Here is a 288,358-nt window from a genome sequence, read left to right as displayed (position 1 = left end):
TGCTGACACATGCCCTCCCTGCTTTCTTACATAATCTAGAATCACACTTTCAAGGGTGATACTGCCCGCAGTGGGCTGGACCCTCCAGCATCAATCATTAATCAAGACACTACCCCACAGATACGTCCACAGACAAATCTGATGGAGGCAAATTCCTCAGCTGAGATTGCCTCTTCCCAGATGTCTCTAGTCTCTATCGAGTTGACAAAAAGCAACCAGTACATGTGGTCATCCTCTAGCAATTTGTCTGTCTACAACTTTCTCCATCACTATTTATGGCCACACTATTGTTCTAATTTGTTAGGCTGAAAACTTTGGAGCTTTTATGAATTACAATGGAAGATCGCAAGATCCAATCCTGCAATTCCAACCTAGAACCAAACAGCGCCTGATAGTGTACTTACTGAGTACATTTTAATGAAAACGTAAATGATAACACTGCTATAGTCTAATTGTAAAATCAACACATTCTCTTTACATCACTGTATGATAAAGACTGTATGTTCCCAGACTAGCTTAGGTGGTAGTGTAAAAATTCTTTTAATTACCTGGGCTTTTAGTTGTTTGTTAAAATGTTTCGATTTATCTAATGAGAACTAAAATTACAACCTGGAGTCACCTTAAAATATACATCCTCATAGGCATGATACTGACCAAAGTGGAGTCAAACAACAACTGGTTTCTGTATGATGGAAGACTCTTACCCAGCACATGGCTTGTTGCCTCCCAAAGGGTCTCGGCACATGGACAGATATATGGTGTATTTGTGGTTCTGAAATTTCAGACATGTACAAGAAAATTCCTTCATGGAGATCTGAGCTGAAGAAAGAAATTTAGAAATGTTGGAGGGAGAGGGCCGACTTGTTCATCCGGGCTTAGCCCTGAAATAACCACACAGAAACTGTATTAATTAAGTCACTGCTTGGCCCATTAGTCCTAGCTTCTGATTAGCTAACTCTCACATTTTGATTTAACCCATTTCTATTAATCTGTATATCACCACATGGCAGTGGCTTACTGTGTAAAATTCCCAGCGTCTGTCTCCTGTGGATCCATGGCATCTCTCTCTGACTCTGTTTTCCTCCTCCCAGAATTTAGTTCCATCTTCCCCGCCTACCTAAGTTCTGCCCTATCAGGCCAAGGCAGTTTCTTTATTCATTAACTAATACAAGCAACACATAGAAAGAAGGACCTCCTACACCATAGAAACATTAGCAATAGTGCTTTAAAACAGGAAGAAGCAATATCAAATTCAACTCCCTGAGAGTTGATAGATATTTCATGAACTCCAGTGTTGCACAGCTGTGGACCACCAAGCATCATGGAGTCCCAGAATGGTTCCAGCAGAAAGAGTACAAGTGGCCTGTTCTTGGTCTTTCTTTATGAACTATATTAAAGGCAAAAAAAACCCAAGGACTCTGGAATCCTCTATTACAGTTACATTGCCATGCAGACAAGAACAGCATCTGGCTGAGGGGTGATACGGATGTGGCACACAGATCTGCTTTTGATTTACAAAAATGTCAACAACGAATATGAGTCTGATTTATTAGCAGTTTTGATTTTTCGGGTTCCAGTATGCACAAACATCATGCACAGACATCAGTCAGACTATTTAGTTAACCAAAGCCAGTGCCCCAACATGGCTCAGATTCAGCTTTTGTGACATTAGTGGGAACTTTCAAGACACATCAACTTAGCCACTAAATTCAGTTCACTGACACTGTGTACGTCACAAAGCAGCCTGTGCTTGATGAGTAGTCAAAGCATTTCTTACAAAACATGCCTGCAATCAGTCAGAGTATTGCACATTGGCTGTTTAGTTCACACACATATACACAAACACACACACACACTGCAGCGAATGGTTTTGTGGTGCCTCCTATGTGCACACTGTAAGACTATATGGTATTTTAGAAGAGGATATCATTAAGTATAAAAAATTGCCATTCAGGAAGGAAATGCAGACAACACATAGAAAGTGACAAATAAGGCATGAGAACTCCATCAAACGTTATTGCAGTTGCAGAAGAAAGAGCTGAGCCTTGGAATGCAAGCCCAGTCACCATGAACAGACTCGGGTGTAGCCAGAGTGGCTTAGAGAAGGCAGGATTACAAATGTCAATGAGAAAATCGCTGTGACAGAAAAGATGAAGATGACCCATAGGAGGTGAGTCCTGTAAAATGCTACATATAAAGCAACTTCAGAGGTATCTCATGGCCCCAAAAGAGTGGGCAATGTCCTGTTAGGTGATGGTTTACATTCAAAAGTATCTTTATGGCTCCAAAAGAGTGGGCGATGTCCTGTTAGCTGATGGTTCACATTCAGAAGTGTCTCTATGGCCCCGAAAGAGTGGAGGACATTCTGTTAAGTGGTGGCTCATGTTCAGAAATGTCTCTATCAGCCACACCATAGAGAAGGCACTGGGTTATAAGGAATGCAAGAAGAGGGCAAACACCATTCTCACTACCATGTTTTCTACGAAAACTAACATATTTTCATTCTGAATGTTCATGTTTAAAACTACAGTGTACAAAACAGGTTCTAGTTTTACTATTCACTCCTTAGTCATTTATGTTGGGAAAAGGATATTTTAATATTTGTGCAAAAATGAGAAGGTCGGCGGGCGGTGGTGGCGCACGCCTTTAATCCCAGCACTCAGGAGGCAGAGACAGGTGGATCTCTGTGAGTTCGAGGCCAGCCTGGTCTACAAGAGCTAGTTCTAGGACAGGAACCAAAAAAGCTACAGAGAAACCCTGTCTCGAAAAATCCAAAAAAAAAAAAGGAGAAGGTCATGGAAAAAAGTACCACCATGCCCCAGAATTATTAAATTCTGTTTGCATAAATGCAGCTTGCATAGTCTTTTTGTAGTCCCACACTTTTGTGCCAAATAAAGACAAAACAGCCTACCCCAGAAAAATTACCATAAGAAACAATGAACGCTGCTAAGTGGCTATATGTCAGAAATTAAAAATGAGAGTAACTAACTTAAAATTGTGGAAGAAGTTCCAAATCTAAAATGCAAATAAATTTCCAGGTAGTTTTGAAACAGCAACTTGCTCAATTTCACAGAAAACTAATCAAATGTAGTTATTATCCCCACGAGCTATGACATGACAGGATGAAAAGAACTGCCATGCAGAACTAACAAAGAAATATTCATTTCAACTGAACAAGTTTCTGAGGTCAGGTTCTAGGATCAAGCCTAGAGTTTAGCTTGCCTCTTTCTAGGAATAACAAAAGCCTTGATCTCATGAAACCTATAGTGGGGAGACATATAATAATAAACAAATATGTCATGCAGCACCATATTATATTATGATACATGCTTATATTTAGTTTGGAAAAATGGGGATGATAACGGCAAATAGGCACTCAACAAAAGTATCAGAATAGTCCAGAGAGACTTGTTTATAAAGCTGGGAGACCGAATAAAACCAGGGAGCCAGCCAAGGGTTTGCTTGGCCTGTGCACACTCCAGGCAGCAGGAGGAACAAAGGCTGGAAGTGATGCAAATGCAGCAGATACGTGGAGATTTAGGACCATTGAGGCAAACGCTCCACCACACAGTGTCCAAGTTACTTTCTGCATGGCATGTTCTCAGAAACTGCAGTTCTAGGCTCAGTGTGTTTTGAAGGCAACAGTACTTTGGACAAGCTCAGTATTTAGCATAATAGAATAAATCATTTTGAAGTAAAACAAGGCAAAAAATTGAATATGTAAAATTTTGAAGCGGAACATTCTAGGCTTAAATAAGCATGCAGTTCTTAACTTTAGAAAACTACAAGTTCAGGCAGATTCTCTGTCCTTAAAGATTTTTGGCTTTGAAAAAGGGGGACATCATGACATCACTATGAGCAAACATCAGTTTACAGTGCGATCATAATATACACACATATCCTTAAAAACTCCCAGTTCCTAAGGGATGCCTTATTCTTTTTCAATATGTTTGTAATTGAAATATAATTATATCATTCCCCGCTCTCTCTTCTCCCTTCCCTCCCTCCCAGCTGCCCTCCCTTAAATCCTTCTCATGTCTATTTATTCTCAAGTTGATAGGCTCTTTTTCTTCATTATTGTTACCTACCTACACACACACACACACACACATGGTTATATGTATGTACAAATACTACATATATAAATACTACATGCTGAGTCCAATTTTGTTGTTGGTATGTACATGGTTTCAAGGCTGACGCCTCTGCCTTGGTCTAGAAATCGTTGCAAGAACAACAGCAGACCAATGGAAGTAATGAATGACATGTTAATACGAAAGGAGGACATTTTTGAGGAGTTTCATCCGTAGACAAAGAACTACAGGCAACTAATGACTGCGGGGAGAAGGAAAATTAGTATTTCCCAGGGACAAACCCTGTCATTTGGTGTCTTATTCTCAGTGGCAACAAAAACAATATTGAATTTGAAAATAGATGTTTTGCAATTTGAAAATCAGCCGCGTACTGTTTTTCTCCAAGTTAATTTGTGTTTCAGGTACTGCAAGTATAAAAGTGTGAAGAAACTCCAAGATTGAGGTTTAGCTTTAGCTGGGCTATAAAATATGAAATGTGGTTGAAGGCTACTCTTGCAGGACTTTTGGTTATTCTGTTTTTGCAGCTTCTATGTACTTTTAATCAGTAGTGAACTTACTGAAGCCAATCTTCTATTAGACTATCCATATTATATGGATGACCAAGGTTAAAATCAAGCTTTATGGAATGAGTTCATGTCTTTCGAGATAGAACAGTTTTTTGTATTCTGTATTTTTAAATTCTGAGTTCCTGGTTTTCTTAAAAATCTTTAATTAATGCTTTACCTTGTTCTCTGCTGGCTTTTGGCTATTTGACTTCTAAAAGATCTTCACAAGTGCAGTCTCTACCTCTTAAAATTGTTTTATGTGTAAGTGCAAATAAAAACAGCCTAGAGATACTAATTATAAAGATCCAGAGATTTCAATCCCATTTCTAATTGAAAAACATAATCCCCAAGTTTGCAAACCTCTGTTCTTGCTTCTGTTAAGCCTTCCATGATTGGCATGCCTATGTAATTCCAACCTTTTTCATCTTTCTGACCATCTTTGGCTCTCCTGTGCGTTTACTAACTCACTTCTTCTATCACGTGGAACTCTCAGTAACAAGTAGCATATCTTATTCTTTGAAGTATCTAGTTTATACGGGGCACAAAATAGGCACTTAAGATCTATTGAGTTTAAACTACTCCCAAAAGGCATTGCTTGAATAAAAATAACTATTAAGCAAAAATATCCCATTAGTTATTTCCCACATTTCTCAATTTCAACAAGGCATAGTCTTGGGTAATAAAAAAAGTTCCCAAGCTTTTCCCCAACACAACCCCTTGTAGTGTTTACAGAAGGAAATGTGAGTGGCCCCAGATTGTTTTTCTCACATGGTCCAGCTGGTGAAACAGTTACTCTGCACTCCAACTTGTGATAATAAACATATTTCATCAGCCCACTTCACAGAATTCATTTAAACCACCACAGTTCATGGGAAAAGAAAGCATCTGGCCCCCAAGAAGCATAATCCTGCACAGATGTGGCCAAGTGAGACAAATCCCAAATTACATGCCAATATATGAAATGATGATGAGGAAACAGAAAAATAATTTCCCTAGAACAGAAAACATCATCTTAATCACATAGATATTGTAGGTAAACCTTATTATTGATAACATAATTGTAGGCTGAGACTGCTTGTTCATTTCCCGGTTGCTCAGACCCAAAATAATTACACAGAAACTATTTTAATTGTAATACTGCTTGGCCAATAGCTTAAGCATATTTCTAGCTAACTCTTACATCTTAAATTAACACATTCATATTATTTTATATTTTACCATGAGGCTCATGGTTTACTGGTAAGGTTTCGGCATCTGTCTCCTGTGGCAGCTATGTGGCATCGCTCCTTGACTCTGCTTATTCTCTCTATACTGACTATATTCTGTTAAGCCATTGACTGAAAGCAGTTTCTTTATTAACCAATGGCAATAAACATATTCACAGAATACAGAGGGGAATTCCACATGACTCCCCTTTTCTGTCTAAATAAAAAGGAAGATTTTAACTTTAAGATAGTAAAATTACATACAATAAAACAGCTATCAAACAAGAATTATAGTTACAATATTTAGTCCATTTACATTTAGCAAATTAAGGAAAATATTCTATCATCTACCCTATCTTTGTAAGTCTAAAGTTTTAAATTTAATCTATCTTTTTTTTTTTTGGTTTTTTTCGAGACAGGGTTTCGTTGTGGTTATTCTATCTTTTATCATAACTAAGGGAATGTATAACTATAACTATCTGTTCTTCAACTCCATCAAAGGCTCCAGAAGGATATAATATTACATAAATAAACAGGAAGTGCACTGTAAGCAACTTCCAAAACTCTCGAATTATCAGAGATATTTGGTGCCTGGACAGTCACCCAAAGTTCTTCTGTAATGTTGGTACATCTATCTTCAGCCTAGGCCCATAGAATCTGGCAGACTTTTCCATGAAGCAGGAAATTTGAAGATCTCTTATGCCTTGTACTAGGAATGTTCATCAGTTGCTTTCTTCTGTGTCCTGCAGAATATCTGGCAGACTCTTTCATAAAGCAGGAACCCTGAAGAAATGTCTCACCTTTAGGCAAGTTCATCAGTCATTTTCTATGGGTTCTCCATGTCCATTTCATACAGCATACCAATCAAACAGTCTAGGAAAGAACACTTTATTGCCCAAAATGGCTAACAAACTCCATAAGGAGCCTCTTCAATGTCCATCATCCTCTTGAAATAGATTGGTACTGCCAGGAGCAGATGTTTTCTCACTGTCATGAAAAGTCCTAAGTTCTTAAAACATTTTAAATAATATATTCTGTAGGTCTTTGAAGGGATTGAAGAATATATATCTAACTGAAATATATTTCTATATATCTAGAAAGCCTAACATTATAAGATGAATTATTATAAATGACTGTTAATCTGTAATCTTTAAAATTATACATTAGATTTTTAAATGAGCTACATAAATGCAATACCTTAATCAAGAGCAGAAATACATATAGCAAAATTTGCCTTAAATTTGTATCAATAGACCAAGATCCATAACAATGCAAATATTCATCTCTATATCATATTCCCCTTTAAATATAAACAATCATTTATAAGCAATATTTGGGAATTTGGGCATAGTTCTTTCCAAACTGCTTCCTGCTGTTTGTTGGGTTAAGCCATTGACTGAAAGCAGCATACAGAGGGAAATCCCACATCACATAATAACAAAGTTTTGAATCATACGACTCAGGTGAAAAAAATCTAGACTATTATTATTCAGTTATTTACCATATCTAACATGTCATGGGCTAAAATAAAACACTATTATTTTATGCACCATAATGTACAGGATAAAGAAAAATCAGCCAATATCCCATGTTTACCTCCCAGTGGTAAGCCTATCACAATAGACAGATGTGAAAATGGAATAAATTATCTTTTTAGAATCTCTGTGATAAGCTTTATGTCTTAACATCATTGAAACTCTCTTTCTAGATCAAGTAAATACTTATTAAAAATAATTTCTTTATAAATGTTAGTTTCTAATCATTCTTCCTTTATCAATCTCAATATTTATCCAGATGAGCTAAAAATGTGTTATAAAGGAATGAGTAGAAGTCAAGGGCATGGTACCAAAAGGATCCATTAATAACAGACTGCAGAGTAGTTGCTTAGGTTAAACTGTAGACTGGAGGGCTCAGAAAAAGCAGAGGGGCATACCTACAACTTGTTTCTTTCCTTTCATGACATATCCACCCACAGAGAAGGATGGGTATTATAAAGCTAGTTCATCTTTTCTGAAAAGGTTGAAATATTTAAATTTATAAGTTTATAATAGCCAACTGAATTTGTGTAACTTAACATCTGCCTCTTATCTTTCTCATAGAACCACCTGTCCATTATGCAAGTACTCTACTCTGCTCTCTGCCAAGAATGGAAGGAGCTAAGCCACAGATGATAAGGTAGGTTAAGACTTACTAGGAAAATCTGCCTAACTCTAAGGTAAATTCACCTGTTCAGTAGATAAAAATAATAGTCTCTAATATCAGCTTTATTATTATTAATGGTGCTGTTTCCATCTCTTATCTAAGCTACTTTCTTCTTATCTAAATATGATCAAAATTCAAGGAATAAAGGATTTTGCTTCTTAAATACCTCAGACAATGCTCTGCATGAGAACACACAAAAAAGACACACAAAAATCTCTTCTAAACAGCATTGGATGTTGAGTTCATCATGTATTCATTCCACTCTTAGTGTATTTGAGACCGTCATAATTACAAACCCAGTTATCTGCAAGGGACATCTCTTTTCTTTTCTGTTTCCATACTCTTCTGACTCTTTATGGCTGTGTCCATTCAGAAATCCTCTCCAAAGCTTTATCCACAGGTTATAGACGTAATTTCTTTACTTTCCTTTAGCCATAGGAACAAGCAATCTAGGCACTGATGCAAACCTGGCAGAGCATAGAGCTGTGGTCTATTATCATGATAGTGGTGTTACCTACAGAGCCCAAAGAGCCATCTAATTGGAAGCATAAGGAATTTCAGCAATGAAGCCACCACCCACTTTGCTTGACCACATTGTCAGAAGCCAACAAACTCAAACAAAGTTAGTCATGTAGAGATGTCAAGAAGTACCTTGAGGACAGCCAGAGGAGAAACTGGGTTGGAAGAATTCTGCCTAACTCTATGCTTCTCCTTTTCCTGCAGAACAATTTTCCCAGAATACTTATTCTCACTTTCTTCATCAATTCTCACTTCATTTTCATCCCTAAACACTCCATAGACATGCATTACTTACTATCATTTGTAATCATTAGTTTTTTATGGGACCTGCCCCTTTTTGTACCAGCTAGTAAGTCAATGAGAGAGTTGACCAGCTGTGTACTACCGTGGATATTGAGGATTCCCAGAGAAATCCTCCCCCTTACAACCCTTAAGGCATACGATCCTGAGGCATAGCTACATTGAATATTATCTCTGTCTTTATATTTGGAAGATATTAGGAGTTCCATCCACAAAACCAAAAAAAAAACGTGAATCATAAACTTCCTTAAGAAGATACAATAGTATACATTTAGGACTACTGAAATTTGAAAGCAGAGGGAAGTCTAACTTTATGGGCATAGCTTCTGACATTCCTAGGAGACAGATGCACAGTAAACTTATCTTTTGGTTCTTAGAATCTTTCTGCTCCCTTTTGTTCAGTGATCTCTGAGTCTTAGGTATGCGTGTTTTTTGCTTGTTTGTTTGTTTTGCAGGCATATCCATTGGGGCAAGGCTCCAAACGCTGTACTTTTTAAATAGAAAATATAATTTTTCAAATATTATACTATATTCTGATTATAGTTCCCCCTACCCCATCCCAGACACTCCCCACCCCACCTCCCCTTTAACCCAAATCCACAGATTTTCTCTCTCTCTCTCTCTTATTAGAAAACAGGAATCTAGAAAATGATAATAAAATAAGATAAAAGAGAAAGAAACAAAGCAGAATAGAACAAAACAAACACACAGAAATCCCATAAAACACAAACTTGGAACAATAATATATATGCAAAAGACCTGCATGTTAAAAAATAAAATAAAAATTGTAGTAGCTGATATTTTCAAAGTATACATAAATGATCATACGAAGAAGTTTGTTGTAAGAATGTAATCAAAATGGGAAGGTCTATTTTATCCAATGATTGCTTCTCGCTCTGAAAACTCAATGTGCATTGCTTTCATGCTTTTAGGGACATGCTCAACAAGGCTGGAAGTACAGAATGTTAGGTCAGCCACTGTGGAATAACTTCGTGCGTCTTAGTCAGGCTTGGAAACCTCGACAGTTTTGGTACTCACCACCTATTCTACATATTGATCTTTTTAGAGTTCATTTCTAGCTTGCTGACTCTGTGGTAACACAGACACTAGTGGGAGGTTACTATGTGTAAATATCAGATTGTTGCCTGAGGCTTGGATATATTTTCCGTACTAGTTTTGGAAACGTACTGAGGCCTAACAACAATCGTTAATCTGCAATGTGTTCCTCAGAAAGCAGTGGACCTTATTTCCAGCATAAGTACTTGCTGAGGGGGCCCTTCCTTTTCATTTCCTCTCAGAAAGTCTGGCTTGGATAAATAACAAGGTTGTTTCATTTTACTTAGCCAAAGTCTAAAACTCTCGCAGAATTTTTGGCAAAACAAACACCACATGTATTTAGAAGTAAACAGGAGCCAGAGAACTGCTCGTGACAGAGTATAGTCTAGATAAGCGCTCTAAGAATGAGGACTGGAATCCTAGGAGACAGACACCTTCAGAGCATCTCTAAGACCAAAATATTCTTATAACTTTATGTGATGTTTCTCTGGCTCACGACAAGCATATCCCAGCAGGACAATATATAAAAATGCCAGTGTCTTGAGAGCTAAAAGAAATGTTGAAATTATAAATTTTATCAGTTTTAATTTGCAATACAGTAAATACAAGTACAGACAGCCTATGTTTTGTAAAGGTGTCTGCTTAGTTAGGATTTCTATTGCTGTGAAGGGACACCATGACCACAACAACTTTTATAAAAGAAAACATTTAATTGGGGTGACTTACAGGTTCAGAGGTTTAGTCTATTATCTTTTGTAAACAGAGACTGTTCATTCATTTCCCAGCCACCCAGACCTGAATAATCATGTAGAAACTATATCAATTATATCACTGTTTGGCCTATCATCTCAGAATTCTTATTAACTAACATCTTAAATTAAACATTTCTATTAATCTGTGTATTGCCACGAGACTGTGACTCACCAGAAAGATTCCAGCAGCATATTTCTCCTTCAGCAGCTACATGGCATCTTCCTGACTCTGCCTACTTTGTTTGGATTTCTCACCTGGCTGTATTCTGCCCTGTCATAGGCCAAATTAGCTTCTTTATTAACCAATAGTAATAAAACAAATTCACAGCATACAGAAGGAAATCTCACATCATCTCCCCTTTTCTGTCTAAATAAAAAGGAAGGTTTTAACTTTAACATAGTAAAATTACATACATAAAACAGATATCAAACAAGAATTACAGTAACAATATTTCTTTATGAGTCTAAAATTTTATATCTAATTTATCTTTTATCATAACTAAGGAAAACTATAACTATCTGTCTTCAACTCCATCAAAGACTCCAGAAGGATATAATATTACCTAAGTAAACAGAAAGAACATTTTAAGCAACTTCCAAAACTTTAGAATTGACAGAGACATGTTGCTGACTGGACAGTCACTCAAGTTCTACTGTAATGTTGGGGCATTCATCTTCAGTCTACAGGCCCACAGTATCTGGCAGATTTTTCCATGAAGCAAGAAATTTGAAAGGCTATTTGCCTATATTGGCAGTTTGTCAGTCACTTTCTTTTGTGTCTTGCCGAATGTTTGGCAGATTCTTTCATGAAGCAGGAACACTGAAAGTTCCCACCTTTAGGAAAGTTCAGCAGTCATTTCTGTGGGTCCTGCATGTCAAGTTTATATAGTATACCATCAAACAGTTTAGGCAAGAGCAGTTTATTAACCAAATGGCTAGGAAACTTCATAAGGAGCCTCTTTGATGCCCATCTTTCTCTTGAAGTAATTGGTGCTTCCAGAAGTAGACCTGTCTCATTGTAGAGAAAAGTCTGAGTTCTTAAAACATTTTAAATGCCATATTCTGTAGGTCTTTGAAGTGATGAAGATTATATAACTGAAATATATCTCTGTATATCTAGAAAACTTAGCATGACTATTAGTTTGACTATTATAAGTAACTATCTATTAATCTGTAATTTTTAATTATACATTAGATTTTAAATGAGCTGCACAAACACAATATCTTAAAAAAGAGCAGAAATGCATATACACGGTATACTAAAATCAACCTTAAATTGTATCAATGAACCAAGATCCATACCAATGCAAAGTATTCATTTCTATATCATATTCCCCTTTAAATGAAAACAAACATTTATAAACAATCATTTTGGGAATTTGGGTGAAGTTTTCTCCAAACTGCTTCCTGCTGTTTTTTGAGCAAAGTATTTTGGGGGTTCACAGAGCTTTTTCAAAGGATCTTGTTTCATCAAAGCCTTGAAGGAATCTACAGGTTCTCATCTTCTGTGGAAACAAAAGCAGAACCTCTTTTTTTCCAAAGTGAGATATCCTTAAACTCAAATTTTAAATTCTAAATACCTTTAAAACATACATGTTGGTCTAGCTTACCAGCACCCATAATCAAATGTCAAAATTTCAAAGAAATAACAATAATATATATATTCTAAACTCTTTGTGTATTTTCCATCTTTATGTGGCTTTTTATTATAATACTTTTTAATATTTATTTTATTATCTTTACTCCTTTAATCTATGACTATGTTTTTTATAACTGTCTATATTCTTTCCCAAGTCTATGTACATTTTTTAAAAACACTGTGACCAGTTTAGAGGTTTGTTTTTGTCTGAATATGTCTTTATTGCATATCTGTAATCATTTTCTGATCAGGTGTGCCTTTGTTTTTTAAATGCTAGAACCATGCAGCCCTGCCTTTTGGCTTCACCCCCATCCAACATGGTGGAGGTATATTCACCACCTCTACTAGCCAAGTTCACTGTCCCAGCTCCAGGAATGCAGCAAGTGTATTTTGCCATTAATCAATTTGTAACACGCTACTCAGAGACGCCATATAACAGGACGTCCCAAAAGAGTCAGAGCCATTTGTGTTACTAGCATGAACCAGGAAGCCATCTCTTAAAGAAGCCAGGCAGTTTTTGCTGCTAATGCTGAGTCAAGAAGGCTTCTCTTAAAGTAGCCATGCCTCTGCTTGCCGTCAACAAACAGAGCTTATGTGAAAATATGTGGCTACCAAAAAACCCAATTAACTTCTGTGGGTCTAGAAGTCCCTTCCCACCTTTAAAGCTATTTTAAGTCTTATGTGGATCCATGCACCAGATGGTGGGTGCCATTTTGTAAATGGAGACTGATTGTTTGGTGGCTGCCCAGACCCAAATAATCACATAGACGCTATATTAATTATAACACTCTTTGGCCTATTAGCTCAGGCTTCTTATTAGCTACTCTTGAATCTTAAATTAACCTATTTCTATTCATCTGTGTATTGTTACAAGGCTGTGTCTTACCAGAGAGGTTTTGGCAGTGTCTTTCTTCTTCAGCAGCTACATTGGGTCTCCTTGACTCTACCTACTCTCTATCTATATCTGTTTGATTTCCTGCCATAGGCCAAATCAGCTTCTTTATTAACTAATGGTAATAAAACATTCATAGCATACAGAGGGGAATCTAACATCAATCTTCATGATGGGAAAATGGTGGTGTGCTGGCAGACATGGTGCCAGAGAAGGAGATGAGGGTTCTACATCTTGATCTGGAGACAACAGGAAGTGAACTGTGTACCACACTGAAAGAGGCTTGAGCATAGGAGACCTCAAAGCAATCCCCCACAGTGACATGGACGTCCTAATAGTACCACAGCTTTTGGAGACCATTTTCTTTCAAACCACCACAGGGCCTTTAAGGGTCCATGATTATTTTGAAAAGTTTAAAGTTACTTTGAGTTTCTTTTTTTTAAAAAAAAAAAAAAAAGCTTGAAAGTGGCTGTTATAGAGTAAAATTGTCCAATCAAATTAATTGCAGTGACTGATGAGCTCAGCAAATCTTTACCCTCATAGAGTATCCATAGAACATTTCTCTGCTGAGTCTCTAAGGTATGATTAATGCAGTTTAAGAAGTGAGGCTTATATTTTTGTTTGATTTAAATATAAGCACAAATAGCCATTATGGGCTGTCGGTGTCATATCGTCCAACATAGACCAGGAGTGTGAGTGTCTCACGACTGACTGTGTATTCCCCTTCTATTTACACAAGCTTGTTTACTGTTACATGGAGACTTTTCTTTGAACTGTTACACTCTTGACTGAGTTTCTGTGGAAATGAGGGACATATTTCACCACAAATATGCAGCGAGAAAATTATGCATATTTCTGAACCACAACTGTATTCTAGATCAAACTTTTGGCTCAAAACAGAAGCAAAGAAAGAAAGAAAAAGTTTGTGGTTACTGCTCTGGGAATTAAAAAATTCAAAAGGCTTGGTTTTCGTGTTTTATAGACATGGACATTTAGAAAATGTGTTAAAGTTATAAGCAACAGCATAGGCTTTGTTTCTGCAACACTAACTCAAAGGCAATAATGTAGGAGCTGCAGTTACATTCGATGTACTCTTCTTAAGTTGGCCTGCCTGGCTGTTGACCCCTGGGTCTCGAGAAATTTTGCATTTCTCACTTAGTAGAACTATATGAATGTAATGACCTGCTTCTTGCTAACCATATATTAATTTGCTTTTCTCTGTTGTGTTAAAATAATAACTCAAAGCACCGTGGGTGAGCTAAGGGCTTATTTAGCTTACACTTACACATCACTGCCCATCATCCAGGGAAAGCAGGGTGGGAATTCAAAGGAAGGAGTTGGAGGCAGGAACTGAAACACAACCATAGACGAATAGTTCTTACAGTTTTGTTCTTTGTGGCTTATTCATCTAGCTTTCCTATACATCTTAAGTTCACTTGGCCAGAGGTAGTACTACCCACAGTAGGCTGGGCCCTTCTACATCAATTATTAATGAAGAAATGCCCCCACAAACATGCTTACTGGCCAATTTAATGGAGGCAATTTCTTAATTGAGGTTCTCTTTTCCTGACTAATTGAGGTTCTCTTTTCTTTTCTTGACTTTAGTTTGTGTCAAATTGACAAAAAATTAGCCAGAACACTGTACAGTGGGAAGATATAGTGACATCTTAACCTCGAAACATTAAGATTTCATTTTTTGGGCCCTGATGAGTTACTGCACTTCTCTGAACTTTTGTTTCCCTAATAAAATGATCCAATGACAGCGACTCTGCTACATATGAATGCTATGATATGAATTCTCTCTTGGTCTAGCTTGCTTCACAGATTAACCTCAATCTCAGCATGTTAGCATCATCCTGGGGTCCCTGCTGCACGTCAGACTTCAAACACTGCTGTCTTAGAGCTCCATTTTAGAGCATCGGGCCCACTGCATATTGTCTGGCCTCATCATTTTTTTTCCTTGAATCTTGTAAGTGTGATTTTATGACCCTCTGCATGCTTACACGAACAGCACTGAGGTCTACCTCTGTCCTGGTGAGTTGCAGCCCACCTCCTTGGGTCACAGCTTACAGTAGCAGTGTCTTTTGAATATGTTTATGGCTAAACCAAGGTTAATATTACCCTAGGTGGTTAGAATCTCTAGAGTCTTCTGCCAATCTCCTTTCAAACACATGCTTATCCAATTGTTTTTTCAGCTTTGCATCTTGTAGCGTTCAGTGAGTGGGAACGGTAGGTGGCTTGCCTATCGTCCTGGTGCGAAGTGGCAAGTGGGAGGGGTTCTGTACAACAGTGCAGATCTCTAATAGTTAGGCTCAGCCTGGTTCTGATTTTAAGCTCACTCATGTTCCTTTTGTAACAACGGGAGAGTTCTTTCAAACCATTCTGTTTTGCCTCCTACTCTGTTTTGCTGGATAGCTAGCTAAAGACAGTGAGCAACACCCATGCGTGGTTTTAATGCTATACTGCCCTGTAATTTCCCCCACAAAATGTGTCCATTAGTTTTGATTTCAGCTCCATCCAAATATTCAGGAAATGGGCAGAAAATAGCCAGATTATTTTCCAGGACATGAAATTACTGATCCAATGCCCAGTTCTAGAGAGAGTCCTTATTCCCCGCTTAAACCTCATGAGCCCAACTTTTACTGCTTGTATTTTTCTTAGTCTTTTTGTCTTCTGAACTCCTACCACACTTGAAGGCTTCATGTAGCCTTCAACTCCAAACTTTTAGACTTCCTTCTCACAAATAAACTTGAAATTCCAATGAACCACACGGCCAGTTCTATTGTAAGAACAACCCTACTCCTAGTGTTAATAGGCTGTGTTTCTTCTTTTGTTGCTGTAACTAAATATCTGATAAAGAATGATTTATTTGGATTCACAGTTTAAAGGTATGGAATCCATCATGGGGTAAGGTGCGGTAGCTAGGACCAGCTTGCATCAGGTGGCAGGCCCTCGTGGTGGAAGCTTATTGTACATTTTTCTCACATTTCTGGATATCATACTGTAGACAGCTTGATCCAGGGCTATTCTGAAATCCTCGAGGCCTCCCTTCCACCAGTCCACTTCTTCCAGGTGGAATTCAACTCCTAAATTTTCACAACTTCTCAAACTAGCATGATTAGCTGGAGACCAAGTTTTCAAACGCATGAGTCTGTGGGAGACATTTTCAACAACAATGAGAAAAACCCTAACAGCTGTTAAAAATAAAAGAAGAATTTTCTGTGAGAAAGGTCATGAAGAGTTGGCATGATTGGCTCATTTAGGGCTGCCTGAACAATGAAGTCAATAGGAAAAGTGAAAACAGATGTCAAAAGAGAAATGTATTAAAAAGAATCTATAATACACAGAATAAGTTATCTTTGCTTTATAACTAATAGGAAATTATTGAAGGTCCTGGAGAGAGGTATGCACACAATTCATTCAGCATTTTACTGCAACCTCTGGTACTTGCATGGGTGGCAAGAGGCAGCTGGATTAGGAAGTGAACATGCTCAGCCTTGGGAGGGATTCCTTCAACTTTGACAATAATGTAATGATGAGCAAATGGTTTGCCACCCTTATTTTTTCTGATGTGGGATGCCCTTCTGTATATATGTTCATTTTATTGGTTGATGAAAAAATGTTTCAGCCAATGGCTTAGCCAAGTAAAGCCAGGCAGGAAATCCAAACAGAAATCTAGAGAGAGAGAGAGAGAGAGAGAGAGAGAGAGAGAGAGAAGGCAGAGTCAAGGAGACACCATGTAGTTGCTGAAGGAGACAGACTCCAGAACCACTGCCTCATGGTGATACACAGATTAATAGAAATGGGTTAATTTAAGATGTAAGAGCTAGCTAGAAATATGCCTAAACTATCTACTAAACATTGTTGTAATTAACGTAGTTTCTGTATGATTATTTGGGTCTGGGTGGCGGGGAAATGAAGAGCAATCTCCAACTATACTTTTCTATCCATAACATAGCAATGATAGTGAAACGTACCTCAGAAGTTTGCTTTGATGGTTAAATGACAACTAAGCTCAGGACTTAAAACAGGAGATAATATTATCAAAGAACACTTAAATGATTGCACAAACACACATATTCAAGGAAAGAAATGTAAACAAAGTGGGGAATGGGTGCTTATTTTGAGTTGGGTATAATGTCACATGTCTGTCATAGCAGCACACAGGAGACTGAGGCAGGAGGATCATGAATTTGACACTAGCATGATTATGTAGTAAGGTTCTCCATTTTGAAAGAAAGAAGAGAGAGAGAATAAAAGAGCTAGTTTTTGATAGGCTGCAGAAGGCTCGGAGAAGGGTCCAAGACTCTCTCTCTCTCTAGTTCCAGCTCTAGGGACTTGCTAATTCATCATTTTTAGTCTTCTTTTCCCTTCTCTGTAAATTAGAAGCAGCAACAATCCTTATTTCATGGAGAATCACATGTGACGTGCTCATCCAAGAGCCCAGCATCTAGTGATGCCTTACAAAGGGTAGTATTGATTATTAAAGATGATTCCTTCAAGGAGTTTGTGATCTCATAGCTCTTAACCTTGATAATTCCTGGGCTTTACTCACAAGATGCAAAGAGCAAAAACAAAAAATAAAACAAAAATCCTCTATTCAAGTAAGACTGAAGTGAATCTCTAAACAAATGTAGATTATGTGGTTGCTTTTCATATGATCCCTGCCTCATTCTGAGTCAATGCTTTCATTTCAAAGGGTCGATTTGATGATCCCACTACATAATTCATGGGAAGTGACGCACAGTAAGAATGTGGAAGCTGTACTCTGTAATTCCTTTTCTTCAACTTCTCTCACATCTGCTCTGAGGTGTGGAAAGCCATACAAGGTAGCCTGGGTGTGCTGAGCCTAACCAAGACTAACAAGATCCTCGTTTTCTAGCAAATAGAAGAATAAGCAGTGCTATAAATGGGGAGTTGTGAGGTAAGAAGGAAAGAAAATCACAAAAGCAGATAGATGCTGCCAGTTTCTGGATATCTTGATGTCTGAAGCACATTGATGGCCACAGACTCCTAGAGAATGTGCAAGCCATCATGAAACATTTTAAACTGGTTAAAACATAGAAAGGTAAAATGAGAAAAAGGACCAAGGACTGGAGGGTAGATGGAAGCTGGAAACACAGGCTTCATTTTCTTGGAGAATCTCAACAGTATGTACACCAATTAACTTCCACATCAAAATACAGAAATAAACTACCCAAGTGAGTAAGCTTTTGTCAAATTTTGGATTAAGTATGGTAGGGAGAGAGTGCCTAGGAAATCTGATTTAAGCAAGGTGATTGTTGATTTAAAGCCAGGTCCCTTATTTGTGAGCTCCATAGCCTTGGGTAAGTTATTCGAAATGTATGAATCACTATTTCCTCAATAGTTCCTAAGCTAGTACATTAATGAAATGATTAAATGCTTTTATAATTCATACAAGGCAAATAAAAGAGATTCCAGGCACACCGTAACCATAAAATTTTCTAGTTATTGTAACTGTGATTTATGCTTTTAGCTGAATCCATACAACTCAAAATAAGGAAGGCAAAGGTGGCTGTCTGTCAAGGTGAGGCAGATCGTCTTCCTCTTAGCATGCATGGTTTTCTCCTCATCTCCTCATATTTGCTAGGTTAAAAGTTAATAGTCACCTGGTGTTACCTTTTTCAAGGGCAACTTTCCAATGAGATCTATTTTCTTTTCAGTTTTTTTTTAATTTTTAACTTTCCTCAATTCCAAACACACACACACACACACACACACACACACACACACACACTTTCTTTTCCTTGGGACACTGCTCTTATTTACTCTTACCCTCAAACACCTGCAGGCATCGTCGCATTGCTCATAGAGCTTTTGTCATTTTCACTTTTTTTTTTTTATTTTTATTTTTCGAGACAGGGTTTCTCTGTGGTTTTGGAGCCTGTCCTGGAACTAGCTCTTGTAGACCAGGCTGGTCTCGAACTCACAGAGATGTGCCTGCCTCTGCCTCCCGAGTGCTGGGATTAAAGGCGTGCGCCATCACCGCCCGGCTCCTTTTCACTCTTTTGTGCGCTTTCCTCCTCCACCAATCTAGGTAACAACCACGGGAAGGACAAACCCATCTTCTTCCAGCTCTGTGCACTCCTGTTCTCCTGCACTTAGCCCTTGCCAGAAATGTGTTCTGTTACTGTTGCTGTGCTGAGTACTCTGAGTCTGTGGTTGTAAAATATGTGAAATAGTAAAAAACAAACAGTTTAAAATTTATCAAAACAACAAATCCTGCAAAATCCTATATTAACACAAATAGTGTGCTTGACAGACTTCGGTATGGTTTCTCAACCAATCATTGCATGTTCTTGGAAAAGAAGAATCTAATGTCAACAAAATTAAAAATGAATTGATAGAACAGCCCATAAAGTCAGCTCAGCACAAAGCTCGTTTGGGACATGTGACGTCAGCTTTTTCAGGCCTTTAGATTCTCATGAGATGTTTGATTGCTCTGCTTCATCAAGAATTCAGTTAGGTCAGCTGGACCAGAATTTCTCCTTCTCTCAGACGTTCCTGTGCTGATGTTCCAGGCACTAACCAGTCATCTGCCCTCGCTCTCCCACGTGTAAAATGCCACTGTCACAGTCCTTCTTATCATTTATTCTTTAAGAAGCTCTTACATGTATACAATGCATTTGGGCCATATCCATCCCTCATTCTCCACTTCCAACTCCTCCTAGACATCCCTAACATCCCCCTACAACTTCATCTCTCCCTCCTCCTCTTCTAAATAGCGCACTGAATCCAGAAATGTGTAAACGGAAAAGATCTTTGAGGTGAGGGTAGCACAGTAGGATCCACAATCTTGAAGAAGACTGACTCTTCCTCCTGCCAGTAGCTCCCCAAATAGGAGTGAGGCTGTATGAACCCCTTCCCTTCTGTAACTGGATTGATGTTTTGCTGACAGCCACAGTTTCTATAAGTTCATGTCTGCAGCAGCCCTGTCAAACCGGTCTGACAGCAATTTTCCCAACCCCTGGCTTTGTTACCTGAACCTTGAGGGGTTAGATGCCAAACAGTGCTGATCCTGAATATTATTAACTCTAAAGTATTTAATACACATCACTGAATATTTTTTCTTTAACAGTATGCGTGAAACAGATGGCAAACATCCCAGGAAATTATAAGAAGAAAAACCTAGGGTTAAAAACAGCATATAGCTCCATTAAAAGAATCAGGATAGACATGTTTTGTCTTCTGGGAAACACCAGTCACTGCATCTGGGAAAGCGGGGGAGGTGGTTAAATGTTTCTGCTGGCCAGATGAGTGGGCTGACAGTACTGGAGTTGGGGCATTACTTCTTGATCTATTGAAATCCTTTCTTGCTACACAATGCATTTTTCATTATAAAGACATGATAAATAGTACTTAGTTTATGCAGCTGTTTGCAAAGGATGATTTAATTGAGTTGAAATCAACCCAAGTCCAGAGTGCTAGAATATAGTAATAAATACAGTTTATGGCATATTTCAATGTAGAAAGAATGTTTGCCTACATTGTTCAATGCTGACATTCTTTCTAAGATGGTTATTATCTTTATTTTAAGATGTGTACAGTAAAATTAATGGAGAGTAAGAAACTTTCCTAACCAGGCAGTGGTGGCACACACCTGTATTCGCAGCACTTGGGGCGCAGAGGCAGATGAATCTCTGCGAGTTCGAGACCAGCCTGGTCTACAAAGTGAGTTCCAGAACAGCCAGGGATGTTACAAAGAGAAACCCCTTCTCCAAAAACAAAACAAAGAAAAAAGAAAAAAAAAAAAAGAAAATTTCCTAGGTCCATTAATTTAGCTGGCAGCTAGTAATATTTCTACCATGTTTTATCACCTAATCCAGTGTTGCCCTAATCTAATAGCTCTTCGCAGCTTGTCAAGGTAGATCATGTTCCCTCTTTGATAAAAGAATCAAATTATTATTGTAGGAGTTTAGGAATTGTTTCTGTCAATGATAACATGCAGGTGGGCCCCGAAGTGGAGCTAGGTAGGGTGGAGAAAGTGGCATCGAAGCTACCATCCCAAAGCACACCTGGCTGCTTACCAGCTGCATGTAAGCTCCCTCTAGGCAATGAATTGAAAATGAATTTGATTTATAAATGAGAAGAAGAGGTGGGGCAGTGGTTGAGAAATCCTACATGGTTGTCATCAGAAGAGGAGATTGTGTGGTATGGCTACCTCGTCTGTGGTGAAGGTCGTCATGACGGGAACAGCGTGGCAAAAGGAAGTTCTCCACAAAGAGCAGATATTTATCGTTCTGGAATTTTCTAGGTCTTAATAAAAATTATCAAAACACAAACCAGCAATATGTTGCTCTGGGTAAGCTCTGCACTGCATTCAATTCGGAAGAACTTTCTGCTGCAGTGAGCTCACACATTGCTCCATTTTGCATCCCTGTCTTTCTTACCTAGGTCTTTCTCCCCGAGTTTTTGGTTCTAGACCATCAGGTCACACTTGTCTCAGTCCAGGAGTGCATGTTCTGAACTCTTGGCTGACATTCCCTTAAATACTTCTGTGGCTTCTCCATTGCATTTCCCTGCCATTTTGTGCTCTAGCCTGGATTCCTTTGTGCTAATCAATTTCACTAATTTGTAAAGATAAATTTTAAAAAGTATTTTGTAGAAGATTGTATTCTGTTTCTTGTGTTTCCAAAAGTCTGTCAACATGTGCTTAACAATAAATTTGCATTTTTTTTTCATGAGAAGCAAACAATCAAAGAGATAGTATGTCATCTCTTGGCATTTTCGCAGGGCTTTGGCCTCCAGTAGAGAGCCAACATCTTAAAATTATTTTGGATATTGTGTGCTAGTATGTAACAATTTGTTTGTGTTTAAAGAGTCTTTGAACACTAATAATGAGGCACACATCCAAAAAATAGGATGAGATGGAAGCTGAATAGGGGCTTTCATTCCTCTTCTGCAGATAGTGAATGTGAGCTGGATGAGTTCATTTATAACTGATATACTTTCCTTGTAGCACTGGCTATGCAGAATTAGAAGATATGTACATGTATATCTAATTCCTATATGTTAGATTCTTGTTCACTTGTCTTGACCTTATTTTAATACCCTGCATTCCTATTTCCATAGGGCCAATGCCCATGCTCCCCAAGACTCTCATGGGCAGGGCAGCTGGCATTTGCTGGACTTCTGAAAATTCCTCAGGGCATCTTTGCAAATTCCAAGCTTTTTCTAGTCTTTGCTTAAAAGTAACAGTTATTTGCCAAGTAATTAATTTTGAAAATTTATCTTTAGCTTGCAAAATGGATGTAGCAACCAAATCTGCAACTGCATAGTGGATTTTTTTTCTTCGTTATGACCTTAGTAAGTGGTGAGAGCTAGTTAGTGGTTAGATAAAAAACAATCTCAATCCCCTCTATCTCCAGGATCTTATCCCTAGGAATTCTTCTCAGGTCATGTCTTTTGGGCAATTTTGCTACCCAGATTTCCCCTCTTCCCCCTGCCTAGGTATATGTTACATAACAATTCAAAGGGAAAGCCTAAAAAATAGCCCATGTCCTTGGAGAAGCAGGGGTCCAGGAACTGGAGGTCTAGGAGAATATAACACTGAAATCAAATATGGTATCTGTTGTTCTATTGTGCTCCAAAAAAACTCCATATATATTGATCAGAGAACATGAAGAAAACCAATGGGTACTGAGCAGGAAGCTTACTCCCTGCTGGCTAGCACTTATAATCTTAGAATTTGGTGTGGGAGCTTCTGGGAACGAAAAAGTAGCCAATAGTTTTACATAACTGGGAACTCTGTGAACTACAATAATGACTGGTATGGCAAGATATGTTTATGAGGGCAACCCTGGCACAAATGTTATATGGGGCTAACTAACTGCTTTCTTATTGAACATCCAAGTCTGAAAGAAACTATACTGGTGCTGGAAATCTGGCCCCAAACCCGTGGTTTGGGAGCTCATAGGTCTGAGGGCGTAAGTCCACTATTATTAAAATTTCCTTCAGAATTCATATTCCTAAACCCATAGATAAATGTACTCATGCTTCATCAAAGAAGTTTCTTTATGCAGTTGGTGGTGGTTAGGACAGAAACTCACAACTGGCCAGGATACAAAGAGAACGTATCAGTGAGGCACGCAGTCACAAGCTGACACCTACCTCATTCACACCTCCAGACTCAGGGACCACCGTGGAAGAAGGAGCAGAGAGCGTATAAATGCCAGAGGTCTGCAGGGACTTCTGCAAAACAGTGCCTTCTGGACCTGACGGAACCTCTGCAGCCATGAACCCAGAGCCGCTGCAGCTGTGGCTGCCTGTTCAAGACCTGCACAGGATCCAGCCAGTCAACACTCTAGCATGGGGAGAGAAGGAGCTGACGTGGAGACATAGCTGTTAGGCTATGGTTTGTTGATGACTTCTGGGGAGGGAGAGTCAGTTTTCTATAAGACTATGTATAGGGATAAGTTCCGCCCCTTGGGGGGCGTGTTCGCCTCGGGCTAATGTTTGCCTATAAATTTGGCGAGCATGCTCCCAGCCGTCCCTTCTGCTTTCCTGGTCTCCGTGGGAACGGTGGTTCTGTAAGTCTATTTCGCCATTAAAGTGCCTACTTATAACAATTCTCAACCTTCGAGGAGATACCACTGGACCGTCCTCCCCCAGGGTATGTTAAATATCCCCTCCCTGTGCCATTATTTTGTGAACCAACCATTGCAAATAATACGCAAGAAATTTCCCAATCTTTACCATTACGTGGATGACATTTTGTTATCCGATTCAAACATGGATACCTTGAACAGACTGTTTGAAGAAATAAAGATACTTTTACCTAAATGGGGATTGCAAATCGCTCCTGAAAAGATTCAGAAGGGAGATTCTGTTAATTATTTAGGTTATAAAATAGGTTTGCAAAAAATTAAGACACAAAAAGCACAAATTAGAAGAGATCGCCTACGGACTCTTAATGACTTTCAAAGACTGTTAGGAGACATTTCCAGTCTACGACCAGCTATTGGAATAACACCTGATCTAATAATTCATTTGAATAAAACCTTGGATGGTGATAAAGATTTAAACAGTCCCAGAGAATTAACAGCTGAAGCAGAAAAGGAACTGACAATGATTGAGGAAAAATTACAACAGGCACATGTGGACAGGGTGAATCCAGAGCTCGATTATATTCTCGTCATACTACCATCAAAAATTTCTCCTACAGGAATTTTAATGCAGAGAGATGACATTATTCTGGAATGGATCTTTTTACCACATAAACCAAGTAAGAAACTGAAAACTTATGTGGAAAAAGTCTCTGAGTTAATTATAAAAGGCAAGCTGAGACTTCGTCAACTAGCAGGCATAGACCCAGCAGAAATTATAGTGCCTTTCACTGCTGATGAACTAAAGAAATTATGGGAAGATAATGAACCATGGCAAAGAGCTTGTGCTAATTTTTTTGGGAGACATTAATAACAACTATCCAAAAAGCAAGCGGCTTAACTTCATAAAGAGAACTTCTTGGATTATTCCTCAAATCGTCCGTGATGCTCCAATAACTGGAGCCTGTACATTCTATACTGATGCCAATAAATCAGGGAAGGCAGGTTACAAATCAGAAGACTTGGATAAGGTGGAACAAAGTCCTTATAATTCTGTCCAGAAGGCGGAATTATATGCCATTCTTATGGTGCTAAGGGATTTTAAAGAACCTCTTAATATAGTCACTGATTCACAATACGCAGAAAGAGTTATTTTACATATTGAAACTGCTGAATTTATACCTGATGATACAGAACTAACCTCATTGTTTCTCCAGGTTCAAGATTTGATCAGGAACAGGCTTTGCCCTATGTACATAATACACATCCGATCCCATACGTGTCTGCCAGGTCCTCTAGCACAAGGTAATGCAGAAATTGATCAATTATTGATTGGTAGTGTGCTACAAGACTCTGAATTTCATAAAAAACATCATGTTAATAGCAAAGGTTTGAAGAAAGAGTTTTCAATTACATGGCAACAAGCTAAGGAGATTGTAAAGAAATGCCCTACTTGCTCTTTCTTTTTTTTTTTTTTTTTTTTTAAATTTATTTATTTATTAAGGATTTCTGCCTCGTCCCCACAACCGCTTCCCATTTCCCTCCCCCTCCCCCGATCAAGTCCCCCTCCCTCATCTGCTCGAAGAGCAATCAGGGTTCCCTGACCTGTGGGAAGCCCAAGGACTGCCCACCTCTATCCAGGTCTCCTAAGGTGAGCATCTAAACTGCCTAGGCTCCCACAAAGCCAGTACGTGCAGTAGGATCAAAAACCCACTGCAATTGTTCTTGAATTCTCATTATTCCTCATTGTCCGCTATGTTCAGCTAGTCCGGATTTATCCCATGCTTTTTCAGACCTAGGCCAGCTGGCCTTGGTGAGATCCCAATAGAACATCCCCATTGTCTTAGTGTGTGGGTGCACCCCTCGTGGTCCTGAGTTCCTTGCTCGTGCTCCGTCTCCTTCTGCTCCTGATTTGGACCTTGAGATTTCTGTCCGGTGCTCCCGTGTGGGTCTCTGTCTCTGTCTCCTTTCATCGCCTGATGAAGGTTAATATTCCTGAGGATGCCTATGTGACCCTGACATTAACCCACAAACCTATGAACACCTGATCTTCGATAAAGGAGCTAAAAGTATACAATGGAAAAAAGAGAGCATCTTCAACAAATGGTGCTGGCAAAACTGGATGTCAATCTGTAGAAGAATGAAAATAGATCCATATCTATCACCATGCACAAAACTCAAATCCAAATGGATTAAAGACCTCAATATCAGTCCAAACACACTGAACCTGATAGAAGAGAAAGTGGGAAGTACTCTACAGCACATGGGCACAGGAGACCACTTCCTATGTATAACCCCAGCAGCACAGACACTACGGGCATCATTGAATAAATGGGACTTCCTGAGGCTGAGAAGCTTCTGTAAAGCAAAGGACACTGTCACTAAGACAAAAAGACAACCCACTGACTGGGAGAAGATCTTCACCAACCCTGCAACTGACAAAGGTTTGATCTCCAAAATATATAAAGAACTCAAGAAACTAGACCGTAAAAGGCTAATCAACCCAATTATAAAGTGGGGCACTGATCTGAACAGAGAATTCTCAACAGAAGAACTTCAAATGGCCAAAAGACACTTAAGGTCATGCTCAACTTCCTTAGCGATCAGGGAAATGCAAATCAAGACAACTTTAAGATACCACCTTACACCTGTCAGAATGGCGAAAATAAAAAACACCAATGATAGCCTTTGCTGGAGAGGTTGTGGAGAAAGGGGTACACTCACCCATTGCTGGTGGGAATGCAAACTTGTGCAACCACTCTGGAAAGCAGTGTGGCGGTTTCTCAGGAAATTCGGGATCAACCTACCCCTGGATCCAGCAATACCACTCTTGGGAATATACCCAAGAGAGGCCCTATCATACAACAAAAGTATATGCTCAACTATGTTCATGGCAGCATTGTTTGTAATAGCCAGAACCTGGAAACAACCTAGATGCCCTTCAACGGAAGAATGGATGAAGAAAGTATGGAATATATACATATTAGAGTATTACTCAGCAGTAAAAAACAAGGACTTCTTGAATTTTGCATACAAATGGATGGAAATAGAAAACACTATCCTGAGTGAGGTAAGCCAGACCCAAAAAGAGGAACATGGGATGTACTCACTCATATTTGGTTTCTAGCCATAAATAAAGGACATTGAGCTTATAATTCATGTTCCTAGAGAAGCTAAATAAGAAGGTGAATCCAAAGACAAACACATAGGCATCCTACTTGCTCTTTCTATAACCAAACGCCACTGCCTGCAGGGGCTAATCCAAAGGGCACCCAAAGGAATGAAATCTGGCAGATGGATGTGTTCCACTTTGCAGAATTTGGCAAATTAAAATATGTTCATCACACCATTGACACTTATTCAGGCTTTCAGTGGGCAACTGCTTTAAGTTCAGAAAAAGCTGATTCAGTAATCACTCATTTATTAGAAGTCATGGCTATCATGGGTATACCTACACAAATAAAGACGGATAATGGTCCTGCTTATGTTTCTAGGAAAATGAAACGTTTTTTTGATTATTACAATATCAAGGTATACCATACAACCCTACAGGTCAAGCAGTCATAGAAAGATCAAATCGAACTATAAAGGATATGTTGAACAAACAGAAAGGGGTGGAAAACACCCCCAGAAATAGGTTACATAATGCTTTGTTAACCTTGAATTTTCTCAACGCTAATGAGAAGGGAACAACGGTTGCAGAAAGACATTAGATAATGGAAAAGTCTACTGAACTAAATCAACCAGTTTATTTCAAGGATGTGCTGACCTCACAATGGAAGCCAGGATATGTGCTACGTTGGGGAAGGGGTTTTGCTCTTATCTCCACAGGTGAGGAAAAATTGTGGATACCGTCAAAATTAATAAAGGTTCGGTTTGAAGAAGAGAAGCCACTTGGAAAAGATAAATAACAATTCTTTCATAAGGATGGCGAGCATACTGATGGTAAGAAATACAGATAGGTTGGAGGCAGGGTTCTTTTCTTATCTCCACAGGAAAATACTCATCTTCAAAGAAATTAAGGGTCCCTGAATATTTAATTACTGATAGATGGATACATTTTGTAAGTATTAATTTATATATATATATGTCTTATTAAACATTTCTTTATAAATATGTAGAGCTGGTTTTGAAGTTGGACTCTGGCTCAGTCCCTCTCCAATTCCAAGCCTGTTAGTAAGAGAAAAACCCAGAGTTTCTGGAGTTTCTGTCTCATGTCAAGAGCCATGATATGAGACAGAAAGAAATATGAGTTTAGAAAACATCTTTGCTTTTCTTCATATCTATCATACTTTTCATTGAATATATCTATCATGCCTTTCATTGAATATATATATGTATGTCTATATGATTAATGTTTAAGTTTTTCACAATGAACAATGAGTTTTTCCTAAAGTGACATTTGAAGTTTCCAGGAAGAAGATGGGGCCCCACAACAACAACTCCACCTGGTTGATATGATGTCATGATACTGATAGCGCTACTACAAGACCTGTTTTAGATACCAGCTGCACAAGACGATCCCAACTTGGTTAGCTGAAATGGTGCACATCTTGTACAACATTCTGGCCAGACCTGCACAAAATACCCAGAGACTATTTGCAATTTTAAAAGACATTGATCTTGAAATTTAACCATCATTTTACTTTCACAGGATCCCCCAGAAAGAACGTCGCCCCCATGACAGCTGGAAGTAATTCTAGAGGACGACGTCCCCTCTCCCAGTAAAATTTACCCCTGGGTTTAGGGACATCATGTAGGGGTTGGGAGGTTGGGGGAGGAATTTTATAAGCTCAGGGATCATTTTGAAAAAAAAAAGGGAATGATGAGATAATAGATTTATAATTGTGAGTTACTGCTTTTAGACAAATATATTGGTATCCATTCTTGTATATTGATACAAAGTTAAATTATATTGACTATTGTATGCATGCATGTTTCTATCTCTTTTTAAAACATTTTTATGTATTGACATATATTGTATTGATAAATATATATTGTATATATTTACCATATTGCAGTGTACATTTCTACCTCTGATTAAGATACTTATAAAATGTTTGTGTATTGATATATATATTTACCATATTGCAATGTATATTTGTACAGTGTTTATATTTGGAGGTCATTATCCTCATTTGTTACAGTTGTTTATTGTCTTAGTCTTTAAGTTAGCTATTGAGAATTATATAGATAAATAGTCATCTAAGTTTGTCATTTATAATTAGACTAATCAGGTTCTCTAGATATATAGAGATTATACTCAGTATAGATAGATAATCTTCGACCTCTTCAAAGAGCTGTAGAAAATGGCCTTTAATCTAACTCAGAGTTTCGTGATAGTGAGACACAATTGCTCCTGGCAACACCACTCTAGCCCGAGAGAATGTTGAGCACCAAAGACACTCCACCTGGAGCCTTTCTATTTGGCAGAACTGGCCTTTGGGCAAAGAAATGCCCATACCTCAACCATTGACAGAGATACAGAGCGTGCATCAATGGGTAAAACAGGGCTGTCATATCCTGCCAAGACAGGGTAAGACAGTTTTGAAAAGTTGCTTGCCTTTGAAAATGGTATGTCAGTTATGTTAGGCCTTAGCCAAAATTGGTTGACTCAACATTGCAAATGAGACTTTGGGTAATTGCCCAGGTAGTCAGTTGTCTCTGTCAATTGTTGCACATTTTGGATATATCTCATTTGTTGAGAAGTGTTTATTCCCTTCTCAGATCTTTGACGGAGTCGAAGATTATATAACTGTAGTTACTCTCTACATTATTTGGACTCCTTGAGATAGAATGTTTAGCAAAGCTTTTGTTCTCAATATTGTTTGTTATATTTATTATTTGTTGTTATTGTATATAGTTGTATTTGGTTTGGTTCTGTCTTATTTAGACAAAAAGGGGAGATGTAGGGATAAGTTCGGGGGTCGTGTTCGCCTCGGGCTAATGTTTGCCTATAAATTTGGCGAGCATGCTCCCAGCCGTCCCTTCTGCTTTCCTGGTCTCCGCTGGAACAGTGGTTCTGTAAGTCTATTTCACCATTAAAGCTGTATATATATTTTTACAATCTGTCTGCATTCGTTTACGCCGTTACAACTATGGTCCTTTGTAAGTCAGCCATGTTCCAGCAGATGATCCCAGGCACATGAGTACGCAGGCAGCACAAATCTGACTTTCCTTTTTTCTTCTGACATGAAGTTCAGGTTAGGGAGGTAGGGATGGATCTGGAAGAAGTTAGGTAAGGAAGAGAGTGGTGAAAAGGGTCAAAATAAGAACACAGTGTCTGAACTGAAAAGCACAGCCGTTGTCTGGGGGAAGACATTGCAAAACCCACAAGTGATGCGTCAGCACATTAAAATAATGCCCTTGGCCTCTGTCTGGAAAGTTGCTTATTCCGCCGGGCCTATCAAGGCTGTCGACTGCCAGGACAGCTGTGGATGCAGCCCAGGACACTTGTACATGACAGCCAGCTCAGCACAGCATCAAAAGTTGGGCACTCTTGCAAGTGGTTGCAAACGGAATTTTCCTGGGAGTATAAATTATTTGAGAAGAATAGGTAAGCTGTCATTAGAGAAAGCAGAAAGCCCCACAGATGTTCTACATAAATTTCTATGTGCTGAAGTTTGAAAATAAATCCTGTCTTTGGCCTAGAAATTATACTTCTAGGAATATATCTTAAAGGATTGGCTTAAACAACTCTACACACGGAGACATCTGGTGTCTTAGTCACTACTCTCTGGGCATGAAGAGACACCATGGCCAAGGCAGTTCTTAGAAAAGACACCATTTAATTGAGGGCTTGCTTACAGAGGTTTTTTTAGTCCATTACCATCATGGCAGTGAGCATGGTGATACGTAGGCAGGCCCTGGAGCAGTAACTGAGAACTACATTGTGATCCATTGAGAAACCTTGTACGGGCTTTTGAAACTTCAAAGTCCACCCCCAGTGATCCACTTCTTCAAACAGTGCCACAGCGCCAAAGCCTTTCAAATGCCGCTCCCTGGTGACTAAGCATTCAAGTATATGAACCCGTGGGGGCATTCTTATCAAACTACCATATCTGCTGCAGTGTTTTTCTCATTTAAAAAAATGAAGTAACTTAAAACTCTTAACAATAATCAAATAATTAAAAATGACATAATATACCAAAGTCATCATTATTGACAATTTTAATTTTATTGTATTTTAAATTGTGCATGAAATAGCAAGTGACAACCATGAACACCTGGAACTGATACAATATCCTTCATGTGAATACACCCCAAAAGTATAGACAGCAGTTACCTCGCAGCAATGCAGTTCATGGTAGCATTTACTTTCTCACTTGTTTCCTGAAGAGCACAGAAGCAGAACAGGACAGTACTCCAAAAGTCAAAATTTGTATTTGGGTGGTCTCTCGTTTGTACTAACTTTGTTATTGTGGATATTTTACTTACATTTTTGGGGCCTCGATTTCCTGATCTGAGACTATGAGACACTAACAATGCCTCTACCACAGAGTCTGTCCTGACAATCAGATGAAATGCTGGGCAGTGTTTACAAGAGTCCAGGCAATAGATTAACCATTTGATACACTTAGCTTTTAATTACTTGCATTTAAAACAAATGCATCACTGTAACGAGTCTTTCTCTGTACCACCAACTCCCAAATAATCGCACAGAGACTTATTATTAATTATGAAAATTCAGACTTAGCTTAAGCTTGTTTCTACTATTTACTATAATTTAAATCAACCTAATAACCTACATTCTGCTACAAGGCTCGTTGCTTCATCTCTGTACTGCCCATTCTGCTTGCTTGGTGTCTGGCTAATGACTCTACCTTTCTTCCTCTCAATGTTCATTCTCTGCCTGGAGTCCTACCTATACTCTTCTGCTTAAGTCTTGGCCAATCAGCTTCTTATTACACCACTCACAGCAAACACCTTCACACAGTGTACAAATATCCCACAACACACGATATACATAAATATTTAATTCCTATAACAATGAAAATAAATGCAATTTTTGATTGATTAAAACAGACAAGTATTATTTACGATCCAAATTAATCAATGTGGTTTACTTTGAGAGAGACGTCTCTAAAAACTGAGAAAGGAACATTAATCAAAGTGGCAATAATGGGCAAAGCATGACTTCACTTACTCATTTCCTTTGCTTTGGGCCATGCTTGTCTAGTTCTCTCTTGCCTGCTTATCACTCTGGAATGAGTTATGATTACAATGTGATACGCTGCATCTAGACAGACAGATTCTCCTGACAACCACTGAGTTTGAGAAATACAATGCCCAAGTAGCTTTTCTTCCACTGAGGACTTTGGATTGTAGATCCTGATGACAAAAGAGACAAGATGTAAGAAAGATACACTGAATTGACATTTCGTTTTCAGTTCCAACTAGCTCTAGATCTCTTTAGTCCAATTCTCTCAAAGAGAGGATATTTCATTAAAATAGCCAACTCTCCAGAGAATAAAGCTGGGAAAACAAGCAGTTTTCTATAGAAGTCTCGATCCATGAAGCTGAATGGTTTAGGAGAAAAGGGCAGCTTAAATGTGCAGAGTTAAAATTGGGCAAATAATTTTGTTTCTGAAAGTTAAGTTTCCTGCTTATGAATCAAGATGAGCAACAATTTACTTCAGAAAGTTGGTGGGTGGGTTCAATGAAATATCACTTGAGTATATCGCTTAAGTATATGACATAAAGCAGGTATACCTACTAAGTGGTAACTACTGATGTTGGAAAACAAAAAAAAAACAAAGAAAGAATGAAATCTACATGAAGATACTAAGAGCTAATAAATATCAGCAGATAATATATGCCCCTTACTTTACAAATAGCAATCCTCAAAGGACCCTGAAGCGTTGAGCTTTGGGTGGCCTGTGCTGCCATCAGGGGCACCAGGCCTGCGTTGATGCTAATAGTCATGCTTGGGTCCGTGGCCCTACAGCAGCCTGGGTCTGAGCTGATGCCTGTGACTCCTGTTGCAACAGAGGGCTTTGTGGCTCCCTGGGGTCTAATCAGCCACCTAGACCACATTGGTGCTCAAGGGCCATGCTACCTCCTGTTGCAGAATATTCCTTTATATTGTGGGAAGATGTGTCATTGTGATTGGCTTAATAAAGAGTTGAATGGCCATTAGCTAGGCAGGAAGAGGTTAGGCAGGACTTTTGGGGGCAGAGAGGACTCAGAAAGGCAGAAATGTGGAGTCACCAGTCAGACGCAAAGGAAGCACAGAGTAAAGCTAACTGAGACATGAAAAAGAATGCAGATTAAAAGACACAGGTTAGTTTAAGTTATAAGAACCAGTTCGGAACAACCTAAGCTAAAGCTGAGCTTTCACAATTAATAATAAATCTCTGTGTCATTTTTTTGTGAGCTGGCAACCCAAGAAAAATACATCAACAGCTTTCAGGGCCATACGTACTTACCTGGCACATACTGCTATCCGGTGCCACGGTGTTGTCACGGCCCAGGCTACTGCCAAGGGTCATGTCTGGGTTGATGTCTGGGGCTTCTGTTGCCACAAAGGCTTTGCGTATTCCTAGGCTCTGGGCTTCTGCCTGAAGTTGAGTTGGTGTCTGAGTGCTGCATTGCTACCAGGGCCATGCACGTCTGGAGGGCTTGTACCACCACCTCGGGTCACAGTGACATCCAGACCCAGGCTGCTGCCAAGGACCACATCCAGGTCTGCGGTCCTAACACTGCAGGTGTCTGTATTGAAGTTCATGGCCCATGCTGCCACCTAAGACCGTGTGGGTGTCCAGGATCAGTCCAGTCACTTGTGTCCACATTGGTGGCAGAAAGCCGTACTACATCTGATGACCTTATCTGGGTTCATGGTCTTGCTGCAGCTGGGGTCTGTGTCACCTCAGGGGGCTGTAGCAACCACACCTGATGAAATCAGAGGGCTATGCTGAGCCAGCCCTGCCCTTTGATGGCCCTGAAATAGCTGGTCCTTCTGAACTGGCAAATGAGAGAAACCATATCTCTGTATTTTCATTTCCTGGATTTACATTGTTGTTTTAAATGTGCAACCAATGCATTTAAAAGAGAAACTATCCCCCTAAGTAGATGTGGGGATTAATACTGCACTGAACATAAACATTTGTCCCATCCAAGATGCCTTTAGCCACAAGGAAATGAATTAATTTCACATTTGCAGTGTATGTTTTTCACAGTTAAAGATCAGACTTCAATAGCAAGTGTCAAAATCTCCATCAGTTTCCTACTGAGTTAGATCTCAACACAGAATATCTGCTGGTGGATGAAGGATTGCTTTGTCACGTTTGGGTCTCTTTTCCTGGTGAGTGTTTTCATCACTTCCTACCACAACCCTGCGCCCACCTTAGCAACCCCACCACAGTCCATCTGTCCCATCCCCATGTCCACACAATAAATTAAGTCAGCATCTTATAAACTCTGAGACAGCTATCAGACAATGGAAATAACCAGAAACTAGCCACCATCCGAGGAATGTGGCTAAGAGGTCAAACCCATGGGAGCCAGATGTGTTGAGACTTAGAGCCAGTGATCTGTAGGAGATAAAGCACAATGCCTCCTAGTAAAAGATCCTCATGTTACATTTTTGCTTTACTATTAAGAAATGAAAGAGAAAAATACCAAAAAAATAATGCAAAAGTCGTGGTAGTAAATCTGCTTAAGTCACTCTAAAATACCCTTTAAAGCAAAATTTCTTAAATTTGCTCAGGGATTATGTGACCTTTGCAAAGATATTTATTTTTATATGAGTATTTTAAAAGCAAACCATGGGCCTGGAGAGTTGGCTCAGCAGTTAAGAGGGTGCCTGGGTTCTCTGCAACAAATGACAAATTCTAACTGTAACTCTAGTTCCAGAAAATATGATTCCCTCTTCTGGCCACTGCGGCATCAGGCATGCACATGACAAACAGACACACAAGTGGACAAAACATCCATATGTATAAAATAAAATCATAAAATAATTTTTAAAAACAAGAATTTTGACATAAACGATTTAGTGGTGAGGCTTGAATAAGTACCCATAGACTTGTGTTTGAGTGCTTGGCCCATAGGGAGTGGCACTATTAGGAGGTGTGACCTTGTTGGAGGAAGTGTGTCATTGTGGGGTGGGTTCTGAGGTTTCAAATGCTCAAGCTAGGTACAGTGCGGGACACAATATTCTTCTGATACCTGAGGACCAAGACATAGAACTCTCAGCTCCATCTCCAGCACCATGTCTGCCTGCATGCCACCATGTCCCGCCATGATGATGATGAACTAAACCTCTGAAACTATAAGCCACCCTAATTAATTGTTTTCCCTTGAAAGAGTTGCCATGGTCATGGTGTCTCTTCACAGCAATAGAAATCCTAACCAAGACACATTACACATTATTGGTCTGTGGCTTGGAACATTTACCCTCTCTTGTCATCATTTTGTTGGCTTCTGTAATTGCTATGCTGTTCAGGAATGTTTTCATGTTGTAACAGAAACATGAAATAGTGAAGTGCTTCATTTTCTCCAAACTCTCACCCTGTAGTAATCCAAAGCCATTTCATTTTGCTATAGTATAGGGTCTATGCTGATAGCTGCTAGTACACATCTCATTTAGCAAGAGTATGCAACTTTTTCAAAGGAACAATTGCAATCACTATTTTCAAGAATGGTCAGTGTTTGCATCTCTCTCTTCTATAGGATTATTTTGTCACAACCATCAGATAAATGTTGGTCAAACACCACAGAAGAGCTGAGGTCAGGAAGAGGGATATTGCCTAAAGCATGTGACACATTTTATGTTAGAATGTTCCACTATTAAGACATCACCCTCCTGGTAGGCAGACTCTTCAAGCATACTCTTTATTGTAGAACATCATTTCCACATAAGCTGAAACATCCCTCTATAAACCAGACAGTAATAGATCATGTCAAAGTGGAAGAAACTAAAATATTGTATATACTGTGATCATGTGAGCATGCATATACTGATTATGACATATACAAGGTGAGCAAAGGTGACCCAGATTGACCAGCCAGGACAGAAACGCATAAACAAAATATTATCCTCTAGAACAGTTGTTCTTAACCTGTGGGTCACAACCCCTTTGACAAACCTCTATCTCCAAAACTATTTACATTACGATTCATAACAGTAGCAAACTTACAGTTATAAACTATCATGGAAATTCTACCAGGACGGTAGGCACATTGGATGTCTTGGCATTCGGCTCTTCCCTTTGTAAAGAGTCTTAGAGAACTGGAAGTGTGGGAAAGCTCCTTCGGAAGTCAGTCATTGTTCTACCAGCTCCCTACAGACATGTTTCTTACAGACACCTTTCTTACAGGCCCGAGCCACTCTCAAGAAGCAGGGTAAAGACAAGGTCTCTTTTCACATTTCTTCTCTGTGCTATTGTTGAGGCACAGAAATGCCGAGAGACCATCTTGGGTCTCTTCTGCCAAGACCTCTCCAGTAAACTGCATTATCAAGCACTGTAGGCCTAACTCAGTTTCACCACTTTCTAGGGACACTATTCTGGAAGGGGCATCATAGAGTTCTTTCTGCGGAAACCACAAATATCTATATCAACACGAATCTCGCTTTCCATGCACATTGTTCTGCCTCCCCTCATGGCCAACAGACGCTTTTCCTGTCTCCCTGGAGGGCTTCTCAGCTTCAGCAACTGGACCAGATATATGGTTGTATGGGGCTCCGCTGTATGCTACAGTATATTTAGGTTTCTCTGGCCCTTCCCCTCTACCTGGTAGGTATCTCCATCCCAAAATAATAACCATTAAAAATGTTCCTGCCAAGTTTTTTGTGAGGTGCAAAATTCACTCCTCTTTAGAACTATCATTCCAGAAAAATCCTCTTTTCAAAGCTCATGCTTATTCAAGTATTTATACCTGAGCTCCAAATCCTTACAGTGCCCTGTCAGTCAGCCTCCTTTGTCAGGACCCTTATTCATATTTTAATATATGCCATGATTAAAAAGTACAATTTATTCAAAATATCCTTTCCATAATAGTGACACTATTTTATGACCTGTGAAAAACTGCCGAGTAAATGGCTAAGAGAGCTTTCATGAAGACTACACAGAGCCATCATACTATCGCTGTGAGTGCTGCTTTAAGTGGATGCTCAGCTAACAAGACATCTTCGGTATTGACAGTGAAACATGACTCATTCCTTCATTTAAAGGTTTAAGCTTACCCATTCACACAACCTTCCACCCACAATTTGTCCTACCTGCAAGATGTGTTGAGGGTAAAGGTAGCTCAGAGCTTGTGGGAGTAGCCAAACCAGTGTCTGACCCAACTTGAGACCCACACCTGGATAGGAGAGGAAACCCATGCCTGATACTGTGTGGTTGGCGAGGAACCTGGATATCCCTGAGACTTATGATGGAACCAACCATGGCTGAGGAAAACAAAAGTCAATGAAATGATTTCTAATGATGGCCTGTTATACTTGTAGACCGGAGCCTAGCATAATTGTCATCAGAGGCTTCACCCAACAACGGATGGGAGCAGATATAAAGACCCACAGCAAAACGTTAGGCAGAGCTCAGGGAGTCCTGCATAATAGGAGCGGGGTGTAGGATCCAGAGGGACTGAGGACACCAGGAGAACACCAGGAGAACCAGGCCTCAGAGGGGTTCACCGAGACTGAATTGATGATCAGGGGGGGCTGTTTAGGTCTGAGCTAGGTCCTCTGCATTTATGCTATGGTGTGTAGCTTGCTGTTTTTGTGGGACTCCTAACAGTGGGATCAGAGGCTGTCACTGACTCTTTTGCCTGCTCTTGAGACCCTTTTTATAGGTTGTATGGGCCAGCCTTGATGTGAGGGTTTGTGCCTGGTGTTCCTGTAACTTGTGATGCCTGTCCAGTTGATATCTCTGGGAGGTCTGCTCTTTTGTGAAGGAAAGCAGAGGAAGGAGCACTGGACCTGGAGGAATGCAAAAGTGCAGGTGGGGGGAAGACTGGGAGGAGATGAGGGAGGGGAAGCTGCAATTGAGATATATTAGAGAGGAATGAAAAGGGGGAGGTTAAACTTAAGTTTTTATAAAATATTTTACAAATTCAAAATGGTTTAAGCGATGTATTCCATAGCTGTATGCCCACCACCCTCTTGGGACGTAAGTTGTTAATACTGCTATTAAACCCCAGAAAGAACTCTTTCCCAATCCCAGTCTAGCCACAACTGCTGTGCTGGTTTGGTAATGAGACCACATAGTTAGCCTGAAAGTCCCTCTGCCAAGCCATAGTGGCCTGTGCAACTATTTCAATAATTCAAGAGTTTGGCTGGTAGCAAAAATTAAAATGCAAAAGGATTCAGAGATATTTAGGAAAACAAATTTAGGTTCAAAGTGAAAATTCTGCTGATACTTTGAGAAAACAGATACCACAACTCCGAAGAGCTGTCCAAAATGACTGAAGGCACAGACGTCATTCCAGCCCTCAGACCATGTGACGGACCCTTGTCTGTGATTTCTGCTGCCCCGAAGTCAAAAGCATCTCAGGTGGAGCTGCATGGGTCACAGAGTCTCTATCCTCTGCACTTTTCTCCTCTTCTTCACAATGTCTTTGACAATAAAGAGGCTTGAGCAGAGTGCTGCAGGCCTGTGGAGCACACATGCCAAACCGGACCTCTTTACTGGCACAGCTATCTGCTGCAATCGATGGAGAAGGATAAAGCTCACACGCAAATCACACTCCTGTTGGTGAGGAGAAATGGGACGTCACAGAACGATCATTCCAATAATCAGTCAACCCCGTGTAAAATTTTAAAGGTAAGAAATGCTGTCAAAGGATAACTATGTTTTAAATCTGTTCTTGATAAAAAATAATATGATTGCTACAGAATAACATGCATACAATTGCAATATTATCCACCACTGAGTACAGAGCCTGAAAAGATCAAACAGTAACGACTCTAATGTCTGCCCTAAAGAAGTGTTTAATAACGACATAGAGTATGAATGAGGCTCATTCCAGCTTTTCATCTAAGTAAAGGGTGACTTCTTGATAGAATTCTTTATTTTGTCACACAATGTTGAGAAATTGTCACTGTAGAGACTCACTCACCCAAAGGGAACATGGAAGGACAGGCTAGAGAAATAGAAACTGAAAAAAAAAATCACAGGCAGTTTTCTATAACCAAAAAGATTATGTAATATTTTACAAATCACACAGAAAGAAAATAAAGCCTCCAAAGGACAGGTAAGGATAAAGACATCTCCATAATCGAGGCTTAATTATTTAGTCAGTGTATGCCCATTGAACAAATGAAATACTACCAGTTAATACTGTTAACCCTGCAGCATAAGGAAACTTTCCCAAGGGAGTAGTGTGGAAAGGAAATAATGTGGACCATTAAGGGAAAGTCATATAAGCCTGGGTGCGATTTCTCCCTGTTGCTCTGGTGCATGGGCAGCACCATTGCATCTATGGAGGATAAACACTAGAGGTATACATGAGAGATAGCCTGCTCAGAGATGAAGGTGGCAAGAGAAACCATACTTTTGAGTAGGTTTTCCCATATTTTCTTCCTCCATCCTCCATCCGCAGCGGGAACTGAAACATTTCTAGGTCTTCCCTATACTCACTGGAGAGCAGAGAACAGCAAGGCCTGCAGGAGGCAGACACTTAGACTGACTTTCACTAAAAGATACAAAGAGTGGGAATCATGACTGAGAAAAGTCCATTGATATAAAAAGCCAGGGGAAGTGACAGATAGGAGGACTGAGATGAAGCCAAGTGAGCTTAGGCTAAAGTGCCTTGCCTTGTTTTTTTTTTGTTGTGAGTACCTGGGGGTCTGTAGGACAGATTTCAAGGAGGCAAGTGTTGCTGTGCTTCGAGAGACAGATGAATGGAGTAAAGCTATAGCAGTTTTATTTTGACATAAACTGTATAATTATCCTCCATAACATTGTCCAACTATTTTAAGTATCAATACTTCAGTTGGAATGAAACAGCTCAAATAGGACACCCCCAAACTTGGGCGTCATCCAGGATGTGACATACACATTCAGCCAACGCCCATTTCCATGGTGACAGGAGAGGTGCAAGTATCCGGGAAGTGAGACAAGGATGCAGCGCTGACTGAACCCTGTGCCCAGGGATTCACTTGCAGAACTTGCAGTGCTCAGCGATGGTTACACAAGGTTCCGGTTCCTGTGAGGAAAGCATCAGAACCAGCAGTAGGGTACAGAGCAAGAATTCTACTGCCATAAAACAGCAACTGCTGGTGACCTTGACGGCTCGTTCTTGGGGGTCAGCAGGCAAATAAAGAAGTTGCTCTGTTAGCTAATATCTTACACCCTGACTGTCTTGGGAAATAAAGACCACGAGTACTCATGGGGACTTGTGAGGTCTCTATGTCATTTTTTAGAAAGAGTAGAGAATGGTTTCAGCAAATTTATCTAGACAAAAGCGAGGTGCCCAAGTCCTGAAAAGTTGAAAGTCTATGCTGTTCTATTAGCTAAGCAAATTAAATCAGCTGCTAACCTAAGATCATGAAATTTTAGCCCAGACACGGAGGACAGAGATACATAGTATTGGCAGAGGTCTATGGGCCAGGAGACATCATTGGTAGGAATAGCTTGTTTCACTAGATGCAGTGGTCAAATAAAAGATTGGATCCCCAGTAAAAAGGAGTGGGATAAGAACTTGAATATGATATTCATTTACTGCTTTTTCCATCAGATAACCCAGCTTACCCTTAATTTCAAACACAGCTGTAATGAGCTCTATCGAACCTCAGGATCATGTTGCATGGGTACCTGCCCACCTAACTGCAACAATCTTTCTACACTCCATGTCAGAGCTTCCCCAAGCCACTAGGGTCCTGTTGACTAGAGTGAACAAAGAAAGGGTGAAACATAACAACCCTGGGGACTTAATACACTCGGCAAAGAGACTTATGGTCACATACACCAGATCCTACACACTTTTAAGAGGCATTGTGTGATCCTTAGAAATCCCAAGGGAATGGAAACCAAGTTACCCATGGTTGCAACTCTGCGGGACACACTAGTAATTGCTTTCTACTCCTTACTAGTTGATCTCCTTATAATACTGTTTGGATCCATGTAACCATCAGCCACAAGGACTCAGGTTGTTGAGACAGGCTCTGATCAGGGAGAGTGAAAACTGTAATGGTATGTTTGTTTCAAAAAGTATCTTCTATCTTTAGAGACATGTTTTCTCATTTTATTTTAATTTGTTTTCCATTTCTTTAGCTATTACCTTCTCTCTTTGGAAATAGCCAGTTATCTCAAAACTCACTTTTAGTTTAACTTCAAGACGATGACAGTGCAATCTTCTGTGGTCTCCACTTTCTGTGTGTACATGTTATAGCAAACAATGTTAAGATGCCACCACGAGTCTGGGACATGCTTAGCACTTGCTCAAGAGGATGCAGTTCATATACATGTTTCCTCAAATGGCCTCATGCCCTCCCAGTCCTGTGGTTAGTAGTGTTTGGCGGCATCTGACTGTAAGTTAGACACCAGAGTGCGGTCTACCTCTAGAAAACACCAGACAGTGATTCACAGGCCTTGGATTCCTTTTTACGTTTCTGCTCATATGTGTTGAGCAACATCTTGTCCTCCCTTGCTCAACTTTTCAACTGTAATGGAGCCAGCCAGCACTTTTTCTGTATCCCAGATTAAAGGGATCAACTTTAACACCACCAAGAGCCTTGAAGATCATCAGGAATTGGCCTAATTACATTATACTTTCTTGTATTTAAAAATCTAAAGTACATCTACTAGTTGTATTTTGATGTGGTTGGGATATGCTTAACTAGGGAAAATGAGAGAACACTTTTTGTGCTCTTATTTAATAATTGGAATGCATCCTGAGTAACCTGTTTTTTATTAAAAAAATAAGCGTGAATTTCTTCCAATAAAACTTCATGAATTCAAAGCAAATGTGGAATGGAACTTAGCAGCACATAGCATACATCTCTCACATTAAAGACACATATGAAACCTCAGATTTGGAAACAGGAGATGCAAGCAAAGAATGCTTTCAGCTTCAAAGCTTATTTCTTGTATTTTATGTCAAAGGAAGGTATGCATATGAGTGTACATGTTTATGTGTGTGTGCACATATGAGTCTGTGTACATGTGTGTGTCCTAGATTTGTGGTTTTATGATCTTTAGGAGTAGTCTATACATGGCACACTTTGGTCATATAAAATGAAATCAAGTTGGTACTGGCCTAGAAGTTTCTGTCTTTTAGTTAGCTTCTACAGTACTGGAAGATGCTCTGCAAGTTGCTTGGGGGAGAAAAGTCTTCAAGATTCTTATCTAAACACGATCCCTATGAGCTAAAGTAGCCACTGGCCTGGAAAGATATGCTCATTGGTGCAATAACTGCATGACCTTTATGAGGAAAACCAACAGTTTTCTGATCACCTTTACCTGAAAGGAGAGATTTTATATCTGGTACCATAAGCCTGGCCAAGAACATATTCTATATTGCTAATGGCTACAACATCAAACTCCCTCCTAAATATTTGTCTCCATGTCTATAAACTAGTGAATCATTTTTCCCCATCAGAAGCTTCCTATAGTAGGTGGGTGGCAGTTAGCATAGAGACCCACAACTCATCAGTGTTCCGAGAACAAGTGACCATGGAGAGCGGTGAACATCCATGTCACTCCTTCCTTCACCAGACTCGAGAAGCATTAGAAGAGGAGTTGAAAGGTTTTAAGAGCCAGAAGGCTGGGAGACTTCTGTAAAATAATTACTTAGAGACTTGACAAAGCCCTTGCACTCAGAACTGCTGTGGTTGCCTGCAGAAGACCTGCAGAACATCAAGCCAATCAATACTCCAGCCTGGGTGGATAGGGGGCTCAGGAGGGGCCCTCCTAGCTAGGGAACTATTGGCAGTTTATAGTTGCTGGGAGAAGAAAAGCCAGTTTTCTTCAGGGACGTGGCCTCTTCTGGGTTATTCAAGCTGTGGTAGTGGTGCTATCATTCCTATGGACACAGGCAAGCTAATTGGACTTAGTGAGTTATTTTACACATAGGATATAAAGTTGAGTGGGGGATGGGGAATGTGGTAAGGAGTCTGGGAGAAGTTGGAGGGGGACAGCTGGAGGAGGGTATGATCAAAATATATTGTGCATATGCATGAAACATAAATAAAACTAAGATATTAACAAAACAAGTAATTTTACTAAGGCTTTAATCATACCTATTTTCCAATTAGAGAGGACATTTACTTCTTCAAATTATGCTTAAAATACTTTGGCCAAATTTAGCTTATTCTTTTGTACTTTATAACCGAGAAACACAACCAGATCAATGGTGGATTTTGTGTGCATCGCTGGGATGTAGCAGAATGGGATGTGAGCTAGATAATGAGTAATTTTTACTGGAGACATGAGGTAAACCCTAAGGTTGTAGGTAGTGGCCTTCCAGAGAACAGCGACCAAGTTCTCAGTGGAAGGAGGAAGTAAAAAGCTTGGGAGTGAAGGTGGGAGGGGGGAAAAGGAAAAAGGTTTCTCATTTGTCGGTTTTAGCCAAGTTGGCCTAAAAATGACAAAAGTTCCTTCTTTCAATTCTTCTTAGCCGTCTCAGGCAAGCCTGCTTCTCAAACCTAAGAACAAGTTTAATTAAAAGCAAGAAAGAAAAACTGTATTTTACACCACACACACACACACACACACACACACATGCTCACACACCTGTGTACACACAGAAAGAAGTCTGAGTTCATCCACTCTCCATACTTAGTTTTTTCTTTCCAACATAGTATCTTTATTATTTGGAAATTTCACACAATGCACCCTGATAACACTTACTTGTGATTTTTTTCAGGTCCACCCTCCTACTCTTGAGTCCTCCTCAAAAAAGAAAAAAAAACCCTCAATATCGGTCTGAACACACTGAACCTGATAGAAGAGAAAGTGGGAAGTACTCTACAACACATGGGCACAGGAGATCGCTTCCTACATATAACCCCAGCAGCACAGACATTAAGGGCCTCATTGAATAAATGGGACCTCCTGAGACTGAGAAGCTTCTGTAAAGTAAAGGACACTGTTACTAAGACAAAAAGGCAACCCACTGACTGGGAGAAGATCTTCATCAACCCCGCAACTGACAAAGGTCTGATCTCCAAAATATATAAAGAACTCAAGAAACTAGACCGTAAAAGGCTAATCAACCCAATTATAAAATGGGGCACTGAGCTGAACAGAGAATTCTCAACAGAAGTTAAATGGCCAAGACACTTAAGGTCATGCTCAACTTCCTTAGTGATCAGGGAAATGCAAATCAAGACAACTTTAAGATACCATCTTACACCTGTCAGAATGGCTAAAATCAAAAACACCAATGATAGCCTTTGCTGGAGAGGTTGTGGAAAAGGGAGTACACTCATCCATTGCTGGTAGGAATGCAAACTTGTGCAACCACTCTGGAAAGCAGTGTGGCGGTTTCTCAGGAAATTCGGGATCAACCTACCCCTGGACCCAGCAATACCACTCTTGGGAATATACCCAAGAGAGGCCCTATCATACAACAAAAGTATATGCTCCACTATGTTCATAGCAGCATTGTTTGTAATAGCCAGAACCTGGAAACAACCTAGATGCCCTTCAATGGAAGAATGGATGAAGAAAGTATGGAATATATACATATTAGAGTAATACTCAGCAGTAAAAAACAAAGACTCCTTGAATTTTGCATACAAATGGATGGAAATAGAAAACACTATCCTGAGTGAGGTAAGCCAGACCCAAAAAGAGGAACATGGGATGTACTCACTCATATTTGGTTTCTAGCCATAAATAAAGGACATTGAGCTTATAACTAGAGAACTAAATAAGAAGATGAACCCAAAGAAAAACATATAGGCACCCTCCTGAATATTAACCTTCATCAGGCAATGAAAGGAGACAGAGACAGAGACATTGGAACACCAGACTGAAATCTCAAGGTCCAAATCAGGAGCAGAAGGAGAGAGAGCATGAGCAAGGAATTCAGGACCGCGAGTCTCACACACTGAGACAATGGGGATGTTCTATCGGGAACCCACCAAGGCCAGCTGGCCTGGGTCTGAAAAAGCATGGGATAAAACCCAGACTTGCTGAACATAGTGGACAATGAGGACTACTGAGAACTCAAGAACAATGGCAATGGGTTTTTGATCCTACTGCACGTACTGGCTTTGTGGGAGCCTAGGCAGTTTGGATGCTCACCTTAATAGACCTGGATGGAGGTGGGTGGTCCTTGGACTTCCCACAGGACAGGGAACCCTGATTGCTCTTCGGGCTGATGAGGGAGGGGGACTTGATTGGGGGAGGGAGAGGGAAATGGGAGGCGGTGGCGGGGAGGAGGCAGAAATCTTTAATAAATAAATAAATAAAAGAAAAAATACACCAAGTCCAATTTTTGTTGCTCATAAACTCATTGGTGTGTGATGACACTCCCAAGAGCCAGTCCCTTAAAGATAACTGAGTTCTTCCCCACAGTCCCCAGACAGAAGCCCTCAGCTACAGGAAGAACTACAGTTCAGCATCCCCATCACAACGTGAAAGACTCTTTTCAGTGTTTTCCTGTCAGACTGTTTTGGGGGTGGGAGAGGTTGTCACAATAGCCTTCAATGTCTCTCATTCCTAGCAACTCTGCACCTGCAGTTATCAACACCATTGCCAAAGAAGCTTCCCTGCTCACAACAGCCATGGGCATCATGGATCATGGACTTACACATGGTTTCTGGGAGCAACACAGACCTCTAACATCCACATGGCCTCTGGTGGTATCCACACGGCCTCTGGTGGTAACATAGACCATATCAACAAGACCTCCGGCAGCCGCATGGTCCACAGGCATCAGCGTGGCTTGAGGGGGCAGTACAGGCCAGACATACCAGCATGGCCTTCCGGAGCAGAGCCTGCAGGGGCTCCAGGCTGCTGCACACCAATGTGCTGCAGCTGTTCTGCCATCTTAACCACCTCTCCATCACACATTTATTCACTGAAGTGGCATTGGAGTGTTCCCACAGTGTATATCCCAAACAGCTTTACATGCAAATATTTACCCAAGGAGTCATTGATCTAGTTCGAAGTTTCTGGTTTCTGAAGAACCCCAAATTCTGGACTATCCCTGAGACTCGACTCGACACACATTCTGTTATTACCAGGTGATCTGGGCGCTGGGAAGTTGTCTAGGCTGCTGCTGCACACCGCTCTGCTCTCAGCGCCTGCTTTTTCACTGGCTCACCACCTATGACCATCATTCTCATAGCCCAAGGGCAGCACCACTGCCTGTACTCTCCTGACCCAATCAGGGTGATCAGCGGAGCATGCTACAGCGGTGCTGGCTCCCTGTTGCAGGATGGGCCACTGGCCTGAACGTTTCGGCAGGCTGAGGACTGGCCCCATTCAGCAACAGCATACATGTTCTTTGTCTGCTGCTAGCAGAGCTCCTGTGCCTGTCGCTAGATTCGCCATTCTCCATGCGCGCAGCTGATCCACCATTGTTCCTTCCGATTTCTTGAGACCATTGTTAAAAAGTATCTTCCCATAAGATCTCTTTTTTTTTTCTGTTTTAGTTGTTCCAGCGATACTGTGGGTTCTGCAGACTCCTCATCCTCTGCCACTGGTCTCCCCTTGGAGCCCCTGTGGGTTTTTCAGGCTCCTTGGACATGCTCCGTGGTCCTTCGGGTGCTGGCAGCCTCCCCCATCTTGAATCAGATCTCCGGGGAACATCTTCATATTTAGTTATCTCTAGCTTGAAAAAAATAAGGTTGGTGTTCCTATACTCATCTTTTATAATTGCATGAGGTATCAAGAAATTCAGAAAAAGAAAAATGCTTGTCATTGCCTTCAGGAAGGCAATTTGATACATGAATATAGGATGTGTATGTATGCATGGTGTGTGGGAATATATGGTGTGCATGGTTGTGTATGTATGTATTCCTTTGTATGAGTGCAGGTGCATACTTGCCAGAGCACATGTGGACTTTAGAGGACATCTCTAGTGTCAGTTGGCACTTTCTACCTTGCTTGAGATGAGGTCTCTCTTCTTTGCAGCAGAGTATAGCAGAACAATTGCCCATGAGTTTCTGGGGATTCGCTTGTCTCTGGCTCTCATTTTCCCATAGGAACAATGTGTCCCACTTTTATGTGGATTCTAGAGAATCAAATCACACTCAAACTTGCAGAGCAAATACTTTAGCCACAGAGCCATTTCCTAGCTCCCAGTAATGCATTCATTTTGAGGTCCCCTTTGGAATAAGAATAGAATGCTTCTTAAGGAATTCCTCAAACTGATAAGTGTCTATACTGTAAGCTAATTTTAGTTATCTCACACAGAAGGATGTCTCCTTCTCCATGAGGACAACTCCACAGTGGCCCTATCCTTTCCAATGTCCCTCATGGTGTGAGAGCACTTTCCCACCTTCTGCATCAGGGACGTCCCAGGCTCAGCTCGTACCGTCCTTCCAGATGCTCTCTTGCCTTCATCCGAGAGGTGTACACCTGTACAACACAGTATGTGGACATGTGCCTGTTGGTTTTAAAGGAAGATATGGGGAAGAGGAACCATAAAGTTCTGGATTTTTCTTCCACTCACATCTGCTCAATGTAGCAGCTTCCTAGGAAGACAGGAACCAAGAGAGCCAGGAGCCGTACAGAAACGCCACTGCAACTTCATTTGTCGTACAAATGCTTTATTGAGTGAATTAGACAATAAATGCATTCGTGACAGTCCCCTTAGTATTGTGCTGTCTCCTTACATTCTTAATCCTACCTTTTTATACTTGATGGCTTAAATTTGAAGATGGCTTCCAGCATCTAGTGGGTGCTCAATACATGTCTGATCAATCCTATCAATAATTCTGATGGCGAGTTCTAGATAATCTATATGGTTTGTCGATGCCTGGCAAAGGGCAGGTGTAAGACAAACCAAAGTAAAATCAGGAGGGACATCTGCAATCTGCTGTCTGAGAAAAGAGCTTAGTTTTCACTCATCAGCATTCCCCTCCTCAATCTATAAATAGGCTTTTAAAGAAGAGATATAGAGAAGACATATTTATTGTGTGTGAATCTTGTTCAGTCTCGGGTTTTGATTAGTTTTAAGAAAATTGTTTCTGCAACGAAGTCCTAGATTGAGATTCCCAGATTGAGTCAGCTAAGGCCTGTGGTTGCTATGAAAACATGATTAACTGTTAAATTAAAGCCATACCACCAGCTGCTGGATTCTGGGCAAAAAGTGTAACATACGGGAGTTACAGTAAAAATATTTAGATGAATCTGTGACTGTCAAAGCAATTACGCAGTTTTATAAAAACTAAAAATGTAACATACTCAAATCAATTTCTAGGCTAGTTTCGAAAAGTGTGTCTACTTTTCATGCAAAGAATGAGTCAAGCTTACCATTATAATGAACTTGCTCAAAAGCGGAGGGACAGAATGGTGCAGGAACTTTCAAGTTCAGCAATACCAAGGCATTTCTAGTTCTGCTCTTTGTGTTGTGCCTTCATATGTATATCATAAGATTTGTTTTTATTATTTTTAAGTGTGTGTGTGTGTGTGTGTGTGTGTGTGTGTGTGAGAGAGAGAGAGAGAGAGAGAGAGAGAGAGAGAGAGAGAGAATATGTTTGGGTACTTACACATAGATGAAGTTATCCATGAAGCCCAGAATAATCAAAGCTCCTGGATCTGGAGGTATAGGAATTTGTGAATCACCCAAAATGAGGTCCTCTCGAAAAGCAGTATACACTCTTGTTCTTTGTGGGGGTGGGGAGGAGTTCAACCTGAAGATCAGAAAGGCAAAATAACCAGCCACTGACTCTTATCTCTATCTCAGTCTGAAATGGCAACCCTGCCTCCAGGAATCTCAGAATGAGACTGTGTGTGAGAGATGTCTCCTCCCGTCTTAGATTCCTCTCTAGTGCTGGAGTTGAAGATGTGAACTGCCCGATTCTACGATAAACTAGCACGGCTCCTGGGATTAAAGGTGTGTGTCACCATTGTTGGTCTGCAAGGCTGATCAGTGAAACTGTTTTACTCTCTGAACTTCAGGCAAGCTTTATTTATTAAAATGCAGATGAAATATATACTCTCAACCACTCAACCATCTCCTTAGCCACATCATGTATGTTTTTAGTTAGACTTTTAAAAACCCTAGGTTTTTATGTATTTGACAAAGACATCTTTTGTGTCCTCTGTATCTTTCAAGGAAGGCAGACTGAAACAGTACCTACTCAAACACTGAGAACTACAGACAGCAAATACTGCAATCTCATAGTAAGTAGGGATGATAATAGGTGTATCATATATAGTAGGGCTGGAGATGTGACTTGGTAATAGTGTCCTCATCTGTGACATGCAAGTCTCAAAATCTGACCACCAACACTGCCAAAAAGTGGGGTAAATAAAGGAAAACAAGAAAAAAAAGTGGAAAGCATCAGAATGCCAAGTCTATAAATCTATCAAGAACTATTTATGACTGTAGGTAGGTAGATGTATTACTAACCACTGACTTTGGCTCCTGTTCTAGTTTTTGTGTCTGTGCAATTTATTTTTCTGCAAGTAGAATCTTGATACATTTCAGGCACACAACTAAATGCTCGATGAAAGGCTTGGTGCCTTCTTTTTTGTTTGAGATGGGGTTTCTCTGTAGCTTTGGACCATGCCCTGGAACTCTCTCTGTCCACCAGGCTGGCCTAACATTCACAGAGATCCACCTGCTTCTGCCTCCTGAGTGCTGGGATTAAAGGCATGAGCCCTCACTGCCCAACAAGAATCTAAGGAATTCAAGTGAAAGGGAGAAACAATAAATCGGTAATGATCTTTTAAGGACTTTAATCTGGAACTTTCTGGACACAACTTTATAAGATTTATATCCTACGGTCTTACCTTATATTACAGGTAGAAGAGAATAAGGAGGACAAGATTTTGAGACTTTTTATATAAGTTTTCAGTCAAAGTGAAAAACTAAACAATCATTGTTATAAACAAGGGTAAAAAGCAAAGATTGCATGTTTTCCACAGCCAATCAGCACGTTACTAAGTCCTGCTAAAACTGAAACACTGAATGTCAACTGGATAACTTATTTATACTTCTACTGAGAAGAGCCTTAAAGAGGTACCCCCAGATGCATGCAACTGATTTCTTGCCCATTTTAAGCACGTCAAGGTTGCTTTTCTGTGCTCTACCAACTATACGATTAGGTGAGACCCTACATGCTCAGTTATAACCAGGGAGTTTTGTTGCAATCCCTTCTTCTTTCAGAGTTGTGAATTATATGGATCTGGGGCCACCTTGTGACAGACTGGAAAATTCCTTGCATGGATTCTCGGATCTGAACTATGGTTTTCTTTCATGGAACGTGTTACCTTGGTGAGAGGGTTCCAATGGGCAAAGCTGACTTCTACCAATACAGAGTGACTTTATTTACCACACAGTCACAATATAACCAGTTTCACACTGACTTGTTTCTGTTCCCAACTTTGGCAAAATTACATCCGTACCTTGTATCATGTTCCACTCCCAGTGAGTCTGTGGCATGAAGTTCATGGAATGTCACTGTACAGAGAAGGCAACCAAAGTGAAGATGATGAGGGCATTTTACTAAGTCACACAGATAGCCAGTGGGCTCTGATGAAGGCTCAGACTATTCCACAAGGAGATGGGAATGAATTGTTTTGTATTTGTGCAAAAGTGCAAGCATTCCATGACAATATTAATAAGTTAATAAATATATATGCTGCTTAATAAAGTTTAACACCTTTAATTTCATTTTGTTAGCAGAGTATTGCTTTATGGCTGCTTTTATGAAATTACTATATAACAGAAAACCATGAGGAACTTGAAAGAAAAATTTGAGCACTACACCATTGTCAATAAACTCAATAGTACAGAGATAATGTCATATTTGTGACACTTCTCTCATACACCGCTACACCTGCTGTCTTAGTCTTGAGCTATTATACCACTTGTAATATTTATAAATTTGTAAGGAACAGGAAGTTCATATGAAACAGGAATGTGCTTCTCCCAAGACACGGAGGCCGCCTCTCAGGGTTGAAAGGTTTTTACTGTTGACTTCAGGCATAGGGTCTATTAATTCAAGCTGCAAACTTATGAGGTGTCTAACATGTAAATAAAATGCCTCCGATGAAATTTGTCTTCCTATCTCTTCACATATTTATGTTCAAAGAAGGGAATTTTGCCTGTAGTGACTGCAATTATTGAACCACACACATTATGAGAAGAGCTTCTTGTGTTTTCACTTTTCCTGGTGCAGATGATAACACCAGACTCCCATAGTAGGCAGCCCCTGGGCAGTTTCCCTTTACCCTTACCCCATCTGGGGCAAAAACTGATGCCAAATATTTGTCCTATTTGCTGATTACTTACTTTCAGCAATTACATTTTTCTAATTTAGTTTTCATTTGTTCAGAACTAAAACCTGTATGCTTTTAAAAATTTACTGACAGAGTCAGAAATAGTTTCAAATAACATCAAACACAGCTTTTAACCTATTTTCAGAGGCCAAACTATTCCATTTGATGGAGAAATCTATGGGTTTCTTATTGGAAACTTAAATTGCAGGTCATATTTCATTAGAGAAGAACTACTCCTCCAGTCTACACCCATAAAAGCAAGGATTGTGAATTTAGCTAAGTGGTTGAGTGCTTGCTTACAAAGCATGAGGTCCTAGATTCAAATCTCAACTCTGGAAGGGAAAAAAATGGTGATGAAGTTGAGGACATATATCAATGGTCCAGCTCCATGACCTAGCATGTGTGAAACCCTGGGTTAATGTAGGACGCCCTTTTGTATTTGTGTTGCTTTCATTGGTTATTAAAGAAACTGCCTTGGCCTAGTTGATAGGGCAGAACTCAGGTAGGTGGGGAAGACAGAACAGAATTCTGGAAGGAAGAAAGCAGAGACAGGCAGAAGCCATGGTTCTCCTGCCCAAGATGGACACTGGTTATACTCATGCCAGTAAGCCACAGTCAAGTGGCGATACACATTAATGGAGATGGGTTAAACAAATATGTGAGAGTTAGCCAATAAGAGGCTAGAAATAATGGGCCAGGCAGTAATTCAATTAATACAATTTCTTTTTTTTTAAATATTTATTTATTTATTATGTATACAATATTCTGTCAGTGTGTATGCCTGCAGGCCAGAAGACCCCATTACAGATGGTTGTGAGCCACCATGTGGTTGCTGGGAATTGAACTCAGGACCCTTGGAAGAGCAGGCAATGCTCTTAACCTCTGAGCCATCTCTCCAGCCCCCAATTAATACAATTTCTGTGTGGTTATTTTGGGTGTAAGCTAGCAGGCCGGCTGGGACAAACAAGGGGCCCTGTTTCTCCTATTACACTGGATGTAGCCTCAACTATTGTAAGTGTGTGGTGGGTAGCGGGGACAAGGACAAAAAGCTTTCATGAAGGAGAAAGTTACTTTGGTTATTGGAAATGGTTATGAATTCAGTCCTCGTTATCTCTGCCATCCAATTCTCTCAGGCTATACACTATCTGGAAGAAACAGATAATAGTATGACCATATCGCTAGGCCAAGAATCTACCCCACATGGCTGTATGACTGCCTTAGTTGGAGTGTACAATAAACATTAAAAGTAGACAAATGTAGGTAAGTAAGTTCTTTGTAAAGTTCATTTGTCAGTAGAAATCACCACACGGTCAAAATTTTAAACCCTGGTTAACCATAATGGTAATCCCATAAAGCTGCCTTAAATAGCAGTAGGAGGTAGCTGTGGGGACAGCAACCTTTCCAAGGCCTGTGGGCCCAAGGTCATCAAAATTTCTAACACAATTGACATCCTGACCAGTTTCGACCTCGTAGTACCTACGTTATCCTGCACATGATTTAGCATTTAGTTTAGTTTAGGGGCCAGGAAGGTGGTATTATAATAAATGCATGGTATCTAGAACTAAACACTTTGATTTGAATCAGTCTCTACCTTTCTTTAGAGCATTTGCATGGCTTTAGTAGTTAGTGCTTGTGCAAATTTAGTAAGTTACTAACATGCTTTGAGCTTTGAATCATTAGGTAATAGGAAAGTGACCTGCTGCACAGCCTTCTTGTAAAGAGATAATAAAAAGTCAACTGCAGGGGTGAGGCCTTGTGAGATTTAACCATCCATGTTAGTGTGTCTACTGGTGTTACCATCTTGAGGATCTTGTTTAGGTGATCAATTTCTCTTTTTAATTTCATGGGTGTAACATCCTTCTCACATATAGAAGACATGATCTCACAACAGACTTCCTGGTCCTTGGGCTCTTAAAATCTTCCAGCCTCCTCTTCCACAATGTTCCCTGAGGCTTGGGTATATAGAAGCTGTGTTACAGATATATCAATTAGGGTTGGGTACCCCAAAGTCAGCTGTTCTCTATGTTTTGGCTTGTGGATTTTTGTGGTGCTCTCTTGTCTGCTGCAAAAAGAAGCTTCCTTAATAAGGGTTAGAGCTACACTTATCTGTGGATTTAAGGGTAGGTTTTTAGAATTCAATTAGGAAATATACTGGTTTAGGAAAATGGCAATACTGGGTTCTCATCTAGGGTCTATAATTTCATCAGCCACAGGAGTTTTGTTAGGCTGACAGTGACACACATTAATTACCGCCTATTGAGTAGGCTTTTAGTTTAATTATATAGTGGTTGGGGATCCTCAAGTTGTAAGTGCCATTATTGTGCCCTTGGATATATCTTGCTATGTTTGTCATTATTGTGGTTCATGGGCTTTACAGCTATAAATATACTTTATACAACAAAGAGGAAGAGAAACAAACCACTTTTCTGGTTTCAAATAGTACTTTGCCATAGAAATCATGGACTCCTAAGGTACCTGTCATCTGATCTCAAGAGGATTTCCTCACAGTTTTGGAGCCCTGGACACTTACATTGCCAAAGGCATGTGGATCCAGATATAGGGCAAAGAGCTCTGAGAATGAATACCTGCATCGGGTTGTGTGGGCAGGCCAGAGAGCAAGCAGAGTAGCTTCGCTTTTCAGAAGAGCCTGTTCTTCTACTGGCATTAACTTCATGGAATGTCAGACAGCCCAGCTCCCCAGGGTATGTGTTCTTCAGAAGCTGCCCTTGTTGAATAAGTGCAAACACAACTCTGGAATTTAGAAACAGTCGGAGTGGGGGCACAGCGGCCAAGAGTAAACAGATGTCCTTACCATGTAAAATTCCCTAGCTCAGCACTTTCTCTTCCTGTTTTTATCATAGCAGCATAAGGTAGCACACAGGCAGTCCACATTTGTAGAAGCAGTCATTAAGTACTTTGAAAGTATTTATTTGATCTTTAAAAACAAAATTTACAGTGAGATCCTCTCTAGACCATTTTTACCTCCTAATCAGCTTGAGGTGGAAAAGTAAAGGAATGTGTTATTTTGAGCTGGCACTGAACAATATTTGACACAATAGAAGTACTGAAAACAGTTGATTTGGGGCTAATTTCATCAAAGGAAAACATCATGCTAGATGCTCCTTAAATTAGAGCTAATGATTTTGAAAACCCAGGGAAAATGTCTTAATTTTAGGAAATTTTGTTTGGCTGCAAATGGAAGGGGGCTCCTTTTAAGTGAAACCTTGACACCAATCGCCTTTCTCATTGACAATTTTGAGTTCTTCTCTATATAAAAATAACACATAGTTGGGCATGATGGCCCATCCCCCAAGTCCTAGTTGCTCTGGAGACTGAGGTAAAGAGCTCTGTAACAGCCTGGGCATTGCAACCAAAGCTTATCTGAGCAAAAAGTACCACTTGCTTTTTTGAGTAACAATTGAGAGCAAATTAATATTTAATCTCCACACGGTACTTTCCTTTTTAATAGATTTTACAATGTCCTCTGTGATAAGACAATGTTATTTCAGGAAGTAAACTCTGCATTTACTAACAGAGAAGTTACCCTTAGATAAGAAGATAAATTTGTGGGGCTTTGATTCCTTTTAGTATAAGCCATTGAACCCAGGGCCATATGCATGCTAGGGAAGTACCCCTCCACACACACAGAGCTTTATCCCAAGCCTAAACATTACATTCAGAAAGCATCAGCAGAAACACTGACCAGTCCACAGAGAATTCTTTTATATTTTAAAGTGTCTGATGCTGATAAAGGAAAAAAGAAGGTTAAAAAATAAAACAACTTCATGCTAAGCACATATTGTGGAGATCTCAGGATGATTAATGACTCCAGGAATCTTCAGAATGCACAGGACATAGTTATGGTCTAGGTATTGATCAATAGAGCACTGCGTAAAAACAGCCTGTCTGATTCAATGTTAATAGATAAAAATGGCCCCCAGTGGCTCTTTAACCACAAGTCCACATAAGTTATAACATATAGGCTTAGAAATACAACTAAAATATGTGCTTTACAGCACATCTATTTATGGTCTTTAGTGACTAAATGTCTGCACCAATTCAATTCATTCATTTTCTTTAGATAGGACTTACATAATTTAAAAATTCAATGCCAATCTAACTACCTAAGAATTTAGTTGAGTAGGTATAGACCTAGGATTGGTGTTAGAGGTTCATGAGAACGTATCACCTTCTTTTAAATTAGGGAGGATAAAATGAGCCTTTAGAGTCAAATAAAGTGTTAATTTCCCCTAGCCAAAAAGATAAAATTTTTAGGGTCTACAAAATATATTCATGAAACAGAAAAAATGTTGAAATATTAATGCCATAAAAAGCATAAATATTGAATATAGTGCATGGCCCCCACAAGGGTCTAAGTGTCTAAAGCCAACAGTAGTCCCTTGGCATTTCTGCCAGCATTAGTTGAACACAAATAGAGAACGTGTTCTAATAATTGGGTCTCAAAGCAGATTAGATGCCCTTCCTGTCTGTGAATGACAGGCCAAAGACAGCCCCATTGATCAGAAAGATGTGCCTACCTTTGCACAGAGCTAGACCCAGTGAAACCACCCAGACAGCAATAGAGCAACACTGCAGGGAAACTGAGTTTCACAGGCTAGCATGCTTGGCTGTGGATAGAGGTCGGAGCTGGACTGCTGCCAAGGCCTTTTGTATTATTATTGTCATGCTGCTGGGAATGTGCCTTTACCCGTGCATGGAGTTACTGGAAGTTTTAGAGAATCTAATACACACCCTGCACCTTGTACCCGCACCTGAGTGAACCTGGACAGAAAACACTCCCTGGTCTCTTAACTAATCTCCACTGTGCTTAAATTTTAACTTGCTATTTTGCAACACATACGACCTTCAATTTGATTATTTTTTATCCATAGTTTTAATTTTAATGATATTTATATTTTAAATAATTCTAAATGCATAGAAAATGTTTTAAAATGGTATTAGGAATTCCAGATCAGACCCCCCCTAGGTTTCCTAGTATTTCCTAAAACCAAGAAAATTCTACAATTAAAAATAGAACATTGATGATGGCATAAAAGTACTATTGCACTACACAGTTTATTAAAACCATGAGAGTTATCCCCAAAATACCCTTTTTATAGGGCTATCACACATGTGATGCTCTTGCCACTGAATAGTATCTGAATATCTATCTATTTTCAGGATACATACTTATATATTTACTTTTTGAGATTATACTATAATGTATCATTTCTTCCTTCCCTTTCCCCTTCAAACTTCCCACATATCTTTCCTGTTATCCCCATTTTTTAACAACAACAAAAATTATTTAAAGAACTTCCCCCTCAAAAAATAGAAAATAAAAGTAACACTTTATGACATGTAGAAAAAGAACTGTGGAATCTGTTAGTTTTCTTGGCATGCTATACAAGTTACCATAGGCTTGCTGGCTTAACTATCAGAACTTATTTTCTCACAATTCCAGAGACCATGAATTAGAAATGGGCAGAGGAGGGGGGGATAGTTCCTTCCAATCTACAGGTCCCAGATGTCCTCGACTCATGTCGACAGGGAGCCTCTCTCTAGGCATCCATCCCTCAAGCCTTTTCCTCTTATAGGATCACAGGTCTGATTAATTATGATTAACAGAAATAAACTCTCTTTTTGGTTAAAAGATGACCCCAAATATTTAACTTGTTGAGTCATTGGAGAGGTCCATATAGTATCTAATTCTCTTGGCTGATATTCAGTTTTCTAATTTGCTTCTCAGTTGCTGTGACAAAACACTGACCAAGAAAAGCTTGGAGAGGTAATTTGCTTATGGTTATAGCCTGTGGTGGTTTGAATAGGAATGGCCACAAAAACTTACATGTTTGAATGCTTTGTTCATAGGGAATGGCATTATTAGGGAATGTGGCCTTGTTCCAGAAGGTGTGGCCTTATTAGGGGAAGTGTGTCACTGCAGAGGTGGGCTTGGAAATCTTACAGGTGCTTAAGCTATGCCTGGTGTAGCACACAGTCTCCTGCTGCTGGTGGATCAAAATGTAGAACTCTCAGCTCCTTCTCCAGCACCACGTCTGCATGCATGCTGGCATGCTTCTGGCACCATGAAAATAATGGACTAAATCTCTGAAACTGTAAGCCAGTCCCAATTAAATATTTCCCTTTGTAAGGGTTGCTGTGGCCATGGTGTCTCTTCACAGCAATAGAAACTCTAAGACACCATCCTCCATCCTTCAAACTCTTGTTGATGAGTCTTTGTCCATACAGTGTGGACAGGCCAGTGGTTCTCAACTTTCCCAATGCTGGAGCCCTTTAATACAGTTCCTCATATTGTAATGACCTCAACCATAAGATTTTCATTGCTACTTCATAACTGCAATTTTGTTACTGCTATGAATTGTAATTTAAATACCTGTGCTTTCTGATGGTCTTAGGCAAGCCCTGTGAAAGGGTTGTTCCACTCTCCAACGGGTTATGACCCACAGGTTGAGAACCACTGTCATAGACCCTTTACTTCTGGGCATGCTATAACTTGTACAGTCTTCAGTATCCAATCTAGCTCACTTCTCTACCTAGATAATTTCCAAAAATTCCTTTTTTCCCTATTCTCCATGTTTCCCACCATAGAGGCAAAGACAACAAAGTCTGTTTTTCACAGCCTAAGAGGCCCACCTCAGACTACTATCCTGTTCTCATCTGACTACCTGGTGTTTTTCTCTTTGAAACATGAGTTGAATATGCATCCCACTCCTCTAAAATTGTAGAGAACATTCAAGAAAACTTTGCTGAATAATCTTTCATAGTCATTCTGACTCAGCAGCAGTCAAGAGTTCTTTCTCTTGTCTCAGTTCTAACCTCAGCGTGCCGGGCCCATGACTCACAAATTCCTGCACAAAGCAGTGAATTGACAGAGGTAGGAAGCTCTGTCCACACATGGGATTTCCCGACGAGTTCAGAATCTCCCTTTAAAACCCCTTTCCCCATGCGTTTCCACCACGGATGCCTCCGAAGACAAAGAATAACAGAGATAACAATGCACAGCTACTCAAAGATAAGCCAGAATATTTCCCAAAGGTTCTGCTAAAGAAAGCATGAATTATATTCAGCTCACAAGTTTAGTGAATTCAAACTCAGCATGCAAATTTTCAGAGCAGACATTAGCCTGGTTGGGCATAGATTAAAAACACAGATGAAACTGTCTATGACTGGATCAAAATTTCAGAATAGTGCCAAGAAAATTAAACTATCTTGTAGCACAGGCCATTGGAAGGAAGCATTACTTAAAGTCACTGTGGTGACATCATTCTGATTCATCACCCTGACATTCAGCATTGTTACAAGTTACTTGGGTCAGTGCCTAACGTAAACATGAGGATGAACATTTTTATATTATTTAAGCAACAATGGTCAATCAAGCGATCATAACTTCAAGACAGTAATAGGTGCATATACCACAAAGAGACTCAACCCATTCGTAATGAAAGCCTTTGCCAACACCATGGGAGGGGACCTGAAAATGGTGCCATACATAGATTTTTATAAAATATGTTGAAGTCCTACATTTTAGTCAAGCTAGTTAAAACTACTTGGCTTCTCTCCCACTCCCACTTCCTTTCTTGTCTCTCTTGGTGTTGTATGATGCTGGTGTAGCTGTAAACACTTTTCACTCTGGAGAAGGGGGAAGTTGAGTGTAGTCACCTTTAGCATAAGTTTAGAAATATTTATTGGTTGGCAGTCACCTTCTGGGTAGTTCTTTTGAATTAGCCATCCTAGTGGGAATACCTTTTATAAATACCAGTGTCTTCACTATACATATTTTCTCAGTTTCTTGATGCAGGAAGTCAGAAGTGTCTGAGACATCTATGCCAGCCTGGCACAGCCATGGAGAAACAGGGTTGAAGCGCATAAAGTTAGAAGACAGTCTAGGTAAGGTTCTTCCCATTAGCAGGGTACAGAATTACAGGAGAGAGTTAAGCCTACTTCAGTCCTAAGCAAAACAAATCATCACAAAATTATGTTTCATATAATCAACGTATTCAAGTCTTAGTTTCCATGCATGCTTTTCTATATTTGATTTGAGGATGTTACATGGAATCCATCAGAATGTCAGTGTTTGCAGAACATATAACAGGCATTTTAAATTTGAATGTCAGTTCTCTAATACATAAAATAATTCCCGATATAAACAGGCATTGGAGGTCATATCATGGATGTTATCTCCTAGTCATCGTTGGTTCTAAGGTAGACCACTCATACACAGGGATAAGCGCTGTCCTCGCTCACAGTTGAGCCTTGTTTTCCACTTCTAGATCATGGTTAGCCAAAATGTAGACTCAATTAATAACAGTTATAATTTAAGTGTGGCAAAATTGTTATATTTTCACATTAAAGTATTATGCTTTTTTTATAACCTTAGATCTATTTGAAGTGCTATTGAACCATGAATGGGATTTCTATTGTGGTCTAGCTTACATTAAAAAGCATTGAGGTAACTTAAAAGTAGTTTTATAAGAGATGAGAGCTGAAGAAGGATCTGGAACAGCCTCCCATGACCCCCTCTCCCTACTCCCGTGACCTTCTATTGTTCCAGGGTTGGGGCACTTAGTGAGAACATCTAGTGGGCAGTGGGCAGCCGAATACACTAGTGCCTCTCTCTGTCACCTGTGATACAGAACAACTTCTCAGAACCACAGTTGCCCCATCCACGCAATACTAAAGCCCTCCCTTGTGAGGTTGGTGTGAGAGTCAAATGAATTCATGTCTAGAAAAGGCCCTGGTGGTAGCTGTGCAGAGCAGATACTCCATGTGTGTTTTGCTTCCCACCCTCTTCGTAGCTTTGCCAGATAAGTCATCTTTATCAGTCCTCTTTTGCAACCTGAAGACCCACATGATGAGAGAGTATTAATAATTTCCCACATTGTAAATAGATAGAGTTTTCATAATCATTATAATAAAAATAGTTAGATATTTTCACAGTTTCTGGTAAAGCAGATGCCACAGCCCACCTGAGGTCACACTTTTCAGTCATCTGCAGGCTCTAGGTACCCGTTATCCATTCCCAGCCCTAGGGTCACCTGCCCAGTGGTACAGGGAGGCAGGAAGCAATTCGTTTTAGAAAAACACAGTGTGCCAAGCCCCTGCAGTATTACTTGAGCCTAGAACATTTCAACAGATGAGCTTAAGGCAACATTTAAAATGACAGGAGGAAGTGGCCCTGCTTTTGTGCCAAGTTCCCTCCTTCTCACAACAGGTCTATATCCAGTTCTGGTGACTCACCTGCCTACCTCCAGGCACTTTTTGTATCTAGAGTTCTGGAAAACGTTAGACATAAACTGAAGAAACCACTATAGAATGAACTACTCTGAAATCAAAATGTCCCTGAAAGCGGATCATGTGTCTACCAAGTATATTACCCTGTTTTCTGTTTCTTAAGGAAATGGCCAAGGCTAGACACTTAGTAAAGAAAAGTAAAGAAGAGCCCACATCTCATTGTACTGCCTAAGGGTGCTCCCAGGCTCATTGCCTAATGGAGGATGACACCATGGCAGACAGGTACTTAAGAGAGGGTTTACAGGGTGAGACAAGACACCAAGAGACAGGCCCCATGGGAATTACATTAACCTCCCTCTGTGGACAAATCCACAATGACCTAAAACATTTCCCCCAGTTCCCACCTCCGAAAAGATCTTACCTCTTTTCAACAATAGCACATGGGTGGGTGGAAAATAAAACTTTCCAGCATGAGTTTCTGGGAGACTCCTTCCACCTAGATCCAAACCACAGCTTCATGTTTGTAGAAAAACCAGTAGTCTGATACTCTCAGGACAAAGGTATGGAAAGTCAAGGTTGTAATTATATCAAAAAAAAAGTAGTTATGAAGTATTGTCTCCCTTGTTTTTACATTCTGCCGTCCACTGAAACATGTCATCTTCAAAATTAAAATAAAAACAACGAAGGACATGTCTAATGAAGGAAAGGAAAGCTGAACTTATTACATTTACTCAATGAGAAGACTTTGACAGAGCTTTGTGTCTGGATGGATGACAGGAGCTGAACTCAAAAGGCTTCAAACCTGTCTGCCAAGGCAGGAACTAACTGGAACTTGGCATGGCGCTGACATGATACCCTAGGTTCGGCTGACAACAGAAAAGAGGGCCTCGACAGGAAGACCGGCAGTCCGGTTTTTGCCTGACATATGAGGCGTTAAACCAGAAGGGCGAACTAGATGGCGAGATTAAACCCGTTTACAAGAATTTCCTGAGGCCAGCAGTAAAGGTCTTCCCTGAAGTACAATTGTTTCGTTGTAAGACTTTTCCTGAAACAAAATGTTGCCACGCTGACATAGATGGACAGTACCGCTCTCAGAAGTCTCCATGAAGTGGAGAATTTGTCCATAGGTTTTGTGCCCAGACCAGTGTGTGCACATGATCCACATGGCATAGTGTGTCAAAGTCTGGGACAGATTTGTGGGCATCTCGGGATCACCCTGTGGGTACAGCAGACACAGGTTGGTAATTGGAATGGTCATTCTCTTCTTCTATCCAGTTCTAAGTCACACATTTCCTGTTCTCTTTTAAACTATCTGCAAATACTCACTGTGTTGCTGGGGCACACAACCTTCATCTGTTGCTCAGGAGAAAGTGTATTCTGTGGTTGGGAGTGACTCAAAGAACTGGCCACCAAGAGTCCTCAGTTGGTGTCCATTAATTATTATTTGTAAGTGAATGTCACATTTCTCTAGCCCCAAGACATGTAGGAAGAGTTGTTTATATCATTAATGATACCCCAGAAGAAATCCCTTGTCTTCCAGCATTTCCTCCTACAGCAGTGATTCCCAACCTTGGTGACCCCAAACCATAAAATTATTTTCATTGCTACTTCATAACTGCATGTTTGCTACTGTTATGAATTGTAATGTTACTGTCTGTGGTTCCCCATGGTCTTAGGTGACCCCTATGAAAGGATCATTCTGTTGGAACTCCAAAGGGGATGTGACCCCCCAGGCAGACAACTACTGTCCTAGATTTAACCTTGGTTTAAATAGAAACGAAAAATTGGCTCTCTTCCCTGCTGTTCTTCTGAAGAGGCAAGCAGGCATTTCCCTCTCTCTACCTCTCTCTGTCTCTGTCTCCCCCTTAACTCCTCTCTGCCTTCCTCTCAATAAACTCCACACTCAAATAAAAAAAAAAGAGAGAAAAGAAAAGAAAAATTGTTTTCCAGGATGCGTTTTATGAGAACAAACTCCTAAGCATCTTTGGTGTGTGACAGTTGCCTCAATGGCAAAGTCAGAAAAAAAAAAATCAATGAATGAAAAAAAAGGAAAGAGCTAGAAGCCCTCAATAGAGAACCATGGGGTAGAGGCCAGAGCTTGCATTGTGAGGAGCTACGGATCTGAGTGCACCACCAGGCCAGCTCTCAAAAAATTATTAAAAAAAAAATTAAACAAAAGCGCAGATGTGAACCATTTGCATATTTTGTGGTTTAAATGCTTCTACTCTGACTAAACTTTTGCTACCAGCAGTTGATAAGGGCTGAGAAATTTTCCGCAATTTAGCAATCAGCTCTGGCACAAGTGAGCTGGCCTGAGCAGAGAAATGGCAGCAACAGATGCCAAGAAGTGCTTCCTGGCCAAGAACTAAGTTCACAGTACCCCTGGGATCATGACTCTCTCCTTGGTTACCAAGTTTTTCTTAGCATTGTGTTCTTAAAGGCCCCGTCACTACACTTTACTTTAGAGAGTTGATAACTATACCCTGTGATTCAAGAATGGTTTTCCCAGTAAGAGATCGAATCAAGTGAAGTAGATCACTCCTGTGACAGTCAGCTCTGTTCCCAAGGTACTTTTCCTTCAGTGAACCCCAGTCACTTTTGGGAATTTAGCATTTCTGTGCAGTGAGTATCTTCTAAAAGGGACACTAAAAGCTGCACTCTAAAATATGCTAACAGAATCCAAACATTAGACCCCCCCCCACACACACACGAGAAAATGCTTGTCATTAGCCACTAAAAAGTAGTCCTCCAGAATTATTTTTCATGTTTCATCTGCATAAAGTGACCATAGACCCGACGTTACGAACGAGGAAAATGGCATGACCCTTTGTTGCCATCCTGTTGACCTCTGCATGCTGGATCAGGCTGTTTCTCCTCTGTAGCTCCTCTTCACTGCCTAACAACAACAGAGCTTACCTGAAGGTAATTAATTACGTTCAGCAACATCTGTGCTGAGACTGAGCAAACTTGAATTTTGAAAGGAAATCTTCTTTGGCAATATTTCAGTGTGTTGAGTCATGAGCCTGACAAGTAGCTACAACCCATGAAGCAGCATTTCCTCGGGGAGAGCCTGCGAGAAGGAAGTGGGACTGAGTTAGTTTGGTGTGTGGTGCGCTCTGCACTTCCACACCCCAGCCCACAGCCTCATTATACAAGTTTCCTCTCTACTCAGTTCAAGCCCAGTTTCCAGGATTCCAGGATTCCGATGCAAAGATCAGACTTTCCGGATGACATGCCCAGACATACTCCAGAAAATCAGGAGTACCTGGATTTCAACTTTCTCTGGTGATGCGAAAGTGGCCTCTCAGGAAATGACAACAGCCCGTGGCAGTTAGTCCAGGAGCAGTGAGCAACTTCTTTCATGATTGATAACAGCAAGTTGGGAAACCAATTTCCAGTCACTGAAATTCCCATCTCTTCAGGCAGGAGAGCTGGCTCCGGGTGTCACGAGAGTTTGAGAGACAGCGACACATGGGAGAAATGACCCTGCACCTGCCTGGGCAGCACACTAGAGTTGACCCTGTTGGCAGGGGTGCAAGTGAGCCTGCCCCGAGAGCATGAGAACAGGAGAGATAACCCCGCCTCCTTCATCTGCCACGTGGTGGCATGGGTGAGGGATAGATACCCTCACAACCCTTGCCATCTGCCGCAGCAGGAGAGCTGACCTTGGCAACATGAGAGAGGGCAAGCTGGCCCTGAACCTTGCATGGGCAAAACAGTATAGCCGGCCCTGGTGGTGTGGATGCCAGTGAGTCAACCCCTAGAGCCTGAGAACAGAACTGGCCCTGCTCCTTGTCTGATGAATGAGGGGGCCAGGGCAGTGCAGGAGAGCTCACCCTGGTGGTGAACTGCTGAAGCATGTAAGGGAAGAAGCCCTGTAGATCTGAAACTACAGGATCTCTAGGACACAAGGCAACAACAGAATATCAAGAAGAGACCCAGTGAGAGCCCACTATCAAGGGTGAAGCAGAATCAGAGGCCATAACCCAGATGAATGACTCATTGCAATTCACACTTACAAATAAAGATGCATGGACCAAAGCAAACACTATGGAGCTCACTGGGTTGCACTGCGGCTTCCACACCAAGACTTGTTCTGCTTTTCTTTTCTTTTATACTTTATTTTATTTTGGGGCGGGGGTGGAAGTTGAAATGTCAGAGGGCAGATATGAAGGGACAGGAAAATGAATGGGATAAGGATGCATGATGTGAAATCCACAAAGAATCAATAATAAAAGTTTTACACAATTCCCATCTCTTAGGATATAAAACATGATAATTAGTTATGAAAGAGACTTGCTTGATACCAGACAAAACTAACTGTCTTAAAGCAAATGAGAAACAGGGTGTATTATGTTCTTAAACTACAAAAACACATACACATATACATGCAGGCAGACATACATACATTGAAAATAAAAAAAAAATACTGGCCTCTCCTTAATTCTGTGTATGGCTTTCTCATCTAGAGTCTTAAGCATTAAATATGCTATATCTCTAATTCATTTCAAGATAGATGAGAATTCGCTCAATTTATAATTGAGAAAGCTCATACAACAGAGGAAATCTGCTTGATTCCCAACCTCTTGATGTTTTATACTGCTCGTATAGGCAAATGGCATGTAAACAATTGCTTCTCTGACCTACCAGCAAGAGATCTTAGTCTCGGAGAACAGGGATTTGCCTAAGGGTCAAGGAATAGCTAGAACTTCGGGGAAAGGAGAGTATACTGAAGCCTAAATGGCTGTTGCACTATTAGAGAATAATCCATCATCCTGTGTATGGACTGCATGCAAGAACTGGGGCAGAGTCACATGACAAAGAATAGATAATACTTCAGACAGAGTTTTACTCCTGATAAGAGTCCCCTTTATTTTTTACTATAAGAAGTATTCTGATAAAGTACGGATTTGGTTCTATCGATCACTCGCCTATGTGAAGACATTCAAAGTGGTACACACTCTATTGCGCACAGTGTAGGACCTAAATCTCTTAATGGGGCATAAGCATTGCTCTCCTAACCTGTAAATTGGTATATATTGAGTCTCTGCAATAAATTGAAATGTTACTATAAGAAGCGGTTACAGTATTTCATTGACACACAACTTCAGCCCCGTCATGTATATAAAAACATGCCAAAAGGATGTGGCTTTACCAGGTGATGCTGATAGTACTGGAAGTTGTCATGTTTAATTATAAACAGTCTGGCTTGTTGAATATATTTAATGACTTTTTTAAAAAAAATCAAAATTAGCACAATACGTTGAGTTAACAAACAAGTATTTTCACTGATTTATTCACTTCATCTCAGTCTCTCTGTCTGTCTGTCTCTCTCTCTCTCTTTTGTGTGTGTGTGTGTGTGTGTGTGTGTGTGTGTGTGTGTGTGTATGAAGATGTATGTGCAGTTGCTGTGGAGGCCAGAAAAGGGTGTGAGATCCCTTGACCTGGAGTGACAGGTGGTTGTGAACCATCCCATGTGGGTGTTGGAAACCAAACTCTGTTCCTCTAAAAGAATAGCAGGTGCTTATTGCAGTGGTATTTTATTTGTATTTTAATAAATAAAGTTATGTGGTATTCCCCTCTGTATGCTGTGAATATCATTGGTTAATAAAGGAACTGCTTTGGGCCTATAACAGAGCTATAGGGGAATAGGGCTGGGGGGGACTAAACTGAATGCTGAGAGAAAGGAGGTGGAGTAAGGAGAAGTCATGTAGAGCCTCTGGAGAAAGACGCTGGAGCTTTAGCTGGTGAGCCACAGCCATGTGGCGATACACAGATTAATAGAAATGGGTTAAATTAAGATGTAAGATTTAGTCAATAAGAAGCTAGAGCTAATGGACCAAGCAGTGATGTAAATAATATAGCTTCTGTGTGATTATTTTGGGGCTGAACATCCGGAAACCAACAAGCGGCCCCTCCTTCAACAATAAAGCTTTCCTGAAGATCAGAAAAGTAAAACAACCACACTGCCAGTCTTAAAGACCAGGCAGCATGGCACACACCTTTAATCCCAGTAGCCATGCTAGCCTGTCATAGAAGCATGGTGGTACTGGTGTGATGGAGGAAGGTCATTGGCTAATAAAGGAACTGCCTTGGCCCATTTTATTGGTTAGAGGATAGGTGGGAGGAGTAAACAGAACAGAACGCTGGGAGGAAGAGGAAGTGAGCTCAGAGTCTCCACAGCTCTCTCTCAGGCATCTGCTCCCAAGAGGAGAGCTGTCGAGACTCTGACCTCACTTCCTCTTCCTCCCAGCGTTCTGTTCTGTTTACTCCACCTACCTATGTCCTAACCAATAAAATGGGCCAGGGCAGTTCCTTTATTAGCCAATGACCTTCCTCTATCACTGGTGCACGCCTTTAGTCCCAGTGATGCATGCCTTTAATTCCAGTGATGCATGCCTTTAATAATCTCAGCCCTAGAGAGGAATATAAGATGGGAGGAGACAACTCTCAGTCTCAGTCTCATTCTGAGGTTTTCTGGAGGCAGGATACGATTTTTTTGGCTGAGGTCAAGGTAAGAGCCAATGACTGGCTGCTTTGCTTTTCTAGTCTTCAGGTTGAACCCCAATATCTGTCCCTTAATTCTTGTTAATTATGCATCATCTCATAATCACTTAGTCATACCGCCAGGCTCACAATTGGTAAAATTTTAATTTTACATAGTAGGAAGTGGGATACAGTGATAAGGTATGGTAATTTTACTGTTTTCTTCATCTCTCTTTTGTGCCTGTCAGAAGAAACATCCTTAGTTAGATAATATAACAAATGGATGTGACCCAACTGACTGAAAGTTTCAAGCAAAATTTTCTAAGTCAGCCAGTGCTGGTGCTATGTTAGTCGTTGATTTCTGCTGCAAACATTGTTACACTGCCACCGTTATCAGCAATGGCATCAGGAGTAGGCATTCCTGCCCGGAAAAGGCCAGGCTGTGCAACAATTTACTGTAGCTCACTGCTGTGCAAACTTGTAGGGAGTGATGAAATCAGAATACCATGTGCTTCAATTTACTATGTGTTTTCTCCCTGACTGGAAATATTCAGCAGAGCAGGCCCACAGCTGGGAGCTTATGCGTGCCATGCCATGTTTAATGGGTCTTCTTCTTCTTCTTCTTCTTCTTCTTCTTCTTCTTCTTCTTCTTCTTCTCCTTCTCCTTCTCCTTCTCCTTCTTTTCCTCCTCCTCCTCCTCCTCCTCCTCCTCCTCCTTCTCCTCCTCCTCCTCCTCCTCCTCCTCCTCCTCCTCCTCCTCCTCCTTCTACCTGAGACATTAGTTTATACATTTGATCACATGTATAAAACACAAAAGTAGCACAAAGCAATACTTAAGTGAACAATTGACACAATGCATTGTGATATAATCATTAACAAGAAAGTCCAGTCTATCATGTGTTATTCCATTATATTTAAAAACTGGTATAACCCACAGGGATTAGTTCAGGAAACTATAATGTGGACCATAACCTATGGTTATAAAATATTGATCTGGGATCTTCTTGATGACAAAGTGTTGACCGAGGTTTTTGTCTCACCTGGTCCCTCTATGTTAGCCACGCCCTCCACAGCCATTTAGTCCCAAATAAACACACAGAGGTCTATATTAATCATAAACTGATTGGCCTAGTATCTCAGGATCTTCTTATTAACTAATTTTTATAACTTTATATTAGTCCATATTTCTTGTCTATGTTAGCCACATGGCTTAGTACCTTTTTTAGTGAGGCAGTAACATCTTGCTTCTGTGGCTGGGTCACAACGGCGTACTGAAACTTCCCTCTTTTAAGAATTCTCATTGCTCCACCTCTACTTCCTGCCTAGTTGCTCTGCCTATACTTTCTGCCTGGCTACTAGCCGACCAGCATTTTATTAAACAAGTACAAGAAACAAATCTTTACAGGGTAAAACCATTGTCCCACAGCAACAAAGCTAAGCTTCTTCTTCAGTCTGTATTGAAATTTCCTTTTTACTAGTGTCTTCTTCTACTCTGAAATCCAATAAAGAAAGATAGGCTGTCTAGACCAGCTAGACCCTTCAAACACCTTTATACTCAATCTGAATTTCAGCTCTTGACCTGGTGTTGGGCATTCCTGGTAATTTCAGAGTTGAAGCATTTGGTGTTGCAATCATAAAATAAATAAGAGAATTCTCTAGTCTTGTTTCTGTTGCTATAGCAGAATATGACAGACTGAGTAACTTATAGGTTGAAGGAATTTGCCTCTTACTATTCTGGAGGTTGGCCATACAACAAAAAGCAATAAAAAAGCAAGTGAACAGGTGAGGTAGAGAAGAAGAAGGAAACTGGTCCAGCTCATTTGTTTTTTTTTACCCAGCCACCCTCTGTGCCTGTTACAACCAACCTACTTCTGAAATGACAGCGTTAATCCATCTACTAAGGTGGCACCTTGGTGACCTAACCACCTCCATTAAGACTTCACTCCCTCAACACTGTTACCAAGAGAATTAAATTTCTAAAGGGGCTTGGAAGGAGACATCCAAAGCCCAGGAGAGGGTCTTCACTAGGCTGCTGGAACTCTGGAGGAATACTATTATCACGCTCATACATTTCTGTGTGGGTTCCCAGGACAAACTGGATAGATAAAAACAAAAACAATACCAAATCACACAGACTTGCTACAGATTTTTCATTTTGGCCCTTCCTTCCAGTCATTGTTTTTCCTGTCTAAGCATAGTCTGGCTTTAAGCCCAGGATCAGAGTCAATCTTGGATCTGAATGTAACTCCCCTTATGAGCCTGTAACTTCACTTCTGAAAAAGTGTGTTTCCTTCTCTATTCATGGGTCAGTACCCTGAAAACTATTCAAGATGACATTATGAGAAGCCCAGGCCCTGCCCTGATGAAGAATTGCTATCTAGTAAGCAATATTCTCTTTCCTTCTCTTGGTGTTTTACCACAGTTCCTAAACTTAGTCTCTAGTGGCCACAATCCCTGTGCCAACAAGACCCCACTAAGAGACCCAGGGAAGCAAAAGCCTTTTCTTCAGAAAGACCAAACTTAAGGTTGGTGCTACAGCCAGCAAAGGAAAAATGAGCACAATAAATAGAAATGCATTTCACACAAAATCAAATGGAAAAGCCCACAGACTGTAAAATATTTCTTACCTTTGTGATTTCCTGAAGATGGTGAGTACATCTGGTAACAGAAGCTGCCTTAACTCTTTCTTTTCTTTAGTGAAAAACCAAAGGATAACCAGACTACATAGCTGTATCTGTTTATCTCTTCACCGGGCCCGACAGACAAGAGATTGGTAGTAGCCCTGCAGAGTTTTGTGTGGGTAGCTGCAAAACTCAGAGGCAAAGGAGTTGTGGAGCAACAACAGAGTCGGTGCTACCTATAGTGATATTTTATTTAGGTTTTATAAATAAAGCTTGCCTGAAGACCAGAAGGCAAAACTAAGAGACTAGAGACCAGGCAGAAATGTCACACACCTTTAATTCCAGGATTTGGGAGACGGAAGCAGATGGATCTCTGTGAGTTCAAAGCCCCCCTGTGCTACACAAAATTAATGCAGAAACAGATCCAGGTGGTGGTGGCTCACACCTTTAATTCCAGTACTAGGGATTCACGTGCCTTTAATCCTAGCACTAGAGAGGAATGTAAAGCAGGATGAGGCAGGAACTTGTTCTTTCAGTTTGAGGATTTCTTAGAGGTAAGAACTCTCTAGTTCTTTGCTGCTTTGCTTTTCTGATCTCCAGACTGAACCCTAATATCTGTCTCTGGGTTTTTATTATTTGTGCTACAGCTACCAAGGTGCAGTTACCCACTACCCAATTGGATTCCTCTTCTATTACGTAATTGGAAATACCACATCCCAATCCCGGCAGGTTTGTCTTTACATCTGTTGCAATTGTTTGTTTAATTTTCCATCTGTTCCTCTAGAAGAGCAAACACTGAGTGTCCTGGTGTAGCTTTCATCTAAGAAAGAACTGTGCCACAGTAGATGTTAAAAAACAAAACAAACACAGAACCACATTTTTCAATGTTAGTTGTAGTCAGGAAAAGGGTGTGGTTAATATGAAGTATTTGAGGAAGGAGGTTGTTCTGCTAAGAATTAACTCCTGGGACTAATATCACTAATTATCTTTTGGAAGGAAGATCTGGGCACATGGGTAAGTACAGGGGAGGCTTTCTCCTCTAGTGTGCAGAACTCAGGACTCATTGGTTCTGGGTCCAGGACACAAAAATTCCAAGAACAAATTTCACAGAAAAAGATCAGGTTTTAGGATGTTTTATTACTATAGAAAGGAAGGTTAGGAAGAAAGAGTAAAGATTTACATCATAAAAAAGTTCTCCTGAGAGCAGGGACTACCCTTTATGGGGCTCCAGGAAAGCAGAGAAGCCTGTTGAGCTGGTCATCTAGGAACTTTTCATGGGACTTATGGCAGAAACGGACAAAGACTGGGGTAATTTCTGTTGAAATTGGTTAGCTCTCTGGGCTATCATGAGCATAGCCATGTCCAATGGAGGGTCCACACTTGTGAATTTTAGTGGGGCTTGTCAGAACGTATACTTTAATCTGGGATGTATACTAAAAGTTCCCATGTATAATGGAACTTAACTGACTGAGCATATTTTGTTCTTTAAGATTTATTTTTAATTATGCATATGTACACACGAATGCAGGTACCTGCTGAGCCTCGTAGCGGTATTAGACGCCTCTGGCACTGGAGTTACAGGTGGCTATGAGCTGCCTGATTTGAGTGTTGGTGACTAGACTTGGCTCCTTTGCAAGAACAGTACATGCTCTTAGATGCTGAGCCATTCCTCCTGCCCCTATGAGCCTCTATTATTTTAGAAATGACTTCACCGAGTTAGTTATTATGTGATTTGCAACTTGTTCATATAGAGTGGCATTCCACATATAACAAAACAAGGAAAAACTCTCTTAGCACAGTGTGTTTCACAACATTGTTACTCTTAGAAAATTTGGAAACAGGTTTAATGATTGGTGGAGGACTCTTTTGTGCAGACGGCTACCACTTCCTTGCAGAGTCCCCAGGGAAAGAGCAGGTGGGTACCAAGACCCAGCCTAGACAGATCTCTGAACTCCAATATGGGCTTTAATCCTATTGTGAGTACCCCACCTTCATGACCCCATCTATATTTGACTAGCTTCCAAAGTTCCACCCCCAACACCAACACATTGGCACTTCAAGGCTTTGACGTGGGGGAGGGGGAACAAACACCAGTCCATTGCCAACAGAGCCACAAAACACAACTTCTGCTTTATTTATTCAGCAACTATCTGCAGAATGCTCCCTAAGTACCAGTGTTCTACAGTCGTGGACACATTTCATCTCGGTACCAACTTTGTGAGGTAAATACTACTATTTGCTCTCTTTGACAGATGAAAAACACAAGCAAACAGAGGTTTGATAAATTCCCAGCAATCATTCAATGGGTATGTGTTGTAGCTGGACAGTTAGCCCTGAAAACGCTCTGCAGGTGTCTCTCTAACTCAGCACCCGGAGAGCATCCAGGCAAAGGGCTCATCCTCCCTCATTCTGTGCCCTGTGGTGCTCACCTGGGACCTCCAGTCAAATGCCAACAACAGCAACGGAAGGAACAGGAAACTGACATGGAGACTGCAGTTAAACAGGCCGTGGAACAGTTTAAATAAAGAGCTACAAACATGTCAATAATTCTCTCTCAAGTTTCGTGTGGCGCCTCCTGAATCTGAGAGGCCCTGGGATGGTGGGAGCATGAGGTTTGGGAGGTCGATAGATAGTTCAGCCTAGGCTACATCAGACAACAACAACAGCAATAATGATAGTCATAAAACTTTCAGAGACTCAATTTTGAATACAGATATATTTTGGAAAAACCATAGTCCTTTGCACTTAAACCAGTGCCTTATGGCATCCGTGTCCCTCACAGCTTTCCTGTGGACTTTCCTTAGTCAAAAAAAGTTATGACCCATCACACAACAGGACAGTGATGGTTCAGGAACTATTAGGGTTTGGGAAGTTCCAGAGTTCAAAAGACAAAGAGGAGATTGATATATTGTTCTAAAATAAACACAGAACTAACCTTGACAATGATCTTTCTCCTCCTCCTCCCATGTTTCTCTGAGGAAAAACTCAGGCCAAATGTGACTTATTTAATATCACAAAAGTAGCAAGAAAAAGCAAACGTCCTCACACGGAATAAGAGACCATAGGTATATTTTTAAAGGGTGTGTTCATCTCAGACATGAATGCAATCTGCAAAACTCAAAAGACAGGGAAAGTTGCCATCCACCCAAACCGCTCTAGTCATAACTGGAGTCCTAAGCAAAGCAGCCCTCACGTGCTCAAAACGGGTGTGACCCACCACTCCCTGCGAGCTGAGTCCCTGGAATCCCACCGCTCCCCGTGAGCCCGTCACTCTCCAGCGAAGCACGTCACTCCCTCCCCTTTGGGACTTTGGGACAAAAAAGCAAAAATCCCAGAGTCCAATCCTTGGGAGTGGAGCAAGGGGCGGAGCGACGTCCTTTCCGGCTGTGGGGAAACACCCCGGAGCTCCGGGAATTTCCCTGGCCCGGGACGCGGTCTTTTCCAGGCACCATGCATAAAAGGGGCTCGCGGAGCCCCAGAACCCCAGACTGAGCTTCAGAGCCTCCAGCCAGCTACTGCACTCCAGACTCCAGCCACACTCCTGCTCAGCGCCATGGCCCCAGCCACCCGTCCACTGCTCCGTGCCTCTCTGCTATTGCTGCTACTGCTACTGGCCACCAGGCACCAGGTCACAGGTAGGACCCGCCACTGCTGTCCCTCCCTGGAGGAGCCTCTGCTGGGCTCAGCTGCCGACAGTTCCGCTGACACAGTGTCTTCTCCCACAGGGGCACCCGTCGCCAACGAGCTGCGCTGTCAGTGCCTGCAGACTGTGGCGGGAGTTCACCTAAAGAACATCCAGAGCTTGAAGGTGACGCCCCCAGGACCCCACTGCACCCAGACCGAAGTCATGTGAGTGTCTATCAGCGCAGCTTCTGCCACTTCCAGAGTCACCCAAACCCTCCTGCTGCCCCCATATCCATAAACTTCCAGCCTCACGTGGGTCCATCCTTCTCTCTGCAGAGCCACTCTCAAGGATGGTCGCGAAGTTTGCCTTAACCCTGAAGCCCCCATGGTTCAGAAGATCGTCCAGAAGATGCTCAAGACGTGAGTTGTGACTTGTGTTTGTTCTTGTGAGGGAGGCATGGGTCGGAGTACTGGCATCTCGCTGCTGAGCATTAATTACATCAGGGAATGTCTGTGTTGACCAGAAGATCAGAAAGTTATGGTCATTACTTTCATAGTTAAGCTTAACTTGAGATCATTAATTGGCTTTGACACTAGAGAACCCTGTCCGCTCGACTGTCACCACACTCAAAAACCCCAAGCAAAGGGATGGTGGCTTGTGTGTGTTCCTAAAAGATGAAGGAGCCCGTGGCTCTATGAAGTCCCTTAAGGGCCTGGAAAACGGGATCCTTGGCAAAGTGTGCTCCCGAGCCTTCTTGAGGAAGAAGGGAGCTTTTGGCAGTGTTACTTCTCTGCGTTGCAAGGCTAAATTCTTAGTTCTTCGTGTGCAGGTTACATAATTTATGGAATTTTAGCCAAGTAGGAGAGCTAATAGCAGCTGCAGCACAGGGTTGCGGTAGGAGTAAAGTCACACGTGGAAATTAACCTGTGGCGATGTAGTTTGGCTTTTTTTCAAGTCACGTGGTTGACTCCATAAGAATCCAAGTTTTAGCTGTACAGAGCTCTGGGGGCAGGGGGAGACATGTAGAAATCTCACCTAGAGTCTCGGGACTGGGGTAAGAGAAGAGTGCTTTTGATGACTGCTTGTAACATTGACTCTTTTCCCACTGCAGGAGCATCCGCAATTGACAGGGAAAGGAGGAAGATTGCCGTGGTTGCGCCAGTGAACACCGGCTTCTCACAGCACTGGCTTAACACATTCTATGGTTTTTTAAGAGAGTCCTATTTATTTATGTATTTATTTATTTCACAAAGCTCATGTATTTTTATTTGACATTAATATTTAACGATGTGGATGTGTTTTATCAATGGTTGTTCACTTTGAAGATGGTAGACTTATAAACTATCTTATTAAGGCCGGGTGGTGGTGGTGCAAGCCTTTAATCCCAGCACCTGGGAGGCAGAGACAGGTGGATGTCTGTGAGTTTGAGGCCAGCCAGGTCTACAAGTGCTAGTTCCAGGAAAGGCACCAAAGCTACACAGAGAAACCTTGTCTCGAAAAACCAAAAAAAAAAAAGAATCATATTAAACTAATATTTAATATTTATTGGGAGACCATCAAGAGTCAACCACCGTGATAGAAGGATGGGGGTTAAGAAAAAAAGCAGAGAGAAGAGAGCATATGACCATGTTTTGTATTAGGGTGAGGGTATGTGTGTGGACCTATGTTTGAATGCCTTGAAAAGAATGTCAGTTATTTATTGAAAGTCATCTTTCATATTAATAGTCAACATGGATGTGTTGATGTTTCCCTTGGACATTTAGTGTCTAGTCTGTAGGGCATAATGCCCTGTTATATTCTGTAACCAGTGTTTCTCTTTGTCTTGGGACAGAGAGGTTCAAAGAACTGTTACAAATGAAATAAAAATAAAAGTTTTAACAAAAAAAGAAACATGGGTGCTTTTTGTTTTGTTCTTTTTAACATCCCTGGTTTATATTTGATCCTGCTCTTGTCTGTGTTGGCTGGCATTTCTCGGGACTCTTGCCCACTAGAGAAGAAGAATTGATACTCCTGGAAGGCAATTCCACCCTCCCCAACCTCCTTGATAATTCTAGTATAATTCTATATAAAACATTGCCATTTTCCATACTGACCAATTTTCTATTCAAAAGGAGTTCCTTTATTTATTTTAAACATTTTTTGCCCTTTATTTTGAGAGAGGGATCAGGCTATGCTGCCCAGGCTGGCTTTGAACTCCCAGTCTTCCCAAGGCAATTAGGATATCTAGGCAATTCTGAAAATATGCAAAATTTAGAATTTAAAATATATGAAAGGAAGATAAAATAGAATAATAAAAATTACCTCAATCATGCATGTAAAAACCTAAAGAAATAACATAAGAGGTGCCTGAGGAGACAGAAAGATTCCTAAAAATCAGGCTTAGTTCCTCATTGCATGGGACTCTGAGTTGGAGTTGGTGGTTTGCTTTCATAGTCATAAGAAAAGCAGTGTATTGGAGAAAGTGTACAAGCTCCAAACCCTGCCATGTGATCAACACTACTATCACTAGTCAAGACTTCAGAATGGTTCTGGTCCAGCCCCTAATAGAAGGTGACAGCAAAGGAAAGGGCATATTTGTTCTCTTCTATATAATCCAGAATCTCACATAATGCAGGGAGCAGCAATCAAATTAAAAACTGGAGGGACGTTCCTCAAAATACCCAACAAAAACTCTTCAAGATTGTTCAGGTGACGGCAAACAAGGCTCTATCATTAACACAGATCAGAGGAGACAGAAGAGAGACAGAGAGCCAAATACAATGTGTGTGATGGATCTGAGTATGGAATAGAAAGAAAAAAAAAGACATAAATGGAATACCAGTGAAATTTGGATAAAGACCTGAGTTTAGTGAACAATGCACCAGGATGAGTCTCTTGCATTTGATAAATAAATCCACTATGACAGTGAAGCACATCAATAATAGGAGACACAAACCAGAATTTCAGAAGGGAACTCTCCCGCCCACAACAATATTCTCTAATTCTAAAATGATTCTAAATTTAAATTTTAAAATCCCAGCTTGATTTTGGACATTGTACAATAAATAAAACAATTGTGCAATAGACTTTAATGCAACTTTAATAAAATTACAACAGGGCCGGGCGGTGGTGGCGCACACCTTTAATCCCAGCACTTGGGAGGCAGAGGCAGGCGGATCTCTGTGAGTTCGAGACCAGTCTGGTCTACAAGAGCTAGTTCCAGGACAGGCTCCAAAACCACAGAGAAACCCTGTCTCGAAAAACCAAAAAATAAAAAAAAAATAAAATAAATAAAATAAAATTACAACAGACTTAACAAGAATTGATATTGTAATTAAAAGTAAAAAATCATTTGGCTGTGTAAACAAGATGAATAGTACTCCTTAGAGATTTGTCTTACATATTTGACTCTAAATAGCTTGAAATTAAGATAATTAAAAAAAATGTGTCCCATCACATTAAAACTATTTGAAAGGAATCCAACATATATCATCAGTTACTAATAATGCAGTAACTAATGTATGGTTGATACATTTATGAAGAACTGACCTATTAATGAATAAAAATACAGAAATAAGTAGTCGTGAGAGATTCAAATCTGATTCAAAATAAAAAGGGGGCAGTTGTAGAAGAGACAAAGTAATTTCAAAATTTTACAAATAACACTAAAATACATAAAGCAATTTGGAGAGACTAACGAAGAGTAGCAGACAAATCAGAATTCATAGCTGAAGATTCTTTTGGCCTGGTATGATGTTGGCATACACCTGTGTTTGGAGGGTCTGCAGTTCAAGACTTACATCGTTACATGGTGACCTAGAAGCCACCACAGGCTACATGAAATCTTGTCTTAAAACAACAGCAACAACAAAAAGTCTTAGAGATAAGGTGTCACTATACAGATAATGCTGGTCTTGACTAGACAATCCATCTACCTCTGCCCCTTAAATTCTGGGATTACAGGAACTGCTGCCTTGTTGGCTGTTGGCTTTCCATAGATAAAGATCCTGACAGACTTTCTCAATGATTAACAGGAAAGGAAGTGAAATATTGCTAATAGTATGGAGTGTGGGAGTCCACAGAAGTGGATCCGTTCCACCTCGAATAAAGGTCAGAGAATTCAGGCCTATTTTGGGGCCCTTTCCACCTTGACTAAAGCTCCGATAGTTCAGGCCTGTGTTTGCTCCTTCAAGGTTATTGACCCGAGGTTTGACTTAGGGTGTGGCTACTAACAGGACGTTTTGACCCAGGGTGTTTTAGGTACTAAGGGTTTGGGGTATTCGGATAGCCTACAGAGGTGGATCTTTTTTACCTTGACCAGAGGTCAGAGCATTTAGACCTATTCCTGCTCCTTCAAGGATAGGACAAGGAGGCTCAACCCAGGGAGTGGCTGCCTACAGGATGCTTGGCCTAAGGTGTGGTTGCTGCGTATCCTGCCTAAACAACAGAATACTTAACTCAGGGTATAGTTGCTTGAGGCTTCAGGTATTGAAGAGGTAGTTGCTCTGTTTGTTCTCTGGTCTTCTGCCTTCTTCCCCTGCTTTTTGGGTTGGGGTATATAAGCATATGGAAAAGAAATGTGGGCAAATTAGCAAAATTACTGGATTACCTTCCTGACCCTATCCTGTGTCTCTGTATTTCTTTTGTATATCTGTTCTGTCTGCCTAATATTTCTAATCCATATGCTCCTACCCTGGAGCATGCGAGCCCCGTCAAGGTGAACCGTGACAATGGAAGAGTTCAAAATATAACTGAATTGGCTTGACTGACATCGCTAGGTAGGCTGTTCTGCAACTCTATTAATCATGGCCGTTTTTACTTTGTTTTATTTACAGTACACAGAAAACTTCCCCTACAAGAGTGTATCACACATGGAAAATGTTGAAACGCTATAGAGAACACACCCTGATCATCATTTTTATGATGATCTTGCTTTCCTACTTGAAATAGATATGACCATACGCTGTGCAAGTCTGTGGTTAGTAACTCACCCCTCAGCTTCCTAATTTTGCTTTCACAATGCCAGAGTCATTTTGCTTTCCATATGTAGCATAAACATGTCTTATGATAAAACTATTGCTGTGGAAATATTTCCTCATTCCTTGTTTATTTCAGACATAGTTTGTAAATTTTGGAGTTCCCTTATTTCTTAGGTTGGATTCCACGAATATAATGCAATTTCACTATGTGATATTATTACCACAAAGGGTTTTACAATTTTTTAAGCAAACGGAAACACAAAGTTTTGCATTAAGAGCCATTTGTGTTGGGCAATGGTGGTGCACACCTCTGATTCCAGCACCCCGGAAGCAGAGTCAGTCAGATCTCTGTAAGTTTGAGGCCAGCCCTGGTCTGTAGAATGCATTCCAGGACAGTCAGGGCTATACAGAGAAAATCTGTCTTAAAAGACATTTTTTTATTAAAGCCCCTTGTAAAAGAGTCTTAGAATACCGTCCTATTTAATAAATTAAGTTAGTTATTGTTTAGCACTAATTAAAATGAATTTAAATATTTACAAATTATTGAAAGAATAAAAATAGTTTTACTACAAGAATAAAAAAGACTAGCTGTATGGGAGTGGATGGAAGTGTCTTACAAATGAAAGAATTCTTCTTTTTCTGATTTACTTTATTTACCCTTTAAAAATATGTCACTACCTCTGATATAAGCATCCAATAAATATCTTTTGATTTTAAAATTTATCATCACTTTCTCATCATCATCATTTTAATTTGAACAAAAAAAATTCCCCCGACTTCCCACTCCCCTTAGGGTAGAACAGTGGATAAATCTCACAGCATGGCATACACACATGGGCCATGGAAACAGCTTTGGATGAAAGTGGTGGCTTCCCAGTGGAACTAACATCCAAGCAGATTGACTAGAAGTGTTCCAACAGACCGAAGAAAAGGATTGTGGGGGCCCACAGATGTGAATCCTGTTCTGTCTTGACTAAAGACCAGAGAGTTTGAGCTCATTTGAACTCTCAAAGTTATTGACAACAGATGTGGCTACAAACAAGCTGTCCAGACCTAGTGGGTAGCTACTTGGTGTTTTGGACATTAAGATGGCCCATAGAGGTGGATCTGCTCCACCCTGACCAAAGGGCAGAGAATTCAAACCTGCTCCTTCATTTTAAAATAAGTTTGACCGAGGCAGTGGCTGCCTACAGGATACTTTGTCTAGAGTATATTCATGGCATAACCTGCCCAAAACATCAAAATGCTTAACTCAGGAAATAATGGCTTGATGTCTCAAGTATTTATGCAAATAACTATTGCAGTTGTTCTTTGTGTCATGTTAAAGCAATCTTTTGTCTTCTCCCCACCACCACTTTTTTCTATTGGGCTGTAAAAGCGTATGGAAGATAAATGTGGGTGGATTCAGTATTCACTGAGTTGCCCTCCTGGTACTATCTTGTGTCTCTGTGAGTTCGAGGCCAGCCTGGTCTACAAGAGCTAGTTCCAGGACAGGCTCCAAAGCAACACAGAGAAACCCTGTCTCGAAGAACCAAAAGAAAAAAAAGTTACTAGACATCAGTCAATAAGGAAGTAGATTCCCCCACCCCCACTTTGTTTTGTTTGGGTGGGAAAGGAAGTATGATGGGATGCAACAAAACTCTTAATAAAGTCTGGAGGAGGAACTATACAATTTTATAGGAAACAATGGCATTTGAAGTTAATTTAGAGATTACTTTAATGAAAAAAATATGTGTGTGTACACCTGTGTGTGTATGCATGTGTGTGCTGTATGTATTTGTGTGTGTGTATGCATGTGTGTGCTGTATGTATTTGTGTGTGTGTATGCATGTGTGTGCTGTATGTATTTGTGTGTGTGTGTGGATGTGTGCCCATGTGTGTGTATGCATGTGTGTGCTGTATGTATTTGTGTGTGTGTGTGTCGATGTGTGCCCATGTGTGTGCTCTATGTATTTGTGTGTGTGGATGTGTGCCCATGTGTGTGCTGTATGTATTTGTGTGTGTATGCATGTGTGTGCTGTATGTATTTGTGTGTGTATGCATGTGTGTGCTGTATGTATTTGTGTGTGTATGCATGTGTGCTGTATGTATTTGTGTGTGTGTATGCATGTGTGTGCTGTATGTATTTGTGTGTGTGTATGCATGTGTGTGCTGTATGTATTTGTGTGTGTGTGTATGCATGTGTGTGCTGTATGTATTTGTGTGTGTGTGTGTGTCGATGTGTGCCCATGTGTGTGCTCTATGTATTTGTGTGTGTGGATGTGTGCCCATATGTGTGCTGTATGTATTTGTGTGTGTGTATGTGTGTGTGTGTGTGCCCATGTGTGTTTGAGCGCATGTGGAGGGCAGAAGTCAACATCATATTGAACTTTTATGTGGGGTAGGAAATCCAGGCTCAGGTTCTCACACTTGTGTGGCAGACGTTTTGCTGATTGAACCATCTCCCTATTCCTGGAGAAAGGTTTTTTTTTTTCTCTCTCTAAGAATAATCCATGTTGGTACAAAGCAAGTCTCAGCATGGTGCAATAGTCTTTCTTTGTATGTTCTTTTCTATAGCTGTATCAAGATCTAATGAAATCCACCCTCTATGTGTAATCTATTAGGACAATGAAATGCAGAATAAATTCACAGTTTGTATTTAGCCAGGAGATACAGCTAAGCAACTAAAACTCAATTGCTAAAAATGAGATATCGGTGTCAGTTCTACTCTTCGTCTTGTTCTCGGTTTAGCATAACTTTCCCCTGAATCAACAAATCAAAATCGTTAATTGAACAATTAATAGCATTGTATTGTTTAACAGTCTTGAAAATCAAATATCTCATTTACCTTACAAACACCATTGAGTTTTATTTAATAGATGGACTTAATATACATACAGAGAAAAGCTGGGAAACATTACAAAGAAGCACGCCTCAGGAAGCACAGCTTTGTGACAGGAAAAGGCACTTTAAGGGGACGTCTCCAGGCGCAACACAACTGAAAGCCATGGCATATAGATTTGCTGAGTCCTGGTCAAAACTCATGATGAATCTGGAACACTGTTCATGCAGGGTCTCTTTAGTCTCAGTTCCCAAAAGACCCAGGGGAGGGGAGCCTCTTGCGATCATCATTTTGTGCCTTCTGAACAAGGCTTTTGCTTGCTCTGTCCTCTCCCTCAAGAAGGGTCCCCTCCTTTCAGGGTTATCTTCTCTCTATTTAAAGTGTCAGAAGCGAGCAAGTCCTCCTTGAAAGCATGCCTGACAATGCTCACAAAGCCACAGTGAGAGCTGGGTTAGCTACTGCTTTTCTCCAAATATTAGGAGTGCATCTCGTGTAGCTTATCATGACGTTTGTTGGGTTTTTGTGTCTTCTGCCTTACTTATGTGTCTCCCTTGATACAATGAGAGATCAAGGGTTGTAGGGTGTCTGAACTCTCTTGGTGGTCAAGGAAACTAACTTCATTCCCACATTATAAATCTGAGGAAACGATGTGGAAAATGCTGAGACAAAGGGAGAAAGGAAGTTTAAAATCAAGCTTAGATGTCCCCCTGACAGAAAATGTGTCAATAAGTAGAACCAGCGATATACAGCTCCATGTGAAATGGACTGAATGAAGATGAGAATCATTTCATTTTCCCAGGGCACCAAAAGACAGGTGAATGGGTGAAAGGCGGAGTCTCCAAGTTCAAAGATTGCACCTGGTGATTGTTCTCACTCAGGCTGGATGGCTTTCCTCTCTACTGGCTCAGCTTTAGACAGCCTCGCCCGGGGACTGGCAAAGCTCCAGACTTCTGCTTTGCCAGCTGGAACCCAGCAGGAAGTAAAGACCTGTTTTGTTTTGGTTTTTCTCACTTCCTGACAAGAGGGACCGGAGGGAATTTTTCTGACATGGACAAGATTATGTCATTTGCCTACTAGAGAGCTTACCAAGGCATCCAGGATGGATAAGACGCAGGCACAAGGAACTGGCAATCCTCTGTGGTGCTGTCAGCTTACTCCCAGAGCTGTGGAGGAGGGTCAGTTGTCTTGAACCAATACTGGGAAGAAAGAGAAATAGCAAGGAGGGAAAGCCAGAGTCCTGGTTTCCAAAAGAAAGTTCAGACTCTGTCATCAAAGGTAAACAGGATGGAGCTTAGATCAGGCATAAAAGCCAAATGTTTTAGAGATGAACTCAAAGAATACTTTGGATTCGATAAATTGAGAGATCTAGTGCTGTTTTAGTTATCCATTTTTATTTACATGTATGGGTGTTTGCCTAGATGTATGTATGGGTACCACATGCATGCTTGGTACCCATGCAGATCACTTCTAGAGCACTGGATCCCCTAGAACCAGTATTACAGAGTCAACAGCTATGTGGGTGCTGGGTACCAAACCTCGGTCCTCTGTAAGAGCAGCCAGGGCTCTTAGTTTCTGAGCTATCTCTCCATCCCTGGGCCCAGAGATTTAGTGCAGCATAGAGATCTATCTCTTCATTCTCTCCTCAGTCCGATTCTTTCATTTTACTGGAAGCACTCACTGCAAAAGAAGAGGGCCGGCAGTTGAGACATCTTGATTCCTGGTGGTACGCAGGAAAAGCAGCTCTACCCACTGGACCATCCCTGCAGCTCCATTCATGCTCAGGATGAGCACAGCTCTGGATTTAGGAGATCTATCACGTGGTCCTCAGTAAAATGGAAAGACATAACAAATATGGTACATAGTGAAAGGATAATAAATTTCTGCTTAGTGACGATTCCATTCCCTTCAACGTGGTGCTGGCTGGTGTGACTTTAAAGTCTGGGCGTAGAATTCATCACTCTATTCATACGAAGTTTAATTGGCTGGAGATGATGCTTAACACTTCAAAAAGAAATGTGTTATTTTGGTAGAATGCCATTTTTTTTATTAAAGTTTAAAGACCAGCAAGCCAAAGGTTAAGGATTCACCACGAAGACGGACATCATGTAAAAAGAAAAAGCTCCAGGACCCTGTTTGTAAGCAACTGCTGTTTTCCTACACGGTTTCTGGCACATAGTTGACGACTGCTTTTTGAGACGTTTGTGCTTGCTTTGACATCTGCCGTGAAGCCTTGTGCTTGATTCTCTCCCAGTGTTTGCTAAGGTAGTGTTTCAGGTTGCAGCTGAATCCTTATAGCAGACATCTTCTATTTCCTGACATATCATAAAGAGACAGACGGACTGAACAACATCCTGCTAATACTAAAGGGAAATATTTCAGTTCTTAAAACCTGAAAAAGTGCTCAAATTAGGTTGGCAGAGTCTGTGAGCTTTATCTAGGAAAATAAAACTAAATAAAACACCTGGGACTAAAATGCCTTCTAGAAAACTCCAATTTCCACTGGTTTAATTTTGAAGGGGAGATATATTATGGGGGCGGGGCGCAGAGCATATCTATTTTGTTCAGTTAAATATACCACATTCATTCTACAAAAGAAAGGTCTTAAGTAAAGAAAACAAACAATGAATGGAACTAGAACAAAACATCCTGAGTGAGGTAACCCAGACCCAGAAAGACAAACACAGTATGTACTCACTCATAAGCGGATATTAGACATAAAGCAAAGGATATATATAGTCCACAATCTTAGAGAAGCTAGGTAACAAGGAGAACCCTAAGAGAAACATATATAGATCCTCCTGGGAACTGGAAATAGACAAGATCTCCTAAAAAAACTGGGAGGATGTGGGGGGGGGCAAAGAAGGTAGGGGCAGAAGGGGAGGAGGAGGAGGAAAGAAGGGGAGAAAGGGAGAAGAGAGAAGAACATGAGGGAAAGGGATGGTTGAGATGGAGGAAGGACAGAGATGAAGAGCAAGGAAAGAGATATCGTGACTGAGGGAGCCAGTATATGGCTGTGTGAAACCAGGCACTAGGGAATTCCCAGGAATCCACAAGGATGACCCCAGCTAAGACCCTAAGCAATAGTGGAGAGAGTGCCTGAATTGGCCTTCCCCTGTAATCAGATTGATGACTATTTTAATTGTCATTATAGAAACTCAATCTAGCTACTGATGGAAGCAGATGCAGAGATCCACAGCTAAGCACTGGGCCAAACTTTAGGATACCAGTCGAAAAGAGGGAGGACTGATAATATGAGCAAAGGGTTCAAGACCATGATGGAGAAACCCACAGAAACAGCTGCCCGGGGCCAGTTGGCATTCACTGACACCAGCCTGACAGTGAGGAACCAGCATAGCACCAAACTAGGCCCTCTGAATGACAGTAGTGTGGCTTGGGCAGTCTGTGGGGCCACTGGTGGTGGGACCAGGATTTATCCCTAGTTCTTGAACTGTCCTTTTGGAGTCCATTCTTTTTGGAGCAATACCTTGCTCAACCTAGATATAGGGGGAAGGGCCTTGCTCCTGCCTCAAAGTGATGTGCTAGACTTTGTTGATTCTCCATGGGAAACCTTACCCTCTGTGAGGAATGGATGGGGGGTGGAGGATGGGAGGAGGGTGAGGGGGAGTGGGAGGAGAGGTGGGAGTGGGAACTGGGATAGGTATGTAAAGTAAGAAAAGATTGTTTTAAAAATAAATAACAAATTTAAAAAGAAAACAAACAAACAAACAACAACAAACCCTCAGACACTACACCAATCCATCAGTTTTAAACATTAGGAGAGCTGAAGTTGAGCCCTGAGGTATAGACCAGTCAATAGCAGTTGGGATTGTATGTCCCTGTAACTGGTGGCACCAAACTTTCTACCTGGCAGCTCTGAGCATCAGCCTGCCTCTGGCTGCCCTGCACACACCTCTCTGCAAGATGCCCACCCAGCCCTCAGAGAGCTGGACTCAAAACCCACACATCAACCATCTAAAGCTTGTGTGTTATCTGACCCAGAATTAAACCCGAGTGTGAGGCAAACGAGCTGGTGAGTGGCAGAGGCCAGAGGTGAGCATTTACAATCGCTTTCATCACAGTCGGTGAAAGCAACACACGATTCTCTGGTGGGGAAATCAAATCACTTGGACAAGAAAGCCCTGTAAAATAGCAAAGAAACGGGGCCTGCAGAGATGGTTCCAGTCTTCTGGAGGGCCTTGGTTCAATTCTAGCACCCATAGGGCAGCTTACACCTGTCTGTAGCTCCAGTTCTTGGGCTTCTGACAGCACCACACACACATCTATACAGGCAAAACACCAATGAACATAAAATAAAAATAATCTTAAAATGAAACTATAGACAAAAGAGGGATTTGTGTCGATAATATAAAACGGGGAGGATTAAGATTGTAATCTGGTACTTACATAGTCCACAGGTGCGTGTTTTTGCTCCGTGGGCTTGTGAGGGATGCTACTCCCTCTATGTGTCAGTGCTGACTTTGGGGACTTCACCCTTTCGGCTCTGCCTTCCGAAGCTGCTGCTCCAAGAGACCACCGGGTCATTGTTTCCTGGGTCATTGTTTCCTGAATTCGCATGTGGTGCTCACGGCGCACTGAAGCCTCGGGAGTTCCAGAATTTCACAGGGGAAGTGTCAGAGATTACAACACTCTTTCCTAGGTTAAGCATGAATTAAGCGTTTGTCACATCTTTTTTCCTAACCCCCGTGGAAGGATATGACACAAAATGTGAGTTATTCGTGCTTGTTACACATGAGGAACAAGCCACTCTTGTGCTCAGCCTGAGATGACTGTATCTTAACAGTGCACTTAAGCAGATGTAAAAAAAAAAATTCATTTATTGTAATGAAGCATAGATAAGTATGCAGTGAACAGAGAAGCAACCCCTGCCCCCAAACACACACACACCCTAATTTCTCGAGTCCTAATGACGAAGTTCTTCAAAAGATTGTCTCCACGGATGACATCACTCCTCTGAGAAGTCACTGGGTAACCACTGTCCTCCTAGCCGGTGGTCACTCTGGAGCAGAGGTCACTTCCTTCCTCTTGAAGATTTGGGGAAGGGCATCCAGAGTCCCACAGTGAGTGAAAGGGCAGGGCAGTAGGATGAGGCAGGCAGCACGCGCTCGCGCGTGTCTCCAACCCACTCAGCTCGGGGGCGGGGCGCTCTCCTTCTTCCTAATGCGGAGACCCTGAGCTCTGGGAATTTCCGCAGCTCCGGGGCTCGGGCTTTTCCAGCCACCATGCATAAAAGGGACTCGCGGAGCCCCAGAGCTCAGATCGCGCTTCAGAGCCTCCAGCCACCTCCTGTGCTCCAGACTCCAGCCACACTCCTGCTCAGCGCCATGGCCCCAGCCACACGTCCTCTCCTGAGCGCAGCGCTGCTGTTGTTGCTGCTGTTGGCCACCAGCCACCAGGCTACAGGTGGGACCCGCTGCTGTCATCCCTGGAGGAGCCTCGGGTGGGCGCAGCTTCCCACAGTCCTACTGACCCAGTGTCTTTTCTCACAGGGGCGATTGTGGTCACTGAGCTGCGCTGTCAGTGCCTGAAGACCATACCAAGGATTGATTTCAAGAGCATCCAGAGCTTGAAGGTGACGCCCCCAGGACCCCAATGCACCCAGACTGAAGTCATGTGAGTGTCTACCTGGGCAGACTTTGCCGCTGCCAGAGTTGATCAGATCCTCCTGCTGCCCTAGGCTCACCCCAGTGGTACCTAGTGCCTTATAAGTGTCCCCTTTCTTTATGTAGAGCCACTCTCAAGGATGGTAAAGAAGTTTGTCTCGACCCTGAAGCCCCCTTGGTTCGGAAGATCATCCAAAAGATACTGAACAAGTGAGTCGTGATTTGTGCTTACACTCGACCGGAGTCTTGGTCAGAGTACTGGTGTCTGAGTCCTGAAAATTATATCAAGGAAAAAAATCAAGGTTAACCACAGACCCGAAACTGAATTATTAATTTCATAGTTAACATTCCCTTGGGATTACCAATTTACTCTGATATCAGAAAGATGTGACCTGCTCCTACCATCCACACACTCAAAAGCCCTTCTCTAAAGGATGGTCGCTGTGTGTGTCCCTAAGAATTTAGCCGAGTTGACTAGGGGCATTGTAAACCCTCTTGTCTGTTAAGATACAGTACTTAGCCCTGCCCTCTTCATGTCTTTGGGTTGTAAAGTGTAGCTCCTGGTTTGGGTCAAGGTGTGCCTCTGAGGCTTCTTGATGAAGAACAGATGTTCTGCCGGGAGACCACTGGAAATTCAAATGTAGGGCGCTCCCTCTATCCTGCCTGAGTTAAACGAAGCAATGAGGGTAGCTAGTCGTGTTTACTCTACGGCTGAAGGGAAACTACGTCTTTATGTTTTATCCTTCATATCATCTGGACTGGTTGAGGCTAGTCAAAAATGGAACCCCTGCCCTACTACTGTCATTTCCCAGCGTCCAGAGCGTTTATTGCTGGATGGCTTAGGTCACAGTTCCCAGGCAGGAGGGTAGAGATGACTGCATTTGCAGAATAAAGAAAAGGTCCAAATGAAGGGAAAAGAAGAGTCCCGCAGTCAGTCTTTCACCTGCTAACATCAAGCGTTTTCTCATCACAGAGGCAAGGCTAACTGACCTGGGAAGAACTGGAGTGTGGGCTGCTGTACCTCAAGGAGAAGAGAAACAACGGCACCCAGGAAGCCTGGATTGTTCCTGATGCGTCTTACTGTCTGAAAGTTTAACTATTTATTTATATATGTATTTATTTATTTATTTTTCAATTCTCAGATATCATTATGTTTATTGTGATATTTAAAGATAGAAATGTTTGGCAATTCACTGTGATATTTTAAAAGGCCATTTTAATATGTTAAATCAAAGTTATTTTACTTATGTAGTTGGAAGGTGATGAATTTTGAAATCTGTCCATTCATTACTTTCTGAGGGATGAGTTAAATATTTATCTTGCTATAATAGAGACTGGGGGAAGATAGGGGAGAGCCATAGACAGATGCAGTCAGATGGCTTTTGAGGTAGGATTGAGCATGTACACATCCATTTTCATAGGTACTGAGAAGAATAGAACAGCTGTTGTTTATTGTTCAGTGTTTTTGCACTATGTGGACAGCATTTCTGATGCTGACTTTTCAATCACTGTAATGTGAGTATCCCTTGGACATTTTACGTCTTCTTTGTAAGGCACAGTGCCTCGGTTAGCAATTATTTTGCCATATTTTCTCATGTCTTGAAGTGGAAACATTTATTTATTCATGTGCTTTTACGATAACAAGAAAATAAAATTTTGAATAAAAAAATCCTTGCTTAAGTATTTTTCTACATCTCAATCTTCCATTCCTCCTCCTACCCAAGGTAGAAGGACAGCTACTAGCTGAAGCTTTCCTTGTTTCTCTCAAGGAGGCACATTTGTTTTTATTACTTAAAAAACAATCCAAATTTCCAGTTCTTCCCCTCCTCACACTCCTTCCACAGACCCTCCCACCCCACCACCCTCTAATCCTAAGAGAGGGCAAGGCACCCTGCCCTGTGAAAAGTCCAAGGCCCTCCCTACTACATCTAGGCTGAGCAAGGGATACATCCAAAGAGAATAGGATCTCAAAAAGGCAATACATGCAGTAGAGACAAATCCCAGGGCCACTGTCAGTGGCCCCTCAGTCTGCCCCAACTGTCAACCACATTCAGAAAGACTAGTTTGATCCCATGGTCATTCACTCCCAGTCCAGTTGGAGTTGGTGAGCTCCCATCAGCTCAGGAAAACTGTCTCAGTGGACAAACTCCTCATGGTCTTGACCTCCTTGCTCATACTCTCACTCCTTCCACCCTTCAGCTGGACCTTGGGAGCTCAGTCCAGTGCTCCAATGTGGGTCTCTGCAAGGAGGTGCATTTGATGCCTTTCAAAGTCTACACAGGATATTTTTCCCCCAAAAGAACCAACTTGAGGTTCAACAATAGCACAATAGTTTTTGAAAATGTAACATTTTTTTTTCTTTTTTGGTTTTTCGAGGCAGAGTTTCTCTGTGTAACAGCCCTAGCTGTCCTAGAACTAGCTCTTGTAGACCAGGTTGGCCTCGAATTCACAGAGATCCACCTGCCTCTGCCTCTCGAGTGCTGGGATTAATGCCAAGCACCACCACCACCCGGCTTTTAACAAATATTTTTTAAAGCTCTGTTTCAATTGTTTTCTAAGACTTTATTTATTTATTCATTTTTTTAATAAACATACCTTACTTCCCCTCATAATGAGGTTGAGTCTGAACAGAGACTGAATTGTGGCAGGTCCTTTCTTGGAGCTCAATTTCTGCAAGGAAGATAAAACTTAGAAAAAGTGGGAGGTTGAGTACTTAACAAGTGTAAAAGACCACTCGGAGGGGGAGAGATGGTTCAGTCTCCTGAAATGAAATGCTGTTCTAATGTCGCCAGGTTTAAATGCTCTCTAAGCTAGTCGGTTTGAACTTAAACTTCCCAGATAGACAGGAGCACACTGAGCCATAATAGAAATAAAGACTGCCATAAAAGGTGGGAAAAGCTGAGCCCATGAAAATACCCTCCAGAGCTGAACAGGAAGAAATGGTGTGTGTGGGAACTGGAGAGAGAGACAGAGAGACAGAGACAGAGAGACAGATATAGAGAGACAGAGGCAGACACACACACACACAGACATAGAAAGAGAGAGACATAGAGAGGTGATTCACTGGGACCTGTCTCTAGACCATCAATCCTAGCTTTATACTATGAAGTACAGCATGGGGGAAAGACCTAAAGGACTTGCCTGGTGGTCCGACACTCATTAATACTATCCTTCCTTATGACATTTTCAGACATTCTTACTATTATTTTACCCTCCCCCTCATTCTTCTTCATTTATATCCCTCACCCCTTCCTAACTAGAAAAATCCACATTTTTCCCATTTCTTCTTGTCAGAGGACTTGTATCAGACTAAACTCATCCCCTTTGATAACTCAACGGTATTGGTCTCCTTGTAAGGTAAATTAGATATTTTGGGTTTCAAGACTATTAAGCAACATGCTAATCACAATTTTATTAAGTTTTCACCTAAAGAGTTTGATTTGCTGATGCAGCCTAAAGTATGCTAAATCCGACATAACTGGGGCATTAACGAAGACAGAGCAGAATTGGAACTCATGATTCAGTTTTAGTAATTCAGTGTTAAATACATGGAAAAGAGCATATAGCTTCTGACCAAACACATATTGTTGATTGCTTCTGAATTCCATTGTCCTGATAGCTTCTACAGAGAGGGTGGATTTCAGTAGATCTTGATTTGACTATGGAAGAGGACATAAAAAGTAAGACAATTGCAACACAAAGAGACCTGCTTTGTACCAGCATGAATCTCTGTTAAAGGAAAAAATATCTCCAGGAATAGGGAGATGATTCAGTCAGCAGAGAGTCTGCCACACAAGCCTGAGAACTGGGTTTGGATTTCCTGCCTCCACATAAAAGCTGGGTAGTTCTGCCCTCCACATGCACCCATAGACATGTGTGCACACACCCACACAAAACAAGCATACACAGTACACACACGCACACACACACTTACTTTCTCAGTACAGAATCTTTTAAATTAACTACAAATGCCATGGTTTCCTATAAAATTGCATAGCTCCTTCTCCAGACAAGGTTGCGACTTTATTAGGAGTTTTATTGCAGCCCATACTTCCTTTCCCTCCAAATAAAACAAATTGGAAAGAATCTACTTCCTTATTGGGTGATGTCTAGTATCTTTTTCCTTCCTTTTACTAGAAGGAGGGGCAAGACACTAAATTGCTCTTGAGAATGTGGTGCCTGAATCCATCAGAGCTGCCCACGGAGAGTTTGCAAACATTCTCTGTTGGCTGCCCTGATACACGTCATCCTTTTCTTTAGTCTGTTGCAACACTTATAAAAGACAAATTCTAGGTAGAGAGAGTTCTTGTTTCTTTTGTTTTGAGATATGGCCTCCTTGAAGACCCAGTCTGACCCCAACTCTTGACCCTCGTATCTCAGCCTCCAAAAGGCTGGCATTACAGATTTGAGGTACCATACCCAGAATTGGCTTTTGGCTTTAAGTGAATCAGAAACTGTGAGATGGTAATGGAGGGCATTCAGGCCAACTTGCCAAGCACCCAAATCCTTGTAAGGGTGAAAAACTTTAACTGCCTATTAATTCTGACTGCAAAGATTTGTGCTTTCCTTACTAGACAGACCAATCTAAACTGTTTAGTAAATGGAATTATTATATTCAGCTGAGATCTCTTGTCTAATTATCATAATTATAAAGTTTTGCTGAACTGAAGCACTTTTGTTTTTGTCATGTTTGAAACAGGGTCTCTCTCTCTCTGTAGGCTTGTCTGGAACTTGGTATATAGAGCATGTTGGCCTCGAACTCTCAGAGATTCACCTGCTTCTGCCTGAACCATAGGTTGTTACCTTGGTGATATAAAAAACCCCAGGTATTCCCTGCAACATTCCATAATTGTCCCTCACTAAATGCATACTAATTATTATATTAGGAATAATTAGACTTCTGTGAATTCTCCAGTGTTGGAGTTATTGGTTCAGTACTGGGGCCTGATACTTTGATTTTAAATGGTGTTAGGCAATGTGGGTGTCATTAGCTTCACTCTGAGTTTTGTTACACACGGCTCACACTTGTGAGACTGGGTTGTAGTGTTAGAATATTAGAGCATCTGCTGGGTGTTTTTTTTCTCCCAAGTGTATTGAAAATGTCCTGGTGACACTTGAAAGCTCTTGCTGTAGCTGAAAGGAAACAAAAGACCAGGCAACACCAGGCTAAGATGAGGATGGCTGATAGTGTCTTCTGAACAGGAAGGTTGAAACTCCACCTGAATAGGAATATGAGAGTCTAAGCAAAAGCAAGGAAAGTGTCTGGTAGGGGAACATCAGGAAGGTGTAAACTAGGAATCACAGATTGAATTTGAAGGTGAATGAACATCCAAAATGTATTAGTTAGTTTCTTACTTATATTTATAGAATCCCTGTCAAAAGCAACGAGGAGTTTATTCTGCCTTTCAGTTCAAGATGGTGGTGTCACGGCAGCAGGAGCTTGAGGCAGCTGCTCATGCTTTATCTGCAGTCAGACGTGAGAGAGAGGTTAGTGCCTCTAGTCCACTCACCTTCTCCTTACCCCAACCCCTTTCAATACATTGCTCCCCTGAAATATTGCTCTCCACACTGAGGTGTGTTTCCCTGCTCCCTCAAGCCTCTGCAAAACACTGTCATAGATACAGCAGGAGGTATGTTTCCATGGTGATTCCAATTTCCATCAAGTCGATGATGGAGGTTAACAATTACCTTTAATAAGCACATGCATACAGAAAGTAATCAGGTAATGTGGATAATGTTACAGATTCTTTCTAACTCTTTCATGCATGTGAATAGAGAATAGTTAAAAGACGCAGCATGTTTTTCCAGATTATTTTCTTATCTTATTTATTTATTTATTTATATTTTCCTATTCCTCTACTTCTGTGTATGTTCCTATGTCGGGGCGTGTGCATGCCATGGAGTGCACATGGAACACAGAGGACAGATCTCAGGAGTCCATTCTCTCCTCTCACATGGGTGCCTGGGGTCAAAGTCAGGTCGTCAGACTAGCAGGAAGCTCCTTTACTGCTGGGCCATCTTGTTGCCCCTACTCACACACTTTGTAGTTGTGTAGTATCATGGATGCAAAAGAATGTAGGAAACACAGATCATAGGACGATCTACCTTTACATTTATAAGACCCAAACCCCATCAAACATTTATGTACGCATATGAGTATTATATCCATGCATCGATAATATATGTACAGTTCTAGGAATAGTAACAAAACACACAGCCCCACCCGTTCCCAGCCCCGGGTTCCAGAACTTGACCAGGGCTCCCACTTCACTCTGTACCCTTCTGAGGCTCAGCCCTCCTTCTCCCTGCCTGTCCCTCTGCCGCCACCTCGGCTCTCTCTTGAGTTCACTGTCTCTCACATTTCACCCATCGTCAGATTTTTCAACGCTTCTCTGGTTTTATGCTGAATCTTACCTAAGTGTGATAATGATGCTTTGGACGGAAGCAGCCACCCAGTGTTCAGCAGCATGTACTTGCACTGCACACAAAGCCAGCTCACTTTGTAGAATTTTACATCAGCATTTATTTGATTCTCCCAGGGCTAGAAGTTTGACTTGCATTCAGTCTTCTTATTATAAATAGTGTGAAAGTCAAAATCTTAGTACCAGTTTCTGCCTAGGCATATTATAGATAACTAAGACTATAAATAGATATAAAAACACATACATTGAATTACTACTTATAAGGTACTGATAATTAACATATATCTAAGTTCAACAAGTAACTATTTTCAAAATGTAAATTTAAAAAACATTTTCAAAACTGTTATGATTTATTTGACTCCAAAGCAGCTCATGGACGTTCCTCGTCTGCCACCTGCTGGCCATTTTCTGACTCAACATGTCAAACTTTCTGCCCTAGAATTGCATAATAGTAGTTAGTGTTCTCGCCTTACTTTTTCCTTATTACAAACGCAGCCTGTGAATTAAGATCTCCAAGTTCCTTAAATAACATTTAAAAGATTTTCTTCTTGCTCATCCCTTATCAAACGTGTGCCTAGAAACTTTTGTGGTTTTTATTTGGGTATCGTAAGCAGTATCTTTCAGAGTGCGTTTTCTGATGTTCAAACTGCAATCTTTATATTCACCCATATTCTAATGATGTATATGTGTGCTACTCTGAATTTTTATAGACGGTTATGCTACTAGTGGCAGTTTCATTTCCTCATCCACTGTCGTTTATACCTTTTCCTAGCCTTACTATACTGGTGGGACATTCCAGTGTGTACTTGAACACAGGTAACAGGCACTGCTGATAGCAAGTACTGCTGTTTGGGTCTCAACAAACCTCTTAAACATTTTGCCTGTGAGAATATTGTTGTGTTTTATAACCTTCATGAAGTTAGAAGACTATTTGCCTGTAGCATATTGTTTTCTTTTTAAACTAATATCCAATTACATTATTATTATTATTGCTATTATTATTATTAACTATCTATAAAAAAGCAGATTGAGCAAGCCAGGGGAAACAAGCCAGTAAGCAGCACCCCAACCATGACTCTGCATCAGTTCCTGCCTCTGGGATCCTACCCTGTTTGTGTTCCTCTCCTGACTTCCTTTGGTAATGAACAACGATGTGGAAGTGTAAGCCAAATAAACCCTTTCCTCCCCAACTTGCTTTTTAGTTATGGTGTTTCATCACAGAAATAGAAACTCTAAGACACATACCATGCATCTCATAGTAAACCATCAGACCACAGAAAGCAGTTTACCAGAAATAAATTCAATCTATATGGGTCAGTGTTCTAGACAAGAGGAATGTACCTAGTTCTGGTAGTCTCTAGATCAGTGGTTCTCAATTTTCCTAGTGCTGTGACCCTTTAATACAGTTCCTCATGTTGTCCTGTTTCCCAACCATATAATTAGTTTGTTGCTACTCCATAACTGTAATTCTGCTACTGTTATGAATCACAGTGTAAGTATCTGTGTTTTCTGATGGTCTTAGGCCACCCTTGTGAAAGGGTTGTTTGAGCCACCAAAGGGGTTGAGAATCACTGCTCTAGGAAGGTACAAACACAATTTGCCCATTTTGTAGCTGAATTGATCTGGATATCTGGATTTTCTTTGTAAGGCAATTGCAACTAGCTTGGATTTTTCAAGTGTATTTTAAATCAATGAATAGTAAACAAGCTTACAATAGGGAAGTGATCATATAATTCTTTTTGTGTTAATCACAATCTGTGTTTTGAGATGGTTTCTCTAGCAATGGAGGGATCTACTAAAAACAATCGTCAACAGTTTACCCACTCATTTAACTGAATTCATCTGTTTTCCTCAGTTTTGTAGCCTCACTTTGCATGCCTAATAACTCCTGATCTAATTCTTTCTCTAGATTTTTCAGAGAAGTATTTGTTGTAAAAGTAAATCTGCCGGCCTGACCTGTCTGTCACCTGGGTACCCTATCCTTTTAAGAGACCAGCACCGCCCACTCCCATCCCCCCCCCAAAGGGGGGAAATCTCTTGCCTCCTCTTCTCTCTTTCTCTTCCTCCTCCTCCTCCTCCTCCTCCTCCTCCTCCTCCTCCTCCTTCTTCTTCTCTCTCTCTCTCTCTCTCTCTCTCTCTCTCTCTCTTCCTCCTTGTCCTCCTCCTTTTCTCTCTCTCTTCCTCTTCCTCCTTCCCCCCTCCTCTTCTCTCTCTTCCTGTCCTTCTGGAGAGGCATCATCTGCCTTCTGCCTCTCTCCTATCTCGTCATCCCCCTCCTTCTGTCTTCTCTTTCTCTCTCTCTTCTTCCCCTCCCCTCACTAAATAAACTCTATACCCAAGTTCTCTCCACATGGTATATCTGCCTGTCTTCCTCTGGCCAGGGTACCCTCCTGCTTCATGAATGATAGCACTATTTTCTAAATGATTCCCAAGACCAGTGAAAACCACTGTTATTGCTGTTACATTTGGTAATGGGCTCCTATTTGTAGGCTGCTGTAGACAGGCTGTAGTATAGTGGCATACAGTGTCACGGCTGCTACATTTGGTAACAGGCTCCTATTTGCAGGATGCTGTATGGAGGCTTAATAGGATTAAGAGTTGAATGATGGATCAAAAATGATTAACTCATAGACTGCTTGATGGCTAGATGATCTTAAGGAAGTCAATAACTGCTTACTCTTATGCCCAAATTCGCAAAGCCCCCCAAAAGCCAACAAGGAGACCAAGTCCCGCATGTAAAAGCAAAGAGCCTTTATTTTAGGCAAGTTTGCAAACTCAGTCTCTCTGCATGTCCAACATATTGGAATAAATGGAGAGCCCTGAGCTCAGTTAGAGTACAGTTTTTATAGTAGTAAAGGTGGGGCTAAGGGGTTTCTAAGGTTCAGGACTCCTGATTGGCTGACATTTGTCTAGGGGAGCCCTGGTGAGTGTGTCCTGGCAGGTGATCCTACCTACAGCGGTTGGAATGTTAGGAATTTCCTTTGGATGGTCTATTCTTGGGTGGTGCTTGGGTAATCTCAGTTTGTGGTTCTTCCTGCAACCAGGTATTGCTTGGGTCCTACTCTGGCAAGTGATAATGATTGGAAGTAAAGAACTTCCTTTGGGTGATCTGTTCCTATTTAACTTATCATGGCTGGTTCCTACACTTACATTATATGTTTTCTGGTTTCTTATCTACAGCACACTATGCTCTAGCTAAAGAAAGTCTATTTCTGTCCCCTGAAATGACTATTTGCTATTTTGGATCAGGGCTTTCTTCATGCTCTCCCCTCTATTGGAAAAAATCTCTCATCTCCTCCCAAACCTTCACCGCCTTTATCCGGTTTTTGCTTACTCTTCAACTCGAAGTTTACAAATTATTTTCCCCAAGAGACTTTTCTTGAGCTCTGCAAGTGCGATTTTGCTTTCAAGGTGTCATGGCAACCACGATGTCATTTTGACTAGGATCCGTTGGTGAAGGGAAATGGACAAAGTGAAATGAGTTGACGTGCCAAAGGTTATAAAGCCTGCTAGATGGCCGAGCCATGGAAAAGGGACAGAATTGCTGTCTACGTTTTCACCCATCATTCCCACCTCAGAAAAGCAGCACTGGACTCCAGCCTCACGATGCGTACACAGCCTCACGATGCTTACGCAGCCTCACGGTGCGTACGCACGCAGCCTCACGATGCGTACGCACGCAGCCTCACGATGCGTACGCACGCAGCCTCACGATGCGTACGCACGCAGCCTCACGATGCGTACGCCCAGGGAAGATACATGTCTTCTCCGTGTCACCATAAGTTGCAGGAGACGAAGAGGCCCTGCAGGTTCCTTGCCACCTCTCCCAGCTTCCTCAGAGGAACATCAAGTACCAAGACTTTAATCTGAGCCAATGTCTCTTTGTCACTCTTTGTCCTTGTTGCCATTGATAACGTAATCATCGTTATTTATTTAGATCCCTTTGTGGAAAACTCATTGTCCTTCTATTTTTTTTCCACTTTGCCTTAGAAATGATTCATCTAGCCGCCTAATCCTGGGACCTAGATTTCATCATGGACTGAGCCCAGTTGAAGCAGAGATCCCAGCATTTTGGAGATGTCAGTACCACAGAATGACCACAAAGAACAGCAGTAGCTGTAGAATGGAGCCAGTTTGAAGCTATGGAAAGCGATGTGTGCTGAGAACTGTGGCAGAGTCAAAAAAATTCCACTGCCTGAGCCCTTTGGAGCCCAGAAGACCGTGAGTGAATTCCAGCTGTCAGACACAGCTTTTCACACTATTCAAGTCTGGTTTTGCTTTGATCAAGTTGAAAATGTGACTTGACTTTTCCTTTTACAACTTACTATCTTTTTTAAATTTTGTTTTACAGGAGCCCAGAGTCGAAAGACTTTGAACTTCTGAAGAGACTTTGGAATATTAGAGAGGCTTTGGAATTTTAGAAAGGATTTAGATATTTTAGGGAGGGCTTGAACTTTTAAAATGTTTGAACTTGAAAAGAGGGGAGCAGAGAAAAATGTATAACTCAATAAAAACAATAAAAATGTCTGTAGGAATTTTAAAAGTTGGAATGTTTAGCATTGTCATATTAAGAAGACATCTTGGGGACAACAAGAAAGTCAGCATTGCACTGATACCAAAGACACCGTCAAAGAGAAAAACTAAAGATCACTATTTTGATGAACAAAACACAAATAATTTCAATGGAACACCTTTGAACAGAATTTAATAGCTCACTCTAAAAAACAAGCAAAAGCAAACAAACAAATAAAAAACATGCATCATGATCAAGTTGGTGACATCCCAGGGATACAAAGATGATTTGATATATTCACATCAGCGTAGTGATTCATGAAAGACAAAGTCGCAGGAACATCTTCTTAGAGGCAGATCGGCATGTACAAAATTCAACATCCCTTCCCAATGAAAGCCCTAAAGAAACCGGCTGTAGAAAGATAATACCTCAGTGCAATAAAGGCTAATACAGACTTGTGGCAAACAGTGTTTTGAATGAGAAAAAAACTGAACAAGACTGAAAAATGAGGGTGTTCACCTCTCATTCTTATTCGTTACAGTGTCTGAATGTTTAGTTAAAGCAGTAACGTAAGATAACATAATAACATAACACAGGAAAGGAAGAAGTCAGACTCTCCTGTGTGCAGATTATATGTCCTGATTTAGAAGAATGATGGTCTCCACTAAAAGGCTTAGAACTCACACAATGGGACACAGAATAAGGGCTCCTTTTTAAACAAGACAAAACAAAACGAACTTCTTACTTTTTTCCTTTTGAAATAACTTCACTTGAGTTCTATATTTACATCATTTCCACCTTCTTTAGTTGTAGTTACACACATACACACACACACATTCACACACATACACACACACACAGATACACATACACACACACATACACACACACATACACACACATACACACACACATACACACACACATACACACACATACACACACACATACACACACACACATACACACACATACACACACATACACACATACACACACATACACACATACACACACATACACACACACATACACACACATACACACATACACACACATACACACACATACATACACACACACATACACACACATACACACATACACACACATACACACACACATACACACACATACACACACACATACACACACATACACACACACATACACACACATACACACACACATACACACACACACACATAAACACATCCTGTGGAAAAAGAAGCACACAAATCCCATGCACAGTGCTCTAAAGATAATGAAATACTTAAGAATAAACCAATGAAAGTATAAAACTAGGAAAAAAGAAATTGAAGGTGACATGGGACAGCAGAAGAACATCTCCATGTTCATGTATCAACAACGTACCTTATTACATCTCCATGTTCATGTATCAACAACGTACCTTATTACATCTCCATGTTCATGTATCAACAACGTACCTTATTAAAATGGCCACTTTATGCAGTTCCTGTCAACACACCAAGGGTAACCATTATAGAACCAGAAAAACAAACAAACAAACAAAGAAAAACCAGTCCTGAACTTCATGTGAGAGTGTCAACTGCTCTGATGTGCTAAAACAGCCCTGAGCGAGAAGAGCAGTGCCAGAGGTAGCACAATGCCTGATTTCAGACTTTGCTGCCTAGTCATTGTAACAAAATCAGCCTTGTCCTGGCACAGAGACAGACATATATGCCAACAGAATAGAGCAGAGTGTCCAGAAATAAGCCCACCCCGTGTCAAACATCTAATTCTTGACAAAGAGCACTAACAATAGGTAGGAGAAAGAGACAACATCTATAGCAAACAGTGCTTGGGAAAGTGGATATCCACACGTTGAAGAATAAACCTACACACTAATCTTAGCTCTTCGCGAAAAATCAACTCAAAATGGATCAAAGACCTAATGTACGAAACGAGGCTGGGCAGAGAGTCAAGTGTTTGCTATACAAGTTCAGCTCCCCAGGACCCATTTAAACCTGGAACGGTGGTACATTTCAGTTCTTTGTACATTTTGGGAGGAAGGTCACAATAAATACTTGCAAACACCTCACCCCGACCCACCCCAGTTTTCTCCCTGACTTTTCATTCCCTTAACAGATTTTTTTTTCAACAGCAGCAGTTCAATTTCTTTTTGCATGTAATGATTGTTATATCTAAACTCTCAATGCCAAGATTTTCTTCCATGTGCTTCTTTGTCTATTGACTTCTATCAGCCAGATGATGCCCCGTTGTTTTTGAAAAGATTTTTGCACAAGCTCTCTGACATCTGGGACTTTAGATAACAAGTTCCCTGAGTAGGCAGACAACAGCTCTGAAAGAGAGATCATAGTCCTCACAGGGGCAGCCTGACCTTGGGTGGCATAGTTTAGTTTCTGTTAGCTTTGTGGTTTAACCTGGATTATTATTATTATTGTTGTTGTTGTTATTGTTATTATTACTATTATTTACTGGCTTTTTGCTTTCTCATTACAAATTCACTTTGCTTCCTAGGTACCACAAACTCCCGCAGTGCAATGGCTCTTCTAGAAATGTCAAGGGCACCGCAGTTGTAGAAACCCTAAGGTTATCTCTGTTTCTTCCCGTAGGGGAGTGAAAAGCGAACACTTGAACCAACTTTCCTGCTTGCAGTAACCTGCGTTCCGCGTAACCATGGAGACCACAGGCTGCAGCTGGGCCAAAGGGACAGGGGGTTTGGAGCCCGCAGTGAATGTCTAGGCCTTCCCTGTGCACCGTGGAGACAGGCGACAACGCAGGGGTCGGAGTGGAGTTGTCCGCCACCCCGTGGCCACAGGCTGCGCCTCCGCGTCCGGGCTCCGCCCCACCCAGCGCCCTGGAACCCTGCTGAGAGCCCCGGGCGTGCAAGCGGCTGGCGGCTGCAGGACCCTCGGAGGCGGGCGGCAAGGCATGGCTACGCGGGCCCGCGGCTTCCTGCTGCTCCGGGGCGGCCTTTGCCGAGGGCCTGCGAGGGCCCCGGGAGGAGCCGAGCGCGCGTGGCGGGGCTTCGGGAGCAGCGGCGTGAGGTAGGGGTTGCGGGAAGGGGCCGCGCGTGGGAGCGGCGCGGCCTGGCGGGGCCCTGTGGAGGCCCGAGCTGCTGGGCTCCCGCCCGGGGCCCGAACTCCGGGTCCTGCTGCGGCCGAGGGGCCGCAGTGTAAGGAGCGCTGGGCAAAGGGCTGGGAGCCTGGGGCAGCTCGCTCGGACCCTGGGTTTGTTCAGGTTGTTACTGTGCCAGCGAGAGTAGGCGCTGTGTAGACAGTTGGGGAGCGTTTCGCTTTCGGTATTCCTTTGTCAGCGGCTTGAAATCTTTCCCACATCTGAATGTCTGTCTTACCGGCTTCACAAAACTGCACGTGAATGCTGGCCTCTCAGCCTTTCGCTGGCACCTACCAGCCTTCCCCAAGTTGTCAGTCTTTTGCTTTCTTTGATCCCTTTGGGTTTGGTTGCTGGCTAGGACAATGAAAGGACACCGTGGTGCCCAGGAATAGGCCATCTTGCCTCAGCTTCCCTTGTTTGTGGGACAATCCAACCTATGGAACAATTCATCGTGTCTTGCCCAGGGCCAGTGAGTTCAGAAAAACTCATTTGTACACTTTCCGGGATTCCAGGTGGTGATATACTGTTACCACTTTGGCTGGAACTCGCTTGTCATTTTATATTCACTTTGTGTCCCCAAGGTCCAGGATAACACTTGGAGGAAAACAAGCAATGGCGCGGTGCACATAGCTGTTGTCTAACTCCCTTCGGATACATTTGGGTCTTAGTCTTGAGTCACCGAAATTTAAAGTATTTCCTGTAGTTTTTACTTCGAAGATGGTTTATAGTGGTCTATAGAAGGAAATGTGAAAATGATCATGGTTCAGAACTGTACTGTACACTGTAGTAGTGTCGGAATTTGCTGTTTCGCTTGACAGCGCCAGTCTGCTCTGCTCCCTAAGAACAGGTTCTGTAGGATTCCGTTTGCGTTATAGAATTAAAGGGCTTATCTACTAACGGCATTCTATTTAAGTTATTATCCGTGGAATTTCAAGTTTTTAGCACTCCCTCTAGGAAGGATAATCATTTTGTAAGTGTACAAGTTGAATAATTTCTCCTCATCGACACAGTGTCTCTGTTTCCCCGTTTGCTCCGTGCCCAGTGCCTACCGAAGGAGTCGCAAACAACAGTCAGGGTCCCAAAAGTTGATTATAGCCGCATGCTTCATACACAACACACACAGGTATCGCCCATCCGCTTATGGAGATTTCCCATCTTGTAATTTGTGTTTTTTTTGTGGGGAGGCCCTGGGTTTGAACTCTGTTATCGCCCACACGGAGAAGACATTTAATGGCCTCCTTACGATTAAGAGTAGCCAATGCAGTGAAGTGTGATGATGGAAGTTGAGCCTGCCTGTTTTCCATGCCGTTTGATGTAGATTACAATTACGTGGGGGGAAAAAAAGCTATTTGTAATGGTTTTATTTTTAATATAGCATGAGTCAAGTTAGGAAAAGATAGTGTTTTTATGTTTATTTCTTTTGACACTGAATGCCACACCTGTGGGTGTGGTTGGCTATAGTGACGAGAAACACCAGTAGAGCGGTGTATCTCGGGTGGGGAGGAGTTCGGACAGTGTGTTGATGCTTATTGGTGTCTCTTTTCTCTTCTAGGGCCAGCAGAGAGAAGAGATTCCATCTTCCAGAGGTCGCCTCTGTCTGCCTCCCCACTAGTGACGCTTTCTTTGTCTGGTCCCTCACAGTGATTGTCACATGTTAATAGCATTCCTATTGACATGAAATTGGAACCATAGTGTATTTTTCATTGGAAATTATCCTTGAGTTTGATAAACTCTTTCCCCAATGATATTAACTATTTTAAATGAACAAATTTATCACACTTTTGAGCCATTATACTCTCAGATAAAAAAGATTTTCAATTTTTTATATTTCTTGTCTAAGTAGACAACTATAGTAACAGAACATAGCTAAATATTTTTATATGGATGGTTATTTGTGAATTTCAAGAATAATATTTGATAGAATTTGGAAGCTATATGATCTCATAATATTATTTACCATTTATCTTGCAACAGTTTTCCCTTTAAAATTCATCATGAGTTCTTTCTGTTTATGCATGAGAAATTAGAGCTTAATAATGGAGGGAAGTTAATGTCAGCACATACGCTTTTCTATTCTTCAAGCTTCTCTTGTTGCGAAATGAACTACTTACATGGTCAAAAAGTTAGAACAACATTCTTTGTGCTTAAATTATTCTGTCTTCCTGTCATGTGTGTGACTCTGCACCTCAGAATGGCCTTGGATGGAAACAGCCCCTGAGACTCGGGCCAGTGCTTCTCAGGGTAAGGCTCTCAGCAGCTGCCTAGCCCTTGGGGCGGGGATGTCACACACTTTCACAGTACCCGACACCAGGTTCACAGCAGACCGGCCGCTAAGTTAGTTCTCCACAGCTTGTTAGTTCAGTTCTCCGTGACCCACCCCTTTCCAGTAGCTCGGTGGGGTCCCCTGGATTGCCCCCTGGTGCTTACGCTGCTGCTCAGTGGTTTCTCAAGCCAACGATTTTGTAAATTCTCTTTTTGGTCTTGAAGCATCTATAAAATTTTGAACGCCAGCCGACAGCTTTTCGTACAGCCTCACCTTGTTTTACGCTCCACTGCTGAAAGCTTTAGAATCTGTGCTGCAAATCTAGCGTTTAAAAAGCCCCCGTTTGGGGAGTCAGTAAGAGATACTGGTGTATGTTATTTAACTAAGTTTGAATAGGTAGTCTAATAGTTTTAGAAAGACCGGTTTTCATAGTAACCGTGTTCATGCCTTAAGACTCTCCATCCGAGTACTTTCCCAAGATTTGCATAGAGTTATTATTTGGTAAATCTCCCCTGACGCTTGAAGGACCTAGACTCCAATTAGGACTATTACGAACACTAATTTTATACAGATTGATTTCAGTCAAGAGAGAGCTAGTCATAAAGGTTACAATGCAGTTTCTCAAAATAAGGCTGTTTTCTTAGCAGAACTGATCTTTATTTCTCCTTCAACGTTAGTTACCTGACTACAGTTTTGTTTTCCAAGCCAGTATGCTGTTTTTTTCATTTAGAAACTAAAGCTAAATGTTGCACCATTTGCTGTCTCCTATTTAAACTTCATCTTTTTAACTAGGTCCCAGCTGTCCAGAGATAGCTTACTAATGCGGCATCTTCACAATCAAGTTTTCAGATTAGCAGTGTTAGGTCATGGGCCTGCCCCTTTAAAACTCTGGTCACTTTAAGAGGCCAGAGCCCACAGCCTGAAGAAAGCAGGCCACACTTCCTGCAACCCTGTGGGACAGTTAAGAAGTCCTGCTGTATTGTGTTTTCTTAGCTCCCAATCTGTGGTCCTGACCTTGCCTGACTTCTCCAAGCTCCTTATCAAGTAGCTGCCTGAGATAAAACCGTGTGGGGTGGGGCTTCCTGCCAGCTCTAAAAGGGTATGAGAAATAGTCTCTCTCTCTCTCTCTCTCTCTCTCTCTCTCTCTCTCTCTCTCTCTTTGAGAGTTTTCTCTGAAGCTCCTTGTAAGTCCCCCTCCCTATCATCCTGCAGAAGGGATGGCTCTCTAGTTTTTTTGTCCCTTCCAGATTGCAAAGAAAATCCTCTCTACCCTTTTTAAGGTCCCATTTCTGATGTCTCTGATGCACTTTACTGTCCTGTCACATACACATACATATGTGTGTGTGTGATATCATACAGGAATGTATATGTACTTGTTTTCTAAAATAATATTTGTTTGTGGCCTTGGAAATTCTATGCAAGTATAATAACCAGAGAACTACACCCTCAGATTACAAAATATACTTACTTTTCTGAGCCAGGTCTCACAATATTGCTGGCTGGCCTGAAACTCTGTATTGGCCAGTCTTGCAGAAATATGACTGCCTGTGCCTCCTGAGTATTGAAATTAAAGGTTTGTACCGCTATGCCTGGCCAAAATACGCATTCTTAAACTCTAAGAATAAACAGGTTTATACCAATTTTCTCCCATTCCCTTAATGGAGCATCCCATAGATAGAATTGCGGGAATCCATAAACCTGGAAGGGAGGTCACTAATACTGATCAATTCAGCATTTCTTTCCTTGTACACGTTGGCAACAGATGACACTAATATTATCATCAGTCAGTATGCGTGAGGTTACTAATACACAGAAATATTTTAACATCACAATGGATAAGATACCACAAAACATCACCTATACTCATTACTTTGATATTACCGTACTTACTGTAAGACTTGCCCCTTGTGCCATCTCAATAAAACTGGCTTCCCTTGTAACTGTGTATTCACATTTGAAACCATTCCTCTGAGAAAGTACAAAGACTTCTGCAGATGAGCCAGGCGTTCTCATGGTGACTAAGTCTTTTCTGGAAAAGTAGGTATATAAAAATATGTAGTATTTTTTGGTAATTATTAATTCTTTGGTTAGATTTTAGGGTTCTAAATTGGCAAGCAACAAAATTGACATTGGAATGAATCATACATGATGAGCCTTGCTTTGCTTTATTTATTTTTGATGATTTACAAATACATGATTTTTGATTAAATTGCTTCAAGGTTTGTGTGAAGTACTTAAGGTGGGAAATGAAATGCCTATATAAAGGTCGTGAACTTAATTTTTCATTACTATTTGTTTACTTTTAAAATATCCCACAAAAGGCTCAGTGTTGTTGTACTATGAGCATGATTAAATTTATTCCATATCTTACTTTGCCTTGGTTCTCTTGGATATTTTTTAAGGCAAATTTCAAATACCCATGTTCTGCCTCAGGACACTGAGGGATTAAGACAAACTCATGGAGACCTTAGAACTGCTTATGATGGCTTTTTCACCTTAGAGATCCTAAAGCAGTTCACAGATGCTCCAATTAAAGTTCTAATTAAACATGGGTTTGAAATGAGGATTAAGAACTTGTCAAGTGTCCAAATTAAATGTAGCGTTGATAATGACTAAGGTTTATTTTCTGGTACCTATGGGGGAATACGTTGATATACAAAGAGCTCATTTTCTTGTCTACTGCTCTGCTCTGGTTTATTATACATCATGTTTGGTTATAGTAACCCTTTAAAAAGGAAGACAAATAAACATAGAAACATGGCTGACTTCTTGTCCCATATTGCTCCAGCTGATGTGAATGTGTCTCCATTATTTAAGAGAAGTAGGAAGTAGAACCATTTATGTAAACTTGCCAGTCAACTCTTAGTCTGATTTTGTAAGGTCAAAGGAGAGCGTTCTCATTGTATATACAAGCCAGCTCTGTGTCTTTGGAAGCAATTACATAGCTTGCTTAACCTCGTTATGGCTCCCAGTGTGAACCAGGCCTATACTCCTGCTTTCTCGTTTCAGTTGAGAGGGTTCTATTCCACAGTGCTGCTCTAACACACACCCTGCCTTCTGAAGTGATTTATTGCTTATTAATAAAGTCCTATTTAGCGGCTAGCTCAGCAATAGGAAGGAGAGGCTATGGGGAGAGCGCCTTCCCTGGGAACTGATCAAGATATCTCCATCATTTCAGGAAGTAGCATTCAAACAAACAATCCCAGGAATGTTGTGAGAGCTGTGTCTAAGGGGTCAAGTTGAGGCTCTTTTGATGTAGATCAATGACCAAAGAAATTTTGACTGAATTGACATATTTCTGAGAATAAAAAGGATTTTTAAAATGATGAAAGTTGTACATTTAAGTTATAGTAGTTATCAACCAGCGGGTTGTGACCCCTTGGGAGTCATATATCAGATATCCTGCATATTATATATTTAAATTATGATTCATGACAGTGAAATTACAGCTATAAAGTAGCAATACTATAGTTTTATGGTTGGAGGGTCACCACAACACAAGGAACTGTATTAAAGAGTTGGAACATTAGGAAAGTTGAGAACCACTGATTTAGAACACTTGTTGTCTTAGAAACATATTAGAGAACCTATTAATTAGTATCTTCAGAATCTTTTCAGTGATATTTTGAAGGTTTATATCCTCATACACGAAAACAAAATTTTCACATAAATTTTTAGAATATTAAATTTTAGTAAGATTAAATAATTACCCTTAACATTTATGACAAATTTGAATAACTTTCTTAATCAAACCTTTAATAAATAAATACTGATAGATTTTTCTGGGAAAATTTAAGGCATATTCTTAATTTTAAGAGGATATTTCTTGGCAATATACTTATAAGTTTCAATTTAAACTGTTTGGACAAAAGGCAATTTTTTGTTTTAAAATTATTTCATCTAAGATGTTAAAGCACTGTTAAGCTTAGGACAACTGCTAAATTTCCATTTAGCACCTCAATCTTTATTTTGTATTGCAATATAAAGATTTTTTTTAACATAAATTAACCAGTGACTTCTGTCTTAGTTAAAGATTCTGTTGCCATGACAATGCTTATAAAGGAAAACATTTCATTTGGTGATTTGGTTTCGTTCAGAGGCTTATTTCATTATCATCATGGCATGAAGCAGGGTAGTGTGCAGACAGACACGGTGCTGGAGAAGGAACTTAAGAGTTCTTGCATCTTGACTCACAGCCAACAGGAAGTGGTCTGAAACACTGGGCAGTATCTTGAGCATATATGAGACCTCAAAACTTGCCTCCACAGTGACACACTTCCTCCAACAAAGCCACACCTCGTCCAACAAAGTCACACCACCTAATAGTGCCATATCTTTGGGGACCATTTTCACTCAAACCCCCACAATGTCGGTCTCCCTTTGAAGTCCTTGCTCCACCACATGACATGAAATCATCATCAAAGAGGAGGTGGGGAGGAACTGGGAGGAGCAGAGGGAGGGGAAACTGATTCAGATGATATTGATTGAGGAATGAATTCATGTTTTTAATAAGAGGGAAAAAGAATAAAGTCATCACATAAGTTATTTGATTTTAGAACAATTTTATCATATTTAGATGTAGTAAAATTGTTTTCTCAACTGCATTTTCATATATTGCAAAGTACAGACTAAATAAAAAAATTTAAACTCACTCATTCAAGATTTTCCTCATAAATTGGAGCATTTAAGTTGGATTACAGAAGTTTCCATTTATCCATAGCTTTACTTTGCATGACTTCAGTTACCTGAAAATATTCAATGAAAGATTCCAGAAATAAGCATGTTTTAAATAGCATGCCATTTTAGATAGTATGACGTAATTGCACTTTCTTTTACCCCATCCTGGATGGGAACCATCCATTAGTTCAGAGTGTTTGTACTTTTTATGCTACCTACACATTATTTGTTTAGAAATTGCTTCACTTATAAATTGTGCTACTGCAGTACTTTCTTTTTCACTCGAATAGAGAGCTTGGGGCTTTTTGGGTTTCAGAATGTGGTGGGAGGATGGGCTACTGCATAGGTATGCACATTTACTAAAGTTGCCATAAACAAAGTAAAACTGTAGAACACTTAACGCTCCTGTAAGCTAGAAGTCTGGCACGAAGTTCCAGTGGCACTGCACTGGGTCTTGCTAGCAGTCCTTGGCATTCTTTAGGCTGTGTTTGCACTAGTCCAACTTTTCCTCTGTCACCGTTTGGTTCTTCCTCCAATAAGGATCTTCTCTATTCTGACAAGGTGTTACATCCTAGACATACAAGCAAAAGCACACACAAAACGATTGTACTTCCAAATATGGTCACATTCGTAGGGACTAGAATTGAGTTAGCATATTTTTTCCAGAAGGAACAGATTTCTGCATGATATAATTTCAAAATTACTTGCATATTGAATTATTATTTAATCAGTTTATCTCTTTTGTTTATGGAGGGTAAATTTCTGTATAAAAGCTTTTCTTTCATTGATTGCAATTTGCCTTAAAACTTCAAGACTGGAATGTGCCTTCTCTTTTTGGTCCTCTTGTTAATTATATTAATACTTTCCATCAGAAGCACGTTTTATTTGAGATCTACAAATTGATGAGTATAATATTATGTGTAAGTCTATATTCATATCTTTAAGAAGGGAAATCACATTTTACTTTAATTAATGCAGAAAAGTCCTTTCATGCATTTCAATTTCCCCTGATGATAAAGCCGTGAGATAGAAAGAACCTATCTTCACATAGCAAAAGTTACATATGAGAGACCCACATACTAAACGTGGGAGGAACCTTTAGTCTTCTAAAATGTCTAAGGAAACCAGTGTCTGCTCTCCCATTGGTCACTCAATATAGTGTTCAGTTTAGCTAGGGGAATAATCCCAAGAGATAGCAGGGAGATAGATGGGGAAGGAAGAAATCAAATCATCAATATTTGCAAATATCATTTTATATTTAAAAGACATTAAAGGGTCCCCCAGAAACTATTAGAACTGATAAATATTTCTAACAAACTAACAGAGTACAGGATCAGTTTTGAAAAACAGTAGCTTTTCTACATACCAGTAATGAACTTAAGAAAAACAGAAATCAGAAAAACCACATTTATAATAGCTTTTTAAAAAACCTTCTAAATAAACTTAGTCAAGGAAGTGTAAGGCCTCCAAATGAAAAGCTGAAATATTGAGAAAAGAATTTGAAAACACTGAGAGATGGTAAATTCTCTGAGACTCATGAGTTAGCAGAATTAATATTGTGAAAACAGTTATATTAACAAAAAATGTCCTTCAATATTTAAAGGACAATCTTCATTGAACTATAAAACCACTATAAATCTGTATGGAAGCACAAGACCCTAGATAGCAAAATCATTTTTTTATATAAAAGAGCAATGCTGGAGGCATCACAATATTATTTCAAATTATATTACCAAGCTTTAGTAACAGAAATCATGTAGCACAGGCACAAAAACAGACACATAGATCAAATGGATAAAATAGGAGAATGTAAACACACACAAGCACTACCATCTAAGGTATCAAAAACAAACACTGGAAAAAAGATGGGCTCTTTGACAAAGGGCACTGGGAAATCTATAAAGATGAATGAAACTAGGTCCACGTTTTTCATCCAGCACAAAAATCAATTAAAAAAATTACCAAAGCCTGAGGTCAGAAACCTTGAGACTTGCAGAGGAAAACACACATGAAACTTGAAGAGGCAGAGACAGAGGCTCCCGGATCAGCTCAATTCCGCCGAGTCCTGTGTCCAAAGTAAGCAGTCAACCATAGAGTCTCTGCTTCAAGACAACCATGGGCAGAAAGCTTGTATTGTGTTTGAAGTCTCTTGAACTCCCCTGATCAACAACCCCAAGGGAGACTTCACTGCCTGGTACTAGCGTATGGCCTTGGGACATTATCAGCCCAAGTGGTGTAACTTCATTTAGATTATTTATATATGCATATACATACACTGATATGTTATGTTTTTAAGTAAACAGAAAATAATCACCGCTAATGTTCTTTGTACCCCTTCCTCTCTTTCCCTCTGTTTTGCCTTCCTCTCTACTCCCCAGCTATAGCCCTCCTGCTTTTCCTATGTTCCCCTTCAGAGAATCTATACCATACTGTGCCCCTCTTCACGGGTCCCCTCACAGTGATCCTTTTTTACTTTCCCTGCCTCTGTGGCAATACACATTACAAATCAGGCCTGCACAATGACAACAATAGTTGGCATGCCACTGTGGGTGGGGGAATCTCGTAAGGCCCCAGCTCCAGATGAAGACAATTATTAATGGCTGCAAAGAGAAGGACAATCAGTCTTCTTCTCGAGGGAAGAGCCCCGTGATAGGTTACCCAATCTCCAGCCGTCACTCCTAAACATGTAACACTAAATAGACTGAGCGGGTTGTATTTATATATACTCATATATAAATGTGAAATAATAACTAAAGAAGAGGTCATGAATGTGGGAGAGTGGAGAAACACGATAGGAGTTGGTAGAGAGTGTGTTGGAAATGAGGTAAATCCAGTACTTATGTATGAAATTCTCAAAAAAAAAATGTGAGAAGGTACTTAAAAACACAGAATGTTCCAGAAAGGCTTGAGGGCAGTGGAAACAATCACAAGACTGACAGGTGGGATGCTATGAAACTGAAAAGTTTCTACACAGCCAAGGAAGGAATAACCAGAGTTAAGGGACAACTCACAGATTGGGAAACAAAATCCAACTACACTTCAGATATAGGACTAATACCTAGAATACATGAAATTAAACACCAAAACTAAAAATGAGCTGTTTTTTTTTTTCTCCATTGCATCACCTACAAAATGACACAGGGAAAGGGAGTGGGAGCCTTTGGAGTGTCTTGTAAAGACACTAACCACATTTAACAAAGACTTTGTTCCCATGGCTGATCTATAGAGGGCATGAGGCCTGTCTGCTCACAGATAAACACTAGGAAACTCAGAAAGATTAAACACATCAGGTTGTTCCGGTTGTGTGACTGGTTTTCTGTCCAGAAGACAGGAAATGGACATGGTTAATAGCCAGGAGACTGCTGCACTATCTCTATGGCGAGGTCACATCTGTCTCCCGTAGACTCTCATGTTTATTTTAGTCATCCTAGACCCTTATTTTGAGCATTATTTCTCAGCTAATAGAACCCCTCTTTAAGAGACTTGTAACATGTACTTTACAATTGGGAACAGAGGCGGTTAATAACCCAGTGACGTTTACACTATCTATATGTCCGAGGCCATTCCCCAGACCCTTAAGATATCACATGTAGTCAATCCATAGAGCCCATCCTATGGAAGAGGTCACATATCCTTTGAAAAGAGTTTCAATCTAATCATTTATGAGCTTTGTTGTACACATGGGATTGAGTTAATTGTCTCCAGGAAACATTTTTTACAAATTGTCTTGTACTTAAATATGCCTAAAATTAATTGCCCAGTGTCAGATTCTCAGAGTTTGAACTCGCACTGGCTGCTGAGTTGTGCTGAACTGGACTTCCTTCTTGTCTCATAGTCTCTTGGATCATTAGTCGGCTGGCTATGGTGTTTGCAGAGACCCCCACCCTGATCTCCTCCCACTCTCAGAACGGAGAGGTTTAGAATTTCCGCATAAACTTGGGGTGTCATAAACACATTCAGCCTAGAACAATCAAATTATAATGTAGAAGTACAGAAATTCTAATCCTCCAGAAAATCATTAGTATTATTTATGAACCTGAAAATGAGTGCCAGATGTTGTTAGAAAAGTCAAATTTTAGCTGTGCGGTGGTGGCACACGCCTTTAATCCCAGCACTTGGGAGGCAGAGGCAGGCGGATCTCTGTGAGTTTGAGGCCAGCCTGGTCTACAAGAGCTAGTTCCAGGACAGGAACCAAAAGCTACGGAGAAACCCTGTCTCGAAAAAAATCCAAAAAAAAAAAAAAAAAAAAAAGAAAAAAGAAAAGTCAAATTTTAGATGCTCATAATTGTTTTGAATATTTTCATTTCATGTGTCTTTGCCTGCTTGCGTGGCTATGTACCACGTGTGTGCGGTGCCTGTGGAGGCTAGAGGAGAGCCACTGTTCCTCTGGAAATGTAGTTACAATCAGTTGTGAGACGCCATGTGGGTGCTGGGAACTTGTCCTTCCTCTGTGAGAGCAACAGGCGCTCTCAGCCGCTGAGCCATCTTACCAGCCCCACAGCTGTTTTGAACATTCTTGTTCCACACATTCATTCGGCTGAATGTTCTTTATTGACTTTTTAATATTATACTTAGTGCTTTGTTTCCCACAGACGTGAAGCCGTTGTCATCTCAGGAACTGAAATGGCTAAGCAAATCCAAAAAGAAATACAGCAAGGTGTGGAATCATGGATGGCTCTTGGGAACAGGAGGCCCCATCTCAGTATCATTTTAGTGGGAGATAACCCAGCAAGCCACACCTACGTCAGGAATAAGATAAAAGCTGCTTCCGCTGTAGGTGGGTATGTATGTGAGCTGTATTTCTTACTAAATGTTTCTGTTATGTAAAGTAATGTAACTGGGATTGATAATGATCAAATAAGTACCCTTCAAATAACATGGATTATTGTTATTATTAGAGATTATGCTATTACTCAAGTTTATATGAATGTCTTAATGTGTTCAGGTTTCTTATAGAATTATTTCAGTGTGATTTATATTTTACGGGAGAGGCAATAGGAATCTTTGCTTTTAAAAAAGAGTCTATGTGTTGGGGGTGAGGATGCCAGTCAAAGAATCACAAGCTAACACCAAAATATTCCACTTATATTTTCTTTATTATAATGGGCAAACTCATAGAACAGGAATGAGAAGTCCAACTTCAGGTGTGTAACGTGGGAAGCAGAGAGAGAGCGAGCCCTGGGCTGGCCTGAGGTTTTCTCTGGGTACACAAAAGGTCATGCCCTAACCTGGTCTAACCTCTTAAAGGTCATTGGCTGGCAGAAGTCCCCCATCATCTCCCCCTTTTGTCTAAATAAGAGAGTTTCAAACACAATACAAAACTATATACACTAGGAACAGATATTAAGTATAAGATTAGGATTACAACCAGCATAAACAATATTAAGCAAGGAACATATGTCAAATGTTTTAATAAACATTTTATCCTAAAGAGTCTAAGTCTTGTATTGGAAATGGCTTGGCTAAATCATAAGAGGAAGGTAACTACGGCTATCTAATCTTCAACCCCATTGAAGACCTGAGAAGGGAGATAATATTACTTGAGTAGGCATGAAGTACAATCAAGCAGCTTCCAAAATGTGCAGTTTATGACAGAGACAACCAGCTACCTAAGCATTCACCCAAAGTCTCATTTGCAATGTTGAAGCAACCAACTTTGGTTAAGGCCTAGCGTGACTGACAGACTATTTTCAGAGAAAAATTTTCAGAAAATTTGTAGAACCATCTTACCTTTTCTGGGCAAGGTTAGGCAGTCTTTTTTCTTGTGTCCTGCTTATTCAGTCTGGACTCCATGTACTTTGTCAGTGGTGAAGGCATGGGCAGTTCCTTGCCCAAAAGCCAATTGTGCCAAGTAGAAAACAGACTCCAAGTGGAGTGTCTTTGGTGCTCAGCATTCTCTTGGGAACAGATCAGTGCTGTCAGGAGCAATTGTGTCTCACATCAACAGAACCCCAAGTTATTTAAATGCTATGTTCTACAGATTCTTAAAGTGGATAAAATTACCTATCTAGGCAGATTACAATCTCTATGTATCTAAAGAACCTAATTAGTCTGACTATAAGTAAAACAAACATGAATGAATATTGACCTATAGTACTTAATACCTGTATAACTTAAAGACTAAGACTTCATATCAGAATATTAAATAATCTGTAAACAACTGTGCAGTAAATGAGGACAATGACCTCAAAATGTAAACAATGTGTAAGTATCTTAATCAGAGTTAGGAATATATAATGTAATATGATAAATCAAAGGTTCCCCATTACCTGTGTTCACTGCATTCATATTAACTGAATCATAAACTTCAGTAATTTCCTGTCTCGCTTGGTCTCTTCAGATCTTCTAAGAGGGGTTGTCACAAGTCAGTGTAAGTTGTCACATGAAGTAGTAGTCAAATGATGCTTAGAAAACAGGGGAGAATCCCTGTGCGGTCTGAGAAATCCCTCCTTCTGGGAGACTAGAACACTGACTCTGTAGAAGGGCTTTCCCTTCAGTGGGGCAGGGTCAGAGGAGACACACATTGGAGAAGAGCGTGGTCAAGTGACCTTCTCTGCTTCTCTTCCAGGTATCTGCAGTGAGCTCATCCTAAAGCCTGAGAACGTTTCTCAGGAGGAGCTTTTGGATATCACTGATCAACTGAACATGGACCCAAGAGTCAGTGGTATACTTGTGCAGCTCCCTCTTCCAGGTACATGATGCTCTTTTGTGTGTCTGGGTTGGGCAGTAGAAAGGGCTTATCATGGTATTGAAGGCAATTTATAGAACACATTCAGAAGAGGAATGTACAGTAGTAACAGCTAACAGGTTTTTTAAAGGTTTATACTTACAAGATGAAAAACTGAATAGGAAATTTAGGTGTGGGCAAGACACATCTCTGTTTAGCTGGGAGTAATCACAGCTGATTGCAAGCTGAAGGCAGGTGGTGCTTCTAATAAACAATGGGGAAAATTACCAATTTTTTGTGTCTCTTAAAAATTTTTTGTTCAGGTATTAGAAACTATCTTATTGTGGTTTGTAAATGTATAATGACATAAAAAGTAGTGTGTTTAATATTTATTTACAATATTATCTTTTAAAACATTAATCATAAAAGTGTCTGTTTTTCTCTTTGTTTTATTTTTTTAAATCAAATCATGTCAAGAATGGTGTGCATAGCACTCACTAGCTCAGTATGCAACTGATGTGGCGCAAACATCTTTTCAATGGCATGATGGATTGATTTGCCATATTCCTCTCTAAAATATATCTTTTATTTGTACATTCAGAGAATTCCTTAATGTGAAATTTTAGCTGATGTTGCTTCCTTTGGGATTCTGTCTTCCTTTTCATCATGGCCCCATCCCTTATTTTTTATAATTTCTTTTATTTTACTTTTTTAAAAAAGAAAACAAACTATCTTTTTTCATTTTACATAGCAATCCCAGTTCCCACTCTTTACCTTCCTCCTATTCCCTCCACCTACCCCCCATCCACTCCCCAGAGAGGGTAAGGCACATTGCTTTGGGGAAGGTCCAAGGCTCTCTATACTATATCTAGGCTGAGCAAGGTATCCATCCAAAGAGAATAAGTTCCCCAAAAGTCAGTACAAGTAGTAGGGATAAAGGCTGGTGCCACTGCCAGTGGCCCCACAGTCTGCCCCAGCCATACAGGTGTTACCCACATTTAAAGACAGTAGTTTGCACATCTGCTGGTTCCTTTCCAGTCTGGCTGGTATTGGTGAGCTCCCATTAGCTCAGGTAGACTGTTTCAGTGGGTGTCCCCATCATGGTCTTGACCTCTTTGCCCATATTCTCACACCTCCCACTCTTCAGCTGAACTTTGGGAACTCAGCCCAGTGCTCCGCTGCAGTCTCTGCCTCTGTTTCCATCAGTTGCTGGATGAAGGTTCTATGGTGACATTTAAGAGAGTCATCAATCTGACGACAGGAGCCTATCCCTTATTTCTCCCTGACCTTCACTCAGTTCTTCACAGGATGCAGTGCTAGCATTCCAGTTGGTTTGCATGTCCCCATTTACATTTCGGTCAAATTCGGCTGGAGTGACTTACTAGTCTATGTATGTTGGAGTTTTACAATGGAGTTCTTACCTTTGCTTCCTGCTGGCTCTCCTTGCTGCTCCCTGTTTTCCTGATCTACTCACAGATGTTACACTACATTATCGTCTCTTGTTTCTTTTCTCTTCATCTTTACAGGCCAATCTCCTTGGTCTGTTCTATACTTGAATGGTGTCATGTGGGTGTAAGGCTGGAAGCATGCAAAGACACACTTTATGTCTATATTTGAACTACATAATAAATATTCAATTCCCATTCAGGTCTTTGAAAGAAATACGTTGTAGGCAGAGGCTTCTAGAGACCTATTGTACAAAATCATGAGATAGTTAATTTATACAACACATAAATACAATTTTCATAATTAAAAATATTTCAGAGGTACCTTCCAAATCACTATATTTCCTTATGTCAGACATTTTGAGTACATTGTATTTAGTTTGTCCTAACTACATCAGATTTTAATCTAATGTTGCCTTTGTGACCAGTGACTTTGTTACTAGTGGCCACTAGATGGCACTGGTGATCTATCTGTACAACCGACAAACCTGCTTGAATTCTCTATTCCAGAGTAATAGGAACCCCAGCAAATAAATGTGAGGGTGGTTTGAGAGACGAAACTTTTCTATATGCAAAGTCAATAATATGTGCACAAAATACCAGGGGGATCATCCACCAAACTAAGTCTTTGTTATATGAAGATTTCGTATTTACCAATTCAGTTTGAATCCTCACAGTAACTCTGTGGGGGTGGAGCTATCATGGTGTGTATTTGGTGACAAGAACACAGAGGTCAAGTCCCTTCCTTCTGAGTAACCATATCTGGATCCAGGCAGGCTGATCCCCCACGCTAATATTTGAACCATAATTGATACAGTTCCAGGGTATCAGCATTAGCTAGTGGATAAAGTAAATGTTAGACGTGTATGAATACATGTTATACCTTTTAATATTCAGAGAGACAGTGATGCTGGAAAAGATGGGTTCTATAATGAAATTGTCTGGACTTTAGTCTTGGCCCTGCCATTCACTAATAGATAACATTAGTCATCTCTTTGTCTCAGTGTTTCCCCCTGGCAAGTGAAGAAAATCCTGCATACTTCATAGCCTTTTTTCCCCCTAGCATTAAATAAAATAACCAGCATAAAGGAGGACTTGACACAGAAGATTAATTTTAAATTTTGACATATTTCGTGATAGCAATCAATCTGATGTAACTTGTCACCATTAAATCTTTTTTGGTTTAAGTTTTCAGAAAAGACGCCAAAGGAATACTAGGTCCAGGAACCAAGACGAGATGTAAAACAGGTTGGGACAGGAGTAGAGATGGCTTAATAGGTAGATTATTTGTGTGATGGAAAATATAGATTGTTGTCAAGGTGATAGCTTTTGTTTTGGGTGACAAATTTCTTATACCTATGTTACGAAGAAAAATAAAGAATCCACTGAAATGTGGGTGCTTTGGGGTTTAGAGAAAGAGGGGTGGCTCTGTTGGTTAAGTGCTATAAAAATGTGACAATCTAATTTTGGGTTTCTGGTTCCTATGTAAAAAGCTGGGCATGATGCTGCTTGCCTATAACCCTAGCACTGGGGAGGCAGAGGCAGGAGGACCCGAGGACCCATGAGACTTGCTTACTATTTTATCTTGCCAAATCTGCATGCTCCTGTTCATTGAGAATCTATGCGGGATTCCCCTCTGTATGCTGTGAATATGTTTTATTACTGTTGTTTAATAAAGAACCTGCTTTGGCCTATGGTAGGGCAGAATATAGTAAGTCAGGAAATTGGAGCAGAAATAGAGGAGGAAAGAAGGCAGAATCAGGGAGATGCCATGCAGCTTCTGAAGGAGAGAGATGCTGGAACCTTACCACAGCCCTGCGGTGAACATAGATTAATAGAAATGGGTTAATTTAAGATTTAAGAATTAGTTAATAAGAAGCCTGAGCTAATAAAGCAAACAGTATTGTAATTAATACAGTTTTTGTGTGATTATGTCTGGGAAGCAAAAGAGCAGTCTCAGTTTACAAGAATCTAGTTCAAAAGGCAAGGAGGGGAGTGACAGGGCAAGATGGCTGATGTCAGTCTCAGGCTTCCACAGACATGAACACATGCACACATATACAGCACACGCACAGACATACAAGACAGCTGATGTCAGTCTCAGGCTTCCACAGACATGAACACATGCACACATATACAGCACACATACATACACACAAGACAGCTGATGTCAGTCTCAGGCTTCCACAGACATGAACACATACACACATATACAGCACACACACACACACACACACAAACAGCATGCACGAACACAGGCACTCACACAATACATTAAAGATGAATATCATCAACAATAAATTATCATGTCATAAAGCTGTGAATTATGGTTAATTCAATTTAAGATTCATTTTAAAACAATTTTAAAATAAAATTATTTTGAAAAGAAACATTTTGCTTCAGATAATTTTATCATGATTTTCAAAATCCCATTTTCATAATGTTATTTGTCTACTTAAAAATTTTGTAGATAACTTTTTTAATGAGGTAAAAGACAAGAAAAAAGGTGGACAACTGTCCTGCAAATGGAATGTATTTCCACTAGGTGGCAGCATTATGCAAGTACCTTTTTTTATTAAAATTTTTTTTATTAATGGAACCCTGAATGCTCTTTGGGCTGACGAGGGAGGGGGACTTGATTGGGGGAGGGAAATGGGAAGCGGTGGTGGGGAAGAGACAGAAATCTTTAATAAATAAATAAATTAAAAAAATTCTGCCTCCTCTCCCCGCCTCCCTTTTCCCTTCCTCTCCCCCTACTCCCTACGTCCCCTCCCCTCCCCCTCCCTCTCCAATCCAAGGAGCAGTCTGGGTTCCCTGCCCTGTGGGCAGTCCAAGGTCTTCCCCCCTCCATCCAGGTCTAGGAAGATGAACATCCAAACTGGCTAGGCTCCCACAAAGCCAGTACATGCAGTAGGGTCAAAACTCAGTGCCCTTGTCCTTGGCTTCTCAGCAGCCCTCATTGTCCGCCATGTTCAGAGAGTCCAGTTTTATCCCATGCTTTTTCAGTCACAGTCCAGCTGGCTTTGGTGAGCTCCCAATAGATCAGCCCCACTGTCTCAGTGGGTGGGTGCCCCCCTCGCGGTCTTGACTTCCTTGCTCATGTTCTCCCTCCTTCTGTTCCTCATTGGGACCTTGGGAGCTCAGTCCATTGCTCCAATGTGGGTCTCTGTCTCTATCCCCATCCATCGCCTGATGAAGGTTCTATGGTGATATGCAAGATATTCATTAGTATGGCTATAGGATCAGGCCATTTCAAGCTCTCTCTCCTCAGCTGCCCAAGGATCTAGTTGGGTACATCTCTCTGGACTCCTGGGAACCCCTCTAGAGTCAAGGCTCTTGCCAACCCTAAAATGTCTCCCTTAATTAAGATATATACTTCCCTGCTCCCATATCCATCCTTCCATTATCCCAACCATCCCATTCCACCAAGCTCTCCCTATCCTCCCCTTCTCACTGGTCTCTCCCCATCTCCCCTTTTCCCCATCCCACCCCACCCCCCAAGTTCCCAATTTTTGCCCAGAAGGAGTAAAAGACTGAAAATAATCAAACTGAGGGCTGAAATCAACAAAATAGAAACACAGAAAACAATCTAAAGAATCAAAGACAAAAAGTTGGTTCTTGGAGAAAATCAACAAGATCGACAAACCCCTATCCAAACTAATCAAATGGCAGAGAGACAACACACAAATTAATAAGATCAGAAATGAAAAGGGGGACATAACTACAAACACAGAGGAAATTCAGAGAATCTTTAGATCTTACTACAAAAGCCTGCATGCCACAAAACTGGAAAATGCAATGAAATGGACATCTTTTTAGATAAGTACCATATACCAAAGTTAAACCAAGACTAGGTGAACAATATAAATAGATCTGTTAGTCACGAAGAATTAGAAGCTGTTATCAAAAACCTCCCTTCCAAAAAAAGCCCAGGACCAGATGGTTTCAACGCAGAATTCTACCAGAACTTCCAAGAAGCGCTAATACCTATACTCCTTAATGTATTTCACAATAAAGCAAGCACCTTTTACAACTGTTCTGGAGGTCTGTTTGTTTCTGGAGCCACTAATGTGTCTTTCTGTTCATGCCAAGGTATAAACCATCCAAAGAGGGTTTGTTTTATTGTCCAAGTTCATAGACATACCTTTTTTTGAGATGACTTCTTAAAACAAAATCACACACATAAAAATAATAACAACAACAAAACTACTTAAAATTCAGGAATTTCGAAAACAACAGTATTTTTCTGCTTTTCTTCCCATCTTTGCTTTTTCCTTTATGATCTGTTTTTTTAGTGTATTCATCTCAAAATCCCATTTGCATAGTGTATATTTCTTTTTTTAAAAAGTCTTTTAAAATATATATATGAACAACACTAAATGAACTCAATGGGGCACATTTAAATATTTATGCACTTATAACAATATATTATTTCCTCACCTGTAACCATTAAAGTAAAAGAGATCATGAATGACACAGGAGTTGGACTAGAGGTGTGTGAGAGGCAGAGGGAGGAGGAGGGGGCTGATATAAAAACAGTACATAAGAAATTTAAAAAATCATTTAAATTTAAAAAATAAAATACATGTATTTATAGGCTGTGTATTATTGAATTTAATTTCCAAAAGCTCTGGCCCGATAACCCAGGGGAGATGGATAGTTAAGGAAAAATCTGAATCTAAATTATTGTTCCTGAGACCTTGGCAAGCAAGGTTGTACATAGAGGCTGCTTGTTCATTTCCCTGCTGCCCAGGCCTGAAATAATTACACAGAAACTACATTAATTACAATACTACTTGCCCAATAGCTTAGGTTTCTTATTTACTAACTCTTACGTGTTAAATTAACCCATTTCTATTATTTTATATTTTACCATGAAACTTGTGGTTTACTGCTAAGGTTTCTGGTCATCTGTCTCCTTTGGTGGCTGCATGGCACCTCTCTGACTCTGCCTTCTTTCTCCCAGCATTCAGAAGAATAAGGGCCACATTAGATGTGTATATAATCTTCAGCTCACACCAGAGAATCATAGACTCAGATAAAGCCAAGCCTAAAAGCATCATAGGATGTATAGATTCTAACCCTCATGGGGTATCTGTAAAGTAGCTCCCAGACATCCTGAACAGTCTCTGTGACTGTAGGAGAGGGAGGCTGCAGGTACATGGAGAAAAAAAATTCACCTGGAGCAGCTGTTCTCAACATGTGGGTCAAGAAAGACCACCAGAAAACAGATGTTTACATTGTGATCCATAACAGTAGCAAAATTACAGTTGTGAAGTTGCAAGGGCAATAATTTTATGGTTAAGGATCACCACAGCATGAGGAAATATATTAATGGGTCGCAGTGTTAGGAAGGTTGGGATCCACCAGCCTAGAGGATCCCCACCGGCTCCGTTTCCAACCTTTACCAGACTCAAATTTGGAGTTGCAGTGGTTTCCATGAGGTGAGATTCACTTCCCATTCCTTTTCTGTCTCCCCACCTCTCAAAGATAAAATAATTTATGGATGATATTGGACAAGGAGGCATTTTATAAGTATTATCTGTCTTGAGTTTTTTTTTTTATGTAGAATACAAAGAATGTTTATTGAGACTACATTTAAACTGTTTGGGCAAATATTTGCGCCATTAGAATGTAAGTTCCAAAGAACATGAATTTTGTCTTTGGCTCACTTACACATCCTAACTCCCCATTGGACACATTGCTGTGGAATATTATTTTAAGCGAGCAAAGATGTGTTACAGTTGTTTATGCTACAGGATTTTGCTTTAACTGTGTAAAGGTGTGTTACTCTTGTTTGTGCTGTGTTTGTTTAATTATGTAAAAATGTAATGCATTTGTTTCACCTTGCCTGCCTAAGGCACCTGACTATTCTAATAAAGAGCTGAACGGCCAATACCTAGGCAGGAGAGGGATAGGTGGGGCTGGCAGGCAGAGAGAGTAAGTAGGAGGAGAAATCTAGACAAAAGAGAGAAGAGAACTAGGGGGAAAAAGAGGGACGTGCTCAGACAGGAGCCAGACAGCCACCAGCCAGATAGACATGAGAAGTCAGTGAAAGAGATACAGATGGAAAGAAAGGTAAAAGGCCCTGAGTCGGAACGCTGATGAAGAGAAATGCTGTAAATTAGAAGGTCTAGTGGGACAAGCACAAAACATGGCTGAGCTTTCATAACTAATAAGAAGTCTTCATGTCATGACTTGGGAGCTGGGTGGTGGCCAAAAGTCTGGTGCAACACATCGAACACATTCAACTATCAGTTGAGTGAATATACGAGTGAATTTTCAAATCCTTACATGCTAAGGGTGTGAACATTATCTTCTTAGCATGAAGCTATGTGTGGAAGTTTTTATTTTTCAAGACTTGAAAGAAATATTTTACTTTAAGTTGATATTGGATAATATAGTAGTGCCAGGTATTCAAAATATAAACATATCTCTCAATATATTTCAGAATCTAATATAGTGTTAAGATTAAGACTGCAGTGAATTTTTAAGTCAGTTTGGGAAAATTGAAACATTGTGTTTTCCAGTCCATGAGAGAATATGACTTGGTCCACTGTCAGCAATCTTTTGTAGTTCTTATTACAGGAGTTGTTCTCAAATTTTTAGAAAAATTTATTCCTAAGAATGTTGTTGCTTGTTAGGCATTATAAATAGTAGCTTAAAATAATTTTATTGTTTGATGATTGCAGCTTGCATGCTGAAATGCATCTGGTCTTTGTGTACTGACTTCATGCTGTGTGTTCTTGGCTGAACTGACTTTGACAGTTCTGTCCTTACCTTACAACCTCTTTAGATAGCCAGAATAAGCAGCAGATGGACACTCAGGATCAATTATGTACTTTTTTAAAAAAATATTTACTTACTTATTTATTTATTTATTTATTATGTATACAATATTCTGTCTGTGTGTATGCTTGAAGGCCAGAAGAGGCAACCAGACCCCATTACAGATGGTTGTGAGCCACCATGTGGTTGCTGGGAATTGAACTCAGGACCTTTGGAAGAGCAGGCAATGCTCTTAAACACTGAGCTATCTCTCCAGCCCGGTTACGTACTTTCTTTGTGACTTCTATGACTCTTTCTTTTTCCTATGGTTTTCAGTGAGGACCTTGACTCCAGAGGTGAATAGAAATGGGAGTGGACTCCATGGTCTTCTGATCTTCAGGCTCAAGGATCAGTGTTTTCCTCCTAAGGCTGCTGGCTAAGGATTTGGAAAATGGCTGTACCAGATTGACACTCTGGCTATGTTTTCTTCCTGGGTGCGCTGCAGCTGTAACCCTGTTTCCTTGCCAGTCCTCTCACCTTTTCACCTGGGCTTTGAGGAGTTTGCTTTTTCTTTATGTTGTTAGGGGGTTTGCCAGAGGTTTTAGCAGAATTTTTGCACATTTGGGTAGCTTCTGTGACCTCCTGTTTTACTTAATCTACAGTGTTCAATTTTTTAACACACCAATTAGTGGCCATGTCTTGTGGTGGAGAAAAGTGGATTTGGTCCCCTTAAATCTTCAAGCATGTTGAGGCAAAGACATGTGCCCACTTGTGGCTGCGTTTCCTAGGAATTGTTCATGCCACACAATTCTCCAGTCCAGCCACTATATTCTCTTAGGAGCCTATGCTCTAGGTGCAGCCAATCACAGCTACCATCCAAGAGCAATTCAGTTTACTATTTTGATGGCAAGAATAGAACAATAATTTTACGTGTCTTGGAGCTGATCTATCTATAGTTCCCCGTTTTTCATTCTCCGGGCTTTCACATAAACATTAATTTTAAAAGAGACCAATTGTATTTACTTTTCAGACCATGTGGATGAAAGAACAATATGCAACGGAATTGCCCCAGAAAAGGACGTGGATGGATTTCATATTATCAATATTGGAAGACTGTGCCTCGACCAGCGTTCTTTGATACCTGCCACTGCCAGTGCTGTCTGGGAAATGATCAAAAGAGCAGGTTGGTCACTTGGGAGTGTGGGAAACTAGTACCAGATGCATGGGAGCTCTGGAGCCTTGCTTGGGTAGAACTTCCTGTGTATACAAGCAACAAAAATGATAAGCAGAAAATTAAAGGCTATGAAAATATTATACATTTATGAATGTCATGGAACAAGTCAGAATGGACGGAAGTGAAGAACATCTGCCAGTTGATCAGCCACTCCAGTCGTAGCTTATAGCGAGTGGACCTTCCAGATGTGGCCATGTCTTCCGACTTTGAAATTATGCATTTTGATGAGAATCTTTCCCAAGTGTAGACTATTTTCTTACTAAGATAATGTGTCAATTAAGCAAGAACCTCGTCTGTTGACAGTGGCTTCTACTGTGCTAGACACACTGGTGTTCTCACAGGCTGCTGGGTACGTTCCTGAAGCTCTGTGGCTTTGCACACTGGTGTTCTCACAGGCTGCTGGGTACGTTCCTGAAGCTCTGTGGCTTTGCACACTGGTGGCTTTCCTGCCCCCACCACGGTCACTGCCCTCTTGGAAGCACTCCGAGAGAAAGCAGATTCTAGAATCAAACACTTGGCTATCCATACTTGGATAAACGTCAGTTCCATTTTTTTTTTTTATTTTACCTGTGAAGATATATGGTTCCCCCACATGGCAGAGAGCTGGCTTTCAGAGTAGGGCTTCTTCCTGTTGGAGTAAAGTGTGTGTTATCCGCTTTATGTTATCCCAGTCTCACTGGCAGGCTGACTGCCATTGCAGCTTAATATGGCTGCATGAACTTCTTAGTCTGATTAGCGGGTAATGTATTTAAAGACTGTATACTTCATATGCAACTCAGTGTTTAAAATGACATTAGTGGCAACTTGAGAATTTTTGTGGTTTGTAAATGAGGACATAATGAGAGGGGAAATGGCAAATCCAAGAAGTGTAAAAGGAAATATTTATAAATAATTCAGTGAGGGCATGCTGCGGACCAGGTAGAAAATCCAAATTTAATTAGACATTTTTAAAGAACATTTCAGTTGGCTTTTCAGATGTTTCACTTGCTTTTTTTGTTAGTCATGCATTTAATCAAACTGTATTTTTTTTTTAAGGAATTGAAACATTTGGGAGAAATGTGGTAGTAGCAGGGAGATCCAAGAATGTGGGCATGCCGATCGCCATGCTGCTGCACACGGACGGGGAGCATGAGCGCCCGGGAGGTGAGTGCCCTGCAGGGCTTTGAGGTGGGACCCCTGATGATGTGTGTGACTCTGCACACTCATGGGTCTGTGCGGCTCATCTCATGGTGTGAAAGCCTTACAAGTACCAAAAGGAATTTCTGATATATTAGCTACTTTCCTTCTGCTGTGAGCAACACTGCCTGCTAGAGAGTTTATTTGGGGCTTACAGTTTTAGAGGGTCAGAGTTCATGATGGTGGAAAGGAGGTAGCTGGTGGCTTACTTGAGTAAGCAGGAGGTGGAACACACTGAGAATAGCAGGAGGCTTCGAAACTCAAAATCCAGAGACATATATCTTCCAACACAGTCACACCTCCCAGTCATTCAGTAGTTCCTCCAACCGGAGACCAAGTGTTCACATGCATTAGCCTCTCGGAGCTCTCCTTGTTCAAACCACTACTGCTGAAAATATGTGACCCTTTTGGTCCATTTCTTTTGCTTTCTTTCTTCCTATTTTACTTATGGCTGTATGGTTTTGTTTTGTTTTCTCAGTAACAATATAGACATTAAAAAAGGATAAAAGTCACTACATACTATTCTCACAGCTGAAGAATACTGGTTCACCCTGGACTTCAGATAGCACTTTTATGTTAAGCCAGGTAAGCCAGAAGACACTTTACAAGAATACACTACTTCTTGTGGAAAATGTTGATTAAGAGACAAGAAAGTCTTTCTTTATTTTCAACATTCAGTTTTCTCGACTTATTAATAGGTTACAAAGCATCATTCTGAGCCCATGTTTTGATGAGCACTTTCTCATAAACTGTCTAGCCTGTTTGCAATAATTCTGGTACAAAGAATTAATTATTATTCCCATTTTACAGATAAAGCTTGTAAGGTTTTTGTGGGCTTTGAGGAAGTGTCTGTCTCAGAACTGGGAGCTAGGGATGAGCACCTGCCAGGGTTAGGAGCATTGATCAAGATATAGACTCATTGCTGATTCTATGACTTTCAACAGCCGATTATCCTTTGTAGACTTTTACTTTTATTGTCTGAGACATGCATAGCCTTAATATACTCTCTCAGTTATTGGGAAAATTAAATGAAATAGAAGTTTTAATAAAGCACTAGTTACAATGTATTTGAGGTGTTAATACCTGACACACAGTAGATTTAGTTATTGCATGTAGCCATGACAATTGCTGTTGTTTCAGTAAGTCTCAAGTTGATAACTTGTAACATACTGCTCACCTGTTTACAGAAAAATGCCCTGAAGTTAATGATGATTTCTTCCTTGACTTTAATTTGAAACTTAGTTTTTTCCCGATGAACTTTATTTTTGTTTTTAAAAATCGTATTTAGTTTTTTTTTAACATTTGAATAAATTCAGTTTATGAAGGCTTACAAAGCCATGGGTAGACATTTGCTGCCATGATACTCCAGCACTGCTTGACAACATGCCTTTTCTTGCAGGCTTTACTGTTACATGCTGATTTCTTGTCATATTTCAATTATGAGTATTTATAAACCACCTTAGACAAACTATCCCCATTTAATTCAATTTTAGGCTACCTAATACTATGTTACAAATATTGCCTTATACATTTTAGCAGATGTAGCTATTTATAGATACATACATATGTATTAAAATATCAAAATAAATGTAAATTTGTGGTGTTAATGATTTTTTGAGGAAAGAATTATGGACTTAAACTGATTATTTTTAAAACATCTCATATTTTGTTCAATAAAATTTCTCTCCTTAATGAACACTAAGATGAAATACATGGAGAATCATTTATAATGCTGCTTTCAAGCCAGTTGGTTAAATTTACCTTTATTATAGGGCGCCCTACTTCCGTTAGGATTGTTGTATCTAAAAGATAACAGATTATACTAAAGATGATATTAGAGTTTAGGCACATGGGTGTTGTGTAAATACATACACATTTAGTAGGATCATGGTGACATCTATTATTGATATAATGAACTGCAGTAAGCGACTTAGTGACTATTTGGAGTGTGTGGGAAAGTTAGGGTTTGGATGTCTTGGCCTGGCAGAGCAGTAATTACATGCATTGTTAGCTAATGGAGATAATGAAGGTGGATTAACTGCAAATTCATATCTAAGGAACTTGCTCTAATGACACAGTGTTGAGTATTTAGCTCACATTGTGTATTGTTTTGCCTGAAGAGACTCAGAGCCTACTAATTCATTTTTTAATCTCAAGGACAAAAATAATTTCGCTAAAAGGAAAAGACAGCTATACTGTCAATTAGTTTAATATGTGTCTGTTCCCAATTCACTTTAACTTTTGGCATTAAGAGCCCGAAGCTCAGGTATTTGTAAGAAAAATCCTTTAGTTTACTGAGCTGTGTGTGTAGGGGGGGTGCGGAGGAGTGGTGCTTGCCACGTTCAGGAGTGAGAGTGTACTTAAATCTCTAAGTGAGAAACCCACACTGCTGCCCCTGTCAGCGGGAAGGCTGCACCCTTCACCCTCAGCATTGGACAGAAGCAGGGAGGAGGCCTCAGGCTCTGCAGGGAGCTGGGGAGGAGTTCGGCCCCCACAGAGCTCCTACCTGGAGAGACTGATTCTCTCCTCCTTGACAGTCTTGGTGGAAGTGAGTGATGAAGGGAGCAGGGGAATTTGTGAAGATTCTGTGAGAAGCAAACATTCTGCTACTTCAGGCAGCCCACAGGCTACCATGAAGTGACATCACAAGGTAACAGAAGTAAATTGTGTCTTGTGAAACTCAGCGCTTCCTACAGTGTTTAAGAACCATTGTGACCCTGAGTTCCTTGCTCGTGCTCCGTCTCCTTCTGCTCCTGATTTGGACCTTGAGATTTCTGTCCGGTGCTCCCATGTGGGTCTCTGTCTCTGTCTCCTTTCATCGCCTGATGAAGGTTAATATTCATGAGGATGCCTATGTGTTTGTCTTTGGATTCACCTTCTTATTTAGCTTCTCTAGGAACATGAATTATGGGTTTTTGATCTTACTGCACGTACTGGCTTTGTGGGAGCCTAGGCAGTTTGGATGCTCACCTTATGAGACCTGGATAGAGGTGGGCAGTCCTTGGGCTTCCCACAGGTCAGGGAACCCTGATTGCTCTTCGAGCAGATGAGGGAGGGGGACTTGTTCGGGGGAGGGGGAGGGAAATGGGAAGCGGTTGCGGGGACGAGGCAGAAATCCTTAATAAATAAATAAATTTAATAAATAAATAAATAAATAAATAAATAAAAGAACCATTGTGACCATCATGAGGTTTTAGGGTATTCTTTTTTTTTTTTCAAATTTAACTTTTTCTAAATTCTTTGTGGTTTTCACATCATGCATCTGAGTCCCACTCTCCTTTCCATCCATCCTCTACCCTTGCAACTGCCCTGACCTGGGGAAGAAAAGAAAAGAAAAATCCCGCTGTGGAAGCTGCAGAGTGACATAGTGAGCCACACGGTCCTTTAGTCCGTACATTGTTACTTGTAAGTGTTCATTGCATTTGAGGTCTCTGTTTTTTTGCTTTATCATCAATACTAGGCCCTAATGGGGCTCCTATTTGATATCCTGTAATCCTGTGTCAAGGAGATCCTGGGTCTGCAGGACCTTCTTGTGGAGAGTTGTCCCTGAGGTCACTAGAGTAAGGCACCTGGTCCCACCTGCAGCACAAGAAAGAGTAGCCCCTTGAGTAGGCAACACAGTAGAGCTGCCCCTGGTGATTTAGGTGTGGGCAAGCCAACCCTGAAGACATATGAGCAGGAGAATCACTCCGCCCCTTGCTGCTCACTACATAGGGTTAACTAGCCAGGGCAGTACTGGAGAGTTCACCTGGTCTTGAGGATGAAGGAGAGCTGGTGGACTGACCAACCCTGCCACCACCCAAATGCAGAGCAATGAGTTGGCCCATCCCACCATCCATCCCATCTAGGGTATATTCTTGACATTTTTATATGTAGCAACAGAAGAAGCTTCCCCTTTCTCCGAGAATGGAAACCCAATACTACTGGCTTTTAAGCCCAGTGACTTTGTCTAGCTTTCCCATAAGGAAGGAAGCCTGGGGAAAACCCTCTAACAATGCCTTTAAAAACATTTTTTTTTCCATCATGATAGCAGAGAGCCCTCCTCCATCAAGGTACTATAACTATTACCTGTCAGAAGTAGAATTTAGAATCTCATTTTACTTCCCATTCATTTAGAGAAAGCTCCTCCTGCATACGTTCACTCTTAAGCAGCACATCTCACTAGAAGTGACCAATGAGGTGGCCATGACATTGGTTACACGCTCTTTAACCGAAATGTGGTAGCATTGCTAAGAGTGCACAAGACTTGGTCTCTTTCTTCCAAACTCAGTGCTCTTCATCTTCAGATTCACTGTTGGAAGGCGCGTTTTCTCCAAGCACTGGCCACATGGCACCATCTGTATGCTGTGATTACCATTAATGAATAAAGAAGCTTTGGACTTATAGCAGGGCAGAACTTAGTTAGGTGGGGAAAACTAAGCTGAATACTGGGAGAAAGGAGGTAGAGTCAGAGAGATGCCATGTAGCCCAGCCAGAGATAGATGCTGGATTTTTTCCCGGTAAACTATAGCCTCATGGCGATACACAGATTAATAGAAATGGGTTAAATTAATATGCAAGACTTAGCCAATAAGAAGCTAGAGCTAATGGGCTAAACAGTGATTTAATTAATACAATATCTGTGTGGTTATTTTGGGGTTAAGCAGCCAGGAACTAATTAGTGGCCTTCTTACTATATCCAACATTTATAGTCAACCTGACCAGCTAACTATGCTTCCTTTTCTCTTTCTTTGAGATGTCCTTTGATTGTTTGGTTTTGATTTTTTGAGAAAGGGTTTCTGTGTAGCCCTGGCTGTCCAGGAACTCACTCTGTAGACCAAGCTGGCCTCAAACTCAGAGATCCCTGCATCTGCCTCCTAAGTGCTGGGATTAAAGGAGAGCACCACCACCACTGGCTTAAGTAAAAATCTAAGTAAGTTTTTGTTATCTAACCCACGGTGTCAGTTAGGGTTACTATTGCTGTGATGAAATACCATGACCAAAAGCAAGTTGTAGAAAAAGGGTTTATTTGGTTTACTCTTCCACATTGTAGTTCTTTGTTGATGGAATCCAGAACATGAACTCAAATGGGATAGGAGCCTCGAGGCAGGAACTGATGCAGGAGCTATGGAGGGGTGCTGCTCATTGGTTTGCTCACCATGGCTTGCTCAACCTGCTTTCTTAAAGAGCCCAGGACCACCAGCCCAGGGATGGCACCATCCACAATAAACTGAGTCCTCCTCCATCAATCACTAATTAAAAAAATGTCCTACAGACTAGTCTACAGCTCAGTCTTATGAAGAAGGATGCTAAAAAAAGAAATCCCACACTACCTCAGAATTGAGACTAATAAAAGGTTATTTATTTATGGGTAGACTCACAGCTCACAATCCTCTGCTCAAACAGGGAACAGCAACCGACTGGGAAAGAGGCCAGGTGTGCACTTTACATGGGCATATATACTATAAGAGGCCACGCCTAAGTGTGTGTGTGGGGTAACTTAAAGGCTCCTGGTGGTAGGAATTCCTACAGCAGTCTTATGGAGGCATTTTCTCAACTGAGGTTCCCTCCTTTCAGATAACTCTAGCTTGTGTCAAATTGACATAAAGTGAGCCAGCATTTGCTGAATCTTTTCATCGTGAGAACTGACTCAAGCACGTGTTTTTACCACCTCCAGGAGGCAGTAGCCAGTTGGAGATGCTTGAGGCCCTGTAGGTGATGTGATGTGAGAGGCAGGTGTGATTAAGCTCCGCTCAGTAGCAGGTGGGGCCAAGCTCCTTTGGGTTTCAAAGAGAGGAGCCAAATAGAAACACCTAGGAGTGAAGGAGTTATGCAAATCTTCACACACAGGACTGGGAAACTTCTTAGTCCTGTTGTCCCTGAGTGGAATAGGACACCTACGGCCTCTGTTGAGGAGCCAAGGTCAAGCGGGGCAGGGGGCGGAATGGCAGATGTTTTGTTTCTGCAAGTAGCAAATTCTTTGATACTCTGGGTTGATCTGGTTGTATCAATTTAGAATTTTGAGTTTGGGTAGTTGATCCAGTAGAAGAAAGCTAATAATTATTCTTGTCTCGCTTTCTCATTTGAATAAGAGGAGTAGTGTTTTACTGTCCATGTTGTCTAAATTTGGCTAGCTAGTATTTGCAAAACATTTAGTTGGGAAATAGGCACTCTTACTGGATAAAGGGGATTATTGCACATTAAACCTATTTGAATTATAAAGCAAGGCTGGGGAGTTGGCTCAGAGATAAGTAAACTACCTAAGTTTGATCCCTAGGGCCCACAGAGTGGAAGGTGAGAGCCAGTTTCTGAAAGTTGTCCTCTGACCGCCACATTAATGCTGTGGTGCATGCAAACCCTGCCTGCTCTCCTACACAAAATAAATAAATGTAAACGTTAAAATGTCAAAAATTACAAAGCAAAATTAAAAGAAACTCTCTATCCTTTCTCACTTTCTCTTTTATTTATGATCTCCGAATACCACATATCAGCTCTATTGTCGGTACAAATCATGGTGTCTCTAATCTCTATGTACCTGTCCAAGTAGGCGCCCTACCTTCTCAGCCATGTTGTTACCTATTACCCTTTCCCCATCTTATGCTAAGACTTCACAGGACAGCATGCCATTCCCAAGGCACTGTTCCTCATGCTCCTGGGAGTTCTATGTCCTGATCCTTTTGTCTGAACCCCTCTGCTCATTCCCAGAACCAATATCCTTTCATTTCTCGCTCCCCAGACATTGCTCTGTATGTCCTGCCATCCCAGTCCTTATTCTCTCTTCTCTCCCCTTCCTCCCTCATTATAAGAAGTAAATATGAACTTCTTTTGGGGGTGAAACAGTTTGAGATAAAGTCCCTTGAATATTTCTGACTGGTCTGGAACTCCATAAATACCTTAAGCTGGCTTTAGACCTTGCAATGATTGTCCTGGCTCAGTCTTTCAAGTTCTGGGATTACAAATATGAGTCATAAGCCCAGACAAATGCAAACTTATTAATGACAATACTTTAAACTTTTTATTTGTAAAATTTATCATAAGGACTCATGGAAAATAATAGAATAACTCATTGACAAATAAGTCTGTTAGATATTTTCATGTGCCAATCACTAGCACATTGTACAAAATAAGACAACAGATAGGAATTTGAAATATGAGCTTGTCATTTATTGAAAAGAAACTTTTATATGGAAGGAAGAAAGGAAGAGGGAGAAATGTAACTAAATGCTCCCCTAAGGACCAATTTTTCATATTTAAAATGATAAGCCCTTGTATAAAAGGATAATTTAAAACTCCTAAAACCTAAACAGAGAACTCTCAACAGAGGAATCTAAAATGGCTGAAAGACATTAAGGAAATGCTTAACATCCTTAGCCATCAGAGAAATGCAAATCAAAACAGCTCTGAGATTCCATCTTACATCTGTAAGAATGGCCAAGATCAAAAACACTGATGACAACTTATACTGGAGAACATGTGGGTGCAAGCTGGTACAGCCCTTTTAGATATCAGTATGTTGATTTCTCAGAAAATTAGGAAACAACCTTTCTCAAGACCCAGCAGTACCACTTTTGGGTATATTTACCCAAAGAATACTCAACTGCACCACAAAGACATGTGCTCAACTATTCAAAGCAGCATTGATTGTCATAGCCAGAACCTGGAAACAACCTAAATGCTCGTCGACTGAAGAATGGATAGGAAAATGTACATTTACACAGCAGAAAAATATAATGACATTTTGAAATTTGCAGGCAAATGGACGGAGCTAGAAAACATCATATTGAGTGAGGTAACCCAGACCCAGAAAGACAATTATCATATGTAATCACTCATAAGTGGATTTTAAACATAAAGCTAAGAAAACCAGACCACAAATCACAATCCCAGAGAACCTGTCTAGTAAGACAACTGTTGCTGGCAATGTTAGAATGTCTAGGAACCGATTTCTCTGCATTTTACATAACTCATCTTCTCCACACCATGCCAGCTAAAATGTATAGTTGCTCAGAAAGGTGGGTGCCAGGAATAGTTCAGAGGCTCTCTTCAGTAGGAGTCAGAAGTCTAAACAACTTTGCTTTTAGCTTCTTTGGTTCATGTTTTTTTTGCTAACTTCAAGAGTCTCGCCATGGTTTAGTTATTATCATCATAATCACAAACACTGGTCAGTCAAATCTAAATATGTTTTTAGTATCTGCTATGGGCCTTTCTAACCGAACTTAGAGTAGCTAATTAATCTGATGTTACTAAAGAACTATAGTAATTTTTAAATGAAGATTGAAGTTTATGTTTTAGTTTGCATCAAACTTTGCAGATTGCTAGTGTGTGTGTTTGTGTGTGTGTGTGTGTGTGTGTGTGTGTGTGTTCATGTGTATACCTCTCACTGTGGTGTTAAATAGCTCCCAATTTCTTGTTGAATCATCAATACTAACAGAATGGGAAATTTTGACTCTAATTTCTTTTTTATTCTATTTTAGTTTTTGGTAGGGATTTGGGAGACTCTTTGAAATAAGAGAACACTGGGTTGGTCACCTAGGTATAAGGGGACCCTTCCAAATAGGAAACTGGACTAAAAAGTGACTGAATGCTTCCTAATTACTTCTTTAGGGAAGATGTAAACACAAACACGGAACTAGTAGTGAGCAAAACCTAAAGAAAAAACAAGGGAAACTTGGGCTTTTATGGCAGGACCCGAGAATAACCTGCACCATTTGCTAAAATGAGACAGACCATAGACTGACAAGTTACCTCTGTTTCTCATTTTCAGAAACTTTTTGGCTAGTTTCGTTTGTGTTTTCTATTATAACTTTAAAATCAATTAGATGATTCCCTCCAAAAGAAAAATAGTTGATCAGAGTTGTACTATTTTTGCAACAGATGTAGGAGAAAGGTCATCATTATGGTGAGAGTTTTTGCCCAGGAACATGGTTGTCCATCTACTCCCTCTAGTTTATGTCTTTTGGTATTATGTTAGGGAAATTTATATCACACTGATTTTACGCCTTTCCTGCTCATGATTCCTTTTGATCTGCTATTACAATGAGGGCTTTGCCCAGTGCTTTCTAACATGCTGATATATATATATATATATATATATATATATATATAATTTATTTTTGCATTTTCATTTTTTTCCTTGGATAATTTAATGAATTCTCTTGGTGTTTTAACAGTTAAATATTGCTATATGTATTTATCTAATGCATCTAATTTTATGTTCATTAATCTTTTCTACTATTGATTTTTTTCTTTATGTAACTTTTAGTAAGTTACATCAATGGTTGATTAATTTCTGGTTTCTGTCTTATTGATATAGTAACTTAGATCTATGTATTATTCTTTAAGAATTGCTTTATATTTATTTGTAGGATTTAATATAAACTGCTTTTATTATAAAAGTTTCTAGAACTTCTACAGTATTGTTTTGTATTTCCTTTTTGATCGAATAATTATTTGAAATAGGATTTTTAAATGTTCAGTAGGAAGGTTATTTCATGTCTGATTTTTGTCAATAATAATATCTTACTAAGTTGTGATCAAGACTAATTATTTATGAATTATATAATTATCTGCTTTGGTATTAATGAAAATAATGCTACCCAAAAAAATACCACTTGAAATTGTTGTCTGGCTACATAAGGCATACATATAATTTATTTTCAGAGTTTAATACATTGTAATCATATAATGTTATTTGTGTTTTCTGTATTTGACCTGTCGTGATCTGAAAAGGGCAGATTAAGCTCAGCAACTGCAGTATATTCCTATTTATCACGAGTTGCATTTCTCCATTACTTCTTACTTACCTGTTTGCATTCACTTGAATTCATTTTCTTCATGATGACAATTTTATTTTGTCTATTTATATTCGTTTGTGTCACACCTTCTGGCCTCTTCCTCTCTTTTCTCTTTCCTTCTTTTTTTTCTTCCCTTTTAAAATAATTTTTGGGAGCAGGTTTTGGTATGTGTCCCAGGCTAGCCTTCTAGACTAAAACTCGTGAAGCCTAGGATAACCTCAACTTGGAAATCCATTCCTCTGTGACTCAAGCACTGGAATTACAGGCATTAAGCGTTAAACTTACCTTACCCCTTTGCCTTTGCTTTTTAGATATGATCTCTTTACGTAGTTCTGGATGTTCTGGAACTCGCCACGAGAAAGGTTGACCTCAATCTGGAGATCCTCCTGCCCCTTCCTCCCAAGTTCTGGGATGAAGACATGTGCCACCACGCCCAGACCACCTCTTTGCTTTCTCAGTGTACATCTTTGTTCTATTTATTATTGAATTGCTCCTTCGATTATCCTTTATAGGTGACAGGAAATTCCTTATTCATTTTTATGGTAAATACCTATGGTCAGGATTATCAACGTACTCTCTATTCTGTTTTCCTTTTACTTTTAAGCTTTTCTGTCCCGAATATTTAAGATTTTTATTATCTTAATAATTATAACATAGAACAGATTTAATTCTCTACTTTTGTGTAGTATCTATTAATATTATAAAAGAATTGGTAGAATGTTCTTGCTTCATTTCTGATTTCAGTTTTTGTTTCTTATCTGATATTGATCAATAAAACTCATCTTTCAGAATATTTATATTTTGAAATAGATGCCTGTGTTACTGGCTTAATAGCTTTTAGAACAACTTGTTGATACCCATTATTATGTATGAGTAACCAGAAGACTTGGCCTTCCCTTCCCATTCTCCCTTTGTGTGTTACATTCTTTCTACATTATCTAAGCAAATACCATTTATGTTTGTCAGTGTCTGAATCAGATTTTTGCTACTATAGCAGAATACCGTGGCCGGTAATCTGTGAAGAACAGAGGCCGTTGCTTTACAGCTGCAAAGAGTGAGCGTTACAGATGCTGCTGAAACTGTCTTTCATGAGGCGTCCGTCCACTCCCCCGGCAGCATTAACCACCTGGGCTCTTATCCATCAAATAAACACTGCTGGTCCACCAGAGTATCATTGCCATGGCAGTTAAACTTCAGTATGACTTAGAAGACAGGAATCAAGCCGTGGAAGTCTGTCAGTCAGATCTCTACACGTTTCAAAGTCTTATTTCTGTAATAAAACATGTCACATCTCTCCATTCTGCAAATGGGTTTGGTAAATCAGAACACATGTCTTAGCAAGTTCTTTTCATTTATAAACAATATTCTCTAAGGTCATGAATTTTCAATATTGTTTGCAACTCTTAATCTTAATTTGAGTGGCTTGTGGGAAAATTCTTGAATCCCAATTTTTTTACATGAGTCTTTCTGAGAATTTCTCTATTTGAGGCTGGGGGGGGGGGGTGGTGGTGGGTGAGGTTGATGCTTGTTTATAGGATTCTTTTTTTTTCTATCTTTAAAATTCAGAATCATTACTAAAATGCCTCTCAGTTTTGACCAGTATAGATCAGTTTGGATGGATTCATGTCACTTCCTCCTGACTTTTGTTACTTTAAGCTCCAATTAAAAATTATTATAATGTTTGTTCATAATGTTCAATTTCCACAACAAATCGTTGCCTTTTCATATACCGATAAATTAGTTAAAACATATTTTGATTTTATTTTTGTGTATTTCTTTCTTATTTCTGCCACCTTTGAAGTATTTTCTTTAAAACTTTTCTTATGGTAAAGTTTGCTGCATCAGTGGATAAAAGCTCGAGTCATCATGACTGGACTAGGCTAGTCTTAGCCACCACTGGAGCCCTGGCCATTTCATCACCTCCCCATTACCCTAGACTTGTCCTTCCTGGGGATGTTTATTGATGCTTCACCAAATCCTTATTTATTACTCATCATTAAATGGATGGGTTTTTGAAGATCTGCTGCTTGCACGACACTCCTGCTGGGGGTTAGGGTGGAGGCACTGCCTGGCCTTCCGCTCCCATGCAGTTCCCAGTGCCTCCTGCTGGGGCAACTCCTCTGTGTCACCACTCCCTAGACTGCTTCCCTCACTGCATTTGCCTCATTCTTCCTCCCAGGCCATGTCATAGCTTGAGATGACAGAGCTCCGTACATTCCTTCTTACTTTCTAACCCATTCAAGTTTTCCCACAAAGGCTTCCTGCTCTATTCCAGTCCTCTTGACTTTTCCTAAACACAGTCACTACCTTGATTGGCTTTATCTTCTCACTTGAAATGTCCTTTCCTTCCTTTTCCTGTCTGTTATGCTTGGGAACATTAGCAGATACTCTGCCTCCATTAGGAACCGCATCTTGACACCCCTTCTTGGCAGAATTAATAGCTCACCTATTTTTCTGCAATACATTACCACATTTTTAGAACATGTGTCTTGTTGCTGTCTGTATTTGTTTCCCTGTCATTAATACACCAGCCTGCAACCCTAATATCAGTGGAGAGCCAGTCAATACAAAATTTAAAATGTACAAAAGTGTATATGCAAGGATGGATGGCTTTTATTCTCCTTTAGCTTCATATGGTTGTCTGTGTACACAACTGAAAGGTAGACTTTTAACATTTTGCTTCATCTAGAACTTCTTTCTTTTTTCTTTCCAAAGTAATTTAATCATGTCGAAGCAACTTTCCTATTTATGAGTAGCAGCAAAAACTATCTCAGGTTTAAAACCTTTGTAGAATTTTGGAAATTACAGTAGCCATTAATGGAGTCTCTTCTGCATTGCAGGAGACGCCACGGTGACGATAGCTCACAGATACACTCCCAGAGAGCAACTGAAGGCCCATACTCAACTGGCAGACATTATCATAGTGGCTGCAGGTAAGTCCAGAGTGACTGTCATGTGGTGGAATGACATGGTTAAATCATTCCTGCCCTAATTTCTGGGGCACTGAAAGAACCTGTAGGAGACACACATGGGCAAGCCTATGGCTGATGTCTGTGGACTGAATTTTGTCTCGATGCGGTCATCGTATTATTGGCCTATTGCACCTGTGTTAGCATCTGTCACATCATATGGGGAACACTAATGACCCTTGCAACGATAGACGAAGCTCCGGAACAAATGTGTACTTTTCCAGTTGCTTGGGCAAACGTGACTGAGCAACATGTAAGAAACAGATCAATGCCGGTGGTAATGTCATGTGGTTTAGGGAGGAAAGAAACTGAACTTGATCTTGAAAGTTGTGCTGGTGAAAATAGAATGTCTACGTGACAAAGGTGCAGCTCTGCCTGCACCCAGGCTCGAGGCATCGGCTTCAGAGTCTGGACGCTAAAGGGAGGACCACAGGCTAGACCATGTCCCAGTGCGGGCGTCTGATGCGAGAATGGCGACATTTGCCGAAAGGTGGTGTGTGAAATTCGGTGCGACGAACTGAGGGTCTCTGGTTTGTATGAAAGAAGATGAAAAAATTGTTATTTTGTAAAGAATAAGGAAAAAGAAGAGTCAAACCCAACTTTATTATAACAGGGCCCCATAAAGCCATAATTCTTGAGCTGGTGAGCTCCCTGTCACTGTAGTTATTCTGAATAAAAATTTTAAAAAGTGTTATAGATAAATATTTGATAATTTTGGGAATTAACTCTTGCCATAGTTTGAATGACATAAGTATTTCATATTCTTTTTTTAAAATTTAACTTTGTTAAAATATTTTAACATCATATACAGTCATGCTGCATTAGGTTACTTTGTATTTTAGTAAAGAAAGAAAAATATGTGAAATATAGTGAATATGTATATGTTTATTATAACATGTTTACATTTATTAGTTTTAATCATAAGGTAAATTAAGTAACCTGAATGATATTTTAGATCCTAGGAAAGGCTAGAGTACAGAGTTCGTATGAGTGATTAATTTCCTTAGAAATACTGAGGGTCGACTGCATGTCTCTGACTTTATCAGACATGAATATTCTCAGAGAGTGAAGGGAAGATTGGATTTGACCACCAGTAATTGTACTCTTGTGCAGCAGATGTTTCAAATTGTAAGGATGTAATACTTAATAAAATGACAAAGTCTGCCCATTGTAGAGCTTATATTTTTGTGAGAAAAAGCAAAAAACAAAACAAAACAAAAATCCCCGTCAATCTAAAACAGTGTTGGATACAGATAAGGGCTTCTGAAAGAATATGTATGAGATACTATTTTAGATATTGATCCCTGAAAATAATTTTCAAGAACTGGCCAGTTAGTAGAGTCTCATTCCTGGTCGCTCATCTGCCCACTGGGTCCACTCTACCTAGAGTCTCATTCCTGGTTGCTCATCTGTCCACTGCGTACACTCTTCCTTCTTCTGCTTTCTTCCAGGGAGGATGATGAGTGTGGACAGCCTGACCTGTATATTTTGGTCACTGGCTTCTGCCTAGATTTGGCACTGAAGGGAATCTGAAGGGAAGAGAAAGAAAGCTCAGGGCAGGCTATCTCTTCTCTCTTCTTCCTCCCTTCTGCTACTCTCTCCCGTGTCTATGGCTCTGTGTCTAACTCTCTTCTCACAGATTTTGCTCTCACTGGGATATAGTAGTGTAGTATTCTCCACCTGCTCCTTCAGGAATGGGATTGCCCATGCTTTCCCAATGTCTAGCACCTCAGGCTCTCAACAGCCCAAACACAGCTCTGTAAAAGTTCCCTTATCACATGATGGTCTGAGGTGAATTTCATGACCTATGTAAAGTGGAAGAAATATTTATGGAAACATCTGAGAGAAGAACATCCCAAGCTGCAAGAAAAGAAAAAGTCATCACAGAGGGATGTATGGTCCAAAGTGGAGATACTGGGGTGCATGATATACACAATATACACTAGTATATTATGAAGGATAGTGTCAGAAGTACTGTGTGGAACATAGCCAAGGTCACCTCATATGAGATCTTAAAGCTGTGGACATTGGGAGAGCCAAGGATGGAGAAGGGAGCAGGAGAGAAGCTCAGGCTTCTGAAGCCTCCATAGACTGTTAAGAACTGTTTCTAGAAATCCAGGAGCAGCAACAGAGAGAGATTATTATGATTTCATTTACGAGATCCAGCGTTTTTTTCAATTTCCTAGTTTACTTGGCATACAGTGTTTATTTTTTCTTTGCACCCCTTGTTGCACCCCTTGCCACATTTAAAGCTTGAATGATAGATAACCTCTATTGATTTCCTGTTTAGTTACATGCTGCTGGTATTTTCCAGGCTTTAAACTCCACAGGTATTTATAAAATATGAAGGGAGAGTGAAAACTCCAAGTGAAATTAAATTTTATAAAAGAATAATGTCAGGTTAAATTAGCTTCAAATAAACTTAATTAAATTTCTTCTTTTGTGGGCATTTTTCTGAATATGGTAACTCAAGGGGCATTGATTTGTTCCTTGTAGAATAAAAACGGAAGTAATGTAGTAAGCTGCTAATTTAATTATGCCTGTGAGGTTAGATTCAGCTGCAGAGTTTTGAATAAGATTGAGCAAGATGTATTTAGAGATGCATTGAACTTTTTCAGAGCACAGGCCATCATCAAGTGAAGCACTACTATAGCAGCAGTGCATCCTGGGAGATGAATAGTGTGTTGACATCTTAGAAACACTCATACCCACATGTTAAGACTGAGAATGTGGTGAGCAGAGATTGGGAGTGGTCACCTTTCCCACAGGATCAATTTATATTTTGAAAGTGTTGTTTTTACAACTTTAAATCTTTGGAGAAAGAAATTGAAGAAGACACCAGAAAATGGAAAGATCTCCCATGCTCTTGGGTAGGTAGAATTAACATAGTAAAAATGCCAATCTTACCAAAAGTAATCTTCAGATTCAATGCAATGCCCGTCAAAATCCCAGCAAAATTCTTCACAGACCTCAAAAGAGCAATACTCAGCTTTATATGAAAAAGCAAAAACCTTAGGATAGCCAAAACAATCTTGTACAATAAAGGAATTTCTGGAGGTATCACAATCCCTGACTTCAAACTCTACTACAGAGCTACAGTACTGAAAACAGCCTGATATTGGCATAAAAACAGACAGGAGGGCCAATGGAACTGAATCGAAGACCCAGATATCAATCCACTCACCTACAAACACCTGATTTTTGACAAAGAAGCAAAAAATATCAAATGGAAGAAAGAAAGTATATTTAACAAATGGTGCTGGCATAACTGGATATCAACACGTAGAAGAATGAAAATATATTCATATCTATCACCATGCTCAAAACTCAAGTCCAAATGGATCAAAGACTTCAAGGTAAAACCAACCACACTGAACCTCATTGAAGAGAAAGTGGGAAGTACACTTGAACACATTGGCACAGGAGACCACTTCCTAAATATAACCCCAGAAGCACAGACACTGAGAGAACAATTAATAAATGGGACCTCCTAAAACTGAGAAGCTTCTGGTAAAGCAAAGGACATGGTCAACAAGACAAAATGACAGCCTACAGAATGGGAAAAGATCTTCACCAAGCCCACATTGGACAGAGGACTGATTGCCAAAATATACAAAGAACTCAAGAAATTGATCATCAAAAGAACAAATAATCCAATAAAAAATAGAGTACAGACCTAAACAGAGAATTCTCATCAGAGAAATTTAAAATGACTGAGAGACATTAAGGAAATGCTCAACATCCTTAACCGTCAGAGAAATGCAAACCAAAACAACTCTGAGATTTCATCTTACACCTGTAAGAACAGCCAAGAACAAATACACTGATGACAACTTATGCTGAAGAGAATATGAGGTAAAGGGAACACTCCTGCATTGCTGGTGGGAGTGCAAATTGGTACGGCCCCTTTGGATATCAGTATGGCGATTTCTCAGAAAATTAGGAAACAACCTTCCTCAAGACCCAGCAATACCACTTTTGAATATATAACCAAAGGTTGCTCAACCGTACCACAAGGACATGTGCTTAACTATGTTCATAGCAGCATTGTTTGTCATAGCCAGAACCTGGAAACAGCCTAAATGCCCCTCATCTGAAGAATGGATAAGGAAAATGCAGTACATTTACATAATTGTGTACTACACAGCAGAAAAAAAAATAATGACATCTTGAAATTTGCAGGCAAATGTATGGAGTTAGAAAACATCATATTGAGTGAGATAACCCAGAACCAGAAAGACAAATTCCATATGTACTCACTCATAAGTGGCTTTTAGACATAAAGCAAAGAAAAACCAGCCCACAATTCAGAATCCCAGAGAACATAGACAACAAGGGGAACCTAAGAGAGACATACATGGGTCTAATCTACATGGGAAGTAGAAAAAGACAAGATCTCCTGAGTAAATTGGGAGCATGGGGACCATGGGAGAGGGGAGAAAGAGAGGGGAGAAAGGAGGAGAGCAGAAAAAAAATATAGCTCAATAAAAACAATGAAGAAAGAGAAAGTGTTGTTTTTAATGTTAACGACTTATAAATAAGGAACCATGTTCCTCAAATTTTCCTTCGATTGATTACAATATTGAATGGGTATTTTCTTCTCGTGGAGAAACATTCCTCAGCATGTATCTGTGCTTGTGTTTTGTCTTGTCATCATGACCAATGGCAAATCTCCTATGACATGTCTCTTGTGCCTGAATCATATCTTATGTCATCACAAGTCATAATGTCCAATACTGTCATCATCCTCGGGTTTCTCCCATGGGTTCCTTTTTAAATTCCTAGACCAGAATCGGGCTTAAGGTGTTACAAAAGATGGGAAAGGCAAATAAAGGGGGTAGAAAAGGAAAGAATAGAGCTTAACCACATTAACAAATAGGGGTCAGGTCATGGAAAGGCACCAGGGTGATGTCTGGTTGGCTAGTTTCTTCACTACAGTCATTTCCCCAGGAGGATCCTTTTACCACCAGAGGGCGCCAGTCCTGTTTTACATGTTGGTAGCCCAGCCATAGGCTACCATGGTGAGACAATATTTTGAAGGAAGAGGGTGAGAATGTATTTAGTCCTGGTCTTGTATTCTACCTTTTATGTCTCTCACTAGTTACAAAGACTCACTGAGTGCTGGAGGACAGCCCAACATGTAGCCCTGCAGTCATCCAGAAGAAATAAATGTTTAGTTATGGGAATTTCCTGGGACGACCATTGAGACTTTATGAGAGACAAATAAAGACTGTTTTTACATTTCCACTTTACTTATTAATAGTAATGAGGGGAATTTAAGGATAGAACAGGAAGATATTGGCAATTATAGTAATGACAGAAAGCAAGAATTGTACTAAAAAGAGTTCTCTATAACTACACAATAGTGATAAAATATTTCTAAAATGACCACACCATGCACCCTGGGTGGGAAATCAGCAAATGCAATTAGCATTGGGTATTAAATAGGTAGAGAGTGACCTAATGGCAAAGGTAGCCAGAACAGGAGGGCTGGGTCAGTGCCACAACTAGAGTGTCAGCATATATGGAAGCAGCCCCATCTGGAAGTCAGGACGAGCAGGGGGAGGAGCGTGGGATGTGTCAGAAAGACTGATAATCTTCGGGAGATGCCAGTGAAGAATTTGGTGATGAAATCTGGAAGCGGGCTTGCAGAAGAAGAGTAGAAGAAGTCTCTTTGTGACAATCCCGAGGCGTGAGTAATATTAGCTTATGTTTAAGCTGACTTTGTCCCTCTAGGCTCCCGGGGTATTTATGCTATAGGTCTAACTGTATGTCACATAACTGTTGACCATATTCCCCCAGAATGAGGTTTGGAATAAGTCAGAATTTCAAATTGGAAAATCAGATCTCGTTAAACTATGCATTTAGGAGGAAGAGGTTTCGATTCTATGGGAAGCTACCATCCTGAGTTCATGGCGGCGCTCGGTTTCTAGGGCATTGAATACTTTGTAGTTGTCTGAGGTCTTCTTTCTACATGGCAGGAACAGTCCTGATTAGTATTATTTCTTCTTCCTTCTTCTCTTTTAAAGTTTGGTGAGTGCGTGCTTAGAATGACATTTGGCAGAGGAATGAAAAGAAAGTTCAGTCAGTAAAGTATTTGCCTTATAGGCTCTGAGAGTTGAATTCACTACACAAAACCCATATAATAGAATATGTGTGCAATCTCACTGCTGGGGAGAAGGAGATAACCAGGTCCCAGAGTGCTTGCTGCCCATTCAGCCTAGACAATATGGTGAATTTTAGGACAATAAAAGACCTTATGTCACAAAGGAAAAGGTGGATGGTGCACAAGGAATGACTCTGAAGTTCATCTGTTCTCTCTACTCAGGTACATAAAGGTGTCCCCCTCTCCACTTCTTCTACCCCCCTCCACTTCACCTCCCTCCCCCCACTCCACCTCCACACTCAAGATCTGATGCATAGCACCTGCCAAATGAAAGCGTGATGCATTGGTTTTGGGGTGATATCCAGAGCAAGGACTTCTTCACATTGGCTTAAATTTAGCTGATAGGCCTTAAGATTATAATTTTTATAGTATGAAATCTTTATTCTAGTTATTGGATGGCTTATATAGTGTAGCATTATTTTGAGGAACTGCTAATACGTCTAGGTTGCCATTGTCTTATAAGTAATAGAGTCCCATGAATGAAATAAGTTGTTTTCAAGGAACCATTCATAATGTTAAGTTGTGAACAGCTGACTTGAGTACAAATGCTAGGGTTAAGTTAGCTGGAGGTTGAAGACAAAATAGACTCTCACAGATGTCTAAAGTGTCCAGGGGTGAGGAGTAGCGGAGGGCAGGACAAAAATCAGTTTTGTCACCTTAAGAAGGGACTGCTGCCTAGAATAGGGCATGGATTATGAGATGACAGTTGCAGTCCCTGGGTTCTCTTCTATGTTGTGCTCCAAGGAAACTATGGGGTATGCTGAGTTTGCGAAATTCCTTGGAATAATCATTATTCAGACAGGACAGCAATATTTTATGGAACTTCCCAAAGTGCCTCTGCCCATCTGAGTAACTCAAACTGGCTTCAGTTCTGAGATGGGTACCGAGTCACAGGCGTGTTCACTTCTGGGTTTGGGTGTTGCGGTGCTGAAAATGACACCTTGTCCTCTAGCCTTTCCCTCCAGCAGGTGATGAAACGCCACGACACTGCCTCTAGCATATCCATTGTAACCCTTCTAATGACAAACACTGTCATATTAGAGAGGACAGATGGTGGTCATGGTACTGGCTTGGAATATGCATATACTTGGATAGCGTTAGATGACCAGTTGACTTCCTCTCAGCATTCCCTCATGAAATCAAATCTTAGGAAGATAGATTCCTTTTAAGCGTCATCCTAAAATCTCTAAAAATTTTTCTCTGGTATACTTCTCACTCCTTGGAGGAGGGTGAGTAATTTTCAAAATGCCTAAACACTGAAATCCCAAGGGCTGGGCATAGAGATAGTCAACTCAACGTCTCTGACTCACCCACCCTGGGAGTATAGAGTTCACATACTGACCACAGAGGTTTTGAACAATGTAATGATGCCACACTAAAACAATCGTTCCCATGGCCTGGTCCTCCTTTCCTAGTTTCCACCATAATAAACTCTGCTTCCCCAGTTGGAATTCCTTTCCTCCTTTAGCTCATATTTGTCGGCCTTCTTTAATGGTATAAAGGGATGTGCACAGGCCCTGGGAAGTGTGAAAGATTTAAATCATAACTCTACTGTGTATTGATTGGTAACTTTAACATGTCATCCAATCTCTCTGAAACCCACTGTCTCTCTTCATATTCAAACCTACAGTATATAGGACTCCATTCCCATAAGCATTTATTATTCTATAATATCCTGACCAGAATGAGGTAGAATCTCAGTGTATGTTTTGATATTTACTTTAGTAATGGACAAAGAGGTTAAACATATTTTATATGTTTATTGATCATTGATTCTTCTTCTTGAGAACTTTTGTTCAGTCCATTTGCCTATTTATTGATTGCCTCGTTTTCTATTTGAGCGCTTGACTTTTGAAGTCTGTGCACATTTTAAGTATTAATCTCCTATTGTTGTAGGGAGTGTGGGGGCCCTTTGTTCCATCCCAGCCACCCAGCTAGCTTACACCCGAAATAACTACACAGAAACTGTATTAATTAAATCACTGCCTGGCCCATTATCTCTATCCTCTTATTGGCTAACTCTCACATCTTGATTTAACCCATTTCTAATAATCTGTATGTCACCGTGAGGTTGTGACTTACCAGGAAAGATTCAGCATGTCTGACCTGGCAGCTCTATGGCGGTTCTCTCTCTCTCTGCTTTCTTCCTCCCAGAATTCAGTTCTGTCTTCTTTGCCTACCTAAGTTCTGCCCTACCAGGCAAAGCAGTTTCTTTATTAATTAATCAAACAAAAGGCCCTCCTACACCATCCTATCAGATGAGTCCCTATCAAAGGCTCACCCCATTGCTCCTTTCTCTGTACAGAAGCTCTTAAATTCAGTGTGATCCCATTCGTTATTTCTTGCTCCTGCTCCTGAGCCATTGGAGTCCTTTCACAAAGTTGGTGCCCGTGCCTCCACTTTGAATCCTTGGCAGCTTTTACCATAGGCATAATTAAGACTGGTGATTTCCCTGGTACCATTGTCCATTAAAAGATGGAAGGGAATTGGTATGATAGAAGATCTTTAGATATTTTTTTTTATTAGCAAATATAAGTTGGGTTGGCCATGAGGTCTCCTCTATTACAGGCTTGTAGGGGTTACATTAAAAGACACAGTCTATGAGAAATTTTTTTTTGTTTTGTTTTTACATTCTGCCTTCAGTTTCCTCTCCCTTCTTTCTTCCCATTTCCATCCTCCCACTTCCTCCCTTCTGCACCCCATCCACTCCTCCTCTGTTTTATGAGGAAAGTTTTAAACATTGTGATTAACATGAATTCTGTTTAGCAAGGTGAAAGGTAATCACACAGTTGTTTTGACCTTGTCCCAGAGGCCCTTTAGGATAAGGTAACTATAATATGCTCTTTGTTATGATGGACTTTCACACGAGGAAGAAGAACCTGGAACCTTTGTAAGAGAAGCAAAATCTGTATATAATACACAATTTAAAATATAAATATATTTCTATTTAGTAGTTTTATTGGACTATCTAGCAACACCCCAAGGACACTCTTTGGATATCCTGGATAATTTGACAAGCCTGTGGATTTGATAACAGTACCTAGCAGCCTCCTTTAATTAGGAAGCATGGGTGGTAAGGGCATGAGAGGACACATTACAGCTGTGAAAGGTATGCTTTCAGAATACAGCTTTTAGTTTTGGCCTCAGTATTTAAGAAGACAGGGCTGTTTCTCTCAGCTGTGGAAGAAACAGACAAAGCATTGTGGAAGAAATCTAATGTCTTGTCCTGCATATAGAATAAATGATATAGGTATAGCTATAGACACATGGATGTGGATGTTGATATTTTAGGAAGAGAATCATTCATCAGAAATAGTTGTCCAAATAGCATTTCATATGGTGGAATATAATGTCTGAGGACTGTTGAAGAAACATACTGATCATTTTAATCTTCTTCATACTTTCCTTCTGGGTGTTTAAGAGCATGTAAATAGCCATAATTAATTTTTGGTTTTGCACTGTTAAGTCTAATTGGGGATCTAGACCTCGAGTGTTACTTGGTCTTGGGAGGTGTCTCTGACTCTTGGAGAATTTCTGTTACCAGTTGTCCATCTATGTCAAAGGCCTTTCTTGGACTGACTCTGGTTTCCACTGGAAGTACTGAGGGAATCCTTTCTGTGTGTTGACTTTCCATTTTGTAGACTGGATGCTGGTTAGACTTCATTAAGCAAGGTCTCTATGGCCTCCTTGAACAAGAAATTGGGAATTTTCCACAGTTACAGACATTTCTAGAGATAGCCTACAGTTCCATCGGGCCTCATTGGCCTTGGAGGACAATGAAGAAAACATTCTCTCTTTTAGTCCTTCTGGCCACATTAGAATAGCATCTAAGAATGGTCACTAAATTCCAGAAGATCAGTTACACCAGCTTGGTATTTTAACTACTGTATGTTATTTTAATATGAAAATATTTCTAAATGAACTTTGATATATATATATATATATACAAACCTGTATATATGTATAATAACTATATGTTATTTTAATATGAAGATATTTCTAAATGAACTTTGATATATATATACAAACCTGTATATATATATATGTATAATAACTATATGTTATTTTAATATGAAGATATTTCTAAATGAACTTTGATATATATATATATGTTTGTAATTGTTGATTTTAGAATTTAGAAACTATTATCATATATAAAATCCCTGTTTAACTCCCTATTTACCTTAAATAAAAAACTTACTTAGAACTTTATTGCTTATGTAAGTTTTGTATTCCATTCTGGAAACATCATCCATATTAATCTTTATAAAGAAATTTTCCTCCTCCTCCTCCTCCTCCTCCTCCTCCTCCTCTTCCTCCTCCTCTTTCTTCTTTGGCTTTTTGAGACAGGGTTTCCCTGGAACTAGCTCTTGTAGACCAGGCTGGCCTTGTACTCATGGAGACCCTCCTACCTCTGCCTCCCGAGTGCTGGGATTAAAGGCATACGCCATCACCGCCCGGTCAAATAAATCCTTCTTAACTAAAAAATTTTCGTCTTTACAACATTTTAAGATTTCTTAATCTTATTAACAAATGAATTTACTATTTGTTATGAGAATTTGCTCCCTGGAGTGGGGGACTGAGGAAGGCTAAGCTCCATCTACCCTTTCTTCATTAGATTTCCCAAAGAAAAGTTTCCTTTCATTTAAGTTCACCCTGGGTAACCCATGAGTTTATTGGAGTTAGTTTCTGAGAATTAGTAAAGTGTTACTCCTAGGGCTGTGGGTGACTCAGAAGCATTCACTGAACAGTATTCTCTCAGTTTGTATGAGGACATTTTATACTCACATAGTATAAATAAAATAAATAAATAGAAAGTACTCTCTCCTTTTTTCCCTATTTGTTGATGGAAACTTGACTAAGATGACCTGCTAATTTCCTCTTTTGTGAGTATTATCATTTGACTGTCCCTGCTGTGATTATTTCAGGCCAACACATCTGAAGATATATTTTAGAAGTGAGACATTGCTTACCTTAGAAGATAACACAGAAGCCATGTCTTGGAACTTGAAAGACAAACTTGTTCATTTGGTTGTTTTTTTAAAGAGACTGTAAAAGTATACATGTTAAAATGTTTTTTCTTATGTACACATCCACTTATATATAAACCTATTTGAAAGCATAGATATAAGTCATTCTTACCTAAAGGAGGGGTAGTTGTCTAACAGGAGAAACTGTCTGGAGTAGGATAATTATCATTGTGGTTTGAGTGAGAATTTCCCCAGCAGCTCATTTTATTGGAATGCTTATTCACTAGTTGATAAACTGTTTGGAAAGTATTAGAAGTATGAGGATGTGTGGTCTTTGTTCAAAGAGGTATGTCCCTGGAGTAGACTTTGAGGTTTCAAAAGCCCACGCCAGGCCCAGTGTCTCTCCCAGTCTGATGTCTGTGGATCAGTAGATATGGCTCAGTCCTGTTTCAGCACTGTGTCTGTCTGCTTTCCACCATGATAATGATGGATTTACTCTCTGAAACTGTAAGTCCCCAATTAAATGCTTGATAAGAGTTCACAGCAGTAGAACCAAGACTTCATCTCTTAGAGTTAATTTATACACTCAAGTGAACAGGACCACGTGTAGAGCCAAAATTGGGAGAAGGATCATTCATGGAGATGAAATTTTGAACAGAATTATATTATTCTGTGTGTCTTGTTCTTAAAAGAAGATTTAAAAAATTTAAATTTAAAAAGTCATGTTAATTGTTCTAAGGAAAGATTCAGGACCATTAGCCATCTCTATTTATTTTATCTACGTGGTCACACTGATTTAATATATTTTTGTCTTATCATTTTTTTATTTTTAGTTTAAGCCTAATAAAATTGCTCCAGGTTAACAACTTTAGTTTACATGAACATTTACTCATAAGTTAATTTGGTACTAAGTACATGATGAAAAGTCAAACCATAATCATGTGGACAGGCAATCTATATATACATAATCATACATAAGATATATTTTAATAAGCCAAGATTCTGAATGTTACTGTTTGTTTGAATTGTGAATTTTTTAAAAATAATCATCATTGTAAAAGGGGATCTTAAACATATTGTTAGACCAGGCAGAAACAAAAGTAGATGCACAAGTAAAGGGGTATTGGGGGGGGGGGGGAAGATCATTGTATTTCAGTTAGAGGGGAATGAAGACCACAGGCAGAAACAGCAGGCATTGGGACCCACAGAGCCTGCTGTAGCAGTTTCTCACAGACTGCAGCTTGTCTAGTCCATGAATTTTATCCTCTGAGTCTCTGTTGGAATATGTGAATCTCAGATCCCTTTGCTAGAATTCCACTGTTGGAGGCACATGGCCAGGGAAACTTTTAGGTCCCCTTTAGAAGCCAATAATTATGTCATGTAAAAGCTTTGCCAGAATTGAAACAAAACAAAACATTAAAATTACAAAATAAATACTTTAGAGCTCTGCTGTTTCTCCCACAGTTTACTATAAAAGGGGTGCATTGATTCCTAGAGGACTCCATAGGACCGTGAAGTCTTAAGGGTTTGGCCTTTTTGGTTTGTGCCATTAATCAAGATGTTGGTAAGTCACATGACATTTGCCTTTTTCCTTTTTTTATCTTTAGCAAAGTTTTTATCTTTACCAAGTTACATGGTTGCTTCCATCTTGATGAGGTCAGCTAAGATGACAACAAACCATATTGTTGCTCAAGGTGTCTGGCCGTGTGGCTGGGTTGCTGGTCCCTAGTGTCCTCCTTTCCTCCTTCTTTTCTCACTTCCCTCTTCTTAGGAGCCTAGACTTCTCCTATCAATTTTCTCTGCATGCCAGTCCCGCCTATCCTTTCTCCTGCCTAGCTATTGGCCATTCAACTCTTTATTAGACCAATCAGGTGTCCTAGGCAGACAAAGTAACAAATGCAACGTAAGAATGCAACACTTCTTTGCATCACTGAACATTTGCAACAAATGTTCCACAGCTAAACAATTAGAACACATCTTAAACTAGTATTCCACAACAATGACTGAACATGGGAGCACTGCTTCAGAGAAAGTGCTCTGTGGATTTTCCTAGTCAATTGTCTATTTTCTATGATTTTTCCATGTCTTGTTACTGGTTTACAGCTCGGATGTCCATTCAACACTGGATGCAATCCACAACACACAGGACACCTCATGCTCGTGCACACTCAACCTCAGCTAATGAATGGTTATCTTTGTTTAAATGGAGTCTGGGGAATCTTAAGACAGAGTGGTGACTGAAGTCATTATATTTTTTTCCTGGCTTATCAGATGATTGAAAATATTTTTTTAAATATTTATTTATTTATTTATTATGTATACAATATTTATTCTGTCTGTATGCCTGAAGGCCAGAAGAGGGTGCCAGACCTCTTTACAGATGGTTGTGAGCCACCATGTGGTTGCTGGGAATTGAACTCAGGACCTTTGGAAGAGCAGGCAATGCTCTTAACCACTGAGCCATCTCTCCAGCCCGCTCACAACCAAAAATATAAAATATTTTTTAATATATCTCCTGAATACCATCTTTAGCTTTTATAGCTTCAATAAAACAACCCCAAAAGAAGAGGCTTTAGTAGTTTTCTATCATACCTCTAATGGACTTACCTCTTTTCATTTTATTGATTTTCAGTAAAGATTACAATGTCTTGGTCTATTATATCACGTTTTAATTTATAGTTGTGAAAATGCTATTTATACTACTTATTTAGGGCATAAAATATGCCTTCATATAATGTAAAATATAAACATGTAATTTCACATAGGATAACATTGTTCCTCTGCTTAAAGCAGCAAAGTCCTCATTATTAAATTAGGTTCTCTGATTCATTTTGAGATGATTTTTAAAAAAATGTATTATCATTGTGCGTTTACGGTGTATATGTCATGTATATAATTCATGGTGCATATATAGAGGTCAGAGGACAACTCTCTAGAGCCAAGTCTCTCCTTCCAAAGTGACATGGGCTACAGGATCAAACTGAATTCCTTAGACTTGTATGTGACAACTGCCCAGCATTTTTACCCACTGAGCTACCTCACCCATTTCTGGGGTTATGGTTATATTGCCACAAGGATCTAGTTTCGTTCTATTACGTATGGATAACAAGTTTTCCCAGCTAGCACAATTTTTTTTTAAAGAGATTTTCTCCTTTCTAATATGGTTCTGGCCACTTTGTAAAAAATCAGGTGGTGGAAACAGTATGAGTCAATTTTTGTATTTTCTATTCTATTGGTCCATGTTTTATGTACAACAATCCAATAAAGATATAGAAGGGGTATAGTTGGGGGAAAGGTGTACATATGAGTAAAACATTGCTAGGAATTATCAAAGAACTGATATAAATGCTTTTTTAAATATAAAAAACAAAATATATTAAAAAAGGAGGCTAGAATTATAAAGGAACATTTTGGGATATGACATGTGGGCAATACTGAGGATTATGGTAGGAACGTCACTGAATGACTTCCACTGTACTGGGACCTCAGCATCCAGGACTGTGTCCTGTTCATCACTGTGTTTCCTGAACCTGTTGAAAAACCTTGCTCTCAGAAATAGACAGTCTTCATCAGAAACCAGGGGGTTAACTTGGTCCAAGCTTCTTTACTAGAAGATGAGGATGGTCTTTGTAGGGGAAGACAGTCTTTTTCAAATCCATTCAGCCCTAGATTCTTCTTAATTCCTTGTTTGGAGCTGTTCACTTTATGGAGAGTGAAGAGGGCATTGCATCAGCACCATTGACTCAGGGCTTGCACCTGCAGAGTTCAAAGTGAGGGAAGGAGGAGAAACAACTGAATAGATGATGACTGTCTTCAATGGAAGAACTAGAAAACATCACACTTTACTTTCTAGTGTGGGTAGCCCGTGTGCAGGTGAGGTCATCATTTCTGTGGGCTAGGAGCATGCAGCATTGCTGAGTATTCCTTTCAGACATGTGCTGACTGGCAGACAGCGAACGGTTCACTGGGTTTGTAGTAAGTTATTCTCAGCTGTGACTTTGCAAGAATACTCATGGACACAATTAAATCCAGAAAAGCAATGAACTGGTGATGGAAGTGTTATACTCCATGCTTGTATAACAGTATACATACAGGCCATGTTTGACATGGGCTGTGGAGTCTGGCTGTGTACCTGGATACCTGCTTTAGGTCTGGTTTTAGTTCAAAAGGAGAGCCATGAAAAGGAAGAAATCATGTTAGCATCTACTGCACCCCTTCAAGTAACTTGTGTAAAGTCCTTTTCACAAACAAACAAAGCCTTTTTATATAGACAGAAAAAGGACTGTGTCTCTCTTCCCATTTTGAATGAGTGCATTTGCTTGTAGGCAGAAGGCTGCTTGTTTGTTTCCTGGCTACCCATATCCAAAATAGTAACTGTATTATTATAACACTGCTTGGTCTATTAGCTCATGCTTCTTATTGACTAGCTCTTATATCTTAAATTAACCCATTTCTATTCATCTGTGGCTTACCATGTGGTTGTTGCCTACTGGCAAGGTTCCATTCGACATCTGGCATCTGTTTCCTGTGACGGCTACATGGCTTCTCTCTGCCTACTCTCTCCCCCTCTATCTGCTTGGAATTCCTGCTTTGCCCTATTCTATGCTGCAATAGGCCCAAAGAGGATTCTTTATTAACCAATGGTATTCACAGCATACAGAGGGGAATCCCACATCACCTCCCCTTTGAGAGAATGTTGAACAGCAAAGACACTCCACTTGGAGCTTGTTTTCTTTTAGCAAAACTGGCTTTTGAGCAAGGAACTGCCCATGCCTTGACCACTGACAAAATGCATGGTGTCTGGACAGGAGAAGCAGGATACAAGAAAAAATTATATCAAACTTTTCCAAGACAGGGCAAGATGGTTTTGAAAATGGTCTGTCAGTTACTCTAGACCTTAGCTAAAGTTGGTTACTCCAACATTGCAAATGAGACTGAGTGATTGCCCAGGTAGCCAGTTAGTTGTCTCTGTCATTTACTACACATTTTGGAAGTTGCTTGATTGCACTTCCTATTTACTCAGGTAATATTATTTCCCTTCTCAGGTCTTCAATGGGGTTGGAGACTAAATAGTTGTAGTTACTTTCCTCCTATGACTTGGCAAAGCTATTTTCAATACAAGACTTAGACTCCTTAGGATAGGATAATTATTGAAATGTTTAGGATATATTTCTTGCTTGATATTATTTAAGCTGGTTGTAATTCTAATTTTTATGCTTGATATTTGTTTTTATTGTGTACAGTGTTGTATTAGGCTTAGAACTCTCTTATTTAGACAAAAGGGGAGTTGCTATAGGAACTTCTTCAACTTTTAAGATACCAGCTCACTTGGGTGTGGTCTCTTTTACTATAAATGCAGCCATAAAGCTTGTATGTGCTCTCTCTCCGCTGCTGGATTTGGTTCCTAGTCCCTGTTTGTGCAGAGGACTGTGATCTATGAGTCTATGCTTGAATAAGGAACCCTTTATTATACTCAAAGCTAATGTGGGGTTACTTTATAATGTTCAACTTCATTTTTTCTTGTTATGTAAATTAATAATTTCTTATTTTATATGAACCTTTATGCCTGGGAACTACAGAGAACCATGAGTCTGAGCTTTACAACTGTGAAGGGGACAAAATTAGGTACATTACACATAGTTCTTCTCTGAGAGTGTGGAGTGCAGGTGATTTACTGTTAGTCTACACATATAACACACATAATTTTGTCTTTTATAGTAAATGTTTACATGGTGTGATATAACATGAGGGCCTGCTCATTGTGGTTTCTGTCCTGCCCAGTTCCCACAGTCTTTAGGTCCCAAAGACAATCACACAGAGAGTCAACATTAGATATAAACTGATTGGCCCATTAGCTCAGGCTTCTTGTTAACTCTTATAACTTATATTAGCCCACTATTCTTGTATATGTTAGCCACATGGTTCAGTACCTTTTTCAGCAGGGCAGGTCACATCCTGCTTCTTCCATGTCTGGACAGGACTGTGGAGGAATGGGCTTCCTCCTTCCCAGAATTCTCCTGTTCTCATTGACCAGCCTCTACTTCCTGTCTGGTTGTCCCGCCTATACTTCCTGCCTGGCTACTGGCCAATCACCATTATTTAAAATGTAATTGACAGAATACAGAATTGTCCCACACCAGTGTGATGATTATAAATTCAAATGTTAAAGAAGCTGTAAGTCCTGAAATACTAACTATTCACCCAAGATTTCTTATTAAAAATGAATAATTACACCTCTCTCACTGAAAACTTTACATCTTTTAAATGGTAAAATTAGGGTTACTAAATAATTGAACAAACTTCTTTATGATTAATTGTCAAGAAACTATAGGTAACAGAAGCAAACATATACAGTTATTAGCTACAAAGCCTTGACTTAGCAGTGAAGCAGTTTTTAAATGAGAAAGCAACCTACAAAATGGGCGAATGATTTGAAAATCATATATCTTAGAAAGTGTCAGTGTCTGCCTATAAAAGCAGCTAATGGCAAGACATGAAACAACTAAGGGAAAGGCAGACTGATTTAAACTGGGCAACGGAATTGAATAGACCTTTACTCCAAAGAAGAAATAAGGTGATCAGCAATAGAAAAATGAAAAGCTCAACATCATTATCAGAAGAATAGAAATTCAATCTACACTGAGCTATCACACTAAATCTGTTAGGATAGCTGTTATGGAAACAGAGACCATACTTGCTGGTGAAACAAAAGCATCATTGTGCTTTTGAATGAAAACAGACACAGGCACTATGAAAAGTACTATAGAGTTTCCTCAAAAAGGAAAAGTATAACCTAGCAATCTAGCTTGTAAGTATACATACATAAATAATAAAATAACAGAAATCAGTATCACAAAGTATTTTCTGTATTCACTTGATCATTTGAACACAGTCACAACAGTCAAGACATGTAATTTATGTGTTCACTGATAAATAGAATATGACATGAAATAAAAAAATAGTCATCCATAAAAAGAAAGAAAATCAAGATTGGGAATATGGCTCAGTTAGTAAAGTACTTGTTGTGTAAGTATGGCAGCATGAGTTTGACTCTCCAGCACGCACACGGAAGACAGGTGAGGTGGCACAGATACATAACCCCAGAACTGCGTGGAAACAGGAGAAACTCTCTCCCTGTCAAGCCAGACTTGCCAACTTGAGAGGTCCAGATTCAGTGAGACTCTGGCTCAAAAAATAACATGGAAAGTGACTAAGGAGGGCTCCACACATTGTGCTGGCCTCCATATGCTAGTAGTGCACATATACACACAGAAGCATACCCACAGATCTCTCGTTCACACATATAAAGTCCAACTATCTGTGATCATAGAAATTAGGAAGATAGTATACTTAGTGAAATAAATCACAGAATTACAAGTAGGACATGATTATATGAGCAAACTAAAGTACCCAAACTCATAGATATGAACATTAGAATGATGGATTCCAGTGCTGGGAGTGGGGAAAATGGGGGGTATGTTTGATTGTTGCAAAGTTTCAGTTACATATGATGAATAAATCACCAGAGATATGTTTATCACAGAGTCCATAATTCACAGCATTTTGTTGTATAGTTAAAAGCTTGCTAAGAAGGTAGGTATTATGTGAAGTGGTCTTATTCCCCTAAAAACAATTTGAAATTAAACTTAAAAGATGGGAGGAATAACTTTGTGGTTGATGGATTCTGATGATAGCTTCATAAATGTGTGCTTACCTCTAACCCCATTAACTTGTTTGCATTAAATAGATACAGAATTTTTATATGTCAGTCATACCTCAATAAAGTAATTTGACATTTTTAAATTCAAATATAACTCAATACATTACAGGATAAAACATCATGAATAAATGGTGTTTATCCCTTATATATTTGTATATATGAGTTTATATAAATATTAAATAGATCAGTTTAACAATGTAAAATTAGTTTATGTAACTTTCTATGTTAGCAACAAAAAATAAAATACAAATTTTACAAAGTCTTCATAATCTTAGGAACCATATATCACCAGTTCCTGATAAATATTCCCAGCAAACTGAGAGTATAAAGAGACTCCGCTCCATGATGAAAAGAATTTGTGAATATCTTACAGGAAATATTGCACTCAATGGTTCGAGCACGAAAACTCCTTGTGTAACTCTGTACCTGGGGAGACATGCAACACAATCTCTTAAGGCCCCCAGCCAAAGAACTGGCAGCAGATCTGAGTAAGGATGCCATGGAGTTCCAACTTCATAGTACAGGGAGTTTTATTGGGGGCCCAGAGGAATATGGATGAGGGTTTTTTTACTAGAACACGAACAACTGTCTAATCAAAAGCCAGTCGTGCTTGAGTGATGACTCACAAAAGCTGTAACCTGGAAAACACTGCATAATTTGAAAGCAGCTCAACAGGTTAGAAAGTATCTCTTTCCAGGCAGCCCAACAGGTTAGAAAGTATCTCTTTCAAGGCAGCTTAACAGGTTAGAGAGTATCTCTTCTGGTCAGCTCACCTTATCTGAGAGTTCTTGTAGCTTTTATACGCTGTGACCAGAGAGACCTGGTGATTCTGCTCAGTTTCAGGGATCTCCTGAAGTTTAGTTGGTTACTTCCTGAGCTTAAGGTGCTTCCCTGCAGAATAGAATGTTTCACCTCCCTTTAGAACATCCTGTGTCTTTTATAAGAGGAAATGTGTCCGAGGAAACTGCTACAGGAAACTTAACAATCAAGAACAAGTAAAAGATATTTCCACCCACAGCTTCTGTCTAACATTGAGTTATTATTCTATCTAGTGCAGTGAGATGTGTATCCACGCTGGGAAGGAAAAAGCAAAACTGACTTCATTTTCAGACAACATGATCATCTTTGCCAACAATAAAGTGAAATTGACACTAAAAATCAAATTGATTTTGTAATTTAATCTCTAAGATTTACAGAATATAATCATTATTGTAATATAACCAGGAATAACTATGTACTCAAACCACCAACTCAAGAACTATATTATTCTAAGTAATTTATATCTAGTATGCATGTGATTCTCTTATTTCATCCACATACCTTAAAACTACTGCACTGTTTAACGTGTATTTTGTGCTTCATGAGTTCACAATGCAGAAAAAAATGAAGAAAAGGGAGTTGGAAGCTTAGAAGAATATCCAAAAGTCTGCTGAGAGGATGACAACGAGGATCACCTTTGAGAGATGCTTTATCTACACAATTCTTACAGCTTAAAGGGTCGTGAACATAATGTGGGTTTTTACCATTTTGAAGTGTAAATATAAATTTGAACTGAGTAGCAGTGATATGAGGCTTCCTATTTTTATTTCTATACTTCCTGAATTATATTTCTATTATGTGTGTACATTTCTATAATATTTATATTATTGAATTTTCAGACAGAAAATGGATTAATTAGATACTATAAATGAGAAGTCATGGTGTACAGTAATTTGAAAGGGTAATAACAAACTTTCCCCTGCCTGTGGAGATGTTAGCTATCAATTGAAAAAGTAATTTATTGTGCATGTGTAATACATTTTAACTTACAGAGTATGTGCTAAAATTCACAAGTATTTCAGTTATGATCACTAGTAAGAAATTTATATTCTACGGGTGCTAATGTTGTGGGACTAACCATGTAAAACCTCATTATATTAAAAGAACAGGCACTATTACTGTTATAACCCATGAGTCTGTGGCTTGGAAGGTCACATTCTAGGCTGCCCTCAGTTAATCTCAGACTGATTCATTCATATATTCACAAGTTGGTTGACTTGCTTTTAAGTTTGTGAGTTGGCTCTGCCTTCTGCTATAGTTAAGGCTTGTTTGGAGCACTGTTTCTACTGCATGTGTGTCCTATTCTGATCATGGACCTAGTGTACATATGAATGTGACCTTCCTCATGGTGACTTCAGAAGCCCCAGAGAGAGAGTGGAAAATGCAGGATCTCTAGGAATAGGCATTGCAATTTCTGTCCTATTCTACTCCAAATTGACTCCTAAAGCCAGGCCCAGATTCAGAGTGGACTTTTACCTCTTGAAGGAAAGGCAGGAATCTAAGTGTGCTGAAGGGAGCAGACAGGACAGAAATAATAAGGCCTCTAATGAAACATGTAATACATGTGTTAATCCATATATAAGACAATTTTAATCAAAGAATACATACCTTTACTGTATGTATTATTCTCTACTATATGCCGAACTATGTTATAGTGTTATTATTCTTATAAAAATGATGGCTCCCAGATGGATTGTTTATCCCATTTTTTGGCTGGCATAATAAGCTACTGGATGGCTCAATACTTTATAGAGAAAGTGTATATTTAGTTCATAGATTTGGAGACTGAAAGTCTTAGTTTAGTGTGGACACTGATGAAGATATAACTACAGATGGTATAAAATTGTAGAATCATGTGAAGGGACAAAATGTGGGGGATTAAATGGTCCGACTTGCTCTTTCTAACTATTCTGTCTCATAGAAACCAAACAGAGTCCTGAATGAGCTACATTAATCACAACTAACAACAGTACCTCACAGACGTACCCACCTCTTAAATGTTGCCACACTAAAGAACATACTTCTAGCCCATTAGCCCTTGGGGGACACACTCAAACCATATCCAAACTTCTAACAAAATTTACTGTATTTTTTGAAGGTAGTCGAAACCAATGTTTAACCTACTTAAAGTCTCCTTTTGTTTTTCCCAAGATTGCCTCTAAATATCAAGACATAGAGACACTTGGTGTTCACGAATGTGTCTATAAACACACATCCAGTGAGACAGGCATCATCTCTCCTGTTCATTGACTAGCTCTCTATACATATGTCTGTTGGCATGCTCCTCATTTCTGTTGTTATGACATCTTTGTCTTCAGTGCTTTAAGTTTCTTATGATTCCCACAGCACCCTGAGGTATGCTGGAACCTTCTGGAATTGGCAGATCTCTAAGCTGATTTTCTGGTTTTTAAATTATTAGAAATCATGCCACTTTCTCAACTTCTATTGCGAGGAAAAGGTGCCTTGCCCTTTATGTTTTCCAGATGAAGTGCTGCAGTTCTGATAGCTCGCTAGGGTATCCCAGATTCACCAACCTTTCCCTAAGATCTTCTGAGGTTTAAGGTTTCGCCTCCTCTCTTACTCGATTTTGTTCCTACTTACCTTTTATGTTTTCTGGTTTCAGTCGAGTCTTTTAGTCCTTGGCTTTTGAAATTCTGAGTCTAGGAGGCTTTGCTCTCTTTTCTGTTTATGTTGCCTACACTAGCCTTAGAGCATGGCGTGCGTAGCTGCTGGCTAGGTGATTAAAGGAGGAGGAGCAAGGCAGTGTCTACTACTGTGTTAGAAGGAGGTGACTGGAATTATACGACTAGTTTGTTCCTAAATATCTGCTTTATTCTAATGTACTAATTAGATTATCTTGTCTCTGGAAGTTAAGTCTCTAAAATTAAGAGATGCCTGTCTTTCATGTTGGACTATGTTGCATATAGGGGACTTTGAGATGGTTGTTGTCCCATTCTAACCCCACCTTCTCCTTTCAGTTCATACAGTTCACTCCCATGATTGTTTTATACTCTTAACTCAGTAAGCATTTTCCTTTTAAAGAAAAATTTCAGGGCCTGGAGGGATGGCTCAATGATTAAGAACACTGGCTGCTCTTGCCCCGGACCAGCAGCTATATCTCTAATGCCTGTTTGAGGGGCTATGGTACCCCCTTCTGACCACTTCTGGCAGTGCAAACATGTGGCGCACAAACTTATATTCAGACAGAACACCAATACTGAGAAAATAAGAATGGGTAAATCTCAAAAACAGTTATAGAAATAATTCAGTGCCCGGAACATTATCTCAGCAGTATTTGCCTTAGACCATGAGGTTCTGGCTCCCCTCCTGAACCGTGTAGTCCTACACTGTGAAGATGGAGATGGGCAGATCCTACTTGGTCAATTCCAAGCCAGTGAGAGACCATGTCTCAAACAAACACATGCTGGCCAGTGCCTGAAAAACTTTCCCTTTCTCCTCTATGTGTATGACACTGTGCATATTTGCACACTCATGAGCACAACCACACATGCACAGAATGAAGAATTTGAAATGTTTGAAGCCTATCCCATTTGACTTGTGTGTTCTGTCACACAATGTCACACTGGCTTCTGTCAATATAGACTTTAGCTATTTAGCTCACCAGCCTCTAAACTATGTCCATATCCAGATCTGCAGATGCAGCATGATCCTTTTGCAGAGACTAAGATTTGCTTATAGGAAAAGAAGAGAAGCTTGCACTCTTCAGCTGTCCAGGAAAATTATTTGAGGCAGAAGCTAATGGGACTACTTAATAGTTACCCTAGGAATTTCTGCACCCCACCAAATATCTGTATTCAAGTTGATGAAATCTAATACATCTCAAGATCCTTAGCTTGGTCACAAACCTGCCACTATCCTGGTTTCCCAGATGTTGCCTTTGTGGTGAACAAAATTATCCTGACATGTCATTACCATGCAAGTATCAGATAGGAGACAGAGAGCACAGAGAAAGAATGACAGGAAGGATAGGATGTGCTGTCAAGCTGTCTTCTAACGCCTTGTTGGCCAGCACTCCTTGAGACTTCCTAGAAATGATAGAAAGATGCTTGGGAGAAAACACTCTTACTCTTAGTAGGGGTTCTGGTTAAGGATTGTGCTATGATTTCCACATGAATGACTCTATATAACTCGGGTGTTGAACACTAAGCCCCAAGCTGGTAGCACTAGTCAGAGAGGATCTGAAAACCTTAGGGGGCAGAGTCAAACTGGAGGAAGTAGGTTCCTCCTGATAATTTGTCACTGGCCTCTTCCTTTCCCTTTCTATGCTTTCTGCCCACCCTGGTAGCAGCTACTTTCTCTCTTGGTTTCCCCGACAGAGTGAAGCCTCTGAAATTAGGAGTAACAAACCATTCCTTCATTTTCCATTTTTTCTCTCTCAGATATTGTAGTCTCAGCTACACAAACATAACTAAGACAGCTAGGCTCCATGTATCCCTGATATGACTGCCACCAGAGCAAATAAGGCTTCAGAATGTTTCCTGATCTACAAGAAAACATGCATTCATACACATTCCATTGCGCTTACTCTTAGTATTTAGGTAGGAGGCTACCTTCCAGCTGATAGAGTGATCTACCTGAATAGGCATTTCCATGGCTCCAGTTTTATATCCGAGTTCTGGTCTTGTTCCCAGCCTCACGTCTGACTCAACATTGTGAAACTAAGAAATCATTTAGCCTCCCAGTGCCTCAAAATCGAGCTTCTGTGAATGAGGATAATGGGTACAGCTCTCTTGCTTCACTGACTTGTTGTGAAGTTTAATTAGGTAATGTTTACACAGCTCTTTGAACTCTACCAATTAAAGTGATGCATAAGTGCAGTGCCTCCTTTTATTAGGATGCCCGGACTGAGCTGTTTCATAAAGACTCGAAGATGACTGAGATAGGAGGAACTACAGGGGAGAGACTTTATTTGTGTGTGTGTGTGTGTGTGTGTGTGTGTGTGTGTGATCACAGTTCTGAACCTGTTACTTGGCATATGAAAATACCTAGTTAGGACTGTGTTTAAGGAGATGTAACTTCACACTTACAGCAGTGGTAAAGTTCTGCTCTACACTCAGGGGCGTTCACACTTACAGCTTTATAGTAAGGGGTGTTCACACTTACAGCTTTACACTCAGGAGCGTTCACACTTACAGCTTTACACTCAGGGGCATTCACACTTACAGCTTTACACTCAGGGGTGTTCACACTTACAGCTTTACACTCAGGGGTGTTCACACTTACAGCTTTACACTCAGGGGCGTTCACACTTACAGCTTTACAGTAAGGGGTGTTCACACTTACAGCTTTACACTAAGGGGTGTTCACACTTACAGCTTTACACTAAGGGGCGTTCACACTTACAGCTTTACACTCAGGGGCGTTCACACTTACAGCTTTACACTCAGGGGTGTTCACACTTACAGCTTTACACTCAGGGGCGTTCACACTTACAGCTTTACAGTAAGGGGTATTCACAGTTACAGCTTTACACTCAGGAGCGTTCACACTTACAGCTTTACACTAAGGGGTGTTCACACTTACAGCTTTACACTCAGGGGTGTTCACACTTACAGCTTTACACTAAGGGGTGTTCACAGTTACAGCTTTACACTCAGGGGCGTTCACACTTACAGCTTTACATTAAGGGGTGTTCACACTTACAGCTTTACACTCAGGAGCGTTCACACTTACAGCTTTACACTCAGGAGCGTTCACACTTACAGCTTTACACTAAGGGGCGTTCACACTTACAGCAGTGGTGAAGGAACTCTGAGCTCCAGCAGCATAGAATGGTGCCTGCAGCTTTAAGTATTGCCATCCTGTATTTTGCAACACATTTTCTTTAACAATAGTGGTGAATTGTTTTACTTTTCATGTAAAGAATCATAGTGCAAACTACAGCACTTGATTAGACAGCGATAGTACGCAAATTAGTGTAACTCTGTATAACCATCCAATGATGGTATACTCATATATCAGAGGTCTTCTTACAAACATATCATATGAATAGGAAACCCTGCTGTTTATTATGAGACTATTGAATTCTAATATGATCATCTAAGTTATTTTTAAATTCTACATTAATAATAGATTTTCTTCTTCAGAAATATATTCATAGATAGGTTATTTTATCCTTTGGGACAGAACAGTGGTTTGTTTCCATAGCCTGCTGTGAGTTTTTGTGTGTAAATATATTTAAGATAGAAATTTTAGATAAGATCATAGGCATATAGCAACTCAATTTCATATTTGACTAAATGACCCAGAATTTTGATGAATGGAAACCTAGTTAACCATTTTATTGGAAATGTAGAAAACTGATAAAATAATTCAGAAAACTCCAGAATATTCAGGCAAGAGGTTTCAACTGCAAGGTTTGTTTTTTTGTTTTGTTTTGTTTTTTATGAAATCTGGTCCCTGGTGTATTGCACTTGGACTGCTTTTTCCTGCAGATTCAGAAATGCATCTGCTCATAGGCCAAAACATAACCACAATTGAGCTCTTAGAAACCTGACAGGAAGAACCTGACTCATGTTTTCTGAAATTTATGTTCTTTCTGATCTTCATCACCATGATAAGAAAAGAATTACAGTGAAATTTTGGTCTTTGTGCACTAACTTCTGGCTGGTAGAATATGTGAGGATCCTTTAGTAAATCCCGGGGCCTAGTATCTGACTGGATATTGTTATTTGAGGAAGATTGCTAGGAATTATTTTACTGTAAAGATAACAAAATGCAGATCTGAGACTGCAAGATGTATAGATAACTCCAAGGGGCAAGAGACAAAGTCTACATTTGTTAGTGCCAGGAAATGGCTTAACACAGCTGCTTAGGGCTCTGCGCTGTGGATGCTGATCAAAAAGAAGAGATGGTTTAAGAACCAGTTCATTCTTTGTCAGCCTTGGGGTTATGTGGGTACCATGATCCAGAGAGAGGATTATAGAGGTTGTTGTGAATGTTTGTGGGTATAGTCCTCCCCCATTCTGCAATATTATTATTTTGAGAGTTCTCTGACATCCCTTAGTGGTCCTCAGTTGGATTCTTTGGATGCAAAGGTTTGATTTTAAATCAATGTCCAGTTAGCTATTATTTTATCACCATAATCTGCACCCACAGGCTCTAAGGAGACACCTGGCATCATTTAACTTGACATTTCCGTTCTCAGAGTGTTACCAGGGATGTCACAGGAAAAGGATGCTGTGGCCTCTGTCTGGGGCAGGGTTGGAGGCTGTCTGAGAACCCTGGGACCCCAATGTCTGCAGAGTTTACTTAGCCCAGGGGACACTTTGGATAAGAATGGCAGACTTTAGCTAACAAAGTATTGCCCACAACAACATAAATTAAGGTAGTGCTTTAACTTTAGAAGAAATTCCTCCTTGAGAATTTGAGAACGAATTGAGTATTGGATTTTTTTCTTACATCCTTGAATGTAAGGCCCCTCTCCCTGCAGTGTTTTCTGTTTACAGTAGCTCCCCAAGTATTTATCCTGTGTTTAATGATGGAGAATGTCACACTTTTTTTTAAATCTGTAAGACAATATGTTTATGCTGAGTCTTATTCTATTTTGTAATGAGACCTTCGTAAATGTGAAGCAGAACCATAGAGCTCTGAGAATATGGGTTTTCTCTCCAGTGTTTCTGCGATTTTTGTTTGCTTTGTTTTGATGAATGAGTGAGTGTGTGTGTGTGTGTGTGTGTGTGTGTCTGTATTGTCATATTTCTTGCTAAGAGTATTAAGACAAATGACCAGAAAGCTAAGGCTTCATCTACCTCAGGATTTATGCATGCATGTTGTCACAAGGCAATAAGATTTGTCTCTGGCTGGACAGATATGTCCAACTGGACACAATCAACACACACAACATGGGACATAATAATAAAGTGTATGTTAATGCAATGTTCAGAGCTCACTCCATAGAGACTCATAAAAACAAACAAACAAACAAAACAACTGCAATGTTAATTGTCTGTTGTCCTTCTACCTGATGACCAGTAATCAGCGTGAAGTTAGTCTTTTACTCGTGAAGTGTGTACTTAGATACTTTGAGAATACAGGACAAAGTACAGGACAGAATTTGAGTGTTTCATGGCTGTTCCATTTGCAGGTATTCCCAGGCTGATTACAGCTGATATGGTTAGAGAAGGCGCAGCAGTAATTGATGTGGGTATCAACTATGTTCAAGATCCTACGACAGGAAAGACTAAACTAGTTGGAGATGTAGACTTCGAAGGTAAGAACACAAGCCTCTTGATAAGTAAAGGGGATGCCTTGATTCCAACCTTCATCCTTGTGTATTTTTGAGAATTTCATACAAAGACTGTTTTTACACAATTTCCACCCTTCTCTCCCCCTCCAACTCTTTCTGTGTTTCCCCACTCCCTACCAAGTTTCTGATCTCACCTTCTATGATTATAATTGTTACTCTTGTATACACACACATATATGCATATGCACAACCTACCAAGCCCGTTTAGTGGTGCTCCTTATGTATATATGTTTAGGGCTGGCCACTTGGGATTGGATAATCTGAAGGGAGGTGGTCCCTGTAGAAGACTGATTCTCCCTTTCTGAGCAGCCATTTGTTTATTGCCTGTAGTTCTTCATCTAGGGGTGTGACTTTATGAAATTTCCCCTTTCCGAGCTGACATGCTGACTGGTATCATTATGCATATCCTGTTTTGGTAATCATGGTTTTGAGATTTCATGAATACAAAACATTATCTAACAGCAGGGATCCCAGTCCTCTCTCCCTTAAAAATTTTCCCGTTCTTTTTCCAAGATGTTCTCTGAGCCTTGGGTATAGGTGCTGTATTGTAGGTGAACCAAGTGGGCTGAAACCACAGTTACATATTCTCTGCACTTTGATCACTTGTACTACAGAGGAGTACCTCTGTCAGCTGGGAAAAGAAGTTTCTTTGAGGAGGGTAAGAGTCACACTTTTCTGTGGGTATGAAGATAAATGTTTGGAATATAATTAGAAGTTATGTTGGTTTAGGAAAATGTCAGTAGGAGGTTCTCTTCTTGTGTCTGTGACCTCTTCAGCCACCCTAGGGGCCAGAATTTTAGTACCAGACATGACTCCACCCTTGTAAGGACTCTTAGTACACACAGCTATTGGTTATTTCCAAGGTATGAGTACCACTATTATACTTTGAGGTTAGGTGATTGGTGAGCAGATCATTGTTGTGGGTCCTGGACTTTGAAGGCAGGTAGGACTATTAATTGTTTTTTTTCTTCCTTGATGCTTTCCATAGCACCATTGGGTACTGCATGAGTTAGTCTTCATGGAGGAGGAATCAATGTCTGTTGCAAGGCTGATTCCTCTAAGTCTTCTGTCTGAGGTGTGTGGTGCCTTCCAGTTCTAGGAGGCAGCTAAGGACAATAGTAATAGTGCATGTGGTTTTGGAGTCTCTTGGACTCCCTGACCAATAAAGGAGGCATTCTGATGGGGGAAGCTCTGCTAACTAATCACGTGAAGAAGTGGAACCTAATTAAGGCGTGGCTACCTGGAGCCCAGGAAGAAAACTGGGATGGATCAGGTGCGCACCTCTCTGTGGGTGATTCCTGACGGACAGAGCGGAACTTGGACTTCCCATTCTTGTGGAGCGAGTTTCCCCTTATGACAATTAAAAATATAATTGTTTATCTTTAAGCTTGCCTGATTATTTCCCAAATTGAGCAAACAGCTTCACTTGGCGCCCAATATACATTTGGCGTGGGGCCGCTTAATTCTTTGGTGGATCTGGCCAGCCGCAGCATAGAATTCCCACACAGTGGCCCTATTTATTATCGACACACTTGATAGATACAGATGGATCATTACAAACCAAAGGAATAAACAATGCCATTTAAAAATGTAGGTTTTATTTTTTATGCATATGAGTGTTTTGCCTACATATATATTTCTGTATCACATGCACGCTTAGTTCCCAAGGAAGCTAGAAGAGGGAGTCAGATTTCCTAGAACTAGAGTTATGGACAGTTGTGAGTCACCTGGTGGGTGCTGGAAATTGAGGCTCGGTCCTCTGAAAGAACAGCCACGCTCTTAGTCGCCCTTAGAATTCACACTTTACATTTATACTGAGAACTTGATCATCAGTTGCTCATTTATCCAGTTTAACATGATGTTTAACAAGATTTAAAATGCAGATGTTTGCAAGTGTCCCAGAGCACGGGCCTCACATTTGTCAGATCCTGCACAGAAACAGGGACTAGACCCTGATTCGGCCGTTTAAGTCTGCTGGTTAAGGAACAAAGAGCAGCCACACGTGTGCACTGCTGTGTTCCAGGAGCAGGTCAAGCACAGTGGACTTGTTAAAAAGTACGCTACCGTCTTCATGCGCTCTGATTGCTAGGGACCCCAGTGTGGTTTAAGTTCTAGTCGACAGCACTGATTTTCCACTGAAACATGTCTGCACCACTACATATGTGTAGAGATTTGTACATATATGCTGGGTATACATGCTGAAATGCTCATGAGAGGAAATCTAGAATACCAGCAGCCCAGGAACTAACCCTTGGTATCAAAAGATGGGGCCAGATGAAAACAGATTTCTGTCCAGCAAAGAAAACAGCAGAGTTAACAGACAGACCACTGAAGGGGAGAGAAATTTTTGATGGCTACACTTCAGGCAAAGGGCTAACGGTCAGAATTTATAAATTATTGTGGAAATTAATTACCAAGTGAATAAAATTGCCAATTAACAAATAGGAAAGTGAACTAAATAGAAACAGTGAACTGAATGAAAAAGACATAAAAATGGTCAATAGCTGCTTTAAAGAGTTCAGGGTCTGTAACCTTCAAGGAAATACATAATAACTGCTTTGAACCTCCATCTCACCCCAGTCAGAACAGCCATCGTCAGCATATCTGACAACGAATGTTGGAGAAGATGTGGAGAGAAATGCTTATTCCTGTTGTTGGATGTGCAGATTAATATGCCAATTGTGGAACATAGTTTAGAGGTTTCTGGAAAATCTAAAGCTAGAACTACAATGTGGACCTGGGCAGAGTAGATCCAGAGAACTGCATCCCCCGCTGGAGAGATCCCTGCACTCACATGTTTGTCGAGGCTCATTTGCTGCAGCAAAGGATTGGATCAACCCAGTTGTCCAACAGTGGATGAATGGATAATTAAATGTTGGTGATATATAAATAGAATGCTGCTCAGTTCTAAAGAAAAATGAAGTTAAGTCGGGCGGTGGTGACGCATGCCTTTAATACCAACACTCAGGAGGCAGAGGCAGGTGAATTTCTGTGAGTTCAAGGCCAGCTTGGTCTACAAGAGGTAGTTCCAGGACAGGCTCCAAAGCTACAGAGAAACCCTGTCTTGAAAAACCAAGATAAACAAAACAAAAGAAAAGAAAAAAAAAGAAAAATGCAGTTAAAAATTTGTAGGAAAATGGATGAAACAAGAATGTGTAATATTAAAGGAAATCATGAAATCTCAGAAAAGCTACATTTTCTCTTATATGCAGAATCTAACCAATAACATATGTATACATGTATGTAAACACATGTGCATGTGAGTATGACATAGCATGAAGAGAACAAGAGAGGCTGAGTGCAGGTGATGGCGTGAGTGAAGAGGTGCACAGCTAATTGTTCTCCTGGTTCTAATTATACCATGGATTTTGTTTGGTTTTGGGTGGTGGAAAAGTCCATAAAATATCCTCAATAGTGAAAGTGTAAGATTTAATGTGAGGCTCCACAGTTTCCATTCCAAATGCCTACTCTAGTTACATAGAAATTCAGTGAGCTGTATTGGTTTTAGGTCTGGTTAATTATGGCATACAATGTTTTTATTTATGTGTAAGTTTTTATAATAAAGTTTTTACAGTTTTTAGAAGGATATAATTTCTTTACCATGTCTCATATACTATGCCAGTTAGGTTTCAGTGATGCGCTTGAATTCCTCAGCTCAAATGAGTGAGCAATGATTCATTTGGCCGTAAAACCTGGAGTTTCTTTCCTTTCTTCCTTTCCCACTGTCATTTGTGTCTTGATAATACACAGTGACTGTGTTTCCTGCAAACTCTTCACATGCTTAGGATGCCTGCAGGACACTAGCAGCAGGAGATAACGGATGAAAAGTAGAGACGGTCCTATTCACAGCCTTGACTTCGGGAGCAGACTTACCCAGCAAATGCCTTCCCTACCCCCAGTGTGCATTTTTTTTTTTTGCTTTTAGGACATTTACATGCATTCTTTTTTTTAAACAAGTAAAGATTTTATTTTTGCCTAGGAACATAGTCCAGAAATACTTTAAAATGAGCTTCTGCGAGAGCTACTTATGCTCTACTTGACTCAATTGTTTAATCAAGCTGTAGTTCTGTGTAGTTAAGTAGATGATGGCCTAAAGAAGGAAATGTCAATGGCAAATGTAAGATGAAAGGTGTGAGCATCAGGCTGAGAACTGATGAGGTTGTGTTAGATACAGCACTATCACCTAAGAGCTCTGCATCCCTATTGGTCACAGTATTCCAGTTCAACAATTATTAGGACAGCCCCCCTTTTGCTTTTGTAGTTTGTTAAAGCATGTAAACACCATGATATCTTACTTCATATAAAAAGCATGAGCAGAAAACAATTAAGATATTGTGGGTTTTGGTTTTGCTCATTTGTTTTCATGAGAAAGTGTCTTACTGCATAGCCTTGGCTAGTCTGGAACTCCTTATATAGACCAGTGTGGTCTTAAACTCACGAAGACCTACCTGCCTCTGCTTCTCAAGTGATGGGATTAAAGGCATACATCACCATGCTTGCCTCAGCAATATATTTTGAGAGAGGATATATACATGCACAAAACCATTATTACAGTATAATATTCTCATATTTACTGTTACTGTCTTCCTCTGCCTGTTTATAGACTAAACTTTATCACAAGTAGGTATGTAATGGCAGAAGCCTCAGAGCTATGAAGTTCAGTACTGTCTACAATTCCAAACACCCACTAGCGGTCTGAGAATGAGTCCCCACAGGTACTGGGAACTACTGGCTCTCAGTGTTCCCTCTCAGTTTTAATGTTCAGTGTCTCAGACTTTCAGCCGCATAGTGTAAAATGACCATGTAAGTATAAACATAGAGATTTCTAGAAAGAGGTTACAAGATCGGAGTATTCTGATCCTATCATAAAATAAACGTCTGAGGTTTTTTTCCTGATTTTCCCTGCCACCCTGCTGGTTCACAGATCCAGAGAGCTAAGGGTGAGCTGAACTCGGTGAAGGCCTTGCTGGTGAGGCTGTGACTCAGCCTCCCAGAGGAATAGGCTTTGACATGTCGCTTTGCAGGTTGTTCATCAGGACATAACCTGAGGTGAGGGATGGTTTCCACTCCCCTGTAGAGAGAGAATTTTTACCATGGATCACACCACAGTCTCACAGGTTTGGCCACAGATTGCCACAGGGAAAGCCTGAGTGTTTTGTGAGCATCTGAGAAAGTTTCACTGTAACTTCTGCTAAGACAAACACAGCTGATGTGGGTAGATTCAGATGAAGAAGAGAGTTTGCTCACAGAGAAGACTGGCTCATTAATGCAGAAAGTCGGGCCATGCATGAGAAGTAGATTGAACTGATGGGAATGATTCTCCAGTGTAAACGGGCACAGAGGATGTAAGGGAAAGAGTGACCCCATTCCAGGAGAAGTCAAACTGCTTTACAGCTGTGGTTACAGAACTTCCAGGGACATCTCATGAGGTTATCAGAGGGGCAAAGTGTAAAATGTTGGAAGCCATGGGAACTGTGGGAAGGAGGAGAATTTGCTAAGTTATGGAATAGATGCTTTCTCTAAGTAGAAGGAGGAGGTACACCAGATGGCAAGTACCAGATTGCTCCTCCTAGAGTCCTGCAAAGTAATAAAACTTCAATTTTCTTTTTTTTTAAATTTATTTATTTATTAAGGATTTCTGCCTCGTCCCCACAACTGCTTCCCATTTCCCTCCCCCTCCCCCGATCAAGTCCCCCTCCCTCATCTGCTCGAAGAGCAATCAGGGTTCCCTGACCTGTGGGAAGCCCAAGGACTGCCCACCTCTATCCAGGTCTCGTAAGGTGAGCATTCAAACTGCCTAGGCTCCCACAAAGCCAGTACGTGCAGTAGGATCAAAAACCCACTGCAATTGTTCTTGAATTCTCAATATTCCTCATTGTCCGCTATGTTCAGCTAGTCCGGATTTATCCCATGCTTTTTCAGACCTAGGCCAGCTGGCCTTGGTGAGATCCCAATAGAACATCCCCATTGTCTTAGTGTGTGGGTGCACCCCTCGTGGTCCTGAGTTCCTTGCTCGTGCTCCGTCTCCTTCTGCTCCTGATTTGGACCTTGAGATTTCTGTCCGGTGCTCCCGTGTGGGTCTCTGTCTCTGTCTCCTTTCATCGCCTGATGAAGGTTAATATTCCTGAGGATGCCTATGTGTTTGTCTTTGGATTCACCTTATTTAGCTTCTCTAGGAACATGAATTATAAGCTCAATGTCCTTTATTTATGGCTAGAAACCAAATATGAGTGAGTACATCCCATGTTCCTCTTTTTGGGTCTGGCTTACCTCACTCAGGATAGTGTTTTCTATTTCCATCCATTTGTATGCAAAATTCAAGAAGTCCTTGTTTTTTACTGCTGAGTAATACTCTAATATGTATATATTCCATACTTTCTTCATCCATTCTTCCGTTGAAGGGCATCTAGGTTGTTTCCAGGTTCTGGCTATTACAAACAATGCTGCCATGAACATAGTTGAGCATATACTTTTGTTGTATGATAGGGCCTCTCTTGGGTATATTCCCAAGAGTGGTATTGCTGGATCCAGGGGTAGGTTGATCCCGAATTTCCTGAGAAACTGAAACACTGCTTTCCAGAGTGGTTGCACAAGTTTGCATTCCCACCAGCAATGGGTGAGTGTACCCCTTTCTCCACAACCTCTCCAGCAAAGGCTATCATTGGTGTTTTTTATTTTAGCCATTCTGACAGGTGTAAGGTGGTATCTTAAAGTTGTCTTGATTTGCATTTCCCTGATCGCTAAGGAAGTTGAGCATGACCTTAAGTGTCTTTTGGCCATTTGAAGTTCTTCTGTTGAGAATTCTCTGTTCAGATCACCCAGGATAGCCAAAACAATCTTATACAATAAAGGATTGTCTGGAGGCATTACCATCCCTGACTTCAAACTCTATTACAGAGCTACAGTATTGAAAACAGCTTGGTATTGGCATAAAAACAGAGAAGTCGACCAATGGAATCGAATAGAAGACCCTGACATTAACCCACAAACCTATGAACACCTGATCTTCGATAAAGGAGCTAAAAGTATACAATGGAAAAAAGAGAGCATCTTCAACAAATGGTGCTGGCAAAACTGGATGTCAATCTGTAGAAGAATGAAAATAGATCCATATCTATCACCATGCACAAAACTCAAATCCAAATGGATTAAAGACCTCAATATCAGTCCGAACACACTGAACCTGATAGAAGAGAAAGTGGGAAGTACTCTACAGCACATGGGCACAGGAGACCACTTCCTATGTATAACCCCAGCAGCACAGACACTAAGGGCATCATTGAATAAATGGGACTTCCTGAGGCTGAGAAGCTTCTGTAAAGCAAAGGACACTGTCACTAAGACAAAAAGACAACCCACTGACTGGGAGAAGATCTTCACCAACCCTGCAACTGACAAAGGTTTGATCTCCAAAATATATAAAGAACTCAAGAAACTAGACCGTAAAAGGCTAATCAACCCAATTATAAAATGGGGCACTGATCTAAAACTTCAATTTTCAATGTTTCTGTTTTAAATGGATTTTAATAAATCTTAGCTTTACTATTATTTTCAATTCTTCATATAATTATAAATTATAGGATACTTTTCTGTACTTTGACAACATAAATTTGTCAAAGGCTACTGGCCAAATATAACTCCCTGTGCCAATTTTTCAGACTGCTTCAACAATCACATGATGTGGGATTCCCCTCTGTAGGCTGTGAATACCATTGGTTAATAAAGACACTGTCTTGGGCCTGTGCAGGTACTAGAGGTAGGTGGGGAAAACTAAACTGAATGCTGGGAGAAGGAAGTCAGAGTTTAGAGAAGCCATGGACCTGCCACCAGAGACAGATGCATTAAAACTTTGCTGGTAGGTTATGACCTCGTGGTGATGCACAGATTAACGGAGATGGTTTAAATTAAGATGTAAGAGTTAGCCAATAAGAAGCTAGAGCTAATAGGCCAAGTAATATTTAAATAATATTTAAATAATAATCTGTGTGATTATTTTGGTTCTGGGCAGCTGAGACAAACAAGCAATCTCCCTCCAACAACCACAATATGCCACTACTGCAGAACCTCTGCTGCTGCAGCCTGCCATTGCTGCTGCAGAACCTCATCTGAACACACAATGAAATGTCATGAGGTTTGAAGCTGTGCAGTTCTGATTCCACCTCTCATCATTGCTGAGTTTGCTTGGTTCCAGTGTCCAGCCTTTCCCACCTCAGCATTGTCCATGTAGGCTTCCTGGTGTTGGAGATGTTGATGCTTAGAAGCTCTGTGGAGAAACCATAGGGCCTTAATAGGCCTTTCCTGCAATGCCGTGCTTTCTCGAATCCCCTTAAGAATAAATAGAGTCAGCTGAATGTGGTGGCACATATGTTTGATTCAAGCACTTGGGAGGCAGAGGCAGGTAGATCAAGTTCAAGGTCAAACTGGTCTACAGAGCAAGTTCAAGGATAGCTAGGGCTGTTACATAGAGAAATCCTGTCTCAAAAACAAACAAAAAGAATAAGTAGAGCCATAAAATTAGCATCACATTGAACCAATGTTTTACTTTGCACAGATCCTCAGGTATAGGACTCAGGAATGTTCATGGATGCTTCTAGCCTCTGATCAATATTTATCATCCTCCTTCAGCTATTTGAGCATACCTCATTCCTCTAACCTAAGGTAGTATTTAAAATTTTTTAATATTCTTTAATTATATGTGTGTGCCTTGTGTGGGTATGTACATATAAGCATAGGTGCCTGAGAAGGCCAGAGAAGTTGGATCCCCTGGAGCTGGAGATATGAGTGATTGTGAGGTACCCAATATGGGTACTGAGAACTGTACAAGGGTCTTCTACAAGAACAATACACAATCTTAAATGCTGAGCCATTTCTCTAATCCCCCCAAGACAGTATTTAAGAGCATCTATATAACAAAGCTGTTTCTAATGTCTAGGAAATTTTTCATTAGCAACAGTCATGCAATGAATAACACATTTGAGAATCCTAGATTTGCTTTGTAGATTGCTATTTTATGATGGGTCATAATGACTTTCTCCTTCACCTTCTTTCAGCTGTTTTCTGTTGAAGCTTTAAGGTCTCCATCAGACATTTATGACAAAGCAGGGTATATCCCAAAGATACAAACAAGAGATTACAGTGTCTGGGTGGTAAGGAGCTCCTTCTGAGTTACAAGCTGGAATGCAGCCTCTAGTCCCAGACACTCATAATTACACTGCATTTAGGGCCGCAATTCACCAAATGGATTTGGTCAGCTGCACATGTAATTAATGACTTCCCATGCTGCAATTCGGTTAGCTCTGTTCCTGTTGGTTCCCTTTCAGGCCTCATCTACGCCTCATGTCCAACACACAGATGTTTCTGCAAACGTATGAAGCGTTAATGACTTTGCTGCAGTTTTATGATGCATTATTCCGCAGGGGTTGTGATGGGATGGGAAGAACAGGAAGGTTTGTTGATGGAGGAAGGTCATTGGCTAATAAAGGAACTGCCTTGGCCCATTTTATTGGTTAGGACATAGGTAGGTGGAGTAAACAGATCAGAACGCTGGGAGGAAGAGGAAGTGAGGTCAGAGTCTTGACCTCTCTGCTCTCGGGAGCAGACGCCTGAGAGAGACGCCATGCCCCGCTCCCGGGATGAAGCTCTGACCCAGGATGGACTAGGCTAGAATCTCCCCGGTAAGCGCACCTTGGGGTGCTACACACAGATGATTAGAAATGGGCTAAATTAATATGTGAGAATTAGCCTAGAAGAGAATGGGCCAAGCAGTGATTAAATGAATACAGTTTGTGTGTTGTTATTTTGGGGCATGAGCTAGCCGAGCAGGCGGCTGGGGTGTTGGGGACGCAGCCCCGCCGCCCCTATTTACTACAGTTTGTTCCTTAATGCCTGCTCCTCCCTCCTCCCTCTCTGCTAATCCCGACCTTGCCTCCCTAAAGGATTACTTACATGAAACAATGCAGGGAAGGACTGGGAAGGAGGAGTGGGATAGATGGGGCAGGAATGGTGTTTTCTTCATAAACAAAAGAGGTGGGTTCACTGTCTGAAACCGGGTTTTCTTCACGTGTTGTCTCCGGTTTACAGGATGGTAAGTAGAAATGATAGCGATAGCTGTAAAATCTGCAGTGAAATAAACGTAAGTGTGCAGAGTCAAGAAGCCACATTTTAGTGAAAGTCTACCCCTCAAACACCATTAGTATTTTTAAAATTTAGTTTTGATTTGTTCTTTGAAACTTTTGTTTATATGTGTAGTGTATCTTAGTTATATCCACACATGGCTCCTTCCAGATGTTTTCTGTCTGCTTATATCATAATTTGGGGAATATGACATACACACATAAACTGTGAGCAGTCTTTTCCATATGAAGGCTCGAGTGCATAGATGCATTCAAAGAACATGTAATGGTTTGCTTTGCCCTCTCCAACAATTTGGTGGCTCCCTTTATTTCCCGTAAGGATTATGCTGGAGTACGAGGATGAACTCTTATAACAAAGGGATGTTGTAATGCATTACCTCTCCAACTGAAGTCTGCAGTTAAGCAGGCGGCCAAGGACATTAAGCAGTTCTTCACCCACAGATGCTGTCTTTGTCCATCCTGGATTTGTGCATCATGGAGTGTCTGCAGCACTTCACCAGAGCTGCCAAAGCAAGCTGCAACAGATAAGTTCCCTGACACAGCAGTCAGGGGTTCCACACACTTCTGGAAGCCTACTGTCCAGATGGAGGTGTCCTGCGGGTTCCTAATCTATCCTTTCTTCTTTGCATGTGCTCATCTTTTCTTCATTAGCATATGACATCAGCCCTATTATATTAGGCTTTACTATAATGATCTCATATAGCATATATGCTCTTCAAAGACCTTGTCTCAAGAGACAGTCACACTCTCAGGTGCTGGGATGTTATATCTGTATATCTGCTATATATCTGTATAGCATCTGTATCCGAGCATACAGATGGGGAGAGCATAGTTTTGCACATGACATCTGTGAATATGTAATGTCTTTGCCTCCTTCATGTGCTTTTCCTTTGTAAGGAGAGCACGTGGCCAAGCCCCTTCTCTCCTGAGAACACAAACCTGGAACTTGCCCTGGCCATTTCCACCTTGTCCTGTGCACGTGCACATAGGTATATGCAGAAAGGATGTGGAATCCAGAATTTGCCCTGTTTGAAATCTACCTTATAACTAAGAGCATGAATATCCAACTCTTACTTGGCAGCCTTCGGGTTAGATACATTCAGTTTTCAAATATTTTTTGAGCATTTGCTGTAAATCCATCTCATGGGAGATATTTGTGACCGAAAAAGACAAAATTTTATCCAGGGTAATAATCAAACAAATGCATCTTTATAGTATATGAAATAGCAATTAGTGCTACAAAATACGCCAGCTTGGAGAGATGTCTCAGCAGTTAAGAGCACTGCTGCTCTTCCAGTGGATCTGATTCCCAGCATCTCCCTGGCAGCTTACAGCCATCTGCAGTTCCAGCTTTAGGGAATCCAACACCTTTTTCTGGTCTCTGAGGGTACTGTACACATGGTGTGTGCATATAACTCAAAGGCAAACACCCATATATGTTGTCAACACAAACTCATAAAAAGAAACTGTGTTTAGAGAGACCGATGGACTGATTCGAATTTCAGTACTGAGGAGAAATTGGAATGTTGCAAGTCCAGGGGTTAATTACCTCATCTTAAGCTACTTCCAGCCCTCTGGAACAGCCATTCCTTGCCCACTTCTGTGTTGGAACTAACATATCGTGACTAATAGGTAAAAGCCTTTTAGGTTCTATTAACTTAGCTCACTAGCCTCCACCAACCCAAAAGATTGGGCCTATAGGAAAGCTTCCCTGCCTTGCTTTACCTGTCTCTCTGATGGACCCACTGATGTATTTTAAGCTTGCCTTGCTTCATGACTTTCTATTTATGTGAAACTATAACACTCCATGAAACTGCTTCCACATTGGAGCGTAGAATTTGAGGTTATCTAAATCTGTATTTCCAGGTCATGGTCACTCACAATGACTCCAGAACAAACCATCTCTGTTTCCTTTAGGATAAGAGCTTTGGCTTATGCATTAACAACATGAAATAAAAACCAATCTTTAAAACAAAACAAAGTAAGTGACTGGAAATGGATGGATAGAGTTGCTTTGAAGAGGTACAGAACAAGCTCACTGCTAACCTGAAAAATGGGGTAAACACCATGTGGACATAAGGATCGTTCCAGGCAACTAGGGTGGTCATTGTGAAGATCTTGAGATCATGTTTGTTTTGTTTTTGTTTTGTAATCTTTGAGACAGAGTCTTTCTGTGTTCAGGCTGGCTTTGAACGTGCTATTTTCCCAATGTTGGCCTTGAACTCATGACTCCTTTGCCTTGCCTTCCATAGAACTGGATTTATAGATGTGTGAGCCATCTGGTCCCACTCTGTAACTGGACACAGTAGATAAAGGGAGCGATGTTATGGGAAACCTCAAAAGAGTTGCCTGTGGGGCTGTTATTTCAAATTAAGCCTTGAAGACCATAGAATGGAATCTGTATCTTACTCTTTTTGACTTGTTTTCGACAGGATTGTTGTCAGGACTGTGGAAACTAAGACCCCTGGTAAGACATGCCTGTTAGGAGGCTATCATAATTACCCAAGTAAGAAATGATGGGGTGTGGACAAGGGAAGTAATGGGCTTAAGTATTATGAGGTACTTAGATGGTAGATATAAAGGGAGAACTGAGATGATTGGTCACATGATTAGGTGTGAAAAAACAATAATTTATGACTTCAAGGATCTTGGGATGAGCGTGAGTGTAGATTCCAGCTCCATAATTCTTGTGAGACAATTTTTGCCAGATCAGAGTATTTGATGTGTAGCTGTTGTGGAGTGTTAGCAGGGAAGGAGGGGCTGACCCAGGGTGTATAGCTGTGTGTGGAGTGTAAGAAGGGGGCTGACCCAGGATGTTCAGCTCTGTGGAGAGTAGGTAAGTGAAAAAGGGGGATTTATCCAAGTGGAAGCAACCATAGAGGCAGCAAAGATGAAAAATTAGAGGATTAATAGTCAATGCTATACCCAATACAGATTTTTTTAAGAATGGAACTATGATATAAAACAGTTTATTCAAGAATGGAAGTATGATGTAAAAACTCATAAATTTGCCCCAGATGCTGGAGTCTACATTTGAAGATTTTAAAGGAATATCCACTGAACAGGAAATGGCTCCCCAAAAGGGGATAACTCTTAGAACTAGAACCCCATCTGGTGAAATCTGTCCTTCAAAATTTAAATCTAAGAGAACACAGGGCAGCGTCCCTCTAAGAAAACTACTGGAGGCAGGACCAAAGCCTTCATCCGTTTTCTCCCCTTTTAGAATATTCTAGACCTGAAACCTCAGAGTTTTCACAGCATATTCTTTTATGTCATTAACTTTTCATAAATGACTGCACTCTGGAGTCAGGCTGACTTGGGTTTGGATCCTGGCTCTCTTGTTTAAAACAATTACAATCTCAGGTAAATCACTTCACCTCTCTGAGACTTGATTTTTATCATTGATCTTAGAAAGTGATCACAGAGTTTAATGGAATAATTACCTTACCTGCGCTAAGGAACACATGTGAATTGCTGACACCCTGCTGGCAGCAAGCAGTGTACGTGTGTGCACGACTCACTTTCCTACCCACTGTGCCAACGATCCTGAAGTCTGTAACTCTGCCCTCAGTTACCATCCCATTCTTCACTGACTTTATGTCCTTCTGTGTTTCTTTGGTTTCGTCTGTTCTTTATCCAACTGTCAAAGAAACCAAACTGAATGCATTCATGACTATTTCTGTCTTCTTCAGGCTTCCGTAGCATGCTTAGCTGTCAATTTTTTTATACTATCATGCATTTTTATTTTGTTGGTCTCAACTAAACCATTCCTTCCTAGTGTGAGCTTCTTGTCCTGTATATTCTGTATTTCTACCCCACACTAAGTTTTAGCTTTCTTGTTCATGCTCTTAAGCCTCAAACAATGCACTCTTGGGCCTCTGATGCGTAGACCTGAGAAGAAGGATAGAGGTAGAAAGACTCAAGACTCTAGGTTCACTTCAAGAACTGTGTTTATTTTTCCCTTTGCTGTTTATATGTTGTTTAGGTAGCTACTAGTGATAGCATTGTAGGCAGAGCCTGACAAGCTGCCTTTGACCCCTTATCTGAGTTTTTCTGTACTATTTTGTGCTTGTGGCCTTGTTTTGCCCTAGAGACTTTCCTCCTAGGCTTTATCTCATGCCAGGAGTTTTCTGAAATCTCACTACCACATCTGGGCCAAAATTTGTGTTTGAGTAAGAAATTGTGGACTATCTGTACCCCAACACTTCTCCACTTCTTATTTTATAGCACCATTGTGACATAATCAGCTTTTTCTTGGGCTGTCAGTCGTCTCTGGATTGTTTGAATGTAGAGCCAGCCTATTAGAAGCAACAAAAGAATAGCAACTAATATTAAATTTATCAGGATTTTGGTAGCCTGATTATGTAAAATATTAAACATAACGTACTTCACAATTCATCTGCAGACTGTTGGCCAGTGAGTATTAATAAGTAAGTTAGAATTAGAATATTATGATTAATATGTTTCTTAATGTGACTATCCAAGGTCAATAGTACAGTTGAGTTGAGACCATATTCCATCAAGATGATTCTTAACCAGTTTCCATAGATATTTATATTACACCTTAAGGTAAAGCAGAGATATAAATACAAGTTGGTTACAATGTTAATCAATTTTAATAGCTTGCCTTTAATGCCCAATCTAATCAATGTTATCATTAAGGGTATCCAGCCTTTCTAGAAAAAAAAATCTATGTCTGTGTTTTTATTGGATTCTTTTGATCCTTGAAACATTTTTAGCTAACTAATGGGTAAACTCAGCTGTTTGTATTTCCTGCTGGAGAGCCAACACTCCCACCATAGGAGCAGCTATGATTCTAATAAGTGTGAAGATGCCAGCAATTATTAACCCTATAAAACTTCTGGTGTTTATTAGCATCAATAATTTTCTCAAAATAGCATCTATATTTTTCTAAAGTGGTGTAGGAGGTTATTCTGTCTATGTGTTACTTTCATTGGTTAATAAAGGAACTTCTTTGAGCCTGTAGCAGAGTTATAGGGGAACAGAGCTAGGCGGGGAAAACTAATGGGAAGGCTGGGAAGACAAGCCTGAGATGGGCACCGGTTAGAATCTTGCTGGTAAACTACAGCCACGTGGAGATACACAGATTAATGGAGATGGACTAAATTAAGATTTAAGAGTTAGCCAACAAGAAGGTAGAGCTAATGGGCCAAGAAGGGATTTAATTAATACAATTTCTGTGTGGTTATTTCGGGACTAAGCTAGCCAGGTGGCTGAGACAAACAAGTGGCCCCTCCTGCAATACTAATGACCGTTTTCTTTTATTTTTATAGGAATGTATATAAAGGAGGGTTTTAATATCATAAAAGTCGAGTTGAAGGTATTGTTACTACATGGAGTAATTTGACAAGAAGTCCGCAAAGTATGGCACAGGGTGTCAGTGCAATACACAGGTTTGATCCATGCAGTAAGAATAAGAAATTGCATGAGGTTTATGCGTGGTTGAAATTCAGGAATTGAGGTTGAAATTCTCTTTTTGGTTACCAGGTAGTTGTCTTCTGGTGGCAATTAACGGTATAGGTAGCTTTGCCTGGTGGATCCAGAAGAGGTCTGTAGGAGAAAGCCCTGTGGCAGAGCCTGTGAGCTTGTTAGGAGGCTCTATTGGTTTTTTATTAGTCAGTTGAGAGCTGGTAGGTAATTGACTCCTAGCTTTGAAGCTTTTATGTCTAGGATATGGAGGGACTAGGCAGGCAGCCTCAGTGAAGGAGCTGACAGAGCCCTGTTTGCTGCTGTAGCAGCAAGTGGCAGGACTTTTGAACGGTCTGATGAAGATAGGGCCCCAGACAAGGAGGCCCCACAGAAATTGCACCTTCATGGTGTGTCCAAGGATTTGTCCACTCACGGAATTATTCAGCCTGTATTGTTGGATTGAGGCAGGCTACTTGTGTTACAAGTATGGTGCATATAGCCATGCAAACAATTAATAAGCCTCTGAAATTTATACCTTTTGGATATGTCAAAATTGATTTCAAATACATTCTATTTGAATCTATTTAACTCTCAACACAGATGTGGAACCCAGTTCCAAGTTATGAAGGGAACAGGTCTATAAGAAAGTTTACATAAAGTCTTGAATTTGGATAAAACTAATTTTTTTCCTTCGGTGAGTTTTTAATAGATGTCAGGGGAGAAAATTCAAAAAATAATTTAAAATGTCTAAATAATGTCTACATATTGCTTTGCCAAGTTGCTATTAAGCAGTCAACCCCTTATTCCCCATTTGCTGTTTATGTATTTGATTCTTTTCATAACAAATGAACTCATTCACTTATTACTTGTATTTGGAGATTATAGGAAATGCCACAAGAGGCATGAAATTTCCAAAGTTGACAGAAACAGATAAAAGTTTAGCTCCATAAGCAGGACCATTGTCTGACTTAATCTCTGTGAAATCTTCATTACCCAGGCATTGTTAATGAGTGCCGTACAAAGCTCTCGAAGACACATGTGCTGGGACCGTAGCAAAAATAAAGCCTGAAAACTCATCAGGATAAATGTGAGCCAATTTTAAATGACAACGGAGACTTGGTGCTGTGAGCCTATGTCTCTGATAGCTTTACTTGCTATCCTAAGACTTTAGTGGCCCACACACAGAACTGTTATGTGTCACTGTGTTAGATTTTGAAGTTTTAACCTCGTGTGTGTATCATCTTTAAGGCCTGGTTTATAGATCCATTAGAGATCTTACGCAGATACTTCAAACTATATAAATCTTTTAATTTTATTTTTCATTTTGGAAGCATCTAGCTATCTTAACCTTCTCTATAACTTTATATCTCTCTCTTTCTTTCTTTCTTTCTTTCTTTCTTTCTTTCTTTCTTTCTGAGTCAGGGTTTTTGTAAGTAGCCTTGGTTGTCCTGGAACTCACTCTGTAGACCTGTAGATCAGGCTGTCCTTGAACTCAGAGATCTCCCTCCCTCTGCCTCCAGACTGTTGAAACTAAAGGTGCTTATAACCATCACCTGGTGTTTCCCCTCTCTTTGTAAATCTGGAAACATCCAATCATTATATAAACCTTTATCCTGTTTTCTTCATCTGAAAATACCCAAGTACTTTAACACACACACACACACACACACACATCTTTCATTGTTAAAATAATTGATCTTCATATCATTCAATATTTTTATTTATTTTTTCTTCTTATTATTAAGAGTTGTCATCAAAAAGGCAAGTTTTTTTTAAATTATTAGAGCATAAAGGAATAGCAAAAATTGATTTTAATGTCAGTAACAGCATGGCACTTCTGAATTTGTTTTCTTGCTGGTACCTGTTTGTGGGTTTGCCTACCTCAGGAGGAATCCCATTAACTTTAGAAAAAGGCAAGGCCTGATTTCTACATTCAAAACACTTACAGGCCTAGTCAGAATTTGTATTTTCCTAGGTCAATGAATGACTGTCTCATTATTATCTATCTTTTTACAGCTTGTTCTAGAAGGTTAGTACAGTTCATGAAGTTCTTCCTAGGCTTTTACCTGTTAGAGGAAGAAACCCATGAGTGTGTTTTAAGATCAGGGGCTTTTGTTTGTTTGTATGCCTATTTGATTACTTACTTACAGCACTGTGGAAGAGCCCGTGAGCCTGTTAGGAGTCTCTATTGGTATTTTATTAATCAATTGAGAGCTGATAAGTAACTGAGTCTTAGTTTTGAAACTTTTATGTTTAGGATATAGATGGACTAGGCAGGCAGCCTTGGTGGAGGAGCTGACAGAGCCCCGTTTGCTGCAGGTTCAAGAGCAGGTGGCAGGACTTTTGAACTGTCTAATAAAGATAGAGCCCAGGACAAGGGGGTCCCACAGGACTTTTACACGCATGGTGTGCCCAAAGATTAGTCCATTCACTGAATTCCTCAGCACGTAGTGTTTGAGTGTGTGCCATGCTACTCACGGTGCGAATATGGGGCATGTAGCCATGCAAGCAAGAAGTCTCTGAAATTTATACTTTTTGATTATGCCAAAATTTACTTCAAATTGATTCTCCTGGTGCCTCTCAGTCCTAAGAGAGCCTTCCACCACATGGGGAGGTGAGAGAAGGTTTCCGGTTCCTAAGGAAGTGGATTGCTCTTGAACTACGTCCTGTTTCCAACTCAGCTGTCAGTGTCATTCATTTAAGCTGCTGATATGATGGGTCAGTCTGATGTAAAATACCAGAGTTTTAGAGTACATGATTATAAGATCACCCCCAACTTTACTCTGAGGGAAGACCTGATGCTTTAACCCAAAGATTATCTGTCTCGGTAAGGTGAAAAGTTGGTAGAGGTTGCAAAAGCAGCTCTCTGGACAGACTGTGTTTATAGGGTCACAGAGGTCATCTCGAAGAACATGTAGAACCATGGAGGTCCCCATGAGAGCTGTGTCTTCTATGTGCTGGCTGTCTCCACTGATGCTCACAGTGGTCATTATGAAGGTGGGTCTCTGAAATGAAGTGAATCTCTAAACACATTCTAGTTAGTAGGGTGTCTTTGACGCAAAACGGCCTTCTTTTTCTAGGAAAGAGTACAAAAACACATCCCAGCCGGGCGATGGTGGCGCACGCCTTTAATCCCAGCACTCGGGAGGCAGAGGCAGGCGGATCTCTGTGAGTTCGAGACCAGCCTGGTCTACAGAGCTAGTTCCAGGACAGGCTCCAAAGCCACAGAGAAACCCTGTCTCGAAAAACCAAAAAAAAAAAAAAAAAAAAAAAAAAAGAAATAGAAAAAAAACACATCCCAGGAACAATGGGGGTTTCTGTCTTTGTAAGGTTTTCTTAAATGACAATGAGATTGTTAGTTCTTTCTCAGCATCCTGAGACACAATTACCTACGAAGAAGGCATGTAACACCTAGTTTAGGTCAATTGTGGTAAGCTACTGAGAGCAAGGACCCATCAAGAGATATGGAAGACTCTTCAACACTCTGCATGGTTTCTCAGTTCACTACTGATGGCAGTGTTCAGTTCCTGGAGGAAAAGGGGTTTAGAGGAGGGGAGAGAGAGGACTATGGAAGATGGCACAAGAAAATCATGTCACAGAGTGTCCCAAGGACACCGTGAAAGAAAGAATAGTAATGGTCAAGTCCCAAGCTGTCAACAGAAACATCATAGAGGTGTTTAAACTCTGGCAAACCAGAAGAAAAATGTGATGTCAGTTGATAGCATCCATGGCCCAGGAAGAGGCCTTGCTGGTGACAAGCAACTTCACAGACAATAGCTTTTGATTTATCCAAGCAACTGGGTTGATATATGGCTCCATTTAGTGTTTTCTATGAAGTATGACTGGCATTGTTTTGGACACTCACATCTATGAAATGGCTATCCAGATACATAAAGATTTGATTTAATATAAAGAGGAAAGGGAAGAGAAAGGGAGGAGAGGGAGAGAGAGAGAGAGAGAGAGAGAAGATTAATGAGTAGCTGTCTCACAAATATACATTGAACAGTAAATCAGTGAAGCAAGTCCATGTATGTCCAGTTCACTAACCTAGTGAAGCCAGTCTGGATGGAAGCACAGGCCAGATTTTCCTACTCCTCTGCCCCGTTCTAGGCAAAGAGCCCTCTGTGCCGCTCCTTCTCTCAGGATAACCTGACAATGACTGTTTCTTGAAGTCTATACAGAAAACTATGGGAACCTTAAGAATCAGGGAAACGGGCAGGCAGGATGACTCATCAGGTAAATGCGCTTGCTGCCATGCCTGTAACCTCTTAAGCCTGATCCCTGGAACCCTCACGGTGAGAGGAGAATGGACTCCTGCAAGTTTTCCTTTGGCTCACTTACCCACACATGCAATCACAAGTAAGTTCACGCGTGCGCGCGCGCGCACACACACACACACACACACACACACACAGTAAGTTAATCAATCAATTGATAAGTACAATTTTAAAAAAAGAATTAGCCACGCAGATAAGCTTAGTACATTACCTCCATTATACCTGATCCTGTTGCCATACAAAAGGTCAGGGGTGGGCCATGTGCTAAAGAGCCCTCCCTTTCCTCTCTGGCTCAACACGCATTTCAGCATCATTTTATAACAGCTGAATGAGAAAGTGGAGTGGTTTTGTGTTACCTCCTGAGTCATCCCGTTTCTCCAGCCCTATGCCATTCAGGTTTTTCTGGTTGTTACTCCTGCCCTTCGTTTTCCTGAAGCTTGTCTCCCCTTCATTAGAGTGGGTATGTCTGAGAGGCCAGGCCTAAGTAGTTTGCATTTAGAAGCATGGGAAACTTTTCCAAGCATGTAATTTAGACAATTACGTATGCATACTAGGAAGCTGAACTTCACAAAAGGGAAGCGAGGCTTTTGAGTTGCTGCTTTGAAAGTTAAGTCAACCTTCTAAAAGTTTGCAGTTGCACTGTTAGAAATCTAAAGTTGACCACAGAGTGCTTCTTTAAAATAACAAACAAGCTAGAAAGGAAAACAACACAAGAGAAACTGGCGGCAACATTTTCTGTTGCTCCACCCAAACACAGGTTTTTAGAGTACAGATACATTCTTTCTTTCCAGGACTTAGCTTCATAAAACAGCAGCAGAGTCAGTTCTGCTTCGATACATCCATTCTCTTACTGAAGGACCAGAAGGACCATGGAGGAACACACAGTGGCACTGAAGTAAGATTCACTACCTGCCAAGGACCTGGAACATCTTCCAGATGATGGATTTTCAACGATAATTTCAGTTCTTAGGTGCCAGTCCTGGGAACCAGGACCATAAAGTTCCCAGAGGAAGTAATGGCCTAGAAAACCCAAGCCAGAGACACCCTCTCGTGAAGCATGGCTGCACTGCCCAAAGGTTAATGGTCACATCCTTTTTCTTTTGTTCTAACTAAGTTGTTAAAGAGCATTTTAACATTCCTTACGTTGCCGGTCGTGTCCCTCGTGAGTCATCTTTCCACACCCTGTGACCACATGTCACCTTTGCAGTTTTTGAGGCACATGCAGAGACCGAACACCTTCTGTCTTTCATCACCCTCTCATCTCCTCCTTTTTGAGCATGAAATGTAACCTTTGCTCCATACCTAATGTTCTAACGCTGATACGAAAATCAGTTCTCGTCAAGTGAGAATAATGGAAATGAGCATGAAGCCAAGCCTGTCTCCATCCTTCCCTTCAGAAATACTTGAGTGGTTGATTTTAGGTTCTAAAATACTTAGGTGGTTTGGAAGCCAGTGCTCTCCAAACCACCTGCTCTTCCGTAGCCTCTCCTGTCGATTCCTTTTACCGATAGATGAGCAACACTAATCTTCTTGCGACTTTCCCAGATTCAAGCCTCTTTCCACCCAAGAGATTTGTTTTGTTTTGTTTTTCCATCTTGATTGCTCCTAACAAGAGCGCTGCCTGAACTCTCTCTTTCTTCCCTGGAAAAACCTGGCTCCCTGTGCCACACCTAGATCAGGTTAGGAAGGTCCTCCCGACTCATTCACAATACCCTAAACATTTTACCTTAGCATACACCACAGCCTTTGCTCAATTACTGCTTGAGTAATTGCATTTTTAAAATATGTGTCTCTATAAGACTGTGAGTTCCAAGGGTTAATAACTATGTCTTACATAAGGGAAATTTTCTGTGACTCTGTCTTGGCTGGTTTGTAATATGTGTAGGAACAGTAATAATCAGATATGAAAATAGGACCAGAGGACAATACATCTTGGCTGCCATGATGAATACTTTTGACTTTATCCTAAGGTTAGTAACAATTCCGCTAATGTCTATGTGTGAACTGATCAGACCTGTTTTAAAGAATAAATCTGGCCACAGATGGTATGGCTGAAATGGTAGACAGGACATCAACCATTGCTACTGTAGACTATAAAACATGGTCACATGTTTCCTGTGTCCTGGCACATCCCCTTTGCAAAGTAACTATGCCACTATTCTTATCCCACAATTTAGAGTTTAACAGTGATAGTGAGACATGATTTAGCCAATGAAATATTACCAACTGTGACTCTGTAGAGGTTTCAAAACTGCCTGCCCATTGGGGATTGCCTAGCAACCTGAAGCTTCCATATGATATAACTCTCCAAAACAATGACTCCCTACCTCAATCAGGCCTTAAATTTCCACCACCTTGTTCACCTGGGAAGCACAGGTCTTTCTCCAGTACAGTCTAGGACACCGAGGGGTTTACACTAGAGTCTAGAGGGAGGGGAAGGAGCAGCCATAGTGGCTTAGACAGGATATCCTAATGCTCTCAGGACTTTACCTTGAACACTATTCGGTAAATTTCATGGAGTAATAAGTGAACAGTTAACTCAACCCAGGGAGCTAACCAGCTCTATTGACATCTCTACCAGACTGAGGAGGAAGAACAAATATGTTCACCACGTGGAATAGGGAGCAGGCATGTTAGAGAGAGTGACCAGTATAACCATGCCCATAAGTTCAAGAAAATATGTAGAAGTTACTTTACAACATCTGCTTTGTAAAGAGGTCATTCAAATAAAATTTTGTTATAATTATTGTTTTTCCTAAAAAAGTTCTTTTCAAGAATTTGCTGTTATTGTCACTTCTATCTAAGCCTTATCCCCAGGGCACATTGCACACAGTTATGGAACTGAACGGGTATTTATTTCTGGGTGTGTTGCACACAGATAATAGAACCTAACAGGTATTTTATTTCCTTTAATTGTCAGTTTCAATAACTCTAAAACTATGATGATTTTATGAAATTGAATTTGACTCTTGATTTTTCTCTGTGTTCTTTAGTGGATTATGAACTTACTGACCAATCTAATACCTAATTCTCAGGCATTTTGTTATAATTATTTCAGTATAATTATACAGACATACACACAGATGTACACACACATGCAGAGATATACACAGACACATACACAGACACACAGAGATGCACACACATACACACAGACACATAGATACATACACAGAGATATACACAGACACACAGAGATACACACACAGACACACAGACACATAGATACATACACAGAGATACACACACATACACGCAGACACATAGATACATGCACAGAGATATACACAGAAACACAGAGATACACACACAGACACACAGACACATAGATACATACACAGAGATACACACACATACACGCAGACACATAGATACATACACAGAGATACACAGACACACAGAGATACACACACAGACACACAGACACATAGATACATACACAGAGATACACACAGACACACACAGAGATACAGACACATAGATACATACACAGACACACAGAGATACACACACAGACAAATAGATACACAGAGATACACACAGACACACACAGAGATACAGACACATACACACAGACACATAGATACATACACAGAGATACACACAGACACACAGAGATACACACACAGACACATAGATACATACACAGAGATACACACAGACACACACAGAGATACAGACACATACACACAGACACATAGATACATACACAGAGACACACACAGACACACAGAGATACACACACAGACACATAGATACATACACAGAGATACACACAGACACACACAGAGATACAGACACACAGTATTTCTCTTGAACACATGCACACACACACTACCCCACTTGTAGAGCCACAGTAAGTTTGTCTCTGAATGGAGTTATTGCTCTATAATATTTCTGTGTTCTCTGCAATGAAGCATAAGGAAGCTTCCAAAACACACATTAGACACACACACAGACATACACACAGATGTACACACACATGCAGAGAGATACACACACACATACACACAGACACAGACACACACAGATACATACACAGAGATACACACAGACACACAGAAATGCACACAGAGACAGAGACACACAGATGGACAAAGACAGCTATACACAGACATACACACAGAGATAAACATGCATACAGACACACACACAAACACACACACACATACACACTGGAAGCATTCTTTTTATAAGCAGGTACAAAGCTAGCCTGCTCTTATGAAAACGTTCTATGAGTTGTTCTAGTGACTCTGTGCTCATTAACTTACTCTTTTCTAGACTTGATCAAGGAAGATGTATTTCACAATTCACAAACATGACCTGAATTTTTATCTTCTCTCAAGACTAATCTCATCTCAAACCATCTGTGGTACTCCACAAGCATATAACTTATGAAAGCCTTGAGACGGTTATACAAAATTGTTATTAGAAAATATTTATTATTAAAGAAACAAGGTCTTATTTTATTGTCCAGACTTGCTGTGAATTTCTGGCTGCAAGTTACTCTCCCTTCTCAGCCTCATGAGTCCTGGGACTATAGATGACAGTCCTTCCTAGATGAGCACTTTTCCTTTACCCACTGACGTCATCTGCTAGGGTTTCCTCACCTGAAAAGGGTGTTCCTCTTCCTTATGTAAATAGACTATAAACTACAATAACACCATCCAACAACATACATATAAACTTCTTTCTTCTCTTAAGAAAATTAAAAAATGTCAGAGAAACCTAATATGTGCTTTTAAAAATTTACTATTTTTTCCCTCTCATCACTGTGTACAAACCTTGCCTCCATGTGTATTCACTTCGTTTCATACATAAAATATAATTGCAAATAGTACTTGGATGTTCAACTGTGTTCAAAGCAATGCTTAATCTTCTGCCCTCTGAGTAATGTGCAGACATCCACTAATGCTAATAAAGGCTTGTTAACATCCAAGGAAGTCCCAACCCAAGGCAGGTGAAGATCCGCATGAAGGACAGGCAGGACAGGACGCGCACGTATGGTTTCCACTAGCAACCTAGGCAAGAAGTGCAGATTCTGAGCTAAGATGTCGTACAGGTGTTTAATGCAACAGCCCATTCCCAGTCCTATCCCTCAATGCAGTTCTTACTTTTTGAGCATGAATGTAATCCTAAGCATGTGATTAAAAGACCACAATTTGAAAAAGGAAGGTTGTGCGACTCAGGTATACCAGTGGTTTATTGGACCTGACATCAGAGGAAGAAAATGGCCCATACTGCTTGCTAAGCAGCTTTGTGATTTGAAGTGTAACATGGGACTTGTACTGTAAGTGCTCTGAATAAAAAAGTAGGAAAATGGGTATGTTGCATTTGCTTCCAGTGTGTTTCTTTTTATTCAGAACATCCTAGGATTCATTGCTCTCCCTTCAGCCACTGGGGACTTTTCCATAATACATCTATACTGGGAAGGGGTGCAATTCGGAAATATAGAATTTTTCAAACCTAGTTGTGCCTCTGTCAAAGAGGAGAGGGATGAGTCCCTGCATCCCATCTTCTGCTTATGACCAATTTCATATCCTTTTGAGTTAGTTAAGTGAAATTGTTAGATAAGAGATCCTCTACGTGTCTCCTCCCCAAATCAGCTCCCATCGTCCTGTAGGCTGGCTGACTCACCCTCTCAAAGCCAGCTATGCTATGGCTAACCTGCAGTGCTCAGAGACTCTCTCTCTCTCTCTCTCTCTCTCTCTCTCTCTCTCTCTCTCTCTCTCCCATAACTGTGAGCAAGCCCAGCAGCCCCTGATGTCCAGACTTGGGACAACCTTGAAATATGCTTAAGACTTTGCCTTGCTGCCCTGTGGCTCCTGGCACATGGCATCTAAGCTAAATCAGATGAACGTGTTCCCACTTTAGGGCTCCACGTGACTACCTATAGCTGTGTGAGTATTGTTAGCCCAACTTCCATTCTGTAAGCCTACTTTTTTCTACAAGTTATAGCATGAATGTCAGGCAATCACATTGATCATAGCTTATTGCTTTTGTTCATATAAAACTGAAGTGTGGAAATTGAGTATATCCTTTTGTGTCCAACATAGATATCAAAAAAGTGTGTGTGTGTGTGTGTGTGTGTGTGTGTGTATGTGCATGCACAAACGCTTATGTGTGTGTGTTCAATATAGCCTACTTCAGCTTATAAATGATTGGAGGTTTATGGAACCATGTTGATAATAAGGAAATAGACATAAAAGATGGTATTCTTAGATGCACCTAACCGAAGAAATGTTCTGTCTCCTCAGCTGTTAAGGAGAAAGCCAGCTTCATCACTCCAGTGCCAGGAGGTGTGGGACCCATGACTGTCGCCATGCTTCTGAGGAACACGCTGCTGGCTGCTAAGAGCATCACATACTAGATCACACAGGAGATTTAGTATCAAAATGGATAATGCTGCTTATTTATTCGACAACAGGCAGAACTATTTCTATTTTACTACAAAGCTATTTATTTCTACATTGTATTTATTTTTTCATCAGTGGAATCATCATGGAACTAATTATTTACACAACCTATTGAATTTCTTGCTACTAGATTTTGAGTTTTAAGAAAAGAAACCAAACAATTCCAACGATAAGTTTGGTAACAATGCTTTATTTTATGGATATTTGTTCATAATGTTAAAACAAATGAATAATTCATATTAAATAAATATATTTTTGACATACTCTAAATATCACACACAGTATGTTTTTAAACACTGTTTTGTCAGCCAAATGGGTGCCCTGGAAATTGTAATTTGTTATAACCGTGATTTTTTTTTAATATAGTTCATTATTCTAGGTTGTCTGTTGAAGAAGAGCTTATCTGTTAGGAGGAAGATAGAATGTTGAAAATGAACTCTTTATCTCAGCTATCTTCCAGCATCCCACAAAACAATCCTATGGAAAAATTGACGTTTTAGTTAAGAAACAAAACTATTTAGGCAAAAGTCGCCATGCTACTTGGGAAACTAAAACCTGTTGACTTGGTGTAGTACATGGGCATATGTGTTAGGTGCCACATCACTGAGTTCACTGGTTTGGGATAAGACTGTGTGTGTTAGGTTTTCACACTATAGAAGGAGCTGCGGGCTGCATTCCCGCCCGGCTCCCGCACTCCTGGCTAGTTTATGCCCCGAAATAACTGCACAGAAACTGTATTCTTTTAAATACTGCCTGGCCCATTAATTCTAGCCTCTTATGGGCTAACTCTCACATCTCGATTAACCCATTTCTAATAATCTGTGTAGCACCTAGCTTACCAGGAAAGATCTTAACCTGTGTCTGTCTCAGAGAGGAGAATCATGGCGACTGACCTCACTGCCTTTTTCCCAGCATCCTGTTCTGTTTACTCCACCTACCTAATTTTCTGTCCTATTTAAAGGGCCAAGGCAGTTTCTTTATTTAACCAATGAAATCAACACAAAACAGAAGACTCTCCCATATCATCACACTGTTCATTTCTCTTCACTAGTGATAATAGAAATTCTCAAAACAAATGAACGTACATAGTCAAATGAGAGTGATCTTCCCCAAAGTGTCAACCAAACACAGTGCTGATGCTGTGTGAGTGACTATGCCATTGAAGAATTGTCGTATGTTTATTCGTGGAATAGAAATATGATAGAATTATGTTTTCAATTTACTAAAATTGAACCCTGAGATATAGCTAAAAGCTAGTCTTTGTGCAGACATTTCTTCTCTTTTCCAGTAAGCAATTAGCTTCTAACAACAGATGCTGTGTTTCTAATACAATTGAAATTGGGAAATATGTGTGACTGTTGAAGGCTTTTAATGTCTAGACCCATATAATTGGTACTAAAGTTTCATGCCCAGATCCTAGTATGTTTATGTACTAATAATGGTTCTTGTTCAATGCATGTGTTTATCAGTGTGCCTCTTGATCCTCTGTGTGAAAATAGACTAGCTGTTTATAGCTAGTGTGTGTCAACTGTCCAATAAAAGCAATTTGAAGAAGAATTACAGCTATGTTGTTTTCTTAAGATATCTCTTATTTTTTTGGTGGTGGTGGTGTATGTGTTGGGGGTTATGAGAGAGAGAGAGAGATCAGGTTTGACAGCAAGCACCTCTACCCCCCTGAGAGGTCTTGCTGTCCATGTTAGCTGTTCATTTACTATATTCTGGGGAAAATGCATTGAGTTTCTCAAACATGAAAGAAAGGACAGTAGAATGTGTTCTACAGTGAGTCCAGACCATGTGGTCAAGTATTCCCGACAGAATTCTAAATACAGTTTGCAGGCAAACATTTTAGAAAGAGCATGGTTTTAAATAAACTTTAATGGAGCCTTGTTTCCAAAAAAATGCCCAAAGATGCATAACTACAGGTACTACAAAAATATAATAAAAATATGAATGTTCCCCTGCCCAGTGAGATGAAAAGGATTATTTTGGTATATTATTTATTTAGGGGTCATTCTTCCCAGAGACTAACCAAAAAGAAAATTTCTGATGCTTGTTTAAATTGAAAAGGAAGACTTTCATCAAAACAAGTGCAGTGGAGTCAACAGAGTCAATGGGGACAAATTGACTTTGTCTCTACACAAAGCAAAGTCACATGGGGATTTATAAATGGAGTCACGGAGATGCTAAAACAAACACACAAGGAATTACTAAGAGGAATATGTTTAGATATCAAGAAGGGGGAAGTTCTTGCTGGCATGATTTGTTAATTTTCTTGGTAACAGTGGACCAGAGACTTTGACACCAATGTAATGCATGGGAAAAAGGAACTGCATCACAGATAAATACACAGATGAATGAAAGGTGTGGGATGGGGTTGTCATGACCTGAGTTAGCAAGATTCTCTGCTGCAACTGAATTCAATTGCCTGAGGTATAGGCTTTTTCAACAGGAGGGCTCAGAATAGTAAAGCCAAGTATAATGTGAAGGCAGGAGTATTTTCCCATACATAATAGACAAAATTAGCTGAATGGTATAATTCTGTTCAGGAATAGTTGGAGTCCATAAACTGTAGATATATGATGTCCTTGAGGAGTGTGAAGAAACACTATTTTTCACACTGTCTTCAGAGAAGCTTAAAGAATTGATATGCATATATTCCATACTTTCTTCATCCATTCTTCCGTTGAAGGGCATCTAGGTTGTTTCCAGGTTCTGGCTATTACAAACAATGCTGCCATGAACATAGTTGAGCATATACTTTTGTTGTATGATAGGGCCTCTCTTGGGTATATTCCCAAGAGTGGTATTGCTGGATCCAGGGGTAGGTTGATCCTGAATTTTCTGAGAAACCGAAACTCTCCATGAGTCTCCCACCCAACACAGACGCAGGTTAAGAATCTCCCTGGTAAGCCAGCAGCTCGTGGGGCTACACAGATTATTAAAAATGGGTTAATCGATATGTAAGAGCTAGCCAATAAGAGGTTATAACCAATGGGCCAGGCAGTATTTAAAAGAAAAAAAAAGAATTGATATGCCCAAGAGTGGTATGGCTGGATGCTGAGGTAGGTTGATTCCCAATTTTCTGCTATACCACCATAGTGATTTGCCACCATAATTTGCATTCCCTCTAGTAATGGAGGAGTGTTCCCCTTACTCCACATCCTCTTCAACATCAGATATCTTTGGTGTTTTTGATCTTAGCCATTCTGACTTGTGTAAGATGATATCTCAGAGTCATTTTGATTTGAGTTTCCCTGATGGCTAAGGATGTTGAATATTTCCTTAAGTGTTTTTTGACCATTTGAGATTCTTCTGCTGAGAATTCTCTGTTTAGATCTGTACCCCATTTTTCATTGAATTATTTGGAAATTTGATGTCTAATTTCCTGAGTTCTTTATATATTTTGAAGAACAGTTCAGCAGTATTTGTAATAGCCAGAACCTAGAAACAGCCTAGATGCATCTTGACCAAAGAATGGGTAAAGAAAATCTGGTGTATTTACACAATGGAGTACTACTCAGCAGTAAAAAACTGTGACATCTTGAAATTTGCCTGCAGACAGATGGAACTAGAAAATACCATCCTGAGTAAGATAGCACAGACCTAGAAAGATGAACATGGTACGTACTCATTCTGAATAGATACTAACTATAAAGGATAACAAGCCTATAGTCCATGACCCTAGAGAAGCTGTTGCACAGAGAGAATTTGTTAGAGGAGTGGTCGCTTGTTTGTTCCCAGCTGCTTAGCCCTGAAATAATCACACAGAAACTGTATTAATTAAATCACCGCTTGGCCCATTAGCTCTAGCTTCTTATTGGCTAACTCTTACATATTAATTTACCCACTTCTATTAATCTATGTATTGCCACGTGACTGTGGCTTATCAGCTAACATTCTGTCTGGCTCCTGTGGGGCTACATGGCTTCTCTCTGACTCCACCTTCTTCACCCTAGCATTCCGCTTAGTTTTCCCTGCCTAGCTCTCTTTCCTTATAGCTCTCCCATAGACCCAAAGCAGTTCCTTTATTAAACAATGATATTGCACACAGGGAGGAATCCCACATCAAGGAGCTAAGTAACATGGTGGACCCTAAGGAAAACATGTAGATTCCCCTGGGAAGGGGAAATAGACATGGTGATGTGGGATTCCCCTCTGTGTGCTGTGATTACCATTAATGAATAAAGAAACTGCATTGGATCTATAGCAGGACAGAACTTAGCTAGGTGGGGAAAGCTAAACTGAATGCTGGAAGAAAGGAGGCAGAGCCAGAGAGAAGCCATGTGTCCCCCCCCCCCCGCTCGCCAGAGATGGAACTTTAGCCAGTAAGCCACAGCCACGTGGTGATACACAGATTAATAGAAATGGGTTAAGTAAAAATGTAAGAGTTAGCCAATAAGAAGCTAGAGCTAATGGGCCAAGCAGTGATTTAATTAATACAGTTTCTGAGTGATTATTTTGGGGCTAAGCAGCCAGGAAACAAACAAGTGGTCCCCTTACAACAGACAAAGTCTCCTGACAAAATTGGGAGCATGGGGGTGGGGGAAGAAGGGAGAGCAGAAGGCAGAGAGGAGGGCAGAAGGAAAGGAAGGAGAACTTGAAGGAACAGGATAGTCGATGGGGAAGAGATAGAGATGGAGAGCTGGGAAAGATATTTTGATTAATGGAGCCATTACAAGGCTAGCAAGAAATTTGGCACTAAAAAAATTCCCAGGAATCCACAAGGATGACCCCAGCTAAGACCCTAAGCAATAGTGGAGAGGCTGCCCAAACTGGTCTTGGCCAGTAATCAGATTGATGAACATCTTAAATGTTATCATAGAACCTACATCCAGCAACTGATGGAGACAGGGGCAGAGACCCACAGTGGAGCACTGGGTTGAGCCCCCAAAGTCCAGCTGAAGAGTGGGAGGAGTCATAATATGAGCAAAGAGGTCAAGGCCATGATGGAGACACCCACTGAAAGAGTCTGCCTGAGGGAATGGAAGCTCACCAACACCAGCAGGACTGAAAAGAAACAAACAGAGGACCAAGCTAGAACCTCTGAATGTGGGTGACAGTTGCATGGCTGGGGCAGACTGTGAAGCCACTGGCAGTGGCACAAGGATTTGTCTCTGCTGCTTCTACTGGCTTTTTGGAATCCTTTCTCTTTAAACGAATACCTTGCTCAGCCTGGGTATAATGCAGAGGGTCTTGGATCTTCCTTGGAGCAATGTCTCTTACTCTCTCTGGGGAGTGGATAGAGGGTAGGTTGGGAGGGAGTGGAAACTGGGACTGGTATGTAAAATGAAAAAAGGTATTTTGTTTTCATTTTTTTAAAAATTGAATGAAGAAAAAGAATTGATGGAAGTAGTATTATAACACAAGAAAACATTAAATAGAATTTTAAAAATCAGTCAGATGAAATGAAAGGAGAGTGGTGGAATTCAGAAGAAACCACGAGAAGCAGGAAAGAAGATGGTATTTATCAAGTGAAGAGGATTCCAGTGAGAGCCATGAGATATTATCATTAGCATACGGAAGTTAAATGGGAGTTGACTTGGGAGAAGAGATAATAAATTCAATTTAAGACATGTTGAGTGTGAGGCAATAACATAAGACGTAAGCGATAGTCATGAAGTAATATAAATCCTGGAAGGGGATGGATGTTCGTGGCTACTGGAGAAAATACAGGATTCAACAGCACATACTGGCAAGTAAATTCTTAGACTTGGAGGCCACTATCTGCCTGTGTTCTGTTACTCCATTCAGTGATTATAGATATTTGTTACTTGAACAGCTATTGTGTGCTAAAGATTTCCTCTTATTCTTTTTGTCTTTTCTCTGTCTTAACCATCTCTGTGGTAGGTGAGGAAAGTGATCCTCTTAGTTACTAAAGTGCTCAGCCAAGGGCAGAGATCACATCACTGCCTATAAAAATTCTACTTATTAGGATTCATTCCAAATGAAATTTTGTCATGAAAATTTGAGTTCCACGTCTCAACTGCCACAGCCCTTTGTGCTGGTAACCATGGCAGCTGTCCCTTCCTACCAGGTTACACATGCATGTCCCCTGGCTGACTTTAGTTACTGAAGGTCAGAAAGGATGCGCTTCCACAAAGAGCATTCTGCACAGCCCCATGTTATGGTCGCAGGAGACATCTGGTACCTTATGAGTGAATCGAGAAATGTCAACAAAATCCAAAAGAATTACAGGGCAAGTATAGAGGGACAAACGAGACTCAACAAATATTTCCTGCTGACAGCGAGCTTTAACTTCTCACTTAGTGAAAGACCAACAAAACAAAAAGACCTGAAAGTGCCAAAACAGGAAGAAATGGAAGAAGAAACTTCTAGAGGTCCTTATGACTAGAGGAGAGATGAATGCTCTAAAATTTAGCATGGCATGAGGAAAAAGTGACAGTGGAGGACCCCTTCTCTTTCTTAACTCTGATTTGCTTTAGTGTGTATTAGCAACAAATGAAGATGCCAGTGAGTGCATCTTGAAATACGCAGCTCTCTACCCTTTAAAGATGGACAAAGGACTTTGTGGTAAGAGGGTTGAAGGGACTTCTGTGTGTAGAGTGGTATTGGATCCATCAGTACAGACCCCAGAGAAAAAGCAGCTGGTAAACTCCTGAGAGTTGTTGCCTAGTATAAAATGGAAGCCAGGAAGGCAGAGGGGTGTCTCAGTGTGGCCTAGGTGACAGTGGGAATTCCTCTGGGAGTTAGTCACCAATCTCTAATCTCTGGTCTGATGTGGAATATTCCTTTACACTGTGTGAAAATGTGTCACCGTGATTGGTTTGATTAAGAGCTGAATAACCGATAGGTAGGCAGGCCATATAGGCAGGACTTCTGGACAGAAAGTTCTGGGAGGAAGAAAGGAAGAAAGCCAGAATTTGAGATAACAGGATGGGCAGTACATAGTGAAGGTAACTGAGCCATATAAAAGAGCACAGATTTAAAAATATGATTTACTTAAAGTTATAAGAGATAGTGGGATGAGCCTAAGCTAAGGCTAAACTTTCATTATTAATAACCAGTATCTGTGTCATTTTTCATGAGCTGGAGGCCCAGAGAAAATCCCAGCTACACTGATAAGAGTGAAAACTTTGATTCCTTTACTATTTACACTCTTATAATATGAATAAGAAAATGTATTTAAAATTTGACTTTTGGGGTTAAGGGACTTTCTCTGTGATTAGTACAGCCACTTGTGTCAGGGGACCTCTGCCCCATCCTGCAGCCACTTTTAAAAAATCACTCAGAGGCTTAATGTCAAGAACAAAATGATTGGTCAAAGAGCTCAGACTCATTACTAACTAGCTCTTACTTTTAAATTAGCCGATTCCTATCCATCTATGTTTTGCCACGTGTCTCATGGTTTTACCTATGCTGTAATACGTCTTGTTCCACTGGAGACTTGCTGGCATCTCTCTTGACTTTGCCCCTCCTTGTTTAAGTTCTCAGTTTGATTGTTCTGCCTAACCTTATCCTGCCTGGGTATTGGCCAAACAACTTTTATTAACCAATGAGAGGAATACATATCACAGCATACAAAAAGATCATCCCACAGCAGGACACAGCTGGAAGAGTAGGAAGGGCTTCTGAGTGAACCAGCAGACACAAGTGAAAGAGTAGGAAGGGCTTCTGAGGAGGAATTTGAAAATGAGAATAAAGTCCTATCTGATGCTTGTTCATTGGCATGTGACTTGAGTCTTTTTTCTCTTCTCTCTTCCCCTTTCCTTCTTCCCTCTCCCTTCCTCTACTCCATTCTTTTTCTTGTGTACTAGGGACTGAGTTCCAGTCCTCACTTGTGTAATTACACCCTCAATCACTCAGTTATACCCTCAGCACTATTCAAATCTTATGAACCTCCATTCATCTTTGTTATCTAAGGTTTCTTTTTTTAAAGTCTAGTTAGACTTAAGTTGCTTTGGTAAACACCATGACAAAGGGTAGTCTGGGAAGGAAAGAGTTTATTTGCTTATTGTCATAGGTCACAGTTCTTCATGGAGGGAAATCAGGGCAAAAACATGAGGCAAGAACCTTGAAACAGGAATTAAGGCAGGTACTGTGGAATAATTCTGGTTACTGGCTTGCTCCCAATGGTTTGCTGAGTTTGCTTTTCTACACAATCCAGGACCACCTTCCCAGGGGTGACGCCATCCACAATAAGCAGAGCCTTCTCGTGTCCATCATTAATCAAGGAAATGCTCCACAGACATGCTCGCAGGACTGTCTGATGAAGGCAATTCTCAGCAGAGATTCTCTCTTTACAGAGAGAATTCTTGCACTCTTAAAGCAATGCTAAGTTTGCATTGTTGGCAAAATCTAATCTGCACCAACATGATATCTCACTGATCCTGGAATTTACCAATTCAAGTAGAATGGTTTGCAGCAAGCCCTAAAAATCTTCCTGCTTTTTCCTCCCAAGCACTGAGGGTTTTCAGGTGTGTCCATGACTGCTGATAGTCCGTGGGTGGAATATCAGTATCCAAACAATTACATGGCCAGCACATTACCAACTGAGCCATCTCCCCAGTCTCCCTAGTCAATTGTTCTTACAAAGATAGCCATTGTGAATCTAGAGCTCAGTCTTAAGAATGAAGATATTTGGGCCAGGTGTATTTGACACTGAGAACTTGCTTAATAGGTGATGAATTTCTGAGTTTGATTCTCTCTCTCTCTCTCTCTCACGCACGCATGCACGCACGCACGCACGCACACACACACACACACACATGCACACACACACACACACACGTGGAGGGGGGTAACCTAACATTTCTTTCCAGAAATTTTGAAAGACTTGTGATAGTATTTTAATCCATAGTAAACTGTGTCTTAAATTCTCCACAAGGTGCTAGAGAAGATTCTCTATATATAATTCAACTATTAATTTCTTGTGAAAAATAATGCCCAGAAATTGATGTACTAAAGAGTTCTCTAAGATCCCAAAGCTAGAGCGAGCTACAGGGTGTAGATATGTTTAGAGGAAGCCAAGTGGGCCAAACCCTTTCAGCTTTAAATGATGACACTTGTGGGATTGTGGGGAGTGATTGCCCAAGCTGTAATGGGTACAACAAGCCCGGGCTTGTGTGCGTGATTTCTAAAGCCAAATTCTTATTGGAATATAGAAAGGGATCCTTTCTGATAAATATCATTTGCTTGATTTATACGATAACCCACCTTGAACAAGTTTTCAAGGTTCAGAGAATATGAGCAAATGAAACTCCAAGCAGAAAAGCACGCCTCTTCAGTAAACCCTGTTCGTAAATATTCAAAGTAATTTGGGGCACATGAGAATTTACAAGTAGCCCCTACAGTTTTAAACAAAAAGGCACAGGCAAAATGACATATTTGGGCTTTTATAATCTTGTTTTAATTGTTACCGGGTCAACAGTGAGAAAACCTTGAGTACTGTATAAAATTGAAACTAGCAATTCATTAAATATCCCCAAATAAGAGGCTACCTCCATGATGGCTATTACCACCATACGTAGTTTCAATATTATTAATATATTGATTCTGGGCATCCAGATTTAAACACTGCTGTTCCTGGAACTTGGCGGTCCATCCCATTTCTTCATAAAACATTAAATGCCAGAATGCCATAAATGTTAATGTTATAGTATTAGAAGTAATTTTATTTAAGAAAACTTACCATGAGAACAGATAAGTAACAAAAACGAAAATGAAATACCACACATTCTTTTTACACAAAATCGGTTCTTCTTTATAACCATATTAATGAAATATTTTTAAATATGCTTAGTCCTTTTCCCCTCCGTGGCTGTGATGAAAGGGAATGGTGCTGACTGTCGAATGGAGGACTTCTCCAGATTCTCATCGGCTATGCTCTCTACTGGTTTGCAGATACTGGCTGTGATCCTCTGTCGCCTACGAGGAAAGCTGTGGTGCACCTCACGGCAGCAGAGGCCAGCAGGGACTTTTCGGCACTTGCGTTCATTTTTGTTGTTTTAAAAATTGTTTTACATGCGTGATGATGCCCACAGGTGACAGGAAACCAGTGTTTCAGGAGGAAACTTGATCGTATCTTGTAGATCACGCAGGTATCCCAAACAAGTGTGCGAGTGAGTGCCTGCAGGCTTCAGGCTCGTGCCAGGAGCACATAGTTTTTGGATTGGTAAGAACTGCCAAATGACGCTTCATGAAATATAAATGAAAGAAAGACTCATGGAGCGCAATAAAAACCCTCCGCCCTTCAGTCTAGGAGGACCAGGGAGAGAAGTTCAGCAGCTACAGAATATGGCTCTGGGGGTTGCAATGGTAGTCTGCCTCCTGTTCAAAGGTAAGTCATTTCCTTTTAGTTTTTTTTTTTCCTTACTGTACTACTGAAAAATGTAAAGATTTAGTCCCTTGAAGTCAAGGTTGCCCCTGGCAAGGATCAGAGCAAGAGATGTGTGGATTAATCTGGTCTTTATGGAATATATGCTCTTTTTCTCTCTTGGTTTATTTTAAGAAGGCTGAAATGATTGCTTTAAGCAATTTGGACAGCTACTGCCCTGCAGTAAGCCATGTGCGGTGATTGACTCAGCATGTAAACACACGAACTTTCTCCTAAGAATGAATGCATTTCAGTGTTCCGTGATTGTAACATTGCCAATGAGACAGCTAAAGAGTAGTCTGGAACTGCGCTTGTCAGGTTCTGGATTCCATCAACTATAGTGAGTTAAAACCAGAACAGAAAATGGGAATCCCTAGACAGACCTGCTTTGGATCTGTTGTTTGAGCACAACGGAGACTCACCTGTCAGAGATGCTTTTCCCTACCACAGCCATGGCGGCCGCACTGACGGAAGAAGAAGCTGAGGTGCGCATGGCGCCTCCTACCCCAGCACCGCAGAGCAACCGGACAGTTAACGACACAGAAGGTACGGCTTTGCCACTCTGTTCCAAGCGTCTTCTTTGAAACATTTAACAGAAAGTTGAATTGTAATAGAGACAACACTGGAAACATTTCAACCAACGTTTTATGAGATAACCAGCTACTTTGGAAAGACGATGTTAAGCTGAAGTGACAGGTAGCTGTGCCAGTCAAGGGTTACTTTTTTTTTTTTTTTTTAAGGAGGAAGTGAAACCAGGGTGAGAAAAGCTGCCTGTCTTCAGCTGCTTTCCTGATGTGAGGCCTGGCACAGGTTCAGCTTGGATACTGTTTTACTCCCAGTGACCCAGGGTATCCAGTGTCATTGCATTTGACTTTGCCATTCTTGAGGAGAGTCACTGTGTTTTGATCTCTGACAGCAAGCCTTGCAGCTGCAGAAATTATAGATACAAGAAACAGTGTTTTTCTTCATTTTAGAAAAGGTCTTTTTTTGTTGTTGCCCGTTGTCATTTTAGCATAGGCAGCGTTTCCTAACCTCTTCCACCCGGGTTTTGATACTGATGGTGGTCACATCTTTTCTTTCCACCTGACTGTGCATGTCATAGAGGCTTCTGGCTGCTGCTGAGCACGGTGCTGTGGTATGGCTTGCAAACCCATTTGAACCACATGTAGAAAATATAAAGACATGGTTTTATCTTAATGGCAGAAGGCAGAGCCATGTTTCCAGTGCCTTTTCTGTCTCATAATGCAGAATGAAATGCATCTTTAACGTAGATAACAGAAATGAGGAAAGAAGGGAGCAGTTATGCTATATTGTTCCTTTGTGTTATTTTATTCGTGGGAAAATCTTGTATTTTCCCTTTGTTTTGTTGCAGTGCTGGCATGGACTCCAAGGCCATGTGTGAGCTTAGCACACATTCTGTAACTGCAATATAGTCCTTCTTTTTTACTTAAAAATATAAATATCTTATAAATGTTTTAAAGAAGTTATAACTAATATTCTTCTCTGCAAGGGAAGAATGAGTCTCTCTGAAGTGCCCTTTCTTTGGAAATGGTATTTTTCAAATTTTCGTATTTTCCAGAAAGCTTTTCTTTAGATTTGGTTAAGTGAACTTGATTAGTCTTCAATTAAGAGGAACATAGCACAGCATAGATGAGAAATTCTCAGTGTCTCCAAATCAATTCCTAAGGTGATAAATTGTGCTTAAGATACTATAGTCAGCAAACTGAGTTTCAATCTTAAGTTCTGATATGTGTTTTCAAAGCAAAGTGATATGGTGTCCTGTTGATATTCTAAGATATAGACACTTTGTATTTTTCACATGAAAAGGAATGATTTTGGGTATTGTTTTTTGTCTAAAGACACCTGGGTAGAATCCTCTTGGTCTCTGTAGGAATGCACACATGGCGTAGCATGACTGATGACTAACAGTGAGGAGATGGTCACTCAACACCACACAATATGCCGCTAATTCTGCGTCAGAAAGGTTTAAACATGGCAAAGATTCAATTATGCAGTCGTCCCTAAAAGTCTCTCCCACTGCAGAAGCGCCAAGGACGGCAGCAGAACATGTCACATCTGGCAGGCCAGACTCAGTGGCATCCTGAAACACAGATGATTTCCCGAGCACCCTTTCCTGACACAGGTGTCCCAGAGGAAGGTTTCGGATCACTAGGCTACACACTGTGGTTATTTTTGCAGTGCTGGAACAAAAGAAAGGAAAATCTGTCTCAGATGCCACCTCTGTGGCTTTGCCACTGCTTCACGACACAGTAGAGCTGTCACTTAGTATGTGGTGGTGTTGCCAATGTCTGTGTCCGTCTGAGCCCCACATGAGGCGTGGCTTCTTATATCAACCATAAGAGCCCCTTGCTAGGCAGCCAGTGGAAATGTCCCCTGTCTAATTAGCTCCTCGTGGCAGTTGGCAGGAGAGTGAAAGGAGCTCTCGTGTTTTCCTCTGGAGAGGACATAAACATCTATTTTAGTATAGAGCGAAGCCACATCCAGGCCTCCCTGGGTGCCACCCTCCCCACGCAGGGGAAATGCAAAGGGAAATGAGGCCTCCTTTCTAATTAGCATCAGGTACCTGTCTGGGAAACGCTGTTCAATATTGCCTGCTAAGCTGGAACCGATGCTGCCACCTTTCGACCAACTCACCTCAATGCTCGGTTATGTAGCTTCTAAGGAATGGGGCAGTGGTCAGTCCACCTCCACCCTGTAATTAATTAACAATGTGTGTAGAGATATGAACCCAACCTTCTGTGTACAACACCCGCCCCCCCCCAAGAAAATCAGTGTTTCAAAGGACAAAGAGCCGAAAATATTCTTGAACTAAAAAGACTCTTTACACATGCATTGAATGTGTATTGTAAAAGCAGGACACACTGAACTCTTGATAACGTCTCTCCTTTGCCTAGCTGACTACATAGAAGAACCTGTAGCTTTGAAGTTCTCCCACCCTTGTCTGGAAGACCACAACAGCTACTGCATTAACGGAATGTGTGCCTTCCACCACGAGCTGGAGAGAGCCATTTGCAGGTAACTGTGAAGAACTCAGCACATCTTATAGACAGAAGAAAGTGGTAGACATAACACAGTTCCACCTGTCCTGTTTGGTCCAGTAAGACTAGTACTTGTTAGCCCACTGGTATGCTCTTCCCTGGAGAAGACTGTTTCTCCTGCTCTCACCTTTCCCTAGTTAGCTATAGCTCTTTGTGTAGGGGAGACATCCTGAATCTTCCCTCAACCTTAGTCCACATTAGTTTGTCTGTTGCCCTTGTCATTGTTCTGGTCATATTTAAGCAGTCACATTGGTGAGACTTCATGGGTGTCGCTTCTGCCATTTCTAGGAGACAGAGTGTCATAGCAAACTCCCTCTTCCTGTAGGGAATATGGAGGTGCTTAGAGGAAGAAGAGGGATGGGGGATGTAATTCTATTATAATCTCAAAAAAATCATTAGGAATAAGATGAAGAAATGTCAAAAGAATGAGGAAAAATATTGCTTGATCTGAATGTGACTGGGCAGTCTTCTTCATATTGGAATAAGAAGTCTTTTTCTCTAATCTACTTATTCATGTTACTCAAAACTATAGTTCCCAGACTAGAGTATGCATCGAACCTGGAGCTTCCTGGAAATGCTGAATTTAATGGTCTATAACTATCAAATCAGTATCTTCATTTCTAACAACATGCAAACATGACTCTGAACTTCCATAGGTTGGCAGGATGAGACAGACTCCCACAGAAAGAAAAGCTCTTCAGGAAGATGAAGCCCCGGAGCTGCCATAGTCTTTATTTGGCCCCTGGCTTGCTCAGTTTCTTGACAGTCTGCCTCCCACTCCCAGCAGTGAGGGAGATAGGTGGAGGCATACTGACAAGACCCTGGTAAAGCTCAGACTGCTGCATTAGTGGACTGGCTCCCATGTGCCTCAGCAAAGTTGTCTGTCTTCTCATTCGTGGAAGCGGTCACCTGGTTGTTCTTCCGTCATTGTAGGCTTTCAGGCTGTGTATTCTTTTCTCTCTTTAAAGGTGCTTTACCGGTTATACGGGAGAAAGATGTGAGCATTTGACCTTAACTTCGTATGCTGTGGATTCTTACGAGAAATACATTGCAATCGGGATTGGCGTTGGATTACTAATTAGTGCTCTCCTTGCTGTCTTATATTGCTATGTAAGAAAAAGGTATGGAAAAAACAAAGCATTATATGGGCTGTGTGCTCACTTGACACGTGTTTACTGAGTCCCTACTGTTGACATGTGTGTCTGAGAAGACCCTCTGTAACATTTTTGGTGCTTTTTCATTAACTCAGACAAGTGGTAAAAATTGCCTTCAGATGCAATAGAACAGTGCAAATTTAAAGTTTCCTTTCTTCTTATCTATGTTTACCTCAGACAAAGTTCTGAGTGGGAAGGACAACAGGCCTCTAGAAGGCAGAAATTGAGTATATCTTATTGATGATTATGCATTTAGTGTCTTAAATGCATACATATTGTTGAGTAAAAAAGAAGTTAAAAGCTAGGCATTGGTGGAACACACCTTTAATCCCAGTGCTCAGAAGGCAGAGGCAAGTGGATCTCTGTGAGTTCAATGCCAGCCTATTCTACAGAGAGAGTTTCAAGACTGGCTACACAAAGAAATCTTGTCTCCAAAATCCAAAACAAAATTTAAGAAATACTTATTAAATAAATGAAAATGTGTGACAAATATGAGCCACTTTCTCCATAGTTGTCAAGGGTTTGTATCTTTAGCGATACTGTCTGCTGCTAAAAATCCAATATCAAGAACTTAATATACAAACAAGTTTAAATTAGTTATGTATGTACCATAATATTTCAAGTTTTCACACGCTAGTTATTGGCCATCAAATCCACATAACTAAGAAAAACTCAAAAATTAAAGAGAGGCACATTAAGAACAAATGATTTTCATTGTGGTATTTTCACTATTCTCAGTTTTTAAAAATCAACTAAACTTCCATGGCCAAAGTTAGACATTTCTTTTGCTTAATAGATGCCTATCAGAAAGAATTGAGTATGTGTTATATTAGCTTTATTCTTGTCAAAGAGATAAAGAATAATAATGAGAAAGAGGAGGAAGAAAGCAAAGAGGAAAAAGAAAGGGAAGAGGACGAGGAAGAGGAGAAAAAGGAGGAGGAGAAAAAGGGAGAGGAAAAGGAAGAGATGAGGAAAAAAAGGAGTGGAGATTTGTTGACATCCAAGAGCTGGGCTGGAAAGTAAGGTTCTCTGGGAGGAAGGATCTGAAATGGAGATGGTTATGCTTGTGTGGTCGTGGGTGGTATCTAAGACAAAACCTGCAGTGAGGTAAGGAAAGCAGATAACACAGCCCAAAGTTGCCATGCAAAGATGTGTCTTCATCTCCAGTGCAGTCTGGGCCTGATTCTTTAGCAACAGAGAGAATGCAAATGACATCATCGGCCAATCCCAGAGAGGAGCTGCTCTTGGCTTTAATACTCCACCTTAGTTAATCAAAGGTCACTATGCTCACAGTGGAGTAGTGATCGGGGTCTTAAGAAACTTGTTGGCAAAGACTCTGTTGAGCAGGGTGCTACTGTGCATGGGTCGCTTCCTGGACTGAGTGATGCATCCACCAGAAGACAAATGGCATCTAGGAAGAGTACTAAGAGCAACGGCTACAGCAACATGCATGTGTGTGTGTGTAGTCCATAGTGATCACACAGACAGCACTCTCATGGAAACCAATGTTCTCTCTGTTGCAGATGCTTAAATCTGAAATCACCGTACATCATCTGCTCTGGAGGGAGACCACTGTGAGACCTTACAAGGCGTATTCTTCAAGTCATTTGTCAAAAGCAATGGGGACTCGGACGGAGATCTTCGGATGATACAGAATGCGACAAACTAGCTTGAAGAGAACGGAAGTTTGGGTCACAATGCAATACGAGGATAACATTGAGCATGGATTGGTTCGCAGGTTTGCTGTCTTCGGGTGCCACAGGAGCTATGTGAACAAGCTACATAGACGCCAAGTTTACAATGCACCTTTGGGCTTGTTATTGTGTGGTCATTGCCACTGTAGGAGGACTTGTTTCATGCTTCTGATCATCTCAAATGTGAATTTTCATTTTAATCATTTAGTCCACATCAAGTCAAAGTAATGTCATGCCTGTGTTCTTCATGTACGCAACATTTTGACCACCTGTCTCAACAGACCTGATCTCAAACCTTCTGTCCTCATGGGATTTCAGGGAATTTGGTATCAACTTCTAAATGAAACCAATGAATGGCTCTTTGAGTGAACTAAAAATGCATTCAACCAAACCACTGAAAGAAAACAGAGTACCCAAGGCAAGCATAAATTATACCCAGCTTGGGACAACAGCGTGTGAACTTTATTTGCGGAGTTTGGAATAGCAAAGGAATTCTCAAGGATGGAAAGTCACCTGGACAGCAAATCCTGAGTAGGCAAAACTGCTCCTTCTCTATGGATTAGACAGCCTTGGGTTGGGATAATCGGTCCCCTGGTCCTCTTACTCATCATCCCATCCTTCCATAAGGCTCACTGGCATCCATCACCTGAAATGAAGTCCTAGAATTCACCAAGAAACTAATAAGCCTCCAACTGATCCCAAAATGGAAACTGAGAACTAGATATAGGAACAACAGCTTGTGGGATGTTACCATTCTTGATCGATAACATATTTGTGCTTAGGTAAAAATGGAACAATGGTAGAAATACTTCTTTGGAAATCAGGGTCTTTCATTTGAACTGTGTTTCTGCCACATGATCCAGGCTTGGTCACGTCTTAAAAGACGTCTTAAAAGCTCTCGTTGGGCTTTGGTTACATTTTCTTCAATACCCATGTAGCTCTAAAATTGAACTATAGAAGAAGAGAAAGAAAGCCCAACTCCTATATCTGTACTGTAAATGAGATTATCTTCAACTCTTCCATTATCAACCCATGCCTAATACCAAAATACACATGGGTGCCATCCTTAGTATATATCTTAATGTTCAGTTTTTAAGATAATAATTTATTTTAAGAGTAAATACAAAATGAGATTACAGAGTATTAACAGCTACTGTTTTTCTTTCTGCGTTTAATCTAGAACTAAGGATTTACTTCTTTTTCTCAGAAACAGAACAATTTGATCGTGAGATTAATTCAAAGAAAGTGATACTTGGCTATTCTTACAATAGCAGCTAGTCCTAAACCCGATGCGTGTATTGGCCTAGCGTTCCATCCACACTATAGGTAGGTACACTACACCCTGCTTTTCTCTGAGAGAAGGTGTTTCCTCCAGAAGGAATGCAGCGCAGCTGTGTGTCAGCACTTTCTGCATATGAAGTTACATCACGCCGAAGGGTGGGGAGTGACAGCTCCACCCAGTGACTCCTGCAGCCCCACCCAGAAAGCAACCTCTTCCTGAGCATTTCAAAAAGATGGAGATTTTTGCCTAGGAGATGTTGGGGGCAATGAGACCCCAGATCCTGAATTTCTTGTAATCCCCTAATCTGAGTGCCTACAGCTGCTCTGAGAAGGAGACCTTCAGGAGTTCCTGATGGCAGAAGAGTGGTTTCTGGTGGGTTTGGCTGGGGCGTGGCTATCTCTATATAAACTGCCCCTGAACACAATAAAGAAGACATTCTTGGGGAATTCAAGGATGACCCGTGTCGCTGTCTCTCTGTGTGTGTCTGTGTATTTTAACCTCCAGCCCCATTGCCTGAAGCTTGCGAACTGGGTGCTAGCACAGAGAGCGTAGACACGGGGGCACAGTGCGTGGCAAGGAGAGTCCAGGAAGATATACTGGAGACCTACTTTCAACTAAGAACTACCTCCTTTTTTTTTTTTTGGAAGATGCAGAATGTAATTTGTTTAATTGGCTCTTTCACTCAGGGACTAGAAACCTTAATGATAACATTAGGGAAGAGTGCAGGGCAGATAACAGAGTAACCGAAAGCTGGGACTTTTCCAAAAAATGAAATAGGAAGTAATACTTCATTATTTACACGTCCTTTTTAACATGGAAGCTGCCACTGGGCCACAAGAATGGAGACCAAGAGGGTCTGGGACATTTAAGAGGATGTGGGATGGTAGGATGTGGAGATTCAAGGGTCTTCCTTCCTAGGATCACTAGCCCAGAAAGCTTAAAGTTTCATCGAAATCTGCATTTGTTGTTGTTGCTGTTTTTCTTGCTATTGTTTTATTACAGTCCTGGAGATTGAATATTGGGCCTCATGGATACTAAACTAGAGTTTTAGCACAGAGCTACTCCCTAGGCTCCAGATTTAGCCTCCCATCTCTAATGGTGAATATCAGGATGACTTAAGAGAGAAGCCAACCTCCAGTTTGCAGATGCTTCCAGAAATAACTAAAGGAAAGCTTCTTATTCCTCTTGAGAAAAGAGGAATTCCTGCTACCTCTGGAGAGGTGACATCACACACACTTACAGTATGTAAGTGCCTTCCAATTTCAAACACACTAGCCTGACATTAGAATATCAGTTATGACTTCCATATAGCAAATCAAAATGTTAATTGGAACAGTAATGCATATCCAATATTCTTCACTCACCGCAGACTATTTTTTTAATAATATAAAACACACCCAGCTTAACAACACAGCAATTTAGAGCACAGTTTATGAAAGCTGCCTGATCATGGGTGAGTGTATACCATGACCTTGTGATCCTGTAACTACTGGGGCTCCTTTTGCAGAAAAGAATCTCTGGCGTGCCCGTGGAGGTGGAGGAACATCTGACAGATCTGTGTGCACAGGAGGAAAGACGATACACATGCCATAAGATTCTGAGCAGAACAGATCAATAAAGTCTTTGCCTCAGAACTGCATTTTCAACTACACAGGTGGATTGTTTGATGGCTGTTTCTGGTGTCTGCGACAAAACCAAACAGTCCAAAAACTTCAACATCCTTCAGTCCCTTGTTTTGCTTTCCTGTGTCTGCCTTTCATTTCTTGGAGATGACATTCTTAGGTCATCTGCATTTACGAGTCCATCATTATGTAGTAGTTTAGACTATGGTAGGGGTGGAACAAACCTCATAATATCAGCCACAGACCAAGCTAATAACTTTACAAAAAAGGATTCATAACAGTCTGTCACTATAACCCAAGTTAGCTTTTTAATGTAATCATGTTTTCATAGGATGATATTATAAATTAATCCATCTTTTGGAATTTCTTGCAACCGTGCATATCTAATCCTTTAATTTTGACATGTCCGTTTTGATGATGTCAATAAGATTTCCCTTCATTATATTTAATTGAAAAAATGTCTTAAGAAAATAAAAGACAAACACCAGCAATTTAAGCTGTTGATGCGGAGCGCAAAGACTATTCATGTATGCAGAAGACTCCGTGTAACTTTTCTTTGTGACAAAATGTTACATGCTCTCTACATGTGACATAAATATTGATAGCAAGCAACCCACACTCATGGGAAGGGTTACCAGAATCTCTCTTGCAAAATACCACTCTTTCTGGCTTACATCACTGGCTGATGACATCAGGCATGAGCACCTGCCAAGAAGCAGTGGAAATGTTGAAATTGAGTTTGTCAGCGTCTGGAACTGTGAATCTGGGTGAGTCCACATTTCCGTCCAAACCTTTGGCCCAGATCTATCCAGTACTGCATCTAAGAGCACACCTTTCAAGTCCTGGATGATACGTCTGTTAATTATTCAAATCAATCGATGGGCGTGGGAGTCTCTGAGCATCTAGGGACCTAAGAATCCTAACCTTGAGAAGACCCCTGTTTTAAAAATTGTGCGCTGCCATTTGATTTCAGGTCTCTATATAACCTAAATGGGAAAGATTGCGGGCAACACCTGCCACTTCCAGAGAAATGCCTTATCATCGGGGATAGGAATGTGATTGCATGATAACGAGGGTAGCCTTGCTCCGGCAAGTCTTATCTCAACCCCTCGTAGTCTGTCTTTCTCATTTTTATGCCTCAGATGCAGCCATAAAATACAGCACAGGTGTCTAGATTTAAATCCAGTTAAGACCAAAGGCAGGCAGTTAAAGACAACAGTGTTTCTGATTCTCAGCGAGATACTAATGAGAATTCAGGCTTAGTGGTGTATGACTGTAATCCTAAGCGTTTAGGAGGCGAGGGAGGCTCTCAGAATTTCAAGACTAGCTTGGGCTACTTATCTAGACTGTCTCAAAAGATAAGAAACAAACAAACCAAAGAAAGATTAATTAAACCATAGATCTTTCTGGAAAGAATGACATTCTTCAGACCTTTAAAGTTGCAGAAGTTGAATATGAAGTTCTTGTGCTGCCATTCGTGAGGTCTTACAAGGTTTGGGAAGCATTGCTTTAATTTATCTGATGAACACACCACGCAAACGTGATCAAGGACACTGAATTTTCAGCTCTTCTATCTACGCCATACTCTTTTTGATGTTTTCCAACATCATATGGAAAATTCACATTATAGGTTAACATCTGGGTGAACCTGGAAAGACAGCCAAGAGAACATCCAAGGAAAACCTTTCTTCCCTTGATAATATATATATATATATATATATATATATATATATATATATGATAGCTTTTGTCACAGATCAACCACAGAAATTCCGTACTGTCATCTTCAGATTAAGATATGCATGCCATCCTCAGGGTGGGGCCAGAAAAGAAACAAAGAGCCTGCTGACAGGCGGGTCCTCAGACTCTGAAGACAGGATACCTACTGTAAATACCGCCTGGTGTATCCTCAGGACTCAAGGCCACTTGAGAATATTCTACATTGTCTGTGGACAAGCATTGTCGGGCATTGTTAACTTCACTGGGCATGCCTGACTGGGGTTGAGGACAGACAACAAACGAAGCACCCAAGTTGTCAGTAGAATTTAGGAGAAACCCTCTTCCTCTCCACTACCTTCAGCCCTAACCCTACCCAAATTGTCTCTTAGAGGAAAATAGTAAATTTTGATGGATCAGGTTAAGACAAAAATTAGACCTGTCAGAATGACCGAGATCAAAAACACTGATGATAGCTTATGCCGGAGAGGATGTGGAGAAAGGGGAACACTCCTGCATTGCTGGTGGAGTGCAAACTTGTACAGTTGCTTTGGAAATCAGTATGGCAATTTCTCAGAAAACTAGGAAACTACCTCAAGACCCATCAATACTACATTTGGGTATATACCTGAAAGAAGCTCAATCATACCACAAGGACATGTGCTCAACTATGTTCATAGCAGCATTATTTGTAATATCCAGAACCTGGAAATAACCTAAATGTCCCTCAATTGAAGAGTGGGTAAAAAAAGTGGTACAGTTACACAGTGGAGTACTACTCAGCAGGGAAAAATAATTATTCTTGAAATTTGCAGACAAATAGATGGATCTAGAAAAAAACATATTGAATGATGTAACCCAGACCCAGAAAGACAAATATAATATGTACTCTCTCATAAGTGACTTTTAGACATAAAGCAAAGAAAAATCAGCCTACAATCCACAACCCCAGAAAATCTAAACAATAAAGAGGACCCTAAGAGAGACATACATGGATCTAAATAGGAAGGAGAAAAAGACAAGATCTCCTGGATAAATTAGGAGGGTGGGGGTCATGGGAGAGGGTAGAAGGAGAAAGGGAAGGAAGGGAGGGTTGCTGGGAAACATGCATAGCACAATAAAAATAATAAAAATATTATTTAACAAAAGCAAAAATCCAAACAAACAAAAAAGACAAAAATTGGAAATATAATAAATATCCGTTGTAACAATGGCTGCCACTTTTGTTACATGAGTTCTAATGCATACTGAGTTCTGGGTCTGTGTAACTTCATGGGGCCCTTTGGATATGATGCTCCGTTAGAGAAATTAGACTGTAAAGATGACTTTCCTGTTCCCCTCCTGGCAATAAGAAACATGAAGAAAAGGGGAAGGTGTCAGGAAAATCCCACCCACAGACATCAGACATTATTTCCCTTGGCTTCCGGGTGTTTGTTTTAAAACAAGACCACATTTAGAAGCCAAGGTATTTTCCTGTAGAGAGAATGCACCAAAGACCACTTGTGTCTTCTGGCACAGCGGTGGGTAGGAGTGTGTCCTCAGCATCTATAGGCTTCTGGTGCCCAGGCTGCCAATTCGAGGTTCCCAGGAGCCTTGAAGCCTGCCAGCTTGGTTGGATGACTGCGGAGTTTAATTACCGAGAGGCCTGTAGGGGGTGCTGTTGCCCTGCGAACCTCACAGGTCAGAACCACCCTCAGATCCAACAGTCGCCCAGGAATGCATGTGGTCGGAGAACCCACACTCACCTGGGAACTGGCTGGGTGGGATCTGATGACTCAGACACTGCCCTGCCCTTGCCCTCAGCTGATTTCTGCGACAGTACTTGTTGGATGTGTCTTCTCAGCTCACCAGCCTGCTAAGGTTACCTCCCAATTCAAAGCCTGGCACCGGTTTCACCTTGTATTCCAATTTAGTGAGGACTCCTCACGCAACAGTGTGAACTTCTCCTCTCCCCTCATTTTAACGCAGATAATGAATCCTGCTAGTATGTTAGTGTCTTCGGTAACCTCTTTGTATGTTGCAGACAGAGATGAAGTGGGCAGCCATGCGTTATGGTTAAGTTATAATCTTGATCCCTTTCCAATGGTAACAGTAACAACAATAGCCTCATTCATTAAGACAGGGCACACTGCTAAATAATTTACTGACAGCATCTTCCAGTCCTCAGAGACAACAAGAAGGATAGTTTTATTGGGCACTAGGGCAAACTGTTAGCAGGAAAACTGTCTTCAGCATAACAGACTGAAGCTCAGTTCCATCCCCCACAAGTGCCTTGCCATGACCTTACTTGGGGGATGGTTTTTTGTTGTGATTTTAATAGTTTGGTTTTGTTTCCCTAAACTCATGCTTTGTCCCTTGTAAGAGGATGCCATCTGTTCATAGAATAAATGCTTGGTGACCACTGGCTCCTTCATTATGTCTGACTCTTGTCAGATTAGGAACTAAAATCTAGAAAGATTAAGCAACATGTTTAATGCCATTCTTCTACTAAGTCATGGAACTTTACAGTGATCTCACCTGTCTACTTGCAAGGCAAGTGGGTGCTGGGCTTTCAGAAGCTCCTGTGTTTAGCAACGTGTGGCCTTAGCTAATCTTGATCAAGACTTTTTGAGGCAGGATCTACAATACTAGTCTGCATTCCAACTGGTTTTTAGCTTTGTGAATGAGAATGAGAATTTCACCCCTTTTAGTCAGCACCGCTCTATTAGAAAGTGGGGAGAATATATATGTGTGTGTATGATGAAATTAAATCATATATCTGATGTATGAAGAGTAACAGCAATAACGCCCATATAACAAGCACTTAAGCTCTCACTATAGAAAGTTTATGATGAGGTGATTTTTTTTTCTGAAAATAATCACACCACAAAAGTGAAGCTTCTAATTTTTAGGGGCTGAGATATACTCAGATGATACCAGAAGTCAGACACATCTTGGAATGACCGATGGTTTGCTTGTGGAAGCAGGGGTTGGCAGGGTTATAGATTATGAGTTATTATCAAATGATTGAGGCATGATAATTGAGTTGATGGGATATTATAATGGCAGATAAGAATGCATATGGCTTACAACACAAATATGAGCTTATGTATGCAAGCATGTGGCCATTTTGCTTATTTCCACACCAGCTTTTCACAATTCCATGTATCCATATCCGTCTCAGGGAAATCCTACATGAGCAAATACAAAGTCTAGTAATGCACGAATTGACCCCCTATGTCAGAATAAACACATTTTGAAACAAGCGTTAAAACAAAACTGTGACTTGAAGTCATCACAGCCTTGGTCTCCCAACAGAAATGACTTAGTTGTAATTGGTAAGCATTTGAAGTGTTTTGCCTAGCATGTAAGATCTTAGGAATGTGGGGGAGGTTGTCATAACTCTCTTTATCTATCCAAATTTTGGGTAAGAGTGGCAAGGACACAATTCCAAGGCCTCATACACTGTGGATTCAAATTCTTGCTGTCATATTGCTGCATTAGAAAGATGATGATCTTCTGATGGGTAGGAGGAGTCCTTAGAGGCAGCAGATCATGGAAAGCACACACATACCCCTTGTGCCTCCCCAAATGCCTCTTTTTCATTGTTCTCTCCACCTTCAGCAACTACTGCCCTGCTATCTCCCTTGCCACGGTATATGAAGCCTTTGAAGCCCTCTGAAATGAATCCTTCCTCCCATAGATGGTTTCTGACAGGCATTCTGTCACAGCAATGCAAAAGTAATTCATGCATTAGTGTCTGATCTATATGATCAATGATGTGATCCATGCTGCATCTTCACAAAGACTGATTGACGGTAACTACTCCTTCGTCTTTACAGAGTTTCCCACTGAGCTCATAATTATGACAAATAACACATGTCTGTCCTTTCCAGCAGTTCTAAATGAAAGAGTGCAGGTTTTGTTTTTTCATCTCTCAAAACTCAGAAGTTTACTAAAGAAAACCTTATCGAAATAATTGCAGTGAGAATGAAGAATATATTTCAATCTTTTACGAAAGAACACAGGGTGAAAAATATCTCATCCAAGTGGGAATGAGAATAAAGCAAATAAGATGCACTTATGAATAAAACATATACAATAATTAACAATAATCCTAATAACAATAGCAAAGCATGATCTATGGCACCTAATCATGAACGTTATTATCATGTAACTTAATACTATATAGTAATGACAAGGAAAATGTGATGAAATTCAAGAAAAAATTTCAAGTGTGATAAGGTCTTGTTTAAAAAAAGAGTAGAAAAGTTTTCTCAGAAGAGATCATGTTGCAAAATTATAAAACTTAAGAGTGAGACTAACTACGCATTTATTACTAAATATTTGTGCTTTAAGGAGAAGGGCAAATATTACTTAAAAGTAAGAGAGTAGGTGAAATATACTAGATAGAACTCATTTGACCAATAAAAGCAGAACAAGATAAAGGAGTAAAAGAATGTGATGTTATATAGAAAAAAAATGAGGTAGTGGAGATAAGACGAAATGCATTATGCTATATGGATAACTGCAAACAGCTGAAAATTAGTGATTGAAGAAATTAATTATAAAATGCAATAGTTCAGTTATTTGAGAAAGATACCCATAGCTACCAAATGACCGAAGACAAGGTCCTGGGTGGTCACTGCAGAGAGGTGATGCTCAGTGCATGAAGATTTAACTCAGGTCAGAAGTATTAATTCTATACACAGATAATAAAGCAGTAGAAGGGAGAATCACCCAAACTTTTATTTAGGCCAAACTTTACAAAAGCCGAGAGAATCATTGAGAGAAATGGGCAAATGTTTTACCATAGATATATTCAAGTCCACTAAAAAATGGTCACGTAACTAAACAAAAACTCATAAATAGGTTTTTGATCATGTAATCAGTGAGTTTAATCTAAGAATACACATACTAAAAATCATAAAATATCAAAAAAATCCCAAATGTCATGCACAAAGTAACATTTATAGCCCATTACAAAGGTACATTCAATTGGAAAAATTGGGGGAAAAATCTTAAAATTGAAAATTAGACCAATGTCTTGTGACTTAAAATAACAAGGAAAAAAACAGAAACATAAAAGAAAGATCTGAAAACAAAAATAAGCTAGTTTTAAAATTATTTTAGAAATTAAGAAATAAAAGTCACTTTTTAAAATGCAAGAATTTCTGTTTCCTGATGCCCACCTGAAAAGCTTAAAGCTCCAGTGGAAGCTGAAGGCTGACTGGAAAAAAAGCCTGGAAAAGCTCACTGGATGAGAACCAGGAATCCAAAAAGCAAAATCATGATGGGAAAGCTTCTCTTGCTTCCAGTGTTGATATTTTCTGTTGTGTTCATTTGCCAAGCCCAGAAGGGAAGGTGAAATGGCTCAACAGATCAGGTTTCTGATGTAGGATTCTCCTCTCTATACTGTGAATACCACTGGTTAATAAAGGAACTGCTTTGGGCCTATAGCAGAGCTATAGGGGAACAGAGTTAGGCAGGGAAAACTAAACTGAATGCTGGGAGAAGGAAGGTGGAGTAAGACAGAAGCCATGTAGCCCCATCAAAGACAGGTGCCAGAACTTTAGCTGGTAAGCCACAGCCATGTGGCGATACACAGATTGATGGAGATGGGTTAAATTAATATATAAAAGTTAGCCAATAAAAAGCTGCAGTGTTTTAAATAATATAGTTTCTGTGTGATTATTTAGGGAGTCTGGGCAGCCAGGAACTCACCCAAGAGTTTTCTGCTTGCTGGGACTTCGGTGCCATGTTAAAATCATGTCTAGATCAGTAGGAGTAAGGAGCACTGTGGCTAATGAGCCTCCCAACTAGAGGACTGCACCCTTAGAATAAGGTCAGTCAGTGTAGTACGACCTTGCCATAATCTTTGATTAGGTTAATAAAATTCTAACACTCTAATGTTGCTTCCTGTACTTGATAGAGGAAACACAAATTAAATTCTACACCTCAAATTCTTTTGGAGATATTGTCATGTTTTAATTAATTAATTAATTTTAAAACCCCATCTTTTCTCATTTTGCATACCAATCCCAGTTCCCACTCCCTCCTTTCCTCCCATTCCTTCTACCTTCTCCCTCGTCCAACCCCCGTCCAATCCACAGCTCAGAGAGGGTAAGACTTCCCATGGGGAGTCAACAAAGTCTGGCACATTGCTTTGAGGCAGGATTAAGAACCTTCCCACTATATCTAGCCTGAGCAAGGTATCCCTCCAAAGAGAATGTGTTCCAAAAACCAGTACAAGCAGCAGGGATAAATCCTGGTATCACTGTCAGTGGCCCCACAGTCTGTGCCAGCTAAACAATTGCCATCCACATTCAGAGGACCTAGTTTGGTCTGATGGGGGAAAGACAGAGATGGAGAGCAAGGAAAGAGATATCTTGAATGGAGGAGCCATTATGGGACTAGCAAGAAACGTGGCACTAGAGAAATTGCCAGGAATACACAAAGATGACCACAGCTAAGACCCTAAGTAATAGTGGAGAGGATGCCTGAACTGGCCTTACCCTGTAGTCAGACTGATGACTATCTTAAATGTCACCATAGAACCTTCATCCAGAAACTGATGGAAGCAGATGCAAAGATCCATAGCTAGCAGAGCACTGAGCTGAATTCTCAAAGTCCAATCTAAGAGTGGGAGGAGTAATAATACAAGCAAAGAGGTCAAGACCATGATGGGGATACCCAGTGAAACAGCTTACCTGGCCTGACAGTGAGGACACCAGCATACTGTCATATTTTTTAAACAAATAAATTGTGAGCACTTTTGCAAATACAATGTCTGACAGTCAATTTAAAAAGTGAACACCCAGGAAACAGGAAGTTACAAGTAAAATTTCACAAAAATAACAGTAGAAACAGATCAAACAAGATTTTAGAACTTGCAGCTATCAAACACGGTAAAACCCTAGAATTGCAATGTCAAGATCAGTTATAAATGAAAATGTGGACGTAGAACAAAGGATATCTTAATAGAGTAACAAATGAAAATTAAGGAGTATTATAAACACATAGACATGGACACATGCATGCATGCATACATGTGAACACGGTAGAAGAAGGCACATGGAAGTCAGGCTAAAAGGAAGGAAAGACTATTGTGAGAGATAGCCCAGGTACTTTTTTTGGGGGGGGTATTTAATTTAAAAATTTGTTTTTGTTTTACATACCAATCCCAGTTTCTCCTTCGTCCCCTTCTTCCCACCTTCTCCCTTTGATGGAGGAAGGTCACCACTCTTATTACTACATCCCTTCCCATCCCCATCCATTCCTCAGAGGGGGTAAGGTCTCCCTTGGGGAGTCCAAAAAGTCTGGCATACCAAGTTGAGGCAGGACCAAGCCCCTCCTCCCTGTATCAAGCTGAGAAACGTATCTCAACATGGGGAAAGCCACAGTTTACAAAACGCACCATCTTGGATAAGCTAGTCATTTCTAGTTCCTCAGTTTCTTCACCCATGATTGGAAAAGCAAGAGGTGTTAACTCATAGAGTTGTTATAAGGATTAGTTAACTATTGGTTAACATTGAACTATGAGCTAACATATGGGAAGCACACAGAACCTGACGCACAAAATACTACATTAGGTTAGATATTTTATGTATAGTATCAGTTATTTCAAACTTCAAGGTTACTTAAATAATTAGTGCATAAGCTTTGGAAATGTCTAAGCATTTATAATCTATCAAGAAATGATAGAAAAGAGAGGAGGTGAGTATTTGAATGTGGTAGCACATACCTGTAAACATAGCATAAGGGAGGCTGAGGTAGGAGAATCGGGAATTTAGGAACAACATTGTTTATACAGTAAACTTAAGACCAGCCTGGTCTATGTAAGATCTTGTATTAAAAACAAAAAGAGTTGGGGAGTAGGGGAGCAAGAGTAAGAACTCTGGATGTCCTGATAGAAGAATAGAAGACGACGAAAGCCAAAGACAGGAGACAGTCAGGTTACTGTTCCCCAAAGGTTTGGGAGACCTAATGGAATACAGGTGATCCTCAGATCAACCAGAACCATAGCCACATAACCAAGCATGTTAACGATTTCCCAGTTCCACAAGGACAATATCCCGAAACATAGAACATTCCAGGGTCCAGGGACAACCAGTTACAGCTGCCATCCATTTCATTTTGACATGAAAACCACTTGATGGAAAACTAAAATATTTATGAGACTTCCTTCTTCATATTCATGGTTCAAGATTACATATTAAACAAGGAAAATTAAACCACCATTTCAGGTGGAAACAAAATGAACTTTGATTGAACCAGAGAGAAGGTGCTTTTATGTATTTATTGGCCAATTTAATTCTACTTTATGAGATTCCTATTCATTTCCTGAGACTGCTAGTCTTTCAAGTGGCATTTCAATGGTGTCCCATTGACATGTAGGGAATTTAAATACTACTACTGTTTATGTCGCAAATGCTTAGTTCACAATGTTTTTCATTTTTAACTCTGTATTTATTGTTATGGTGCATTTGTGTGGTATGTGTGCTGCGGGGCACATGTCATGGGGTGTGGGGGTCTAGACAACGTTATGGAGTCCGTTTTCTGCTTCCACCTTCGTTGGGGTTGCAGGGATTGAACTCACGTCTCCAAGATTGCACAACAGGAATCTCTACCCACTGAACCATTTTACAGTCCCATGTTTTCCACTTTTTGTATGTTCACTTTTCTTGAAACACAAAATATAAAAATGATGCTTTCCTAGCCAAATACTGTTACTACAAATAAAGTTGCTTTTTTAGGTTTTTATCCACAAAAAAATAGCATATGTTTAGCTTTTAAATGTTCCTTTTGTAGATAGCAATAAAAAAATCTTAGTTATTCCCCTTTAAAAGCCATGGTTCATTCATCAGATATAATTTATAATATATGATGCAAAATTTTATTCTGTTTATTTTTATCCACATTTTCAAATTTCACTTGCTTGCTTCTCAGTGTTCACAGTCTCCTCCCAATAAACACATATGTTTATTAAGCACTCTGTAATGTACTTAAAGTTCAGAGAAAGTTAGAACTTCATTATTGAGTTTGATTTTCAAAATTGCACTGCTTGTTCTTATTCACTTCTCCTAGTGAAGCTTTTGAAAATAAGTGACGTATTTTGAATAGGTTGGTCATCATACAGAAGTGCAAGGAAGGGATTCTGAGGACAGCAGGTTGTCTCCCCCCTTTTGCTGCTGGTCATTACTTCTGCTTCCCAGAGATAGCATTTGTTTTGTGTTATTTCAGATAAATTCTTTACAGAAGCTATTATAATCATTTATTTATAAGCTTGCTTCCCCCAAAGCATTGCTGGACTCTACACCACTCTTTGTCTGTCTTTTTATAGTCTAGCACTTTGGAGTTTCACACAAGAACACGCATGGCCATGCTATTGGTTCTAGAACCAGGAGCCTTGTTCAGCAGCTCCTGTGGAAAGCAACTGCATTTCAATGACACAGCAATGATGGGTTTGTACACGGCCTCCAGTCTCCACAACTTCCAACCTCACCGCAGGAAGCAAAGCTACAAGGAATGTCCTCACATGTGCCTCATAGTGCAGATTCAGGAGCATTTTGAAAGGGAAGTTTCTAAAAGTGGGGCTGCTGGTTTTAAAATACATTTCCTGTGCTTTGACTATGTTAACATTTCTATCTCAATAATAGTTGAAGGCCCACTCCACTGGATGGAAAGATAGTATAATTCACCTAGGGAAAGTTGTTCTTTGATTTGGAAGAGACTTGAATAAATTTTCTCAGTCTTTTGAATTATTTGTGGTGTTTATTGGATGTATTTTGTGAAGGAGGATTTACTTGTCCTTTGTTTTATGGTGACGTTTTCCTGGGGCAAGGTGGAGACATTGCTCTCTGAAGATAAGCAGAGTCGCTTGGCCATTCTTACAGGTGTGAGATAGAATCTCAGAGTTGATTTGATTTGCATTTCTCTGACAACTAAGGATGTTGAACATTTCCTTATGTGTCTTTCAGCCATTTTAGATTCCTCTGTTGAGAGTTAATTCTTTGTTTAGTTCTGTACTCCATTTTTTAAATTGGATTATTTGTTCTTTTGATGACCAATTTCTTGCATTCTTTGTATATTTTGGAGATCAGCCCTCTGTCTGATGTGGGGTTGATGAAGATCTTTTCCCATTCTGTAGGTTGAAAGGCCCTCATTTTAACTTAATCTCTTTAAAGCAGTGGTTCTCAACCTTCCTAATTCTGTATTCTTTTAATACAGTTCCTTATGTTGTGGTGACCCACAACCATAAAATTATTTTTATTGCTACTCAATAACTGTAATGTAATGTAAATATCTGCATTTTTCAGTGGTCTTAGGTGACCCCTAAGGTGACATTCTACATCCCAAAGGGGTTGCCACCCACAGGTTGAGAATCACTGTGTTAAAGGCTTTAGTTCCCAATATTGTGACATTCAGAGGTCTGTATCTACTTCCACATTTGAAAGTTGGGAAGCACAGCAGAACTCACAGCAGAATTACCGTTCAATGTGCTTTAATATTACTGTTTTTATCTTGGGACTGTAAATCATTTCTTAAACTTCAGAATCAACATAATTAGCTTAACTAGTGGAATGTGAAAGAAAGAAAAAATAATATAGAAACTAGTTGAGTAGTTAAAATAACCTGGCTCCCATCCACAGGAAATACATCCCAAGAATCTCTGGACATGTTTGACACAATGTGGTGTACTAAAATCTAAATTTTCTGTTTTTCATGTATGTGAGTATCTAAGGCAAAAATTAAGTAACAAATAGGAAACAAAAAGGATTTAATAATAATAACTGGTAATAAATTTCATAATTATAACTGAGTTCGTTGGCATGCTAACAATGCAGCAAGTAGGAAGACTGAAGGCTCAAGGTCAGCCTGATGTCTGTGTTCAGTGGAATTCTTTCTCAAAAAGCAAAAACAGACACAAACACACATACTATCCAAAAAGTTATGTGGAAAAGGTTTTCTCCCAAAATACTCTTTTCTGCTGCCCTTTCCCCTTCTCCCGGGGTGCTATGAAATACTCCAGTGTCTCTGTGAGGAGCTAAAGGGAGATGCATATTGGAAGCGTTTTGGGTCAGTGTTTGACCATGGCATAAAGGTTACTTAAACATAACATTGACAACCCAAGTGGCTCCGTGACTGGTAGGGTAGGGGCAAAGTATGCCGCATGGATGCATGGGAAAGGGGTGGCTCACCTTGTGGGAAGTGTGGAATGGGATGGTGGGAGAGTCCATCCTGCTTCTCAGGATGGCGTACATTTTAAAGCATATGAATTACTTCTGGTATTTTCCATGTAATCATTTGGGGCCATGGTACTGCCCTTTGGTAACTGAAATTACAGAAGGTGAGACCACAGATACGGAGTGATTGCTGCACAAATAATTGCTAGTAAAATTTATTATATTCAAATGCTAGTAATGAAGTCATTTTGTCAATAAGTTTAAGTGAACAATTATAAATTGTATTCATTTCAAATATGATGCATGTGCCTGTCATTTGGCAGAAAACTACAGACTTGACACTTTTATTTAACTTTTCAGGTTGTCGTGGCCATGACTACGTGTATGTACTTCATCTCTACTGGGACTTTAATCTGTTTGATAACTGAGCTATGCCCTTGAGCGGAGTAGGATTTCCAGTATGCAGCTGTCCACAAATGTTGTAATGTTTACACTTTCTAAAAAGTTTTCTGAAACAAACTCTGGCCTATGAAGTTTATCTCAAAGCATTTATAATACACAGCTGACGTCAATTCAGGCCGTCAAACGAAGGCAGCTGTCATGTTTACAAATAAACAAACATTGAAGTCATCAAATCATTCTTCTCCCTCGTGTTTGTGTAAATAGCATAATATAAATAATTGAAAGCAGAATTTATTCCCATATTGAACCTGGTGGTATTTCATAATGTTAAGTATCCTCCTGCCCCAGGTATTCTGCATTACTGAGCCACGCAAAGACAAAAGTATAGACATTTAAAAATACTTCGCTCTGTTATGTAACTCTTTTTTTTTTTTTTTGTACAAGATGGAGATTCTGTCCACTGTCAGTTTTAAAGAGTGGATATTTATAACCATGTGGACTGCTGATATTCCAACAACTGCACACGGGAAAGCATTGCTTAAGCCGTCACACAATTGCGACACTCCCCACAAATGAGGACATTTCTGTTTTGTGTGTTTTATTTGCTTTGCCATAGGACGAGAGGCTTTCTCTGATGCTTAGTCACATGCCGGTTATCTCTAATCTTCGTCATGAACGAGGATTGTTTCCTGCTTGACAAGGGTGTCTGGGGGGTTCACACACGAATTTGCAATTTGAGGACAATGATGTATTATTTCTCAGCTGCCTTTTGCATGCCAGGAAATGTCTTCAGCATTTTGCATTTATGAGACTCTCTGACCTCTGGAGTCGCCTATGATGTTTGTTCTGCGATCACTATGCAGACTAAACCACAATTCAAATGTTTTAAACTCCAAGGCCAAAATATGAGAGCTTAGACTCAAGAATGGAGTTCTAGGCACTGAGAAATGGTTCAGCGGTTTAGAGCACTGTGTTGATTCCCAACATCCACATGCTGGCTCCCAGCTCTTTTAACTCCTGTTCCAGGTACATCCAGTGACTTCTGGCCTCTTTGGGAGTAGCCATACATGTGGTAGTACACAGACATACATGCATGCTGTCAAGATATCTGTGCACATAAAATAATAATAAAATATTTTAAAAAGAGAATAACGTTTAACGATAAAACCATCATTAGCATAGTCAGGACTCTAAGAAAGTGTGGTTTTAACACAAAACTATGCTTAAATCATGGATTACAATTGTGACTCTCTCTCTCTTCCCACCATGCACACAGTTTAATTTCAATCCACAGTTTCTGGCTCATAACTTCTGCCCAAAAGAAATCCCTAGGAAATAGAAATTTGAGGACCAAAGTGGCTCAGAGAAATTCTAATCTTGTGTCACCTCTCTTTCTTGGAGTTGACCATAAAATAATCACAGGACCCATGCTCTATGTGAGACCCTCTTTATTCGGAGGGAATCTTCTCCAGAACCTGGAAGGAGGATGCTGCACAGAAAGGCTATACAGAGTGCTGACGCTGATAGCCCTAGCTGGGGTTTTTGCATCAAGTCTATTATGGGTAGTGCGCAATAGAGTCCCCATTAAAAGGCAAACAAAAGGGATTGGAGGTAAGGAACTAATGGATAGATGAACACAGAAGAGACCCACTTGCCAACCTGTGGAATTTGATACTATATCTTGGTAGTGTCAGAACTTAGACTACAGGCCCCAGCTGGTGTCTGCTACAGAATTGATTGCTTGCTTGTTGATGTGGAGAAGCCCTCACACTCGCTGAGGCCACATCTGTATTAGTTGACGTGTGGCAACAAAGAGAATCACTTTAGCTTCCTTGTCATGGCAGTCTGTCCATTTTACTACCTAAAATCCTCAAGAATGAGAAAACACCTATCCATGTGATAAATTCCTGATTGCATCACCCGCTAGAGAACCTCCTTGAAGCCTCCTGACTGTTGTGTCCCATCTCAGCTGTCAGAGTCTGCTCACCAGCACCCATAGCTGAAGGTGTCCTTCTCAGCACACGCCATTCCTGTGTCTGGTCCTGATTGCCTGGTCTACGATAGTTCCCTGTAAACACGATATGCCTCTGGCCCTGGTTTCAGGGTGAAGCTGCCACTGAATCAGCCCACATCACTTTTGGAGTCCATTCAGTATTTTTATGAGTATAACTACCAACACGAACCCAGTGTTTCCATGCTTTTATTTCCAATGGGAATACTTCGACATTGGACTCGGTCGCTGGACATTTACTAAGGCTGCCTTATATCTACATAGCAGAAAATTCTGTAAAGAGTTGAGAAGAAACAGGTGAGTATGTTAAAATACCACCCATTTTCAAAAATTAAATAAACAGAAGAAATCATATGAGCACCTGTAAATCAATACATATAAGGTAAAGGACAAAACAAAACAAAAAATAAATCCAATGCATACTGAGTATATTTTATCAGACATTTCTATGAATGTTTCTCTGATATACTTAGTGTTTACTCCTGAATTCCATTAAAATATGTACTTTATTTTATTTAGTTTGTTCTGCATATAGGTCTTTGGACCATTGTATATGTCTGGTGTCCATGGAGTTCAGAAGAGGGTATTGGATTCCCAAAAACTGTACTTACAAATGATTTTGAGTTGACATGTGGGTGCTGGGAATCAAACCTACATCCTCTGCAAGAGCAACAAGTGTTCTTAATTGCTGAGTAATCTCTCCAGCCTCCACTCCTGATTTCCTAACCGATATAGTATTGAGTAATTTTTTTCATAGGCCCTTTGCTCAAATGCCTGTGTTTCCAGTAATACATACTAGAGCTGTGGGTTCTTCTCAAGGTGTTTTTCCCCTCTCAAGTCAGTTCTGAATAATTCTATCAGCTGGTTGCATTCTTGGGGGTGTGTATGTGCGCAAGAGAGAGTCCAAGGAGAAAATACATTCACAGACAAAGATTGAATAATGTTGTTAGTCTTCTGGTTTTCCATGGCATGTTTATTCAACCTCATAAGGAATTTATTTCTTGTGTCACGTCTTACTATAAATTCAAGGCTCTTCTGGAACTCACTACTTAGACCAGAGTGTCCTTGATCTCAAATCAATCATTCTGCCTACCTGTATAGGCAGAGTGTGCTGCCACATCTGGCTTCTTACAAGAATTTTTAGTGGAGTACTCTAATATGTATATATTCCATACTTTCTTCATCCATTCTTCCGTTGAAGGGCATCTAGGTTGTTTCCAGGTTCTGGCTATCACAAACAATGCTGCTATGAACATCGTAGAGCATATACTTTTGTTGTATGATAAGGCCTCTCTTGGGTATATTCCCAAGAGTGGTATTGCTGGGTCCAGGGGTAAGTTGATCCCGAATTTCCTGAGAAACCACCATACTGCTTTCCAAAGTGGTTGCACAAGTTTGCATTCCCACCAGCAATGGATGAGTGTACCCTTTTCTCCACAACCTCTCCAACTCAGCAGTAAGAAACAAGGACTTCTTGAATTTTGCATACAAATGGATGGAAATAGAAAACACTATCCTGAGTGAGGTAAGCCAGACCCAAAAAGAGGAACATGGGATGTACTCACTCATATTTGGTTTCTAGCCATAAACCAAGGACATTGAGCCTATAATTAGTGATCCTAGAGAAGCTAAATAAGGAGAACCCAAAGAAAAACATATAGGCATCCTCCTGAATATTAACCTTCAGCAAGCGATGAAAGGAGACAGAGACAGAGACCCACATTGGAGCACAGGACTGAAATCTCAAGGTCCAAATCAGGAGCAGAAGGAGAGAGAGCACAAGCAAGGAACTCAGGACCGCGAGGGGTGCACCCACACACTGAGAACATGGGGATGTTCTACTGGGAACTCACCAAGACCAGCTGGCCTGGGTCTGGAAAAGCCTGGGATAAAACCGGACTCTCTGAACATAGCGGACAATGAGGACTACTGAGAACTCAAGAACAATGGCAATGGGTTTCTGATCCTACTGCACACACTGACTTTGTGGGAGCCTAGGCAGTTTGGATGCTCAACTTACTAGACCTGGATGGAGGTGGGGGTTCCTTGGACTTCCCACAGGACAGGGAACCCTGATTGCTTTTCGGGCTGGGGGGGGGACTTAATTGGGGGAGGGGGAGGGAAATGGGAGGCGGTGGCGGGGAAGAGACGGAAATCTTTAATAAATAAATAAATTAAAAAAAAAGAAAATGAGATTTCAGACTTATCCAAATGATATTTTTAGGAAAGCTAAAAATGGGCAATAAAACTGTGTCTCAGTCATCAGGTGATATATATATGGTATTATAAATTCAAAGATGAGCCTTGTCATAAGTATTGTTGATCTCAGGTGTTCTGATCTTTATCTGATCTTAAATTAAAATACACCCCAAAATGTAAAAAAAAAAAGAATTTTTAGTGGAATATTTTAACGTTGGAAAAGACATGTGTTAAGTTCATTTGGAGAATGTTGGTAAGAATGAGATTGATCGATTCCAATGAAGAAGATAATTTATTAGCATCTTTCCTACTTGAGGGACAGCAGTTTTCAACCCCAGTGTGTAAAGTGCTCAGGAGTTATCACTCCTCGCCTTAGAGCAAAAAACTACAGAGAACTGCAGCCAACCACCAGGCAAATACTGCCACCATTCCAACTAGAAAGATTGGTAAATTCAGAGAGTCGCTGATGAAATACACTAACCTGAAGCCATCAGTAGCTGCTGAAACAGCTGCTTCAGTCATTTCAACAATGTTGCTGGAGGCTGTGTAGATTGGGGAGAGAGTGAGACATTCCTCACATTTTTAGGACTCCACCCTTTAATGGGATTTATCTCTAGAAAACTCCTGGCGTTCTTACGATTAGGAACGAAGAAAGAACAGGGGAACGACAGCCATCCCTTTGGAATAGGCACAGAGATCTTTAAAGTCCATGGGAAAGACTTTGTTAGAACTTCATCCTCCTTTTTACTCCAGAAATGGAAGACCATCCATACCAGGCCATCTATGCCTGGTTACCATCTATGCCTGGCCATCTACACCACTCCACCTACGTCACTCCATCTGCAGAGGAAAAGCAACTTGGGATTCTCTTAATCTGGGAATACAAATTCATTGAAAGATGAAGTCGTAAGATTTTAGAGTACTTTCCCTCTTTTTTTCCATTATTTATTCATTTATTTGGTTTTTCAAGACAGGATTTCTCCATGTAACAGCCCTGGTTGTCCTGGAACTCATTTTGTAGACCAGGCTGGCCTCAGACTCACAGAGATCTGCCTTCCTCTGCCTCTCAAGTGCTAGAGGATTAAAGGCATGCACCACCACTGCATACAGAGTACTTTTCTTCTTTTTCACTTCTATCATCATGTCGGTGGGTTCTGGTACAATAGAAGTGGATAGTTCGGAAATTTGTTTAAAAAGAAAGAGAGAGAAGGTATATGGACATTCACAGAGGAAGAATTTTTAGAGAAGCCCAATGTCAGTATGAGACACCAAACCAAACAACAAAAATGAACTGTAAGAATTTTAAAGGCTCGATAGAACATCCCCATTGTCTCAGTGTGTGGGTGCACCCCTCGCGGTCCTGAGTTCCTTGCTCGTGCTCCGTCTCCTTCTGCTCCTGATTTGGACCTTGATATTTCTGTCCGGTGCTCCCATGTGGGTCTCTGTCTCTGTCTCCTTTCATTGCCTGATGAAGGTTAATATTCATGAGGATGCCTATGTGTTTGTCTTTGGATTCACCTTCTTATTTAGCTTCTCTAGGAACATGAATTATAAGCTCAATGTCCAAGGCCAGCTGGCCTAGGTCTGAAAAAGCATGGGATAAATCCGGACTAGCTGAACATAACGGACAATGAGGAATACTGAGAACTCAAGAACAATGGCAATGGGTTTCTGATCCTACTGCACGTACTGGCTTTGGGGGAGCCTAGGCAGTTTGGATGCTCACCTTAGGAGACCTGGATAGAGGTGGGCGGTCCTTGGGCTTCCCACAGGTCAGGGAACCCTGATTGCTCTTCCAGCAGACAAGGGAGGGGGACTTGATCGGGGGAGGGGGAGGAAAATGGGAAGCGGTTGCGGGGAGGAGGCAGAAATCCTTAATAAATAAATAAATAAATAAATAAATAAATAAAAGAATTTTAAAGGCCTTGACATTTACCCTCGCAGCCAACATTATACACAGTCCAGCCCTGGAGTCCAACCCTTTGTTTATATGAATTTTCTGCTAAAATGCCCTTACCACTGCCTCTGCTGCCTGATACAACCTTCAACAAATATATACATCCATAAAAAATGCTTGATGGCAAAGGGGAGATACAAACGTGACATCTTGAAGGCAGTCAGTTCACTGTAGGCAAGAGAAGCCAGTCCGTACAGGCTTAAGATAGAGGAATGCAGAAAGGCTTATTGCATTAAGAAACACATGAACTCAATTTGTAAAGTGATCTTTTCCTCAGACAGAGAAAACAGGTCCATTACTGAAGCAGTACATACATATTCATACAGGGAAGATATCACTAAGAGGCAGGCACATGCCTGAGCATGCTCAATCCCAGGTCATATTCACATGTTCAAAAGAAGAGATGGCTGGTATATACATTTCTGGACAAGAATTTAGCATTATAATCGGTAAAGCTTTATTCAGGTCATTTTAAGAATGAGCTAGGATAACTTTGCAATTTTGACTAGTTTCTTGTAAGTTTCTCAAAGATCCTATGATGAATATCACCAATCTTTTAAAGAGATACTACCTTCCCTACCTACTACCTAACAAGACCTCAGGAATGACACGGCTTAAATTATGATAGGGACTTCCAAGTAAAGTGGAAGATTAGAAGCCTGTTATGGCATGGTAAAAACAGCCAGAATTATTAGTAATGGGCTCCATTCCTTTAAGAGACAATAGCTAATATTTTAAATATTAGCATTGATTAAATAAATAGCATTGATTAAATCAGGTGAGATTATTTAAGGGAACTGGCAGGAACAGCCAAGAACTGGTGCCCAATGTAGTCTATACTGCAGGCTATGCTGGTGGGAACCACTGGTGAAGTGTCTTCCACTAACACACAGGCATGGAAGGAATAGTTGGCTCCCTTTATCATTCCTAAAACCATGGAAAGAAAGGACCGTCCAAAATCAGAAGACATACTGAGAGTACCAAAGGCCAGAAAAGAGCCTCTTCAAACCGTTTTACAGCTAACATTCTAGGTGCAGAGAACAAGTAAAAATGCAGAAAGCTGCCAGAAAGAAGCAAAAGTCACATACAAAGGTAAGCCCATCAGATTTCCAACCTATTTCTCACAGAAACCTTACAAGTTAGGAAGCATAAAATGATGTGTTCCAATATATTATCTGCCATCCCAGATTACCATATGCAGCAAAAGTATCAATAGCTGAAGGAGAAAGACAAACTTTCCATGATGAACACAGACGAAAGGAATGTTTAACTGAAAAACAAGAACTATGGAAAATACTTGAAAGAATACTTCTCTCTGTAGAAGATGAACATATCCACGATGCTCCTAGAAAGCCTTGGAAAAACCCAATAGAATGAAACAGCCCACAGAACTAGTCCTTAACCAAAATCCATAGTAAAGATTTTATTCTTCTTGGGGGAAGGGCATTTATATCTCTCTATTTAGAGTTCTTGAATGCATGTTCCTTCTTACTTTTTAGTTATAAGAACAGCATGAGTTTTCTAGAGAGAGAATCAGTTTTATAGGAAGAAGCCCCCTAAGAATTCAGTCCCAGAGAACCTCTTACTCTTGCACCATGCTGGAACACTATTTTTTTTTAAAAAAAAGGAACAGAAAAACATCATGCCCATCAACACAATGATGGGAGTTAATACACTACCTTAATTAATAACTTTGAATGATATTGTTCTCAATTCTTTCAACCAAAAGACACAGGCTAGTAGGTTATACTTAAACACAGATTAAACTATTTGTTTCCTTAAGAAATGCACTTAACAATCAATGAAAAATAACCCTCATAGTGAAAGATTGGAAATGGGCCTTTTGAACAAATGGAACTGGAAAGCAAGTAGGTGTTGTAGTTTGAATATCTGACAAGATCTATTGCAACCAAGATTAGTCAGCAGTAAAGAAGGTCATTGAAGTCTCATTAAAAGAACAATTCATCAATAATTATAAATATATACACATAAAACATGTATTATCCATTTTCATATAACCAGAACTGGATATAAAGACATGGATTAATCCCAATATAATAATAGTGATTGTCTTCAGTATCCAATTCTCACCAATAGATAGGTCACCCCAAACACAACAACAAAATGAGAGAACATCAGAGCTAAATGACACAATAAAAAAAATTGATCTAAAATATATCTATAGATCATTCTCATTTTTTTGTCTAAACACTGCACTTTACCCACTCCCAGGAGTTCTTGGAACTATTTAACAAAGAGGTCATATGATAGGGCCCAAAGCAAGTTTCAACAAACACAGGAAAACCAAATAATATAACGTATTTATCTGAGCACATGATACAAAACCAGAACACAACAGCAAGAGCAGAATGTGCACATTTTGATGAAGACTGAACATACACCCTTGTGTGGTGGGCTGTTCAGTTTTGTGGTCAACTTGACACAAGCTTGGTTCACCTGGGAAGAGGAAATGTCAACTGAGAAAATGCTTCCATCAGATTGCCCTTGATTATTGACTGATGGAGGTGGTAATTCATTGCAGATGATGTCACCCTTGGGCAGGCAGTCCTAGACTGTATAAGCAAGCAAGCTGAGCAAGCCATTGAGAGCAAGTTGGAAAGCAGCATTCTTTCATAGTCCCTGCCTCAGTTCTTGGCTCCACGTTCTGTTTTGAATTTCTGCTATGGCTTTGTATAAACTATAGGACTATATGTTGTAAGTTGAAATAAACCCTTTATCTCCCAAGTTACTTCTTTGTATTTTTTTAAATTACAGCAGTATACAGAATATTAAGGAAAATGGTATAGTGGTTATTAAAGAAATCAAGTAGGAAATAAAACAATTTCTAGAATCAAATGAAAACAGAGCTATCAAACCCTATGGGATACAAGGAAAACAGTTGTAAAAGTGACTCTGTGTGTGTGTGTGTGTGTGTGTGTGTGAGAGAGAGAGAGAGAGAGAGAGAGAGAGAGAGAGAGAGAGAGAATCTAAGATGAGAGTTAATATTAGTAGTTAAGGTTAGAACAAAATAACTGTATTTATCATCAGTCATTTGATTGACTGTTTTGCCTTAATTTCCATTATCAAGAGAAATCATCACTATTCCTATTCAGCAAGTTGCTGCCAACAAAACCAAATTACCTTGCGCATTTAATGTTAGCTAATGAATCTAGAAATCCTGGAAAGACACAAGCATATCTATGTGTGTTTCTGAGAATTCAGTCATGAAAACCAGTAAGAACTTAATTACCCAAAGAACACTAGCAATCAATGTGATCTGATTGACATTTATAGAATATACCTCCCAAAACTGAAAAATATGTAGGAAATGTTGTTGCAAGAGGGGCCATGCCAATTTGTTGTTTTGAGGGCCACTTGCTTGTTTCTGGCTTCCCAGGCTCCTGAGATACTCACACAGAAACTATATTAATTAAATTACTGCTTGACCCATTCTTATTGGTCTGCGTATTACCACGAGGCTGTGGCTTACCAGGTAAAGTTCTGGTGTCTGTGTCCAGCAGAGCTACATGGCATCTCTATGACTCACCTCCTTTATTCTAGCATTTAGTTTAGTGTTCCCCGCCTACCTAAGTTCTGCCCTATCAACAGGCCAAGGCAGTTTCTTTATTACCAATGGTATTCACAGCATACAGAGGGGAATCCCACATCAAAATGTTCATCAAAATAAATTCTAGTGAGAGAGCATAATCGGAATTTATTATGACTTTAGAGTACTTAAAATGCGCAGAGGAATTAGCCTTGAAAATAACAACAAAAAGATAACTGAAAAATCCTCAAATATTTTATAAGTACATTTTCAAGGAACACACAGAACAAGGAAGGCCGAAATGAAATCTTAAAATATTTTGAACTAAATGAAAATAAACATTTTACTGCAAATTTGTAAAGTCCAGACAATGCAGCGTGTTGGAGGTTGGGAGGAGTGGGTAACTACTTTTTTTTCATGGGCTTACTCAGGAATAGGAATCCAGCTGAAGGTGGGCTGACTGGAGCCTTCAACTCTGGCTTATATGTCTCTCACCCCTTCTCTGGGACAGTTGCTGGTCCAGGCATTATTTTCAAGGTGATAGCAGAGGGGCTAAAAAAGGAACCCCATCACAGAGTCTCAAGTTCTGCTTATATCTCATTGGCTCAGCGTGCCTTGAGGCTCAAGCCAGAATAAAGAGTAAGGTATCTTCCATACATTGAAGTAGAGATAACAGTGAATCTTTTAAAATAATAATTTGCCCCAATAAAATGATACACAAATTTATGTCCTAAACCTAAGTTCTTGGCACAAAAACTGGCACCTAGCAAATGTACCATTGCTTTGATCCTTCTATTGTTAGTCTCCGGAAGTAAAGCAGCCATCATAGTTCTTGTTCTTCTTATAGTTCTTGTTGAGAAAACAGACAATGAATACAGAACCAAAACAAGTGCTTAATGTTGGTGGCAATATATGAATATTTGTGATACACTCTCCAGGAAAAACACTCATCTCGCACATACACCACAACTGAATATACATCTATATCTGAAACAGGGATAGATAGATAGATAGATAGATAGATAGATAGATGATAGATAGATAGATGATAGATAGATAGATAGATAGATGATAGATAGATAGATAGATAGATAGACGATAGATAGACAGACAGACAGACAGATAGATGATAGACAGAAAGACAGACAGATAGACATGCCAGCAAGGTTGCTCTGTGGGTGGAGGTGCTTACTGCTGAGTCTGACGACTTGGGATCCACATGGTGGAAGGAGAAAACCAACTTGTATAATTTGTCCTCTGACTTCTACATACAATCTAGTGTACACATGGCTCCCTGCCCCATGTTAAATAAATAAATGCAATAAATAAATAAATATTAAAATCATTGAAGCTGTGAAGATTGCTCAGTCAGTACTTGCCACAAAATACTTGAAAAATATTAAAAAATCATTAAGTTTTGGTGAAGTAATAAGTTTTAAGATGGTAGAGACAAGCTTCTGTCCGTACACTGTGTGTGTGTGTGTGTGTGTGTGTGTCTTGTAAATGGGTTTGTGTGTCCTTGTCACAGGATGCAGGTGGGGGTCAGAGGGCAAGTCTGTGGAGTCAGTTTCCTCTTTCAACCTTTATGTGAGCTCGAGGAGTTACACTAAGGTTGGGATTGCACAGAAAGCATCTTTACCTTCGGAGCTGTCTTGTTGTCTCCTTGAAAGACTGAAACAATAAATTTCTAACTCTCATGTCATCTGCGAGAACTCTATTGAAAGGTAAAGTAAGATTGAACAAGTGTGTAAGCTGATTAAGGAAGTGGAATATAAGGATTTGTATAGCAAGAAAAGAAGTATCAACTGCAGGCTATTTTAGCAGTTTGTTTCCTGTTTTTTTTTTCCCTGTCACTATTCAAAAGGCATTCTAATTTTGAATCTAAGACTGTAAAATAGCTGTTCCTAATATGCCCTAGCTCTTTTATAGTCGTGTACAAGTAAATGTAAGGAGAAAATTGAGAATGGCCAGTGATTTAGTTTATCTGTTGAACTATTCTCTTCCCTTACTAGCATTGTGAATGTCATCCAGGTTCTAGTATCATGCTTATATTGATTTCCATGCTATGCCCATCAAGTGTGATTGAACCTTTTCTGTGATGAACATGGCTCTCAGCTCCTCATTGCTGAGTTACCAGGGGAAGCAGTGCTGATTTCTCATCCCTGGCTGTGCGGCGTTTCCTCAAAATGATTCATCTAATCTCTAGCCACTTTTCTAAGCATACCTTGGAAGGTGTGAAGTCTTCAGGAACACAGTATTTTGAGGAAAGTCTAAAGTACTCAATAAGTTTGTGGTCATCTGGACCAAACCTATCAATGGCATTGTGTCTTCTGGGCAGTGTTGATGAATGTTAAGAAGTAGTGTTAAGTGAAATGGTTAATGGGGCAATCTTCCCTACCATTGTATCTAAATTTGCATCACAGGTGTCTAACAAAACTGGTCCAGGAGCTAGTTAAGATAATGAGTACATGGTTAATGCATTAGGAATTACAGTTGCAATAATTATTAACATTCTCATGTCTGATCACCACCAGATATAGGACAACCTTGTCCAAATATAATTTCCTTCTCTTCCTATAATTTATAGTTTGGAATTCAGCTTTGGTAATTCATATATTCATCCACCAACTATGTACTAACTGCTTTCTATGTTAAACACCCAATTAGAGGCAGCAGGATATCCAGATACCAGTAAAGGTCATTTTTAAACAATATTAGAATCTCATTAATCAATGTATTTTGTAGGGATTCATGGAAATTAAATGCTCGACCATCTACATCCAGCAAGTGTTGTGCTATTGAGTTATTCCACAGTCCACAAAACAGCTTTAAAGACAGCACCAATATGAACAATAGTTGATGAATTATTGAATATCTTTCATTTGTCAGGCCATGTCCCAACACCACTTCTTCTTCTTCTTCTTCTTCTTCTTCTTCTTCTTCTTCTTCTTCTTCTTCTTCCTTTTCTTTTTGTACCTTACCCCTCACAACTCTTTCGTTGTTGTGGTTTTTGGAAATCTCACCTTCTATGTGAGACATACTCCCTAGTTGTATTAAGCCTGTATAGCAAGTGTAGCTAGCTAAGAATCCACAATTATTGTCAGTGTGTCATGCAAGTTTTCCAGTTCAAATTCCCATAAGTAATAGATTTATTCTAAGATAGAATAAAAAACATATAAATCTGTAAAATCCAGAGTTTTAAGTGAGGTAGTTTTGGAAGTAAAACTTAACTGTATTGAGATTTCAACATACAATGACAGGTTTGTACAGAAGAGGAGAAAGAAGAACCAAAAATATGGATGCGAAAAAATAATATTGCAAACAAATATTATTGTTATTATGATTAAGAAGTCTAGTGATTTTAAAAATATAATTTGTTTTGCTTAACTTTTTTGCTTGCTTATTTGTTTCCCTACGTCTTTTCTAAATATAATCAGAATATAATTAGAATATATATATATATATATATATATATATATATATATATATATATGCAATCTGCAGAATACCAGCTCTGAAGATGTTCCCTGAGTGGTAATGGCACTACAGGAGGTTAAAGATACAAATGGGGACAGAAAGCTACTGCAACACAGGGAATTCAGGCTACATCTAGGGACTACAAGGCTGCCAAAGGCACAAGTGGACAGTTTCTGAGTATTGCATAGAGGAGATGTAAGTATGGCGAACCATACAGGAAAGTGGTAGAATTCAAGGAGTTTACCAACTGATCAGGTAACATTAGGGAAGAAAGAATTCAGTAAAGAGGACAATAAGGACACAAGAGGCAGAACCACATACAAAACACCAACAATGTACATTGTTGGTATGTGAAAGATATAGAAACATAAAAGAAGCCAATTTAAAACCCCTTAAATTGTTCTATTTCAAGAACGAAACGAATTCATTGATCATGTTTCTCATTTTAGTGTCTGCATGGTTCCCGAGTAGAGAGCCAAGATGATAACTTATGGTTCTGTTTTCATTATATAGAACAGAATAAGCACAAATTTCTCTCAGGTCAGTGCATATTTACCAGCCAGTTTATTCACCAGATAGTTATTATAGAGTGCACTACACCTACATACACTACACCTATATACACTACACCTATATACACTACATCTATATACACCACACCTATATACACCATGCCTATATACACTACGCCTATATACACCACACCTATATACACCATGCCTATATACACTACGCCTATATACACTATGCCTATATACACTACACCTATATGCACTACACCTATATGCACTATGCCTATATGCACTACACACCAAGTGAAGCACAGAGAACACAGGATTGAGAGAGAAATGATCACTTCATTCTAGAACTCACTTCCCAGTTCAAGAAGGAGAGCATCAAATATAGTCATAGGTGAGACCAAGTATATCTCCAGGCATCCAATACAAATTAACCATTCACACAAACTCTTTTCATGGAGTAAGAGACACACTCTAGCATGATATCTTACCGAAGTATAATCTATTTGAGAGTCAAACACACAATACCAGTAATAAAGACTTCTAAAACTATTCTATTGACTTCACTAGTGATGTCTTACTTGTCTGTTAGCAGCAAAGTTAAGCAGTAAAAACAAACAAACAAAGAACTCAGAGCTGGGGATGTGTTTCAGTGGTCCAGCACTTGTCTAGCTTGGACTAGGCAGAGTTCCATTTTCAGCACCTAAAATAAACAAATAAAAATGAAATAAAATAAATCTAGGTTCTATGTGATATTCCATTTATTTCTTAGATGTTTTTTTTTCCTTCAAGGTGCCCATAAATTAGGAGAGCTAGCACCATTTACTGGTATTTACTTATAAAGAACAATTCATGTATCTTTGAGGAGACTAAAAGACAAGCAAGTTTATACCTAATTCTCCCTCATGGAGTTTTCCACGCCCAAGAAGGACATTAACATTAAATTTTTCTGAACTAACATAGATCCATAGGTAATCATAAAAACTATGGAAGCAATTTATTAGAAAAAATTTCCACATGTTAAATATGCTCATTTAGCCAGTTGCTTCATGATTGCATGAGGCGTGGAATGTTTTCTGAAGGAAAAGGGTTAATAGGTACTTTGAATGGCTTTTTGAAAACTCCCATTTTTAACTGTAACATGTTGCTTTTGGAGCAACAGGATCAGGGTGACAATGAGGGCAGGCATCTTGTGAACAAATACAGCAGCATCCCCAATTCTCCATCAACTACCCATGCAATCACCACTGAGGACAGCTGCATCCCCAGTTCCCCATCACTACCCATGCAATTACTATCACCACTGAGGATTGACACCAAGGAGGCCATTTTGTCACTAGAATAGAACTTAGCAACAGCCAAAGAGGCCACCACTTTGAACTCAGACATATTTGTTTGTTTGCTCTCCAGACCCTTCCTCCCTCTTAACAGGCTTGGATCACAATCTTTCCCCACCTCAAACCCATTTTCAGTTGCTAGTTTCGGCGGGTGGATTGTTACAGGAAACTAGCTGATTCCTCCTCTCAGTCAATGAGTGTGGTAGTAGGAGAAAAAAAGGGGGTTGGGGTTAAAATTTCTCTTTCTTTCTTTCTTTCTTTCTTTCTTTCGCTTGCTTGTTTTAGAAGCTTTAAAATTTTGTTTCGTTATTTGTAATATCGCTGTATGGCATTTCCCAGATATGCTAAGTTTTTTAAGCAATAATTTTAGTCAGCATACAAAATAGGTGTAATTATGCATTTGGCATTTTCATTTATGTACATCAATGTATGCCAGTCATATTTACCCTGCTCACATCTTTACAGTCCACTCTCCTCCTTCCAGCTGGTCCTATCCCCTACCAAACAATCCCTTTTCAGTTCTTTATCTCTCTCCTACACACACACACACACACACACACACACACACACACACACTAACTCAGGTATGTGTGTGTGTGTGTTAAATCTGCATTCTACAAACTTTCAATGTAATCTATTTTTTTTTTTTAGAATCAAACACTTTTTATAAGCACAATGAACACTGGAAAGTGATTTAGCAAATGCTTTGGAGATGGGAAGCAATCATCTCCTTGAAAGGAAGGAACATAGAAATTTCATTACAGGCTGGGCGGTGGTGGTGCACGCCTTTAATCCCAGCACTCGGGAGGCAGAGGCAGGCGGATCTCTGTGAGTTCGAGCTAGTTCCAGGACAGGAACCAAAAGCTACGGAGAAACTCTGTCTAGAAAAATCCAAAAAAAAAAAGTTCATTACAAGGAAAGATAATGAAAACTTTCTGCAAAATAGTGAGGCAGGTCTTAGAAAATAATCTTAGATCAGGAAACTCTAGAAGCATGAAGTATAATAAAAATACATGACAGCCTTATATATAAAAGCACTGGATTCATTAAACGATGTAGGTCAGAGTGTAGTATGATGAGGCTGGAGTCTAGCTGCTGGCTTGAATTTTATCCTTATTCGGAGCCAAAAGCCTTGGACAAATATCACTGCCCCATTTCTCTCCCTTCCTCCCTTCCTATCCCTCCCTTTCCATAACTCTAGCATTTTTATAGTAGTTTTTTTACATTATTTTTATTTACTTATTTTTTATTTTTTTACTTATTTATTTATTAAAGATTTCTGCCTCCTCCCTGCCACCGCCTCCCATTTCCCTCCCCCTCCCCTGACCAAGTCCCCCTCCCTCATCAGTCCAAAGAGCAATCAGGATTCCCTGCCCTGTGGGAAGTCCAAGGACCACCCACCTCCATCCAGGTCTACTAAGGTGAGCATCCAAACTGCCTAGGCTCCCACAAAGCCAGTACGTGCAGTAGGATCAAAAACCCATCGCCATTGTTCTTGAGTTCTCAGTAGTCCTCATTGTCCGCTATGTTCAGCGACTGTCACTCACATTTAGAGGGCCTAGTTCTGTCCCATTCAGGTTCCCCAGCTGTCAGTCAGTCCAGAATCTATGAGCTCCCACTAGCTCAGGTCCGGTGTCCCTGTGGTTTTCCCCATCATGATCTTTATTCCCCCTTGCTCATAGAATCCCTCCTCTCTCTCTTCAACTGAACTCCAGGTGCTCAGCAAGTGCTTGGCTGTGGGCCACTGAATCTGCTTCCATCATTTACTGGATGGCGGTTCTATGATGACAATTAGGATAGTCACTAATCTGATTATGAGAAAGGTCAGTTCATACATCCTGTCCACTATTGTTAGGAGTCTTAGCTGGGCTCATCATTGTGATTTCCTGGGAATTTTCCTAGGACCAGGCTTCTCCCTAACCCCAGAATGACTCCCTCTATCGAGATAGCTCTTTCTTCGCTCTCCTTCTCCATCCCTCCCCTGCCCCAGCCCCAGCCATTTTGAACCTTCACATTCCCATCCCCCATCCACTCCCTCCTACCCCCTCTCAGACAGGATCTGATTCTATAGGCCAGGCTCATCTCACACTTATGGACTTGGGCTCTCTCTGCCCCCAGTTTGGAGAACTTTTACCCTGGAGGTAAGGCACCTCTTCTAAAAGCAAGAAGCTCCTATATGGCAGAGCGTACAGTCGGGTGAAGAAGCAGTCAAAGGAGGAAAGAAGAAGTCTCAGGCAGCTATGTGCTGAACTGAGGATTAATGATTAGAGTACAAAAGGGGTTGGAATGTAAACAATAAGAGAATAAATAACTCAGTAGAAAAATGGATTGCGTGACTGGACAAAGAGGTTTCAAAAAAGTAAATACAAGTGACTAGAGATCACTTACAATTTTCAACATCATCAGCCCTCAGGGAAATGCAGATCTAAGGCATTTTACGATTGTACCTCATTCCTATCAGAAGAGCCGTCGTTAATAAATCAAATAAGAACAAACGCTGGCAAGGGTGAGACAGGAACCTTTATACATGGCTGGTGGGAACAGAAACTAGTGCAGTTGCTTTGGAAATCAGTCTGGAGGTTTTGCAAAAAACAGAAATAAAACTAAGTGGTAAACTAACTATGGCACCTTGGGCATAACACACACACACACACACACACACACACACACACACACACACACACAGAGACCTGTTCATTGCTGATGAACACACAGGAACTATGAAATGGAAACCGACTAGATATTTGTCAACTGATCACTTGGACAGAAATGTGAGAAACAGAATTATTGAAAAGAAGACAAGTTACAGGGTCCAGGAAGGAGTTAAGAGAGGGTGAGAGGAGAGAGTACACATATGAAACGATGAACAAACTTAATTAATAATAAAAGTACATGCTACAATGCCATGATGAATTTGGTGTTTTTTAAAAATTAAGATATTTACTAATCACATTAAAAATTCAATGTATTTAAGCAATATTAAACATGTATATATAATCTGTAAATTATATTAAGTTTATTAGTCTCTTAGAAATAATTTCACATATGTATCAAATTGGAATTGCTTATTTGGCTGATGTTTTAAAGTTATTCGTTAGTTGAAAAATTACGAGTTTATTTTATTCTCCAACTATTCTGCATGTCTTCAAAAATATTTTGTGTCTTGAAGAGGAAATATGATTGCATTTTGATACTATGTACGTATATATTTAAATGAACGATGAATGAAAATCGTTGCTAATTATCTAGAAAAAGTCGAATGCTATTTTGCGGAGGCAGTGAGTGGCAAGTGTGCCTGATGTGTCATGGTGGAGTCATTCTCGAAAAGTGATGGCTACAAAATTGAGTAAACACAGAACCAATAAAGGAAAGATTTCCTCACACCATGTTTGGAGCCAGCTGGCTAAAGAGCACGTGCTGTGGAAAATTCTGAGAGACCTGTGAGGATTTTTCCCCTCGTGCAGGCATCAGCTGTAGAGTGGAAAACCGTCTCTGTAGATGACGCCACAGAACTGCCCTTTGCCCACTGCTGCCGGCGTGACCCCATTACTCTCCCACCTTCGTTCGAACAGAAGGCCCAGCACTCCATTTGCTGGAAGAAAACAGCAGCCAAAATGAGTGAGGTCCTCTCTTCCCTCGCAAGCATCTGCCTGAGTCACCGGGAGAAGCTGACGATCCAAGTCGATGACCCATTCTTTCTAGTTTTTGCTTTTATTCCTCGGGTCCTTGTGCTATTTTTATTTTCAGCTCTAATCTGCAGGGCCAATGCCACTTTGTAACCAAGTCTCTTCTAATTCCGTTTTACAGAATATGACTCCTATCAACTGACCACAAAGCCACAACCCATTACCAATGTTACTTTACTCAGCTGGAATCACGGCTGTGTCCAAGAGAAATCCCTGCAAGCATCTTGCCATCGGCCTTCCCGACAGATTCAGACCAGCAGAGAAAGCTTGCTCATCTTTAGTCTACTGTTCATGGATCCCTCTGAAGTCATAAATATTGATCAACTGCCAAAAAACACCTCCTAAGAACGGGCACTTACCTCCAGGAGTGGGTTCTTCCAGGGAACATTAACTTTTTCTGGACACTGGGCTAACTAAACACACTGCTTAGCTTCTTCATGGGTCAGCTACTCTTCGTTCTCCTTCCCCTGCCAGCCAAGCTAGAGAGACTGAGAAGGCTGCTCAAGGATTTCGTTCAAATGCTCTCAATCTTAACCACTAAAAGAATGCAATATTTCTTTCCAACAACAAAATTTGTGGGCATCAAAGGCCTTGACTGAAGGGAGAGAGAATAACAAGGAAAAGAATTTAAAAACATTTCTTTTTCTAATTTGAGCTAGAAAATCAAGAAAGTTATTAGGCAAAACCATTCAGGGTTCATTTTCCACCCCAATCTCCTTGTGTGAAAAATTCTTAAGCCTTCCAAGGCAATATAACAAACAAAAAGTAAAACAACCCAACAAAAATCTGTCTGAACAGATGTGAAAATAAGACCTACAAATAAAAGCCAAAGTGTACAAAGTTGCTTCACTATAGACCCTATCCGTATAATTCTATGAATCTAGGAAAAAGGTAACCTTCACCTGAAGAGATTCTGATGGATTGAAGCATCCCAGGCTGGACTAGTTCCTCATAAAGAGCAGTTGATCCCCCAAGTAAGACTCCTTCAACAATGGAAGGGAACTAAGAAGCAGACACATACTGAGTTGTCCAGCTTGGAGTAGGTGAGCTGATTTGTCTGGCATGTCGGTGAGAGCTGAGGTAAGGACTGTTTCAGTTCACACGGGAGACAGGCCTTCTTCCAAAGGCACGGAGAAGTCACCAGAAGGTGTTGTTTGAAGGAATGCTGGATTGAGGCCATGTTTAGAGTTGTCAATTCAAAAAATTTGCTGAGAGATAGCAAATAGGACAGAACGAAAAACAATATAGGGCTTTCTTCATAATTACTAGACTTTGGAGTAATAAATGTCTGAATCATGTGGGAAGCTAAGGGACTGAGAAAGAAGGCAGGCATGAATGCAAGAGGCATTTCCGGGCATTTGAATAGGAGCAGGGCTCTGTAGCCACTGACAAGCTTCAAGTATGTTCCCAAACAGGGAGTTATTCCGGCCCTAAATGGGCAAGTCACACAGGCAGCTCTCCAAAACTATGTGCTGGAAACACCAGCCCTGACTGCAACAGTCACCCACAGCACCTAAAACCACCCACTACCCGGCAGATGACCCCATGAAGTGAACCAATCATCTGGTCCAAGCTCCCCACCTGCTCACGCTTGAGTCCGAAGACAGGGAGGATGGAAAAATTTGGGGAGTAGTCCCAGGCACACTAGAAGGACATTCATTCCTCAAACCCTCCTCTCAGGTGTTGCTGAGAGGGAGGATGACATCTGGCCAGTCCTTAGCCGTCCACCACTCCTCCCCCGGGAGCCCGAATTAGGAAACCCTGGACAACCCGCTAGTAAGTCCTCACGTGCTCAGCGCCTCCCCAGGCTTATAAAGGTCACCGTGCAGGGCAGTTGAGCTCACTTGCCTGGCGGCGCAGTCACAGCGACTTGGTCGGCTCCAGCCCCTGGGTCAGCCCAACTCCATCCAGCTCAGCCGCAGGCTCCTGGCTCCCGCCCGCCCGCCCCTGACTCTGCAAACTGCCCAGAGGGAGGAGGATGGAGACGCTCTCTGCCGCTCAATTCATGGCGCTGCTCTGCCTGGGTAAGCCCTCGCAGTCTCAAAGAGGAGAAGGGAACGGCCCCGTGCATTTGTCATAGGACAAGTACGGAGTTGTCCACCAGGTTTAAATGCACTCTGTGTTAAGAGGATGTCTTCTGTGAGTCTATCCCCCTCGCTGGTGAGACTGGAGAGGTGGGGGATGGATGGATGTCAAAACTGCATTTCATTGATAAATTCACTACAGGTATATATTCTGTGTGAATTAATCTCTCTTTTACTGGGCAAAATATAAAAAGGAAGTTGAAAAGGTTTTCTTTCTTTCTTTCTTTCTTTCTTCCTTTCTTCTTTTGAAAATGCTGTGGTACTAGAACAGCAAAGGTATGGAAAGCACCTCTGATAGATAATGATTTACTTTCTTGGAGCCGGGCAGGAAGAGAGGCGAGAGAAACCTTTGCACAAAGGATGCTGCTTACAGCCAGGGGCCTCTGGGATGTGTGCTTGTGTGTGTGCCTGCAGGGTGCTGGAGCCCCAGAGACCCTAGCAGGTCCAGAAGGAAGCTGCCACCAGACTTTCACCTGCAGCTCACCAAGCAGTACTTACCTTCCCAGGGGATTCAGGCAAGCGATGCTTAAGGCTACCTGCCAGAAGCTTCTAATTTAGAAAGGCGGTTTCTCCTTTATTGGTAGTTTGCTTGCTTGAGATGAGTTAGTTTTTGGGGACAGGGGCTCAAGAGTCAGGGAGATCCCATTGTAAAATTCTAATTTTTGCTTTATCTTATTTAATCCCTTTCCCCTAATTTCTTAAATGCCAGATGGTTTTAGAGTTAGATATAAACTTTCCTAATACACGAACATTTTAATAAGGAAATAAAAAGTTGCCGGTCTCACCTTCTTCCTGAACTTGCAGTGAGACAAATTCTCCTAAGACACATTTATCTGTGCAGGATGTGACAGTTAAATTATTATTTCGACATGCCTTACAGGGGTTGGGAGCCCTAATGAGTGCGTGCTATGCATAGTTGGAGCTTACACGTCTAAATGCAAGAACCCAAGTAGAAACTGGATCTGTGGTTTCTGCCAAAACAGAACTGAGAATGTCTTGCCAGAAGAGTCACCGTAAACAATGCCGAGTCGCCCTTTGCTTTGAGGTCTCTGTGAGAAGAATAAACTCAGAAGGGTGACAGTCTTCCTCGAGTTAGAAATGAACCTAAAGGACACAATGGTGTAGTGGTTTTTTTTTTTTCTTTTCTTTTTTCCACCTGCAAGGTGTTTTCAGAACAATGCAAGTGTCTGTTCTGTGCACCTCGGTGAATATTCTAATGCGAGACAGCGAGAGCCTCTGAATAACCTGTTGCTACCCACCTAGTGCGTGTGTGTTGTGTGTGTTTTTGTTGTCATGAAAGTGCTTAGCTCTTTATTGCAGTGCTTAATTATAGTTCACCGATTTCATCAGCGGCCAAACCCATTTCCAAATGAGCTAGGTCAGTTTCTGTTTTCCCAGTCTGTTGAGATACTTCTGGCCACTAGAAAAGTTCCTGTTGGAAGTTCTACGGTGTATCACTCTAGTCTGGTATGCAGGTCTGATTGTTTGACTCCAAAGCATATAGAAAAAAACAATAAAAGCAAGGTCACTTATAATGTCGGAATCTGTGATCTCCCTTCCCCAAAGAAAAGATTGCCTAGCTATCTCAGACTTTGTCCCTCAAAGGAAAGTGATATTTTAGATTTAAGTGTCCTTTTATTGCTTTTGTGGAATGTCTATGAGTTTATGATTATGAGAGTAAAGTTCTACCATCTATTCCCAATGCACAAAGTTTCGAGTAGCTACTCCCAGTCATCCAACTGCTATTACCTTTTATAAGTGTTTGATATCAATGCTCTTGTTTTATGCAAGAGGAAACTGACCCAAGTTCCCTTACAAAATAGACGATAAGCTGCGAGAGCGAAAGTCTAAGCAGTTATAGTTAAAGGAACATTAACGTAAAAGATGGAAATAGCCCAGTTAGGGATGCTTTTATTAATAATCTGTAATTTTACAGCTGAATTACCCTTCTGACCTTGTGATTGTTCTAGAGAGAGGAAGAGGTGTTTTCATTTTGAGCTCTGCGGTTATGTATAGGGATGCTTGATCCGAATGGGTTTGGGAGGCTACTTACGAGTGAAAAAATTTGCTCTGGCTCCACTACATGGTGAGAGAATTAAGCAGAGGAAATGGTCTTTCTTGAAAAGATGAGAAGCAGAATTTCCGTGAGACAATGGGCTTGCCTTCTGTTGGCACGAGAGTGTATTATCGCCCCAACTCTTGGCATGACCCGAGAAGACACACCTGGGCAGAAAATACGCTGACAGCTCTCCCTTGTCTGGATTTTGTGGATTTTGACCTCGGTACCCCAGGTGTCTTCTGCATTGTCTTGCCACATGGGCAGCTTAGATAATTGGAGTGTCTAGTTCAGTGCTGGAGTCCAAATCCAAGAGGAGGGACAAAAGCTAGCTATTCCCAAATGGTTGCTGTGGGCCAGTCATATTTTGTGTTCAGCATTTTCAACCCTAATCACTTCATTTTACCCTAAAAAAAAAACATGGAATAAAACAGATATGACGGCAGACACTAAGACTCAGAGAAATCAATTACCTTACAAAGACTTCGAGACTGGGGGCAAAATCAAATTTTAAGGTCACTCTTTAGGAGGTGTAAGCAGCCAGTGGTCCAAAGGTTCATGGGAATAATCAGAATGGCAGGAAGTAGCAGAGAAGCTCCGGAGTTGACTACGGCTGCCCCAAGGCTTGGAACCTGTCATAAGCACAGCTTGCACTTCTGAGTGAGCTTGCTGACTCCTCCTGGTGCAGAACCAAGCAGAAAAAACACATGTCTATCCTTTTAACCTGAGCTGAGAAGGTCCATTTTTTTTTTTACATACTATTCATATTTTCCCACAGAATTCTTAGATCTGCACTTCACTATGAAGTAGCCATCAACGCTGACTGGTCTTTTACCTCTTACTTTCCAAAACATATACTAAGGAAGGTAGGCAAGAAGAGATGGTTTTACATTTTTATTCCTCGAGTCTTTGTGCAAGTGTGGATTTTTTTTTCTGCCCAGTTTTGTGCATTTCCTGAGAAGGGATGCAGATGTGAAGAGTTCTTTCTAAGGAGACTGGAAATGCAGGTGTGGCCTCCTCATTTGCACTCTAAATATAGGCGTATGCAAATTGTCTATTAATATGGCCACAACTGCTGTGAAGAACATTGACCTGAAAGACAACGGGAAGGCTCCCCGACAGCCATCACCTTGGTACCAAAGTGCAATCCTGGAACATTTGGGGGGGAAAAAAAGAGGTAATCAGTGTCCTCTGGCAATACGGTTTTGTAAGTCTGGGTGTCTAGTTACAAAGCAGTCAAAGGCTCAGTTACATTCTAGCTTAAAGTAATAATTTAATTAACTAGCATACTATTTCTAATATCCAAGATCATCTGATGTCTGCCCCTGAAAAAAAATGTTAGCGCGTAGCCTCTGAGGTCAAAATTGTGAATTATAAATATGAGATATGAAAATGATTGACACACAAGCTTGTGTGCACATACACATTTATTGTGCATTAGAACTTTATAGATTCTAATTGACGGGCTCAGTGATGAAGGACACGCGTTGCCTTCGTGCACACCTGCTCCTCTGGTACCTCATACTAAGTCTGTATCTGAACAGGATTAGTGGGGACATGATGGAAGTAACAGGTTATGGTAGATATCAGTGATGGTTGGGTTCATAATTAGTTTGAAACCTTATCCAGTTCTCAGCACTACATTTTGCTATAACCAGTGATTCTTTAGATATGTACCTGAGACAGAAGATATCTTGAGATTAAGTCTAGTATAACCTCCCATTCCTTGTCTCCCTGTTTCTCTGTTATAGACTTTATTACTGAGAATATGCCTACCCAACTTCACCTAAACTGAACTAGGAGTGTAAGTGTGGAGAGGGAGAGAGTAAGAAGAGAGAGAGAGACAGAGAGAGAGAGAGAGAGAGAGAGAGAGAGAGAGAGAGGAGGGAAGAAGTCAATAGGAGAGTGAGGGGCAATCTAATCCACACATCTGACCTCACTCCCTGCTCTCTGTTTCTAGGAATAAGGAAATATTTAGTATGGGGATAAAACGAACCGAGCTAGAGCTGGAGCCTGTATCTGGGGAGTCTGGTGAAGGATTTTTGACACTTACACTACAGATATGGATGGGCTAATTCTCTGTGGTAGGTTGTCCTGAGCATTGCAGGGTGTTTGGCAGCAAACCAGGATGCTACCTGCTAGATGTCAGTAGCAACTCCTACTGTGATAATCATAAGCCCCTCTAGACCTTGTCAAACATCCTTGGCTGATAAGATTGGTCCCGGTTGAGAACCACTAATCCAATATATTTTTTATTGTCACCCATAATTCACAGGTTGAATTAAAGACAAAGAACTTTTATAGATAGTGCCAATCTAGTTACCAACTTCAGTGTTTTAAAAGTCACCTTTGGGAGTGTCGTGATAGAGCGCTTGAGCAATTATCTGTTTGATGTCTGCACCACAAAACCCATAAGCTTAGCAACGTCTATTGCTGGTTTTAGTGGCAATTGAATCCCATTCACACAGGGGCTCTGAGAGCTTTCTTCAGTCATGGCACAGCTATTCCCCTGCTCTTCCTGTTACACCCCTGCCCTTCCACAATGCTAAAGTTACCCCTTTCCGCCAACTTATTTTTCTCTTTTCTTGACCGTTTCTGCCTGTCTCTAATAACAATTCCCTGATTTTCCATTTTTCATTCCATATTGCTTCCTTGGAATATGTCAAAGGTTTCCACATACACAATATCTCATTTGGCTTTCAAATAGGTGTCACAGGCTCCTTCTATATTCCTTTACTCTGCCTGGATGTGTATTCCCCAGACCCCAAACATAGATATAGGTCATGCATGACCTCCAGACTGAAATCCAGTTACTGAGGCTTTCCTTCGTGCCTTCACTCACAATTGCCATAACCCTTTTGTCCTCACTGCTTTCTGCACATGGAAAGATCCTGAAAACTTGGTATGTTCTCTCTTAGTACTTAGCATTCCTTGTGTCTCTCTGCTTTCTTTGTCTTAATCTTAGGTATGGAACTCCACTGAATCTGTAAAGGCCGGGAACTATGCCTCTTTCTTTCTCCATCTTGCTCAAAGTCTCAGGAATAGAAAGTGCTCAGTAGACATGTGTTAATTAAATATCATCCCATACTTGTAATCAACTAGAAAGCAGCATGGGGTGAACTGCCTTCCTCCCCTTCTAGCTAAACCCGTCTTGTGCATGTGCCTCTTATTGAAATCAAGTTCTTCAATGTGAATCTAGACCTTGCATTCACAAACTGCATCTTCATGAGGGCGGAGTCTTCAGCATCTTCCAATATATACTTATATTAGGTAGATTATCTGGGTGAAAATGAATACCTTCAAGATTGTGTAAAGGACCCTTTCATGACTAGATACAATAGTACATTCCAGTATTCCTAGGAATTGATAGATTAGGGTAGGAGGTTTGAAAGATTGAGGCCAGCCTGAGTTACATGCAAAGAACTTATCTTCTAAGACTGCATCAAAGTGTGTTTAAATGACTTTGTGAATAGTCATTCTGTGTGTCCGTGCATGCTATCTTCTTCTCTTCTCTGCTTGTATGTGTGGATGTAACTGTGCATGTTGGTGTGCATGTCTCTGTGTGTTCACCCATTAAAATTTTATCCTTGAGAAAAGATTTGTGCTTGGCAAAGTTGGTTAGCATGCTTCTAAATATGTCATGAAATATTCAAAGCTTCGGTCATCACTGTCACTACAATAAAACGACAGCAAATGACAGACACTAGAATGCTGCTGTTGATCCTTCATGAGGTCTCTCTTTCAAAATAAGGATTTACATCTCTGGTCTGAATCAATGATGGTAGAAGCAAGATGGGAGGAAGTACGTTTGCAAAAGGTTGTAAAGAGTCTTCCCATGTTAGATTATCTCAAGGAGAAAATCCCAATACAATTAAAATAATACTCTATAGATTCATTTCCGACTCTTAGGAGAACCATGTCCCATCTTTGGAATTCTAAGCCATAAAATTCCTAAACAAGCAAGATTAATATTTTACCCCCTATCCACCAGTTCCCGTATTTCCTTGCCTAATGGAAACACTTCCATTATGAATGAGATATCCACTAAGTACCATGCAAAACACTTGGTTTTTCCTTTGTGTTTCAACTCATTCTCAGCTTGAATCACTTTAGTGTATTATATGATAAGTCAAATACATAAACACTTTAAAAGTGTGGTTTACAGTTCCTACAGAAACTATGCAACAAAAATTAATGTATACAGTTAGAAAATGGTATATTAAATATTTCTTTGACACTTGCCAAGAAAATTTCTTGGATTTTTTAAAACTCAAAATTAAAGGAAATATTTAGATATTTGTATCATATCAATCTCTTGGGCTGTTTTTTCTCGAGTATAGAATTTTTTTTATATTTAGATTTAAATGATGCTTAAATATAAGGTTAACAATTAAAAATTGTAGGAATAGAGTGATTGTATAAAACAAGGCTATAAAATATGTGTATACACACATACACACACATATAACACATCATATATACACATATATACACACACATATATATACACACACACATACCTATACATACACATTTTGTCTGAAATATAGATTGTTACTTGAAAGTATAGGAAGCAGATCTTTTCATGACCCAATTCGACATATTTTTGTTATTTTAAGCAAGAAAAAGCAAGGTATTATCAAACAGTGAAATTAAAACAACAACAAAATAGTTTCTTCACTCTCTTCACGTCTTCGAAGCGCACGTGATACAATAGTCGACTGTTACCAAAAAGTCCTATAGTCATACCCTGGAAGAAGGCATAAAACCCAACAGTTCCAGAGCAGGTCAGCGAGTATGATCCTGGGGAGGGTTTCATAGCGGATTCGGCTACCTGTTTGAGCCAGACAAATACTGTGATTCATAGTGAGTTTGCTGTTCTGGTCTAAATCTTCTGAAAGATTTCATTGGGGAAAAAAGGGGAACACCTCTCATTCATTAACATCATTTATTTTGTCCCATTTTATTTGCTTGATTGTTTTCTATAGAAGCTATGTTTTCTTCTGCCTGAGGCTTGGGAATGGTTTTCTCTTCCAGTCACGGAATCCCCACTTCCTCTCTATTGGTCTTCTAGATGATCACCCACCCCTGTCCCCCGCTCCTCAATGTCATCACTAGGAAGCGGGTCAGAAGAAACTGGAGGACATTTTTCTGTGTCTGGTATTCTGCTTGATGTTGGGCAACAGGTCCCAGCACTCCAGGGCCGGTGGCAGTCAGGGTTATCCCCATTCCGGTGAGCGTACTCAGGCTCTCCCACGCACACACGCAGGGTCCCCATCATTGCTCAAGGGTGTAGGTTGGGCCCTGCCTGACTCATGGGGAAGAGGCGAATTGCATCCTGTGAGTCAGTGGCTCCACTTCCTGCTGGTGTATCTGAGATTTCACTGAAAGGTAACCACCACAAGGTGAAGGGAGGGATGAACAGGGACATCACATTCTTTAACCTACTTGGAGCTGTGACCCAGCTTGGAGCTCCTGAAGTGATGTTGGTCTTTGCTTTTCAGAGTGAAGCTGAAACTCTGAGCACAAGTTTCATGGGCCATCTACCCATATCACTTTGCAGGGACTTCTTCGGGATCTTAGCAACCAGTGTCAATGTTGTCACCACATCAGATTTTGCCACAGATATTATCAAAAAATTAATATATTAACCTAGTGAAATATTTTATTAGCAGGAATCCTTGTAAGGGATCAAAAACTTAAGTAAAGCATTTCCAATTGAACCATAGATTGTTATACTGGTTTATATCAACGAAAACTGTAAGACTGAGGAACTGAGCAGATAGGATGCCGCGACTTATTCTTTGCACCTGTGACTGCTGGGCTGGGGCTGTAGCTTCATGATGGAATGCTTGCCCAGTATGGGCGATGCTCTAGGTCCAGTTCTCAATGGTTAAAAAGTTTTGCAAGGCAACAGGTAAGGCTATGCCAGTCCTCTGCGGTGGGCTATCCCACCTTCTAATCGCAGCATTTACTCCTCTGTTCCAGCTGCCAAAGCCTTGTGGCAGCCACAGCTGGAGACCAGCGAGGAAACCCTGCTTTAAATCAGTTCAGGGGTCTACTGAGATAGATGATCTGGACCCGTTTCTGCTGTTCACCGCTCTTACATGTCTGTGACTGAGTGCGATCCCACACTTTAGTATGATTATGTACGATTTCATCTGCAAAATATTCTCCTAGCGAGTCTCACAGAAACTGTCCTAAGCCCCACGCAGACATCACAGGCCAGGAGAGGCCAGTGTTCACAGAGGCACACCCTGGGCTGAACATTCCGTAATCTACAAAGACAAATATTTCACCTGTGGCCCAAGCAACTAGAAGCTTATGATGGAAGACAAACAATTTCTTAAAACCTTAACAAACAACAGCCAAACACTAAACAGCCCCAGCTGCAATCAGCAGCAGCCTACAGCAGGGGCGGGTCGCAGCTGAAAGAAATTTTAAGCAGGAAATGCTCCTCTTGACATCAGCACCTTGTCTGCCCTGTGTGACTTCTAAATAGAGGATAATGGATAATAGGGCTTGGACAGAGAAACTAGTGTCCCCCCAGGCCCCACCCCTGCACACACAAAGGTGCTTTCCTAGAGAGATATTTGAAATGCCTCCTCCAGTATTTTTGTTGACTAATGAAGTACACGTGAGAACTGAGCGGGGTGGGGAAGTGGGGGTGCGGGGTTGGAGGTGGGGTGTCGTGTGTCAAGGATAAAATCATGTTCAACCAGAAGCCCAGTTTGTGCTGAAAAGACTGTCTAGGTTAAATCGTTTAATTCTTCAGTACATTGCATGGCGAAACTCTACTGAGAAGGAGAACAAGACTAATGTGGACTAGAATCCAGGTCCTCCTCCAAATCACACATCTCCAGCCTCAATTACATGGAAAACAGTTTGCATCTCTGTTTAACTGACAGTGAAATTCAGACATCAGTTTTCTTTTTAGTCATTTAAGAAACATTAATTTTGGTTTATAAAGCAATTTATGGTGTACAGAGAAATGTGACGGGGGAAAGGATGCTTCTAGAACTTTCAGTGGTTTCAAACCACCGAAAGAATATGAAACGGATGCCTTAGGTCTTGTCTTCTGTGGTACCTTGATAAGTGGTGTTGTATAAGATGTGTAATTCGCACATTCTGGTCCCATCTGGAGTATATACAAGTCTTTAACATAAACAGAATTGTTGTGTCAAGTTTGAAAAATGGCACCAGAAACCATGAGGCTGAGGTTATTGATCTGTGCCTTGTTGTTTAGAACATCCCCATTTGCAATTTGGTTGGTAAGTTCAAAGATCCTCTGATGAAGAAAAAAAAATCTATTTTTTAACATATAAATTAAATGATTCATTTAAATGCCCATTTATAGAAATTTATACTCTTGTGTAAACCAGTAGAGGGCACTAACTGGATAGTTAATTAAAACTAGAGGCTAGAAGTTGCCTGTCGGGCGTATTTATGGGAATCTCGGATACATTAGGCATTTCTGGGGAAAAATCCATTTCAGTCTCTCTAAAACTCTGTAAGAAAAATTGAGAGTTAGGAAAGTGAGTTTTGTGTCCAACTAGTGTAAATCAACTTTTCTCACACTATTATATTTTTTACCATTCTTTTGCTTATCTGTGATGCAAAAAATACTCTGCTTTCACTAGCCTGATGTGCTCCATGTGGTGTTCATTATAGTCAAGTATCATTACTCATTTCCAAATTCTATCATGTGACCCATTTAATGTGTGTCATTGGGAGAAGTTATTTAAATTCTTCATGCTCAGGAGGTTTTTTAAAATGTCTGATAGAGGTAGTAATGACTTCCTTAGCATCACTGATAGCATGGATAAGATGAACAGAACAATACCTCTGCCTGGTTTGTGACTGAGGCTTATCAATTGCTGTTGCTACTCCTACCTCCAACATAGGCGTTGACTATATAATAGTAACTTCTACAAGCCAGGAAGAAGTTTGAAGTGCAAATACTCAAAGATTAAACAGGAGAGGCAAAATACTATTGCATAACCAGATTATCTCATTAGAAGGCTCTTCTTATCATGTTTCCTGCACAATTCAGAAGTGATTTGAGTCATTCTGATACCTAATTTCCAACCTTCATTTTTTTGCCGAATGAGACAGTTGTTTCAATTTCACTGTGCTGACAGACAATCGGTGCTAGGGCTTGTACAGCTTGGCATGGCTCACCAGTTTCTTCTTTATTATTAGATAAGACATACAGATGGCCCGCCTGTATCCATGGGTTCAAAATATTTGAAAATAGTGTAGGTACCAAACCTAAACAACAGAGTATAACAGGTATCACATAGCACCTGTATTGTATTGGATTTTAGATGTAATCTGGAAATGATTTAAGGTCCACTAGGAAACAAACTCAGATTATATGCAAATCCTACAGCAGTTTAGGAAAGGGATTTGAACAGCTGCAAACTTAGGTATCTATGGGGATGCTAAAGTTAATCCCCACAAACAAAAAAGGGCAGCGATATTCTCATTTTATCTAGACTTTATTTTGTAAATTAAAATCTATTTACAAGAGATACCACCTATTTTCAATTATATGAACGTTTTCATAAATTATTTTCTGTTATCAGTCTGATGAATTAACTTCTTAAAACAGAACATCTCAACCAATAGGGATGATACATAGAAATTTAGTGACAGTTGCTTTTCTAGATACATTAATTATGTATTTTATCTTCCATAACTAGGTTTCCACTTTCTACAAGGGGTCATCAGCACAACCGTGATTCCATCGTGCATCCCAGGAGAGTCCGAGGACAACTGCACAGCCCTAGGTAAGCCTGAGGACATGGAAGCAGCATCAGAGATTTTTCACATTTGTAAAGAAAATGTAAATATTAATACAAGCTGAAGAAGCAGAAGAAAGGGACACCTGCTCTCTCCATTTTTAGCCTTATAGTTAACTAGAGATCTGGAGAAATTTCACAAAGAAGTAACAAGGGGAGAAAGATAAGACATGCGGTTATAGATTTTAAAAAATCGAGTTTTAGAAAGACAGAAAATAAGAAAAATCCATTAGTATAGAGCCATTATTGGAGAGTATTTGAGGGGACGATTCCCATGAAAACCAGGAAAGTCTAAGTTTCGTACACAGCTGTAGCGTGTCAGAGGAAGAAATGTTCTCGTTCCACGTCAGTCCTAGCGTTCAGGAACCGTTTATGGAGTGCTTGGTATGAATCAGCATAGTGTTCAGGTAGAAATACAAAGGTGACTGATGGTGACCCCTGAGCAGTCATTGTTCCCCAAGTGGAACATGGTTCAAGGGAAGGCTCTATGCTTTGGTCTCAGCTGAATACGTACGCCAAAGAGCTGTCCTGGGTTATCTTCTTTCTTGTCCATCATCACTAAGCTTTCTGGAATTTTGTCAACCTCCCTCCACTACTGCTTTTTTGTTGTTGTGTTACTTGGGCAGGAAAGAGTACTCCAACCTGTCTGTATATCTGTCTTTTGAATATTAAATCCTCCAGGTTGTTCTATGTGAAGCTGTTTGCTTATTGCTTGGGGGCCTGCTGCATGTTCAGGTGTCTGTTTTTAGGTTGGGGAAATGCAGTAAGTAGGGTAATGTCTAGAGCCCCCAAATTCTCCATTGCTGACCTCTGACCTGACTGCTGAAGTTGTACAGAGGTTGTTGTTATTAAAGGATAGCCATGCACTCTGTAACACAAGTCATTGAACTTTGCGTTCTCGTCACAGTTCAGACGGAAGACAATCCCCGTGTGGCACAGGTGTCAATCACCAAGTGCAGCTCTGACATGAATGGCCTCTGCCTGCACGGACAGTGCATCTACCTGGTGGACATGAGTGAACACTACTGCAGGTAACATGAGCACGTGATGATGGTCCTGGAGTCTGCACTGTCCTCTCTCTCCTTTTGTATTTAGTTCCTACATTTCTACCGGTTGTTGAAATGTATTTTATTTTTATACAATTAAAAACTTTATTACGATTTTGATATTAGAAAGTAAATATAACATTTCAATCTGGACAGATAATTTGGGGTGCAGAACAATGAGGGGAACTTCAGATGCCTCCCCTCTCACTACAATGGCAACTGAACCTTTATTAAATTTCTCTATAAGCTATTGTTTTAAGAATCAATTCTACTAATTAGAAGGAAAACCTCATATTATAAAACTCAACCCTCCTAGGTGACCAGTACCTTAGTGGCCACATCAGATTGTCCTACACGCTGTGTGGAGGCATTTTATTAATGTTGACCCAACTCTGAGTTCAATTTTTGAATTCATTTTTATAACTTTAAATTTTTTTTGATGGTTTCTTCACTAAGTGAAGACTTAGTTCTTATAGCACTAACTCATAACATGGCTTCATTTAAAAATAATTGATTTCTTTTGCATTCTTTAGATGTGACGTGGGCTATACTGGTTTCCGGTGTGAACACTTCTTCCTCACCGTTCACAAACCCTTGAGCAAAGAATACGTCGCCCTGACAGCGATTCTCATTCTCCTGTTCTTTGTCATCACCACTGGGTCCATATACTATTTCTGCAGATGGTAAGTTGGTTTGTTTTATTAGCCATTGATTTCTAAACTACCCAATAACAGACCTGCAAACTGGTTGAAATCTAAACATAATATGAGTGGCACAAGATGGAATCTGCACTGTGGTATTTACAAAACTGCCCTTTTGCATTACACCCAGGCTTCATTAAATTGCTAACCTTTACTTCCTGCCTATATGCATATAAAGGTCAAAATAGGAAATATTCATTTTTCTATAAAATACAGACTGCAAATGTCATCCTGTAATAACTAGGATTCTTGTCCTACAGAGATATTATCACAAAATGGCAAATGAGAGGATATGTAACTAAAGATTGTCAGGGTTTTTAATTTGACTGGATTTATGAAACAGTCTGAATAGTTAATAGTGCCCACAAAAATCTTTCCAGTTTACATTTCTTAGTTTGAAGTTGGTACACATTGTTTGTTGAAATCTTTTCTGAAAAACACTGTCTAAATTTTGTTCTAAATAGTCATCCAATGACAATGTCTTCCTAATTAGAATTTGAAAATAGTATCTGTTCCGAACCTAAAAACAGGCTCTAACAGGTACCGTAGAGCTTCTGCATTGTATCGGGTTTGAAATATAACCTGGGGAAGATTTAAGGTATACTAGTAGACCCATTCGGGTTATATACATCTAATTAGATGTAACAGAACTCAATACTGCTGAGAGAAACTGATAGAAAAAGATACTGGAGAACTTCTCCTGTCATCCCCAGCTTTGTTCTCACATTAAGCCCTTGGAGAAACAGTTTCATGTTAACTGTTTCATATCCATTTCTTACCAAACCAGATGGGCTGCAGGACATTGCCCTCTTGGTCTCTCGATTTTCCATTGCTTGACCTAAGTAGAGTCACTCTGGTCATTTCGGATGCCCTCCCCCTTTTGTTTGTTGAAGCAGGGTTTCTCCGCGTAGCCCTGGTTGCCCTGGAATTCACTCTGTCGACTAGGATGGCCTTGAACTCAGAGACCCATCTCCAGAGCATCTGTCTCCCAGCTGGGGATTAAAGGCATATGCCACCAGATGCCTGTTCTTAATGTGCCCTGGGAGTCCATGTATTTGTTTTAGAGTTTGTTTTTATATCTGTTAGTTACAGTGCTATTTCCTTTCTGGTGTTTTCTAGGTACAAACATCGAAAAAGTAATAAATCAAAGAAGGAATATGAGAGAGTAACTTCCGGAGACCCCGCGGTGCCACAAGTCTGAACATCACCATCAAGTTTTGAACTGGGATGTCAATATTTAATTATATTAATAATATTTATGTTGGGTCATGTGTTAGGTCAATAACTGTTTATTTTTTAATGTATTTGGAAAGTGTTTTATTTTTGACAGACTATTGTTAATATATTATATGTAAAGTATTTAATATCAAAAGAAAATTGATATTTTTGTAAGAATTTCCTGAGTGAAATGCTTTATTGAAAACCATCAAAGCTCAGTAAGCTGGAGCTACGCTCAGAGTCAGCAATGCCCAGCCTGTTGCAAGTGCCATTCCGGTGGGCATAAATAATAAGGTCAAATCAATTGTGTAAATAATTTATTTTCTGCTTCTCAGATCTGTGACAACTGATTTGACTATATCATGGCTTGGCACAGAGGTTGACACCATTACTTCATGTATTAAAACAGTAATAAGGGGAGGTAAACCCAACTTGTGTGCCTGACACCACACCCGTGAGCCAATGAATCCTGGAGAGGATCTCTCCTCAGCATCCCTGCTATTTGGTACAGACGTGCCGAGAGGGGCCAAGAACAAGGCCTGTGCTAACCCACCTGAAGCACGGGCATCCCTTTTATGTAGAGTACATCATTAATGTGAAGTCCTTCTTGAATATCAATCAGAAAAGCCACATTTGAAGAAAATTTGAACTCCATTTTAGATTATTTATTGTTATAGGATTAAATCAGAATCCCAAATCAAATTAATCATAATTTTAAAATATAGCCGGTTGCTAGTCAGATCTTGTCTAACATGGAAATGTACTTTTTATTTTATATTCAAGAGGTTTTGTTTGTTTTTCTTTTTGTTGTTGTTGTTGTTGTTTTTAACCCAGAGTTTCACTCTTTTGATCAGAGTGGCTCCAAACTCATGGTAATTCTCCTGCCTTAGCCTCCCTGGCTCTGGGATTATAGGCCCATATTACCATGCCTAGTTTCAAGAGAATTTTCACTGACAACTAGTTCAGCAAATACCTTATTTCAGATTTTAAAGTTCCATTTTAAAAACATGGGCCCTCTCCCTGTCATTTGTTTGCATTTATGGAAAGAGAGAAGTTAGACTCTGCTCCCGGCCTGTGGGTCTCTGTGAGTCACTCGCTGATTCTGTGTGGTTGCCTCAGGATTCCCCGCCGGCACACCTTTGCCTTTCCTGGGAGGCTGCCTAACCAAAGGCTCAATTTTAGGTGGAATCTCTCTGGAGCACATTCCAGGCCAGGGAGAGTCTATTCTTCCTCCACCTTTTTCCTGGCATGTGGTAGGGCAGCCAAGCCTCCATGAGTTGCCTCTGACCTCTAGAGTGCAAGGGAAGAAAACATTCCTGCCCTATGGAGCCACTCATGGAAAACCCTGGAAGGCTCACACAGCTCGCATCAAAAGTCCAGGCCTTGCTATGTGGGAAAGCAGCAGATGAAAGAAGCAATGCACACTGCATTGCTGTGCACACGCTTGTGCATACATCCGCGCCACACTTTGCAGAATTACAGCTGTTTATTTCTGCATTAGCCAACATATTTACTTCTAAGAAGACAAAGGCAAATGAAGGTCAGTGATATTTAAAGGTATATTTCTTTGTCATTTTATTTAGCTAAAGTCTAAGGTCCTGAGTAAGAACACATTTTAAATCCCATTGGTACCAACTGGACAGAAGAAACCTGGTCTGTTTTAAGTGGCCTTGACTTCTCCAGATGAAAGTTTAAAGCTCACCAAGAACTGAGCTAGAATAGAGCGAGTTAATTTACAGATGCCAAAGAAGGCTTTTAGATATGGGTATATTGCTCCTCTATGAACATTTCCAAGCACACCACACCACAGAATTTGATGCAAGAACTTTGGAATAGCTTTGCATATCTTTAAATGTTTTTAAAACATTTATATATATATATATATATATATATTGATCTCAAAGCTGGGAATAAAACTCAAAGCCTTTCACATGTTGGGCAAACACTACCATTGGGCTACAGCTGTAGTCCCATAAAAAACATATTATTAATGAAATAGTATGATCGAGATTACAGGTTTTGGGTGAACATAAGTTTGGAAAAAGTCACTGTTTTAGTGAAGATTATGCTAAGTGACCATAAGAAGAGTACAATCAATTCATGTGTCACACATATTTGTCATTATATTGCACATACACATACTCATGCAGGAACATCGACAAGGCTATACACATCCTGTATTGAACACATAGCAATTCCAGATGCAAAGCTGCATCCCTTACAGTCTCCCATCAAGACCTATCAGATAACCCAGTAGATGCACTCTGTAAGCAAAGACCCAATGCGCTGTGCTCAACTCTGCAATTTTGTCTGAGAACTGAGATTTTTGCTACATAAAGCCTCCATGCCACACCACAACTCCACTGCTTTCTTCCATCTTTTCACCCTCCCCTCCCGGGTAAAAATCAAACCACGGGGAAAGCCAAATATTTAACTTTTAAGTCCTTGAAAAGATAGCAAAATAAATTTAACTGCTGGGAGAAGGCAATTAATTAAGTATCTAGCAATTATGTGGCACACCCGAGTGTCTAATTTTTGTTTCTTTTAGTCATAAAAACAGTAAAGTTTCCTTTAAATCATTTTATCCCGCCAAACTTGTCATTTTTGCTTCAATTTCTATTTTGTGGAATTTTTTTTAAAAAGTTTTATTTGCTGCCCAATTTTTTTTTCTAATTGTTCTAATGCTATGGGAGGAAGAGGAGCATGGGCGCCATTTCTGGGGTTCATTTGAAGTTTTATTGGAAGAATATGAATGTCTAGGAGATCTCTGCTCTTCACCCCCGATGCTGTGGGATGGAACACAGTCCCTTTGCACTCTGTCCTTGCACTTTGTAAGTTTGAAGAGCCAGTCAGGTATAAGGTTTCTCTTAAAGATTCTAATGGAACATAAAGTTGCGTTCACCTAAAACTTATTTGACTATGAATGTTGTCGGAGAACTGAATTGTATCAATTTGTTAGTAGGTAATATCAGCTTTGATAGTTGTGTACCTTAAAATAGTGAAGGAGACTGTAATTTACAAGTTATTGTTAGTTTTTATTTATTTTTGTTAGGAATTGGCAAAGATCACTATGAAAAAATAAAAGTATGAATGACTAAATAATCTAAAGTTTCTGTTCCTTATTTCCGTTCCTGTTTGTGTCCTAGTAAATTAGGCGACGTGAAAGCAGTGTCATAACTATAATGTGTGACAATACAATAATTTAAGGAAGATGACATATATGTGCCTCACTTTAAGGGCTAATATATTGAAGTTTTGAAATAAAAGGAGTCATGATAATTATGAAATTCTAGGTGTTGCCATATTTTCAAAGAATATGCTAAGGAGTGTTTTAATATGTACTGTGAGAAATGGCTTTTGAAGAGCCTTTTTAGTCAGAATTGGGTCTCACGATTCCTTGGCATGTGCCCCAAGGCTCAGTTTCTTGGTTTTTCAGAGTAGGAAACAGTAGCTAGGCCAAATCACCTCCCTTGTATGTTGATCTGACAACCTGCAAGACACTTTTTGCTTGTGTTTTTGTAGTGCTAGAAGTCAAACCTTACATGTACTAAATGTATACTTTACCACTAAGTCACATCCCCAGATCACCCTAAAGAAGTCTTTGTGGATTTCTGGCCTCCTGGAGCCTTTGTTAGCCAAGGAAAAGTGCGGCCATGGCTTGTTAAATCTGCACAGCTGGAGGCACCAAGTGAGGCAGCTGTGAGAAAGGAGGTCTCCTGACCCTGAAGCCACTGCTGTTCTTGCCCTGTCAGAGGCAACAGGACTTCGGGGAGAGTTAGTCTCAATCTAATTCAGAGCCAGCTTGGAAGAAACAAGAATTCTTATAGAGTCGGAACCAGCAGTCTGACTCCAAGTCTGAGAATCCACAGGGAAGAAGGAAAAGCTAGAGATGCTTCTATCTCTAGGCACCAAGGACATTACCTGCACTTTGTCTCTGCCTGTGTCATCTTCAATATCTCCTCGTCCTCCACAGTGGACGTGGGAGCACCCAGATCTTGGGAAGTTTTTCTGTATGTAACCATCTTGTACTTCAGTCCTTGTGTCCCTGCGTCTTCGATGGCCTTTATGTAGTGGCTTTTCTCAGCCTAGATACCTCTACTAAGTTCCGGTTGACTATATTTCATTATCACCTCCACAGTCTTAAGGCAGCTCATGGTGGTGTGTTCAATGACTGACATTCTCCAGAAGAATGAATAAAGCTCAATCTTCTTTGCTTCCTCTATTTTTAGACAGGAGCTCTCTGTGTACCCTGGGCGGGCTTTGAATTTACAATCCTACCATAGGCCCGAGCTCTCTAAGTTTGAGAGCTAGCATGATGACTCTTGCCAGCAAACCTAAGGATCTGAGTTCAATACCATTCTGGAAATTATGTGCTGATCACCGCACGCACACTGCGGGTTGCATCCCCCCCAGCACATAAACCTACATACCTCTCTCTCTCTCTCTCTCTCTCTCTCTCTCTCTCACACACACACACACACACACACACAAACCTGCACCTACACACGCACTTACAAACACACTTATACACACCCCTACACTCATACCAATACACACAGCTATACACACACATGCCTACACATACATCCCCACATACACACCCCTACACACACACCTTATACACGCATACACCTACACACACACCTACAGGTACACACACCTATACCTACCCCCACACACCCCTTCACACATTACACACACATGCACACACATACACACACCTACATCCACACACTTATATACACACCAATACCTATGCTACATGCATACCCCTACATACACACAGCTATACATACATACCTACACACCATCCCCCTACATACACACACACCTATACACACCCCTACATACACACAGTTGTACACACACACCCTATACATACACACACACATCTAAACACACATCTCAAACACATACACACACCACACCCATACACACACTTACATACACACCTATACACAGCCCACACACACCTATCATACACATCCTATACACACACATAAAACATGACAACAAATATTCCGTTTGTAAAGTTTATACCTCAATAAAATCCAGCTCCAGTCTTCTTGTACAGCAGGCTAGAAACCTACAGTTGTACCCAGAAAGTCCTGAATGGCTCTTTACAGTCATGGCAGAAATAGTCATATTGAAGAGATATACCAAGGGGAAAATACTCCAAGAAAACATTTAAAATATGACAAATTTCAAAAGATAGCAATGTATGCACTGAATTTGAGTTTAACCTATTTCTTTCCAGTGCTCATGAATCATTATAAACAGTAATTCTATTCATTGAGTGACAACATGAATTTTTTAAGAAGAAACAAAACATCCATCCCTACCTGATCACCAGCTTGTGTTGATCACCCATTATCAAATGTAGTACTCCACACTCCAGCCATTCTGTCTGAATTTTGGAGAGTAATTTTGAGGACTTTATATGAGTCTGCACCGCAATGTACCTACTAAGAAAATGAGGCCAGTATAGTCTAATTGCATGAGATGCATGAGTAGATCCAAGAAGAAGGTCATGATACTGAGGATACAGGACTTCAGATAAGACCTACCTTTGCTGTGCCCATGGAGGACAAGGGAACTGCACATAAAGTTTAATCAGACTCAGGAAGGATTCACGATTTTCAATTATCTTTTGTGTTTGCCCTATTTTTCTAGGGATGGCAGGATTGAAACTGAAAAAATAAAGGTCATAATCCTAACATTTTGGCTGTTATCAGCCATTCATTTTTAAAACATGATAAAAATCCAACATTTTAAAAATAAATAAACAAAAGAGGACATGAAGAAGGAGTAGGAAGCCGATGATGAGGTAGACATGATCAAAATACTTTATACACATGAAAGAAAGTATTGAAGAACTAATAAAAAGTGATGAAAATCAAATGTTGTGAATGAATTTCAATTACTTCTAAGTCTATTAAGAATTACAATAAGGAAAATGTGGTACATTTACACAATGGAATACTACACAGAGGAAAAAACATCATAAATTTTGCAGGCAAATGAATGGAACTACAAAACATCAACCGATGTTAATTGAAAAACCCCTTTATATATGTTAATTCTCTTTCTTTATTTATTGATCTCTACATTTTTCTCTGTTCCCCTCCCTGCCTCTCCCCTCCCCTTCAACCCTCTCTCAAGATCCCCATGCTCCCAATTTACTCAGGAGATCTTGTATTTTTCTACTTCCTGTGTAGATTATATCTATGTATGTCTCTCTTAGGGGCCTCATTGTTGTCTAGGTTCTCTGGGATTGTGATTCGTGGACTGGTTTTCCTTGCTTTATATTTAAAAACCACTTATGAGTGAGTACATGTGATAATTGTCTTTCTGGGTCTGGGTTACCTCACTAAAAACGATGTTTTCTAGCTCCATTCATTTGCCTGCGAATTTTAAGATTTTTTTCTGCTGTGTAGTATTCCATTGTGTAAATGTAACACATTTTCATTATCATAATTTTTAATAACTTAGAAGTAATTGAAAACATATATGATTGGAAAAGGAATTTAGAGTTGTGGGGATACTAAAGTCAATATAAGACTTTGACAGCTTCAGTGCCTTGATTTGTATAATTACTTTCCTGAAGCAGTCTGACCTTACCAAGAAGATATCTGTAGGAAGAATTCTATTGAATAGATAGCATCTGCAGAAAATTCAATAGACTCAAACTGGCAGTTCTCACGACATAAAGCAGAATATAAACTTCAACCGTATTATATTTGCCGTACTAGGCATCTAGGAAAATGGAACACTATCTCCCACTTGGAATATAGTTTCATCCTTTTGCCAAAAGGGGCATTTTACTTGAGAAAAGAAACACCTTTTTATCTATTACAAAAGAAATGCATACAATAATTAATATTCCCCAAATATTACATCGCCATTACATTACATTTCTATTACATATAAAAAGCACATCGCTATTTCTAGAGAAAAATGGATAAATACTAAGCAAGTAAAGACCAAATGTCTAGTCCATCTTTATACATGTCACAAGGTTTGTAGAATTCTGGATTGGAGGACTGGGGAGATAATGCAGTTAGCAAAGCACTCCTCAAGCAAACTTGAGGACATTGGTTCAGAGACCAGCATCACCCTGTAAGCCTAGTGCTGGGAAGGAAGCGATAATGGGATGCCTCAGGCTCTTTGCCCAGCTTGTCTTGATGAGTTGGTGGTCTCCAGTGCACTGTGAAATCTTGCTCAAAATTAAGGTGGAACGCAATCGAGGCAGATGTAAAACGTAGACAGGTCCTGTCTGAGGAGAGAAAGAATAGGTGGGATTTTTTTTATATAGAAAACACAGCAGGAAAATCAAGAGTTTAGAGTGGTTTAATATAAAAATGAGAAAAGATAAAGTTATCTAAAATTCAGCTTAGAAAGGAAGGAAATTAATTTAATTTGAATATATTGAATCTTAAGTAATAGGAGGACAGACACATAGGTAGAAATAGCACACTTGGTGTATTTGACAGTACCTCAAATGTATATACTATCTTATGATTTTATAAACTACTTTAGCATGTATAACTCATTGTTTGCACGCACACATTGAGATGACAGACAGACATGAGTAATTACTACCTACAAGAGAATTGAGCTGGGATGGTAGCACTCACTTTGCTTTGGGTTCAGTGCCCAGCACCAGAACAAAATAAAACAGAAAAGTGGAGATATAATCTTCATTGGGACTTCAAAGTCATGAACTCAGTCAATGTCCGGTGATCATGAGACCTCCTGCCAAAGAAGAATATATGCTTTATTCCATCACAGGCCTATAGTAAGGAGTAAAGCTACATGGTGGGAACCCCATTACTGGTGAGGCCAGTGAAACACTTCCAGGAAATGAAGAAGGATAAAAAGCACAAAGCAAAATAAGCAACAAGCCATTGGAGTCCAAAGAAAAGTCCTTATGAAGCTGATAAGGAAAGGATACCTTTACTGGTGGTGCAGGCCTTTATTTCCAGCACTCTGGAAGCAGAGGCAGGCAGATTTCTGTGAGTTCGAGACCAGCCTGGTTTACAGAGCCAGAACAACCAAAACAGATAAACCCTGTCTCAAAAGAATGGAAAACAAACAAACAAACAAAAGAAAAAATTGAAAAGGAGCCCTTAAAGATAAAAGAAACAAATATTCACCACTCCATTCAAACATTTAAATGCCATTTTTATGAGTCTTATGCATACCACATCTTATAGGTGAGCGATAACAGCTAAACTTGGAATTTATATTCTAGCAAGAGAGCAGAGAAAATAAATTCTCATAACAAAAATAGCAGTAAACACTTACTAGTCCCTACCATGCTTTTTAAACACAATGTTAAATCCTTTGAACCATCTTATAAGGTGATTTTTTTTCCATAAGGTATATTTATTTTCAGATGAAGAAGCAGAAACAAAGCATTACTTACTGAGGTTTTCCTGGATAGTGATGATAAAGTCATAACACATGGCACGCTGTGACTTGGGACTCTTTTATCTTAGCTGGTCAGAGAAGCATCTCTAATGGAGAAAATATATGAGCCTAGATTCAGAGAAGAGACAGATGTAGCCAAACCAACTTAGAGAGCCAAGTGTTCCTACAGCTCTCACCAACATAGTAAGAGCTCTCATGTCCAAAGATAATGAGATCATGTGTAGGCCAGGGAATGCTCTATAAACAGTATTACACAAATCACAGGCACAATCAAGTAGAAAATTAAGGGGACATAAGCTTTGAAACATACTTTCTTTTTTTTTCAAAAATAGTTTGAAGTTATCAAAGGGTTACAGAAAGGGTAATAATATAATTTATATTCCATAAAGACTGGTCTATTTGTTTTGTGGAAAGCAGAGCAAATAGTGTAAGGCTCAAACCTGATAAATGGGTTGGGGCATATTTTTAAGAATGGAAATATTTCTTTCTTTTTTATTAAACAATTTTTATTGAGTTTATTGAGCTATGTATTTTTCTCTGCTCCCCTCCCTTCTTCTCCCTTCCACTTCAGCCCTTTCCCATGGTCCCCATGCTCCCAATTTACTCAGGAGATCTTGTCTTTTCCTACTTCCCATGTAGATTAGATCCATGTATGTCTCTCTTTGGGTCCTCATTGTTGTCTAAGTTCTCTGTGATTGTGAATTGTAGGTTGGTTTCTTTGCTTTGTTTTTTTAGGACTTACAAGTGAATACATATGATGTTTGTCTTTCTGGGTCTGGGTTACATCACTCAATATCATGTTTTCTAGTTCCATTCATTTGCCTGCAAAATTCAAGATGTCGTTATTTTTTTCTGCTGCGTAGTACTCCATTGTGTAAATGTACCACATTTTCCTTATCCATTCTTTGATCGAGGGGCATTTAGGTTGTTTCTAGGTTCTGGCTATGACAAACAATACTGCTATGAACATAGTTGAGCAAGGCCCTTGTGGTAGAAGTGAGCATCTGTTAGGTATATACCAAAAAGTGATATTGCTAGGTCTTGAGGAAGGTTGATTCCTAATTTTCTGAGAAATCACCATACTGATCTATTGGTATAGTCAGAGGCTATACCAGCTTTTGCTACCACCAGCAATGGAGGAGTGTTCTCTTTACACCACAACCTCTCCAGTATAAATTGTCATCAGTGTTTTTAATCTTGGCCTTTCTTACAGGTGTAAGATGTAATCTCAGAGTTGTTTTGATTTGCATTTCTCTTATGGCTAAGGATGTTGAACATTTTCTTAAGTGTCCTTCAGCCATTTTATATTCCTCTGTTGAGAGTTCTCAGTTTAGGTCTGTACTCTATTTTTTTAAATTATTTGTTCTTTTCATGGCTAATTTCTTGAGTTCTTTATATATTTTGGAGATGAGCCCTCTGTCTGATGTGGGGTTAGTGAAGATCTTTTCCCATTCTTCAGGCTGCCATTTTGTTTTGTTGACTGTGTCCTTTGCTTTACAGAAGCTTTTCAATTTCAGGAGGTTCCATTTATTAATTGTTTCTCTCAGTGTCTGTGTTACTAGAGTTATATTTAGGAAGTGGTCCCCTGTGCCAATTCCTTCAAGTGTACTTCCCACTTTCTCTTCTATGATGTTCAGTGTGGCTATATGTTGATATCCAGTTATGCCAGTTGGGGCAGTTTGATTGTACCCTAAGTTGTAATAAGAATGGGACAAAGATAGTGAGGGTGAGCAATGATGGAGTTAATGAAAAACATTTAATCTGTGAGGTAGACAGCAAATGTTTTAAATCAGTAGGACTTACCGATGGTCATATATAGGAAGACAACTAAGGAAACATGACATAATACTCATGAGAAAAAATATTCATGAAGTTCAACAATAGTCAGTCACGTACAAAAGAACTAAGAGAAAAAATGAGAAGAAAAAAGACATCCCTGGTTTGATTTCTAGATGTTCTGAGGCTAGAAGAGTGTTTCTTTTTGATGGAAAAGTTAGAGGTCAAATTGTACTAGGTTAAGGGATATGGTAATGGATACTGCTTATATATATGGAATATAAATATATATGCACATATATGCCTTATGCAGAATCATGGCAACACAGAAGTGAATCTCAGCAATTCCATTGTAGGCTATCCAGTATTTGCATTAGCCAGGTCCTCTGCTTTTTTCTGGCTTTCTCTATGTTCATTAAAATTGATAGACAAGAAATCTTGATGTCAGAAGCTGGGTGTAATGGTGCATGCTTTTGATCCCAGCACTTGGGAAACAGAGGCAAGTAGATCTCTGTGAGTTCGAGGGCCAGCATGGTCCACAAAGCAAGTTCCAGGATAGTCAAGGTTGTTACAAAGAGAAACCCTGTCTTGAAAAACAAACAAGCAAACAAACAAAAAACAAATAGGAAGGAAGGAAGGAAGGAAGGAAGGAAGGAAGAAGGAAGGAAGGAAGGAAGGAAGAAGGAAGGAAGGAAGGAAGGAAGGAAGGAAGGAAGGAAGAGTTAGCATAGCATTAGAGATGAAAATTATTGATTGAAACTGGGGGAAACCCTTCTCCTCATCTCTGGCACTCATGCCACAGATACCTGAGAGCTGGCTCTCTCCCTCAGTTTCAGGAAAGGGATTGATGCTGGTGAGTCATGAGCGTACATAAGATGCCATCTAGATTACAGTTGGAGCATCTGGCTGTGGGAATACAAATAAGCCCCTTATCAGTGGGCAGGGCCTCTGTATACATGGGTTGGGCAGTGGAACAGAAAGCTGACCTGAAGAACACGCAGGAGCTACATTGAAACTCCAGTCCCCTCCAGATTTCACGGTGGCTTTGGACTTATTCATGATGCCACACACACATGGACCACGAGGAAGACAGTGTGGACTGACCCAAATCTTAGCTAGCTCTTATTACTGAGACAGGCTTTATCAACAGAGTGACACTCCTCCACACGTTCTGTCATTTAAATATGTGTTCCTTATAAATTCCCAACAGGTCTGCACCCTCTGATGTAGTGTTTCATAGTTTGATACCTAGTTCCCATTACTTTATTGCTAAAAGTGTTTCTCTTCTGGCCGTATGACACTTTTGGATACATAGTAGAAGAATGTACCCTTTAGGACAAACATGATAATAGCCTTGCCTTACTACTGGCAACCTAGGTTAGTAAGTTAATAAAATACCAAACAATATTATAATAAATATTATAATAAGTTATATTATAACTTTTTATTTATATCATAATATAAATATTATAATAAGTTAATAAAATACCAAAAAAGACAATAGCAGAAATATAGATCTAGTTCCATAGGATCTGGGGCCCTAAAATAATGTGAGAGAAATTGATGTTGGAAATTAAATCGTGAATGGAAAATTGAATTGCTTTGAAGTCTTTGACTTGAAAAAAAGAAGCCAATGTAACATAAGGAATGTTTCTACCAGATGCAGAGACCCACTGTCAAAGATTTGGCCAGGCTCAGGGGAATCCTGCTGAAGAGAAGGGGGAAGGATTGTAGGAGCCAGAAAGGTCAAGGACATTGCAAGAAAACTCACAGAATCAAGTATTCTGAGCTCTTAATAGCTAACAGACCCTGAACCAACAACCTCTGAGCTGGCATGGGACTGACTTAGGCACTCTGCATATATGTGGCAGTTGTGCAGCTTGGTCTTCTTATGGGACTAACAGTGGAGGCAGGGGCTGTCTTTGACTCTTTTGCTGACTTTTGGGACCTGTTCCTTTTATTGGGTTGCCTTGCCCAGTCTGAACACAAGGGGAAGTACTTAGTCTTATTGCAACATGATATGCTATGTTTTATTGATATCCATGGGAGGCCTGCCTTTCCTGAAGAGGTACAGAGGGAAGTAAATTGGTGTGGGGGCAGATGGAAGGTAGAGAGGACAGACTGGGAGGAGAGGAGAGAAGTGAAACTGTGGTTTAATTGCTAGAAAATAAGATTTAATTTAATATTCTTCTATTGTCATCTCTCAGCATGGAAATATCAAATTAGAATATCTTTGTACTGCATTGTGTTAGATGCTTGATTTTAAAAGTTTCTGTCTTGGTTGTAGACTTGAGTTTAACTAAAAAATAATTAAAGGACCATTGTCTTAAGATTAATATATCCAATCATGTTCAGATGTATGTGAAGTGAGCTTCTTATCATTAATGTTTATAAAATTAAAATGCTAGTCTACTCTAAAAATCTTTGCAAATGCTCTGTATGAAATCATCATTCAAGATCTAATTCTTTATGGGGAAGAAACTAGCAAGTTCAACTCACTAGAATGTGAATTTGTTTTCCTTTTTAATAAACGTCAAATTATATGTATGCTAAATAATTGCTCAAGGTAATTTTTTCATGATTTGTGTCAGCAGTTGTTCTATTTGTATAGCTATTTTAGTTACCTATATGTCAGGAGTCATGTAAAAAATCTCCTAGACAGAGAGAAATTCAAAGTGGAAAGAGTTTACGAAGTGCTGGCTTCTTCACTCCACACAGCAAATACATTCTTGAAGAGAGGTTTGATTGAGGCATCTTCCTGCTGTTCAAAACCTTGTGACTTTATTGCTGAGAAAAAGAACTGAGCAAGGAAGAGGGAGGAAGAGGTGGACTGAATAAATATGTAAAAATAGGGCTAACAATGGTTGCCCCCTGGACTGTGAGAATATCAGTTTTTAACACTCGTGTGTTTTGCCAATTTCTACAGAAAACATTGGATTTTGACGTTAGAAAAATTGGCTAGAGAAAGGCAAAAAGAATTCACACCCCATCTTAAATAAATCCTTAAAAAAAGCTTATCTATGTATCACAAAAATTCTGAGGTTCCATTGCTGTGATAGAAACACAACAGACAACCTTCCAACTACTAGCAGAGAAATCTGGGGTTTTAGCAAATGGTTTCATAATATCTCAAAGAACTTTTCAGAAGTGTTTTAGGATAAAAGGCTGATGTTTAAAATAAAAGAGTCAGAAATTTTACCAGTCTGAGTTTTCTTGAAGACTAGAATGCTGACAAACACCTGTTCTCTTTCTAGATTAATATTAACTGATAAGCATTCCACACTGATATTTATTTTTCCCAACTCAATATTTTTATTGATTATTTGGGAATTTCACATAATGTACTCTGATCAGGTCACACACACTCACTTCCCAGTCCTCCCAGGTCTGCCCCTGCCAATCCTTGTGAGCACCACCCCCCCCCCCCCCAGAAAACAAAACACAAGTCCAATCTGGGTTGCCTACTGGAGCATGGTCAAACTAGCAGTGGCCAGACCCTTAAAGAAAACTGAGTCCTTCCATACCACACCCCGCAAGTAGCTATCCATCAGCTGTGGAGAGTTATTCTTCTGTAGGCTTACCACATTTTTTAAGTGTTCTCTTCAAATGCTTCCTGTCTAGGCCACTATTTTGGGGGACAGGGTAGAGTTTGTCACAAAAGCCTTCTGTGACTCTTTACTGTGAGTTTGCAGTCACCAATACCAAGCAAAAGTAGCTTCCTTGACCTTTACAGTCATGGGGTATAAGGATAAGTCCTGCACCTTAGGGGGCGTGTTCCCCTCGGGCTAATATTTGCCTATGAATTTGGCAAGCATGCTCCCAGCCACTGCTTCTGCTTTCCTGGTCTCCGCAGGAACGGTGGTTCTGTAAGTCTATTTCTCCATTAAAGCTGTATATATTTTTACAATCTGTCTGCATTCGTTTACGCCGTTACAATGGGGAGCACAGATCACGGACTTCCACATGGCCGCCAGTATCAGCACAGACAAGGACACCAACTCAGCCCTGTACTGTAGCACGGACCAGGCACACCACCATGGCCCTTGGGCACAGCACAGGTCACAGACATCAACCTGGCCTCTGGGGCATGGGTCACAGACACCAATATGGTTTCCAACATGGACATCAATACTCCCTTTGGTCACAGCACATACCACAGACACCCTGTGGCCTTCAGAGGAAGCATGTTACACGGACATCAGCATGGCTCAGGTTGCATCACAGATTACTCACGTCTACATGGCCCTCCGTGACAACACGAGTCACAGACATCAATACCGGCCCTTGGCTGAAGCAGGACCATATTCTCCACATTGCCTCAGGCGGTACTGGCTATGTACATCAACATGACCTCTGGCAGCAACCTAGACCACAAAGAATATCATTGCCTTCTGTGGCAGCACAGACTACAGACGTCTTACCTTGCTTCTGGTGGTAGCAAGCCTCAGACATCAACACAGCCTCCAGCAGTCCAGACCACAGATACCCACATGAGCCTTGGGCTTCATTACGGCCTGGAGCAGCATCAGGGACCATGGAAACAACATAGCCTCTAGGGGGAACATGGGCCGTGGAGGTCTTTTAAGAATGTCCAATCCAGAAAATGAACCATTCCTCGTCTTGGATATGACCTCATTGACCACAACCTTCTCTCGCACCTAGCACCGCTGTAGTGTCTCTAGTTCCACCTCTCCCCAAGGTGCAGGCAGTGCTCGGTTCCTGCATCGGTCCCACCTCTCCATCGCATATTCGTTTCTCAGAGTGACTTTGGGAACTTCAGTGTGTCACACAATGTATTTTTTGTACGCACACAGTCATTGCAAGGAGTTACTGGTCTGGTGCAAGGTTTCTGATTTGCAAAGCATCATAAATACTGGACCATCACCGAGACTCATCTCTGATATCCTGCTGTTGCCTGGAAATCTTGGTTATCCTGAAGCTAGGCTGGGGGTGGGGACAGGGTAGGTTCGGTGAGAGCTCTAGGCAGCTTCACACCTCCCTGCCCTGGTCTCCATGCTGGCTCCCCTGAGACTCGTCAGGATCCACCTTTGTGCTTATAGCCTTCAGGAAGCACCCTTCCACCTGCTCCTGGTCGCTCAAATGGGCTAGCAGCTTGGACTCCAGCTGAGTTGGTTCCATGCTGGGGCTGGCGGGTGGGCCTAGGACCAAGCTCCATTCAGTGTAAGGACATCTGGTTCTGCAGAAGTGGCTCTTTCATGTGCTCCAGACGAATGTAGATGGAAAAGATGTTGGGGTGGACCTACTCAAAGTGCGGGATCTGGGTCCGAATGGCAGCCAAGTTGGCCAGCCCCCGCCTTGCTGCTGGCAAGGGCCTTCTAGCCCAGCCAATGGAGCCTGGTAGTTATCTTTAACCTATAGAACCTGCAGCTCTTCCATCTTGGTTGACTATTTTATCTTAATTACCATGGATAGTGTATGAGAGGCTTTATGCACATGTTTGATGAATTATTCTTACTGTATTGTATTTCTGTACCTCAAAAGTCAAGCAAAACAGATAATGACACGCTTGCCCGAAGACACCTGTGGTGACTTGTGATACCTGATTCCGCCTGGCGGCCGTAAAGCTGACTCACCTTTGCGTCACTTCTCCTTTGTCTCTGCAAAGTGCGTGCACGTTTTCAAGATGAGATTTCCTGAGCAACAACGCTTCTGTGATACAGCATGATTGTACGGGCATCTACTCAGAGAGTTAGCAGATTCTGCTAACATTACGTGTCCGGAAAGAGCAAAATGGTTTTCTTTTCTATGCGGTAAATATTATTGTTTGATCTTGTTTGGGCCTTGTCTGCAATTCACTTTTCTTTCCAAGTAATTTAGTTGACATAGGAGCATAAGAATAGATTTATGCAGTCAAAACATAGATATTTAATTTCCAAAATTATTCTCATTTATGAAAAAATCAATTCTTGGAACAATATTTTAAATATAATATCATTTCCAACTTTTGTTTTCAAGTTTTATTATCATTATTCTCTCTCACATCTATAACTGTCATGAGAGTTACATGATAATATATTCAATAGTTATTGGCATATGAGTAATATCTACCTTCTACCAAAAAGGGGGCTATGCTCAGAAGAAGCCGGATAGACTGGGCATATTAATCAGCCTCTTTCATTGTCTTTAAACTGCTGTGTATTTGCTGCTGTGATGAGCTCCTGGTTTTCCTCATGTCCAACATGCATTCTGCCCCAAGCCCCTCTTGTCCCCAGTCAGATATAGAACAGGGGAGCTGGTATTCTAGGCTATGACCCATTAGAACATATGCAATGATGTTAGGCAATGGACCAAAGGCTGCAAAATACATTCTTATAGTGAAGATCTTGGTTTCAAGTCTAATAGCACAGGTTTGGTTGTGCCTGATGGAACTATGCTTAAACAAGCAAACAACACAATTGTAAGCAAGCAAATGCCCTCAAGTACTGTTCACTTGATTCATTTGAAAGGAAAGATGACATTATTTGAAGGCAGGAGGGACTTTTCTAGAAAAAGAAATAAAGAAAGTGAGAGGAGAGAAATGATTCTTTCCAAAACTGGACCTCTGCTGACATCACCAAGCGTTCTGGGGATCCCTGTGCTGTTTCTTTAGTCTTTTGTTGTTTATACTTGGACTCTTCTAAGTCTTTGTTCTAACTTAACACAACACAACACAACACACACGCACAAACGTTTTTAAATTATAATACCAGTACATCACTATTTATATATATTTTTCTGAGATTGAAACTTAAAATTTTACAGCTGATGGGAGGGAACAGGTGACAAACAGCTGATAGAAGTCTATCAGAAGGATCTATTTACCTCGGAAGCTCTGTGAAACTGACTCGTGAAAGGATTTCCATATTATAGCACGGCATTACACGTTAGAAGTGTTTACAAACCAAGGATGGTCGAAATCACAGCATTTTGTTTAAATCTTGTGAGATATGTATGAGGTAACTCAGTTTCCTCCCCCAATGGTGGTTTGTGTGAATAGTTACATGTGTTGAAATTGGACACACTTGCACGCTATACTATCCATGCCATGGCTGTTTTTCACAGAAGGGGAGTGACTAAGAGTGACCACAACTTATGTTAAGCTCATGTGATCAATTCCAGAAAAGTCCTTTTATATTCCCAGCCTCAACATTTCAGAAGTTCCAGGATCAAAACCGTCTCTCCTGACCTTCACAACCATCTACAACTGGGAATAATTAGTTAAACCCAAAAGCCTATAAAGTGACTATCACTTAGATACCACAAGAGAGTGGAACAAGTCAGCCACAGAAATATGTAACTCTCCTTGCGGTATTTCCAGCATAATTGTGCAAAAATGCTTTGTCCCTTAGCTTTGTACACATCAATCCTGATGCATGGCTTGAATTTAAGAGATCTAATCAAGAACTTCTTGGGATAAAACTCAGTGTTAGAAGCTACTCATGAGGATAACAAAAAGAGCTGAGAACAGTGGTGTTGCCCACATAGTCGCTTGTTGAACTTTATGAAACAGAAATATCTGGAGTCCACGCCCAGGGAACCAGATGCAGGGATGCAATGGTCTGGAACTTGGCTTGTGTGTGATGACTTTAGAAAGTCTCTACTTTTGACTGTTCATAAAGCGAGGCAGAAAAGATAGCCTCACAGGTTCAATGCCTCTTGGTCTGTAGGAATCAGGGGAGCAGGGGAGACATTGAATCTTCTGAGGGACAGCAGAACTATTTATAGCAATCTACCATATATATCCAGTGTACATACTTTGCTTTCTCTTTGGTTCACATAAAACTTTTATATTTATTTATTATATTATACAGTAGATTGCAATGTTTTCCCAAGGCTTTATATCATATTGAATAGTTAGTATGGAAATGTTTGGAAAAATACAAGTACTTCTATCATTTCCTTGCATCTCCTAGTGATTTTAACTCCCCTCTAGTAAAGCTAAAGTTCCTGCGGTTAATTCTTGCGTCTTATTTCCCTTTATACTTCTGAGATGTGTTCAATAAATGCTGTAACCTGAGAAATGTCCCCATCAACCCCTCATGAATCATTCAGTTTGCTTCAGGGAATTCTGGGTAACTCCTCCATGCCCCCTCTGGCCCTGGCACCGCAGGCACTGTGAACTTGACTGCAAGGAGCTTATATTCCAGGACATGGATTAGACGCTTGCATCTCAGCTTCCGGCATGACTCCACACCTCCTCACATCAGCAGAAATGTGTCTCAGCAGAACTCCTGGACTGCCATGAGCCAACATATACAGGGGCCTTGCCTTGTCAAACGAGAAATCAAGAATCAGCCTGCCTGGGGTTGTTGCAATCCTTCTGTCTATTTAAATGAACAAGTTCTGAGGACTTTGTGCTTCCTCTTACAAGGAACTGAAATGTCACAATCACAGGAATGTATTGGCACAGAAAAATTTCAGAAACTTACAGTCTTAGTAGATGCTACAAATGCCTTGGTCTGGTTAACATATAAAGCAATAATTTCCCCCACCAGAACTTTGCATGGATATTATACTTGCAATATTTAAAATGAATGGATATGCCAAGAAGATATCTCTATATGAGGCATTTTAAAAACTGATTAAAATAATTGTGTGAGTGTGTGTGTGTGTGTGTGTGAGAGAGAGAGAGAGAGAGAGAGAGAGAGAGAGAGAGAGAGATGAGCTCTCAGTAGCATCTTTATGGGAAACAAAGTTGGCCTTCCTTGAGGTCATATGAAATGGAATAAGGCATCAAGAAAAGTCTTAAAATCTCAACTCTTGTCCTCTCCTAAACTGATGTGGTGTTTGACCTTATGTCATCCTTCAGACCAATGGAACTCAACCTTCCTATTGCTGCTATTCTTTCATACAGTTCCTCATGCTGTGGTGACCCCATCCAAAACATTATTTTCCTTGCTACTTCATAGATGTAACTTTGCTACTGTTATGAATCATAATGTAAATATCTATATTTTCTGGTGGTCTTACGCAACCCCTGTGAAAGGGCCATTTGCCTCCCTCCCTCCCACAAAGGGGTCAGAGCACTCAGGTTGAAAACCTCTGCTTTAAAACAAAGAGCAAATGAATCTATACTCCATCTCCAGGGAAAATTAGACCTCATGGGAGTACATGAGTACCGGAGTACACCGGTCTGAAGACAGAAGACCTTAGATACCATTCACTGCCCTCCTTGTTCCAAGACTACCCTTGGGAAGAAGTGAGAAAAGTAAGGAAGAGTCACCAGTTCCCCTGACTTACTCAGGTTGCACCCTGGTGGACTAGGTCCCACTTGTGGGGTAGACTCAGAGAGTTTAGCTAAAAGAAAATTTGCTTGTAGAGAATACAATTCTTCCTTGGATTTTAGAATCCAATGCTATTAGTTTTGTGGTCAAACATTCTTTAGGAATACTAACTACATCACTGGGGCAATGGTGGACATTATGTTCAGAAATAGTTGTATTTGGTATAGAACTAAGACAATGGTTCCCTTAAAACAGCTATCTGAAGAGCACATGTGTGATGACTTGCATAAAAAATGGCCTTCATAGGCTCATATATTTGAATGCTTTGTCATGAGGTGTAGGGATAAGTCCTGCCCCTTAGGGGGCGTGCTCGCCTCGGGCTAATGTTTGCCTATAAATTTGGCAAGCGAGCGTGCTCCCAGCCACTGCTTCTGCTTTCCTGGTCTCCGCGGGAACGGTGGTTCTGTAAGTCTATTTCTCCATTAAAGATATATATATATATATATATATATATATATATATATATATATTTTTACAATCTGTCTGCATTCGTTTACGCCGTTACAATGAGGGAGTGACATTGTTTGAAAGGATTAGTAGGTAGACCTTGTTAGAGGAAGTGTGTCACTGGGGGGTGAAATTTGAAGTCTCAAAAACCCATGCCAAACCAGGAGTCTCTCTTTCTGCCTACAGTTCAAGATGTAGTTTTCTCTTCTCCAGCACCATGTTTGCCTGCTTTCTATCGGGTTCCCTGCCATGATGATAATGAACCAACTCTCTGAAACTATAAACAAGTCCCTGTTAAAAGCTTTCTTTGTCCAAGGACCACCCACCACCATCCAGGTCTAGTAAGGTGGGCATCCAAACTGCCTAGGCTCCCACAAAGCCAGTACGTGCAGTAGGATCAAAAACCCACTGCCATTGTTCTTGAGTTCTCAGTAGTCCTCATTGTCTGCTATGTTCAGCGAGTCCGGTTTTATCCCAGGTTTTTTCAGACCCAGGCCAGCTGGCCTTGGTGAGTTCCCTGGGCAGGGAACCCTGATAGGTCTATGGGCTGACAAGGGAGGGGAACTTGATTGGGGGAGGGGGAGGGAAATGGGAGGAGGTGGCGGGGAAGAGACAGAAATCTTTAATAAATAAATAAACGGGAAAAAAATAAATTAGAAAGGCAAAAAAAAAAAGCTTTCTTTGTAAGAGTTGTCTTTTCAAAACAACAGAACAGTGACTAAGGTAGGTCCTATGCCATGCTAGGACCCAGTGTGTGTGTGTGTGTGTGTGTGTGTGTGTGTGTGTGTGTGTGTGTGGTTTGTGTAGGGAGTCATTGGGGGTTTAGTTCGAGTCTTTTGTCCAAATCTAAAAATCATTTATAAGAACGGAAAAGTATTACTTTACTTTAAAGTTCTACTTCTAACTCGTTATTCATTATAAAGAGCATAATTACTTTCAAAAATTCATCACAGCAAATCCTCCAGATAAATTACTACAGTCAAAATCCCAGAGTTTGATCTAAAATTAGTGTTTTGTTTGTTAATATTCTTTGCTTCTGTACAAAAGCTAATCTTAGATTCTATGTTCCTTGAAGTCCGGCCACAGCAATCACCTATTGTCCTTTCGAATGAGGCAATAAAAAGTGATGTTAACAGAGAGGGGAGAGAAATATCCCTACAGAATCAACAACTGGGCACACACTGGGTATCACTTTCCTTTTCTGAGGAAGAACAGAACGGTGATCCCGCAGCTACTTTTAAAGACTGGAAACTAAGGGGACATAATCGCCTTGGCATGGAGATAGAGAAGAATATAGCTACTGCCCTGTTGTTAAGATAAAGATACCAATTGATACTGGAAACAGTCTGTTGCTCTTCCAGTCCAGCCTCTCACAACTCTGCTTCAAGTATCAATTGGTATCTTTATTTTAACAACAGGGCAGTAGCTATATTCTAGCATTTATGCATGCTGTACTTTGCATGTCTTCAAAAGCATCCTGCAAATTCCTTAGGAGTGCCAGATGTCAGATTTCTCATGAGTTGCATGTATTTCAAGAGATACTCCTGAAGTATCAGTAGACAGAAAATGATGCATCATGGAAACCAAATAAGAAAGCAAATTTATTGGACAAAATGTTATGCTTTCGTTTGACAATGGATTTCAACAACCTGGTCTCACACCACCAATATCCAAGAATTAGGGAATTTCTCAGTACGGTTTCTTCTCCTCACCTTGGCTGTGGGTCACAATCATTTAAGAAACACTGTTTTAGAGCTGTTTCGGGTCAAAGCACAAGTGGGCCACTGTGAAAGTCAATATGAACCTATGGGTTTTAAGACCCAGTCACTGAAAACACTTCAAAGACTCTGGATTCAGAGAAGACTGAGCTATTTTCACTAACAACAACAACAAAAATATCAGTTAGGGTGCTACACATGCAGGTTCCTGAAACCCTCCTCAGGTCCAAGGAGCCACACTTTTCATACAGTAATGAACAATTTTGATAAGTACTTCCCTTGACTGCTGATAATATTAAAGATTAAATTTTTCTTAACTTTTAATGCCATGATAAAAATGGGCCATACTTGAAGGTTTAGTTCAGGGGCCGGTCTAGCATAATAGTCTCTTATAGAAAATATCAATAGGATATTGTCTTGGCTAGGGCTTCCCCTGCTGTGAGGACATAGCATGACCATGACAACTTTTATAAAGAAAAACATTTAATTGGGGCATCTTACAGTTTCAGAAGTTTAGTTTATTCTCATTGTCATAGTACATGGTGATGTGAAGACAGGCACGGTGCTGGAGCTGAGAGTCCTACATCTTGATTGGCAGGCAGAAGGAAGTGAACTGGGATACTGAGCGTGGCTTGAGCATATATAAGGCCTCAAAGCCTGCCTCTCCAGTGACACACTTCCTCTAACAAGGCCATGTCTATTCCAACAAAGCTACAGCTCCCATTAGTACCATTCACTATGAGATTATGGGGACATTTACATTCAAACTGCCACAGATACAGATCAGAATAACTAAAAAACATTCCCACAGATACACGGTGGTGTTAGTGGTGTTGCTGCTGCTGGTACTGATGATGGTTATGCTGGTGGAGGCAGTGGTGATAATGATGACAATGATGACCACCCCAAGACTGTACCTTTTCCTTTCTCTAGTGATTAGACATCTTATATATTTGTTTAATGTCTCTTATATATTTATATGTCTTATATATTGTATATTTGTTTAATGTCTCTTCCCCATGAGACTACTCAACCAATGAGAGCAATGTGTTTTATTCCTTGCTACATTCCAGGTACTGAAAGGATGGAAATAGACACATGAGAAATCTTAATAAGTACTTGCTCGATATGTATGGGTCAACACCCACAGATATTAGCTAATCCCCCAGCAAACACGTGCTTTTAGGTGATATGAATGGGAACTGAAATATGAGCTTGTAAAATTTCAACTCACCCCCACTTTTCATGCCCCGGCAAGGTTACTTCCAGAAAGAATGTACTAAGGGTAATTATGGACCTAAACCTGTAAGAAAACTTCAAAAACCATGATCTCTGTGCTTGTACTACAGACATATTAGCATTTATCACCCCGACTGGGCCAGGTGATGACATCAAATTACTTATCAGCTCCCAACCCTTTAGTGCAGCCCTTGGTATCCTAGATAAAGGACACCCAGGCCATTGCATGGTTTAGCTCCACCTGAACTCTTGTTGCCACTTTGATATTTGCTTTGTCATCTTCTTCAGTGGAGCAAACTCTGCTAGACACAAAGCCACATCTATGCTGCTGTCCTCGGGCACTGTTCCCTTACCCTGCTGTGGCGACTCCTCCTTGGTCTTTAAGTTGAAACTGAAATACTGTTTCCTCAGAAGTTTCCCTGACTTTGCCATGTAGACTAGCTCAAGTTGAAACATTTGAGTAGCATTCTAAGATTTTAGTCCATAGCATTTATCACACACAATTCATTTAGCTTTGTGATACAATTATTAATTTTTAAGCAACCTGGTAAAGTCTTCAGTTTTGTTAAAAGGGTATTTGTGAGGTTTTCTTTGTATCCCTGATAATTACACAATATGGTCAATCAAGACATAGGGTCTGAATGAAATAACCGTCTCAAATGAAATCCTAGCAAGAAGGTGGCAAATTATTTACTACACACAGTTATGAGTGGCTTCGAACTGCCAGAAACTTGATGCTTTTAAAACAATTTTTTTATTAATTCAGTTGTTCTCATTCTGTTGTTAATTGTAACTCTCAAGCATGACCTGCTTACTTGGTTTAATCCTTTCTGAGATAACTATTATTACTTATCCATGAATGTCCTGCTCATCATAGGAACTGGGATATGTATTGTGTTCTATGGGTTCCCAAGTCTAATCCTTCACATTGGACAACTCTCGTTGTCAGAACCCCTTTACGTTTCCCCTTCCTTCTTGAAGATATGAGCAAGTCTATCTATACTTGGGGATCCCTAAGTTTGTTTTTATTGTCTGTTTATCAGTCACTGGAAAGAAGTTAAATCATTAAATTACCACAAATTCAATTCAGACTTAAAAGGCCCCTCTACACCAGGTCCCAGCTTTTAGACCTTTCAGAACAAATTATGTCTGACTTTATTTTCTCAGTTCTCTGAATCCACGAGTCTAATTCTTACAGTGACAACTACACATCTATAGCCTTAACACGCCACATTTGCCCTGCCCCTTGAAGTGCTAGGCTTAGACATGCCTTGACATGTACCCTGAATCTGCTCTCTCTGCCCTCCTTCTTCTGACTTCAGGCTGATAAGACGGCTCTCAAGCCTGAGAAGGCCAAATCAGCTACGGGATTTATGACATTATTTGCTTTGAATCAAAGTTCACCGCCTGCTCTGGAGTTCTGGTTATTGGCCTCGGTTCTTCTACACCATGCTTGTCTAGTGTAAAGTAAACCTCAGGTGACGTTTATAGGCTTGATTAACAGGAAACTAATTGTAGAGGTCAGGGAAAGGCAAGAATTGGTTTTGTGTGAAAGTCCACTGTCCCTTTGAAGGCATGCCTGAAAAATGAGTCAGCAATGGGAACGGGTTCATTACGTATCGCTGCAGTTTTACCTTCTCTCGTGAACTTTGCTTTCTGAAACAGGATCTCATAGAGCCTAGGTAGGCTTTTAGCTTACTACATGACCAAGGATGGCTCTGGATGTCTGCATCTTGCCTTTCCTCCGGCAAGCTGTCTCCTAATACTTACAAATGTAAGGACATGGAAAACTTTAAGAAACTTTGCAGCATCAAGAGTTAGCTGGAAACAGAAACCTTTGCAAAAGTGCAGACCAACTGTCCCCTAGCAGCTCTTCCCCTGTCAACACCCAGCTTTGTGGTCTAGACAAGAGCAGAAATAACTGCTTGGGGGGCATGCACAGAAGCAGAAGTAGCTGCTTAAAGAAGGAAGAGGATACACAGGAGTCCATACCCTGTACTCAACAAAACCAACCCCCTTGACCCTGAGTAAACCTGGCTTGCGGTTTTTTGCCTGTATATGTCAACCCCAAATGATGAGGGGGTCTCTTCCCTACTGCAGAGTGTTGAGTAGTGGTCGAGCCCCCAGACTGGCTGGAGAGCACACTGAATAAACCTTGCTTTTGCATTCTGGACTTGACTGGATTCCGGTGGTGGTCTCTCTGGGGGGTCTCAACTTGGGCACAACACAACCAGGGTGTGTGTGGTAGCCTCTTTATTGTGGATAGCTAAAACCCAAATAACATCAAATCTTTCAGTTAAAGTGTTATTGTTTCGTATTATAGAAAAATCTTCTAGTTACTAATGTAACATTATCCCAATTATAATATAATATTCTGGGGGTTATAGATATATATTTAGAAAATAAAGGTTTTTTTGCTTTATTTATAAGTACTTTTGGATTGTTTTAGAACAAACATTTTCAAAAACACAGATATTGCAACTGAATAAAATTCCAGTGTGTCTAACATCATAATTTTATTATCCACTCATCCAATAATGGACATCTAAGCTGGTTCCATTTCCTTCTTATTATGAATGGATGGATCCAGAAAATATATTAAATGAGGTAACTGAACTCAGAAAGATACACTTGTGTCTGGATAATCAGTGCTAGTTGTGGGTAAAACCTAAAACTAGAAAAAATAGACAAAGAGGGGGTAAAATTATGAGAAAAGATAGGAGGTGGCCATGGGTCATGGGAAAGGAAAAGAGACTGAGTGAGAGAGAATACAAAAAGGGAACAGGGGAAGCAGGGCAGTAGGTAGGGTAGCAGCGTGGTGGGAGGAGTAGCAACGAATAGGGAGAAATGAAGTAGAAAGGGAATCAGTAAAATAAACTTTGAAAATGCCACAATGATATCTAATAGTTTGTATGCTAATTAAGTGTTTTAAATGACAGATATTAATTTGGGGAAGACTCAATCCTTATCTAATCCTGCTCATTTATTCATATCATGTGGATGTACACGACTGAATTATTATTTTACATGGCATGCAAATTCAGGCCGTGCTGCTGTTTATTTTAATTTAAAGGATGTAGCACTACATTTAAAAATCCTTTATGGAGAAGGCCCCTTGAGGCTCTATCTTTCTTTAAGGATTCATACGCGGATAACATCATTGGGGTGGGAGAGCTATTTCCTTCAGTGATGTAGCTAGATCTGCTAAGATGCTGGCCCTGAAATCTGCCTTAAGGAAACTCACGAGGTCACACATATGTGAAAAGAGGCAGAAAAGCAGAAGTGGGGCTAAGTTGGGAGAGAAAGTAGTGGGTAGTGGTGGAACAAGCGACAAGGTAGCAGGGAGCATGACTGAGGCGCATCATACATGTACAGAATGTCATAAGGAAACCACTATTCTATATAACTAATGTGCACTAATAATTTTTAAGTCCTTCCCTTATTTTAATGTCCTTTGTATAGAAAGTACAATATAAATTGAAAGAATTTTTAACACCAGTGATGAAACTTTGAGTTCAGAAACAGTGAAGGATTAGGGAAGATGTCAGGTGTATGTGGAAGAGGCATGTTGTGCAGAAGGGATTCTTCAGGGAAGCATTTCTGGTGTCTGCTTAGCAAAAATGGAAACAATTCACACAACATAGAGAGACTTTGGATCTCCTAAAGCAGCTAACACGATGACATCCTATAACCAGTTCAAAGAAGCAACTTTCGGCTTACTGATAAATTAATGCTACTAGCTTTGTACTTCTGTTCTTCCGGTGGCACCTTCTTCCTTCTCATCCTTTCTGAGGAAAAAACCCAGCCTCAGACAATGAACAATGCTCTTTGACCTGAGCAGTTCTTGTGTTTTCTTTCCTCTCTGACTTCGGTATGCTGTGCTCTCCCCCAGAACCAAACCTGTTTCTAGCCACAATTTGGTCCTTAGGGAACACAGTCACTCTGTCAGGACTCTGAGGACTGTTTCAGCTCCCCCGTAGCCTGGTGTGTATCCACGGGTGTAGGAGTGAGAGGGTTTAAAAGCTCCATGGCTTGCTATTTGCCCTCTGCCCCCATCGCTGGCATCGTGCCCTCTGATGCCAGTTGGCTCATTCATTCTCCAGAAGCCACTGTCTCCTCTGGATCTGGTCCATGTTTTCCCACCTTCCCATTTCCTCAGCCGGGAGCTCTGGCTCCAAGACAGAGAAATGCTTTCCTAAAGAGAAAAGTGATATCATATCCTTTTCCAAAACTGTTTATCTTATCCCTCATGCATGATGCACCCAGCTAGTCTAATTCCCTTTGTATGAGAGAGATGCCATTAACTTTTGTCACTGAATCAAATTAACTTTAAATGCACAATGGTATCTTGGTAATGAAGCTGTCCTCAGAAGAATGCTTTACAATAAAGAATATGAAGTCAAGAATTATTCCTACCTAACTACTGTCATACAAAGTAATTTTTTTTTTACTAGTGTTATTTGCTAAAATGAGTATGCCTATAGAAGAGAACACTTCTGGGCCACATCAAATATAAAGTGTGCCTTTATTAGTATACAGTTATGAGGTTTATTTCTGGGTGAAAATGATGGCTATTTTCTGATTTATCTACTTCTGTGAGGCCACATGTTAATTAGATACTGTAAATTTTTATATTGGTTGCAAAAATAGGAGCATGGCTAACTACAGGAAAGAAAACAAAAGCCACCCAGAGATGAGCAAAGTTAGCTCTAGGGATTACAACGGTCACATTTTCCAAACTGGGTTTCTATGTTCTCATCCCGGGTGGGCAGGACCAGAGACTGGAAAAGGGATGAGAGAAAAACAACAGAAGCCAATGGCATCAACGGTGTTCTCAAGTGGGCGTAGAAGACAGACATCATTTCCGTATTCACACAGAGTGTTACAGCTGCCTCAGCAGACAGGGAGACAGGAAGGCCAGTGTGTGAGAACAAAGGAAGACGTATGCACAAAGCCCCTTTATCCCTTCAGTTCTTCTGGTACTTCCTATGTGACAGGGAAATCCATGTGACACAGTGTTTCAGAACTCACTAACTGAATTGCCAGCTTTCTTATGGGGAAATACGGGGTAGCTGTTCCCCAGCTTCTGAAGGAATCTAGTTCATTCTGTCTACCTAGCATAGGTGACACTGCCTTTGAGACACTGCATTTCCAGTTTTTGTAGAATTCCATGCTGATTACTTTCCATACATGTATGCTCTTAAGGTTCCTAGGAAACCACCTGTACACTGAAATAATCCCATACTCAAAGTCTTGCAGCTGCTGTTTTCTCCACATTGGATGCTGCCCTCCAAAACCATCACATGAACTGTCTTCCTCATCATTCATCCAGCCCATGGGAGCTCCCTTTCCCTGTCAGCAAGCCTAGCCACATCCCTTTAGCCCCGCAAGTCAGTAGATCAAAACTTTTTAGTCTGGTCACCAATTGAAATTATTATCTTTCACTTTCCATTGTCCATACAATGAGAACAAGGACCCTAGTGTCCATCCTTCCGCTCATATCCATCTATAAAAGTTCTTGGCACATAGTAGGTACTCAGTTGGGATTTGCTGCACTAACCAGTGAGACAAGCATGATGCAAGCTGTGGCTGCATGTAGTTGTATATTATGCTGATAACATTATTTTATCAGAAACAACAACAAAAAAATCTTAATGTGTTGTGACTATCTAACCAGCCAGTTGAAGGCCGTCACAAATGCCAGTAGAAAATTTGGGGAAAGTAGTTTGGTTTGTTTGATTAACTAAAACTCAGATGATGAATAAGCTCTGGGGGTGTCTCTTTTGGCTCCTTATGCATTTCTCTTCTCCAGGGAAAACATTTTTATCTGCATCACCAGGAACCATCTTAATCCCCCCGCCGTGTGTGTGTGTGTGTGTGTGTGTGTGTGTGTGTGTGTGTGTGGTGTGAATGCACGTGCATATCTAGAAGACTGAAGTCAATGTTGAGTGTCTTCCTTAATCACCCTCAACCTTATGTTTTGAGACATGGTTTCTCATTAAACCTGGAACTTCGTGATGTAGCGAGACTGACTGGTCATCAAGCCTGGAGGATCTTTCTGTCTCTTTGTCCCCAATATTAGGATTATAAGCATGTGCAGCTATGACCAGTTTTTTTCTGGAGGATTGGATCAAGTTTTCATGTTTACATGCAAGGCACTTCCTCATCTTATCCATCTCCATAGCCTTTTTGTTCCACTTACAGATAATACGGAAAACACGGGTTTGCATAGTTCTAGCACTTAGTGGCCTCTCTGTTATCCCTACTGAGAACTTAAGTCGATTTGGGATGTATTCCCATCTAGAGTCTTAGTACTGGACACCGACATCAGTGTGAATTTTTGACATCGACAGTCACCCATGTTATCACTGTTCCAAAACAGATATGAAAGAGTTTGTGTCACCTCAGGTTCCCAGACATCTCCAATCAGTACCCTCACTTACTCAGCCTATCATGGTCATAGGAGGCACTTTGTGAATTTTTCTACTATCTATTCATTTTGCCTGTTCTTCAACTTTATATATTTAGAATATATTGTGTTTATGATTTTCCTGTTTTCATTTCATGTGAGATTCCACCTGTAACTGGGTATATCATTCTTCTTTCTAAATACTATTCAATCATAGAACTGTACAATTTGTTTTACTATTTTGATTTTTAATCTATATTTGAAATTCAGTT

At 40.3% G+C, this 288,358-nt stretch overlaps 5 protein-coding genes and 1 long non-coding RNA gene across 8 annotated transcripts; all 6 read left to right on the top strand.

The window, feature by feature from the left end:
• The first annotated feature begins 66,854 nt into the window (after positions 1 to 66,854).
• LOC121460632 lies at positions 66,855 to 72,005 on the top strand. Its single transcript, XR_005976094.1, has 3 exons — positions 66,855 to 66,885; positions 70,126 to 70,207; positions 71,731 to 72,005. It is a non-coding gene; the product is annotated as an uncharacterized LOC121460632 (long non-coding RNA).
• A 974-nt stretch (positions 72,006 to 72,979) lies between these two features.
• Positions 72,980 to 74,968, top strand: LOC121460847 (growth-regulated alpha protein). The gene is made up of 4 exons (XM_041671491.1): positions 72,980 to 73,113; positions 73,204 to 73,327; positions 73,439 to 73,522; positions 74,215 to 74,968. Exons 1-4 carry the CDS (start codon positions 73,032 to 73,034, stop codon positions 74,228 to 74,230), a joined length of 306 nt encoding a protein of 101 aa, XP_041527425.1. The 5' UTR covers positions 72,980 to 73,031; the 3' UTR covers positions 74,231 to 74,968.
• An 11,210-nt stretch (positions 74,969 to 86,178) lies between these two features.
• Positions 86,179 to 87,565, top strand: Cxcl3 (C-X-C motif chemokine ligand 3). Its single transcript, XM_041671492.1, has 4 exons — positions 86,179 to 86,303; positions 86,390 to 86,513; positions 86,630 to 86,713; positions 87,477 to 87,565. The coding sequence occupies exons 1-4, from the start codon at positions 86,225 to 86,227 to the stop codon at positions 87,490 to 87,492; spliced, it is 303 nt and encodes a 100-aa protein (XP_041527426.1). The 5' UTR covers positions 86,179 to 86,224; the 3' UTR covers positions 87,493 to 87,565.
• Positions 87,566 to 97,103: 9,538 nt separating this feature from the next.
• On the top strand, positions 97,104 to 192,493 carry Mthfd2l (methylenetetrahydrofolate dehydrogenase (NADP+ dependent) 2 like). 2 transcript variants are annotated; one of them, XM_041671405.1, is made up of 9 exons: positions 97,104 to 97,146; positions 100,036 to 100,470; positions 112,073 to 112,257; positions 114,049 to 114,171; positions 123,391 to 123,543; positions 124,630 to 124,737; positions 137,384 to 137,476; positions 165,295 to 165,420; positions 191,554 to 192,493. In XM_041671405.1, exons 2-9 carry the CDS (start codon positions 100,355 to 100,357, stop codon positions 191,664 to 191,666), a joined length of 1,017 nt encoding a protein of 338 aa, XP_041527339.1. In that variant the 5' UTR covers positions 97,104 to 97,146; positions 100,036 to 100,354; the 3' UTR covers positions 191,667 to 192,493. The 2 variants fall into 2 exon arrangements, with proteins under 2 accessions (XP_041527339.1, XP_041527340.1); XM_041671406.1 differs by lacking the exons at positions 97,104 to 97,146; positions 100,036 to 100,470 and adding an exon at positions 102,228 to 102,781.
• Positions 192,494 to 201,879: 9,386 nt separating this feature from the next.
• On the top strand, positions 201,880 to 207,836 carry Epgn (epithelial mitogen). Of its 2 annotated transcripts, XM_041671669.1 has the most exons (5): positions 201,880 to 202,009; positions 202,496 to 202,591; positions 204,961 to 205,081; positions 206,073 to 206,225; positions 207,782 to 207,836. In XM_041671669.1, exons 1-5 carry the CDS (start codon positions 201,880 to 201,882, stop codon positions 207,834 to 207,836), a joined length of 555 nt encoding a protein of 184 aa, XP_041527603.1. The 2 variants fall into 2 exon arrangements, with proteins under 2 accessions (XP_041527603.1, XP_041527604.1); XM_041671670.1 differs by lacking the exon at positions 206,073 to 206,225 and having other exon boundaries at positions 201,967 to 202,009.
• Positions 207,837 to 244,777: 36,941 nt separating this feature from the next.
• Ereg (epiregulin) lies at positions 244,778 to 261,876 on the top strand. The gene is made up of 5 exons (XM_041671449.1): positions 244,778 to 244,895; positions 255,717 to 255,803; positions 256,723 to 256,846; positions 257,395 to 257,544; positions 258,682 to 261,876. The coding sequence occupies exons 1-5, from the start codon at positions 244,850 to 244,852 to the stop codon at positions 258,761 to 258,763; spliced, it is 489 nt and encodes a 162-aa protein (XP_041527383.1). The 5' UTR covers positions 244,778 to 244,849; the 3' UTR covers positions 258,764 to 261,876.
• The last annotated feature ends 26,482 nt before the right edge of the window (positions 261,877 to 288,358 follow it).

The sequence above is a fragment of the Microtus oregoni genome, unplaced genomic scaffold (genome assembly GCF_018167655.1).
Source record: "Microtus oregoni isolate MIOR12 unplaced genomic scaffold, Mior012 000021F_ref0000039, whole genome shotgun sequence".
Classification (NCBI taxonomy): domain Eukaryota; kingdom Metazoa; phylum Chordata; class Mammalia; order Rodentia; family Cricetidae; genus Microtus; species Microtus oregoni.
This window is presented reverse-complemented; position numbering and strand designations above follow the sequence as displayed.

Coding starts and splice junctions, on each gene's coding strand:
- LOC121460847 (XM_041671491.1), top strand. CDS start 73,032: ATGGCCCCAGCCACCCGTCCACTGCTCCGTGCCTCTCTGCTATTGCTG. Junction 73,114..73,203: donor CACCAGGCACCAGGTCACAG/GTAGGACCCGCC, acceptor CTTCTCCCACAG/GGGCACCCGTCGCCAACGAG. Junction 73,328..73,438: donor TGCACCCAGACCGAAGTCAT/GTGAGTGTCTAT, acceptor TTCTCTCTGCAG/AGCCACTCTCAAGGATGGTC.
- Cxcl3 (XM_041671492.1), top strand. CDS start 86,225: ATGGCCCCAGCCACACGTCCTCTCCTGAGCGCAGCGCTGCTGTTGTTG. Junction 86,304..86,389: donor CACCAGCCACCAGGCTACAG/GTGGGACCCGCT, acceptor CTTTTCTCACAG/GGGCGATTGTGGTCACTGAG. Junction 86,514..86,629: donor TGCACCCAGACTGAAGTCAT/GTGAGTGTCTAC, acceptor TTCTTTATGTAG/AGCCACTCTCAAGGATGGTA.
- Mthfd2l (XM_041671405.1), top strand. CDS start 100,355: ATGGCTACGCGGGCCCGCGGCTTCCTGCTGCTCCGGGGCGGCCTTTGC. Junction 112,258..114,048: donor AAAAGCTGCTTCCGCTGTAG/GTGGGTATGTAT, acceptor CTTCTCTTCCAG/GTATCTGCAGTGAGCTCATC. Junction 137,477..165,294: donor CATTATCATAGTGGCTGCAG/GTAAGTCCAGAG, acceptor TTCCATTTGCAG/GTATTCCCAGGCTGATTACA.
- Epgn (XM_041671669.1), top strand. CDS start 201,880: ATGAAAGAAAGACTCATGGAGCGCAATAAAAACCCTCCGCCCTTCAGT. Junction 202,010..202,495: donor AGTCTGCCTCCTGTTCAAAG/GTAAGTCATTTC, acceptor TCCCTACCACAG/CCATGGCGGCCGCACTGACG. Junction 205,082..206,072: donor CTGGAGAGAGCCATTTGCAG/GTAACTGTGAAG, acceptor CTCTCTTTAAAG/GTGCTTTACCGGTTATACGG.
- Ereg (XM_041671449.1), top strand. CDS start 244,850: ATGGAGACGCTCTCTGCCGCTCAATTCATGGCGCTGCTCTGCCTGG. Junction 255,804..256,722: donor GGACAACTGCACAGCCCTAG/GTAAGCCTGAGG, acceptor TTCTCGTCACAG/TTCAGACGGAAGACAATCCC. Junction 256,847..257,394: donor ATGAGTGAACACTACTGCAG/GTAACATGAGCA, acceptor TGCATTCTTTAG/ATGTGACGTGGGCTATACTG.